Below are 288,358 nucleotides of genomic sequence, written 5' to 3' on the forward strand. Positions count from 1 at the left end.
TCTTTCTTTCCATTGCAATAAGAATGGTGAATAGGCATACTTTACTTGTTGTTCTAGAATATTTTATAAATGCAGTATGACAAATATTCATGCAGCTAGTACTTGGAATTATCATTTTAACTTAAAAGCATTTTCATCAAATTTGGGAACTTTTAAGCCATTGTTCAGTCTCTTTCAAATATTTTTCTGCCTCTTCTTCTCTCCCTTTTTCTTCTGGGTCTCTCATTATGCATATATTAGTATGCTTGGTTGTGTCTCACATGTCTCTGAGGTTCTGTTCATTTTTATTCATTCTTTTTTCTTTCTGTACTTCAGACAGGATAACCTCAGTTGACTTATCTTCAAGATCATGAATTCTTTCTTCTGCCCACTCAAGTCTGCTGTTGGGTCCTTCTAGTGAATTTTTCATTTCACTTATTTTACTTTTCAACTTGAGAATGTCTATTCAGTTCTTTTCTTTTATAATTTCTTTTTATTGACATTTTCTATTTGGTGAGACATTATTCCTATACTTTCTTTAATTCTTTAAACATAGGTTCTTTTAGTTCTTTCAACATACTTACAAGGGCTGATTTAAAGTCTTTGTCTAGTAAGTCTAACATCTAGGCTTCTTTGGGGAGTTTCTATTGACTGCATTATTTTCTATGTGCGAGCCATACTTTTCTATTTCTTTGTGTGTCTTAAAATATTTTGTTGAAAACTGGACATTTTATAATGTGACCATTGTGGAAATCAAATTCCCCACTTTTCCCACGGATGTTGTTGTTACTATTTGTTGTTGTTTTGTCTCTGTTTGTTTAGTAACTTTGTTGCAATAATTCCGAAAAGTCTATATTCTCTGCCATGTGCAGCTACTGAAGTCATGGCTCATTTAGCTTTCTGGTCAGAAAATGATTGATTTTCCTTAAACAAACATTTCCGTGAAGAAATGTCTCCCGCTTTTCAGAGGCGCTCTGAGTGTGTGTTGAAGCATGCTTTCAACATTCAAGCACTTTAAATTCTTGTTTGGGGCCTCAAGTTCAGCCATAGGTGAGAGATTAGGGCCTTCGCAGGTCTTTCTGGGCATGCACACACTCCTACACATGCATGGAGCTTTCTAGATTCCCAAGAGTATGTTGGAGCTTTTCAAAGCCAACTATGGAATTTCATTCTCCAGGTCTTCCTTTTACCTTCTAGCTTAGCCTCTTGTTTACCCCAACTGTTATTGTTGCCTCAGTTGTGATGTTAAGCAATTGTTTTCAACAAATGTCCTGGGAATAAGACTTTTCCCACTGAATATCTCTGAATCAGGTCAAATAATGAGATGCTCTGTTAATGGAGCTTTTACAGATCAAATGTATGGGATTGGGCTTTCTAAAGCTCTTCAAATCCAGTTTGTCACCTCTAGGGCTACTAGGCTGCTGTTTTCATTGTTACCTTGGCTGCAAGGCTGCTGTTTTTCAAGGTTATTGCGGAGCTGGGCAGAGAAGGATGGGGATAGAGCAAGTCAAAATGCCACCAGGCTCTTGCTGTTCTGACTGAGATTTAGCTAATTTTCTTGAATAAATTATCCTCAGATTGTTGAAAGCCTTTTGTTAATTTTTGGAGATCTGAAAAAGTTAATTTTGACAATTTTTACTAGTATTTTCATTACTTTTATAGAAGAGCAGGTTTTGAAGGTCCTTACTCATGAATTTTGAAAATCATCCCCCTAATTGTGTTTCATAATTTTTTTCCACTTTTCCTCTGGAACATGGCACAGGTGTTGAACCTATAAACTCTTGGAAGCAGATATTTGCTCACATACTGATGATCACTTTCTCTATTCCTGGATAATCCTTCTTTGAATTCTTTTCTCATATAGCTCAACCGCTATCAGTGTTCTGAAGTGCTCAGGGCCTGTGTAGATATTTTAACTTTGGAGTCTTGTTTTTTTTTTTTTTTTTTTTGCCCTAAGATGCCAGAATAAAGCTCTGGGATAATATTTGCTCTTGGGAAGCCATGTTCAACTTCATCTAGAGTCATTTGGTGTTGATATAGTAGAGATTTTGAAAATCTGGATCAATGTCTTTGCACTTTTCTAACAAAATCGTTTTTTCTAAATTCTGTATGATTACAAAGATTTAAAGGGTATTATATATTGCATAGTGATAAACTCATACTTAGTCGCTTAAACACATGTAAGAAGGCTGATGGGTTCCCCAGATTTGCTTTCCACTGTTTTCTATTGCACCCTTACAACTGTAAGCTCCAGTAACTATAATGTTATCACCATAGCTCGATGATGAATGAGTAGCAGATCTTTTCAGTGGAACTGACTCCTTCGGAGCAATAATTATCATTAGGATAGAGGCATGTGAGAGTAATTTGTATTTAAAAGTGGAAAAGTATAATTTAGTAGTTCAGTGATTGTTTAAAGCAGGGTAAGTAGCACCACAAAACAGATGAATAATACCAAGTGAATAAGGCATCTACTCTCAGTTGACTTCATAATCTGATTTAGCTTATCTTTTCTTGTAGAGTGAACTCATGGGGAGAGATACACATTTGCTTTACTATGCTATCTTTTTGCAAGTTCAATTAAAACACAAAAAGAAGCTAGACCAACCCATTTGTCAGTGGGCAATCCTCAGAATTTCCTTAACCCATAGAAACTCTTCTGATAAAAGTTTCTGGATCAAGGCTGAGTCACTCACTCAACTCTGTACCTCAATTACTTTCTTGGAAAGACAAATATGTTTTTGCATGCAAAAATTAGTGTTGTGTTTAATTATCTCTGCAGATACAACATATCAATACAATTTTAATTAAGAAGTTCTTCATGTTTCTTGCAAGTAATCTGTTCAGATGACTCTTGGAACTTTTAGCTAACAAAGAAACCTCCAGGCAATGTTTCAAGTCTCTTTTTCCTTCTTTCTTCTTCTTTTTAGTCAAACAGAACACTATAGTTTCTTTGATGATGCACATTGATTCTATTTAGCTACCAAGATTACATATATTAATCATAAATCCCTATATGTCTATAACAATGTTATCTATATGTAAGAATTCCTCTTTTTTTTTTTTTTTTTTTTTTGCTGTGGAAGATTCTCTCTGAACTAACATTTGTGGCCAATCTTCCTCTTTTTCGTATGTGGGTTGCCACCACAGCATGGCTGACAAGTGGTGTAGGTCTGTGCCCAGGATCCAAACTCGTGAACCTGGGCTGCCAAAGCAGAGTGCGCTGAACTTAACCACCACGCTACTGGGCCAGACCCTCATCTTTCATTTTTATAATAAAATAATAAATTCCAATTAAAAAAATTTCAACATTAAAATTATTCCAATTCACCCACACTCTTTATCACATTTGTTTCTAGTATTTTAGGCATGATTTGCAATCATGGAACAAAGTAAAATTGACTGGAAAATAACTCAGAATCATAATTTTGCCATTTTAGGATAATAGTATAGGAAACTGAGTTAACTCCTGATGTAGTCATAATATCAAGAGAAATAATATATTAAAATACTTTAGAAACTATTCAGCACAATTCAAATATAAGGTAAAATGACTAACTTTAATACTAAACTCAGTATGCTTACTGGAACTGGTAGATTTTACGCAGAAAAATGATGTAATCTTGAGCAGATGGCTATAAAAAGAATGGTAGAGATTTTAGAAAATAAAATAAGATCTAAGTTTTGATTTTATTTTTGAAATAAACTGAAAGAAGATAAGTATTGCATTGTGCTAACAATAGGTAAAGTTCCCAAATGTATCACTTCTTGAAAAGTAAATTGCTCAGTACAATCATTAAGGTAATGAGGTTTTCATTAAAAAAATACATCTGTCAATATCTTTGTTAAAATACATATTAATTGCATATGTTTCTGGCTGTTCATTTTTAAAGAGGAGAGTTGTTGCTAACGTTACTGCTTTTAGGGAGAAAATGAGAATCTGTTTTGGTCCCTTAAAATATCCTAGAAAAAAATAATGCTTTTATAAGTATTAGTCGAGCATGCAAGTTTAACTAATGTCAAAGAAATGATTACTCCAGTAATAAACTAAATGACAATTTAAGCTCGTTTATTTTGCAAGAGGATCAATATCTTTCTAATAAGCCATTTTATCTTTACTATTAACGGCATATCATTCTGATTAGGTCTCAGCTGAATACATATTTCTATCTTTTTTTTAGATTTTCTTGCTTTCCAAAAAGCTACAACTGGCTTAATCTTTTTGCCTATTCTGACTTCATCTTTCAAAATACAAATGAAAACTGCTTATCTCATCCCTCGTTGAAAAAAGCTTCTGTTTTTACATATAGAGAATGAATAGCTCTAACTTGAGAGAGCTGATGAAGAAACTTAAATATATGTTATCTGATTACCTTTCTTTCTTGATCTACCAGTGTGATTTTTATTAAATTTACCAGGCATGCTTGGAAGGTGAGAAAGAACAGAAAAAAGATGATTGTCCTATGTGCCAGAATTCTATATTCTGGTCCTCGCCTGGTTCACTAAACCCAAGCCAAATATATCACCAACACGGGTTTGCCGTAACCGGGTACCAAACGTGCCCACAGCCTTTCCATTGTGGTGTCAGTATAGGTATTTGTGTGGGGGTTGGGGTGGGGATGGAGATTGGAAGAGAAGCAACAGTGGTCTTAATTGAATTCAACATATCTTAGTTTTGGAACGTGTGCAAACACATATGACCATGTGAAAGCATTTCTAGGACTCCTCCAGGGCTTGTCCAAGTGAAACTTAAGGTAACTTCATGGTAAATCTTCCTCTGTAAACTATGGCATTAAAAACTGTGAGTTGCTTCATATCAAAGTCCCCCATGCTAACATGGTAACAGTCAGAGTTTCTCATATTACCTCTGTAGCTAGAGTTCAAGATCATTTGAGATTCTGTTTGTAATTCAATCTACTTGTTATTAGTATTCATGCGTTAATACTAATAATATTAGTGCTGTTAATATTATCAATATAATAATCATACCAAAATAATATGTAATATTAGCATTAATAATATTAGTATTATTAGTATTATTCTCACTCAAGCATTCCTTGTAAAAGAATAGTTCTGGAGTAAACTATGCTGCCAAGCTGCAAGTGTTTTCACCTGTGAAACAGGCTTAATAGGCATTTTCTTTAAAAGTCTTAAATATCCTGGTTATAGGAGTTCAGAGAGGCGTTTTTCTTTTTTCTTTTTATTTTGTTGTGAGGAAGATCAGCCCTGAGCTAACATCCATGCCAATCCTCCTCTTTTTGCTGAGGAAGATCGGCCCTGAGCTAACATCTGTTGCCCATCTTCCTCCTTTTTTTTTTTTGCCCCCTTTTTCTCCCCAAAGCCCCAGTAGATAGTTGTATGTCATAGTTGCACATCCTTTTAGTTGCTGTTTGTGGGACGCGGCCTCAGCATGGCTGGACAAGCAGTGCGTCCATGCGCAGCAGGGATCCGAACATGGGCCGCCAGTAGCAGAGCGCGAGCACTGAACCGCCAAGCCACACGTCTGGCCCCAGAGAGGCGTTGTTCATATCTTCACTCTTAATACCAAATGGGTGACAATTTCAGATCTAAAAAAATCATGTGACCGTGTGTTTAAGTGGGTAAGTTCACATAGGTACTGCAGGCTGAATTTCCTTTTAATAAAAGTGAAATTGTTGTTTGGAAACCATTATCACGTACTAGAAAAATTACAGGCTTTGGAACCAGGGAAACATTAATTCAAATTCCATTTTGAATTAGAAATTTCCCATATACTAGCTCCTTAGCCTTGTCACCTTTGGCAAAATGAAGAAAATAATGCCACCTGACAGCTTTATCGAGAGGATTAAAAGATAATGCACATAAAGCATCCGAATCACTGCCACAGAACAGATGGAAAACAAATGTAACTTCCCTTTGCTTTTTTCTCATCAGTAGATAAAACCATTAAACATTATTTTTCTAATCCAGAAATAATTTAAATGTATGGTGCATGAAGATTTTAACTCACTCAGCCTTTAGTGGTTTCTTATTCTTTCATTAAATTGGAAAGACTAATAATACAAAACACTATACTATTTTAAAGTAAAGCAAACAAAATTGCAGGCATAAAAAGGGAAACATTTTTCTGATGTACTGTACTGGTTGTTACCCAAGCAGTATTGAGTTTGGATTCAAAAACAACATTTTGAAAAACTCAAAGCCAATCCTTTGGGGAAAAAAAAAAATCAACGATATATTGTAGACATAGCGATTTCAGTTATCATTCATGTTAGATGGGAAACCATGTGGAAGAAGTAGGGTAAATACTATTTCAATAGCTTAGGTCTTAGAAATAAAATGTACCGATGGAAATGACACCTATGAGAGTTAATGAAACACTAGAACACCTTTATTGTGGAAACACTCCAGAAAAGAAATGGAATTGAATATCACACTTGTGCCATCAAAATGTAATTTTCAAAGTAGTCAGCAAATCACATACCTGAATTTTGTTCACAAATTTTGGGTAGGAGAGCACTAATCAGAACATAAGATTCTCAGAAACAGTTCCACACAGTCCTTATCAACATATCAACCATTGTTCTGATAACAGGAGGTCCTAAATGAGGTCTGTTGAATATATAGGCACATACTTAACCTCGATAATTAATACTGATTGAAAAGAGTTGGTACCGTGGACCTTTGAAAGTTTCCTAAAACATATCCTCAAGATACCACACAGCACATAGTTTTTCCCAAAAAGTATTGATGGAAGCATTTACTGATGTTTTACAAATTTTCTTGTTTGTTTGTCTCTGTACAGATCAGAAAGAATGATGAGTTCATTTAGGATATTAATTGGAACCACTGCAGAACTTATAATTTCATTGTTTAATCTTAACCAAAAAATGTTTTCTGCTTAAATATTATCACTTTCTTAGTCTTCTTAACTTTTTTCCATATTTCAGTCATCAGCACTAGCAATTGACTTTTTCTTTAAACATAGGGACACATGTTTTACGCAAAGAAAAAATGTTTTTAACCAAGTAATTTGTCTCTCACAAATATTAGTGCATATGGAACAAAGAGTAAATGCATGGCCAGATTGAGATGCAAATAGTAGGTGATTTGGGAGTTAACTCTGTAGCCAATGGCCTGTATAGTGCATGGGATTTAAATATGAACTTTATTTCAATTCTACACGACAGTATCTCATGCGCCTTTACATTCTCTTTCAAGGAGGTAGAATCAGAAATAACATACTAAGATTTGCTTTTGGTTTAATGACAACATATTAGTAAAATTCAATGAGATAATGATGAGCACATTTGCCAATTGAGAAAGCACTTATCTGTACTTAATTTTCCTAAGAAACCAACAAACTATATGCAGTTGTTATTACATTTTGTTTTTCTTATACACAATAGCACCCTTCGATTATTTTTTCTCAAATTGTTTAAAGAAACTGTTACGCCCAGTTCTAAATAGATGTTGTTATGGAATACAAGGAGATATGATTTAACCCACAATAGTGTGCTAATTCCTCTACTTCAGCAATCCAAACATGATTCTGAGATGGCCATACCCTTTAAAGGTAAACCTTTCTGCCAAGGCAACTGTTGCCTCATTTCAATGTCTTCCTGGTTACTGGGTATATTGGATGTATTCCTGCTGTGACACTATTTGTCTCGATTTTACCCATTATTTTAGTTATTCTTATTTCACCATACCTTGCTCCTAATAACTGGCTTGTTTTCATCCTATAGTTCATATTTTTTTAATTCAAAATGTGTATGTTTCTTTTCCATTAGTCTCCATCCATTCTCACATATCTCCTGGGGTTTTCTGGTCTTCCTACCATCGTTTTGAATAATAACTAATTGCAAAATAGTTTACTAGGTTATAATTGATTAGAAAGTAATTTCTTATTTCTTTTATACTCTTTAAGACAGTACGATAGCAATTAAAATAATCTCGATATAATTTACAGTTGGCCTTGCTGCCAGAATATGAAAATTATAAAATACTCAGAATTCAATACACAACTGTGAAGATTTCTACGACTGTCTATATGACACAGATTTTTATAGACTATAATAATATAGGATACCCTAAGGGGTACAATTACTTATGGAGCACCTACTCTGTTCCAGGCATTATCATATAGTTAGAAGTTACAAAGAAATAATGGCAGTGAATATCTCTGATTTCAAAAATTCAAAGAGTTTGCAGAGGGTTCAGTCAGGTGATGAGTCAAGCAGAAAGCCCCCCTTTTATTCTCTCTTAATTCACCCCAATAAGCTTTTGCTCCCATTACTCAATCAAAAATCTTCTCAGCATTAACATTAGTGACCTTCATATTGTTAAATCCAATGCTATTCCCAGGCTTCCTCCTACCTATCAAAAGCATCTGGCAGAGTTGGTTATTTCTTTCTCCCTAATACTCTTTCATCATTTGTCTCCTTGGACACCACACTCATTTTGTTTTCCTCCTTCTCTATAACACACCTTCTTAGTCTCAACTGTTGATTTCTCCTTTTTTCCCTGATCTCTTCAAGTGGAAGTACCCCAGGTCTCAATTAGTGAGTCTTTTCTTCCCTCCCCTCCCCTCCCCGTCTCTCTCTTCTCCTCCCCTCTCCTCTTCTTTCCTCCCTTCCCCTTCCCTGCCCTCCTCTCTTGTTTTTCTATCTACATATATTCCCTTGGTGATCTTATGTAATCTCATGGTTGCACAAATCAATTCTGTGTTAATGACTCTCAAATTCAAGTTTCTAACCCAGATTGTTCCCTTGAAATTCAGACTCATCCAACCGTCAACTCAACATCTTCAGCTTAATGTCTCCTAGAAACCTCACACTTAATATTAAGAAAATAGAATTCCTGAGCTTTCTCTGAAAGCCCATTCCACTTATAGCCTTCTTCATCTCAGCTGATAGCAAGTCCAATCTTTCCTTTTTGGGGACCAAAAACACTGGCGTCATCCTTGATTCCTGTCTTTTTCTCACACCCGTTACAAGGTGCCAGGAAATCTGATGACTCCAGAATCTGACCACTTCTCATCACTTCCATGGCTGTCTTCTTGATCTGAACAACCAGCATCTACTTGGATTATTGTGCTCTGTATTCCTGCCCTGTTATTTTACAGTCTGTTCTCAATACAGAAGCAAGAATGAATTTCTCAAATGAAGTTAGATCATGCTAAGTCTGTGCTTGGTGTCTTGCAGTGGCTCACATTTTACTCAAGGTAAAAGTCAAGGGTTTTACTGTGGCCTACAAGACTTCACACAATCTTATTCTTGCTACCTCTAGCACAGCAGTTTTCAACTGAGGGTGATCTTGCCCCACAGGGGATATTTGGCAATTTTTGATGGTCACTGCTCAGGAGGGAGGGGGAATGCTACTATTATCTAGTGGATAGAGAACAGGGATGTTGCTAAATATCCTACAATGCCCAAGATAGCCTCTGGGCTATTCATGTACAGAGAAATATTGGGTCTAAAATATCAGCACTTGAGAAACCCAGATGTAGATCCTCATTTTTAAAGGTTCTCCTCTTCTCTCTCTCAACTCCAACACTGATGTTCTTGCTGACCTTTGGAAACACAGGGATGTGAAGACCTCACAGCCATTTCACTTTCTTTTCCCTCAGCCTGAAATATCTGCCTCCTAGAAATTTGCATGATTTGTTCCTTTGCTTCCTCCCCTCTCTGTTCAAATGTCATGTCTCATCGAGTCCCTCTCTGATCACCTGATACAAATTAGAATGCCCAGCACTCCTTCCCTAAGCAGTCCATATAGGACTCATTACCATCAGATATTCTCTAAGTGGTATTATTTGTTTATTGTCTGTTTCTCCTCACTAGAATGTAAACTCCAACAGGGTGGGAGTTTTTGTCTGTTTTGTTCACTGCTTTTTCCTCTAGAGCAATGCTGGCACACAGAAGATACTCAATAAATACTTGTAGAAATAATCATAACATAATGCAACAAAGTGGAGGATATCAACAGGGTCTTCTGATAGCATATAGGATGAACACTGAACCCAGACATTGGCTGAAGCAATCTTGGAACAGAATGGTAATTCTGATTTGTTTGGCCAAAAGGGTGGTGCTTGCCTCTGTGTATTTTAAGTGGAGGGCACAGCATGCTCAGAGGCTGTGGAGTTGGAGGAATTGTGTTCCCTTGGAGAAACAACAGGATTAAAGCCTCAGAGGGCATAAAGTATATCGAAAGAGATCAAGTGGGAGAGTTAAGCAGGGGAAGGAATGTGCAGGGCACCCTAAGCTACTGGAAGTCTGGGCGTTCCTTGTGTGCAGTGGGAAGGAGGGGATCAGCCATGTAAACATTTTAAGTTGAGGAGTAACCTCATCACATCCGAAGTTCAGAATGGTCAGAATTGCTGTGAAACGGAGGCTGAGATGGAGGAGAGGCAATTTTGAAAGAAAAATCAATTAGGAGACAGCTCCAGTACTTAGGAGGAGAGATGATCATGTTTTTAAAAATTTTAATTCCTGTACATATTCTTACTTAAAAAAATTTCTAAAATAAATCTATATTACTTTTAATATGAAAGTAGATTGCTTTAGATTTAAATACTTTGTAGATTTAAGTAAAAAAAGCGAGAAAAATGAAAATGGGGGGCTGGCCTGGTGGCATGGTGGTTAAATTTGCATGCTCCTCTTTGGTGGCCCTGGGTTTGCAGGTTCAGATCCCGGGCATGTACCTACACACTGCCCATCAGCCATGCTGTTGTGGTGTCCCACATACAAAATAGAGGAAGATGGGCACAGATGTTAGCTCAGGGACAATCTTCCTCAGCAAAAAGAGGAAGATTGGCAACAGATGTTAGCCCAGAGCCAACCTTCCTCACCAAAAAAAAAAAAAAACCTGAAAATTGTACTATATACCTATATATCTTGGAGGTATAATACTAAAATGTATTTTCTTTGAAATTAGATATTCTCATTAGTCACTGATTTAATGAAACTCAAGTTTTCTTGTGGCATTTCTGGTGGGATGAGGTTCCTCACTTTCCTTTACATTTGCTTTTGTTTCCTTGTTTGCTGATTGATGTGTGTTTGTGTGTGCGTATGTGTGTGTGTGAGAGAGACAGAGACGAGAGAGAAAAAAAGAGAGAAAGACAAGGAAAGAGAGAATGTTTTGTTTCAAATTAAAGTGATGTTTTTTCTGTTCTTATTTCATTGGCTTTCATGCTGCTGGTAACACTTTGGTGCTTAAAAAACAAACTCACCTTTCCACGCTCTCCAGAGAGGGGTCCATATGGCATTGTCCTGTGTTCCCGTGGTAACTTAAGGGAAACTTGCACAAAGTCTGGAGGCCTTAATGAAGGAGGAGGATGTCCTCAAATTCCCTGCAGCAGGAATCCACCTACGTGGCACCAACCTTGACTTCCTAATGGAACAGTACACCTACAAAAGGGAAAGTGATGGCATCTACATCATAAATCTGAAGAGTACCTGGGAGAAACTTCTGCTGGCAGCTCATGCCAATGTTGCCATTGAAAACCTGGCTGATGTCAGTGTCATAGCCTCCAGGAATATTGGCCAGCAAGCTGTGCTGAAGCTTCCTGCTGCCACTGAGGCTACTCCTGTTGCTGGCCAGTTCAGTCCTGGAACCTCCTCTAAACAGATCCAGGCAGTCTTCCGGGAGCCAAGACTTCTGGTGGTTACCGATCCTGGAGCTGACTACCGGACTCTCACAGAGGCGTTTATGTTAACCTGCCTGCCATTGCTGTGTGTAACCCGACTCTCCTCTGCGCTATATGGACATTGCCACTCTGTGCAACGACAAGGAAGCTCACTCAGCGGGTCTGATGTAGTGGATGCTGGCCTGGGAAGTTCTGCGTGTGCGCAGCACCATCTCGCATAAACACCCACAGGATGTCAGGCCTGATCCCTACTTCTACAGAGATCCTGACGAGATTGCAAAGGAAGAGCAAGCCACTGCTGAAAAGGCTGTGACCAAGGAGGAGTTTCAGGGTGGATGGACTGCTTCAGTTCCTGAGTTTATTGCTACTCAACCCGAGGTCACATGATCCCCTCTGTGGCTATCCAGTAGTCCCCTACTGAAGACTGGAGCGCTGAGCAGCCACCCAAGACTGGTCTGCAGCCCCCACTGCTCAGGCCACTGAATGGGTAGGAAAAACCACTGAGTAGTCTTATGCTGTTCTTCCCAAGTCTCTTAAACAGAAAACGGAAATAAGGTTGATGGACAAAAATGGTTTCTGAAAAAAAACAAATGAACTCAAACAATATAGCTCTTCTAGCAACCTGTGAATTGCTAGTCTAAATGAACTACTAACAAATCTCTCTTCCAAAAACTCCCTGTTTACTGGACCACTTATTAATGAACTGATTTTAGTTGATAAATCATTCAGATTACAAAGAAGTCTCACTCAACGTTTGGGTTTAGAATTTTCATCACAGCATTTATTAATACTTGGAATTATCGTATGTATTTTGTTTGCTTTCTTTCATAGTTAGTTAGGTTAGTTAGGTTTCTACTCGTCTGTCTCCTTTTCTAGAATGAAAGCTGCTTTCAGTCTTTGTCTCATCTTTGGACCCAGAAGAACGCCTAGTACAAAGTGCCTGCTTCGATGAGTAAGTTTTGGCTGACTGAATGACTATTTTGATATTAGAAAATTGCTTTTGAAAATATACCTTGTTTTGAAACAAAGCTATGAGTTTATTATTAGGGCTTCAAAGTATAGAAAAATAATAACAACTGCCAGGAAAAAGATTCCTCAAGGAATCAAGATTAAGGCAGTGCTTTCTGCTTACATGTGGAAGTATAGGAAGCATTTTCAGGGTTTCAGTGACTCTGTTGGACAAACTTGGTGCACAATCTTACTCCATTAAGGAAACCTGGTAACCATGGTAGCCCAGTCTGCTCACCTATAACATAAAGGGATTGAATTAGATGATCTTACTGCTTTAAAATTCTATGCTTGTAGGACCACCTGGCCAATAATCTAAGCCTAAAATCACATATCTCTGACATAGTTCAAATTTTCTATTTAGGTCTATGACTTTGGGCCCAGTGTTTACATTTCAGAGGTCTTTAATGCCCCCATGTAAAAAGTGAGGGGGTTTAAATAGATGATTTGTTTCAAATATCTATGAAATTCTATGACATTTATACTTCTTGAATTATGGTAATGTTTAAAGCTATGAAAATGAACTAGTTGTACTGCCTTGTGGTGTTTCAACATGAAAATTTTAGGGAGTTAAAGAAACATTTCTGCAATGCACAGGGTTCTCAGAATCGTTGTAAATGGGGCTCATAATCCAAGAAACATTGCAGTTTATGGGGTGAGAGGCTGGCATGAGATCGCTTATAATTAGAAGCCCTAAGATGTATCAAGGATCAGTACACTTGAACCAGGGGTTCTTGTGTTTCTTGTTCCAGATATTCTGATTTTCTTGTTTTGAGACCATTAACAAGAGCACTTGTATTGATTTTTATTTCATATAAATTGCAGGAGTCAAGACTTGAAAAGTTTTGCTCTGTAGGACAGGAATTTAATCCAGTAAAACCACATTGATGAAAGACACTGGAACTACTTTATTATAAGCCACAGATCATTAGTTTGATCTGGAGTAATGTTATAGGAGAATCCAAACTCATAAATTTTTATTAGAGAACCCTTGGGATTATGAGAAGCTGTCAGAAGCGTTACAAATGCTTTTGAAAATGCAAAGCTGTAGGTTATCATTGTTTAGACACAAAAATAAGACTAGCAGGTATTTACTTTCCAGTTACAATATATTCTTTCCCCATAGTATTTAAAGAAAAATTTATACTTATATCTTGTCAACCTAAAGTTGAGTTTTTGTTAAGTCCACTCACCAAAATGGACAATGGATCTTTCTCTAATAGTCCAAAGTTTGTTAGTAATGACTGTGGAATTATAAACTAGAGGATGTGACAGCTTATCATTAGAAACAGCATTTTTTAGAATGGTTCTTATAGAAAACTATTTAGACATTTACATACTTTTATATATAATACCTGCCATTGAGGTTCCTTAAAATCACAAAAATTTGAGATAATTCACTCACCAATTATCATTTTGCTATCTTTAATAATCTAGAATGGGACCGTGCAGAGTCCTTAAAATTAGGAACATAAATAAAGGCATCCCTCTTCATAAAAAATTATCATAGAAATAATACAAATAGCTCTTGATTAAATGTAAAATACAAGGCAGAATTTTGATCATCTGTAACACTCAATTTTAAGAACAGATTTTTGCATCAAAACAGAAAGCACAATGATTGTGGAGACAGAGTTGAAAGAAAATATTGAAAATGTAAAAAGAAAGAGAAATTTAAATCTGAATACAGGGTCAAGACATTTTTGTATTGGTTATGGTCTTGAAACTCCTTTTTGATAAAGAGTTGGAATCGTAATATTTCTTTCCTTCTTTAGAAATATTTCAAAATTTATTGAAATTAGACATTCATATATTACTTCTCATTTTACCTAAACAATATTTTCATGCGTTGCAATATTATAAGCAATTGATCATTTATTAATAGATGTCTATCTATAGCATAATGCCAGAATACTAGGATAACCAAGACGTTGATCAAAATACTGAAATCCAGATACATGAGATTTATATACATCATCACTAATAGTTTAACTGATCTATATTCTATCACTTAAATTCACAAGTAGTATATTTGTAATCCTTTCCTCAGGTCAACATGTTCTTGATGTTCCCAAAAATCTTCTATGGTATCTGTAAAGAGTAGAGGTGCTTTATGAAAAAATGTAATGATAACAGAAAAATCATAGCCCTGACTTGCTGTCATTGCCCTCACCGGGGCCCATTAGAAAAATCACCAGCTATAGCCGTCTTCTTTTCCTCAGAGGATCCTCCAGGTTGTACCTCTCACCTATACTCTCTCTTTCTTTCCTTGCTCCTTCTTTTCAATCCCTTTGTCTCACTGGTGTTCTCTTCTGTTTAACTCCTTTAGATTGCCTTTGGGTATTGGATTCTCTGCCTGGCTTTGATTTCTTCCTAGGATGCTGTTTCTCTGATCAATCCTTTGGTCTTTGCACAAAAGCTCTATGGCTGTTAGGTGACATGCAAATCTGCCCCAGGCTCCCTGGATACTTCACCCCTGTGGGTGGCATCCAGTATTCTGGGAGGGACCACCTAACATTGTTAAGAATTATGCTTCATGTTAATAATAAATTTGACCTGAGTAAAGTTCAATAGAAAGAAAGCACATGGGCATCAAGCATGTCTTAAATAAATGGTGAATTTTGTGTATTATTTTGTCCTTAAATAAATGTAACAAAAAGAAGACAAAGTCGGTATTTTTTCATTGTTAATGAAATATTAAGCCATTACTTGCTACAACTTGTGTTATTTTCTTCATTTCATAATCAGCTGAAACTGTCAAGGTTAAATCAAAGAAACAGAGCCCTAAGAATGATATGATATGATGTATATAATAAGATTTTTTTGAGAATTTTACCTTACGCATTTGTGGAAGTCTGGTGTTGGAGTCTACAGGCAGCAGGACAGGAAGAGAAGATGACATTAAGTAGGGTAGAGGATGGACCAGCTGGAACCCATGAGGACAGACTGAAACCTTGTTTTTTCTCTCTCTGCCTCCAGGACTTCAACTTTGATGATGGGGCTCTCTTTTAGGAGAACATGGAGTTCTTCACCGTAGAGCTAAATAAGCATCTGGCCCCAATGAGGATCCTGAAGAGCCACGGGAGCCGTAAGAGCCCGCACCATGCTGGTGGGCCAGCAGATAAGTGATGGTGTGTGTAAGCTCATCAGTGCCGGGTATTCTGAACTGATATTTCAAGCATAAAAAGAACATATCTGCTACTTCCCTTCTGCCTACCAGCTCTTGTACAAATTATCTCTTGTGGTCTGCGTCAACTTGGAACTATGCAAGAAGGCAATGCTGGGAAACATAATTCCAGTTTAGCTAAGTCGACAGCACAAATCTACCCAACTGTATACACAGTTTGCCATATAAATTTACATGACCACAAACAGTGTATAAGAGTTATTACTGTGCTCCCCATTCTCACCAATATTTGGTATAGTCTAGCTTTGATTTTACATTTTTGCTATTCTGTTCAGTGTAAAATTGCATCTCGGGGCCGGCCCCGTGGCTTAGCGGTTAAGTGCGCACGCTCCGCTGCTGGCGGCCCGGGTTCGGATCCCGGGTGCGCACCGACGCACCGCTTCTCCAGCCATGCTGAGGCTGTGTCCCAGATACAGCAACTAGAAGGATGTGCAACTATGACATACAACTATCTACTGGGGCTTTGGGGGAAAAATAAATAAATGAAATTATTTTAAAAAAAATTGTATCTCATTATCTCCTTTTTGTTTTAACTTGCATTTCTCTAATTAATGAAAGGTTGAACATATCTTCCCATACTTGCTGACCATTTGCATTTCCTTTTCTGCGAAAATGCCTCTTCAGTTCTCTTGCCCCATCTTTCCATTGGGTAATCCTCTGTTTATTGATGTGATGGGAAATGTTGTATATTCTTATTATTAATTCTTTGTTGATATTTAATCTGCAAGTATCTCTTCCTAATTCGTGGTTTGTCTTTTCTCTTTTAAAAGGTGTTCTTTAAAGAACACATTTCTTTTTAAATTTTATTGTGTATTTTTAAGAGTTCTTAATATAATTACTATTTTTTTGTGTTTTATTTAGGAAATCTTTCCCTATACCAAGGCCATAAAAACAATGTAAACGTTTTAGACATTTCTTCTATACTTTCCTGTTCTAATCCATGCCATGAGATAGAGTTCAATTACCATTACCATTGCTTGTCCCATATGGATAACCCGTTGTCTCAGCATTAATTATTGAAAAGTTCCTCTTTTCCCCCTAATAGACAATATGTTATATATCAAGTTTTCATATAGGTTAGATGTGTTTTGGGGCTCTATACAAATTACTATAGCTATATAGTAAGCCTTAACAACACTTCTTTGGGAGTACTTTGGTTATTAATAGGGTCTCCCAAATAAATTTTCAAGTTATAACATCAAGTAACAAAAGGATTGTATTGGAATTTTTATTGGAATTGCATTAAATGCATAAATAAATTTTGAGTGTAACTAATATATTTATTATAGTATTCTATCTTTACACATGGAATATCTCTCTAGTTATTTGCTTTAATATCTTATCCAAAATTTTATAATTTGTTGGCAGAAAGTTCTTGTTCAACTTTCTTAGGGTTATTTCTAGGTAGCAAAATAAACTTTTTTTTTGTTAAAGAGGGCTGCATTTAATAATCAAAGAATCAATTTATTAAATATCCTTACAGTAGTTTATATGTAGATTCTTTTTGGTTTATAATACAGAATCATGCATCTAAAATAATGACAGTTTTCTTTCTTTACTTCCAATTATTATATCTATGATTTCTTTTTCTGGTCTAATTGTACTGTCTATAGCTTTTAGTAAAATTTTTTTTAAATTATTTTTTTACTATGTTAAAAACATATAATGTAAAATTTACCATCTTAATCATTTTTAAGTGTACAGTACGGTAGTGTTAACTATACGCACATTGTTGTGTAACAGATCTCTATCAATATTTCATTTTACAAAACTGAAATTCTGTATCTCTTGAAGAACTTCTCTTTTCTCCTTTCCTCTGCAGCCCCTGGCAGATACCATTCTACTTTCTGTTTCTAAGAGTTTGAGTATTTTAGATTCTTCATGTAAGCAGAACCATGCAATATTTGTCTTATTGTGGTTGGCTTTTTTCACCTAGCATAATGTCCTCAAGGTTCATCTATGTCGTAGCATATGACAGGATTTCGTTCTATTTTTACGACTGAAAAATATACTATTGTGGGCACATACCACATTTTCTTTATCCATTCATCTGTTGATGAACATTTGTGTTGCTTCCACCTCTTGGGTATTGTGAATAAGACTGTGGTGAACATGGGTGTGCAAATATCTCTTTGAGATCCTGTTTTCAGTTTTTTTAGATATATACCCAGGAATGGAATTGCTGAATCTTATGGAAATTCTATTTTTAATTTTTGGAGGCACCTCTATGCTGTTTTCCACAGCAGTTGCACCATTTTACACCCCCCCCCAACAGTGATTTCAAATTCTCTACAACCTTGCCAATGACTGTTATTTTGTTTTTTTGACAGTGCCATCCTGAGATATGTGAGGCGATATCTCATTGTGGTTTTGATTTTCATTTCCCTTATGATTAGTAATATTGTGCATATTTTTATACGCTTGGTGTCCATTTGTATATCTTCTTTGGACAAATGTCTGTTCAAGTCCTTTGCCTATTTTTTAATGGGATTATTTGTTTTTTATTGTTGTTCAGTTATAGGAGTTCTTTGTATATTCTGGATTTAAAATCTTTTGTCAGATATATGGTTGCAAATATTTTCTACAATTCTATAGGTTGCCTTTTCACTCTTTTGATTGTTTCCTTTTCTGTGCAAAAGTTTTTAAGTTTGATGTAGTCCATTTATATATTTTTCTTTTGTTGCCTGAGTTTTTGGTTTCATATACAAGATATCATTGCCAATTCCAATGTCACACAGATTTTCCTCTTTGTTTTCTTCTAGGCGTTTTATATTTTTTAAGACTAGTTTTGTGATTTATCCTGAAGAATGTTCTGTGTGTGCTTAAGAAGCATGTGTATTCTGCTGTTGTTGGGTGGAGTGTTCAGTATATGTGTTAGGTCCAATTGATCTATAATGTTGTTCAAGTCCTCTGTTTCTTTATTCATCTTCTATCTCATTGTTTTAGTCATTGTTGAAAGTGGGGTATTGAAATCTCCTACTACTATTGTGTTAATCTATGTTTCTCCCTTTAATTCTGTCAATGTTTGCTTCACATAAATGGGTGCTCTGCTGTTAGGTGTATATATATTTATAATTGTTACATCTTGCTGGTGATTTGACCCTTTTTTTCTTATATAATGTCCTTCTTTGTCTCTTGTGACAGTTTTTGACTTAAAATCTATTTTGTCTGATAAAAGTATGGCCACCTTCACTCTCTTTTGGTTACCATTTGCAGAGAATATCTTTTTCCATCCCTTCACTCTCAGCATACGTGTATCCCTAAATCTAAAGTGAGTCTTTTGTAGACAGCATATAGCAGAATCTTGTTGTTGTGGTTGTTTTTTAATATACTTAGCTACTTATGTCTTTTGATTGGGGAATTTAATCTATTTACATTTAAAGTAATCACCGGCAGGGAATGACTCACTATTGCCATTTTATTAAATGTTTTCTAGTTGTTCTGTAGCCCCTCTTTTCCTCTCTTACTGTCTTCCATTGTATTTTGTTGATTTTTTTTTTTGTAGTGACATGCTTTGATTCATTTCTAATTTTTTTTTTTTGTATCTTCCTTGGGTATTTTCTTTGTGGTTACTACAGAGATTATATAAAACATCTTATAGTTATAATTATCTATTACACTGATAACTTCAATCACATATAAAAATTCTATTCCTTTATAACCCCCCATTTTATCTTATTGATGTCACAAATTGCATCCTTTTATATTTTGTGTCTATTAACATAGTTTTATAGTTATAGTTTTTATGCTTTTATCTTTTATATTCTATACCCGAATTAAAAGTGATTTATGCAGCACTTTTACAGTATTACAAAATTCTGTATTTGTCTATATATTCACTCCAAAAACAATCTTTATACTTTCATGTGCTTTTGTGTAGTGTCTTTTTGTTTCAACTTGAAGTACTGCATTTAGTATTTCTTGTAAGGCAAGTCTAGTGGAGGATGAACTCCTTCAGCTTTTGTTTATCTGGGAAGGTTCATTTCTTCTTTACTTTTGAAGGACAGTTTTGCTGAATAAAGTATTCTTGGTTGGCACTTTTTTTCATCACTTTGAAGATATGATTCCACCTCCTTTTGGCCTGTAATGTTTCTGCTGAGAAATCCACTGGGAGCTCCCTTGTCTGACCTGTCACTTTTCTCTTGTTGCCTTCAAGATTGGTAAATTGACATTTCCTATACTATTTTCTTTACCTTTTATTATTTTATTTGTATATTTGGATTTAAATATTTATATAATTCTAGCTCTACCTCTTCTAATTCTGTGATCTTGAATAAATTATTTAACCAATTTTTCAAAGGCCTCATTTTCTTACTTTGAAAAATGGTTATAATAAATGTTTCATAGTAAGTACAAATATTGCTATTAATACTAACATTATTAATAAAAATAACTTGATTGGTATAGACTATAAGATAAGAATCTATTTGATGATGCTGTAAATTGTTAGCTAATTTCCCTGCCGGAATTCTTTATTTATTGCCTTCGGATGTTTCTCACATATTTTACTGTGCACTCCATTTGAGTCTTGTTTCTTTAGAAAATAACAATTATTTTAAGTATGATTTATGCCAATACATCATAGGATAAGGCTTTCTCAACTTTCCTCTTTATTAACATTATTTTTTCTATTCCTGCTACATAATTTTTCTAGAAGAAATTTATAATTATTTTTCAAGAGTATTTTAATTGTGTAATACTACACTTGCCTTCTGCATTATTTTAAGACAAAATTACTAAGTCCCCTAAAAACAAATTCCTATGGCATATGGCGTATTACTTAAAATTCTATTTTACAAAGTAAACTGAATGTATTAAAAGACTTTAATTGTAACATCTTAATATGTTTAGCTATTAAAAATGTATTGCATTTCACAACCTTGTTAATAGTTTCTGCCAAAAAGAATATAATTAAATGGAGAAGGTGTAAAAAAAAAAATTTGGATGATTTCTCCATGCATGATTCACCAAAATAACCTGCAAAAAAAGAAAAAAAAAGAAAATCAAATGAGTTGTTATTTTAAATTCCTCAAAATAAAAATATAAATAAAACAAGATTATTCCTTTAAATTTAAAATATGCAGTCACATAAAGAAAAACAAAACCAATGAGTTACCAATGTATATAATATGATTGAACTCAATTTGGTTTATCATGTGTTTGGATGAACTACAGGTCAATTACATTAACATTTAGCTAATTAATATGGTAACCCTAAAAATTAAATAATGCTATCTTCATTTTGAAAATAGGAGAAATAATCTCATAATATTTAAGTAGTTTCCTCAAGGTTATACACTAGCAAACTAGAGGCATAAAGAATAGGTGTTTGTGGTTAATGGAAAACCCTCATTTTATTTGAAGTCAGTGCTCTGCCTGAAGAGGAAGATGCTCTAATATCACTTGAAGAGTAAGTTGCTTGTTATTGGTCAGGACTAAAACTTCTATTGGCATAGACTAAATATGTAGAGTTAACTTAACACATAATTTTGAAGAGCTCCTTTGTACCAGACAGCGTGCAGTGTGTTGGAAATATAGCAGTAACTGAGATGGACAAAAAGCTGCCTGATACTTAGAGATCTGGGCCAATCAGAACTGGATTGTGGTATTGTCTAGGATTTCATTTCTAATCAGAAAGAAAATAACACATTTTAACATTTTACTTCCTTTTAAAAAACATCTTGGCCATTATTTAGTCATGATAGTCATGTGCCGCATAGCGATGTTTCGATCAATGGTGGGCATATACGACAGCGGTCTCCCAAGATCAGTACCATAGAGCCTAGGTGTGAGGTAGGCTATAACATCTAGGTTTGTGTAAGTGCACTCTATGATGTTCACACAATGACGAAATCACCTAATGACGCATTTCTCAGAACATATCCTGTTGTTAATCTATGCATATCTGTATATAGAACATAATATTCTATAACTTTATTCTGATTATAAAAATGACCTGCTGACTGAAGAAATGCAGGCAAAAGAAAAGAAATATGACCAAATAATTTAATTATCTAACCTTAACTTTTCTAGACTCACATTCCCCACCCCCCCCAAATTAACATAATACTGAGCATGTGTTTTGCTGTCTGCTTTTTCCATTTTCCATTATATTTGAATAAATATAAAGTTATTAAATACCTACTGTGGAAAAATTTGAAATATCCACAAGTATAAAGAAGAAAAGACTGATGAGTTATAATGTTACCATCTGAGTTTAGCACTATTAATATTTGCTGTATTTAATCAATAATATTTATACACTTATGATTATAGTATTTTAAAATTGGCAATATATAAAAGTTAATGTCCTTATTTTCTCATTTAAGTTTACATCATAAGCATTTGGTTATTATTTCCCTAATTGAGGTTGGTAAAATTTATAAAGCTGTGAGGAAGAGCTGTTTGTATACATATCTTGGTCCATAGTTTTCTCTATCTATTTTGGCATTAGATCTCTATGGCTTATTTACTACTCATTACAAGTTTGTACCATTACACACCATTACACTTCTTCCCTCCAAACTCCTCATTCCTTGGTAGCCACCATTTTACTCTCTGTTTCTCATAGGTTTAACTTTTTTAGATTCCACGTGTAAATGATATACAGCACTTGTCTTTCCATGTCTGATTTATCTCACTTAGCATAATGTGCTCGAGCATAATGTTGTTGCAAATGGGAGGATATCTTTCTTTCTCATGGCTGATTGTGTATATGTACCACATCTTTTTGTATCCATTCATCCATTGATGAGCATTTGTGTTGTTTCCATATCTTGGCTATTGTGAATAATGCTGCGATAAACATCAGAGTGCAAATATAGTAATAAAAAGAGTATGATACTGGCACAAAAAATAGACACATCGACCAATAGAACAGAATAGAGAGCCCAGAATTAAACTCCAGCATATACACTCAACCAATATTTGATGAGGGAGCCAAGAATACCCAATGGGAAAAAGACAAAAGTTTCAAGTTACAAAAATTAGCTTGAAATGTATCAAAGACTTAAACATAAGACCTGATAGCGTAAAACTTCTAGAAGAAAACATAGAGCAGAAACTCATTGATATTGGTCTTAGCAATTACTTTTGGGAATGATGTCAAAAGCACAAACAACAAAAGAAAAAATCAACAATGGGACTACATCAAACTCAAAAGCTTCTGCACGGCAAAAGAAACAATTAACAAAATGAAAAGACAACCTACAGAATGGGAAAAAATTTTTGCAAACTATATATTGGATAAGTGGTTAATATGCAAAATACATAAAGAACTCACTCAATTCAATAACAAAACAACCCAATCTGAATAAAAAATGGGCAGAAGAACTAAATAGACATTTCTCCAAAGAGGATATCAAAATGTCCAACAGATACATGAAAAGATGCTCAACATCACTAATCATCAAGGATATGCAAATCAAAACCACAATGAGATAGCTCCTCACATCTGTAAGAATGGCTATCATCAAGAAGACAAGAGAGGACAGATACTGGCAAGGATCTGGTGAAAAGCGAATCCTTACACATCGTCAGTGGGAATGTAAATTGGTCCAACCACTATGGTCAACAATATGATGGTTCCTCAAAAAATTAAAACAGATCTACCATATGATCCAACAATTCCACTTCTGGGTATATGCCCATAGTTTTGATTTTTTTAGATGACATATTTGTTGAACTGGAATATGTTCAGGCAAATAAATCAAAGAGTTTTCAATAAGTAGAATATACACTGTCTAATGGTTTTTCAGAATAGTCTTAAATTCCCAAAAGCAAATTAAGAGATTTGCAGCCCTTATTCCGCTAACATTGGATTGTAAACTCTTTTAGAAATCTTGGAATATTTTAGGGAAAATGGTATCTTTTCCTTATACTAAATTTTATTCATCTATTTATAGTCTGTTTAAATCTTTTCCCATGTCTTAAGTAGGTATTAGAATTCTTTGCTAGGATGATTCTTTGACTGTCATTTCCAGGTCAAGGGCTTTAAAGGATGATTCTTTCATAATCAGTCTTGGGGCTGGCCAGTGCAGGTGATAGGAGCAGAGGGAACTCGACAGCCAAGTGGGCTCTTACGTAGAGTCGAGTTTAAAGGATGGGAAGACCTTGAACTCTGCACAGGTTCAAATCTGGCTCTATCTTCTACGAGATGTGTGACCTTGGCTCTCTATGCATCAGTTTCCTTGTAGGACATTCCAGTTACTGTGCTTTTCAGCTCCAAAATTTGTTTGATTCCTTTTTATATTTTCTCTCTTTATTCACATTGTCCATTTTTTTGAGACATCATTCTCCTGGTGTCTTTTAATTCTTTGTCCATGGTATTCTTTGGCTCTTTGACCATCCTTGTATGTCATTAGGAGATAATTTAAAGATTATTTTTAGAGAAAAAGTGATAATACATGTGAAACACTTAGAATAATACTTGGCCTACCCATGTTAAGCCCTCAACAAATATCAGCTTATCATTATGGACGACCAGCCCTGACCCAGTCTTAGCTTTGGCAATGTAAAAATTTTACTATAATCTCGGAGGAATGGTCCTCCTAAATGCAGATAAATTCCTAACTGACAATTGAGCCACCATTGCTGTGAGTTAAGGTAAATCTTAATAGGGATGCTTGGTTTTATGTTTATTCTTCACTGATACATATAAGATGAATCAATAGTGTATAAAACCTATCACAGAAACCATTAAAAACTATTCCAATGTTGTTGAGGCCAGATTGGCTTTTTTACAACACTGTGGTAAAGGAAGTTGCTACTGGTGCAAAAAGAAAGCCTAGAATCACTCAAAAAAAGAGTCATAAATCAATAAAGAGAAGCCTTATTCATTAAATTCTCTGGGATACTTGTTTACCAAGTGACAAAGAAACTACTCAAAGCAATTTAAATTCTCACCTTGACATTATAAACTTACTTAAATTTCATAATAATCAAAGAGTTATATTTTTAAGTCTTTGCAAAAATTAAGAAGAAAATTAAAGCAAATTTTTATCAAAAATTTCAAGTGAGGAATATTTTCTACCATCTAAAGTTATAAAAAATGAAATATCTGTCTTTCAAACAGTCTACATGTAGAAACATAAAAAGTTTAACATTGAAAAACAATTGCTGCAGATATGACATATTGTTAATGTTATTATTATTTGCAAAAGCTCACAGAAATAAGTAAGTGAAACATTTCTCTATGGTCAGTCAATTCTCAAACAGAACACACTCTAAATGGAGAAGAAAAAAAGGAGAGGAGATGAATCAGCTTCAAGATGCTGGGCTCTTCACATAATCTAACTAATTTCAGTTTCACAAAAACCATCTGAAGTAGGAATATGTTTCCATCTAACTGGTAGAGACTGAAACTAAGAGAGATTCAGTAACTTGCTCCAATCTACAGCTTGGTAATGATAGTCAAGCCACAGCCCTTCTCTATACACATATGTCAAATTCAATCTCACTAAGAATCTTATTAACACAAAATTAAATAATAGTGTGATACTTTTGTTTATTAAAGAGTGCAAATTTAAAAATATCAAATCTTGTAGAGGCATTATCATAATGTCATTTATGAACTGAAAAAAGGAAAACAAATATAAATAAACTGTGGGATACACATTTGATGAGTTGTTTTATATTATTAAATTAATCATTATGAAGATGGCAACATGGAAAATTCTTTGATATAAATTTTAGATTAAAAATTAGATATAGATTCGTGTTGAGATGGCGGCGTAGGCAGACTCTGAACTCACCTCCTCCCACAGACACAACAGACTTACAATGACTCTTGGAACAATTACCCCTGACAGAGAACTGAAAACTGGATAAGAGGACCACCTGCAAGATGTGACAGTCCTGGCTGAGGTGGAAGAGGCAGAAATTTCCTACTGGAGAGAAAAAAAGCCACCTTCGCAGGCCACAGTGCTTCACAGACACCCAGGAACAATCCAAAGGTACACACGCAGGCTTCCCTGGAAGAGTGGGAGACCTGACCGAGGGAGTGTTGGCGCTATAAGCATTTTTTGAGCACAGCACAACTGAGACAAATCTCATAATATCTGGCTTTGCTAGCTACTAACAACAGTGGGGAATACCCCCAGAAAAGCTATCAGACATAAGAAAAAAAAAGCCAGATCTTAAAGGGCCTATGCACAAATTCACCCCTTGTGGAAAGCAACCTGAAATCACCAGAAAGAAAGATGCACAGTCCTTTGGTGAAAAAAGACTCACCTGATAGGCCCTAGGTACATCTTAGAGAGAGGTGAGACCTCTCCAGGGACTGAGACATTGGTGGCAGCCATTATTGTGACCTGGTGCAGGTGTGCTGACACAGACACTGGCGAATGCCATTGGAGTTCTTCCCCCAACCTTTTAGCATAGGGGTCTGCCCCACCCACTAAAGCACTGAATTAATCCAGCTCAGCCAGGGCTGGCAGCCTGCCCTGAGGACTGGCCCCACCCAACAACAAGCCCTTCGGCAGCTTGTGGGCCTGCATAGGCTAGGTGCCTGGATTCTCTGCAGAAGTGGGTCCACGTCTGCGGGGCAGGGCATGCCTGAGGAGGGGTGGAGTGTGTGGGGCATTGGTGGAGTGTGTAAGGCCTCTGCCATGGGCCAACTGGGTCCACTTCAGGGGGTTGGGGTGCGTGCATAGAGCAGGACTGTGTTGACGGTGTGTGTGGCCCTGTAGGTGGTGGGGCTTGTCAGCTGCAGAAAGTGTGTGCTTCTCAAACAGCCACATAGGGGATTGGCCCTACCTTCCAAAGCCTGAAACAATTGGGTGTTCCCTTGCCTGGGAACAGTCTCACCCAGCTGCAACCCTGAGAGAGCTGACAAGAGCCATATGGGCTGGAGGCCTACATCAACTGAAAGCCTCTGAGCCTAACAACAAGCCACCCTGAGGGCCTACTCACTTAACAGAAAAACTACAATAGGAATGTGCTATTAAACCTAGCAGCCAACTATGCTGTGGTTTCCCACAACTGAGAAAGAGACTGAAGGGTCCATAACAGCCACACACAACTGAGCATTACAACCAGCCAGCCAGGGGACAGCCCAGCTCCTTGGGCACCTGCAGCAAGAGCAACCCTGCCACAACAGAAGGACATATGTAGCCCACACAGGGGTCACTCCTGGAACATTTGGAACTGGTGACAAGAGGGAAGCACATTGCTGGGCCTCATAAGGCATCTCTTACATAAAGTCACTTCTCTAAGATCAGGAGGCATAGCTGACCTACCTAATACATAGAAACAAGCACAGAGAAAGAGGCAAAGTGAGGAGGAAAAGGAATATATTCCAAGTAAGGCAACAGGACAAAACCCCATAAGAAGAACTAAATGAAACAGAAATGAGCAACCTACCTGACAAAGAGTTCAAACAAAGAGTCATAAGGATGCTCACTGATCTTGGGAGAAGAATGGATGAACTCAGTGAGAATGTCAACAAAGAAGTAGAAAATATAAAAAAGAACCAATCAGAAATGAAGAACACAATACTGGAAATGAAAAATTCACTAGAGGGACACAAAAAAAGAGTAGAGGATACAGAAGAATGGATCAGTGAGCTGGATGAAAGACTAGAGAAAATCACCCAAGTTGAACAGACAAAGGAAAAAAGAATTAAAAAGAGTGAGGACAGTCTAAGGGACCTCTGGGTCAACATCAAGCACACTAACCTTTGTGTGATATGTATCCTGGAAGGAGAAGGGAGAGACAAAGGGGCAGAGAAGCTATTTGAAGAAATAATAGCTGAAAACTTTCCTAACTTATGGAAGGAAACAGACATCCACGTACAGGAAGCACAGAAGCACTAAACAAGATAAACCCAAAGAGACCTACGCCAAGACACATCATAATTAAAATGTCTAGAATTAAAGATAAAGAGAGAATTCTAAAAGCCACAAGAGAAAATCAACAAGTTACATACAAAGGAAATCACATAAAGCTAGCAGCTGACTTCTCAGCAGAGACCTTACAGGCTAGAAGAGAGCTGCACAATATAAAGTGCTAAAAGGGAAAAACCTAGAGCCAAGAATACTCTACCCAACACAGTTATCATTCAGAATGGAAGGAGAGATAAAGAGTTTCCCAGACAAACAAAAATTAGAGGAGTTTACCACCAATAAACCAGTCCTACAAGAAATGTTAAAGGGACTTATTTAAGGGCAAAGAAAAGATGACAAACAGGAAAAAATTATCTATTTCTGTGATAAGACAGTAGTGGATACAAATGCACAAAAAAGAGACTAGATATGATAACAAAAACATAAAATATGTGAGGAGGAGAGTAAAAGAGTAGAGCTTTTAGAAGGAGGTCAAACTAAAGAGATCATCAACTTAATATAGATTGCTATATATGTAGGCTATTATATATGAACCTGATGGTAATCACAAACAAGGAACCTATAATACATACACAAAAAACTAAGAGAAAGAACCCAAACATAATACTAAAGAAAGCTATCAAACCACAAGGGAAGAGAGCAAGGGAAGAAGAAAGGAACAGAGAAGAACTACTAAAACACCAAGAAAAAAAGTTTAAAAATGGCAATAAGTACATACTTGTCAATAGCTACGTTAAATGTCAATGGACTAAATGCTCCAATCAAAAGGCATAGGGTGGCTGATTGGATAAAAAAAACAAGACCCATATATATGCTGCATACAAGAGATACACTTCAGACTTAAATACACTCACAAACTGAAAGTGAAGGGATGGAAAAAGATACTCCATGCAAATAGCAATGAAAAGAAAGCCGGGGTAGCAATACTCCTATAAGACAAAATAGACTTTAAAACAAAAACTGTAACAAGAAACAAAGAAGGGCACTACATAATGATCAAAGGAACAATCCAACAAGAGGATATAACACTTGTAAATATCTATACATCCAACGTAGGAGCGCCTAAATATATAAAGCAATTATTAGCAGACATAAAAAGAGAAATAGACAGTAATACGATAATAGTAGGGGACTTGAACACTCCACTTACACCAACAGATAGATCATCCAAACAGAAGATCAATAAGGAAACATCAGCTTTAAACGACACACTAGACCAGATGGATTTAGTAGATATATACAGAACATTCCATCCAAAAACCAAAGAATACACATTCTTTTCAAATGCATATGGAACATTCTCCAGGATTGATCACATTTTAGGCCACAAAATAAGTCTCGATAAATTTAAGTATATTGAAATGATACCAAGCATTTTTTCTGACCACAACAGTATGAAACTAGAAATCAACTACAGGAAGAAAATCAGAAAAGCCAGAAATACATGGAGACTAAACAAAATGCTACTGAACAACGATTGAGTCAAACAAAGGAGAAATCAAAAAATAACTGGAAACAAATAAAAATGAAAATACAACATGCTAGAATTTTTGGGATATAGCAAAAGCGGTTCTAAGAGAGAAGTTCCTAGCAATATGGGCCTATTCAACAAACAAGAAAAATCTCAAACAATCTAACAGCACCTAAAGGAAGTGGAAAAAGAACAAACAAAGCCCCAAATCAGTGCAAGGAGGGAAATAATAAAAATCAGAGCCAGAATAAATGAAATAGAGACCAAAATTAAATAGAAAAAATCTATGAAACCAAGAGCTAGTTCTTTGAAAAGATAAACAAAATTGACAAACCATTAGCTAGACTCACCAAGAAAAAACAGAGAAGGCTCAAATAAATAAAATCAGAAATGAAAGAGGAGAAATTACAGTGGACACAGTAGAAACACAAAAGATTATAAGAGACTACTATGAAAAGCTATATATTTCAACAAATTGGATAGTCTAGAAAAAATGGATAAATTCTTAGGATTAAACAATCTTCCAAAACTGAATCAAGAATAAATAGAGAATTTTAATAGACCAATCACTAGTAACGAGATTGAAACACTAATCAAAAACCTCCCCAAAAATAATAGTCCCAGACCAGACAGCTTCCCTGGTGAATTCTAGCAAACATTCAAAGAAGACTTAATACCTATCCTTCTCAAATCTTCCAAAAAATTGAAGGGAAGGGTAAGCTTCCTAACTCATTCTACAAAGCCAACATTACCCTGATACCAAAACCAGATAAGGACAACACAAAAAAAGAAAATTTATCGGCCAATATCACTGATGAATATTGCTGCAAAAATCCTCAATAAAATACTAGTAAATTGAATACAACAATACATTAAAAAGATCATACACCATGATCAAGTGACATTTATTCCAGGGATGCATGGATGGTTCAACATCCACAAACCAATCAATGTGATACACCACAATAATAAAATGAAGAATAAAAATCACATGATCATTTCAATAGATGCAGAGAAAGCATTTGACAAGATACAGCATCCATTTATGATAAAAATTCTGAGTAAAATGGATACAGAAGGAAAGTACTCAACATAATAAAGGCCATATATGATAAACCCACAGCTAATATCATTCTCAATGGTGAAAAACTGAAAGCTATCCCTCTAAGAACAGGAACCAGACAAGGACTCCCACTTTCACCACTCCTATTTAACATAGTACTGGAAGTCCTAGCCAGAGCAATCAGGCAAGAAAAAGAAATAAAAGGAATCCAAATTGGAAAGGAAGAAGTGAAACTCTCACTATTTGCAGATGACATGATTTTATATATAGAAAACCCTAAAGAATCCACTGAAAGACTTCTAGAAATAACAAATAAGTACGATAAAGTTGCAGGATACAAAATCAACATACAAAAATCAGTTGTATTTCTATACACTAACAACAAAGTAGCAGAAAGATAAATTAAGAATACAATCCCATTTACAATTGCAACAAAAAGAATAAAATACCTAGGAATAAACTTAACCAAAGAGATGAAATATCTGTACACTGAAAACCGTAAAACATTGTTGAAAGAAATTGAAGAAGACACAAAGAAATGGAAAGATATTTCATGCTCTTGGATTGGAAGAAGTCACATAGTTAAAATGTCCATACTTCCTAAAGCAGTCTATAGCTTTAACACAATCCCTATCAAAGTTCCAACAACATTTTTCACAGAAATAGAACAAAGAATCCTAAAATTTATATGGAACAACAAAAGACCTTGAATAGCCACAGGTATCTTGATAAAAAAGAACCAAGCTGGAGGTATCACACTCCCTGATTTCAAAATATACTACAAAGCTAGAGTAACCAAAACAGCATGGTACTAGCACAAAAACAGACACACAGATCAATGGAACAGAATCGAGAGCCCAGAAATAAACCCACACATCTATGGACAGCTAATTTTCAACAAGGGAGCCAAGAACATACAGTGGAGAAAGGCAAGTCTCTTCAATAAATGGTGTTGGGAAAACCTGACAGCCACATGTAAAAAACTGAAAGTAGACCACTATCATACACCATACACAAAAATTAACTCAAAATGGATTAAAGACTTGAATGTAAGACCTGAAACCATGAAACTTCTAGGAGAGAACATAGGCAGTACGCTCTTTGACATCGGCCTTAGCAACATATTTTCAAGTACCATGTCTCACCGGGCAAGGGAAACAATAGAAAAAATAAAAAAATGGGACTACATCAAACCAAAAAGTTTCTGCACTGCATAGGAAACCATCAACAAAACAAAAAGACAACCTAACAATTGGGAAAAGATATTTGCAAACCATACATCTTATAAGGGGTTAATCTCAAAAATATATAAAGAACTCATGCGTCTTGACTACAAAAAAACTAACAACCCAATTAAAAAATGGGCAAAAGACCTGAACAGACATTTGTCTAAAGAAGATATACAGATGGCCAACAGACACATGAAAAGATGTTCAAAATCGTTAACTATCAGGGAAATGCAAATCAAAACTACAATGAGATATCACCTCATTCCTGCTAGAATGGCTATAGTTAACAAGACAAGAAACAACATGTGTTGGAGAGGATGTGGAGAGAAGGGAACTCTCATACACTGCTGGTGGGAGTGCAAACTGGTGCAGCCACTATGGAAAACAGTATGGAGATTCCTCAAAAAATTAAGGATAGAACTACCATATGATCCAGCTATTCCACTGCTGGGTATTTATCCAAAGAACTTGAAAACACCAATGCGTAAAGATACATGCACCCCTGTGTTCATTGCAGCGTTATTCACAATACCCAAGACTTGGAAGCAACCTAAGTGCCCATCAAGGGACGAACGGATAAAGAAGCTGTGGTATATATACACAATGGAATACTACTCAGCCGTAAGAAACATTGAATTCCAGCCATTTGTGACAACATGGATGGACTTTGAGGGTATTATACTAAGCGAAATAAGTCGGAAGGAGAAAGTCAAATCTCATATGATCTCACTCATAAGTAGAAGATAAAAACAACAACAAACAATCAGATGGAGACAAGAGATTGGATTGGTGGTTCCAGAGGGGAAGGGGTAGGAGTGAAAGGGACGATTAGGCACATGTGTATGTGATGGATTGTAATTAGTCTTTGGGTGGTGAACATAATGTAATCTATACAGAAACTGAAATATAATGATGTACACCTGAAATTTATATAATGTTCTAAACCAATGTTGCCCCAATAAGAAAAAATAAACAATAAAAAATAAAAATAAGATATAATATAGAATTCATTCTGTAGCCTCATCTAGCTTTAAAAAGAGTAATAAAAAAAAGATTATAAAATACATCATGTGTGGATGGTGGTTCTTTGTTCTTCTCTCTATTTTCCAATTTCCTCTATTATGCATTTGTTTTTCTATAGTGCAACTATAAGTGTCTATTTTAAAAAGAGGAAATCAAAAGCATGGCATGAATGTTAAGTTAAAAAAAAAAAATCTCTTAGTGTTAATTTCTTTCCTTCTCTTCCTTACCCAGGCAACATGCTCTCTTTTCCAACTTGAAATGTATCAAAGGCCACCTGAGTATTTTCATATTCTCTGCCATCTGGCACAACGGAAACATAGATTCATATTTACACAGGGGAATTGGGGGCAAGGGGTGACAGGCATTGCTTTACATCAGAGACAGTGCGCTGCTGAAACTCATGATTGTTAAAACTACTTCAACTGTGTAAAGTTTGACAATTCAGAATCCTTTGATATGTGCATAATTTGAATTATATCAGGAATTACCAGCCAGAGACTATGAGTAATATAATAGTAATAATCAGATCCTCAGTTTTACAGACTTACTCACACCTATACTAAGTGGGAACTTGACCATTCAACCCTTAGTTTCCAATGATTCTGAGGATCTTCAAGGTGTGCCCCAGTGACATGTGCGTGACTCAATTAAAGTATTCTTGGAAAATATATGAGAATTAAATATTAACATGTAAATATAGAATAACAATAGATTACTCTTATTGAGTCATAAATATGGCTGCCTCATCCTTTCCATTCCTTGCTAGCTAAATCATCTAGCAAGAATAAAAAATTTAACTACAAATTCTTTCTAGACAATTCTGTCATTTATAATTCTCTACTTTTGCTAGCTCATTTTTCTAGGAGGAATTTGTTGTTTTTAAAGGGTGTTTTCATCTACAGTGTTGTCACATTGCCAGTTGTCATTTTTTATGAATCCTGTTCTGTGGCAATAATGTATTTATTTTCAACAATAAATATGTTTTTCTAGACTCATCCTTGGCCATTGAATTTTGATTATCCAAATTGAGAACACCAAGCTGAAATTTGCAGCTAAGTCCAAAGATTGATATAAAGGAAAACTTGAAATTCATCTTATTGCAAAAAGACCTAGATTATATTCAATACTACCAATTGAATATGTGAAAATAAGTAACAATTCAAAGAAACAATAGGATTTTTTTAAAGAACAAACAAAAATAGTCTTAATATTTAAAAAAATTTGACACTAAAATTATAGTTTACCCACCAAAATTGTGGCTACTTCTAGGTAGTTTTTGATACTGCTATTATTTTTCTTAAAGTAGAGATATTCAATCATATAGGAATGGGGACCATTTTAGAGTCTGTTCATTGTGGTTTTTATTATATGGAACCATCCTAGGGATCATAAGCCGTATATTTATGTAATTGTACAAGTGAAAAAGACACATGAATAGTCATCTATTTTTTCATTGTTTTAGGGGTACCAGCTATTTATTCAATGGGAAATGTGCACATTTTAATAAACAATAAAAATAGTAGGAACTATGTATGCATTGATTAGAAGATGCACCGTTATCCTACATACCACTAAAAATGATGCTGTTAATTACATTCTGACACAATACTTTCATCCGACTTGGAATTGTATACTTACTGAAGGATCTCTTTTAGGCTTAATTTGACATGTAAATGTTCATATATCTATGTTTTACATACAAAAGGAAAATATAAGTGAAATGAATTGGGTAAGATATTCCTAAAATTTCTTTCTATTCGGAGTCAACTCTTCTGAATCAACCTTTTGATGCAGAATAAACTGTGTCTGTGTTTTTCAACACATTACGGTCCTCTGTAGCTCTATAATATTCTGCAACATTAGAAGGTTAGTGGAACAGCATTTCTTAAGAATTCCATAAAAAAATTCAAAGCTTTTTATATTGAACTTTAAAGCTATCTTTGCAAGTGTACAGAATTGTTCTACTCTTCTATGGCTATTGCTAAACATGTCAAGTCACTGCTGATCCCTCCTCTTCCTCACAATTCCTTGCCCCTAGAGTTAAAATGTATTCTACTATTGTATCCAAGTTTGCTTTCCAAGCTACAGACACCATTCTGCTACTTTTGACTCGGAAACTTTTGATGCTTGCTCATATACAAGCAACAACTACATCATGACTGGCAGGCAGTAATCGTTGAATGTTTCTTGTGTTCAGGGATTGTAAAATGTGAAAAAAGATGTACTTCATAGAATATATAAAGTACAGTAAAAGTTATACCCACAATTTAAACTCAGATTCATATAATTCCAAAGCATATTGTCTTTTTCCTCCATCACTAACTCTTTAAAAGTGCAGTCTACATAATTAAAGGCTGCCCGATTTTAGCGTGGGGCTTTTTTGGATATGTTCAGCTATTTTTCTCCTTATGACACTAAAAACTACTAAAAATTTGGTATTTCTCACATCTTGCAAAGAGTCTAAGGACCACGTTCTTTCTGAAGACAAATTTGAAGTTATTTTTGTAGCTTATATTTAGGAGACTATAAAGGTATTCTGAACTTGGTACTATATTATCTAGAAAAATGGCTTTCATTGTAGATTTCTATCAAGATATAGGATTTAATAAAAAACAGTGAAAACAAATACAAAACTGCTCTTTGTAAGAAAATCAGTTCAGAATATCAAAGCTATTCGCCTTTAGGACCTTTTCTAAAATTGAGTTTCAAATTTTAAAAAATGTCCCACTCTTGTTACTTTGTATTTTATTCATAGATTATAAATAATAATTGCTATTATAAAATAATTCTAGATCTAATAAAACTAATGTATTGCAATAAACTAATTTACCCTTGTAGTAATTTAATATTCTTTAATATTTACTTGGTTATCTGCTATAAAAAATAAGCTGAAGTACCTGTGTTATTTTAGAATAGAGTTCAGATAATGGAAGAAAAATGTGGACTTTGCAAAAAGAAATATTTCATTTAAACAGGCAAAAGATTGTGAATGATTGAAAAATTTAAAAAAGAATTAAAGTGGGAGAAATATCAATGATACTATACCAGTAATTCAAATCTCAAAGGCTTTTTGATTAAATACATGAGTAAGTCCATCTTCCATTTTTAATGAATGTTTTAGAGTGAAATTCAGGAATGTCAGAAGAGAGTGCATATATTCCAGATGATAAATACATTAAAAAATATGAAAGGGGCCCAAGTGGTTATAACTGTTGTTAAATTAAGTCTGTAGTACTAATTTTTTAAAGAATAAAAATGTGACTGTTTTTATCAGTTAAGAATTTCTGTTTGTGTCAACTCATATTAACTCTGGTTAACTTAAGTGGAAATATATGCCGTATTCAATAGAAGGGAAAAGAAATGCAAAGGGAAATTTTAAATATATACATATATAAGAAGGAAGAGGGTAGTAGTGAGAAATAAACTCATACCACAACTTAGATATTCAGAAAAAACAGTTTTTAAAAAAATCTTTCTTTTTTTTTAAACAGTTTTTATTTATTTATTTATTTATTTGTGAGGAAGATCAGCCCTGAACTAACATCCATGCTAATCCGCCTCCTTCTGCTGAGGAAGAACGGCTCTGAGTCAACATCCACCGCCAATCCTCCTCCTTTTTTTTTTTTCCCCCAAAGCCCCAGTAGACAGCCACATGCCATAGCTGCACATCCTTCTAGTTGCTGCACATGGGACTCGCACCTGGAATCCGAACCCGGGCTGCCAGCAGCAGAGCGTGAGCACCCAACCGCTAAGCCATGGGGCCGGCCCTAAAAAATCTTTCTTATAGGCTCTCACCTTCTGATTCGCAGGACAACTATTAACTAAATGTCAAACAAGATTAAATTTGGTCTGAACCTATAATAAAAACAGTTCCTTAAGATTATATTTAGTCTTTCATATAGATAAAATGTTCAGTCTCTCAAATCCCTCTGCTTCTCTCGTTATATTCCTGGGTATGGGATGAGAAGGGAAATATATTCTTCTGGCTTGGGAAATGAGGTAAGGAGCAGCACCCTCTTTTAATTGGAGGACACATATGAACTTTAAGACGACTTCCCAGGGGCTGGCCCACTGACGGTAGTGGTTGAGTTCGTGTGCTCCACTTCGGTGGCCTAGGTTCGCAGGTTTGGATCCTGGGCACGGACCTATGAGCTTCTTATCAAGCTATGCTGTGGCAGGTATCTCACATATAAAGTAGAGGAAGATAGGCACAGAGGTTAGCTCAGGGCTAATCTTCCTCACCAAAAAAAAAAAAAAAAGAAGAAAGACAACTTCCCAAAGAGTGTTCTGCTGAGCATCAGTTCACCCAAATGTACCTCAGACTAGGTGATCAAATAAGTTTGACAAACATTGTATAATATAGTGCACATCTTAAAGAATTTTGCAGTGTTCATCCGTAAAGACGTTTCCTAAATACCTCACTGAGAAAGACTATTTAACTTTGTTTATTCAACTGCAGAATCCTATCTACTCAACTGCCATGTGAATACTATAGAATTAATATTCTTAGAAGGTCTGGATTTAAGTCTTACCAAGGCTACTTACTTTCCACGTGAACTCAGGCAAGTTGTCACCTCCACGGACCACATCAGTCCACTGCTCTATGACTCTTGAAGATCTCTTGATGTACCCGGGAGCTGTGCAAGCTTCTGAGCCTGCCTGAGATTTTCCTTTCTTCATGGACAAAGATATCACTCATCACTCTTAAATGCTGAAGAAGAGCATTGTCTTGTTGCAGAGTGCTGGATAATAGGGGCAATAAGCATGTGGGAACTGAATTCTCTTCCTTGGCTCAGATTCAATAAAAAACTCTATTTTTGCCTTCTTATAGAAATCTATGTTCCTGAACTATATTGAACCTACATAAATTAGTTACAAAATCAAGACAGTTACTATATATGTCTATATTCTTTTATCCTTTCCATCAATTTATAGAGTTTAAATAGTCAATATTACTTCAAAATCTTTCTAAAACAGTTACTTGAACCCTCTATATTTCCCTTCCCTCCCTCTTTTCCACTACATTCCTTCATTGTCTTTTTTTCTGTTTGAGGATTCATGAGCTTATTTTTATATCCTTGTAGAACTTTCCCTTGATCTAAAATACTCTTCTAATTTCTAGTCTCCTCATTATTTCAATGCCACACTTAAAAATCTCCATTTTTACATTTGCATATAATGAGAGGAAAAAGCGGCAGGACAAATGCATTTTACATGACATTTATTAATTACTATAGAAATAACCACAGGAATTTAAACATCAGGATATTCCCGTGGTGTATATATCAGTTTAGATGCTATCCAAAGGAAAGCATTGAAAAATTCTGCTATATATAATGCTATGGTCTGAAAGTTTATGTCCCTCGAAATTCATATGTTGAAATCCTAACCCACAAAGACAATGGTATTAAGAGGTGGGGCCTTTGGGAAGTGCTAGGTAATAAGGGTGGACCCCTCATGAATGGGATTAGTGTCTTAGAAAAGACACTTCAGAGAGATCCCTTACACTTTCTGGCATGTGGCGATACAGCCAGAAGTCTGTGATTTGGAAGAGGGCCCTCACTGGACCATGCTGGCCTGGAGCTTCCAGCCTCCAGAACTGTGAGCAATAAATTTCTGTTGTTTATAAACTATCCCGTCTGTGATATTTGTTATAGCCGCCCGAATGGACTGAAACCTATGTATGTGTACAGTACTTGGAGGTTGAATTTATTTCCAATGTCTGCAGTGCTAGATTGCAGGGAAAAAATAGGAATTCCTAATTAAAAAGTATGGTGGAAACGCTTTAACTTCTCAAAATCTGGCATAATGGAGCTAGAGATAAAAGCAGGCTATGGCAAAATTGGAAGCCTACCAGCTAGACTCTTTCTGTCATCAGTAGTATCGAAGAGCAACAGCACTGAGGACCTAGGAGTGTGCAGCTACTATACTTAGGGATCTGGCGTTGGAGTCGCATTATTCTTTGACACACCAAACAGCAGACTTCAGAGAGGGGCAGAGTTACACTTAGAATGGAGATTGAATTTCTGATGGAATAAAAACTTAAACAAGACACATTCCCGTCTTCCCCAGCACACTTAATCACTACAAGTAAACATAAGGGTAACTGTATATTTACATTTTAGCAAACTGGGAAGACTTTTTAAAGTCAGATCCCAAAATCAGAAATCATAACTAAAACTATGTACACATTTAACTACATAAAGTTAAGTGCCACAAAAATAATAAAATATCTATTTAGACAGAAGCTAAATGGCAAGTCAGCAAACATTTTCAACATGTATGAAAATGTAATACTATTCTTCAAATATAAATTCATTAAATACTTAAAAACATAAATAACAAAAGAAAATGAGTGAAGGCTATGACAAGGTCATTCACAAAATAAATAGAGATGACAAAATGAAACTGTTCAACTGCTTTAGTGATCAAAGAACTTGCTAAGTTTAATACTTTTCTTTTCTCTGTGATACATCCATGCACTTGAATCCTATGATGTCATGAATATTACAAACTGTAGCAGTATTAACAAGAAAAGATTAAAACAAGAGTTTTAAAACAACGTTTTTCCTTTTACTTGATTTTTTTTTTTTTTTTTGTGAGGAAGACTAGCTTGAGCTAACATCCGATGTCAATCCTGGGCTAACATCCATGCCCACCTTCCTCTTCTTTATATGGGACGCTGCCACAGCACAGCTTGACATGAGGTGCGCCAGTGCGCGCCCGGGATCGGAACTTGCAACCCTTGGGCCGCTGAAGCAGAGTGCACACACTTAACCGCTATGCCACTGGGCTGGCCTCCTTTTACTTGGTTTTTCAAAGAAAAAATATGTGGATAGAAAAAAGTCTACAAGCATATGCAACAACATGTTTCTTGATGAATTTAGAAGATGTAACTCTAGATGAGATGGTTATGGCTGGTTTCTATTTTTTTGCTTATTTTAATATTTTCAAATTTTCAAAAAATAGTGTATGTGAACCAATGACTATACAGACAGCTTTGTAAATTTGAATGAAACTAGTGTATTTTTAGACGGACTCAGTAAGAAATATAGATCAGAGTAGACACATGAGCATAAATTGCCTTAACAAAAGTCATTTGAGATATATCATAAAAAATGATAGCAGGACTAGACGGCTTTCCAAGTTTATTTTCTTCAGATATTAAAAGTAAATCACCTAAATGGCAATTGGTAAGCAACTGGATAGATATATTTTAGTATGCTCACACAATTGAACGTTATATGGCAGTCAAATTGGGTGAATAGACCTATAGTAAAGAATACAGATAAATATTTTCATTATATCACTGTTTCAAGAAAGTAAATTATGGAAAGTTATAGAAAACATAAAACTTTTGTAAGGAGAAAAAGAATTAAAGCCAAGCAGTAAATTTTATAGAAATACAATGACACGATTTTACAAACCTTAATATTGAAGCAATTCACAAACAGAATGCAGGAGAGTACCTATCTCATGTGGGGGCCAGTGGAGGGAGGAACAAAGAAGTGGTTGTAATTTCTTGTTTAACGCTTATCTTAGGTGATGGGTGCAATGAGGTTTGTCAATTACTGATCAACAAACAAAAAGGAGACCTATACTTTTATCAATGTTGAGACTATGTCACGGAAGCATTATATGATAAATTTAAATTTGTGCACAAGAGGGCCACTTAAAACCAAATTTTAAATAAAGAATTCTCAGAATGAATATTCATTTATTACATTATAAGTTATTGGGTGTTTATTGAAGATTAGAAAAATGTGAAAATATTTTTACTTCATTTTACAAAGGCATCATCATTTTCCTATCAAAACGTTGAAAATAGAACAGAAGAAACACAATAGATTATTGTCGCTAATCTAGCTGTATATGGAATGACTGTGACAATTTTACCAAAAATTTAAATACAATAATGTAAGGATAGTTAAATTTTAGGTAGTCTAAAGTATAATCAGACAACAAAGAAAGAAACTAAATGATCATCTCATCGAATACTGAAGAGATAATTTGATACAATTTAATATATATTTTAGGAAAATAAATTTATTTCTAAGCTAAAAAATGAGATATTTGTACTGAAGGACAAATGTCAATGTATTCATTGATTAAAAATTAGAGATGATTACTTTTATTATGTATCTAAAAAGTATTATATAATATGTAAAAATACAAAAAGATAAAGATTGGTATAATTTGCACCCTGTGTGTACCCATTATATAATTCAAGAAGTAAAATGTTATTAGCACTCTGGAGGCCCAGGTATCACTCCCAGATTGCATGTCTCTCTCTCTGTATTATATCCATATATATATGTATATATATATATACACGTATATACACATATACGTATATATGTGTGTATATATACGTATATGTACATATACGTGTATATATATGTATGTACATATACGTATATATGTATACACACACATATATGTTTTAGATGGACTGAAAACAAAACTTGGAAGATATTTAAAGGTGTCTTAGAAGACTGGAAAAATAACATACATATATTAAATATATAGATTAATTATATGGATTAATCTATAGATTAAAAATATAGAAATATATATATTTCATCAACTTGTTTTTCCCACTGAGCATTATTTTTTGGAGAATAATTCATGCTGATAACCAAACATTTGTTCATTATTTTTCAGTGTGTTATGGTACTTCATGACATATTCGGTTCATTTCCCTGTTGTTGAACATTTAGGATGCTTCCATATTGGTCTATTGCCAGTAAAGCTGCTATTCTTGAAAACATGTAGTTTTTTTTTTTGTATATGTCTAACATATAGGCCTTTACCATACATATCTGAGCACAAGTCCTGGATTATAAAATAAAGACAACTTCAATAATATATTACCCTTTTTCCCCTCAAGTAATTGTTTTAATTTACACCTACATCATTACTTTTATAAGAGTTCCTGTTCTGCTGTGAGAAATTTTAGCTTTTAATAATCTGATAGGGTTAAATTGTATCTCAATATGGTTTTAATGAACATTTAGTGATTAAGCAAAAATTTGTGTGTTTATGTGCTGAAATCGATAAATTTCCCTGTAAGTTCTGCTTTACAACTGCATTCCGTAAGTTATATTTTCATTCAGCTCAAAAGTATATCTAATTTCCATGATGATTTCTTCCTTAACACATAAATTATTTAGAAGTGCGTGGCTTAATTTCAAACATTTTTTGAAGATCTGGCTATCTTGCTATTGTTGATTTCTTCTTTAATTCCACTGTGGTTACATAAGGTGCTCCACATGATTTCAGTCCTGAAATTTGTTGAAACTTTCTTTTGGAGCAGCATATGATCTATATTAGTAAATGATCAATTTGGTAAATGGTCTATTTTGGGAAATGTTCCATGTGTACTTATAAAGAATGTATATTGTACAAATATTGAACACAGGTTTCTACATATATAAATTTTGCCAACATGGTTAATTGTGTTGTTTGAGTCTTTTATACCTTTACTGATCTTTTATCTGCTTGTTTTATCAATTACTGAGAGTGATATATTAAAATATCCAGCTCTTGAATTGAATTTATCTATTTCTCCTTTTAGTTCTAACTTTTGCTTAATATAACTTGACGTTACGATATTAGGTACATACAATGTTAGTATTATTATGTCTTGTTGTGACTCTGACTCTTTTATTATTAAAAAATGACTCTTTTTACATCCAGTAGTACTTGTTGCCTTAAGTTCTAATTTGCATAATATCAAAATAACTATGCAAGGTTTGTTTTTGTTTTGCACGATATAATCATTTTCCACCCTTTTCCTTTTAACATTTCTGTGGCCGTATTTATAAATTGTGTCTCTTGTAAGCAGTATATATTTTGGTCTCTCTCTCTTTTTTCAAGTCCAGCCTGACAATCTTTTATTTGGAGCATTTATTTTATTGACTTTTAATAAAATTACTGATGTAAATGTATTGAAGCCTAAAAATTAGCTATTTGTTTTCTATGTGTCATATCTGTTCTTTGTTTCTTTATTTATCCTTTCTTGCCATCTTTTGGATTAACCAAATATGTTTTTATTATTTCATTTTATCTTTTCTGTAATCTTTTAAGTTATACATATTTATATAATTTTTTTAGTGGCGACCCTAGAGATTCCAATATGGATACTTGTCTTAGTACAGTCTACTTAAATTAGTACTTTTACCACTTACTGAAGTATAGAAACATCCTACAGCAAAGTCAGTTTATCTCCTTTTCACCCTTTGCACTGTTATTGTCCTTGTCATTTATTTTTAATTTGCATATGTTGTAAAGCCCACGAGGCATTATTATTGTTTTTGTTTTATTCTATTAATAATTGTTTATATTTACTCGTTTTTGCACACCTGGACTAGTACTCTTCATTTCCTGCCCTTTCACATGTTCATCTGGGATCATTTATCTTCAGTCTGAAGAACTTTCTACAGTGTTTCTTATAGCAGATCTGCTAGCAACACATTAGCACAATTTTTCCTGTTTTTGAAAATTTTCTCTGAGGTGATGATTCAAATATAGAAGATTATTTTTCCTTCATCACTTAAAAATATTATTCCCTGAGGCCGGCCTGGTGGCACAGCGGTTAAGCGCATGCGCTCTGCTGCAGCGGCTCGGAATTCGCTGGTTTGGATCCCCGGCGCGCACTGAGGCACCGCTTGTCAAGCCATGCTGTGGCGGCGTCCCATATAAAGTGGAGGAAGATGGGCATGGATGTTAGCCCAGGGCCAGTCTTCCTCAGCAAAAACAAAAAACAAAAAATATTGTTCCCTTATTTTTTGGCTTTTTCTGATGAAAAGTCAACCATCAGTTTTATTGTTCCTCCTTTGAAGAAAACATGTCTATTATCTCTGACTGATTTTAAGACTTTTTGTGTGTCTTTAATCCAGCCATTTGACAATGATATGCATAAGTATAGTTGTTTGTTTATGTTTTGTTTTTAAAAAATTTTCTTTCTAGAAGTGTGCTAAGCTTCTAGAATCTGTGAATTGATGTATTTTATCAGATTTGGGAATTGCGGAGCCAATATTTCTTTAAATATTGCTTCTTTCTCATTTACTCCCCTCCTTCTGAGATTCAATTACACTTCTGATAAAACTTTTGACAGCATTCCATGTCTTTTTTATTCTGTTGTTTTGTTCTTTTGTTCTTCCATTATTTTTTGTGTCTGTACCTCAATTTGGTTATTTTCTACCAATCTCCCTTAGTTTACTACTCTTATCTTCTACTGTGTCTAGGCTGTTTTTAATGCATCCATGAGTACACATTTCAAATATTTTAATTTTTGCTTATAGAATACCAATCCGATTCCTTTTTGTAGATTCCAATTCTCTGTTGATATTCTTTTATTTCTTCTTCTATGTTGTACCCATTTTTTCTCTGTTATCTTGAATATATTAAACATATTTGTTTTCATTTTCCCATCTGTTAATTCCAATATACAAAAACCTGTGGGTTTCTCAAAAATATCTGCTTTTTTCCTCTTGGTTTTTAGTCATTCTGAATTTTAGCAGGCCTCATAAATTTTTTTATTCATTTATACATTTGATATTATTTATACATTTTAATTTTACTCACAGACATTGCTAAGTAGAAATTTTAGAGTCTCTGCATGACATTATATTCCTTCTTGAGAATGTAAAAAATTTTTATGGCAAGTGGATAAAGTACCAATATGTCACCTTGACCCTGTCAAAGCTTAGTTTTAGATGTTAGAGTTATTCCATTGTAATTTTGCTCTTTCTCCTAAGTCATGAAACATAATCTTAAGACATGGTCTTCTCTCAGGATCACGGTCCTTCTGGTGACTCTCATAAAAGTTCGATATGTTTACCCAGATTTTTCCATTTTCATAAGGCTTGAACTCTGACCTCTTTCTTTTTAGATCAAGTGGCTGCTATAATGGATGTTCAGCTCTTTAAACTCCTAGTTGCTATTTTCCACTGGGTTTCTTGGAGTTTCACTGTGTGTATGTGCAGCTTACAAGTCAACCAATAATCTGAAGGAATTTCTGTCCCTCAAGTCTCAGCCATCTTGGCAGCCCTGATCAACTTTTGGCCCTTATCTCTGCAGGACAGTAAGACTGATGCTTTGTTGGGTGCTTCCCCTAAGCTGCAAGTTGGAAAATGCTCTCAGGAAAAGAAGATGAGATGAATGTGTCAATCACTTTTTATACTTCCTTGCTCTCAGGGATTATACCCCTCAAATTCTATGCGGGTTGGTTGCTCTCCAATGACTCCCAATCTTTTTTAAACATTTTCCCTAGTTTTTGTACGTTGGTGCATGGGTTACTCCAATATAAACTGCTCTATCCTGGCCCAATAGGAATTATCATGATTTAAATTTTTCCAATTATACTAAAAATGTTTTAGGATTTTTCCTGTTTAGAATCCCATCTATCTCCATTGTATGTTCTTGGCTCCTTTGTCAAAGATTAGCTGTCCATCGATGTGTGGGTTTATTTCTGGGCTTTCGATTCTATTCCATTGATCTGTGTGTCTGTTTTTGTGCCAGTACCATGCTGTTTTGGTTACTATAGCTTTGTAGTATATTTTGAAATCAGGGAGTGTGATACCTCCAGCTTTGTTCTTTTTTCTCAGGATTCCTTTAGCTATTCGGGGTCTTTTGTTGTTCCATATAAATTTTAGGATTCTTTGTTCTATTTCTGTGAAAAATGTTGTTGGAACTTTGATAGGGATTGCATTGAATCTATAGATTGCTTTAGGAACTATAGACATCTTAATTATGTTAATTCTTCCAATCCAAGAGCATGGAATATCTTTCCATTTCTTTGTGTCTTCTTCAATTTCTTTCAACAATGTTTTATAGTTTTCAGTGTACAGATCTTTCACCTATTTGGTTAAGTTTATTCCTAGATATTTTATTCTTTTTGTTGCAATTGTAAATGGAATGGTATTCTTAATTTCTCTTTCTGCTACTTCGTTGTTAGTGTATAGAAATGCAACTGATTTTTGTATGTTGACTTTGTATCCTGCAATTTTACCATATTCGTTTATTACTTCTAAAAGTTTTCTGGTGGATTCTTTAGGGTTTTCTATATATAAAATCATGTCATCTGCAAATAGTGACAGTTTCACTTCTTCCTTTCCAATTTGGATCCCTTTATTTCTTTCTCTTGCCTGATTGCTCTGGCTAGGACTTCCAGCACTATGTTAAATAGGAGTGGTGAGAGTGGGCATCCTTGTCTGGTACCTGTTCTTAGGGAGACAGATTTCAGTTTTTCACCATTGAGGATGATATTAGCTGTGGGTTTGTCATATATGGTCTTTATTATGTTGAGTACTTTCCTTCTATACCCATTTTATTCAGAGTTTTTATCATAAATGGATGCTGTATCTTGTCAAATGCTTTCTCTGCATCTATTGAGATGATCATGTGATTTTTATTCTTCATTTTATTAATGTGGTGTATCACCCTGATTGATTTGTGAATGTTGAACCATGCCTGCATCCCTGGAATAAATCCCACCTGATCATGGTGTATAATCTTTTTAATGTATTGTTGTATGCGCTTTGCTAGTATTTTGTTGAGGATTTTTGCATCGATGTTCATCAGTGATATTGGCCTATAATTTTCTTTTTTTGTGTGTGTTGTCCTTGTCTGGTTTTGGTATCAGGGTAATGTCAGCTTTATAGAATGAGTTAGGGAGCTTCTTCCTCTCCTCAATTTTTTGGAAGAGTTTGAGAAGTATAGGTATTAAGTCTTCTTTGAATGTTTGGTAGAATTCACCAGGGAAGCCGTCTGATCCCGCACTTTTATTTTTGGGGAAGTTTTTGATTACAGTTTTGATCTCTTTAGTAGTGATTGGTCTATTCAAATTCTCTATTTCTTCTTGATCCATACACTTTGGAAAGTTGTATGATTCTAAGAATTTATCCATTTCTTCCAGATTGCCAAATTGGTTGGCATATTGCTTTTCATAGTATTCTTTTATAATCTTTTGTATTTCTGAGGTGTCCATTGTAATTTCTCCTCTTTCATTTCTGATTTACTTTTTTGAGCTTTCTCTCTTTTTTTCTTGGTGAGTCTAGCTAAAGGTTTGTTAATTTTGTTTATCTTTTCAAAGAACCAGCTCTTGGTTTTATTAATTTTTTCTATTCTTTTTTTAGTTTCTATTTCATTGATTTCTGCTCTGATTTTTATTATTTCCCTTCTTCTACTGATTTGGGGCTTTGTCTGTTCTTATTTTTCCAGTTCCTTTAGGTGTATCATTAGATTGTTTATTTGAGATTTTTCTTGTTTGTTGAGATAGGCGTGTATTGCTGTATGGGAAAACTGGACAGCCACATGAAAAAAAATGAAAATAGACCATTACCTTACACCATACACAAAAATTACCTCAAAATGGATTAAAGACTTGAATGTAAGACCTGAAACAATGTAAATTCTAGAAGAAAACATAGGCAGTACACTCTTCGACATCAGTCTTAGCAACATATTTTCAAGCACCATGTCTGACCGGGCAAGAGAAACGATAGAAAAAATAAACAAATGGGACTACATCAAACTAAAAAGCTTCTGCACAGCATAGGAAACCACCAACGAAACGAAAAGACAACCTAACAATTGGGAGAAGATATTTGCAAACCATACATCTGATAAGGGGTTAATCTCAAAAATATATAAAGAACTCATGCGTCTCAACAAGAAAAAAAACTAACAACCCAATTAAAAATGGGCAAAAGACCTGAACAGACATTTCTCCAAAGAAGATATACAGGTGGCCAACAGGCACATGAAAAGATGTTCAGCATCAATTCTTAGGGAAATGCAAATCAAAACTACAACGAGATATCACTTCATGCACATCAGAATGGCTATAATTAACATGACAGGAAACAACAAGTGTTGGAGAGGATGTGGAGAGAAGGGAACTCTCATACACTGCTGGTGGGAGTGCAAACTGGTGCAGCCACTATGGAAAACAGTATGGAGATTCCTCAAAAAATCAAGGATAGAACTACGATATGATCCAACTATTCCACTGCTGGGTATTTATCCAAAGAACTTGAAAACACCAATGCGTAAAGATACACGCACCCCTGTGTTCATTGCAGCGTTATTCACAATAACCAAAAATTTGGAACCAACCTAAGTGCCCATCAAGGAACGAATGGATAAGGAAGATGTGGTATATATACACAATAGAATACTACTCAGTCATAAGAAATGATGAAATCCAGCCATTTGTGACAACATGGATGGCCATTGATGGTATTATGCAAAGTGAAATAAGTCAGAGGGAGAAGGTCAAATACCGTATGATCTCACTCATTAAGTAGTAGATACTACCAACAAAAAACAAACACATAGAGACAGAGATTGGATTGATGGTTACCAGAGGGGAAGGGGTGGGGAGGAGGGTGAAAGGGATAATTAGGCACATGTGTGTGGTGATGTATTGTAATTAGTAGTTGGGTGGTGAACATGAGAACATGATGTAATCCATGCAGAAATAGAAGTATAATGATGTACACCTGAAATTTATACAATGTTATAAACCAATGTTACCACAATGAACCAAAAAAAAAAATAAATAAAATAAAATAAAAAAGAATCCCATCTAGATTTCTGCATTGCAATTCATTGTTATATACATTAAATATCTTTTAATCTACAAGTTTTCCTACTTTTTCCCTCCAAAAACATTGACTTTCAGAAAGTACAGGACATTAATCTTGCAGAATGTCTCTTAGTCTAGTGTCATCTGATTGTTTCCTCATGATGTCTTTAAACATTCCATTATCCCTAATATTTTCTGTAAATTGTAAATTTTGTCTAAAGGCTTGGTTGTGTATATTTTTAATCATTTTGGTGAGACCAGTTTATAGGTGACATTGTGCATTTCTTGTTGTTCCACATCTTGACACTACGTGAATACTTAGTTAAGGTAGTGCCCACCAAATCTCTCCATTGTAAAAATACATTTGGCAGTGTAGTGGTTAAATTCGTGTGTTCTGCTTTGGCAGCCCAGGGTTCGCTGGTTTGGATCCTGGGTGTGGACATATTCACCGCTCATCAAGCCATGCTGAGGCAGTGTCCCACATAGAAGAACTAGAAGGACCTACAACTAGGATATACAACTATGCACAGGGGCGTTGGGGAGAAAGAAGTAAAAGAGGAAGATTGGCAACAAATGTTAGTTCAGGGCTAATCTTCCTCAAAAAACAAAAACATAAAACAAAAAAATATGGGGATCCATTTTTAAAAAAAAGTACATTCTTCTCTTTGCAATAGTTAAGCAGAATTCGAGCTGATATTTTGGTACCTCTGGTTTGAAATTTTTTAAGTAAATTAAAAAAAAAACAAGTAAATCACACATGCAGGTAAGTGCAGAAGCTATAATTGTACAGTTTGATGAATTTTTTATAACGTGAACATCTATGTAACCACCACCGAAATCAAGACATAGAACACTGCCAGCACTTTAGAAACTTCCTTCTTGTCCACCAGTTATTAATCCTAAACATAACCATATTCAAATTTCTATCACTGTAGATTACCTATGCCTGTTTTGAGCTTTTTACAAATGGAATGCAACCATTTATCTTGCTTCTTTCACTCAATGTCTAGTTTGTGAAATTCATCCATGTTGTTGCTTTGAGCAATAGTGTATTGATTTTAATTTTCATAGAGTATTTCATAGTATGACTATAATGCTATTTATTTAATCATTCTATCCTTGAAGGACTTTGGATTGTTTCCAGTTTTTGCCAATGATAAATGTCACTGCTATGAAATTCTTATGAATATCCTTTGATGACTCATGTTTGCATTTCAGTCAGACATTTCCAGGAGGGAATTTGCTGGTTCATTGGCTATGTTTATGTTCAGCTTAGTAGATATTGGAAAGTAATTTTCCAAAGTGCTTTAACCAATTTATACTCCTACTAGAAAGGATAAAAGTTCCAGTTGTTCCACATCATTTTTAATGCTGCATGCTACAATGCAAATTTATTCCTAGATTTTCTCACCAAATGACAAACTAGATCGATCCTTATCATTGTGACAAGCAAAAGTTGTCCCACACATTTCTAAACTCAGCTTGGGGAAAGTGATATCTCTGTTGACGATCACTAGACTACGCTCATGTCAGAAGGTAAACTGAAGCTAAGTGGGTGCCCCGGGAATTCACCAAAGTTTAAGGTAGCCACGTGGAGGTTCCTAATATATGGCGCTCTTTATGGCTACTTGATCACACTCATCACCTTTTTGTTTTTTGTTATAATTTGTTTAAATCTGTCTCCATATGTGATTTTCAAATTCATGAGTTGGCTCTGTTTGCCAATGTGGCTGGTACACAAAGTGACAATCAATAAATATTTATGGATTGAAAGAATTTCTGGGTGCTTAATGCTTTAATCGATCAGAGCCCTGGCATGGCAGAGAAAGAGAGAGATGAACAGTAGGATCTCTGATGGGAAAATGAGGAGGTTAAAACCTCTGCTGTCAGGAAGGCATGTAAAGGTTTACAAGGAAAGAGAAGGCAGCCTCAGAATTAGAACTTGAGTTCAAACATCTCAAGTAACCAAATGTTCTGTCTTGAATAGAATGTTCTGTCTTGAATAGAAAAGTCTCTGTTTGACTTTGCTTAAAACCAACCATGTGACTTTGTCGTCAAGATTAATGCATTTCCAAAAAGAGTTCATATTGGTTCCACATTACCTATTTTGAACAATAACAACAAAAAACCATGAAGTAATCTTATACGTTCTGATGACTCATTATTCTTCTCAGCACCCCTATAGGATAAGCTTTATAATTCCCATTTTATAGGGAGGAAAATCATTTATTTAACTAGCATATTTTCTTGGATGTAGATTCATGTTTTGAAATTATCTTTGTACCATTTTTAAAAGAAATGCCACCCATTCAGCATGTGACAACTTAATCGACGCTATTATCCCCATGAAATATATGTTTCGTTGTTCGCCTTTTACCTGTGAATTAACCAGTCACCGAGGTTATTTGACCCTGACAGAGCCCTAAATCAGTTTCACTAAATTATTTGACCTTTACTCTGGTGGTGAAGTAAATGGCAATATATCTACCGCTGCTGCCAAAAGCATCTTGGTACATCAGTGTTTTGTGATAGCAATTTTGGAAAAACAATATACCAAGTCAGTTGAAGATAACCATATGCTAGAGCACAGCAGTCTTAATTTATTACTATATACGCAGCCAAAGTTTTTGATTACTAAGTCTGTTTTGATCCACTATGCTGCACTTCTTTCCTAAATAAAGAAATCTATACTATAGATTAAGACTTAGAGCTTCTCATTTTAGTTACTTTTGATATCTGCAAATGCTGTTAATATTTGCAAATGATGGGCCTTTTGCACAGTTCTTACCTGGAGTACATTAGTTGGATTTAGCATTCCAAACTTATTTTTTCTACTGTCTTCTTTTTCTTTCAAACATTTCTAATATTAATTACTGAATGCCCATAAGAGACGTGATATTTTTAGATTTACATTTCGCTGTTTCCTTGGTATACTAGTTGATAGATTGGGTTTAATTATTTTACTGCTAGAGATCAGATTATGATTTTGAGATCATTATATTTAAAACATAATTATGTAATAAGGAGATGTTCGTACAAAGCCTTGGTCACTATACCATATAGTTTATATTAAAAGCAAGATCATTTGTATTTAGAAGATCTACCCAAACAGGAAGATTCACATGTAGGATCTCGTTGATAGGGGCTATGGCACAAGTGTTTTCCATCCATCATATGCTGCCTGTGTTTTACAAGGATTTGGCTATGTTAGAGACAGTTTTGAAATCAGGAAAAAAAACAAAAGTCCTGACACTGTAACATGTGTGGTCCTAAGAATACCAGGGAAAAACAGTGTTGTCTCTACGTAATTTTGTTTTTTTTTGTGCAGAAGATCAGCCCTGAGCTAACATCCATGCTAATCCTCCTCTTTTTGCTGAGGAAGACCGGCTCTGAGCTAACATCTATTGCCAATCCTCCTCCTTTTTCTCCCCCAAAGCCCCAGTAGATAGTTGTATGTCATAGTTGGACATCCTTCTAGTTGCCGTATGTGGGACTCGGCCTCAGCATGGCTGGAGAAGCGGTGTGTTGGTGCGCGCCCGGGGTCCGAACCCGGGCTGCCAGTAGCGGAGTGCGAGCACTTAACTGCTAAGCCACGGGGCCGGCCCTCTACATAATTTTTTATTTATTTATTTATTTATTTATTTTTTTTTGTGAGGAGATCAGCCCTGAGCTAACATCCGCCAATCCTCCTCTTTTTTTTGCTGAGGAAGACGGCCCTGGGCTAACATCTGTGCCTATCTTCCTCCACTTTATATGGGACGCCGCCACAGCATGGCTTACCAAGCAGTGCGTCGGTGCGCGCCCGGGATCCGAACCAGCGAACCCCGGGCCGCCGCAGCGGAGCGCGCGCACTTAACCGCTTGCGCCACCAGGCCGGCCCCTACATAATTTTTTAAAGTGAATTTTGGATTCCCAAATTAAGTCCAGAGATAATGCTATATGGAGATAGGCTTCTAAGGATGCTTAGCCTCCTCTGGATGCTTATTTAAGGAACTGTGTAAATATACTATATAATTGTGATATAAACACATCTGAACAGTAAGAAAAAGTCAACAACAAATATAGACTCACTTGCTTTCAATTTTATATTACAAACCTTTTAAAATACATGTAAGTAGTTTATAGTTTTAATCATAGCATAGATAGAGCTTAATATTCTGGCCTTTTCAATTAACATATAATTAGCATCATAATACTGTTTTTATTTTATTTATTTATTATCATTTTATTTTATTTATTTTTGTGTATGTAGTGAGAAACTCAAGATCTACCCAGTTAGCAAATTTTAAGTACATAATACCATATTATCGACTAAAGTCGCTTTGCTATATAATTGAAACTTTGTACCCCTCCCCCTATTTCACCCTCCCCCAGCACCTGGTAACCACCATTCTACTGTCTGTTCCTGTGAGTTTTACGAGTTTAGATTCCACATATATGTGAGGTCATGCAGTATTTATCTTTCTGCATCTGGCTTATTTCACTTAACATAAGATCTTCCAGGTTCATCCGTGTGGTTACTAATGGAAAGATTTGCTTCTTTTAAAGTTGAATAATATTACATTTTCCTTTTGTTTAGTTGAGGTCAGATTGGTTTATAACAGTGTACAAATTTCAGATGTACATCATTATATTTTGACTTCTATATAGACTGCATCATGTTTACACCAAAAGTTTAGTTGCCATCTGTCACTGTACGCATGTTTCCCTTTATCCCTTTCACCCTCCACCGAACCCCCTTCCCCTCTGGTAACCACCAATGTTCTCTGTATCTATGTGTTTTTTTATCTTCCACATATGAATAAAGTCTTATGGTAATTGTCTTTCTCCGTCTGACTTATTTTGCTTAACATAATACCCTCAAGGTCCATATACGTTGTTGCAAATGACAAGATTCTGTCCTTTTTAACGGCTGTGTAATATTCCATTGTATATAAGTACCACATCTTCTTTATCCATTCATCTGTTGATGGGCACTTAGGTTGCTTCCAAATCTTAGCTATTGTGAGTAATGCTGCAATGAACATAGGGATGCATATATGTTTTTGAATTAGTGTTTTGTTTTTTGGATAAATACCCAGAAGTGGCATAGCTGGATCATATGTATTTCCGTTTTTAATTTTTTGAGCAATCTCCATACTGTTTTCCATTAATGTCTGCACCAATTTACATTCCCACCAGCAGTGTATGATGGTTACTTTTTCTCCACATCTTCTCCAACACTTGTTATTTCTTGTCTTTTTAATAATAGCTATTCTGATGGGCATGAGGTGATATGTCATTGTAGTTTTGATTTGCAGTTTTCCAGTGTTGTTGAACGTATTCTCATATGTCTGTCAGCCATCTCTCTATCATCTTTGGAAAAAGGTCTATTTGTATCCTCTGCCCAATTTTTGATGGGGTTGTTTGTTTTTCGTTGTTGTTGAGTTTTATGAGTTCTTTATATATTTTGGATTTAATACATATTTTGGATTTTGGATTAAATTTACACATTTATTGGATATAGGATTTACAAACATTTTCTCCATGTTCGTGGGTTGTCTTTTCATTTTGTTGATGGTTTCCTTTGCTTTGCAGAAGCTTTTTAGTTTGATGTAGTCAGTCCCATTTGTTTACTTTTTCTTTTGTTTCCTTTGCCTGAAGAGACATAACACTCAAAAAGAGACTGCTAAGAACGATGTCAAAGAGTGTACTGCCTGTTTTCTTCTAGGAATTTTATAGTTTCCGGTCTTACATTCAAGTCTTTAATCCATTTTCAGTTAATTTCTGTGTATGTTGTAAGATAATGGTCTACTTTCATTCTTTTGCATGTGGCTGTCCGGTTTTCCTAACACCGTTTATTGAAGAGACTTCCCTTTCTCCATTGTATGTTGTTGGCTCCTTTATTGAAAATTAGCTGTCCATAGACATGTGGGTTTATTTCCAGGCTCACAATTCTGTTCCATTGATGAGTATGTCTGTTTTTGTGCCAGTACCATGCTATTTCGGTTACTATGGCTTTGTAGTATATTTTGAAATCAGGGAGTGTGGTATCTCTGACTTTGTTCTTTTTTCTCAGGATTGCTTTGGCTATTTGGGGTCTTTTGTTGTTCCACAGAAATTTTAGGATTCTTTGTTCTATTTCTGTGAAAAACATCATTGGGGTTCTGATTGGGATTGCATTGAATGTGTAGATTGCTTTAGGTAATATGGACTTTTAACTATGTTAATTCTTCCAACGCATGAGCATGGAATATCTTTCCATTTCTTATGTCTTCTTCAGTTTTTTTCAACAATGTCTTATAGTTTTCAGTGTACAGATTTTTCACCTCCTTGGCTAAATTTATTCTTAGGTATTTTATCCTTTTGGTTGCAGTTGTAAATGGGATGGTATTCTTAATTTCTCTTTCTGCTAGTTTGTTGTTAGTGTATAGAAATGCAACTGAAACTCATAATGATATTGTCAACTCTTTCTCCTATCTTTGTCTACCAAGTAAAACAGTATATAAACGTCTCAAGTAGGAGCTTTATTTTAATTTTCTTCTGTATTACTCAAGGTCATTCACACAATTTATATTTTCCTCATCAATATGGATGGATGGAGAAAGATAGCAGTAAGAATGCAGCGGACCTTCTTTGTAAGAACTATGTGTGATAAATGTGGGGCAGCACAGAAAAGAGTTGGCCCTGACATTTTGGAATTTGCAATATAATAGTAAAGAGAGATATAAACCATATTGCAAAGAAAGCAAAATGCTAAATAGAAGTCCAATTAAAATGATATAAGCGGCCAACCCAGTGACGCAGTGGTTAAGTGCACACCCTCTGCTTCAGTGGCCTGGGGTTCACAGGTTTGGATCCCAGGTGTGCACTGACGCACCACTGGTCAAGCCATGCTGTGGTGGCATCCCATATAAAGTAGAGGAAGATGGGCACAGATGTTAGCTCAGGGCCAATCTTCCTCAGCAAAAAAAAAAAAAAAAAGAAGATATGAGCATGTAGAGGAAGGAACCACTAAAATCAGAGAAAGTGGAGGAAGAAATAGAGAAGGCTTCAGGAAAGAGTGATATGTAAGCTGAATCTTGAGGAAAAAAAGAATTTCTAAAGGGGGACATGAAAGAATGGGTTATCCAAGTTAGGAGAAGAAAACATTCTTTTTCATTTTCTTAGATTACTTTTATTATTATTTCTGAAACAAACTCAAAGTTATCGATCAGTAAGATTCAGTGGATTCTGGCCTTGTCTTAGGTAGACAATGGCATCTCTGGGTAGGTGTATACAGTCATGCATTGCTTAATGACAGGGATACATTCTGAGAAATGCATCATTAGGTGATTTCATCATTGCGGGAACATCAGAGAGTGTACTTACACAAATCCAGATAGTAGAGCCTACTATACACCTAGGCTATGTGGTACTAATCTAATGGGACCACTGTCATATACGCCGTGCATCATTGACTGAAACATATTTATGTGTTGCATGACTGTAGTTGAATACTCTAAGCATATAAGGAGTTAGGATTTTGAAGCACACTATGCACAGAAAACATGAAAATACAGTATTATTCTGTAATTAATACTATTTATTTCCCATAATTTACGATCATCTAATGAATTAGAATGCCAGAAAATTAATTATGAAAAACTTACTTTTAATTGACACAGTAAAAACTAAGTGAAAAGTTTTTCTTAATATTCTGTCTAGCTGTAGTTTTTATTACTTTCAAAATATATTAACTATGCATTTAATCTGCATTTTACTTTGTCCTTTAGAGAGTTTTATAAGTTTTAAGTTTCCTTCTATGATTTCCATGTTTATTGTTTGAAATGATTTAAATGTGAACTGCATTATTCATAATTCTAGTATAAATATTTATAAATATAGTTATACTCGTATACGTAAAAGTAAAAGTTTTATATTTACTTTATGACATTATAATGAAACTCATTAATAATAACTACTCTAGGTACAAATCATTGAAATAAGAATTATGTCTTGAGCAAAGAAATGCAGTAGGAAAGGAAGGAGAAAACACTATTTACTTTTTCATATCAATAAGGAAATGCCATATTGTGAAAAATATAAAAATTATAAAAGTATATATGTGAGTAATTCATGCACAATATATCTTAAACACTGAAAAAATGACAGTGGAAAACTCCCAGGTAATTTACAATAGTGTTCCTGAAATTTTAAAAATATTTATATATGCTTATACATTTGAAATTGCTGGCCCACAATGTATCTTTATTTAATTATCTATTTGCATTTTTTTGGCCTGAAAATGATCCCCTCAAATTGATCAGATTTATATTATCCCTAACTTTAATAATAGATGATTTGTGAATCTTTTTAATTCCACATTTTGTCGGTGATTTGATGGCATCGAATGTGTTGTTATTTGCAATTAAGCAAATGTGCAAAAAATTTATTATCACGTTCATACTTGTAAAATCTCAAAATGGAAATATTTAATATTTATGTGATCTCTCTCCTCCAATTATATATACTTGCGTTTAATATATTGCATATAAACTATCATCTATTTAAAAACAACTTTTTAAAATGAAACTATCAAATATAAGAATATTATCAATTGCAGAAACATTAATATGTGTAAAGTGTAAAAATGTATAAATATTTATCTATAAAGGAATTTTTGTCTTTTATTCGTTTACATATTCATTTAACAGAAATATCGGGTCCCTACTCTAAGTATAGAAGAGACTAGGTGTCGGCAATAGGAAAATAAATGAGATGAAGTCCATGGCTGAGAGTTTGTAGTCTCTTACCTGAGACAGACATAAACACAATTATAGTCTAAATGTGGTAAGTGCTATTATAGAGGTGTGACTAAAATATTAAACATACAAAGAAGAGGGAGCACTCAAAATGTGGACTCTCAAAACAATACTCCTGCTTTAGTTTGTGGAATGGTTTGTGGGGTGAAAAGCACACTGTTCCCCTGGTGTGGCATCAGCAGTCCAAATGTTGAAGGGAATCCTAGAGTTTCTTTGAACCCAGCGAAGGGAAATAAATGGGTTGTTTTCATTGTTGCATGGCGCTTGCCAGAGAGTTTTGTAGAGTCTTACTGTTGAGAATCCCCAGGCCAATCCTATCTCTTATGCAGAAACTAAGCCCATTTTGTCTTAGGAACATAATGGACTCCAAGCTCCCAAAGAAAACCAATTGAGATAGCATTTGACGTATCTGGGGATCAGGAATTTCCTGTGGAGGAGGAGATCTGATTAGAGAGTGTCCTTTCTCTCACCACACTCCATCTGTTGCTCATCCTCGTACTATACATGCAAGCTCTACCTGCCCTGGAGGGTTGAACGTGGTAGATGAAGAAGAAGTTTCACCTGCAGGGACATTGTTCAAGAACAGATCTGAAGAGTTCATCAGGCACATTTTCTTTACTTCAGATTTATGAAACTTAATACATTCATTTTCAAACCACTTTGGAGGACAGGAACAGATGTACCTCTTTCCTACTTTAATTGTCTGTCTACCTATTTAGTCACTCACATATCCACATATATACATGTATGTGTGTGTGTAGGATTCCATACTCATTTTTCTCAACTAACTTATTCTAGAGTATAAGATCCTTCATTTCATACATCTTTGTAAATAATGCTTCAATTAACATTAGAGGAGTGTGTAACGCAAGGTGCTTCTTAATAAATTATTTCATTGTGATACCCTGTGCCCTGTGTATTCTTTCCTATTTGCCTTAATGACAATTTCAACATTCCCTATTGAGAATGAAATTGATGTAAAATATTAGATTCCTGATTTAATTTTTATAACCTAATTGCTGAATTGGAAGGCACTGGGCATTTATAATGTGCCAATTTTAAAAATAACTAGAATGTGTTTTTGTGTCACATCAATTATTCTTAATAAAAATATATACACTCACAGTACTTAACTCTTCCTTTGTGCAGAACGTATTGCTGCTCTGAAAGATAACCCAGGAAGAGTGGGAGGAGGTACAAGGTAATTTTTGGAAAATGTGCAGGTTCTGTGCCTTTGGGAAGCCAGGAATCACAATCACTGCATAGCAAGAAGGCAATGAGCTGGGAGTGGAGACTTGCTAAGCAGATAAAGCCAACATTTCTCAGGATGGTCTTGGGCCAGTAGTAAGAGGATTGGGCACAGTAATTAGGCAATTTGTACAGCTGATAGGAAAAGATGCAGCGTTATCTGTGGTTAATCTGTAGGCCAAGGCAATTAGGATAGTGACGGATAATTGATGGCACAGAACGTGTACATGAAATGGCTCCCAATTATGTGCACTGAAAATACAAGTTGATATCACTTGCTAAAAGAAGGCTCATTAAGAGGATAAGTGTTCTTGAGCAGAATCACAAGTTGTTTAAAAAAAAAACAGGAATAGCGAAAGAAGGCACAAGGAAATGCAGTGTCTGAGTAAAGGGAGAAATGTAATTGAAAAGAATGATCAGGGGGAGCTCTCCATAATCGAACTATACATATTAAAAATATTCAGAAATTGTCCCTGTCCTCAATCGTTTATAAGTTAATGAGTGATACACACACAAACACACGCATGGATATAGAAGTATCTTAGTTGGTTTGAGCTGCTGTAACAGAGATACCATAGACTGGATGGCTTAAACAGCAGAAATTTATTTCTCACAGTTCTGGAGACTGGGAAGTCCCAGGTCAGGGTGCCAGCAAATTTGGTGTCTGGTGAGGGCTTATTACCCGATTTGCAGACAGCTGTCTTCTCATGGCTTCCTCCCAGGATGGAGAGAGAGAGGAGAGAGGAACGAGATCTCTCATATCTCTTCTCAGAAGGGCACCAATTCCACAATGAGGGCTCCACCCTCATGACCTAATTACCTTCCAAAAGCCCCATCGCACACACCACACACATCACACTGGAAATTAAGGTTTCACCATATGAATTTTTGGAGAAAACAAATTCAGTCCATAGCAGGAAGTATCTACGAAGCAAGAAAAATGTTATAAATGCTGCAATAATGTTTAAAAACATGTCTGGTACTGAGAAATGAATGATTCTTTTTGTGGGGGGCTGGGGTAAAAAAGAGTTACATAAAGCATGTAACGTTTGTGTTACATCTTGAAAATTGAGAGAGAGAGAATGTAGGCACAAAGTAGGAAATGATGAATTAGCAACTGGTTGCAAGATCTGATCAGAGGGGACAGGATGTGGGAATGACTCAATGCGGAGATTGTAGGCAATGAACAGGTTTCAAAACAGCTCTCCTTCCTGGGGTCAGGTCCGATGCCACATAGAGTCTCAAGTGGGAATAAGTGTGCATGTTGGTCATTTAAAGTCTAGCTGCTAAAAGTAATAAGAGCATGATGATAAGAACCTGGCAGGCCATTACATCTTTGGCGATTCATAAATCAACACACTTTACAACAAATACACACTACTCTGGGGAGCAGAGAATACCTTTGAAAGGTCCTAAGCTCCTAGTGTACTTGTGGTATTTGTCTGAAACATTCTGTACAGACTAGAACATCCAATGACCCAATATGATAATAAATATTTACTCATCTTTATTTTCTCCCTGTCAGAGCATCAGTTTTGATCAAGTGATTAGGAAAAGAAAGCTAGAAGACAGAAATTCTTAACTTATTTTCCACATGGCTATTTAATTCATCCAATTATGAGAAGCCACAGTTATCCTCAAAAAAATTTAGCCTCTCTCTGCATATTTTCAATAAATTAACCAAGACATTATTGATAGAATATGAAAACAATTGATTGCTCTGAAATTGTTGGGATTAGCTAAACTCTCAGAGAAAGCAAATGAGCTAAGACTTACAAAAGGAAAGTAATTGGCTTTAAATGCCGTGTTCTCTTTATTTGATTCAAAACAGCTGAATAAAACTGCTGACACTTCAGTCTCTTGAGTAGAGAAATAGACTTTGGTGTTTGATATACGTCACCCAGGAACTATGCATCTTGTGTGAGTGATTTGTCTTACCATGAGAACAAAGCTGTATTAATTATCTATTGCTGTGTAACAAATTACCCCCAAACTTAGCCACTTAAAAAAAATAACCATTTATTGAGGGCCAGCCCTGTGGCATAGTGGTTAATTTTGGAGCACTCTGCTTCAGCGGCTCGCGTTTGCAGATTCAGATCTTGGGTGTGGACCTACACCAATCGTCAGCCATGCTGTGGTGGCGACCCACATACAAAATGGAGGAAGATTGGCATAGATATTAGCTCAGGGTGAATCTTCCTCAAGCAAAAAAGGAGAAATATTGGCGACAGATGTTAGCTCAGGGCAACTCTTCCTCAAAATAACCCCACATTTATTATTTCATAATTTCTGTGGGTCAGAAATCTCTATATGGCTTAGTTGTGTGCCTCTGGCTCAGAGTCTCTCACAAGGCTAAAATCAAGTTGGTGGCCAGAGCTGCAGTCATTTCAAGACCCAAATGGTGGACGATTGCTTTCGAGATGATTCACTTAGTTCTTAGGAGGCCCAGAATATCCATCTCGAAGTTCACTCGCATGGCTGCTGGCAAACATCTGGTCTTTGCTGGCTCTTAGCTGGAGGCCTTCCTCAGTTCATTTCTTGCTGTGTGGGCCTCTGCACAGAGCAGCTGAAAATATGGCAACTGGCTTCCTTTTGAGCAAGCAGTTAAGAGAGCAAGAGAGATCACCTAAGACAGAAGCTAAAGCTTATCTCAGAAATGACGTCCCATCTTTTTTGCTATTTTCTAGTCATTAGATGTGAGTCACAAGGTTCAACCCACACTCAAGGGGAGGACATTACACAAGGGACAGAAATACTAGGAGGTGGGATCATTGGGGGGCATTTTAGAGGCTACCTATTACAGTCTGGCTTTGCTTTTTAATTTCCTTAAAAATATCGCTCACACACTTCAGAATCCCATGTAAATGGTCCTATAGCTCATAGGATAATCCTCTTTTATTTGCCCCCAAGCTTTTAGTTTTCTATATTTATCATGATAAGCATGCAATATTTCTTATTTATAAAGAAAGCATACAAACACAAAGGTATTACAGAATATGAGAAGTGTATGCTTATCAAATGTTTGTAAGATAACACAAAATCTCTTCAAAGTTCCTTTTTCCTTATGAATTTTGTAACAGTAGAGAAAAATAATGTTATGCTTAAAAGTCTGCATGTAACAGCAAATAGTCAAAGTCAAGCAGTTCTGATCTGTTCTTCAGAGGATGTCTTCCTGGGAAATATACAGTTGGAATTTTACATTAAATACAATTGAATTGTATGTAGTTTATCCTATTTGAATGACCTCAGTGTATTTTTATATTACAAATGCTAGATTGTATAAGATACACAGTTCATTCTGTTCTTATTTACCTTTGAAGAGTAATCAAGAGATATAAAATCAGAAAATCAGAAATTTTGAGGAGGTTCTTTAGGGATTAGTTGTATATTTGTTCCCATGAGTAGACAGATACATAATAGTGTGCACAATTAGTAATGGAAGGAACTATATGACATGTTTTCAATATTTCAAAATCACTGATGGAAATTGCACATTTACTGTGATAAAGCCATATAGATTAAATATTAGTTTCTTTGCTTTTGTTTATAGTTATCTCATTTAAATATGAAAATTATCACATATCAGAGGCTCTTACTGGCATATATTTGTGTGCATGTATATATTCACTAATAGAAGTGGTCAAATAAATTGTTTAATAAATTCAGTTTAATGAACAACATACTCAAATATTGGGAGTTTTAAAACATTGTGAAAACCAACTAGATTAACCCCTGCATTTTACAAATGAGGAAAATTTGACCCAGAAATAAATCTGACTTCTTGCAATACAAGAAGTTATAGATTTGTTAGTTATAGATTTGTTACTGTGACTACAACTTCTGATTTGTCTCTCTCTCATTTAGACTATAAGTTGACAGCTTATTCTAGATGGGGGCCAACTTTTTGAACAGGAAAAAGGTAAATAATATCTTTTAACCAAAACAGTCATAAAGACAAGAATCAAGTCTCCATGGGACATCAAGTGTCTCTCCATTTTCTGTGCCAGAGCCTTCTGGCGAGAGCCTATTTGGCTATGAATGAAAAAGTTAAGTAACAAACCGAATAAGAATTAGCCACTGGACGGTGCTCTGGCCACCTGTCCTTTGGCAGGATTTCTGGGAGGTATGCTGTATGTTTTCATTAGGTCTAACTGAAGGAACCCTTCATAGTGGCCGCCTTGAAAATGCACTTTTGGTTAAATCACCATTAATGCGGTATAACATACATAGAAAAATTCACCATTTTCAAGTGTATGGTTAGATTAGCTGTGACAAATGTACGTAATCAGGTAAACACCATAAGAATCAAGACATAGAAATTTACCATTAACCCAAAATTTCCCTGTATCCCTTTGAGGTTAATCCCCTACTCCCAGCTCCTGCAATAGTTGATGCCTTTTCTTCACCATAGTTCTACCTTTTCTAGAATTTTGTATAAATGGAATTATACAATGCAATGTCTTTTTTGTCTGGCTTCTTTCACTTGGCCTTATACTTTAGAGATTCGTCCATGCTGTTATGGGTGTTAGCATTTCCTGTTTTTTCATTGCTTAGTGGTATTACACTGCCTGGATGTGCCAATATTTGTTTACCCATGTGTGAATGCATAAACAAGTTGTGGTACGTCCATACCATTTTCTAGCTCTGTGAACTAACCCCCTCCCTTCCTTCCTCCCTCGACCCCCATCCGTATTTCTTTCGTTCTCAAATTGTCTTCTTGTTTTTGAGTTAGAAAGAGTTCATTATTTATTCTGGATACATGTCCTTTATCATATAAGTGCATATATTTTCTCCAGAATGTCTGTTGCCTTTTCATTTACTGTCTTTAAGGCAGGAGTTTCAGATTTTGATGGAGTTCAATTTATACTTTTTTTCTTTTATGCTTTATGCTTTTTAATCTTTTTAACTGAATGCTTTTAACCTAAGATATCTTTGCCTAAGCCAAAGACAAAAAGAAATTCTTCTCCTGTGTTTTCTTATATAAGGTTTATAGTTTTAGTTTTTCTATATAGATCTATGATCTATTTCAAGTCAATTTTTTGCTCCTCTATTCTGCTCCGTTGTTCTATATATGTCTATCCTTCTGCCAATATTGCACTGGCTTTCTTATTGTAGTTTATATTAAATTTTGAAATTGGCTTATGTTAGTACTTCAAATATGTTCTTAATTTTCAAAATCTTTTTGGCTATTTTAGGTTGTTTGTATTTCCATGTAAATTTGGGATGTAGCTTGTCAATTTATTTAAAAAATAAAAAACTCTCCTGACATTTGAACTTGGATTGAGTTGAATCTATGGATTCATTTAGGGAGAACTGATGTCTTACTATCATCTTTTAATCCATAAACAAGTTATACATCTTGGTTTATGTAGGTTTTATTTAGTTTCTCTCAGCAATGCTTTCTAATTTTGAGTGTACAAGTCTTGCACACACTTTGGGAAGTATTGCATATTTTTTCATGCTTTTGTAAATGATAGTTTTAATTTGAATCTCCAATTGTTCATTATCAGTATAAAAAGACACAATTGATTTTGCATATTGATCTTATGCCCTGTTACCCTGCTAAACTAACTTAATACTTCCATAGGTTTTTGGAGGTTCCTTTAAGGTGTTCTACTAAGAAGATAACATCTTCTTCTATACAGACAAATTTACACCTTTCTTTCTAGTCTTTTTGCCTTTTATTTCTTTTTCTTTATTGCATTGACTAGAACCTCCAGCGGGTCCATGACTATGACACTGTATCATATACTATACCATCCAGAAGTAGCTGAGCTCATAGAGCACTGAAACAGCCTTCTAAAGGCATGGTTGAAATGCTTGCTTGACGGCAACTGAAAGAATGGGTGCTATTCTTTCAGGTGTATTATATGCCTTAAATCAGACTTTATATGGTGCTTTGTCCTTGAATAAAAAAGAATACCAAGGGAGGAGGAAGATGGGAATGGATGTTAGCCCAGGGCCAGTCTTCCTCAGCAAAAAGAGGAGGATTGGCAGATGTTATCTCAGGGCCAATCTTCCTCACAAAAAAAAAAGAAGAAGAAGAAGAATACCAAGGGATGGAAGCAGGAGTTGCCTTACATATCATGAATCCCAATGACTCAGATATTTTGTGTCACCTTCCCCACAACTGGTTTCTCTTGGGCTGCAGGTTGTGGCACACTCTTGCCAGGGTCACATCAGGATTGTTTTGATGCTGTGTATCAACAAAGCAAAATAAACTTAGAGATAAAGATATCTAGAAAATTTCAAGTACCAAAAACTACGTAATACACGAAAAAAAATTCCTAACATGTCTCACTTTTCCCCCTGTACCATAAGGCTGTGTTTTTAAATTTTAGAGGTTTTGTGATGTGCTGTATTAGGTTCGAATGGCAATTTCAAACATTTGTCACATTTCTAATTTTATTCAATCATGTGATCTCAGATGAGTGCATTTTCTTGCACATGTACTTGAATTTATTATGAGTAGACAAACTTGAAAAATTACACCACTAGTAAATTACTGAAAGTGCTGAGAAAAAAGTTACTCTATATTCAGTAAAAATTTTAAAAAGCATCATTACAACTTATCTAAAAGACATTCCTGGGGATAATGCTGATTATTATGCTCATAAGTAATGATTCCATCATTTAAAATGAAATACTATTAAAGTTTTAAATGGTATATTAAAGCAGTGTGTCATCTACTATGTTTCTATAATTCTTAATAAATGCTATAGTATTAAAATGCAGTTATAGTCTAGCTTGTATCTAGAACAGCATTATATCTAACATTTCAATAACAGAGTGTTTGCTTTATAATGGGTAGTTTATCTACAGCACTTTCTGTAATAAGAATATAGTTATGTAATAGCATTTTTTATTATTTATATGACAGACTTTTACAGTAAGATATTGTTATTCTCAGTATTTTTCTTAAATGGGAGTGAGCAGGTGGTTAAAAACATTATGTTCAGGGACTGGGCATCCAGGGTACCATCTTTCTCCTTCTCTACAAAATCAGTTTCTCTTTCTATCCTTTCTTTAATTACATACATATATGTAGATTACTTTATTTGTGGAGGGTGATGATTTGTGTTAAAGCATATTATCCTCTGACATGAAGGGAAGACAGAATGGGGTAAAAATCCTGAAAGCTATCCATATAGATTCATTTTGCACTTCATAATTGAAGATGTGAAAAATCACATGATAATGTTCCACCGTCCAGTTTGTGTACTTGTGCCAAGATTTTAATGCTTTTTTTTTTTTTTTTTGGAGGAAGATCAGCCCTGAGCTAACATCCATGCCAATCGTCCTCTTTTTGCTGAGGAAGACCGGCCCTGAGCTAACATCTATTGCCAATCCTCCTCCTTTTTTTTTCCCTTTTTCTCCCCAAAGCCCCAGTGGATAGTTGTATGTCATAGTTGCACATCCTTCTAGTTGCTGTATGTGGGACGTGGCCTCAGCTTGGCCAGACAAGCGGTGCATCGGTGAGCGCCCGGGATCCGAACCCCGGTTGCCAGTAGCAGAGTGCATGCACTTAACTGCTACGCCAAGGGGCCAGCCCCCAAGATTTTAATGCTTTGAGTCTACGCTGCTATTGTGTTTGGAATCTTTCACTTTTTAGTAGTTTGACTTCCAGAAATGAGTGGGGCGAAAAAAAGGACGCATAAGAACAATGCCTTAGATAAGTTTGAGTTTAATGGGGCAGTGGAGTGGAAAAAACTATTTTTTTAAATTTTTAATGATGGAAGAATAGATATGAATAGTAATGAGAAGTAGCCACTGAAGACAGATTGATGCTAGAGGGCAGGAAGGAATCACCCATAGCAAGCGATTTCTCTGAGAAGTCAGGGGCAGATGGGACCCAGGGGATGGTAGGAGAGGATGTGTAGAATGCTGGTAGGTTAGTGGGAAGTTAAGGGAATTACCATCTGGTGAAAGCTTGCATTTTAATATAAAATAAAAATAAGTCGTCAACTGAGTTAGCAGGTTTGTAGGAGAGTCAGAGTGTTGGAGTTTAGAAAAGACCTTTCACATTTCGGAGAGTTGAGTTTACTAAAGACATTTAGAAGATACACCTGCTGACTCAGAGGTGTTCTACAAGGCTTCAATGAGACCATAGATGAGGTATTGCTTGATAAACTAAAACACATTGAAATAGTACTGCATCTACCATGTTTCTATAATTCTGAAAATAAATGATACATTGCTAAAATGCAGTTGTAAACTGACATGTAATCACTTATGAAGTTTTCTGTGAATTCAAGTTTTATGTTTGACCAGTAGACTGGGTCAGGTAGTGAAACATTAATCATTAGAAGAAGCTAACTTTTTTAAATTTAATTTTATATGTATAAAAGATGTTAGACAAAGTTTCTTGTTCAGATTCCTAGCTGGCCCACAGTAAAAATAGAACTCACAAATTTTTATTTTCCAGCCCACTGATTCAGTCACACTGATGAGGCAAAAACAATTCTATCGGGTAAAACTACTTTAAACATGGCAATAAATCAATCCAAAAGCAACGTATAGATTCCTTTTCTTCTGACAGATTCAGCTATTGGCCTTATCATATTTCCGAGTAACAAGAAACTACTTTGTATATTCTATCATATCAATCTGGCTCATAAATTTTAAACTGTTCCAAACTCCAAATTCTCAAGCAAGTCTTTAAATGAAGGGAGAAAATATTGAGAAATGCTAGACCCTTCAAAGTGATCTTGTTTTAATTCGCCACTTCAATTTTATTTCCTTTTACCCTACATCACAAATACAACTCCCTCGTCACTAAATTCAGGCAGTAGTCATTTAACAAACCCATTCCATGACTTAGCAAACGTGTCCTCTACTTGGTATACTGTTTTTCCGAAAACCTTGCCTCTATAAAACTTCTAAGCCCTCTAGGTCTGACTCAAGTACTATCTCTGCCAAGAAACCTTTTCTACTCATATCTACAAACTATTCTTTTTATAATGGATATACGTGTGTGTGTGTGTGTGTGTGTGTGTGTGTGTGTGTGTGTGTGTGTGTATAAAGTATAAAATCAGCATCCTACCCACTTCCGGGAAATCCATATCCTGCCTGCCTCAGTGATTTGAATGTGATTTACTATATTTTATTAAACTTTGTCAATGGTGATTAGACTAGAAACTGAGCCAATCACAGTTCCCTCCACCTTCCACTACGGTTGATTGGTTTGGGTGTTAGCATCTGACTGAAAAGAGACCAATCATAACCTTTCCCTTCGATTAACCCCCTGAAGCTGGAAATGTCTGTCTCCTCCAGGTGGTGAAACTGCTCTGTAAATTACCATCATGCTGATACCATAGGTCATAGCATTTTGGATGGTAATTATTGTCTCCTTCAAGTTGTGTGTATTGCTTTACGTTTTTTATGATGGAAAAATATTAGTTTAAAAATCCAGAAAAAAACAAGTTAAATTTTGGAAACAAAACACACTCGAAAGCTTTTTTTTTTTTTTTAAGAAAGAATGTTTGCATAGCAACAATAAAGCCTCTTAGGTTAACTTCCTGTGAAGACAGCCTCCCATTAATCTTGCAGCCTCTGAGTGAGACCAGCTTGTTTTCAATTCCCTAACTCTACGCTTACCAAAAGTAAGTTCCTTAACCTCTCTGTGCCCCTATTTATTCATCTGTAAAATGGGGATTATAATAGTATCTGCCTCTCACAGGGTTGCCTTGAGGATTAAGAGAAAATATATGTAAAGAGCTCAGTGCAGAGACAATAAGACCCCAGCAGGTGTTAGCTGTTGTTATTTCTATAGGAGAAGCTCTCTTAACCTACCTTTACATAATTACTCACTGTGAATGTGCTCTGTTTCCTCTCTACAACATACTGGCTGATGTCCAACTCACCCTAAAAACTGAAGGTTATTTGATTACTCTCTGGTATAGCTATATGCTTCTGCTTTCACAAAAGGAGTCTTTTCTTCCCAAAGACCAGTTTTGTTTGTTCCCAATCATGTTCCTTCTAAGTGTACTTTGTAGTATAATCTTGCAATTTAATAAAATATGAAAACCATTGAAATATTGCTATGAAAGGAAATGCTAATAACTGAAAGAATATTTCATAATCAGATTTAGGCAAAATAACTGTAAAACTTTGGAGAAAGGATAAAAATCTAGTTTTTACACTCAAAGTAGCTCTGTGAATGTCTTTAATTTCTTTTGAGCCGATAGCAGAGACCATAGATTATAATTTCTACAGTGTGTGCAAAAACGACAGCATAGAACTCAAAAGGGAAGGCCTTGCCTCTTCATGTAAAATGTTATATAAATTCAAACTTACACATTTATGGTTAAAATGAAATATTTAGAGTATGTATGCATACGTATGTATGTATATATATGTAAAAAGTTATATATGTATACATATATATAACCTTTTATGACTTCACATTTAACAAAATTTTCCTATTAAATCCATCAATTATTGGTCTTGATGACACCAAATAAATAAGCTTCTACTACATTTGCTTCTAGTTGGAATCGTATTCATTTAGAATGGTTGCACTTTTTTTATTTCCCACTGATCTCCTCAGATTGCCTGATCTCGTATAATATCTGATTAATTTTAAAAGTAGTAAAAATAGATGATTAATTAATAACTTCATTTGTTTAATAGACCACAGTCAAGAACAACTGAAATTACATTTCAGAAATTAAAATCAGGATCCTTGATGAAGAAAATGTGAAACCATTATTTTTACCTGTAGAGCCACTTAAAGATTTTATAGATAACTCTGGAGTCAGACAGCCTTGTTTTAATTATTTTATCATTCCTTCCACTGTCTCAGTCTCTATTCTTTCTCAAGCTCCAAGTAAAATGCAGTTGTCTTAACTCAGCAATCAGCCCTCATCCTTGGCATATGTTCACGCTTCCGCTAACCCCTTCAAGATTTACGAATTTTCTGAACTCTCCAAGCTGGTTCCTACATGCTACTGGTTCCTACACGCCACTGGTTCCTACACTTTAAAGAGCTTCCAAATATCTTGAGCAGCCCCGTTAAAAATGCAGATTCACCAGTACTTAAATTGCCTCTATCAGAACCTCCAGTTTGGTTCAGATACACACCAAATTTTTAGCAGTATTGTTCTACTTTATGTAATAATAATTCTAAATATGCAACCCTATGTCAATTTAAGTGAAAAATCTTCCATCCCTTATTTTCTGTATTTTTTCCCCTTAGCTTGGTAAGAGCCATTTTTTTAATAAGCAGGAGGAGTTGCAGTTACATTTATAAATTTATTTTCTTTAATAATTGGATAGGAGGAAAAAGAGGAATAGAATTATATGACATTTATAGCATGCATGTGAAACATGTCTTTTCTATATGTACTACAGATCACAAGGGTGCTGCACGCCCTTTGGTTTGAAAGGTTCCTGAGCCCCACATCTAGAGATAATTAGTACAGACCCAGAACTGCATTTTCATTGTAATTCTAAAAGGCAGGCTACCACTCTTCATGTCATTGTCGTTGGGTTGCATTGTCTCTTTGATTAAGAGAGAACCCATATCTTAAATGCACACCTAGCTGGAAAACAAGTTGCAGAAGAGGAAACGTGAATGTACAAATCTAGATATGCAGACTCCGAGGGCTCTGTCTAGCTCTTTGAAACCTTATTTTAAACAGGTGATTACAGGGGACATTTCTGAGACTAGAAGGCAACAGAGGGTCTTGAATAGTTCAAAGCTTGAATTCTCATAGAATTGCTTCGTTGGGTTTGAAGAACTGTTCCAGAAGATCATAGAGAATAAAGGATTAGCATTCATTCAATTAAATGGTCAAATATTAATAGATTGGAGATAGGAGGAAGAAGGATGTGTAGATGGTAAGTCATTAGGCATAGACAGTATTCTCGGGGGAAGAGCCTGGGTAGACATGGCAGCGGGTCCATCATTAGATTTAGCATGGGGCATGAGGACACGCGAGAGAGACCCAAGGATTATTGAAAAATAAGGAGATACAACATATGCAAGATGCATTTAATTTGCTTTTTAAATTTTGAAAAATAGCTTCCTCTTGTATTTATATGTAGACATTTAGGGATATCTCCCCTTTTTTACCTTTTTAATAAAGCTATCAACAGTGTTGTACACAAATCATTATTCACACTTTTGATAATTTCTTTAGAATACATTGTATTTTAAAAGGTTCTTGACATTTAATGCCAAACTAGAAACATTGTATCAAATTACCCTGGTTTGCAACATTTTTTGTTTTAGTTTTAGCAATACTATTCTAATGATTCTTCCATTAATTGTTATGCTGGTACCATATTCTTTTTTTTTTTTTGCTGAGGAAGATTTGCCCTGAGCTAACATCTCTTTCCAATCTTCCTCTTTTTTTTTTTTTTTTTTGCTGAGGAAGAGTCACCCCGAGCTAACATCTGTTGCCAGTCTTCCTCTATTTCACATGTGGGTTGCCGCCACAGCATGGCCACTGATAGAGGCGTGGTGTAGGTCTGCACCCAGGAACTGAACCTGGGCTGCTGAAGCAGAGCACACCAAACTTAACCACTAGGCCACCAGAACTGGCCCCCTACTGTATTCTTAATTATTAGAACACTATAATATTTTTTGATTTGTAAGGCATGCTTCCTTTTTATTATTCTCTATTAAAAAGTTGTCTTCATTCCTCTCACCTTCATGCTTTAAATCAGGGTTTCTCAACCTTGGTGCTATTGACATTTTGGGCTGGATAACTCTTTGCTGTTGGCACCATCCTGTGCATTATAGGATATTAAGCAGCATCTTTGGCCTCTACCAACTAGATGCCAGTAGCAACCCCCATGGATGTGACAATGAAATGTGCCTCCAGACACTGTGAGATGTTCTCTGGGGGTAAAATAGTCCCTGGTTAGGAAGCACCATTGTAAATACACCGTGACCTAATTTTTCTAACTAAAAAATCTCATTAGAAATTTTAATTGGCATTGAGTTAATCCTATAAATATAAGCTCAAAGAATAGCCTTGACAATATCCATTATTCTTAATCAATTTCTCTTGGTACCAACAATGAATTTCTAATGCTGCTTTCTTAGAGGTTCACAGATTTGCTTTCCTCTCCTGCAAAATATGTGTTGTCCTCTAATATTATTTCCATTTTCCACAATGTGAGAAATTTCTTCTGGACACTGGCCAGAGGAAGGTTAGGAAGGCTAGTAATCTTAATTTGTGAAGTATTTCGTGAATGTGTATGAGTGTGTATCATGTCTTTCTGTGTTTATATCTGTGTGAGCATAAGACTGTAGATATTTTTGTGAGAATTTACTAAAGGCTAAATTTATTAAACTGCATTTGCAATGAAAGGAGAGACTCAACATTTTGAAAAACTCTTTGTGAATAGTGGGACAGAGACTCAGTGAGCTATGTAAAATAGATTGCTGAGACTGGAAATTGTAAGCCTATAAGTAGGACCAATGGTTTTGTGTTTGCAGGACACGATCAATACTGGTAAATATTCTTCTTCTGAATAGCTATTTGGCAAAACAACAAATGTCTCATTTTTCTCATTGTACTGGACCCTACTTGTAGAAAGAGTTCCGTAGAGCAAAGTGTAATCAATTTTCCCAGTTTTCTTTTTTGCTATTGATTTTTGGTTGTTGAAAAGTTAAATTGGCTTCCAGAAAGGAGGTAGATTTTAAAGAAAAGAAAGTAGAATTGAGTTAAAATAAAACTTGCATGTGCATTCCCATTCAAAAATATATTATTTTTTGCATATCATAGCCCTATAATTAATCTTGAAGAGTATAAAAATTTTGATGTAATGTTGTTAGTAATCTTTTTTTTGACTGCTACCACTACTTGTATGAGTTTGGTATGCATTTAGAATGCCATTCATACTCAATAGAGGATTATGTCTTGCTTTGTCCCCAAACCAGACAGGACACATTCACCTACGGGATGAACAATGTAAATACGTATTCTATTACAAAATCTTCATTCTAATATGTTATCTAGTGTAAACACCAGGAAGTTTTAAAAGTTTGACCTAACTTAAAATACTTCATAAGATTCACTGAGACAATGAATTTTAGAAACTGAATACAGTGTCTGCAACATCAAAAATCATAAACCTTCTAAATCTCTAAAAGTGCCCTTAACTGTAAGTGATTTAACTGAGATCTAGATGAATCCTAGGTAACAGAAATAAAAATGTCTTTAGATAGGAAATCCAGAATGTTCGATAAGGAGCAAAAACACGCAGCCATGTCTTGGTAGAAAAGTAACATTTTTTTTAGCAACAGTTTTTTATATTGATATAAGAATACTCTTCGTGAAGCAGGACTCAGTGCCTGAGTATGGAAAATTGGTCCTGATGTTGTAAATTTTTACAGCTAAGAGTTGTAAGAGTTATAGATAGTTGGATTTTGTAAACTAAAGTTATCTTCAAGTGTGGGATTTCTAGTCACATCTTTACTACATTTACTCAGGTTGCTGCTGTATATAAAGCAGTGCGTGAGTCCATAAACCTTACTCCCCCTGATCTTGAAAGTGAACAGAACACTTCAGTAGCAAAAGCAAATTGATTTTGAGAGCATAGCAAAGAAAGAAATCTCTCTGGGCCCCAGTTTCATCTCTTACAAAAGGAATCCATTTGATTTTAGTGATGATAAACAACAGACGCATAATTTAAAGAGCAGTTCAATTTAGACTTAAAAGAAAGCAACTTCAAAGAAATATGACTAATTTTTAAACATTATCCTTGAAAAAATCCCGTACAGGCTTCAATAATTTGTTATTGTGGGTGTTTGTCTGAGAAGAGATGATCATACTTTCTGAACCTATTTGAATGAGAATGGAAATGTGCTTTAGGTTTTTTATTTGACCTAATGCAAAATAGGGAGACCAGCTTAGCATCCACATAAACAAGTTGCAATCAAGTTCTAAATAGAGCAGACGTTTAAAGGATCTATCCCAAAGAGTCACGGCAAAGTGTATCATCTTTACTCCACAAATATATCACTCTTTGAAAAGCTCTTTCTATGTACCCTAAATGTGAGCCAGTGAGGATGCAGTAGGTGGGGAAGCTCATATATTGACTATTAAGCACTACTTGTCAAGTTTCTTTGATTAGATACAATTACTTTCCTGAATTCATGACCCTGGATGTTGCTAATTTTTTTTTTCAGGATATTTCTTCATTAATTGCTTTTAACAAAAGTATAAACAGCCTTCAGAATGACTAGAGAGAGAATGCAAATGGATTCTTAAGATCCTATTATCACCTCTGATGTTTTTAAGTATATGGAAATGGGCAGTGTGCGAGATGTATTCCTTTTCTAATCATGAAGGATACGTTATTTTTCCCACGTATTAGGTGATAGGTTATTGCTTTTAATGTATATTTCTACATCCCTTTTACAAATAATATTTGTTTTTTTTTTAGTCTAGGTGTGCCTATTATTATTGCTATTACATAATAACTGAATGTTAAAGTCAGTGGATTTTAGGACGTTTTAGAAGCAGCATTTTATTAACACATACAAACCTAAAATGAAATTTAAAAGATTACATTTCTCCCTCCATGACCTAAAACTTTAGGCAGTCAAAAATTTAAAGGAACAGATAATCTCAATGTTCTAATAATATATAAACACAGGATTTCTCTGTAAATTATGTATATCCTCCAAACAAGTATTACTTTAAACCATGTGAATGTTTATTATTGCCTGTATTTCTATTTGATGACTCTTCTATCATTTTTGTTTATCTTGAACCTGTGTCTTTATACCCATAACCCCCAATAAGACATCAAAAATAGGAAGCAGGATCAATTCCTTGAAAGACACAATTTGCCAAAACTTACATAAGAAGGAATAGGCAATCTGCTTAGGCCTATATCTATTAAAGAAATTGAATCAATAATTTCTTTAATAAGAAATTAATTAATAACTTTCTAAAACAGAAAGCACCAGGCCCAGATGGGTTCTGGTGAATTCTACCAAATATTTAAGGGAAAAATTATACCAATTCTCTATAATCTCTTACAGAAGATAGAAGAAAAGGGAATACTTTCTAACATCCTAACCGTAAGTCCAACATTACCCTAATACCAAAAGCAGACAAAGACATTACAAGAAAAGAAAAATACAGAACAATATCTTTCATGAACATAGACACAAAAATCTTCAACAAAATATTAGTAAACCGAATCCAACAATATATAAAAGGAATTATATACTACAACCAAGTGGGATTCATCCTAGGTATGTAAGGCTGGTTCAACTTTCTGAAAATCAATTAATGTAATCCATCACATCACCAGGCTAAGAAAGAAAAAGTCGCACGTTCATTTCAATAAATATAGAAAAATCATTTGGCAAAATCGAACACTCATTCATGGTAAAAACTCTCAGCAAACTAGGAACAGAGGGCAACTTCCTCAACTTGATCAAGAATATGTATTAAGGGCCCGCCCCGTGGCTTAGCGGTTAAGTGCGCGCGCTCTGCTACTGGCGGCCCGGGTTCGGATCCCAGGCGCACACCGACGCACCGCTTCTCCAGCCATGCTGAGGCCATGTCCCACATACAGCAACTAGAAGGATGTGCAACTATGCCATACAACTATCTACTGGGGCTTTGGGGAAAAAAAGGAGGAGGACTGGCAATAGATGTTAGCTCAGAGCCGGTCTTCCTCAGCAAAAAGAGGAGGATTAGCATGGATGTTAGCTCAGGGCTGATCTTCCCCACAAAAAAAAAAAAAAAAGAATGTGTATTAAAAAAAACTACAGCTAATATCATACTTAATGATGAGAGACTTCAAGTTTTCCCACTAAGATCAGGAACAAAGTGAGGATGTCTCCTCTCACCACTCCTTTTTAACATCATACTGGAAGAATAGCTAATGCAATAAGACAAGAAAAGGATATGAAGGGTATATAGATAGGGAGGAAAAAATAAAATTCTCTTTGTTCATGATGACGTGATTGTCCATGTAGAAAACATAAAAGGATGGACAACAAAACAAAACAAAATAAAACATCCTGGAACTAATAAGCAGTACAGCAAGGGTTCAGGACACAAGGTCAGTACACAAAAGTCAAAGGCTTTCCCATATACTGGGAATGAACAAGGGAAATTCAAAATTAAAAACACAATACGATTCCCACAGGTACATGGAAAGATGCTCAACATCATTAATCAGGGGAATGCAAATCAAAACCACAGTAAGATAGCACCTCACACCTGTTATAATGGCTATCATCAAAAGGACAAAAGATAAAACGTGCTGGTGAGGATGTGGAGCAAAGGGAACCATTGTGCACTATTGGTGGGAATGCAAATCAGTGCAGCCACTATAAAAAACAGTATGGAAATTCCTCAAAAATTAAAAATAGAACTACCATATGATCCAGCAATGCTACTTCTGGGACTATATCTGATGGAAATGAAAACAAGATATTGAAGAAATGTCTGCACTCCCCTGTTAATTGCAGCATTATTCACAATAGCCAAGATATGGCAACAACCTAAGTGTCCATCAACAGATGAATGGATAAAGAAGATGTGGGGCATATATACAATGCAATATTATTCAGCCATGAGAAAGAAGGAAATCCTGCCATTTGCAACAACATGGATGCACCCTGAGGGCATTATGTTAAGTGAAAAAAGTCAGACTGAGAAAAACAAATACTGTATGATACCACTTATGTGTGGAATCTAAAAAGGCCAAACTTGTAGAAACAGAGAGTAGAATGGTGGTTACCAGGGAGGGGGCAGGGGAAATAGGGAGATGATTGTCAAAGGGTACAAGCATCCAGTTAGAAAATGAATAAAAGTGTTTGCTAATGCTATGGTGGTAATCATTTTGCAATATATAAATGAATCAAATCAATACATTGTAGACCTTAAACTTACACAATGTTATGTGTCAATTATATCTCAATAAAGCTGGAAAAAACTCACAGTATCATTTACATTAGCATCTCCAAAAATAAAACATTTAAGTACAAATCAAACAAAATATGTGTAAGATCCATATGTGGAAAACAACAAAATTCAGATGAACAAAATAAAAGAAGAACTAAATAATTGGAGATATAGTCTATGTTTGTGGATAGGAAGACTCAATGTAGTCAAGACGCCAGTCACTCCCAACTTGATCTATAGATTTGAAGCAATCCCAATCAAAATCCCAGCAAGTTATTTTCTAGATATTTACAAACTTATTTTAAAGTCCATATGGAGAGACAAAAGACCCAAAAATCCAACACAATTTTGAGGAGGAAGAACCAAGTTGGAAAAATGAAACTACCCAACTTCAAGACTCAATATAAAGCTACAGTTATCAAGATAGTGTGTTATTGGTGAAAGGATAGACAAATGGACAATGGAATAGACAATAGAACAGAATAGAGCCCAGAAATAGACCCACATAAATATAGTCAACTGATCTTTGACAAAAGAGCAAAGACAATACAATGGGGCAAAGACAGTCTTTTCAATAACTAGTGTTGGGGCCTGCCTGGTGGCATAGCAGTTAAGTTTGAGCATTCCCAGGGTTCGCCGGTTCGTGATCCTGGGCGCGGACCTACGCACAGCTCATCAAGCCATGCTGAGGCAGCGTCCCATATAAGAAGAGCTACAACTCTACAACTATGATATACAACTATGTACTGGGGCTTTGGGGAGAAAAAAGAGGAAGATTGGCAACAGATGTTAGCGCAGGGCCACTCTTCCTCAAAAAAAAAAAAAAAAGTGCTGTTAAAAAAAAAAAAAGAGCAGAAAGACCAAGCCAGAAAGGCAATGGGGGCCTTAGAGATCATTATAAAGAGTCTGAACTTTAAAGACAAAAAAACAAACAAAAAAACAAACAAACAAAAAAACCAAATAGTGCTGGAACAACTAGACATCCACAATGAAGTTAAATGAATCTAGACACAGACCTTACACCTTTCACAAAAATTAACTCAGAATGGATCATAGACCTAAATGTAAACAGAAAAACTATAAAACTCCTAGAAGATAACATAGCAGAAACTCTAGATCACTTTTTAGATACAACACCAAAGGCACAATCCATAAAAGAAACAATTGATAAACTGGACTTCATTAAAGTTAAAAACTTCTGTTCTGTGAAAGGACAATGTTAAGGGAATGAGGAGACAAGCCACAGACTGAGAGAAAATATTTGTAAAGGCCACATCTAATAAGGACTGTTATCCAAAATACACAAAGTATTGTTAAAACTCAACAATAAGAAAACAAACAATCTGATTAAAAAGTGGGCCAAAGACCTTAACAGTCACCTCACCAAATAAGATACACAGATGGCAAATAAGCATACGAAAAGATGCTCCACATCATACGTTAACAGGGAAATACAAATTAAAAGAACAATGAGATACCACTATACACCTATTAGAATGTATTACGAAACCAAACATACTCTTGTCATACAATCCAGCAATTGCACTCCTTGGTATTTACCCAGAGGAGTTGAAACCTTTGTGCACACAAAAACTTGCACGTGGATGTTTATAGCAGCTTTATTCATAATTGCCAAAACTTGGAAGCAACCAGGATGTCCTTCAGTAGTGAATGGATTAATAAACTGTGGTACATCCAGACAATGGAATATTATTCAGTGCTAAAGAGAAATGAGCTATCAAGCTGGGAAAAGACATGGAGGAACTTTACATGCATATTAGTAAGTGAAAGAAGCCAAGCTGAAAAGGCTACGTCCTCTGTGATTCCAACTATAGGACGACATTCTGGAAAAGGCAAAACTATGGAGACAGTAAAAAGATGAGTGATTGTCAGGGATTGGTAGAGGAGGGATAGATGAATAGGCAGAGCACAGAGGATTTATAGGGCAGTGAAAATACTCTGTATGATACTATAATGATGGATACGTGTCATTATACATTTGTCCAAACCCACAGAATGTACAACACCAAGAATGAAGCCTAATCTAAACTATGAACTTTGGGTGATAATGATGTGTCATTGTAGGTTCATCAATTGAAACAAATGTACCACTCTGGGGGCATAATGGGAAAGGCCATGCATGTGTGGGAACAGGGGCTGTATGGGAAATCTCCGTACCTTCCTCTCAATTTTCTGTGAACCTAAAACTAGTCTAAAAAAATAAAGTCTTAAAAAAAACAAATGTTATTAGTGCATTCATTGATTCAATTAGCATTTATAATTGAGTGCCTGCAGTGTCCCAGGCATCATCCCAGGCATGAAGGTAGATAGGTTAACAAAACTGACCTGCTCGCTTACTTTACAGAGCCTACTGTTTACCAGACGGTGGACCAAAGTTTTCACATATTATCCCACTGAATTTTCACAAAAATCCTATGAGACATTCTAGTATTGCAGTTTAGTTTTATGGATGAACAAATTCCAGAGAGTTTAATTCACTTGCCTGGGTCATGTGGATAGAAAACACCAAAGCTGACTAGCTGATAGCATACAGATGTCCTTCTCAGAATAATTTGTTTGTTTTTTAAATCAATTAAAGAAAAAAAAAAAAGGTCAAACCATATTGATAGAGGATAAAATCATTATTTCCTTTAAAAATGTATTTTCCTTTTATGCACTGATTGTTTAGTATGTCTTTAATAAATGGCTAATTTAAATCTGGATTAACGATAATATAAATGGATGTTTTTCCTTGTAAGATGTAAGATAACAATCGGAGGGAAAGCTCTGGGTCTAAAGTAAGGTATACCATGTGATATTGAGTAGTGAGTCGGTAAAGAAGGCAAATGTAAAAGCTACCTAGAATGAATTATTCTTCAAAATGAAAGAAAACTTCAAGCCGGAGATGTGTTCAGACTCCATTCATTTCATCGTCACATCATGAAAAAGCAAAACCAAACAAACTTAACAACTTCTACGAGACATTGTGCTAGCTGATGAAAATGTTTTGAGCTGTATTTATTTACCAGTTTGGTTCGTGTCTGGAGTACACCATTTTACTTTAGGTTTTCTCATCTATAGTTTTAAACACAACTTTTGGTGCTAGAGGGCAGCAGTATCTAAGGTAATGGTTAAACTCCCTATGATGACTCTGCTGTTATTCAGATTACAAAACAAAACAGAAAGCATTAGTCAGTGGCTTACAAGACGGTTATTAAAATTAAAGCCCAGCTTCTCAGCACTCTCACAGGTCAAACACATAAACTGTCAGTTGGAAAGTTGCCTCTGCTAGATGATATCGACAAATTGTCAGCACGAGTATATTTAGAAAACCACAATAAATGAATGTTATGTTCTCAAGTTAGGATTCTATTTGAGAACTAATTAAAATGGTATACAAAAGTAGAACAAATATTATTTTAAAATCTTAGATGCTTTTTAAAATTTTGATCATTTGTTTTCCAACTCTTTGGACAGTCATTTGAATTATGTGAATAAAAATTTCAATTTAACGTATTTTTCTCTAGGTATGTTCATTTCTATATGAGACACTGTTCTATTGTTTGTATGAGATGAATGTAACTAGAAGATTACAGATGTTGTTATGAACAGAAAGGGCCATAATAATCAGCTGTAATTAGTTACCCTCTGAGATGAACTAATGTTGAATCTGACTATAGAGTTTTTCCTTAAGCATTAGGTGGACAGTTTCATACACGATGTCAGATCACTGATTTCACAATAACTAATTATGGAGAAAATATTACTTAAGTGTGTGTATTTAATACATTGTGCTCTTGATAGTTCAATATATCATGACATCCTACAAGGCAGAATTCAGGAAGAGGGCTAACCTGCTCCGTATCTCTCACTTGTTAATTTACTTTAGTGACTTAGTTTGAGATTCAAAGTCACATAAGTCAGAGTGCATCTTGTGTCATTCTTATTCTGATAAGGAACTATTTGACATTTTGAAAAATGACCTCCATGCAATCACAATCAGAATATATAACTATTTTTTAATGGGAAAAAAATCCAAATGGCTTTCTGTTCAATCTGTTGAGTTTTTTTCTAATAAGCCATTAAATGAGCTGCAAATTTCAGCAGATAATGTTTAACTCAGTTTTCTCAGTGCATTTGTCTTCAGATATTGCTCGGAATAGTATGAACAAGGCAATCAGCCACTCAAAGCTATTGCCTACTATCTAACATAATATGAATAAAATAGATATCATATTATACATATGAAAAATGATTTCGAGGGTAAATTCAATTTTATTTTTCTTAGAAGCTAGTACTTTAAAGAAGTATAATATTGGAGATGGAATACAGTATTGCAACATAAATTGAGGTATGAGAAATGATCAAAAGCCAAGCAAAAGAAATCTAGGCAAGAAGGAATATGGACGATTAGAGTGAAAAGGTAGTAAAGACATCGGAATATGGCCTTCTTTCCCCTGCAACATATGTAGTCATTACTTTCCAAGATTAGTCACTTATTTACTTATAATTTTATGTTTATAATTTATTGGTAATTAGAAGATGAGTATGTTTTGTTGTTATTTATCAAATGAAAAATTAAGATTAAATTTGTTATAAAAGGTTTTACAATGTAATTCATTATAAGCATAGTGCTTACTTACCACTTGGCAATGTTTCACAAGTGCATATCAACAATAACTAAATGCTTTGGTGTCTAATAATTTTTTCAAGTTGGCAGGTGTTTTAGAAAGTGCTCTAAAGAGGGCAATTTTTGCTTCAAATGTTGGATGGAATTATAGGTGACAAAGGTCAAGTGAATTTGGGAGTGGAAAAATGACGACTCAGCTGCAAGGTTATTCACTTGAGGGTAGAAGTAGTAATTATTCAATAACCAGTTAAGTAAATAGAAAGGAAAAGCCCTTTAAAAGCATGGAATGAAGCAATGGAGAGAATCTAAATTCATTCTAATTAATCAGCATATATGTATATGTATCAGTTAGTATATATATGTGTGTGTGTATATGTATACATGCATATACATACACAAAAATTTGTTGAATCAATACATAAGTTATATATGCACATATATATTATATATATATGTATAATTTATGTATTCATTTAATACGTTTTTTTCTAGTAGCTCTCATGTCCCAGGCACTCTTTTGGGAGTTGGAGACAAGGCAAGGATCAAAAAAGGCCAAAATATCTGTTCTTACCACCTTCATGGAACTTGCATTTTAGTGAGGACACAGCAATAACAAGAGAAATGAGCAAAATATAATGTGTTTCAGCAAACAGTTAATGCTATGGAGAAAATAAAACAGAGGAAAGGTTTAAGGAATGTTGGGAATGGGGTTAAACTTTATGTAAGTAAGTGTATTAGTTTTGATTGCTGCTATAACAAATTGTAAAAGTTTAGTAGCTTAGTAGCATACAATAGAAATTTATTATCTTACAGTTCTGCGGGGTCATACAGGGTCATACAGACACTGTGAAATGGGTTCTCATTGGGCTAAAATCAAGGTATTGGCTGGGCTGCATTCCCATCTGGATGTCCCAGGGGGGAATTCATTTTCTTGCCTTTTCTAGCTTCTACAGGCCATCCACATTCCTTGGCTCAGGGCCCTCTTCGTTTTTCTTCAAAATCAGCAATATGCCTTTCTCTTATAGTCACTTCTTCCTCTGCCTCTCCTCTTCTGCCTGGCTCTCCCACTTTTAAGTACCCTTATTATAGTGGGCGCACCTGGATAATCTGGGATAATCTCCTTATTTTAAGGTCAACTGATTAGCAACCTTAATTCCTTATACAACCTTGATTCCCTTTTGCTGTATAACCTAACATATTCATAAATTCTGGGTATTGGGATAGGGACACCTTTGGAGAGCCATTATTCTGCCTACCACAAATGATACCCAAGAAAAGCCTCACTCACATTTGAGTAAAGATCTAAATGAAATGAAAAAGCAACCCCTGGAGGAAGAACATTATAAGCAGAGGGAGAGCAAGTGCAAAGGCCCTGGGGTAGGAACATATCTAGTGTGTTCCAGGAGCAGTGAGCAGGATAGTGTGGCTGGAATATAGAGCTCAAGATGGGAAGATGAGTAGTATGAGAGGAGTTCCAAGAATTAATGGCAGAGTTTGGAGGTAAAACAGAGCCTCATAGATTATAGCAAAAAAAAAAAAAAAAAAGGGCTTTTATACTAAGTGAGATTAAAAATTCTATAGAATTTAAAGCAAAAAAGTAACATTCTGACTCATATTTTAAAAAGATCATCCTAGCAGCTTGTATAGATGGACAGAATCAAAAGGAGATAATCAGAAGGTTATAGCAAGACTCTCTAGAGAAGATGATGGTGGCCTAGTACAGAGTGGTAGTAGAGAGAGAAGTGAGAATAGTTGGATTCTGGCTCTATGTCAAAAGCAGAGCCAGCAGGATTTGTTGGTGGTTTACAGCTGGAATGTAAGAAAAAGTAGTTAGGGAAGTCTCCACGGTATTTTTGGCTTTAGCGCTTGGAAAAACTCAGTTGCCCTTTACTGAGAGGGGTAAGATAACGAGAAGAACAGTTTGGTTTTGTTTTGGCAGGAAGTAATATTAGGAGTTAGTCTGGGACTTGCAAAGCTTAAGATGACCGTTAGATATCCAAATTAAGACGGCGAGTAGAGAGTTGAATATATGAATCTAGAATTCAGGGAAGGTGTAAATAGTAATAAGTGACAGATTGTGTATGGTTTTCAAAAACATGAAATTGATTGAGGTACTCCACCATGATTTTAGATAAGAAATAGAAGAGATTCAAGAACTAAACACTGGTAAGTGCGCGCGCTCCGCTGCTGGCGGCCGGGGTTCGGATCCCGGGCACGCACCGATGCACCGCTTCTCCGGCCATGCTGAGGCCACGTCCCACATACAGCAACTAGAAGGATGTGCAGCTATGACATACAACTATCTACTGGGGCTTTGGGGGGGGGGGAATTAAAAAAAAAAAATAAAGAACTAAACACTGGGACACTCCAAACAGAGGTCAGGGGAAGGAAGAGGAACAAAGAAACAACACTGAGACAGAAGACAGAGAGGTGGGAGGAGAACCAGATGAGTCCTATAGCCTAAAGCAGAAAAGGGTTCCGGGAGAGTGGGGACCGCTGTGTCATGCTGCTGCATGTCGAGAGAGCAGAAAGCTGAGAAAGACAATTGGATTTAGTGATGTCAGGGGGTCTGTTGATAAGAGTAGTTGCAGTAGGAGGTAAAATTGTGATTGGGGTGAATAGAAAATTGATGGATCAAAATTAGACACAATAAATAAAACTAATTCTTTGTACACATTTTGCTTTAAAAGAAAAATTGAACAATAACTGAAGGAGGGATGAGATAAAATGCAGTATTTCTAAGATAAGATAAATAATTTAGTATTTTGGGGCAGAATGAATCACTATGAAAAATTAAGACAGGAAAAAAGGGAGAATTTCTAGAAGAGTATCCCTGAGTGTAGGTGCGAGGAGGACGGGATCTTGTGCTCAAGGCGAGAGCTTGGTCTTGGGTAGTAGAACATGCAGCCTACTCACAGTTACAAGAAAGAAGACAAACTGCACGTGAACAGATGCTGAAACTATCAGTGGCGGCCAGATCTTATGGATATTTTCTTCTGGTGGCTCAGTGTTCTCAGTAGTCACACAGAGCAAGGAAGTGAAGGAATAGATGACTTAAAGAAATACAGTATGACTGTGTGACCTACCGGAAGTTAACCACACGGAATTTAAAGAGAGACTAGTTTTCATGGTTTTGTGCCTTTTTCCGGCCACATTCAGCTAGGTAAGAGCAAACAGACAGTATTTGGGGAAACAAATTTAACTAGAGTTGTGGTTTAACCAAAGAGCTATGACAAAGTGATGGGGCAGGGGATTTAGGGTAATGTCCAAAGGATTCTCTATTATGTTTAATCATGTGTGAGGAAACTAGTCAGGGCGTTATGAGGATGAGGAACCATAAAATTATGCTAGTATCAATGGAGTAAAAGTCTTGGCAGGGTTTAAGAATAGTTTATATGTGGTTGCTAAAAATGTGATGGTGGTTTTCAAAGAGGGGAATGTTTGAAATTGTGCTTATAGAAAGTTTTCAATTATTGGTAATAGAAGTGGTGAATCAAGTAGGATCCAGGCCAAGATCATTGGATGAGAGAGGATTTATTAGGATATACTAGGCTGTGGCAATAAGTAAAACGAAAAAAATGCATCATGGTTCAATTTTCAAAACTTTTTCCTGATTTGTTGGTAACTGTCTTCCAAGAAATGATTGAGAAATTCAGTCCCTCCATCTTTTCAATTCACCAATCCCTCACTTTCATCACATCCCATAGACAGAAGAGTGAAGATGGTAATAGAGGAGGCCAATTCACTTCTTAAAAGCCTTGGCCCTAAAGTGTCACATACTGGTTTTGATCATATTCCATTAATGAGAACTAGTAACCTATACCTAAATAAAAATTTGAAGAGAGATATTTATACCATGGAAGGAAAGAATGAGTTTTGGTTGACTAAGGGATCAGGTTTTAAAAGAATTATTTACATTAGTATAGAAATCACTAAAAATTAATAGAAGTAGCATTGGAGACAGAGACAGTGGTTCAGGAGCTAAAGTAAATGAAGTGAAGGACCTGGAAAGTGGCAGATGAATGGAACAAGGAGGATGTAGCAGAGTGTGTAGTTAGCATCTGATGACATGATCAAGAAAAGTGGATGCTTTTGGGAGTTGAGAGAGAGAATCTTCTGGGAGTGAATGAAGACACCTACCCATCCTCTACGTCTGGTGGTGTGAAGAACGTGGAAGAGAAAACAGCCATCACCTAAGAGAGCTGCAGGGGAAGCAGTGTCATTAGGGGAGATTTGGGCTTTTCTTTGATGTAAGAAAGCTACGGGATCTTTCACCAAAAACATTTGAGACTATAGGAGATTTTGCTGTTAATTGATCTGGAATTCCAAAAGGCACAGTGGAAGCTTCAGGAGATGGAGAAGGTTAGAAGGCAGAACGAAAGACAACACACAGAGCTGTGTAGGGATTAGGGTCCCAGGAAATAAGAGACAATGGGAGACTCCTGGGGTTCTTGTGGTGACTGACATGGACAGAAATTAATCCTAATGATCCCAAGGCTGGTAGTGGTGAAGGGGCTGTGGACATCAGGGGAGGAGTGGCTTCCCCTGACTCTTGCTGACAGAAGCGTGAAGTCCTTCAAAGGGCAGTCAGAGTCAGGGATTGGGCACTCCCTTAGCCACTGACAAAGGGCCCTGTTGGGAGTGTCCTTTCTCATAGTGCGTGGATTTCCTCTTGACTTCTGATGAAGGAGGCCTCTTGGCTTGTACAGGGGGGTGTACTCATTCGAATCCCAACACTATCCCTTTTGACTTCAAGCCCTCTCCTTTACTTCTCACTTGAACTCTATCCAATTAGGGGTTCATGCTCATTGCATCACTAAACAACTCTTGTCAAAGCCTCCGGTGACCTCTACATTGCTAAATCCAATGGGCAAGCCTCAGTCCTCATTTTAATTTGCGTATCTCCAGCATTTGACAAGTTGATTCTTCCTTCTTTTTTGAGGCATTTTCTTCTCCTGGCTTCATGAACACCATGTGTGATTCCCCTCCCTGCCCATCTCTCTGACTTTTCCTTCTAAGTCTCCTTTTCTGCATGCTGTTCATCTTCCTGACCTCTAAATATTGAGAGGTCCCAGATCTCAGTCCTCGGACCTCATTCCCTCTCTTTTTAAATTCATTAAGTGATCTCATTCTGGTTCATGGCTTCAAATACCAACTATAATCTCTAGCTCAAATCTTTTCCCCAAACTCCAGACACCTTTACCTAATGATCTATTGGACATCTCTGTTTGATAGTGTAATAGGAATCTCACACTTAACAGTTCTAAAAACAAACATGACTTTCTCCAGAATTTGCTTTTATTGTAACAGTTCCTATCTCAATTGCCACGGCTAAAAGCTTTAGAGTCATCTTTCAATTCTCTCTTTTTCTCATACCTTATATTAGCAAAGCATATCCAGGATTTAACCCATTCTATGACTTCATCTTTACCAGTCCCAGCCAAGCCACATCTGGTGCTTGAATTATTGCTACAGCTTTCTATATGGTATCCTTACTATTTTTAAAACATAAGTCAGATTATTTTGTTCCTCTGTCAAAAAAAGAGTTACGAAGTCCTTACAGTGGATACAAAGACCTATATGGACCTTGACTATTTCTCTGACCTCATCTCTTAGCACCTCTTCTTCTTGATCACTCTGATCCTAGCCATACTGGCCTTCTTTTGTTTTTCTAACACACCAGCTCAGGGCCATTGTGCTTGCCACCCCCTCCATGTGAAACATTTTCTCACATACATGCCTTGCACAATCACTTTCTTTAGGACTCTGCTCAAATATTTTATTAATGAGGTCTTCCTTACCAACCTTATAGAAAAGAGTCCCAACTACATGCCCTCTCTATCCCTTATATGTATTTTTTTTATTCTTTATTCCTAGCACTTGTCACTCTATGACCAATTCATATACTTGTTTATACATAAGCATAGCTCTCCTCACTAGAATATAATCTTCATGAGTGTGGGAACTTTATATTTTTGCTCACTGCTGTTCCTCCATCTTCTATAACAATACCTGGCACTCAGCTGGCACTCAATAAACATTTTTATGAATGGATGAATCAATCCTCTTGAAGAACTTCAAGGATGATGTAGGTAAATCAAGATAGGAAACAAAGTTGGTAGAACACAACAGCTGCAAGGTAAGGCCATGCTTCCAAGGCTTGCAATTTCAAATTGGCTAACTTCAATTCCCTCCTTCAATTGATTTATAGTAAAATTTCATCCAAGGGGTCTGTAGGTATTAGCAGGCTTGGAATTTTGAAGAGAATGCAGGTGGGGAAACTGACAAAATTTTCCAGTTGAAGAATTCTTCTCCCATCATAACCCTCTGAAGACCATTTGTGAGGGGAGGTGGTTACGTTATTTAAAGTTGAGCTTTTTATGTACTGCTTCATTATAGATTTGGTGGTATGAAGATGCAGTATTTAGCATTTGATGATTTCTCTCAGGTTGAGGAGACGTTATGAAATATTAGTGAATGGGACATCAAGTTTACTAGATAAACATAGTAGAATTCCTGAAAATCTTGGGTGCACATTTGAAGTTTTTGATCATTAATTCAGTTAAAAATTGAGACTGGTTGGGTGATTTCTCTCCAGCATGTTCCAGGGGTGCAGGCACGGAAGAGGGAGCTGCTTGGGTTTATCTAGGGCGGAGTTTTACCTAATAACCACCGTGGACAGAGTCAAAGGTTTAAGAAGTTGAAGTTCTTTGCAGGCAAGTTGTTAATCCATGGACCATGGAATCTGAGATGATGAAAGATGGAAACGAAAATAGAGAAAGCTAATACATAATGAGGATGTGAACTTGAATCTGCCTCCAAGACCCATGCTTTCTTGACCATAAAACGTGGTCTCAAAAAAGTATCTATTGGCAATTATTGTATTTTAACCTCTCACAAAATAATTAAAAATGCATTTTTGTAAATATGGAAATTGTTTAAAGCATCACTTATTAAGTTTCTAATATATCTTATGTTCATTCCTAAGCTCTGGATACATACAATAAGGAAGATATGTTCTCAATCATTAATGAGCTCATAGTCTAATGGGAAAGACAGACATGTAAAGGAATTATTTAAAATATTAACCATCTTATAAAAATATGACAGGGGCTGGCCTGGTGGCGCAAGCGTTAAGTGCGCGCGCTCAGCTGCCGCGGCCTGGGGTTTGCCGGTTCGGATCCCAGGGGCACACCGACGCACTGCTTGGCAAGCCATGCTGTGGCGGCGTCCCATATAAAGTGGACGAAGATGGGCACGGATGTTAGCCCAGGGCCAGTCTTCCTCAGCAAAAAGAGGAGGATAGGCAGATGTTAGCACAGGGCTGATCTCCTCACAAAAAAAAAAAAAGAAATATGACAGAATGTAGATGAAAGAGAATGGCCTTAATACACTCTCTGATCAATAGTCAGAATTATAAATACATAGTTCTGTTAAATGAATGCATGGTTTTAGTAAGGGTATGCATGAAAAAAGCTTGCAAATATTTATTATTCATATATTTGATTCAGGAGAGATTGAGTGGCTTAAAAGCACTGACATTTAAAACCTGAAAAGCTGTGTAATCAACCTGAATGTCTGCTTAGCCTGCCCCTCAGATATTTTATAGATGTGGAAATTTCTAACTTCCAGAAAGTATAAAAGACTTTTATAGAGAGAGCAAATATTTACCAGTCTTTCTTTTTTGTGCGTCTGCTCAAATCTAAAGAAAATAATACAAAGGTGATTACTTGAATATTTTTGCTGATTTCAGACATCATTTCCCACTAAATATTGGGGTATTCTCTGTGTCCGCATGTTATTATTACAGATATCGCTGCTAGGGATTGAATGAAATAATGTGTAAAATGATCTTCGCACAGTGCTGGGAAAAGGAAAGCAGTAAATCCGCGTCAGCTATACAGGGACGTATTGTTGACATCTTGTAAGTACTGCTTTCTAGGTTTCAGGTTCTTCATCAAACTTCTTTCTTCCTCTACTTATTCACTCTACACTCTCGTAGAGTGATTTTATCCACTTGTATAAATTTAATTACTGTCTATCTGCTAACAATTCCCAACTGTAAATGCCAAGCCTAAGAACAAAGCTGAATCTCAGAAGGAAAGACTACGCTTGATATATACTGTTGAGGATTGTTAGCAGATAGATAATATGTAGAGAGTGATTGTTTTAGTCAGATCGGCTGCTATAGCAAATTACCATAGACTGAGTGACTTAACAAACATTTATTTCTCACAGTTCTAGAGACTGGGAAGTCTGAGCTCAGGGTGCCAGTATGGTTGGGTTCTGGTGAGAGTCCTCTTCTTGGCTTGCAGGCAGTTGCCTTCTTGCTGCATCCCCAAGTGGCAGAGAGAGGAAGCGCTGGTGTTCTTCCTTTTCTTAAAAGGGCACAAACTCCATCGTGGGGGTCCAGCTTCACGACTTTATCTAAATCTAATTACCTCCCAAAGTCCCCAGCTCCCGTTACCATCACATTGAGGATTAGGGCTTCAACATATGAGTTTTGAGGGGACACAAATATTCAGTCCATGACAGTGGTTAAGGATATATTGAACTTGAAATCATTGGGACATATAAGTAGAAATAGCTGGTGAGCACCTCTTTAATGAAACTATAAAAATTTCTCTGCCACCTTCTGATCTTCCATTGCTTCCAATCTAAGCAAATGACTCCACTACTCCCTATCTACTCATCCTGGAAACTAGAGGTTATCTTTTACTCCTCTATGTCTGTCATCTAACACAGGATCTTAGCCGATCAATCATAAAGTCACGTACCCCCAAAATATCTAGAATTCATTTACTTCTTTCTCTCTTCACTACTACCAGCTTGATCCAATTCACACTGCCTCTTCCCTCCCTTATAAGGCATAATCACTCTTCCTAATCAGTCTCAGAGTTACCACTTGCAAAAAGATTGTACCCTTCAAAAGATTATGAGTCATATTTTTCCTATATTTACCCAATTACCAACATTTTAGGGGTAAACCTTATAATCCCCTCCCTATGACTCTATTCCATTCCATTCCATACAAGGGGGTAGAAAAAAGTACTAGAATAAACACTTTCATCCATATTTAATTCCTTACCTGCTCCACTGGATAATTCATTCCTAGTATGTTTAGATTCAAAATCTGACAGCTGTTGTGTCTCATTGTTAGTTGATAGTTTATGATGATTTAAAGGGAGCAAAAGGCTTCATTCATTTTTTCTTTGGCCTCCTGACTCATAGATTGGTAGGATGGCCAAGGTTCTTTTCTATTTTCTCTCTAAGCCTTATACTGACCGAGATAGAATTGTGACTCAAGAGCAGCTGGAGGCATCACTCTCAGTGGTGCCGACTACCAGAGGCCTAGTCTGTTGGTACTGAGGCTGACTGCAGAGGGTTGGCCGCTTCTGCAATGCATTCTGCAAATGGCCGCATCTCCAGATGTGGCTCATAGGGAGCTGTTGCTGTCACAACCAATGAAGTTCACATCCTGTGACTCAGCCTCTTTCTCCTTACTTAGGTGCTAGAACACACACCACTACCTCACCTCAAATAATGTTGAAACAGCTAATGGCCTTAGTATCAGGGCCTTTTGGTCTTATTCCTAAAATATGTAAAACCCTGTGTTAGAGAATCTGTTCCTTGGAGATGTTTCATTGTGCCTCATGCTCTTCAAATAACTTTTCAAATTGTCTAGCAGCCCCAAAGTCTTGACCTTCTTTGCTTTTCCTCTCAGAAAACAGGCATATTTGGACATATGTTTAAGAGTCATGGCCTGTAAATAATATAAACTTCTAAGAAAAACACTTGTAGCTAGAGAAAGGCAGAGCCAATTTGTATTGTAGTTAGAATAACACCACCCACAGTCCCATAAGTGTTAGTCAGAAGAATATAGTGATATCATAATGTACTCAATAAGGCAATAGCCTAGAGAGAATTGCAAATTTTAAGAAGACATCAATAGAAATGTGGGAAGATTGCTTATTGGAGAAATATGTCAGCAATCTTGATCGTTGTTTAAGTTTGATTTGTAGTCTTTGGGATTTAAATCTTTATTGCATCTTCAAAGCATCAGTAGCTTGCCTCTTCTGGATCAATTTCTCTGTATTGCTAGTCCTTGGAGCTTCAATATCTTACATCTGAGATCAATCAATCAATCAACCAATCAATTTATACATCTATTGATAGAGATGTAAAGTAGAAGAGAACCTTGGCTATATGTCTATAGATAGATAGATAGATAGATACACTTATTTCAGTATTATTATTAGTCATTGTTCAAATAATTTTTCCAGAATTCCAGGGATATCAGAAATCTAAGGAGTGATTTTACAGGTTCCTAAATAATAATAATAATAATAATAATAATAATAATAATAATAATAATAATAATAGCTAGAGTAACTCGAATAAAATATGATAGAAATTTTTCATGAATTATTTCTAAATCTTACTATAACCCTGCAAGCTAGGTGTATGGGTGGTGTGATATTTTGAATTATTTTCATATATTTTTCTCTGTGTTTTTTCCCCTGACCACTCCCACCCCAGATCCATTCCATATAAGCAAATAGTCAGACTTGTGCTTATTGTTTTGAGTGCATTTTGGGACATGCTAGAATACAGAAGGCTCTATTGGATCTTCCTAAACCCCAGGAATGTGGAAGATTGAGACATAGACAAAATATCTTGACCATAAACACAAAGGGGGAAAGATTTCACTAAGGCTAGAAAGAGTTTTTCCAGAGTAGAGTGAAAGGACATGGTGAAAATGGAAATTCTTTGGGTCTCAGAGCACAGGGGCCATGTCCCTAGTTTCCAGCAGAGAAGCCAGTGGACCAGCAATATTTCCAGAGGAGAAATGGCTACAAGAGCCATTTAGGCAAGTGGGAGCACTGGCAACCTCAAAGGAAGACCTCAGAGCCCCAGGTAGAGCTTAGACTCGTTGAGAGCTTCCAGATCCTCAAGGTCATGTTGATGAGAGGAAGGACGGTACATGTCAGGGTAGATAACTCTTGGACCATATGGCACCTGGCTTGGACCTACATAGATTTTTAACTAGGGGCACAGATTCCGAAGAAGGGATAGAAATATCCCCTCCCTAAAACACTACAGATAAAATAATATCAGGCCAGTCTAGTACAATAACTCTTTCTTGACTTTCTGTTTCTTGCAATAACTAAGGAAAATTACTGAAAATACCAAAGGTGTTTAGAGAATATATTAAATTGAACTGAATTAAACAATGGGAGTAATTTAGAGATCTAATCACTTTATTCTTATATAACAATACCCTCTTGCTAGAATGTTGTCTGTTTTTCAGGTGTTACATATTTTCTGAATCCTGATCTGAATCAAACTCTTATCTAATTGAAAGCATATTGGAGTTAGACATTGTAAAGAAATGTAATTTTTCATGATTCCTTTCTGTCATGAATTTAGTGAGTCAAGTTTCTTTTGCATTTTAAGGAATGCAATTGCAGCAGCCTACACTCATTACAATGCATGTTAAAGCATAGGTTATGGTGTAGCTATAAATTTCCATCTTAATGTATTCCTATTGTTATATTTTTGCTTACAAAGATTTTAGTGTCACTTTATTTAATTGAAATCAAATGATGTTATTTACCTTTTAGTGATGCAGAAAAAATTGCATATGTAAGCTACTATTATTCAAATTGAATTTTCTTATAGAATGCTTGAAGTCTTTAGTGCAGAACATTTTACATATAAATTTAAAACAAGTGCTAAACTGTGACATCTACTCCACCAGACCAATAATGGAGATGATGTGGTAGCTGAGATTGTAATTGATTATGTGCAAGGCATTGCTGAGTAGTCAAATGACACAAGATTCCAACAAATTATCCTGAAAGTGAAAAGGGCAGTATCTGATGTCTACGGACATTATCATCACTTTGCATAATATATTTAGTAAAATGACTGAGTGACTACTGAGACAATAATATCCCATAGTCATGTGTCTTTAGCAGCATTATATGATTACTTTTGGATTTTTAAATATATTAGCATGTATATTTCGGAAAATAACACAGAAAATTTCCTATAAATTGAGCCCAATTCTGGAGGAGGTACTGGTTCATGGCTCACCCTATGAGTTACTTATGTGTATAAAATAGATTTGGAATTATTTCTAATCTAATACTAATGTCTGATGCTATTCTGAAATTGCAAAGTATCTGGGGAATTTGGTAAACATTCATGTAAATTCTCTGTCTTCTCAGCTGGATGATCATGTTTTTTTTGTGCCTTTATGTTCAAGTGGTGACCCTGGTTCTGATGCTAGAAGGTTCCTGCAAAACCCAACAAAACTGAAAAAAGACATGGAATATGTGTTCTTTTTTTTGTTGTTGTTGGTTTTTGTTTTTTTTTTTGTGAGGAAGATCAGCCCTGAGCTAACATTCATGCTAATCCTCCTCTTTTTGCTGAGGAAGACTGGCTCTCAGCTAACATCTATTGCCAATCCTCCTCCTTTTTTTCCCCAAAGCCCCGGTAGATAGTTGTATGTCATAGTTGCACGTCCTTCTAGTTGCTGTATGTGGGACGTGGCCTCACCATGGCTGGAGAAGCAGTGCGTTGGTGCACGCCCGGGATCCAAACCCAGGCCACCAGTAGCGGAGCGCATGCACTTAACTGCTAAGCCACGGGGCTGGCCCAGGAATGTGTGTTCTTTATGTTAAGTTCATTATTTCTTAACCCTCTGGTTGGAAAAATATTTTAAATCTAAAAAAATTTTGCATTTGGTTCTAGAATGTTTTGTTAGATTCCAAAATGACCACAAATGTCTCCCATCCCTACATGTACAAGCTTTTGCGGTGTGACTTTGTTGCTTGCCCCATTTGAATCAGTTTGGCCAAGCAGTTTGCTTTGGCCCATGGGACATTAGCAAATGTGATGCAAACAGAGGCTCCTTGTCACTAAGCCTCTCTTGCTGCTGGGAATCCTTCTCTCACCATGTGATCAAAGAGAATGAGAGACCACATGGAGAGCGGCTCTTGCTGTCCCAGGATTTCCAACCAATCAGTGAAGCCATCCTAGTCCATTCAGCCCTAGTCAGCTAGCTGAGACCAAAAAAATCACCAGGTCAATCCACAGAATGTGAGAAATAATACGTGTATGTTGTTTTAAGCATCTATGTTTTGATATGGTGTGTTATACATTAAAGCTGGTAGAATTATACTTCAAGAAGTAGAGTACCGTAATAATGCAGTAAAATACCTTTTTTTTTTTTTGTGAGGAAGATCAGCCCTGAGCTAACATCCATGCTAATCCTCCTCTTGTTTTGCTGAGAAAGACCGGCTCTGAGCTAACATCTATTGCCAATCCTCCTCCTTTTTTTTCCCCCCCGAAAGCCCCAGTAGATAGTTGTACGTCATAGCTGCACGTCCTTCTAGTTGCTGTATGTGGGACACGGCCTCAGCATGGCCGGAGAAGCGGTGCGTCGGTGCACGCCCAGGATCCAAACCGGGGCCGCCAGTAGCGGAGTGCGCGCACTTAACCGCTAAGCCACTGGGCCGGCCCTGCAGTAAAATACTTTATCTCCTATTTGCAAGCCCATCTGTCTGACCTTGTGCTTTGACTCTTAGTTACTTTAGATTCCTCAAGACATAAACCCAGAGGAAAAGTTTAAACCCTTAATTCCTTTGCCGTCATTGTGGTTGCAGTTCCCAATCCTGACTTTTTCATTTAGGTTAACATCTGACTTGCTTTTGGTAATTGCCTACACTCTGGACTGAAAACAATATTTTTCTTTGACAGTCATTTTTTGGCTCAGGCATTTGGCTTGCAATGAAAATCGAGGAAACACATCTTTGAAGACAGGATTATAGTTTCTTGGACCTCCATGAAACCAGACTAAACAATTGCTTTTGTGTTATAATTTCAAGTATATTCAAAGTTATTTCTTTCTAAATAAATTGTCATTGTGCCCAAATTTTTATCATTAAATTCATTCCTTGGAACAAAATTTCCTTGTTTTTCAGCATTCGCCAATTCTGTATTAGAAAAAGCCACTCATCAATTTCCTAGCAAAGGGAAAACACAAGAAAATGTAACTCAGACAGGAATGCTTTGAAAAGAGGAGGGATGGGGTGAAGACATGCAGATCACAGAGTATTCTTTAAGAAAATCAATATGGTAGCATGATTATAAGCACAGATTTGGAATCACAGAGACCAGGGTTCAAATATTAGCTTCACTATTTACTAATTATCTATATGACCTTGGGCTGTTAAAATTCTTTGAGCTTCATTTTTTAAAATTTGTATATTGAAGCTAACGTACAATTCAAAAGGTTGTTTTGAGGCTCACTTGAGATGTGTATAAAGCACTTTACACTAGCTCCTTGGAGCCAGTAGGGCCTCAAAACACGGATGCTGGTGTCTGTGCTTCACGTTAGTGGGTGGCGCTATGAAGAAAGGGCTTTGAGGATTTCTTGGATAGGAGAAAAAAAGAGCCAACCAAAGTTGAGGGAGGACAAGATTAAAGGCAAAATTTGCTTCCCTTGTGGTTTTTTTCTATATCTAACTCATGTCTTAATATATGAGATGTCTATATTCTTGGGAAATAAATAAGAGGACAATACCTGAATAGAAGTGTGCAAATTTTTACCTTTTCATAAGAAAAAATAAAATTCTTAACCGTCAAAGAATTAAGTCTTGGAAGGATTTACTGAGGGAAGTTGTAGGGTATATATGTATGTATATATATATATGTGTTAATGTATGTACGCATGTGTTATATATGTATGTATCTATTAGTTTTTAATTAACAAATAGTGTTTGTTCAGTTGTTGATCTGTTTAGAAACAAGTTGATATTCCAGGTTGCCATTTGGCATCTTTCTAGTTTATAAAAATATATAGATTCAGGTAGAACAAGGAAAGTCAATATTATCTGTCACAAGGCATTGCCTATGAAAGATGCACCTCCCTCCTCCAGCCCCTGGAAGTTTAGCAGAAGGCTAATTGAGTACATTCAGACATACATTAAAGGCATATCATAGTAGTTCAACATAGAAAACACTATACAGACAGATTTAAACACTGCTTTTACCATTCCAAAGGTTTACCTTTACGTGTATGATATCTACAGGCTTGTACTTGTTAATTTTAATGTCTCAATTTTCATTAAATAATTGTGACTGCATAATTTTCTTTGTCTTTTGGAATATAGAAATAGAAATATTTCTATTAAAAAATGTATAGAATTATTTTCAAAGACTTGAATATCAAATAACAATTGGAGATTTTAATTTGCTTCTTAACGTTTTCTGTATTTTCCCAAATAAGCATTTATTGCTTCAATAATTAGAAAAATTAAACATGACATTTTAGAAGTTTAAGAACCAAAGTTATAAATGACAATCTAAAATCAAAAATATCTATCATCTATCTATCTCTCTATATCAATCTATAAATCAATCTATCTAGTAAATCAAAGTGAGGACTTTAAATTGAAAAAATTTGTGCTTATTTTAAAACTAATGTTCTCGACCTTATTGTGAAAAATAATCTTTGATTTAAATATATCTTAAATACAACAATACACTAAAAAAATTAGTAGTATTTGTCATTCTGTGCTTAGACTACAGGTGGTACTGCTTTTCATTCACTATAATTTTGTGACATAATTATTTGTTTAAAATTTTGTTAAAAATAAACTGCAAAAAGCTTATAAATTAATAAACTTTAAAAGGCTTATGAAAACACTGGTTTACATTAAATTATTATTTAATTTAAAGAAATAGAATTTGAGCTTCTAAGTCTCGCTGACCCAAACTTTAAAAAACTGTGTAGTATTCTGTAAGGAAAAGGCAGTGATAATCAACAAAAATGTAGAAGCTTTACATATATGAGAAGCTTTATGACCTTCAATTACATATGAAAGAATTCTATTCATAGTTTATTACTATTGACTATTTCTTAATTGTTTAATTCTTAATTACTTTGAAAGTATTTAAAATAGGACCACTTTTCACTTGCCAATCAGGCTAAGTGTTATGGTATAGTTTTTATATATATTCATAGCATGATATAAAATATTATTTGTTGCAGGAGGGAAAAAATATGAAACTCTGAGTTGATTTATTGACTATACTCTAAATGTATTTTTTTATCATTATAAACTGAAAATTTGAGGATCCATTGTCCTCATGACTGTGGGTTACTAAGATCAACAAAGTAAAATGTATATTGTTAAGACAGTAGATTTCTTGTTCTCAGTAGTCTATCATCTACATGAAGAACTTAAACACAACTAATCCAGTTCATTACCAATGAGTATAGAGTGCATGGAAGTTGGAGTGATTTTGAATGGGATAATATCTGAAGTTACAGTGAATAATGAGCAATTCTTTAATTGCTCTTTATTCATATTTCTATACAAAAGATAATTTCTTTAGTAAGGTCTTCTACTTTAATAGATAGTAATTTCAATGAAAATGATTTTGAGTCATTTGTTCTCTAAATTATAAATGTTATAATTCTAATTATAAGCACTATAAATTATTATAATTATAGTTATTATTATAAATTATAATTATAATTAATTCTAATTATAAGCACTATAAATTATTTTAAGCATTATGGTCTGATACAGCACAGCCTGTCATGTTGACTGGAAATAATCTTCTACAGTGGGATTTTGATAGAAGACAGAGTGCTGTGCCCCCCCCACCTTGCCACGTCCCCCACAGTGCCCTCCGATAACTTCATCTGTCTCGAGGGACTTGACTCTTCATATCTTCTGGAAGAGTCAACTTTTCTGCAGTTAATGGTGAGTGAAATTGAAATAAGAATAAAAATTCCATTGAGGTTTTGGAATTAGGTAGCTCATTTCTTTTTCTTTACTAATGTCAATATTTATTGCTTCCACTAGAACCCTATTCACTAAGACCCTGATAGTATGACGATCAGAATGTTTTGGTACTATGTTTCAATTTACTTCAGTACATTCTAATATATTTTCCACAATTCCATCACCAAAAACAATCTGCCCAAGCACAGAAAATTGTGACATTTCTATACTATCTGTATTAAATAATTAGTAAGATAAATTTGGTTCAATGTGGATCTCCTTTAATTAAATACATTAAATGCTGATAAAACACATTTACTTTACAACACAGGCATATTCAAGACCTTTCTTGGATGTGTAGTTCCAGTTATATAATGCAATATATTTAACCATTCATTTGTTCATTTGATAAGACTCCCTCATGACCTATTACGGGTAAATGATCATGGCAGGCACTGAGAATGCAGAGTAAGTGCAACTCAGCATACAGTAAGAGAAGCAGGCAGGGCAACCACTAGTTACAAAACATGACAAATATTCACAGATTCATGCAGCGAGTCACGTGGAAGCACAAAAAAGGAGCAATTAACTGTGTTTGGGAAGTCAGAGAGAAATTCACTTTGTGTGTGTGTGTGTGTGTGTGTGTGTGTGTGTGGTGGGGTGATGTTTGAACTTAGTTCAGCTGTGTGACATAGTATTCTCCAAGTGAGTAAATGAAGTTGGTGAGATGAAGGAGAAGGATAATTTATAGCCATAGTATGTAGTGGTTAAAAACTTATAGTTAGGAATTTGACAAATTTAATTTGAATCTCAATTTTCTCTCAATAACTATGTGACGTTGGCAAGAAACTTAATCTCTCTGAAGATAAATAGAAATAAAAATAATACATTTTCGTAAGCTTCTTATGAAGATCCAGAGACCTACTTATGAAATACTTAGCAGTGTGGCTATCTTGTGATAAAGAATTAACAAGTGATAGCTAATTACTGCGTTTTTTTATAGGGTTGAGAGCCAATATGTATCATTTAGCTATTGACACAAATAATTAGAGAAATAGAGGGCCAAATGCATTTTTTAAAACTTCTAGAAAAATTAAAAATAGAATGCAATGTCTATACTCCATTAAAGAAAATCAGTAATAGCAGAAAAATATAATTTATATAGCAAAAGTAATAAATTTAATTAAACAAAATTCTTAAAACATTGCAAAATTATATAAGAGAATGAAGCTCAAACATACCAATTATGGCAGTCAACGTGAGATAAACTGCCCTATAAAAGAGAGATATTCAGGGCTGGCCCCGTGGCTTAGCGGTTAGGTGTGTGCTCTCCGCTGTTGGCGGCCCGGGGTTTTGATCCCGGGTGCACACCAACGCACCGCTTCTCTGGCCATGCTGAGGCCGCCTCCCACATACAGCAACTAGAAGGATGTGCAGCTATGACGTACAACTATCTACTGGGGCTTTGGGGGGAAAATAAATAAATAAAATTATAAAAAAAAGAGATATTCAGAGCATGTCAAAAATTAAGATTCAATTTATGCTTTATAAAAGAGATCCATGTAAAATAAAAAAAAACCACTAGATTTCTAATGACAAAACATATATTATTTGAACAGAAATAAAGAAGAGAAATAATATTAGATGAAATAAAATTTAAGGCCAAAAGCATTAAAATAGAACATTTTTGTCTTGTATGTGCATTTAACCAGTGACAGTTGGCCAGAACACCTACAAATGGCCTTCCCACATGGACTGAGTTTCCTCAGGAGCAAGAAAGGCAAGCATCCTGAGAAAAAGACCAGGTAAAAACCACGCCACCTTTTATGACCTAGCCTTGGAAGTTAGCGCCACTTATCGTGCACTGCATCTGTGAAGGCAGTCATTGCATCCTTCTTGAGGGCACAAGGTAGGGAGATTGCCTCACCTCTTGATGAAGGAGTGGCAAGGTCCTGGAACAGCATGTGGAACCAGAATTGCTCTGGCCGTTTTGGGAAAACACAATCTGCCACAGTCTCACCATCTGGCAACAAAAAATTCACATCCTTCAAGCAAGCAAAATACACTCATTCCTTCCCCCAAGGACTCCCCAAATCTCATTCCATTACAGCATCAAGCTGTATTGGAATTGAATGTTATCAAATAAGTGGTGTTTAAGAATACTTGAAGTTTATAGATGCTAAGCCTGCATACTTAGAAACCATGAGAATCAATGCAGAAAAGCTTTAAAGTAATAAGAAAGTATAGTAAAATAGCAAGTTAAAATATGCAAAAAATCAGTAACACTTATTTACAAGCAAAATAAGATAAACAAATCTTTATAATAGCATAGAAAAGCAGTGTTAAAGATATGTTGATATTACCTAAAATAGGTTGCATTGTTAATAATATTAATGGGCCTTGGGTAATTATTGGCAAAATACAGTGAGAGAGAAAAGTTTAATATCTTTAATATACGATAAGCTCCGAAAAATAAATAAGATGAACCTACCAAAAGGAAAAAGAGCAAAGAACATGAACAGGCACTAAGAAAAGAAAAGAAAAAAGAAAATGTTGGACCTACACTGCTGATCACTTTCCTCTGTTAATAAACATCTTGCACCCAAAACTCAATTTTAGCATCTGCTTCTGGAGGATGCAAACTGTGACAATGATGCAAATGTATATTTAAGTATGGTTTCTGGAAAGAGTTTTGCAGTTATATGCATCCTCTTTATTCAAACAATTTTATAACTGGTAATTTATATTAAGGAAATACTATGAAATGTATTTATGAACTTAAGTTACATATGCAAGAATATTCTTTGTTTTAAAAGTGAAGAATGATAATTGTTTAAATGACTTACAATTGGGGATCGATTAATTTAAATTAACACAGTTAAGAAAAAATGTTTTAGCTCTGCATATTTATTTATTTAAAAAGGAGCTCATCATATAGCTTTAAGTGAAAAACTTAGGTTACACAATAGTATTTTTGAATAAATCCAATTATTTTAACATTTATATATAATGCATTTCTATTACATAATATTTATATATTTTATAGAATATTCATATAATGGGTTTATGATATAATTATATGCTTTAGAACTATGTAATTTTTTTGTGTATATTATATATATTCATAGAAGAATTTATAGAAAATTTATGAGAAAAAGACTTGAGGGATATATCATAAAATGTTTTGGTATTTATGTCTGGTGGTGGTATGGACAGCTATTATCTGCTTCTTTGTGATTTTCTGTACTTTTGAATTTTTCTGTGATTGTCATGAATTGTTTTTATCATGTGTAAAAACATATACAAACATCTATTTAACCACCCTTTCATTTTTCTCTCGATCTTCTTACTCTTGCAAAATTTGTTCACCTGAGTTTGCTTTGCCAGTCACAAACAGGTGTGTATGCGCATGAAAATGAATTTCTAGTGTTAAAGAGAACTAATTTAACCAAAAAGAGTTTCTGGTAGGAGATGTTTTACATTGCTGTCAGAAAAATGAGGATTTTGGTGATGTATTTAAAATATGGCATCATCAAAGTGCTGTCTCTTTGATGAGTTATTACTACAATGTATCATCAAACCCCATCACTTTGGTATAGTTCACTAACAAATATGTTTTTGAACAAAAGAAGTTTGAACATTCGCTAAAGTAATGCTATTCTGTGGGTAAGAACCTCTTGAAAAGGTAAACAAAATACTCTTGAAAACTATCTAATTTTTACTTGGAAAACTCATTAAAATATGAAAAAGCTAATTTGTTTTTTATTGTTAAGCATTGCCAAGGTCAAGTTCCTGAAGTCTTCAGGGAATCAGGATAACTGCTCATCTTCTTGTCAGATTTTATGTTTCATTCTGGTTTTCTTAACTAAAAAACAGAAAAGCACATTGAAATCATACAACATTTGAGAGGTTTTAAAATGTATATTCTGCCTTGCCTTCATTCATAAATTTAGACTTTTTTCCTCCTAAAAACACATAACAATTTTGCATAATCTTTTTTGTCGAGTAAGTATGGAAAGAAGCACAATCACGTCATATTCAGTGAATAATTTGGGGGCTATGTTTCATTTATCATCTTCACTGAAGCGTTATATGAATATGCACAATCTTGCTTTCTTTACTGAGCTTTTACAGTGTAATTTCACAAGTAGATGAGAAATGCTGTATTTAGATGATTGGCTGGATTCCCAGTTTTGTTTTGTTTTTTCTTTTGTTTTCTGAAGTTCAAGGGCATTACAGATTGATTTATTTTTTCTACATATGCTCTGCCTTTTGTAGTTAATTTAGAGCATATCATTTCTAAGGTCTTTAGTGAATAACAGAATCATAGGGTAATCTCAGTTCTTTTGCTTTTGATTTTCCTGATGATCTAGAAAATCCTTCATATATTAATATATCAATAAAATTATTTGTATTTTTGTTGTTAATAGTAAAGATAACTAACATTTATTTAGTTCTTTTTGCCACACACAGTAACTACTTTACTTGAGTTTACTATAGTCCTATACAGCAATGTTTCTTTTTTTCCTATTTGGACATTAGCAAACTAAAGGCCACACAGATGGCAGGTATTGGATTAGGATCCAAACTCAGATAGTGTGACTTTAGAGGTCTCAGGATCTTAACCTCTAATTTCTACTAAAGAGTGAAATGATAATATACACATATTAACTTTATCCCTAAGTGCTTCTATTCATTCAACGCCACTTAAAAATATTGACTGACAGTACACTATTTTTCAAGCATTTCTCCTCGGGATGCAGGTGCTGAGAAAATGTTTCAGACAAGGCTCCTGCTCTTAGTCTACTTTTCTAGTAGGAATAGACAAATAATCAACAAGTGGCCAAAAAAATAAATAATGTGGTTTGAGAAAGTGCTAAGTGCATTGAAGAACCTAAAGCAGTGCCCTGGGATAGAGGTTGATGGGCTGTTAGGTTTGATAGGGGAATCAGGAAAGACTTCTCAGGAAGGAAACATTTGCTCGTAGATCTGAAGATTGAGAAGGAGCCAGTCGTTATAAAGATCCAAGGAATAAGCATTCTAGACAGGACAGACAATTATGTTTAAAGGCCTTCACGTGGAAATAAAAAGATTGGTGTTTTAGAGGAATACAAAGAATTTATTATTGTTATTATTACTTTGGTTGGCTTGTTACTGTTTTAGCTGAGAGGTACTTAACATTGCTATAAGAGTTTAAACATCCATTGATATTATTATAATATTATAACATCATAAAAACAAGTTTAATTTATAATAAACACCAAAAACAAGATAAAGATAATTAGGGTAAAGATAATTCCTTGGAGAGGATTATTAAAAAGGAATAAAATACTGAAAGTAATTTAGATTTTCAGTGAAGACAGGTGGAGAGTCTCTATTTAGAACCCATCCAAAATCCTACATGATTTATAGATTGGATCCTAAGAAGCACCAAGACTTAGTAGTTTTAAGGGAGGGTGGAGGGGTAAGAGAGAGATTTTATGAATTTTATGAGCACCCATTGGGTTAACATTCATTTTCTGTTGTGCTCGAGAGATAAGGAGAAATTTACATACTTGAAACAAGAAAACACTTAGGTAAGTTTTATAAGCACTTTATTATAGCTAAGAAAGGTAATTTGCATGTGCTGTTTGGGGTGGGGTGGTTCCTTCAAGACCCTCCCCAATAGACAGGATGATGTAACTTTAGCCCCATTGAGGTAAACTCACACCCAAGCATGTAAACACGTAACAGGACACTCAGATCTGGCTCCTTCAATCCATTTTGTCTTTGCTCTAGTGCTGTTAGAAAGTAATACACCTTTGTTTTATCCATTCCTCATGTTTCCCAAAGCTCTGTTAATATTTTTCCCCTTTTCCCTCATTCTTGATTTCCCTCTACTTCGTTACTACCAAATAAAGGGTTATTTGTTAGTATTTTCTATTTTTATCTTCACTTTTCTATTTTTATCTTCACTTCTTACTACTACATTTTCTATTTTTATCTTCACTTCTTACTACTACTAACAAAAAAATACTGCAAAAAAAATTCAAGAAAATAAAAAAAAGAGAATCATAGACACCACATAATATTTTTGAAACTAATTTAGAAAATCTTTCCTTTATGATTTCCATGGGAAGATATTCATTTACCAAATTCCTGATTCTCTTTATATTTGAATCCTTGAAGGCTCAAACTTACATAATTAACTTATATAAGTAAATGTATCCCTTAATATAAATTAATAGAAAGATCATAGTGAAATTTGAACGTCCTCAGTTCGTTTAGAGCAGCTGTCAAACTCTTCATTCTTTGGAAGCAAATTAGCTTTGTCATCTCTTCATTCTCTTACATATGTATTTTTATTTTCTCCCAGCTTCCTCAAATATTGCAGTTTTTTTTCAAGGAGTAGCTTAGGCGCCTTCGTTACGTTATAAGCATCAGACTCAAAAAATAGAAATGTTGATTATCCAAGTTTTCTGGAAAAGAGAAAGGACTTTTCTAATGAGATCTTAAAATATAATATGAATATTTTATCAAACCACTTTAAAGGTAAAAAGTTATAAATAATTAAAGATGACTGATATATAATTATAATTCCATTATGTACCTGGAAATATTTTCATGGATAAGATATATGCTATAAATGGCCAACTAATTGTTTTCTTTTAGGTAATTCCTACTTAAAAGGCTACCAAAAATGAAAACAAAAAAGTACTGTTTTTGATCAGGAAGTGTTTCGCAGATGTCTGGATAGAGTGCATCTTACAGAAGTAATAAAAGTATAATTTTTCTGGAATAGTTTAATGGTAGAGTTTGCCACACAATTTTTTAATTTAAGACATAATAATAAATCATTTTTTATATTCATTACCTATCAGTCATGTGTCAGGAAGTATACGGAATATAGATTAAGATACCTTTCATGATATTAACTGTTGACAAGCTTGGTCATAATGATCTGTTATCCTATTGTTACCGTTTTGCCTTGCTACCTTGTCTATCTTGGTATATATAAATTCTTTTAAGTCACCAGAGAGTATAATACAAACTGAGAGAAAGCAAGCCCATCAAAAATCCAGAGTTTCCAGCTGGCATTCAGTTTTTACACGTGCATCCAAAGAAATTCATTTTATTTGGATTATACTAAGTGCATCCACATCTCTTTATTTGTAGTTTCAATTCTTTGTAATTATGATCATTTTTAAATTTGAAAATATTTGGACATCTTAATGAGAACCACTTTGTGATTCTCTTAGGCGAGATGAGTTGCACAAGAACGGTCTAGAAAAATACCTGGTCTGTAGTAGGTCCGTGAGGAAAAGATTTAAAAAACATTTACATAAGCAATATGAACAAACAAAATACTGGAGCTTCTAAAAATCTTAGAATTTTTTTTTCAAATTATATATATAGAATACATTATGTATATATCATGTACCTTATATATTACGTATTACATATATGTATTATGTGTATATATATTATGCATACATTATATATGTTTACATTTATTTATTTCCAGGCCAAGGAAAGTAAAATGTCACAGTCCAGGCATAGGGTCTCGGTGGAAAAATTATGTCTAGTTCTCTTCTGGATACTATCCTTGAAGGATTTTGGTAGGTTAGTGTGTATTGAGATGAGGAGAGCTATAAAAGAAAGAAAACACTGTGATTGTGATTTTAATATGTTTCAGGCATTATTCTAGATGCTTTCATATACATCACCTCACATAAGCCTTTTTAAAATACTGCGATGGTAATATTTCAGCACGATTTTGCTTCAGAAAACTTAGAATGACAAATTAATTGATTAAAAAAACATAACAACCTTACTTTTAGTAATTTCTACCAAATACCTCAGCAACTAATACAGATATATTCTGGCAACTCTCATGGTTGATATTGTAAATATTTAGCCACCAGAATGAGTCAGTAAATCATCAGACCAAATAGACAGGCCTACCTTTCAGTTCACTAAACCTATTATTTGCCACATTTCACATGTGGAACATTTGGAGTTTTGGCCCTCGTGTTTTTAGGGCTCTTATTGTAATTAAGATCTCAAACTAGCGAGTGGTAGAGTCATCTCTAAGTTGTCGTCCAAATCTAATATTTGGAATTCTGAAGAACTGAGAAAAATATAACTGACACACTAGGGTGTTAGAACTTGTACTCTGCACAGGAAAATTTCGGGAATATCTGCAGTGCTGAAGAAGGGGGAAAGTGGGTGAGAAGTGCCTAGGATTCTTTTTCCCACCATCAGTCTCACGTTCCATTTCTTCCCTGACCCAGAATTTGTCCCCATCACCCTAATCAAATATGGCTATGTCAATTCTACTTTCTGAGAAATTTTCTCTGTTTTATTTCCTCAAATTTATGTTTGTTAATTTGTTTGCTTTAGTAATTTTATTTTTAATTTCTGAGTGCTGTTACTTGTTCTCTAATTATCTTTGTTTTAGATTATAAATATCTATAGCTTGTTCTTTATTCATAGCTGCAAAGGCTTAGAGAGGAATTTTTTTCTCTGAATATATTAGATTAAATTCAATAGTGTTTGAATTTTCTCTTTTTCCTTGCATTGATTCTATTTTCCCTGGTTTGTTTTCACTCTTTGTTCATTTTGTGCCTTTGTTTTGTAACAAAGCCATTCTTAATATAGGGTGATCTTTGATTATCCTGTCAACTGTAAAAAGAGGCACTAAAAAGATTTGTGGTCACGGACAGAAGTTTGTACTGTGAGTGATGGGTAGCCAGTGTTTTTCAAAGCAAAAATTTCTGTTGACTTTTTTGATTTATATTAGCGATTATGGTTTTGATATATTTTAGTTAAGGTTATAATTTGTTATGTGGGTAACATCTCAAGTTTAACTGAGAGTCTTTCTCAGTATTTAGGATCCTTCATTGTTTTCAAGATCTCAACATGACTTCATCATTTTACTATTTCAAATTCTACACAAATTTTAATAAGCAATTGTTGGTACATGTTTTATCTTGACCAAGTCATTACTTTTTAGTTTCCTCTGGGACATATTGGGGCAGATGGGAAAGTTTTAAAATCTGTGTTTGCCCATTTGGGGCACCAGAATATTAATTCTAAAACTCAGAAATGGTCTGTTTGAAACTTAGAGGAGCTCTATAAATTACAAAATTAAGAAGCAAATAGCTAGAAAACATTTTGAAAGTGATTCAAATGAATAAAGAATGAATTTGTGTCCTGGTTACTTTTGAGATTTGGATAAAAGATATAGAACTTCTCCTAGGAAAAAGTATACACACACACAGATATGTATATGTGTGTGTGTATATATATATGTAAAATATACTTTTAAATGATATTTATATTATCTATAATATTTTGCATTTCTAGCACTCCGGACAATCAACAAGTCTAATTGTTCCATGATCCAGTGGGTCTATTAAAAACTTCTAATCCCTTTTTACTGAGTAACTGGAGAGAACCAATAAGATAATAGCCTTTAGTTTATTTAACCTGCAATTTTTATTGCATGACTTTTATGTGTCAGATACTGTTCTAGGGGTGAAAATTCATTCATACAAATGACGAACTCCACTCCTGCATTCTTTGAGCTTATATTTTATTGGGGAAGACAAACAATAAACATATAAACAACGATTGCATAATATATCAGGTAGTGATATTTTTATGAGGAAAACCTGTCTTCGTTCTGGCTTGGTCAGCATTTATATTTTCACATTTGTCAGATTTTCCTGATCATCGGCTGTACCATGCAATGCTTGATTCTCATTTTCTACATCAAATTGCTTGCTTTTTGTATTACTGTTTACTGAGTTTGTCATTTTTGTCCACAATTCAGTTGTGGTATTAACTCTTGATCATGTTAAGGGTGCTTCATATCCCTGATATGGTCAGTAAAATAGTAAATGGCTCTGTGCTTAATACCTATGGGCTTACTCTTTGATGCATCTTCTCTGTCATTTTTTGCTTTAATATTAAAGATATATCTACTTTTACATATGGTCTCTAAGAATCAATGTTTTACATTCTTTGGACATGGAGAGGCTTGAAAACTACTTTTTACCCAAAATTTTACTTTGACTTCAGTATCAGATGAATATTTCCTCTCATTGGATGCTAACCTGGAGGCCATGATTCTTCCTGTGTGATACCAAACTCCTGCCCAGTTTGACTGCCATATGGTAGTGGTTTATAGTAATTGCATATGCAGCATTTGTGTGAGCTACACACAAGTTCAGACGCAAATATACCAATATTTTAGAATCCATAGTTATATCATCCAGTTAACAGACTATCAGATTCTCCTGCTTTTCTCTTCACTGAGAAGAAATATGTAATTTATATATAAATATACAGCATCCACATATTTGATATAGTTAAAAAATAGCTCCGATAGTACAAATTCATATATAGACCATTCTGTCTCCTGTTCACCAGATCTCCATTTCCCCTTCCTATTAGCACTGTTATCAGTTCATACATATCTGTTTATAAATAGACTTATTCCTCTTTTATCCAAATGATTGCACTGTCTATACAGACTTCTTTTATACAAATGATTGTACTACACATCCTGCTCGGTACCGTGTTAAGATACTCTAAACTAAGCTGCACTAAGAAATTGACCCTGGAGTGTCAGTGGTCTAACTAAACAAACAGTTATTTCTTGATTGCAGTTTATAGCCAGCCTGGGTTGGCAGCCAGGAAGTGGGAGAGCCCCAGTGCTCTGCTCTATTCAATCACTCAGGGATCTGGGCTGACAGTCTCCATCTTTCTTTTTGGCACCAACTGGAACACAAGGCTCTATCCTCCACTGCAGAGCAGAAGAGTTGGAAAAGGAATCATTCAGGAGCAATTAAATACTTCAATTAAGCCATTCAGGGGCAATTAAGGTGACATATGGCTCTTATGCTCACAGCCCATTGGCCATAACTAGTCACATGGTCCTGCAACAGCAAAAGGACTGGGCAATATAGGCCTTCTGAAAACATGGAGCCTTCCAGGTGCCCAGAAAGTAAAATATATTGGGCATCAGTTTACCATTTGCAGCTCATTCCTTTTTGTTTAAAAATATATATATACATACACATATATGTGTGTGTGGGTGTGTGTGTATGTCCTGGGGTTTGTTCTGTGTTAGTAAATGTAACTCTGATTTTAAAGACTCAATAATGTCCCGTTATACCACAAGACCAAATTTTACTTACCTAGCCCTGCACTAGGTTGTTTTCCATTTTTCGCCAGTATAAAAAGGCTGCAATGAATATCCTTTGTAAACAACTACAAGCATGTTACTAGGATACATTTCTGGAAATGGAATTTCTGAGTCAAATTGTATGTGTATTTAAAATTTTGAAAAATACGTGTTTAGAAACCATTGCTATTTCCTTTTATGTGCATTGTCTGTATCTTCAGAATATTTTTGTCTGTGTTTTTTGATTTTTTTGAAACTGATTTACATGTTGTTTTGATTTATGAAAATTCATACTGAATTATTTCGTGCATAGATATTCACAACTATTGTGTCTTCATAACAAAGTGCCATTCTTTGTCATGCTACAAAGGCCTGCATTTAATTTGTGTCTTATTAAGAATGTGACCCTGTTTACATTTGTTTGTAATAATGTTATCCTCCTTTTTATTTCTGTCTATTGCAATTGCTTTGTTTACTATTTTGTACACAGCATAGTATTGAGTTTTGCTTTGGAATCCAATTTAATTATCTTTTTCTTTAGTAGTTAAATTTAGTCTTTGTTTTGCCATATGTTTGTATTGCTTTTCCCTCTTAAATAGCTTTGTGATTTATTTGCTTTGTTTTTTTAATTTATTTCTTCTGATAATTAGAAAGAATTATACCTTTTTAGAACTTCTTTTTTCATCTATCACATTATATAACACATAAGTGTTTTTATATTGTTGCATATTTTTATATGTATTTATTAATTTCCTACCATGACCAATGATAAAATTAGTATAATTCATCTTTCTTTTCCTTTCCCTACTTTACCCAATTTAGTTAATGATATTTCTTAATTGGTTCTGTTTTAATAAGTGAATTATTAGTTGTAAATTATATATTTTGATACCCTAGATATAAAACCCAAGGAAATTCAGAACTCCTACACTATCTCACATTCTTTTCTGTTCCACATTCAATTTTTATTAGTTTTATAAATTTCTATCTTGTCAGGCTGTATAAAAAATATATTCTTTCATTAATCCATCCCATATTTGTTTCATTCTGTTTATTTAAGCAGGTTAATAATTGTCTGCAAATCCTCTTGCTGTGTATTTTCTCTTTGTTGTTAGAAATTTATCTCATGGATTCTAAAGCAGATTCTACAAAATAGGACTCATGGGAACAATATTCCCTACATTTTTTCAGGATTTCAACCCATCTGTTTGCAATTTTTTGTCCAAACATGCCACTTCAGAGAGTGACAGTGTGATGTTACTAACAATTATGGCAGGACAAAGAGTTTCAACCTGACTGTGACTCAAGCAACTATGGTTGTATAGATATTCCACTTGATTGACAGTGTGTAATTTTAATATGTAGATTATAATATTTTATCTTGAAAAACATTTTTTGATTCTATTTTAGAAAACTGTTTCATTCCATTATTTTGTCCCCACCTCCTCAACATGGTGACTACAATTTTATATACATGTAGGATCTCCATTTTCTGTCTTCCATATCTATTGTTTTTTCCTTAAACTTTTAAAATTATTTATGCATTTCCATTTCATTTTTTCTACGTTTATTATTTCTATAGTCTGTCTGCCTTATATCTTTTAATTTTATCTTATCTCCTTACGATGTTTCCAATTTTTCCATTATTTATATAATTTTATTTTTTTCTTCCAAAACTTGCCTGAGCTCTAGTAGCTCATATTTAATCTCCTCTTGTGCATATCTCTTTTCAGAGCACTTTTGCTTCTGCTTTGTGCTCTAGTTTGTGTAGAGATTATTTTATGTTTTTTCGAATTTATTGTCATTTGAATTGTTCAGTCAGAATCTACAGCAACATTTTTGTGATAAATTATCCTTCTTCTGGTATTAGTCTTTCATATTTTGTTTCTTTTTTATATTGGTAGTATATTTCAGATCGTCTGTTACTTTTTTAAATAATACACATCTTTGAATCAGTTGAATTTTTCCTAGAGTAGCAATTTGTGGAAGGTTAGTGTAGAAATCATACCAAGTCTGTACTCTAGGCTAAAAAAATTTTTCCTTGTGATTTGGGAATTTATATGTGAGTTTCTCATTTTTGGCTTCTTGCTAGGCAACCTGAGATATACGGCTGTGGTAGTAACAAACCATATTGTTCATATCCTAACTTTTGTATGTGAAAATTTCTGCATTTCACCCTTGTCTTTGACAGACATATTCACCGGATATACAAATTTTTGTTGGTGGGTTTTAGTTTGGTTTTTTAAAGCATTTTGTAGATGGCATTCCATTATCCTTTGATTTCTATATTTTTCTAATGAGAAATCAACAATAATTCATATCATTGTTCTCTTACATGCAATGTGTCTTTTTGGTGTTTCTTTTTAAGATTTTTCTCTTTATCTCTGGTTGTCCTCAGTTTGATTACAATGTACCCAGTGGGGTTTTCTTTATAATATCCTGATTGGTGTTCAATAATTATTCATAAATATTATCTAGTTGGGATATTTATTTAATTTTGTTTTTTAAACAGCATTTGAAAACTTTTTGTATGTTATGTTTTTAAATATTCTTTCTTTATTCTATATACTTTCTTATATTTAGATTCCAATTATGTGTGTGTGATACCATTTGATGCTTTGTCAGAGGGGCTCTGATCATTTTTTTCTTCCTGTTTTTTAGATTGGTTGGTAGCTATTTGTCTGTCTTTTTATTCACTAAGTCTTCCTTCTTCCATCTCCAATCTGCTGTTTAGCTATTCAGTAGTTTTTTCCTTTGTATTGTGCTTCTTTGTTTTACAATTGTATTTTTTATCTTTTATAGTTTTTTATTTCTCTTTGAGAGTCTACATGTTCACTCATTATGTGCGTAATTTTCTTTAAGTAACTGAACATATTAAAAGACTTATTTTAAAGCTTTTCTTTGCTAATTCCAACATCTGAGTAATCTCAGAATCTATTTCTATAAACTGCATTTTTTCTTGATTATGTGTCACCCTTTTCTGATTCTTCTCATTTTTGGCAATTTTTTTAGTCATATGCTGACTCTAGTTGGTAACATATTGTAGGGATCTAACTGAGTCCCTATGAGTTTTTTTTTTTTCCTTACATGGTATTGGGGTTTGTTTTGGCAAGTATTGAAATTACTACTGGATCCTCTTGATCTTGTCAGTCTTGATTTTATTTTGCTGTGTTGTGGTTAGAACTGATCTATTTTGGTTTTTCTTCTTAGAACTAGTACATGACCTTTATTCAGGTACACAGTTCCTACTTCAGAAGTAGGACATTTTGGGGATCTTAACAGATTGTAGGAGATCCTCAGTGAGTTCTCTTCGCTCTGGGTGGTTTGGAACTCAAATTATCTTCCCGTCCTCTGTGACCTCTACTTTCTTTATTTAGCTCTCAGCCCTTCAGGTACTGCTCTCTATTAGGTTTCATGGAATATCACCTGTGGCTAAGGACTAGTAGGAACCGTCATGCAGAATTCTGGGGTCCTATTATGCACAGATCTTTCCTCTCAGATACCTTATCAACAAATTCCAGCTGCTTCAGAGCAATGAACTTCAATTTCTGTTTCCACAACTATTTGAGACTACCATGTTCTATATAGGCTCTACTTCCCTACACTGAGTTCTCAAAGTATTCTTGGAAGAAAGCCACAGTGCACATGGGCTTCACTTCATGTGTTTACTTTCTCTCAAGGATAACAGTCCTGTGATGCTAGTTTCCAGCAACTGAAATATTTGCCTTCTATGCAATTTTTATTCTGCTATTCTGTAAGTTCATGAAAGTGGACATCTTGCTTATTTTGTTCACAATGTATTCCCACGTGAACTGATTATAAACAGTAATGATATATACAATAGGAAATATGATATTCTTCTATAATCAGAATAACATTTAGTGATTAAGTTTCCAGAAATTTCTTTCTAACTCTTCAATTTTTCTGTCATTCTTTTTCTTACACTTTGTCTCTGCACACACACCCAGACACATGTGTACACACACCTAGTAGTTCCATTACAAAATTGGATCATATAGTAGTGCATATTTTTCTTCAAATTGCTTTTGTCACAAGATCCATATTTGTATTTATTTTTTAAGGAATATTGTAACTGATATTACGTAGAAAGTAGTCACAAAATTAAAAAGTTGGTAAAAATTAGGAAACATCCTCTCAAGTGCATATGTAAGATTTCACGAAAAAGTTGAAAAATATTATAGAGGGCTGGCAGGAAAGAAGAGAGCTGAAATTCAGAATGTAAAATAGTGCGTAGGTGAAGAGTCTTAGGGAGAAATGCAGATATTCACATCCTAAGGTTTAGTTAATGGTCATTTGGGACTATGGCCCCGAACCAGCACAAAGTGGGAGTCATCATTGACACCACTGCCTAAAGTTGAGATCTACAGTGAAAATTTTGAATATTCTATCCAGCCACCCCAAATTATTTAATGAGGTGAAGCAACTTAGACACTGAAACTAAATAAAGATAATATCTAAATCAAAATTAAAAATTAATTGCATTTTAGAAACTAAATTCAAATACCTAAGTAAAACATTATAAGTATTTTATAGATAAATAATTATGACAGGATTAGCTTTTATCCCATAGTACAATGATGGTTGAGTCACAGAAGAGATAATTAATACAATTTAATAGATTAACAATTAAAGGAGGAAAAACAGCATAATCATCTAAATTATGTAAAAAAAACTATTTATTTACCTTTAGCACTTATTCATGGAAAAAAACCTTTCAGTAAATTTGAAAGAGAACTAACTTCCCTAAACAAAAAAATACTTAAGCAAATATCTACAGCAAACTGTATAATATATTCATCTCCCCCTATTCCATGCTTATAATTGAATCGCTAAACTTGTCTCGTTTATATCATCATCACTAATTTCACATCATCCCTTCAAGCTGACCTTGAATCATTTTATATTTCCCTAGGCTGTTCATTCTCTCACTCTCCTAAACAACTATTTCATACTTTCTTTCATCTGCTGAAACTTCCAAAAACTCTTCCCTCATCTTTACTTTAAGATGATGATGATCTTTCTAGATTTCCAATGAGAAGACTGAAGCAATCAGAAGAATGTTCTTCACAAGCTCCCATCACCACGTCTTCCACCAACCTGTGTTTTTGCCCATAAAAACGCATTTTCACTCTATGGCCATAGATGCTTTCCTGAAAAACCTCATGGCTCTGCAAAATTAAGTCCTGAAAACATGGAGCTTACATGGAAAAGCCTAACGAATTTTGTTAACAAAACATAATAAACATAGGCTGTAGCAATCTTAATAAAAACTCTGTTTTAGTTAAATCTACACAGGCATTTGGAGGAAGCATAATAGTGGATCCTTTACAGCTTTGAACCTTGGGGCCCAAGCTTCCTGCCTAGAGGTATAGGTCCTTGAGCTCATTCATTTCTCGTAGAGACCAGTTTCATCAAACTAAATATCTTACTTCTCCATCAGTCTTATTTTAAACACCAGCTGAGATGCCTTCACAGCTTCTTCCTTTGCGTGGTCAGCTACCCCAGATATCTTAGTATCAGTGAAAACTATAGCAGTTCTTGAAGAGGTTCACGAATTGCATTAATGGAAGGCATTTTCATAGTAGTTTCACATTTTCCTATGATTTCTATAACTTCTATGAGTTTTTTTCCTCTGATTTTAATAAGATTTGTCATTGCTTCATAACATTAAACTTCCTGAGAAAGTCACTTATGAACCACTGTAAATTCTTGTTATACTGACATTTTTCTCTATTTACTAATTGGTTATAATTTTCATTACAAAATAATTGAAGCAGAACATTCTGTCTTCTACCTTTCCTTCTGCTGCTATGAATGACCTGTCCATGCTCCTTCCTAATCCCTTCATTGTTCCTGGCATTCTCTCCCCGCCCCTCCCTTCAAGAATTTGCTCCAGCAACGTACCACTCTCCTGCAGGGCTATTGTCCCCTCTCCACTGGATTTTGCTTTTTAGGATATAACTGCTGTTATTTCTTCAACCTAAAAAAGGATGTACAAACAAATAATTTTTTTACCTTACTTCCCTATCACAGTACCTCCCATTTTTCATCACTTTATAGCAGAATCTTTAAAGGACTTGTATATGCTGTCTGTCTGCAATTTGTCTTCTCGCATTCTCTCTTGGCCCCACTTCAGGCAAGTTTGTACCCTCATTGCTCCAACATACTGCTCTTCCGAGCTCTCTAATGCTCTCCACTTGGCTGAATGCAACAGTTGGGTCTGAGACCTCATCTTTATCTATTAGCAGCATTTGACACAGATGGCCTCTTGCTCTCAAGACCAGGAAGGCTCCTGTCTCTGGCCACTCCTTTTTAATCTCTTTTGATAGTTTCTCTTTGTGTCCCCACACTTCAGATGTTGGAACCCCCCAGGATTGTCCTTGGACATCTGTTTTCTGTCTCTCTCACTTCCTGTGTCCTCTCTTTGTTCTATCTGTGAGTCATACTACCTCTGTGCTGAAGATTCCCCATTTATACATGTGGTTTGGAACCATCCCCTAAATTCCTGACTCTTATATGTAACTGACTGCTTAACATTTGCAATTGAATACCTAACAAGTGTCTTAAATTTAACAAGTTCATAAGTGAGTTCCTGATGTTTCTGCGCAAACCTGTTGGAATGACTCTTTTCCCAATTCTGTTAATGGCAATTCCATGTTTTGGGTTCCTCAGGTGAAAAACTTTGCATTCATCTTTGACTCTACTGTTTCTTTCATGCTCTATATCCAACCCTTCACCAAGACCTGTCAGTTCCTACAGCAAGACCTGCTGTCTTCAAAATATATTCAAAATTTCTTGCATCACTTCTCACCATCTCTACTGCCACCACTCTGATACAAGTCACCATCAAATTTCACATGCGTTATTGCAAGAGCTTTCCACCTGGTTTCTGTGCCCCTTTTATTCCATTCTCATTGCAACGAGTGATCTTGTTAAAATCTAGGTCATATTACATCATTCTTCTGCCCAAAACCTTCTGAAGGTTTCCCATCTCACTCAGAGTAAAAGCAAAAATCTTTACTTTACATAATATGGCCTCTCATTTTTTTTTTTTTTTTCTGGTGAGGAAGATTTGCCCTGAGCTAACATCTGTGCCAATCTTCCTCTTTTTGGTTTGAAGAAGATTAGCCCTGAGCTGATATATGTGCCAATCTTCCTCTATTTTTTATGTGGGTTGCCACCACAGTATAGCTGATGAGTGGTGTATGTCTGTGCCCAGAATCCAGGCCCACGAACCGTGGGTCGCCAATGTGGAGTGTGCCAAACTTAACCACTACGCCACGGGGCTGGCCCCAGTGTGACCCCTTCATAACTCCCTGACCTCATTCCCAAATGCTCTCCTCCTTGTTGACTGCTCTCCAGCCACACTGGCTCTCACACTTTCTTCAAAAAATTTACATTGAAAGCATATGAATGGATAAGAGATAGCATGTAAGATGTTAGTATTGCACAAAATAGACTTTGAGGTAAGAAACATTAATAGAAAGTAATGAGGATTAACTCATAATGATAAAAATTTTAATTTACCAAGAACTAATAACAATTTTAAATGATCTACACCTAAAAAAATAGCCTAGAAGTGTATAAAATAAAAATTTTCATAACCACAAGAAGACAGAGAAATCTCAAAAGCATAATGCGACATCTTTAACACACCTCATTAAGTATTTGAGAGAAATATGAAACAAGAAAACAAGCAAGAGTATCATTATGAAATGGTCCTATTAATTTCTATTAATGCTATTTTACCTTAAAGTCTATTTTGTCCAATAATAACTTAGCTACATCAGCTTTCTTTTGCTTAATATTTATATGCTATCTCTTTATTCATCCATTTGCTTTTGGTTCTATATTCTCATATTTTACGTTTGTGTCTTGTAAACAACTTACAGTTGGACTTTTAAGTCCTGTCTCACAATATTTCTGTTCTAATTAGTGTATTTATTCCATTTCTTTAATACTATTGGTCACATTGGTTTGTATATGCACCCGTTTAGTTTTTGCTTTCTGTTTGTCCCAGCTGTTCCATTTCAGTTTTTTCCCTTTTATGTTGCTTTGGAGATTGCTTGATTTTTTCACTTGTTTATTTATTTTTTTAAATCTCTCATGTACTTTTTCAATTCATTTAGGTGTTGTCATAGTGTAATATTGTGATATAATAAGAAATATATTTTGGTTTTTGGTCCATGGTGCCTGACACAAGAGCTCCTAAAACCCTTGGAATTTCCTGAGTGATAGGAGGGTCTTTGTTATTCACAATAAGCCTCTTTCAACCATTCTTGAGTTTATGCTAATAAGGTGACTCTCAGTGGGTCCCTAGATAGCTTCAAGATGGGAGCTGGTTGCCAGGGGAACCAAACACGTGATTAGATGGTTGGAACTTTCAGCTCCTCTGACCTCTGAGGAGGGGAGAGGGGCTGGACATTCAGTTAATCACCAATGGCCAATGATTTAATCAATCATGCCTACATAATGGAACCTACATAAAAACCCCAAACAACGGGATTTGGAGAGCTTCTAGGTTGGTGAACACATTGACATACACGGCTGGAGAGGGTATGGAAATTCTATGCCTCTTTGCCCATACTTAGCCCTATGCATCTCTCTTCCATTTGACTGTTTTTGGGTTGTATCTTTTATAATGAATCAATGAAAGTAACAGTCTTCTTGAGTTCTGTGAGCTGTTATAGCAAATTATTGAACCTGAGGAGGACATCGTGGGAACCCCCAATTTGTAGCTGATCAGTCAGAAGCATGGGAGGCCCAGAACTTACTATTTGCTTCTGAAGTGTGTGGCAGTCTTGTGGGTCTGAGCCCCTAACCTGAGGGGTCTGCTCTAACTCCAGTAGTTACTGCCAGAATTGAATGGAATTGTAGGACACCCAACTGATGTCAGGAAAGCTGGAGAATTGATTGTTGGTGTGAAAAAAACCGACATGTTTGGTGTCAGAAGTATTGTGAGTAAAAACAGTTCATTCATAGAAATTACAAAATGTGTATATCACTAATAAAAGTCTAAAGTAGCTAAACCCTAACAATTTCCCTCCCCAACAATAAGGATCCTAAAACATTTTATCTTTAGCGGCTCCCTCTTGACTTCACTGTTATTTTTGTCATGTATTCTAATTTCTTCTTGTTTAATAAACGCTGGGGATGCACAACTGTAGCTATGATGCTTCAGGGTGTGTTGGATTGCTGGTTTCCTTTGTTTCAACCTTGCACTGTGGGCCTCTCAACTTAACTTCTTAGGCTGCATGACTTGATGTGGTCTTGGCCTCAGACATCTGTTTCCTTCTATAAGACTCCAAAAGTGAAGCCAGCTCCTCCTGAGGGGGTAAATCTTCTTGCACTAAATCAACTTCGGTGCTCCTGTGCTCCACTGGCTTGTATGGGACTTTCTTTCTCTATTGTTTTGAGATGTCCTTACTAGCTTCGCAACTTTTTGATGTTCTTAAAAAGTAGACATGCGTAATCCAGCCCCGTAAATTGATCTCAGCCAGTGAGGGAGGGGCTTAATTTAAAATGATTGTCCCCCTCGCTGGAATTCAGCTACAAGAAGGAGCGTTGATGATCTTTTCTGGGAAGACCTCAGTTAATATTTTTAAATAATTATTTAAATCATAACTTTCTCACATATGCATAACTATTCCTACCATGTGTGAAAGCCCAGTCAGGCTCATCCTTGGTAGCGTACATTAAGTGTCAGCTCTTCTGGAAGCTTTCTTCAGCCACGTCTGTCCACAGCAATTTCTCTCTCTCTCTCTCAGTCCCTCTCATCCCCGTGGGGGCTCCTCAGCTGTCTCCACAATGAAGTTAGTAGCATAAATCAAGTACACCTACAGCTACTAGAAAAATGCCCAGAATGAAAACGTGCAATATTCCTCTGCAATAACATTTTCCACACTATTACATGGTTATGACAAAAATGAACTTTTTTTATCATATTCACTTCATATAATTTATAGTGACCTTTACTAAGCATTAGAATATTGTACTTCTGTGGAAAAAATGAAAAGACTGAACAATTGAAAGTCAGCAAAAAGGCACATTAATATGGATAAAAGTCCTATGTTCATTTGGTTATTTAAGTAAGAAGACTCATTTTAATTTTGCAATGAATGCGCATGGCACTCAACTATATTGCCTTCAAAATACTTCACATTTTGAATCTTAAAATGTCATTATTTTGGAGTTTGTTCACATCGTTCTTGAAGAAGAAAGACAACAAGTTTTAATCTGATTGTTTTGGCATTTCTTCTTGTCATAGTAATTTCATGGAGTCCCTTTATACTCTTCTCTGTGTGTGATTTCTTTCTAACTGAAACAATAGATTATAGTTTGACAAAATAACAATTTTTTTTCAATCAGGTTTCAGTTCACTTTAAAGGAAAATTGCTTTTATTCCCTCCTTACAAAGGAACTCACAATGTTTGAGGTCAAACAAAATGACCTAATAGATGTATCAATTAGAACTACAAGATTTTTAACTGAAGATGTTATACTGAATTTTCAGAATATGATGGGAACATTGATTCAAATATCCCCAGATAGTGTCTTGTCAAATTCACAAAGAAGCAACAGTGGGTTTTTTTTTTTTTTTTATTAGTAAGGTATTTACAAAAGGAATTTATCTTCCTGGTTAAATTGCTTACTAAAACATAATTTTAATATAATTCAAGACCCTTTTAGATAATAAATGAATCCTGTATTTGTATAGCTAAAGCAAAGTCATAAATTTTTAAATTACAAATCATAAAACTGTAGAAAGTTTAATTTAAACAGAATATAAGATATTTAGTCAAGACTCTTGAATTTAAATAAAGGCAAAGTGAGGCTGCCTTTTGATAGCAGAATAATAAAATTAATGGCTTAAATAAAAGTTTAAGACTTATCATTCATTTGCATTATTAATAAAATTATTACAATGTTATTTACATTAAAAAAGTTCTTGACACTTAGAGTGTCACACATTTTAGAAATGAAAAGGCACATCTCTAACATTGGTGGTAGATTCTTCTTTCTGTAGGAGAAACAGTGCATCTGTGTGTTTTTCCTTTATATTTAAAATTTTGTATATCAAGCATGTAGAAGAGAATAGAGAATTTTAAGATGAAAGTCTGTGTGTTCAAGTTAAAATTTCTGCCAATGTATTTCACTATATAAATATTTTTGGAATAAAACATCACAGTTTTGAGGCCAGCCTGGTGGTGTAGTGGTTAAGTTCATGTGCTCTGCTTTGGCGGCCTGGGATTCGCAAGTTGGGTACAGATGGAAACATTGCTCATCAAGCGATGCTGTGGTGACCTGCCACGTACAAAAATAGAAGAAGATTGGCTCAGATGTTAGCTCAGGGACAATCTTCCTCACCCCCCCCCCCCAAAAAAAAACAATCGCAGTTTTGTTCCCCAGGGCCTTCATGAATGATTTTTTCAGGTCGTGGACTGCTGCGCAACCCAAGCATGCAGCATTCGCACTGATCCGGGTGAAATGGTAGCCCGTGGATCATGCAGAGCACAACCTTCAAGGCCCAAGGCAGCCTTTACTTCCCCTCTTCCAAGAATTAGTTATTATTCTGTGTTTGGATTTATGGTTTCCAGTCATACTTGACACGTGTACCCAATTGATTGAACAGGAATTCATTAAGGGTAGGAAGCAGAATTTCGTTATTTTTCTCCAAGTACGGTTTTTCAGCCGCGCTGCAATGAGATTCTCTTCTACTCTCAACTGCCCAAAATTAAATTTATTTAATATTTATCGATTTTTTTCAGATTTTGTATTTTTTCTTGAGGAAGTTGTAGTAAATTGTATCTTTCTAGAAAAAAGTGAATTTAAAAATTTTTCTAATTTAACGGTTTAACTGATTCATACTGTCTTTCATTATTGACTATTAAGTGAGACAATATATGTGCAGTGCTTAGAAAAGTGCTTGCACATAGTAAGGGCCATATAAGTCTTGGTTATTATTGTTATTACTGTATAATTTTTGGAAACTAAGGCATCAACAATTGGTAACTATGTCCATTTTATTCCAAAGATTTTAATGGTGTTTTCTCTGAGTAATATTTTAAAGTGTTTCTCTATTTTATCTTATTTTCCCTTTATTACTTGAATTCTTAAAATTGTAACATCCACACTTGACAAAACTGTCTCTGAAATTATTCTCTCTTACCTGCTTCCCAAGACCTTAGGTAGCTTAAAATATATTCACGTTTCTTCCATTGTTACTACTTTTTTTTGGTCCATTATTATAGTTTTAACTTCTTTTAACAACTCTAAATATAGTCAATTTTTTTTTATTGTTTCATAAAATCAGTTTATTTGGATTTAATCACAGTTTACAATATATTTGTTCATCCTGCTTTCCTGTGTGATTTCAATCATTTCTTTAGTATTCAGTTACCGATTCCTGATGAAAGTCCCTTCATAGAACAATTATTAGTGGTAATATCTTTCAGAATTTTCATCAAAACAGCTATATTTTTCCTCTTAAGTAGTAACTTAGCTGGCTCTAGAATCTCAGATGACGAGCTGTTTCTTCTCAACACTTGAAGACATTTTTCTACTGCCTTTTGGCTTCTCTTTTTGCTGTTGAAAAGTTTACTGTCAGCGTCATTGTTTATTGGTAATGTTTTTCTCTGTTGTGAATAGATTCTCTTGTTTTTGAAATTCTGCAATTTCACTGCAATGCAAGTTGACGTTTATTTTTAATTATCATGTTCAGGAAATATTGTGTTTTTTTAATATGAAGATTCATGTCTTTTATCAAATCTGGAAAATTCTTTGTCATTAACCCTTCAAATATTGCCTCTGCTTTTCTCTTTCTTTGGTTTTGGAACTCCAAGAAGATACTGGTCAGAGATTTTCACACTTTCTCTCATGCCCTTCTAACTGATTTTGACATTTCTTATTTCTCCCTTTGCTGTCTTCTTTGTAATATCCTTAAATTGACTTTTCAGTATGCAAATGCCTTCTTCAGCTGTCTATAATATTCTTTTATGATAACTTATTGGCTATTTTATTTTAAAAACTACATTTTATTTCAAAAGTTACCTGGTTTTCTAACATGATTTCTCTTTCTTTTCATGCCTTTACTTATTTTATATTTTCATTTAAAAATTTCTATTAGAATTCCCTTCACTGAAGTTCTCAGATGTCTAATCTCGTGTTGCTTCTGCAGATTACCTTACCTGGTGCATTGTTTCCTTCTGTATATATTATTTTGGAGTTTGAGTTCTTTTCCAAGAGACTTGTAAATGGGAGTTTATATATTAGAATGCAGCAAGAGGTTGAGAATGTTTTCACTGTAGCAGATAATCTTTTGCTTCTGTTGAAAGGATTTTTGGGTTAATTTCTCACTTGGAGTTCTTAGAAAGTGCAAGTGGTATTCATTTTCAGGGGATTCATTTTTTTCTACTCAGGATCTTTGTCAAGACCAACAAACTTCCTTCTACTCACCCCAGGCTGGTAGAATTTTTTTTCCAAGACCATCCTCTCAATGGTGAGGTAGCCTTTCCAAAAGTCCTGGCTTCATATCATAATGTGCTATGACTCTAACTTCCCAGAGCCCCCAACTTATGTACTTCTCCCTCTGTTTTTTGGCTTACTCTTGATTTGGGGGCCAGATGGCCTCTCTTATTTTCCCGAGAATTCAGTTGTGCATTTAAAATAGTACTTGTTATACTATATCTGTCATTTCAGAATATTTACATTGGGAACAATTTCAGATGATTTGTTATCTTGGTGTAACCTTAAGTACATGATGTTTTGTTCATTTGAGAGAATAATTGCTATTGTGTTTGACCACTTTAGGGGGATATTTTAAGGAATAGAGGATAACAAAATTATCTTCTAAGTCACAGCTTGATTATTATTGCAAAAATTTTTAATGTAACTCTCAACATAAAAGCAGGATGAACAGGGAAATAGGATTACAAAATATAGAATTATATTTAAGTGATGTAAAGGTATATATTTATTGCATTAGTATATGAAATTTCTACAAATATATGAAATTATAAAGTCATTCTCAAGATTTACTCTCAAAATAAAATAAAACATATATGTATTTGAATAACTACGTACATGTAATACTTTATAGTGTTTATAATAAATTATTTTTCATTTGGGGTAGTAAGTCAAAATAATGACTTTATAAATTCACATATTATATGAATTAATAAAACACATAGACACAAAACAGAGCAATGAAAACAATCTGAAGTTTATTTGAAGTCAATTTTTAATTATAAACATTGAGAAAACTACATTTCTATCATTCATAGTAAAAATATTAAGGTAAATCCATACGCTCGAGGAAATGTTTATGCTAGAATGTTAACTGCATAAAGTTCTAAAGATATATGGTCTCTATTTTGTAATGTTTCATTTCACCAAAATGCTAAAAGAGTATATCTGTTGGTCAGAGGATTTGGATGCTTAATAATTTTATTTTGATATTTTGCAACATTTTCTAGAATTCTACAAATAAGTGTGTATTATTTTTAGTAAAAATGAAAACCATTAACTGTTATAAAAAGTGTTTCTATTTGGGTGTGTTCCAACTTTTTGACAATTCAGAATATATCTTTTTTTTTTTTTTTTTTTTTTTTTTTGGTGAGGAAGACCAGCCCTGAGCTAACATCCGATGCCAATTCTCCTCTTTCTTGCTGAGGAAGACTGGCCCTGGGCTAACATCCGTGCCCATCTTCCTCTACTTTATATGGGAAGCCACCACAGCATGGCCTAACAAGCGGTGCCAGAATACATCTTTTAATTTGTTTATTTCCTGGAAATCATTTTGCGGCCGTCACAGACTTGTTTATCAACTACCTTAGGTATAATAATATGGTAAGTTGATATTCTCACTGAGAGTCATTTATATTTTATTTACAGTAACTTTGGATTTATATGCTACATCTCAGCAAAGAATGAAAAGTGCATAAAAACAGAAGTTCATTACTTCCTTAGAGTCCTCTCTTTTAGCTTTCTATCTTTTATTCTGTGATTTGATTTTTCCCTTTGAATTTTACATATAATGTAAATGCCATGGAAATATTTCAGTGTTTAACCAATTCATTCAAATCTAAATGCATCTTATTAATTAAAGAAAATTATACGCTACTTTAAAGGGCAACGATTATTTTTATTTTAAATCAGCTAATGAGATACAGGATAATAATATTGTAATGATCTTAGGTTTTTAGATAATCAAAATTTAAATGTTGGAAAATTTTAGTTATCATATATTAGCTTGAATTTTATAATTTAACTTGAAATTTCATACTCTTGAAACCATACCTTATCTAAATAATTTTTATGTAATCACTGTGTCTTTAAGACTACTCTTTTGGTAGTTATATTAGTTTTACTACAAAAGGAACTAAACAAGATTTTATAATGAGAAAGTAAGGTGGTCTCTCTCTATCACCCTCCCCTTTTCCAATGCCCAGTTCTCAAAAAAACACATCAGTTTCAATCCTTTTGTGCATCTAAACCAAAACATGATAAACTTCATCCCCCAAACTGAATTTGCATAAAATTAACTAAAGAAACAAATTACCAACTTTCTTTCCTAAGCTGCAAATGTGAAACTTCCTGGGGATACAATTGCCAGCTCAAATAAATATTTCACTGTTAGAAAAAAATTCTCAACTTCGCTACTTCCTAGTTCTGAGAAAAATAATAGAACCTTCTTCTTAAAGTTATGGTGAAGATTACATGACTTAATTGATGTAAATCATCTGTTATTAAGGCAGGCACATAGTAATACATAAATTACTATTATTGTTATTGTTTATTTTGTCATGTTGTTGTTTATAGAACGGTATAGAGAAACTTTAACACAAATATTGTTGGGTCATCATTTCTTTTTCTTGAAAAATTGCTATACCCTTTGGTGTAGGATGTGATATAACTTTCTCCCTATTCATTTAAGTGTTTGAGGGATTCCAAGTACGTCTACCCAAGTAGGTTTCTCTTTCGCTCACTATAAATGTCAGTGCAGGCTGGGCCAAGCAGGCGTTTGGGGAAATGGGAAACAGTCACTGTACCGTGTACTTTCCACCTCACAGTGCACAGAGAACACAGAGAAAATTTGTCAGATCAAACAGCAGATGATCAAATTTGTTAACAGTTAGGGAAAACATGTGTTATCTAAGAATTTTACCAACTATAACTTTAACCGAAGCATGACCTTGGGATAGTTAAGCTCTTTAGGACTTTTTCAAAAGCACAGACATTTTTTAATTTATCAAGTTGTGAATAAACTCACTTATTATTATTTAACGAGAACATTTAACTGGTCTTGAGTACATAATAATTACTTTCTAGAGTGAAATAAAGTATTTCAGACCCAGGAATAAATCAAATTATGTATAATTGATATAACACTGCCTACCTGTATTCCCACTGCGAAATATTTCTCACTATGCATTTGAAATTGAAAATACACAGCACATAGCAAATGTGGTAGTGTGAACGTAGTATTTTTAATACAATACATGTAAAAAAGCATTGTATAATTTGACATATGGATTTTTCCATTTTTTAAGTAAATCTCAAAAACCATATGTTTAATATTATTTCTGTGTTTGGAAATATTTATATCCAAAGGAATTAAATAACTGAGATATACATTGTTAAGAAATTGGCTGCTGCTTGGTAAGATTGTTCGTGGCCCAAGGAACAGTTGGATGTCATCAATAATTCATATATATATATATATATGTATATATATATATATATATGCTGTTTCTCAGCATGGTAGAAACTTTAAAACCTTTCAAAATTACAACAAAAAAAAAATCTCATTATAGTTAAACTGAAGGCAAGCTGGAAATTTACTTCTTATGCTTGTTGGGGTCTGGGTTCAGAGGAAATTTCCGCCAGTGAGAAGAGTTTGGTTAGAGTTGGTAACCCTCCATAGAAATGCATGGTAGAGATTAGGCAAAGTGCAGCGGCAGCCTGGTTTTCTGGGAGTCTGCAGGAGTCATGTGTATGAATGTCCCTAACTTGTTTGTGGAGGTAGGGAAATCAAGTTTCCTCATTCTTCCATCTTAGGTACCTATATCAAAAGATTAGAAAAGTTTGTTTTTTAGGATACGAAGAATCCTTTTAGGAAAGCATATTTGCCTCTACCACCTCTTCCTGGTTATAACAATAACGTTTTTGAGGACCAGCTACTTTGCTAATGTATGTCCTATGTTATATTCAACACTCACAGCATTCTCAGGAGAAAAATTCTATTCTTTACTTTTATAAATTAGGAAACTGAGACACTGAGGGACTAAACAAGTGGTCCAGGATCAGAGAGCCAAGATTTGCAGCTGGTCCAAGATGGCTTCTCTAGGACCGACAAATGCATTCAGACTCTAGGAAGCAGGAAAGAAGAAAGGGACAGAGAAGTTATGTCCATTCCTTTTAAAGTTGCAGAGCTCACTTTAGATTCTATCCCAGTGGCCAGAGTTAGCAATGTGGCCACACTGAATCATAATGGAGGCTAGAAAATACAGTCTTTATTCAGGAAGGTTGTGCCCACCTAAATTTTCTAACTAGACAAGAAGGGAAAAGCAGATTTTGATGGACAGCTCTGCAACAAATGATAAATTTCCATCAAGTGTTCCAATTAACTATTATCCTTATTCTTTGAGTTCCTTTCATAACTTCATCAATGGAACTCGTCACTGAGAAGACTTGCAAATTAAAGGTCCAACAGTCTACATTTCCAATTGCTAGGTTTTCCTTAAGATTTAACTCTAGAATGATCTTCTGACTTGAATTAATAAGGATTCACCTAAACATAAGAAGAAGCATACACGTTCATCCACTGAATTATTGCAAAATGAACCTTATATTAACAAAAAAACCAAAATGTTGAATTCATTTTCTATCTTGTACTGGGAAATCAGAAAATTTTCATGACCAAGTTCAAATTCCAGCATTTGAGACAGAGTTGAGTACAGTTTAGGGAGTTTTGAAAGGATAAAAATAGAATTTTAATTCTCATTTTTCCACTTATTAGCTGTATAACCTTGGGACTTATATATCTTATCTGTAAAGTATACCTAATAGTAAATACTTTATAGTGATTTTAAGCATAATAAATTCAGTAAGGGGTATGTTTTGGCACATAAACACACAAGTGAGTACATATGATTTTTTATAAAAATTATTTAGTAGTCATACTTTATATACTACTTGGTAATTTTCTCTTTTTTCCATTAAATTGCATCTTTTTCCTATATAAAATCATGCATCTATACTGGTATTCTTACTTAATTTGTGGTATCACGTTCTGTTGATCTCTTAGTGCATAAAGTATGCAAGGATTGGAAAGGGAAAACAAACCTCAAATTTTCTTTATTAACAAGTGATATGCCTTTTACATTAAAAATTGAAGAACATTTGTAATAAATTATTTGAACTAATAAGAAACTTTGGTAGGTGGGCTGGATTTTTACATTCATCTAGTAAATATTTAATGAACATACATTTATGCCCGAGATACATCAGTGAATGTAATAAATATCCTTGCCCTGTTGGAGCTTACATTCTAGCAGGGAATGTGGGAGATTAGAAATAGTAAATATAAGAAATAAGTAAATTATATGTGTTAGAAGTTGATAACTGCTATGGAAAAAATAAGGCAAAGTCAGAAGATTCAGATATGCTGGAATGAGGTAGAGCTTTCCATATTAAATATGGTATTCTGAGTAAGCCTCTATGAGAAAGGGACATTTGGGCAAAGGTATACAGAAAAGATAAGAGAGATAGCCAAACAGATTTCAAGAGAAAGGGCACTGTAAGGAAAGGGAACAGTCAGTTCAAAGGTCTTGAGGTGACTGAGTGCCTATTTTATTTGATGAACAGCAAGGATGCCCATGTGGCTGGAGGACAGGGAGGGAGCGAGAAAGGGGTTAGACGTGTGCTTTAAGAGTAATGGGGAGCTGAGTTCTCGAAAGGGCATTCCTGAGACTTTGGCTTTTCCTATGAAGAGAATGGGGAACCACTGAAGGGTTTTGAGCAGAAGAGGACCATGATCTGATTTGTGTTTCCAAAGGACACTGTGGCTACAGTGTTGTGAATAGACCACAGAGGGTGATCATGTATGCTGAGACCATGCACAGGACTACAGTAGTAACCAAGGGGAACTGTGTGTGTGTGTGATGATGGCCCTGCTGGCGGTTGTAATGGAGGAGGTTGGGAAAAGTTGTCTGATTCCGGATGTATTTGTAGATAGATACAGTTGGATTACCTGAAGGATTACATGGTGTGTGTGAAAGAAGGAGAGGAGTTGAAGATGTCTCCAAGGTTTCTGGACTAAGAAACAGGAAGCATAGAGTATCATGAACTGAAGGGAAAAGACTGTGAGAGGAGCAGGAGAAAAGATCAGGGTTAAATTTTGGACATATTAGAGTTGAGATGACTATTAATAGACTATTAATTAATGACTATTAAGAGTAGAAGTCTAGTGAGAGTTTAGGTAAAAACATATAAATTTCAGGAAGGAGTTCTAGAATGGAGACATGAATTTGAGGGTCATCGGCATGTAGATGGTATACAATGCCATTGGTGGAAATCACCATGGGTGTACATGTAAATAAAAAAGGAGACCACAGATTCAGCCTTCCTATGTTAGGAAGTGGAGAAAAAGAGAGCCCAGTAAAAGAACCTGAGAATAAGCTGCCCTAAAGGTAGGAAAAAATTTTGGCAAATGTAGTGCCTAAGACATCACTTGAAGATAGTCAAATGCTGCTGACTATTCAAGCAAAAACATGGACTGATAATTTAGCTTGGCCTTAGCAACATGGAGATCATTAGAGACCTAGGCAGGAGCAGTTACACCAAAGAAGTGACGTCAAATGCTTGGGCTTTTGGTGGGCTGCCAGGACAAAGTACCACAAACTGAGTGGCTTAAACAGCAGGAATTTATTGTCTCACCATTCTGGAAGCCAGAAGTCCAAGATTAAGCTGTTGGCAGGGTTGGTTCCTTCTGAGAGCTGTGAGGTGTTCCTCTATTCCATGCCTCTCCCCTAGCTTCTAATGGTTTTCTGGCAATCTCTCATGTTCCTTGGCTTGTTGAAGCAACACCTGCACCTCTGCCTTCATCTTCACATGGCATTCTCCCTGTGTATGTGTGTCTTGCCAAATTCCCCTTTTTCTAAGAAAACTTGTCATATCAGATCAGAGGTCCACCCTACTCCAGTATAACCTCATCTTAACTAATTTCATCTACAACAACCCTATTTCCAAATAAGGTCACATTCTGAGGCACTGGTAGTTAAGACATCAACAAGCGAATTTAGAGAGGGGCACAATTCAACCCATAACAATTGGAGAGGGATTAAGGGAGAATGGAAGGAGAGGAAATGGATACAGCGAGTATAGGCCACTCTTGAGGATTTTTCTGCAAAGGGTAGTAGAGAAATGGTGCAGTAACTAGCAGGGGGGAAGTGGAGTTAATAGCATTTTTTGTTGTTATTTTGTTTTGTTTTTAAGATAGGAAAAATATCAAATTAATACACAAGTAGGGCTGATAAAGTAGGGAGGGAAATAGTTGTTACTACATGTGAGAGAGGGGCGAAATTCTGGGGCATTAAGTAAGCAATAAAAATAGGATCTAGTGCCCTTTGAAGGGGCTGTATTTAGGCAGAAGACAAATAGGTAATTTCCAGCCACAGGAAGGCAGAGAATACACATATGAATGCTGGTAGGTAGGCATATGTGGTGGCAGAATTCCATGAAATTTTATTTCTAGCTGTTTAATTATTTTCCCAGTGAAGCAGAAAGCAAAGTTTATAGCTTAGAAGGAAGATGGGGGAAGAGAAGATTCAGGTTTGAAGAGCTAAAAGAAGTGTGAAATTGTCATCTAGAAGAAAGGGAGAGTGATCAGACCAAGGAAGTATATCACGCTTGTGTGAAAGCAATGCTTACGGGCCTCTCTGAAATTAATAGTCATGAATTCAGAGTAAAACCAGAGACGTAGTTTTGTGTTTTTCTTCAGCCACATTTAGCTGAAAAGGTACAGGGCCAGATAGGCAAAGGATTAGATTTTGGCAAGATTGTGTTTTTCTCCAAGTGAATATGACAGCAAGGGAGAGGCAAGAGAATTGAGATTGTACACAAGGGAGCGATGATATGTTTGCCCCCGTGGAATTTTGTTCTGAATAAGGAGGACAGAGGGGCAACATGTCGATGAGAGATGGTGCAAAGATGGGAGGATGTGTGGGTTAGTTGTCCTAGCGTAGCACTAAAGGATGTAGGAGCTGGCACACTGGAGAAAGTAAACTGAGAAGGTAGGAGGCTGTGATCAGTAAGTGATGTGCCTGCAATTAACAGAGAAGTCACAGATACTGGTAATAAATAGATCTCAAGTATGATTGCGGAGATGAGTTACTGAGTTAAGACGAACATAAAAATCATTGGAATAGAGAAATTCAAGGAACTAAGTGCCCAAGTTGATCGAAGGATCATTTGGATGTGTACTAAAATGAAAGGGTTCAGACAGAAATCAGAGAGCCGGGAGCCAAATCATACAAAAATGAATGAATGACCAAGAATGAGTGGATAACAGTAGAAATGAGAAGTAGTGAGTAACGGAGTCTGTTGACACAGAGTTCTAATGGAGATTTTAGGTAGGCAGGCGGGAGAATGATCTGGGACTGGCAAGGAAGAGCATGGGGCTACCACTCATGGAAACACTCAAACGTACAAACAAGGGGTATGGGAGAGGAACGTATTGGACTGCAGGGGAAGCAGTGTACTCAGAAAAGCCAGATTTCTGTTAGATCAAGAAATTCAACACAGTGTTTGGAGAAGAGATCAGGGCACAGGAGATTTTGCTGGTAATGCACCATTAATTTCACAGTGCACAGTGGAAACTTCCAGCACTTGGAGAGGGGTGGATAATGGAGCAGAACAATGTATTTGGAAAGTCTTATGGGGATTAGAGGGTATTAGTTTAGGTGTGACTTGGAAGTCTGGAGCTTCTCATGATTTTTGCTGTATTACTTCCCTGGGGCTGCCTTAAAGTACCAAAAACTGGGTGGCTTAAAACAACAGAAATATATTGACTCGCGGTTCTGGAGGCTGTAAGCCCAAAACCAGAAGTCAGCAAGGCCAGGCTCTCTCTAATGGCTCCAGGGGAGAATCCTTCCTTGCTTCTTCTAGCTTTTGGTATATGCTGGCAATCCTTGGCATTACTTGGCTTCTAGATACATCATTCTAGTCACATGACCATCTTTTCCCTATGTCTTCACATTGTCTTTCCTCTGTGTCCAAATTTTCTCCTTTTGTAAACACACTTGTCATATTGGATTATGGCCTACCCTAATCACCTCAGTTTAACTTGAATATCAATGTAAAGACCCTATTTCCAAATAAAGTCACATTCTGAGGTATCAGGGGATAGGACCTCAACATATCTTTTTCAGGGGACGCAATTAAATCCATACAATGACACCAAGAGGAAGAAAGGGCTAAAATTAGGTATGGTGGACTTAAGATAAATAGAGCTGGCTAGAGTGGGAGGTGAGGGACAGGGAGGAATAGGTGAATAGAGCTCTTTTTCCTCCAATTTGATAGAACAAAGGAGATTTGGAAAAACAAGTGCTTATTCCCAGCCTGTAGGAGTCCCCTTTGCCTATAACTGAAAAAACTATGAGTTACTCCTAGAAGACTATTTCTTAGCAATTTCCAACCAATTTTAAGAAATGTTCTTAAATAGAACATTCTCCTTTCAGTTATTTATATGCTAAACAATCACAGATTGCTTTGATCAGCTCTTCAAATTCACTTTCCCTAAGCTTTAAAATTGACTTTGGCATATCAAATAATTCACCAGCAGATTAAAAAGAATCTTTTTTCATTAGTTTCATCAGTTCCACTATTTATCTAACTCTAAGTAATGACTTCTTTAATTTCATGTGCATAGCTGTAGCTCATTACCGAGCAGCAAATTTCTGCAATGGGGAAAATGAAGGATTCTAGGCAGATATAACTGATTGAACTGAAATCCAGGTAAGCTGCAAGCATTTCAGAAACTGAAAAGCGACTGGTTACCTGGGATGCAAAATGCCATGTTGAAAGATGATCCTAAATCTGTAATTTCTAATGCCTTTCACGTAGGGCTTATTTTCTATTACTTTATACCTGTACTTATGCGTGTTCAGAGCTGAGAGCTGGCATTAAATACAGGAGTGGTCTGCGGGGTTCTCCAACACAGTCTTATTCACTGAGGGAATAATTTTCATAGTCAAGATTTTAAGAGAGATTCACACACTCATAAAGCAATTTCTTCTCAATTATTTTTATATTAATTCTTATATCTGGTTAAAATTTCTAAACTGATAAAGAGGCTAAGTATGTGAATTAAAGTATTAAGAAAACATCATGTTGGAAATATAACTTTAAAAGGCTTGTTCATGTTACCACTTTCTTTTCAAATTGTATTATAATCTAATTAATAAATAATTTTTTTAAAAAAATAGGCATTCAGAGCAAAAGGTGGAAATTCCTTTAGAACTCCTTCCCCTCCACTCATATTTACTCTCTAAAACAAAGAGAAATTTTGTGAGTAATTTAGCACTTACCCTTCCAATTCTTTATCAGTGGGCTTATATATAAGAAGTGTGTACACAAAAGCATCCTCATGTGAAATAAAATTCAAATAAAATGTATTTGTTGTAGTGTTGCTTGCTTTCTTCTCTTGACAATGTCTTGGAGAACTTTTCTCATCATTGCTTATAGCTATACCTCCTTGTTTTTTTGCGAGGAAAATCAGCCCTAAGCTAACATCCGATGCCAATCTTCCTCAATCTTCCTCTATTTTTTTTTTTGCCAAGGAAAGTTGGCCCTGAGCTAATATCCTTGCTCCTCTTCCTCCACTTTGTATGGGAGGCTGCCACAGCATGGCTTTGACAAGCGGTGCATCAGTGCACGCCCAGGATCCGAACCTGCGAACCCCGGCTCTCTGAAGGAGCGCACGTACTTAACCGCTTGTGCCACCGGGCCGGCGCCATCTGCCTCCTTATTTTTAACTGTTAAAGAGCATTCATTGGTGTGGAGGTTTATTTAACCAAATCTGATGGATTTGGTTGATGGATTTTGGTTTGATGGATATTGCACTAGTTTTCACCAGGGCACATAATATTGTAGTGTCCCCCCTTGTACATTCCTCTTTTAAGTTTAAATTTATTTCCTAGGGTCTGATAAAGAAAAGTGACTGTTGGTTCCCATGAAATATATATTTACATTTTAATGGGTATTGTCAAATTCCTTCCCAAAAGACACTATAAATTTAGACCCTCACCGACAGCAAATGAGTGTAGCAATTTTTCCATGTATTTGAGAGTCTCATTTCATGAAACATTATTTTACCAATGACATAGAAGAAAATTCGTGGGTTTTTTTTTTGCTTTAATTTATCTTACTTTTTTTTGAGGCTTCGTGAAGTTACACATCTTTTAATATGTTTATTGGTAGATTATAATTATTTTTTCATGAATTACCTATTCATATTCTTTGACCATTTTTGATTGGGTATGTTTTTTTCTTACAAATACACAAAATATCTTTGTAGACTCTGGAGACTTATTTTTTCTCTATATATTAAAATTACATTTTCTTAGTTATATGTTAATCTTTTAAATTTGCTTAAGCTTCCTCTCGTCATGGAAAAATTTTGTATTTACATGTATTCAAATATATAAATGTTTACCTTTATAACTTTTTCATTTCTTTGCGTTGCTTATGGAAGTCTTCCTAGATGTACGATAATGAATACATTTTTATTTTTATTTATTTTTTTCTTATTTACCTCTTGGATCCATTGGGAATTTATTTTTAGTTTCAGTATGAGCTATTTTTCTAATAGATATGTAATTCCATTAGGTATTCAATTGCCCCATCACAATTTATTGAACAGTTCATATTTTCACCAATAACTTGAAGTACTTCTCTCTGATAATCGACACATACTTACATAAGTCTTTTTCTGAATATTCAATTCTATAGTTCTATTTTCTTTTATTTTGCACTAAGATTTTTAGTGACTCTAGTTTTATATTCTGCTTTGTCACCTGTTAGACAATTTCCCCCTAACAATTCTTACTTTCTCTTTCCAATAACTTATAAAATCAATTGTCAATTTCCATAAAAAAATCTTTGTTGAGATTGCACTGAATTTATACATTTATGAGGGGACAAATAACACTTTTAAAATAAGATAGCTCTCCATTCATCATTTTGATAGGTGTCTCCATTAACTGATGTTAAATATTACGTTTTTCATTTATATTTAAGAGGTTACTAACCATAAAATATCTCACGTAAGTATAGATTTGATAATTAATTTGTGTTTTGTAAACATTGTTTTGCTTTGTGAATGGGATATTTTGTTTCATTATATTTTTAATTGGTTATGAATAGTATCTAGCAATGAATTAATTTTGTTGTTGATATATTGAATAATCTTGCTGGACTCTCTTTTTAGTGCTATTTAGTTTGCAGGTATTTGTCTTGATTTTTCAGTTGAATATCATAACCTCTGCAAATAAAAACAGTGTTGTCTTTTCTTTACAATATTCCTTCCTTATTTCTTGTGTACTCGTTGAGTTGTTGACTTTATGGGAACATTTCTAACTCTTCAACATGAAGTATAAATTTTTAAATGTTTCTCATAGATACCCTATATAGTTTTTGGAAATTTTACATATTGGAATTTTTAGAAATCTGAAATGGACATTAAATGTTAATGTTAATGTTACATCTAGACCTTCTCATTTTATTAATTGCCAAGCTGTACCTAGCATTTCTCTCTTTATAAAAAATCCCTCTTTTAATGATAGATATTTATTATTTTCTTTTTCTATTTTTTTTATCCTTTCTCTCTTTTCCTTTTTATTAGACTTCCCACAATATGCCCATCTATATTGGCCTTGTGACAACCAATTTCTGGTATTTATTATCAATTATCTATTTTCTTTGTTGATTTGCATTTATATTTATTTTAAAGTTAGTTACCTTCAATTTTTTCCTTGTTATTTATTTCTACTTTCTTTGGACATTTTTTTCTAATTTCCTTAGTTGAGACAAGAGTGTATTACTTTCCTAGGGCTACTATAACAAAATACCACAAACCGGGTGGCTTGAAATAACTGAAATTTATTGTCTCATTTCTGGAGACTAGAAATCTGAAATCAAGTTATAAGCAGAGTCGTGCTCCTCTGAAACTTGAAGGAGAATCCTTCCTTATCTCTTCCCAACTTTGGGTGGTTTACTGGTAATCTTTGGCATTCACTGGTTTGGAGGTACGTAACTCCAAACTTTGCCTTTGGTATCATTTGGTGTTTTCCCTGCATGTCTCTGTGTCCTGACATGATCATCTTCTTACAAGACACCAGTCATATTGGATTAGAGGCTCACCCTACTCCAGTATGATCTCAACTAGTATCTACAATGACCCTATTTCCAAATAAGGGCACATTCTAGTGTGCTGGGGGTTAGATCTTCAGCATATCTTTTTTGGGAGATTCAATCTCTATTAAGGGCTTAGCCTCTTTATCCTTAATCTCTTTGTTTTTATTAATTAATGCTATAAATTGTCACCTAAGTATTTTTATGACCACATCTCATAAGATCTGGTATGTATCTCAGAGAAAATTATGCACAAAGAAAGAGCTCTATTATTAACTAGTACTTAAGAGATAAACACATTTTTCTTTAGAACTGAGGAAGAACTTTTTTTGATAAAGATTATCAGAGAAAGAATAGAGAGATAAAAGAATCACCTGCAGAAAATATTGCTAAAATGTGGTATGAGAGATAGTATGTGAAGACTAATGTAAATAAAAATATGGATGTTTGATATTGAAATATCATAATAGAGGTGCAACATGAGGTAATTAAAAGTCTTAAGAGGTTGATAGCATACTACAATGGTGGAGGAAAACAGGCAATATTGTAGAGCCAGTCACATGAATAGGTAGGTGAAATAGAGGAATTGTGGCAAATGGCAATACCTCAGCCATGACACAAACCATCAGTCCTGATGGAAACTTCCAGAATGATACCGGCAGGAGTGAAGCAGTGTTTATAGTCTTATTAAAAATTGAACTGTAGGAAAGTTTCCGAAGTTAAATCTCAGGGAAAATGAAATGATTTATATTATTAAAACTGTACAGAAGGGATAGCCTGGATCTCAAAAACAAGTTTTAATTTCATAAGTAGAAGTGGGGCATAATGAGATAACAGATGAATCCTTTCCTAAAGTTTCTGGTCTGATGCTTAGCTGCACTGTCTTGGGCAAGAATACCTTACATACTTATTGACATGTTTGAAAATTTGCCCCAGAAAGAGATCTAGGCTGCGTCTGAAGTTGTAATCAAATGGTTCAGTAGCTAGCATAGTATTTGCTGTACATGATAGTGACTTATAAAAGATTTCTTAAAATAAAAAATCCATCCATGGTCCCAGCTTATAGACAAGCGGACTGCAGGGGTTGGAAGGAGGGAGTGGCATATAAATTTCTGACACTGCAGTGTGCCCTAATTGTCTATTTGCATATCTAGTATTGAATTATATGAAAGGAGTAAAAATTGTTCAAAATACAGCAGGGAGTTTTGAAAACCATGAACAACACTTTACTCACCTCACTTATGATTTTTAATGTCTATTTTATGGTATACTAACATAGCTCTAAAAATGATAATTTAGACAGGATCATCATGAATAAATTCCACAGCTTTATGTGTATAATCCTACATCTAGTTATGCAGAGGGCTTTTAAAATCTCAATAAATTAGATGGTTACATAATATCAGGAAAGTTAAAGCAAATGAAACATCAAATGTGAAATGATACTGGTATTTATCACATAAAATTTAAACAAGTCATTGTAGTGTTTGCACTTTGAATTTATATGTGTAATTCAGTCCAAACTACAGGGAAACCCAAGAAAGCACTTGTGATAACACACTATGAGCTTCAAAATTAATAACCTGAGACTTCTCACTAAAATTCTTTATTACTTATTTTGGAGAAAAATATATAATAGAAAAAGGGGTCTACGAAAATCCCATTTTAATAGAGTATAGATTACTTTATTAAGGCTTCGCTTGTAGATTTGATATTTGTGAAGTAGAAAGATGGCATTAATGTCCTCATTTTGTAGTTTACTCTGAATCTTTTAAGAAATCCTGTTTCTGGAATTATCAGAAGAACAAGAGCTATCACAATCTTTCATTTTTGCAGGATACCCTACTACAAACTAGAAATCTGAGCCATTAGAGAACAGCAGAGACCACAAGTGAGAGATGGATTCATTGCCTTTGTTTGTAATACGGTGTACCAAGTGGATACTAAAGTAGAAAAGATTATGTTGCTGAGATCTGAACCAAAAATGCCCTCTTTTTCCTGGTTTGTGAACTATTTTTCTACAGCGTATGTTATGTTGTTTATTAAGCAAAATTATTCTAAACGTTCCATAGCACATGTGCAGTTTTCAAATAAAATAAACAGTTGTTTTGAAGTGATGTTTTCGTTATTATGGTCACTTAAATGATACCTCACAGTCTCATCTCCTTTCCTTGCCCTTAACAACCTAATTCTACCTTTGCTTACTCTTTTCTCTCACTGCAGACAATAAACCTCTGATTTATGTATCGACATATATATATGCAAACTGGCAATTATATTTAGAGGAATCAAACATCTTCCCCACAACTAACTCTTAGCCTGGCTAAACCTTATTTATCCTGTTTTTCAGTTCTCAAATTAAATAGCATTTCCTGAAAGAAAGCTTTTCTGATTAGCTCCTGATCTAAACTAGGCTTCTTTCTGTTAGTCTCTATCCTGATAAATTTTTCCTTCCAGCATTTGGAATTTTTTGTTCTTTGTATAATGACTATTTTATTGAATGTCTCTACAAGGAATGAGTTCACGTACTGCTTGGTGCATAGTAGGCTTGCAATAAGTATTTGTTAGATGAATAAATGAATGGACTTTTTATATCCTCAATAAAGAAATAAAGATAAATGAATTATTAATAAAGCGTGTAAAATAGTGACTAGCATATAGTAAGTGCTCTATAAATTTTTAGATTGAGAGTTTATGCAGGACGAATTCCCAGAAGCGGAACTGACGAAGCACAGGGTGTATGCAATTTTTTTTATAACTGTAATTAATTAACTATTTTAATAACTTTCTTGAGGTACAATTTATATACCATAAACTCACTCAAGTGCACAATTCGATGCTTTTTCTATATAAATATCTTTAATAAATAATAATAAATTCTGAAATTGCCAGACCCACATCTGTATGATCACAGAAAAATAGAGATTGTATATTTAGAGTCACTTTGGTTATTGTTATTTTTTCCCCATTCTCATTTCAAAGGCAAAATTTGGAAATGCCAGGAAAAATAAACAGACATAATCTCTATCAGTTTTTCTTCATGCCTCAAACCACATTTCTTGGGGTGAGGGATGTTTTCATTGTTGTTTGTGTTAAGAGGCACCATTGACTATCCAAACCCTGGATATGGTTAAGATACATTGAATTACTTAACTAATGTTCTCTATTTTATAAAACAATGATGGGATAAATCGCTGCCCTCTTTAGGGGAGTTGTCTTAGCCCCAGTGCGGCACCCTGAGCATTCCTCCATGAGATTCTGGATCCCATGGGATTTAAATTGTGAGCTTAAAAGCTGGAAGATATTTCACACCGGTTGCTGAGTTGGCTGACTCAAACTTGGTTTCAGTGGTATACTGTGATGAACGATGTTGAGGACCCAGAAATTCCTTAGCATTGGAGGAGAAGGAACCTCAAGATTTAGAGAGAGAGGTATGTTGGAGTGGAATTATTATGTGTGACTTAGTCCTTTATCGCCACCCCTCTGTCTGCTGTCAATCTCATCCCTCGCGGTTGCTGCCTTCCACAGGGTGATGAGAAATACACTGGTGTCAGGAGCATGAGCATCCTTCAGTGCGCCCCAGTGGTTGTCCTTGGTCAGCCAGTGATGCAAGGAGGAGATGATCCACTGGAATAAGCTCCCTGATCTCCGTAAGGAGCAGCTGCACAACAGGCAAGGTGCCAGTAGTTAACAGGTAACAGGCGGCCGTGCTTAGCAAAACGGTTAGACTTCTGAGAATCTTTGGATGAGGCTAATTGATCATGGTATTTCTAGAAACCGAAAGATGGGAAGTTCACTGAGACCTTTCTTATTCTTTTTAACGGAATAAACTCTAGATATGGTAAAAAAAAAAAAAAAAAAAACTGACTGAGGTACCACCCCGGGGGTAATGAAGCCTCACTCATTTCCCACATCTGAGTCATATCACAGCCCCTGGTCCCCTTGAGTGTATGGGAATGTGGGTGCCCTTGAGAAAGGTTCTTGTGATACTATCGTTACTATAGTATTGATTTTCCTATCTTTCCCTAAAGACACCAATGACTTTTTATCAGAATCAGTGTGCTCACCCGATGTTTGGAGGGATATTGAGCACTGGCTTGGAAATGATTCTAGTCCCTGGAGCACAGAAGACCTTTCTTGTTTTCTAGGCAGAGTTGTGCCCTGTGGGCATCAGTCGATAAATAGAGTTTTGTCCCAAATCTGTCTCACAGTTGGCCTAGGGGCTCATGAAACAATTCTGGATTAATTTCCCAAGTGCTCTAGAATATAACTGGCATCACAGTAAAGGGAAGGATACTGGCAGTGGTGCTTGATTCTGATTATCAAGGTGACATATAGAGCCTTCCACACAATGGGGACACGAAGTTGAATCTCTGGATCCAGGGCATCTTCTGTCAAGGGATAAAAGTTAAGAGAAAACAAGAAACCTGGGTGGGCACGTCTTCTAAGAGATCAGACATCAGGAAAGTAGATTCGGACAACCCACCAGGTAAGAACCCTGGCCCACTGAGGGGCAGGCTGAAGGGAAAGGGATTATTGATTGGATCAGGGAGAATAATGTTATAAATACTGGTGAAACCTTTATGAACATCTGCAGAAATGAGAACAAGAATAGCTGTGCACGCCCTTCTTGCTCTGTCATGTACATTATTATATTACATATATTTTTAACCGTGTTCTTTTTTTCTTTTCCATTTCTCTACTATTTTATATTGAATTTTTGGTGGTAATTACCTATTATAATTTGCTCATAATTTATAAGAAATGAAGACAGCACTGTGAGCATAAGAGAAGAGGATTAACATTACCTAGAAGTAAATGCAGCACTTGATGAGTCTTTGGGTCGTCCCTCTCAGGGAGACAATGAACATGCTTTCATTTGTCTGAGGACTAATCGTGTTACGTGGGAGCAAGTTACTTGGGATTCTAAATATAAGAAGAAACCTGTGCATAAGTGTAGAATAGCCAAAGGGCCAGCAGTGTAGATTGTTTTCATCAATATTTATTCCAACACGCAAAGCTAGGCTGCAGATGTGATTCAGGTTCCACCTGAACAAAGCTTTAGTTCAAAACTGAGTTGCACGGAGAGAGAGGCAAGTATCTACTTACCTGGCCCCGGTCCTGAGAGAGGAGTGGGGTGGCTCTGGCCCCAGGAGCCACTGTGGCAGCTTCCAGATTCTCCTGCTTCTTTTTTTTTTTATTATTATTATTTTTTTATAACTAAAATTTCTTTTTTATTTATTAATTTATTAATTTTTTGTTTATTGTGGTAACATTGGTTTATAACATTGTATAAATTTCAGGTGTACATCATTATACTTCTATTTCTGCATAGATTACATCATGATCACCACCCAAATGCTAATTACAACCCATCACCACACACATGTGCCGAATTATCCCTTTCGCCCTCCCCTCTCCCCCCTTCCCCTCTGGTAACCACCAATCCAATCTCTGTCTCTGTGTGTTTGTTTATTGTTGTTGTTATCTACTACTTAACGAAGGAAATCGTACGGTATTTGACCTTCTCCCTCTGACTTATTTCACTTTGCATAATACCCTCAATGTCCCTCCATGTTGTCACAAATGGCTGGATTTCATCGTTTCTTATGGCTGAGTAGTATTCCATTGTGTATATATACCACATCTTCTTTATCCATTCGTCCCTTGATGGGCACTTAGGTTGCTTCCAAGTCTTGGCTATTGTGAATAACGCTGCAATGAACACAGGGGTGCATGTATCTTTATGCACTTGTGTTTTCATGTTTTTTGGATAAATACCCAGCAGTGGAATAGCTGGGTCATATGGTAGCTCTATCCTTGATTTTTAATTGAGACAGAATCAACACTACAGTTACGTTGGTGCTCCTATTTTGCCTAGAGTCTCTTTCTGCATCCTTAATACAATTCCTTGAATAATCTGTGTTCCCTATTACTTAAGCTGAAATGGTTTCTCTTGTGTGAAGCTAAGAACCCTGGTTCATACAGGAAATGCTATTACAGCCTCATATCATATTTGAATAAAAAGACACAAATTTGCAGGATTCCTGTGACATCTCTAAATCTTTTTACAATTTTTTTTGAGGCTAAGAACCTATTTATTTAATTTTAAATTGTATATAAAGTGTACAATATGATATTTTGATGTACAAGTACATTGTGAAATGATTGCTACAGTCAAGCAAATTAACATATTCTTCACGTCACATGGTTACAATTTTGTATGTGTGGTGAGAACACTGAAGATCTATTCTCTTAGCAAACTTCAAGCATACGATACCACACTACTAACTATAGACACCGTGCTGTACATTAGATCGTTACAACTTATTCATAACTGAAATTTTGTGCCCTTTGACCAACATCTCCCCATCCCCCATCCCATTTGCTCATCTCTGCCTATCTTAAATGACTGCCATTAGAATCAACTGACAGTGAACATGAAATGTATTATGAACTTTAAAGCCATATACAAAATGAAAGATTAATATTGTTTTACAAACAGCTAAAAGAGATTAGAGTTGTGATTAGAAACGAGTTCACAGTAAGTTGAGAAGGGGAGGTTAATGTTTGCATGCTTCAGGGAAAGTCTTAAGAGCTCATATGTATGAAAAATATATGGAAGGTCAATATTCACTGAATTCTTAAAGATAAAAAGCAGCACAAATAATAAGATACATTAGGGGGAGAAAATAAAATGAAGCAATAGAAAGTGATCTTCAAAATGTATGTCATTCCTGTATTTAATTGATATGATTATAGCTGAGATATAAGACATTCTTAAAACATAAAGCTAGACCAGAGGAAAAACATGAAAATATTATAATTGCCAAAGATTTTTGATACACATTCAATGATAACAAAAAATATTTTTGTTCAAGAAAGTGTACTTAATTTCATAGTTTCATACTACAATATCAAATTCTGAATTATATTTTAATATAAAAAGAGCAAAGAGGTCAGAATATGTAACATAAGCTAAGGACAGCTTTTCCCGCATGTGTTCTCTGTGGTAACTTTTGTGCTCAGCATTATGCATCAATAGTTATTTATAAATAGTGTAATCATGGATGATGTTACAGAGAAAGTTATCATAAAGAAGAGCATTTCAACTTCCATTTATGAAAATGTTGCTAGGATTATTTTCTTAGCCAAAAACAAAGAAGAACTAATTCAGAGCTAAGACCCATCCCATACGCAAAGATGCAGCACTATAAAACTCAAAGACAATTTTAAAACGTAAAATTGTACAGTACATCCTATAAATAACGCACGTGTCTCACATTTATACATGATACACATGTTCTTTATGTACTAAAAATTATACGTATAGCAAAAATATACAACTTTCATGTATTATAAATTTGACCTAAATTTGATCCCAGTTTATATACTTAAAGCAGCACAGGTTAGACCTGTATTTAAATCTGCTTTACCGATTGGTTTTAATTGTATGGCCTTGGAAATCTTCCTCAATCTCTTAGACCCATGTGCATCTTATTAGTCAATTAATTCATTATATTTATTACTTCTATAGCTTATTTTTGAAATTTGGATTATTCTGGCTGTTTTCTGACCATTGCTTCTTTATCTCATTATATTCCTAATTAATGCATGCAACATTAACTCTAATCTTTGAAATGGCAGATTTTTTTTTTCAAGTTTTCTTTTGTTGTCTAAATTACCTCTGTTTTCTATTAAATCAGTCCCTATCTCTTTTTATTTTTATTTCTCTTTTCATAGCATTGTGTTTTTTCCAAATGTCTGGGAACTATATTTAGGAATGAGGTTCTAGGCTGATTATTATATTCTCTGGAATGGGATTATGCTTTTGAGTGTGTAGATCTGATCCCACAATCATTCGTTCTCTTGAATGGAGGGGCTGAGGTGAGCTCTGGGTAAGTAGGGGAAATACTTTGCCTGGACCAAGGGTCCTTTCACTCTTGGGTAGAATGAGTCTTCTTATATATATATTTTCCCAGGATTTCAGCAGATTTTTCTGTGTGGCTGAAGTAGGGATAAGCTTCAACTGACTTAGCTATTCTGTAGGCAGTTCTTTAATAAATTATCTGTGGCAGATTTTATTTTGCAAATATAACCACAACATCTCCCATTCCACATGATCTTCTTATAAGGTGACTTGGATTCTCCTTCCCAAAAAAAAGGTGGATTCTACAATTCCTCCTCTTGAATCTGGGTGAGTTCTTATCTATGGAAGATAGTGGCTTTTTAGGCTAGGTCATAAGAAGTTATAAAACTTCTGTCTATTTCTTGTTGGAACACTCATTCTTCTACCCAACCACCATGCTGTGAGAAAGCCCCAAGCAACCACATGGAGAGGCCATGTGTAGGTGTTCTAGCCACAGTCACAGCTGAGGTCCCAGCCAACAGCCAGGATCAACCATCAGACACGTCAGTGAGTGAGACGTTAGGTAATACCAGCCCCCAACTATGGAATCCCTCCTAGTTTTTGAGTTACCCCAGTCATTGAATTCGCTCCAACTTTGGAGTCTTCCGAGCTAAGACCTCAGATATCGTGGAGCAGACACAAGGTGACCTTTCCCAAGTATTTAACCCATAGAATCTAGAAACATAATAAAATGATTACTATTGTTTTGTTTTTCACACAGTAACGGTAACTTGAAAACTACTCTTATTTTACTGCCACAAACCACTCTGTTGCAAGTATTTACTAACTTGGCTTAGAACTTAGAGACTTATTTGTGCTTCACAAAGGAAAAAAGACCCTGACTCTGAGGCCCCTTCTTTCCTGTGTGTTCAGCACAGTGACTATTACGCTAGGCCTTACATCAATACATGTCATTCACTATCTTCAAGAAATCCAGCAAAACCTCTGTTTACTAATTGTGACTTGTCCTTTTGTCAGGCAGATAAATATATTGTATCAATTCAGTGGAGATTGGAGAATCGAATGTATGTGATCTCTCTGCCATCTTGCATCAAAAGTTCAATAAAGTGTTGTTAATAGGTGCTTCAAAATTTTTACCGCTAAAAAAATTACTGTTTGAAAAAACCATGATCAGACCGTGACCTTTCATGTTGCTTTTACATTTTTACTATTTTGTAGGGGCCATTGTCTATAAAAAATATGCTAACTAGTAAAATCTAAATCGTAACTAGACCATGTGGAATGATGAACAATGAGACTGAAAGAGGAAAGTTAGGAATGCTTGGAAAGTGTCATTAGCCAGATCCTGCCAGCAAACCACTTACAATTAAGAATTCAACTCTTCAGGAGGTATATTGATTCTGAAAGTCCACTAATGTTCCATGAAATAAACTGCTGATGGATTTAGCCTAATGATTTGCAAGCTTACTTATCGAGTTAAAATATGGAAAAAGCCTAGCTCAGTGTCTGGAATATAGTAAGAGTCAATAAGAAGTTGTACCTAATGTTCTCCTCCGTCAGTGTTTGAAAAAAGAGCGTTATTTGGATTTGGCCAAATTATCTCTTTACTAGCATCTTCAGGTGTTTGTGTAAATGTTTCTTATCAACATATAACCAATCATTAAATGTTTTAATGTTATAATAGGTGGTACTTTCAAATAATGACAACTATTCAAAAGTGATATATTATACACATATAAGATTTGACCTTTGCTGGAGGTATTCTGTCAGAGGTTAGAGACCATCCCTTATAGGCATTATATAAGAAAAGGTTAGATCTGGTGACTTTTAAGATGCCTTTAAACTCTGAAATATTTTGATGCTATGAAAACATTATGGAAATATTTATAATTCCATTTTCTTATGCCTGAATTTTTTAAATTAAATTTTAAGCTTTTCCTTAAAGAATAAACTCTATTATTAGAGTTATGGTTTATTCTGCTAGTCTTTGAACTTTTATTTATGAAGAACCACATTATTCAATGATAATGGCTCTTGTTTTAGATATCTAAAATGAAGGCAAGTGATTCACGTGAATTTCATACTTTATATGCATATGTGCTTAAATTTGGAGATTAATTGGATCAAGAGGAATGTCAGCCACTTTATTAATCTCAGTATGATTTGAAGAAATAAAACACATTTATAAACATTATATTCTCTATAATATCTAGTGCCTTTCCCAACTATCAAATTTTTAAAGACATAAGTAGATACATTAAGTTATAAAAAATATTCGGCCATTTTTGTAGGAATGACAAACATGAGTTCATAGAATAAATTATGAAGACTATGACTTAAGTAATATCTGGGTTAGGAAAAATACAGAGAATAAGAAATAATTTTGTTTTCGAATATTGATTTTTTTACATTATTTTGAATTATGCATTATTGCTAATAAATATATTAGTATTTTTGTATACCAAATATTGCAATGTATGTCCAATAAAATTTTTATTTTGTTTATGTGCATATTAACACTCAAGATTTATCCTCTGATAAATGTAACTTCAAGGTATATAGATCAGCAATTTTAAGATGGCATTAAAGAACATCAGTGTTTAGTTATGTATGTAATCTTTTTCAATCATAGATGTATTAGTTGTCTATTTCTGCCGCAACAAATTACCATGAATTTAGCAGCTTAAGCAACACAATTTATTATCTTATAGTGCTTTTAACAGAGGTCCAACATAAGTCTCAGTGAGCTAAAATGAAAGTTCTGGCAAGGCTTTTTCTTTTCTGGAGGTTCTAGAAGAAGATTCTCATTTGGGTTGTTGGCAGAATTCAGTTCCTTGCAGTTGCGAAAGTGAAACCCATTTCCTTGCTGGCTGGTAGCCAAGGGCTTTCCCCTTTACGAGAGGGAAATTTACTAGCAGGCCTCCCCCAACCTGCTTTTCTCTTGGCCTCTTTCCTCTGTCTTCCAAGCCAACCGTGATGGATCAAGTTCTTCTCGTGTCACATCTCTCTGACCATCTCTTCTGCCTCCATCTTCTGCTTTTAAGAGCTCATATGATTAAATTGCACCTATCCAAATAATCCAGGGTAGTCTTCCCATCTCAAGGTTTATAGCCCTAATCACATCTGCAAAGTCCCTTTTGCTACTTAAGGTAACATAGTCACAGGTTCTCGGGATTAGGAAGTCGATATTTTTGGGGGTCCATTATTCTACCTACCATAATAGATAGAATAAATCCAAAGAACTGATGATTACAGTATTATTAATCATCTCCATATCAGCCTCAAAAGAGAGCAGGTGCTTATCAGAACTTTTGTGCCTAGTCTTGAAATAATACATATTACAATAATTCAAACTTTGGCCCTCAAACCAGAGAGTTAAATTTATACTGCTTAGGGCATAGTTATTTCACTGCCTTCTTCTTCACAAGATGATGATTTGCTCTTTTGCCTCTTTTGCTTATTCCCCCTCCTTTTCCTAACTTCTGGGGCCCTAATTAATCAAATGATAACAATCTCAAAATAATAACCAAAACAATAGCAACAACAATAATAACGGTAACTCCCTTTCCCTGACAGTCTTATACTTGCCAGCACTGTGCTGGAAGCACTAGTGCATTACCTTTAAGATCTGCTGTTGCCTCAAGAAAACTTCATGAGTTGTGCCAGCTAGAAAGTCAGGAGTTGAAACCAGGTATAACTGACTCCAAACTCTATAGGTTTTCACAACAATTTTGAATTGTTTACCAGTTCAAAGTGTAATTTAAGCTAGAAAATAAAAAATTGAATTCCAAGTAAAAAATTCAAAGATATTTCATGTAAATTACAAATATTGGTACAATTATCTTATTTTTATAAAATTTACATATTCCATGATCATTTGAAGCTAGTATTTTATTAAGATTATGTCTGGAGAATAAGACAGATAATTCTTATTGTGTTGAACAAAATTATACTAAAATGTTATTTTAATATCATTAGAATTTTCCATTTTAACATCATTGGAATTTTCAATTTTAATAATACCTTATACCTCTCCCCAAATTATCAAATTTAACTCCAGATAAATTCTTGACAGTATAAAAATAAGGAAATAACTGATTTTTTTCTTTAGGTTGTGATGTGACTGCTTTTATAAAAAGATTTAATTTAATTCAGGCAATAAGTTTTCCCATTTCCCAGCTCTATATATATCTCTACTGATTACTTTTTTCCAAATTTTGTTTCAAATGCATGCAAAAATGTAACAACGGGGCTGTGTTGCATAAATATATCCTGTATCAAAAACTAGATGGCAAAATAGCGTGGATTTATAATATTGCATTATATTGAGGCTCAATTCCTGTGCATGGTGCAGAACTTTGTTTGAAAGAGACTGGTAATTAATCAATATAAAAAGAAAGATATTAGTAAATAGAAAAAAAACAAACCCTAAAGTGGCTACTGAATCAATGATCATATTCTGCTTGAGTATCAATCTTGATGGAAATGTAAGTTGTACTTTTCAGATTAGAGCCCTCTATGAGTCAACACGAAGACTTTTTAAAGAAAGTACAGTGAGCTGGGAAGACTCAGGAATGCATATATTGATGAATTTCACGATTATGTAAGGGATCAACTGCATCTCACTAATGACCAGGTTGGCCATCTAATATGTACCACCTTTACTAAGCAGTCATGGTTGGGAAGAATTGATTCTACTTGTTGATAAAGCTTATTGTCAGTTATATCAGATAATTAATTATACTCTCATTCCTATCTTTAGTTCCAAACTTTCTGTCTTGAACTTGTGGTTTACCATTTATATTTGGGTGGTGAACCATCACATGATTAATAAACTTTTATAGCTTATGATGCCTTGGAAAATATCATTAACTTGACTCCAGCTACCTGTACTGAATTTGACCTCATGACATTAGAAACCATAAGCACTTGACCCTTGCTGGGAAGTAAAAATGTGATGGTACTTTCCTCAGATGCCATCTTCTTAGCCCATTCTATTCTTCTATTATTAACCGATACTTAAATTGCAAGACTCCACCCTCCATTACTTTCAGTAAACCATGTTTTCCTTTATGCCTATGACTAGTAGTACACACATCTCTCTGCTATTCCCCTCAATTTTCTCCATGGGACCAGTCTGTGTGTCTAGTAAGTCATACTTCTAAGTTTCGGTGTGAAACAGAGGTTCTACCATTCACCATGATTGTGCGATATTCATCCTGTTCCAATCATAATCATTCATACCTGCTTTCTATCTGAGCCAAACTTTTGAGCTCTATAGAAGTTCATGCACAATAAACTTACCTTTCAGACTCACTGGTCTCATCACCATGTATGCCAAACCTGCCCAACTTATTCTTTTAAAAAGTAGTTTGGTGCTCCCTCTGGAACAAAGATGGGCCTTGAATGAGTCATTAGAATTAGAAAACCTGCACATGACACAGTCAGCAAATGTGAGACATACAGTTGGTAATTTGGCTCTTGCTGCATATTTTAGTTCAGAAGTCCTCTGCCTGAATTATTGCTCATAGCTCTGGTACTTTGGTTCCCCATTAAGCCGAGTAAGACTGGATGTTGATTTTGTTTTGCCCCAATTCAGCTATTAGTGGTGGATCATTTGACTCTCCTTGTTACTTCCTTATGATATCTCAATCCACTCTAGAAAAGACTCATTTGGTCTTGGACTTCTTCTGGTCTAGATGCTTACGGTGTGCTTCCATGCCAAGCATTATTAAACAATGACCTTCTTAAGGAAAGTGGTTCAATGCTTTTATTGAAGAAAGAGAGAAAGAAGAAAGAAAGAAAAAGAATAAGGAAAGACGGAATAAAAAAGAAAGGAAGAATCTGGAGATTCTGTAAGCACCATATACTATTATATACATTTAATAATATCACGCCATGTGGTATAGAAGAAAAAATGTGGTGTCGATGAAAGAGTATAGCTTTTTTTTAAATAAATCTGAATTTGATATTTAAGCAACCCCTTTATGGACACTGAGAAGTGTTAGAAGATTAGCCTTAATTTCCTCATGCATTAAATGGAAATATCCCTGCACAATTTTACTGAGAATTAAATAATATAACAAATTTGGCAAAGGGTCTAATATTCAATCACTAAAAATGCTGTTTTTTTTCTCCTAGAGACATAAAGATGTTAGTACCACTAAAAGTTGAAGATTGTGATGACAAAATGCATTCTAAGCTGCAATTTTGACATAATTGTAGAGATGACCAGAACAAATACCTTATCAAATCTGCTAAGACAGTGATCAGGGATGTGACCCTTACCACTGGCTGGGGTTTGAAAAGATATAGGATTAATAAAATCCTATATCTACTAGTAGACTCAAGACACAGAAAATTAGGAGAGATCCTTAATTTTTGTTTCTGAACCATGGTCTTCTCCACTTTAGTGCTACTTTTCAGAAAGTCTTTCTAATTCCAGGATTATGTCCAAGGAAATCTAAGAGGATAGTAGCAGTGAGACCACAGGGAGATGCAGAGTCATAGCCAACAACTAGAATGTGCCTGGAAGCTTATACATCAAACTGTTAACAGAAGCTATTTCTGGGGATAAAAGTTTATTGGAATAGGAGATTTTTATATTGTACTGTAAATAATTCTGCACTGGATTTGATTACATTTTACTACAAGCATGCATTGTATTTTTGATGAAGATGTAAAAAATAAGTATTCTAATTTTCAGGGCGCAATAAAGTAAAGAAATAAACTATAACAGTTTTACTTTAAATATAATGTCTAAGTAATTTTATACTTCATTGTGAAAGAAAGGTACATACCTTAATTTATAGATGTTTGATTAATGTAGGCAGATAATAGTGTCTCCTGATTTAACATTTTTCTCCAGAAATTCCTGCTCATCTTAGTTGCTTCTTCTTAATATTAAATCAACAACACGTTATTAGCACCTCCCTTGTGTTTGGATGGTGAGGATCCTGTGGTAACCAAATTATACATGAGATTCTCTTTCCCTTGAGTTTACAGGTTATTACAGGGAGAGACAAAACAAACTAAATGCCGACATAAAATAATGTAAAATAATTGTGGTAAGTGCTATGAAGGGAGAGAGCAGTCTTGCGAGAGCAAAAACTAGGACCTGGGAATCTAGGTTAGCTTGGGAGACCAGGGAAAACCCATCTGAAAAAAATGCTGTTAAAGTGTGACCTGAACCTTGCATAAGGGTTAGCTGTGAAAAAAAGTATTAAAGATTGTACAGAGACTAGCTTTACTTCCACTTTCTTCTGAAACCTCTCTTATTCTCTCTCTCTCTCAATACAATGCAGTAAAGGAAAAGACGTAAGCCCACAAGGAAAATTGATTGGGGTAGCAATAGACTTTTTTTTTTTTCCCCTGGTGAGGAAGCTTGACCCTGAGCTAATATCTGTTGCCAATCTTCCTCTTTTTGCTAAGGAAGATCGGCTCTGAGCTAACATCTGTGCCCATCTTCCTCTATTTTGTATGTGGGATGCTGAAACAACATGGCTTGATGAGCAGTGCATCAGTCCACATCCCAGATTTGAACCTGCGAACCCAGGGCCGCAGAAGCAGAGCTCACAAACTTAACCACTACGCCACCAGCTGGCCCCAGCAATAGACTTTTGAGAGCTGGAAAGTAAATGGACAGAGGTATTAATAAATCAGGAGAGAGAGGCTAGAAGCAACCTGATTTGAACTGCAAGACCCAGAGAGGCCTCTAGAATTGAAGATTCTGCCAGGAACCTCTGAAGGTGGGGCCAAAAGTGGGGCAGAAACAGGAAGCTGGGTTGAGAATCTGTTTAAGATACAGGTCCCCGGGTTCCTTCTCCCACCTTGCACATGAGGTGATTGACCTCTCCTCTCTGAAGAGGAAAGCTGAAGACTTGCTTTTTGATGAAGGTATTTCAGAGGGACCTCAGAGAAGCAGAAATCTAGCAGAGCTAAGGGGGAATACATACTAAAAACTTGGATTAACTAAATCTATATACTGTATGTTAACAACCACTTCCCACCCCAAGCTCACTCTTACTAGTCAGCCCCCATTGGAAAAATGTTCTCTGGTGACTGTGAGTAACCCAAGAATATAGAATACTTATGACCCATGTAACTGACATTAGGAATCCTCTAGTAAACTAGCCCAATCAGAAATAAAAAGAAGCACTAGAGGGAAAATAAATTTAAAAAATGATTAATAAAATTTGCAAAAAGATAAGAGAAAATATTGTATCCATAAAAAAATAAAAGGATGCTATTTAAAGACGAATTCAGAGAACCCAAAAAAAGAGTTGCCAGAAATTGAAAAGCTGAATAGATGGTATATTAGTCTGCTAGGGCTGCCATAACAAAGTACCACAGACTGGGCGCCTTGAACAATAGAAATTTATTTCCTCGCAGTTCTGGAGGCGAGAAGTCCAAAATCAAGTGAACGCAGGCTTGATTTCTTCTGAGGCCTCCCTCCTTAGCTTGTAGATGGCCGTCTTCTCCCTGTCTTCACATGCTCTTCTCTCTGTATTTCTTTACCTGTCTGTGTTCATATTTCCTCTTCTTATAAGGGTCCACCCTAATATTCTCATTTCAACTTATTTACCTCTTTAAAAACTGTATCTCCAAATATAGTCACATTCTAAGACACTTGGGTTTAGGATTTCAACTGGGGGTCAGGAATTGTGGGGAACACAATTCAGTACATAATAGATGGCTTGCAAATTAAAGTTCCAGACATCACCTATAAAGCAAATTAGAAGTTTAAACTGTAATAAATAGAAAATTTAAAAAATATAACAGGATTATTTCTTCAGGTTGAATGTAATAAGAATTCCAAATGGTACAGTACTCCCCACACCACAGAAATTAAATTAAAGTTTTACAGACTGGAGTGCTTTCAGTTTTCTGGTTGAAGAGATCTACCAAATGCCTACCACAATTAATTAAACAAATACCAACCACAAGGCATATCATCAGGAAATGTAAGAACACTGGGCACAAAGACAAGATTTTAAAGTCTTTTAGAGAGAGAGAAGGAAAATAAGGAAACATACAAAGCATATGGAATCAGAGTAGCATCCAAACTGTTAACTGCAACTCTGGAAGTCTAATGTCAACTTGAAAATATGCCTTCAAAATTTGCGGAAAGTTTATTTCCATCATAGAAATACGTATTAAGAATAAATATCACTTACATATGGTGGTAGAATAGCAAAGTTTTTCAGACAAGGAAGACCTCAAAAAATTTATTTCCATCAACTATTTCTCAAGAAATTATTAAAAGAGGAGTCTTCCCAAAGTGAAGTAGTAAAAGTAAAAACAGTAATAAATGGAATCTAAGAAAGAGGGAACTCAGCACAGGAGAAAGAAGGTTGTAGAAAAGCAAAATATCAGGGCAACAGCTGTGCAGCCGACCTGAAGAGTTTGTCTGTCTGTTCCCAGCTGAAGAGATAACCTGAGGGCTCTGGGGGAGATGGCTGCAAGAACGTGACAATAATACCATACTGATGTGTTTGGATGTATTGAAAGAAGATTTATACTTATGGAAGGAAGTCAGTGTGAATAATTGATAGGTACATAGCCAACTAAGCAAACTAAGCAAGGCAATATTTAACTCCAGTTACAGAGTTCAACTCCAGTTAAAATGTAGCAGAAGGATGGAAAGAAATCATATGTACCACATGGAACAGCTGTGAATAAATTTTCAGAGTCATAATTTGTTCTTAGATGCTGAATAAGTGCTAAATAAAACTTCCTGAATTTTGACTGAAGCAAATGGCATCTGGGGCCATTTCCTGAGATGGCGAAAAATAGAGGAGAACCTGAGAGTGGAAGCAGTTTCTAGTTCTAGTTTCACATAGAAGCAGGAAGAGCCTAGTCACGATAGAAGTGGTAGCGACCATTCTAAAAGTCAAGGCAGAAAGTTGTCTACTCATTGTCCATTTCTCTGTTCTTCCTTAGGAACCTGTTCCTGTAAAGGCAGGGACAAGGATGTGCCCAATTGTAAAAGCACATTTCTCAGATTCCCTTTAAGATAGTTTCAGCCATTGAGATATAAGGAGAATCTTTGAGGTGGGGATCACAGGAAATTATTTTTTAAAGGGGCTAATTCAACAGGGAGGCAGACAATTTTTTATCTTTCCCTTCTTCCTCCTTGAAAATATAGACCTCAATCTAAGGATAGTGAAGAAGAAGGACTCACATTACCTGCTCTGGACTGCTGACCTCTAGATTTCTTACAGAGACAGGAAGCTATTTCTTGTTAGAGTCAAAGTTATTTGGGTTTTCCAATTTTTGTAACTCAACAATCCTAACTGATAGAACTATCAAGCTTATCTCTTTTGCTTCAATATGAGGTCCCCAATCAACATATATCTCCTTCATATTTTTGCTTCCTTGAAATGTCTTTAGATTTGCATTTCAAGCTCCACTTTATCTTTTAAGATAAGAGTTCCTCAAACTCTCTGTTGTAAAGAGCAGTTTACTTGTAATTTCAAATTTGATGCAGGCTCATTTTGGTTAACGTACACAGTTGCATGCTTGGATGTCATGGCAATGCCAAATTGCTATTAAAGGTCTAAATGCATATTCTCAATTTCTACTCTACTTCTATACTTATCTTGTCTCAGGCCAGCAGTGGTACATGCATTACATTTCAACTAGCACTACCTTAAGGGAGATAGATATTTATCTATATCTATATCTCATCTATCTGACTATCTATTTTCATTTTATCATTACAACTTCACCTGAACAAAGTTTAAACAGATGTAGAACTGCAATGTTAGCTGTTACTTAGAAAGGGGAAACAAAACCAGAGACAAGAGCTTTTACTTTTGGACAAAATTTTTCATTTTCAACTTTTCCTGCTCAAGGAAAAAAAGAATATTGAAGTTATTCTGATATTTGTTTTCATTTGTATGCAATATCTGTATTTCAAACTGACCATTTTGATTTTTCGAATTGGATATTTCCAGCATTGTTTTTGTTGCCCTTGAGGTGAAAATTTCACCTGGATATATCTAGATATTAGTTCATTTTAATTATACCTTTGTTGGTAATTAATGGATTTGTTCAGCTCAGAATAGGTTCTCTTCTGCAAGAGATTCTTCTATTCCCTTTTGTTACCTTACCTTCCCAGTTTTCGGAGCCTGGATCTCCAGCCTCAGTCCTGCTCATGTACCATGTTCTCACTCATATTTCATTTACTGTTCTGAGTCTGAGAATGGCCTTCAACGTCATTGATTTGTTTTCTCCAGTAGCAGCCCTGGTCTTTACTTTAAAGATTCTGATAATAATGAACTACTATCATTGTCATCTTTCTTTATTAAATCTGGCTCTCTCTCTACTTTCTCCCTGGCCAACTCTTTTCTAAGATCTTTTACCTAAACATCGCAACTTGCATACCACAAACAGCCTTGTTTCATGAAATGCATTGAGAAAATGGAGCAGATTATTTTGCTCCCTTTGTAGAGCCTTCCCTCAAATTTTTGAATAAAAGTTTCTAATTTTATGTTAACTCAATCGTTTTATAGGATTGTCATTTTATTTTATTTATATATATGTATTTATTGAAATGTTCTCTTGTGCTTCATTTGGACGCTCGTGTAGGCCTCAAGTTTGTCTTTCGACAGAATGGGCAAGCTCTGCATACTTCTCCTCGCTCTCCTTGTGGTTTCCGTTCTTCTTTATATTAACTAGAGAGTTGGCTGCTGTGTTCGGCCTCTAGACCAGTTTTGAGAGTTTGTCAGATATTTTGTTTTGTCTGTGTACTGACCTCAGAAAGTGTCTCCAGCCCTTGCTGCCTGTTTGCCAATATCTAGAAGCAAAGTCTATCCTTGTTCTTTTAGCAGTTTGTTGTCCTCCTCTTACCAGAAATGAGTCAGTGTGAAGGCTGGAGAATATCAGTGTTCACTGGGGATTTGGGTGAAAGACATGGGCATGGATCCCCTGTGGTTGGTGCTGGACCTGGCTCTGGAGGAAGGAATAGGTGAAAAGGTCACATCTTCCTGATCCTTCTACCTCCCTAAGGTTCTGTTTCAGGATTCTTACTATAACCAAAGATGTAGCTTTTCATCTTTCTTGTATTTTAATGACAATTTCAACAAGAAGTTAGGTGCCCCTGACTAACCTCTACTTTATGATGGGAGTTATACTCTCTTTGCTGTTTTGTGGCTTTGAGCCTGGTTATCTAAGGAAAAGAGAGAGAGAGACAGAGACAGAGACAAAGAGATTGATTCATTAGGCTACCAGAGTTTCTCCACAGCCACTTGAGGTGAATATGTTTAAGTAAACCATTGAGTCTTGGTATGAAAACATTTTATCATTAAATCAAATTGCTATCATTTGATATATTTCCTTTTCTACTGTCAACGTTTTTTTAGCAGTTTTAACACTGCCACCTTTTTGGATATACAAACATTTCCTGAAAGCCATTGAAAGAGAGAATAGAACTTCACTTCCATTTTGTTTAATTATCATAGGGCTTACACACATTTCCTATTCCAGAAATGCAGTGTCATAAAAGCTGTCCTCACAAAACATGGGGACTCGATCTTCTCTGGAAGAAACCCTGGTTCTGAGTTGATTCTGTCAGCCCTGTGACCATACATGTGTTTCATCTACTAAAAAAAGGCTCCTGGGAACCGTCTCCTGATTACTTGGATATGTCCTCTTCAGTGTCTTAGTCTTAATCATTTCATTTGTTTTGTCTAAAAGTATTCTGTTGAAATGAGTCAGCCATTTTACATCACTTTTCTATAATAAGTGAGTTTAAACTCACAAGAGAGTCGTTTCAAATTTCTAACAAAATCACTGTGTAGTTTGAGGATACACATAATTTTTTACCAAACGCAATTTCCTATTTTGGACTTTCATGGGCTAAGTTCCCTTTCTTTCGTATAATCCTTTTGCTTTTCTATCATTTTACTTATCTCACTGGTATAATATGAGGTCAAGTTTATAAAACATTCAACAAGAAAGTACTGTGGAAATTGAATCAATAAATAAAAGTGCATTCAGCAACATTTTTCTCTCAGGCTTTATGTGCATTTATTATTATTCATAATTTAACATTTATTGAGCACTAAGAATCATACTCTTTGGAATAGAAAAGTAGATGCTATCTCTGTCCAACAGACTTGTATTCTCTTGGAGAATTCAATTTGTACAGTGTTTCAAAAGTTAACTGTCACTGTCAGATAAATCAAGGGAGAATATATACTGTAACGTTTGGACAATTTTTTTTTTTTAATTTTTTTTTATATTGATGTTTTAATGGTTTCTAACATTGTGAAATTTTGGGTTGTACATTTTTGTTTGTCCATCACCCCATATATGACTCCCTTCACCCCTTGTGCCCACCCCCCACCCCCCACCCCCACTGCCCGGGTAACCACAGTCCAGTTTTCTCTGTCCATGTGTTGGTTTATATTCCACATATGAGTGAGATCATACAGTGTTTGTCTTTCTCTTTCTGGCTTATTTCACTTAACATAATACGCTCCAGGCCCATCCATGTTGTTGCAAATGGGACGATTTTGTCTTTTTTTATGGCTGAGAAGTATTCCATTGTATATATATACCACATTTTCTTAATCCAATCGTCAGTCGAGGGACACTTAGGTTGCTTCCACTTCTTGGCTATGGTGAATAATGCTGCAATGAACATAGGGGTTCATAAGCCTCTTTGGATTGTTGATTTCAGGTGCGTTGGATAGATTCCCAGTAGTGGGATGGCTGGATCATAGGGCATCTCTATTTTTAATTCTTTGAGGAATCTCCATACCGTTTTCCATAGAGGCTGCACCAATTTGCATTCCCACCAGCTGTGTATGAGGGTTCCTGTTTCTCCACATCCTCTCCAACATTTGTTGTTTTTTTGTCTTGGTGATTATAGCCATTCTAACGGGCGTGAGGTGGTATCTTAGTGTTGTTTTGATTTGCATTTCCCTGATGATTAGTGATGTTGAGCATCTTTTCATGTGCCTATTGGCCATCTGTATATCTTCCTTGGAGAAGTGTCTGTTCATTTCCTCTGCCCATTTTTTGATCGAGTTGTTTGTTTTTTTGTTGTTCAATTGTGTGAGTTCTTTATATATTATGGAGATCAACCCCTTGTCAGATGTATGTTTTGCAAATATTCTCTCCAAGCTGGTTGGTCGTTTGTTCATCTTGATTCTGGTTTCATTTGTCTTATAAAAGTTCTTTAGTCTGATAAAGTCCCACTTGTTTATTTTTTCTTTAGTTTCCCTAGTCTGGGTAGGCATGTCATCCGAAAAGATTCCTTTAAAGCCAATGTCAAATAGTGTGTTGCCTATATTTTCTTCTATGAGTTTTATAGTTTCAGGTCTCACCTTCAGGTCTTTGATCCATTTTGAGTTAATTTTTGTGAATGGCGATAGCACATGGTCCACTTTCATTCTTTTGCATGTGGCTGTCCAGTTTTCCCAACACCATTTATTGAACAGACTTTCCTTTCTCCATTGCATGTTCTTAGCACCTTTGTCGAAAATTAGCTGTCCGTATATGTGTGGTTTTATTTCTGGGCTTTCAATTCTGTTCCATTGATCTGTGTGTCTGTTTTTGTACCAGTACCATGCTGTTTTGATTACTATTGCTTTGTAGTATGTTTTGAAGTCAGGAATTGTGATGCCTCCTGCTTTGTTCTTTTTCTTTAGGATTTCTTTAGCTATTCGGGGTCTTTTGTTGCCCCATATAAATTTTAGTATTCTTTTTTCTATTTCTGTGAAGAATGTCATTGGGATTCTGATTGGGATTGCATTGAATCTGTAGATTGCTTTAGGTAATATAGACATTTTAACTATGTTTATTCTTCCAATCCACGTGCATGGGATATCTTTCCATTTCTTTATGTCATCGTGAATTTCCCTCAAAAATGTCTTGTAGTTCTCATTGTATAGGTCCTTCACCTCCTTGGTAAGATTTATTTCTAGGTATTTTATTCTTTTTGATGCAATTGTAAATGGTATTATCTTTTTGAGCTCTCTTTCTGTTAGTTCATTATTAGCATATAGAAATGCAACTGATTTTTGTAGATTGATTTTGTACCCTGCAACTTTGCTGTAGTTGTTGATTGTTTCTAACAGTTTTCCAACAGATTCTTTAGGGTTTTCTATATATACAATCATGTCATCTGCAAATAGTGAGAGTTTCACTTCTTCGTTACCTATTTGGATTCCTTTTATTCCTTTTTCTTGCCTAATTGCTCTGGCCAAAACCTCCAGTACTATGTTGAACAGGAGTGGTGAGAGTGGGCACCCCTGCCTCATTCCTGTTCTCAGAGAAATGGCTTTCAGTCTTTCCCCGTTGAGTATGATGTTAGCTGTGGGTTTGTCATATATGGCCTTTATTATGTTGAGGTACTTTCCTTCTATTCCCATTTTACTGAGAGTTTTTATCATAAATGGATGTTGTATCTTGTCAAATGCCTTCTCTGCGTCTATTGAGACAATCATGTGGTTTTTATTCTTTGTTTTGTTGATGTGATGTATCACGTTGATTGATTTGTGGATGTTGAACCATCCCTGTGTCTCTGGTATAAATCCCACTTGATCATGGTGTATGATCTTTTTAATATATTGTTGTATTCGGTTTGCCAATATTTTGTTGAGGATTTTTGCATCAATGTTCATCAGCGATATTGGCCTGTAATTTTCTTTCTTTGTATTGTCTTTGTCTGGTTTTGGTATCAGGGTGATGTTGGCCTCATAGAATGATTCAGGAAGTGTTCCATCTTCCTCTATTTTTTGGAATAGTTTGAGGAGGATGGGTATTAAATCTTCTTTGAATGTTTGGTAAAATTCACTGGAGAAGCCATCTGGTCCTGGACTTTTATTTTTTGGGAGATTTTTGATTACTATTTCAATCTCTTTACTTGTTATTGGTCTATTCAGATTCTCCATTTCTTCTCGGTTCAATTTTGGGAGGTTGTATAAGTCTAAGAATTTATCCATTTCTTCTAGATTGTCCAATTTGTTGGCATATAATTTCTCATAGTATTCTCTTATAATCCTCTGTATTTCCATGGTAGCTGTTGTAATTTCTCCTCTTTCATTTCTAATTTTATTTACTTGAGACTTTTCTCTTTTTTTCTTAGTAAGCCTGCCTAAGGGTTTGTCTATTTTGTTTATCTTCTCGAAGAACCAACTCTTTGTTTCATTAATCCTTTCTACTGTTTTTTTGGTCTCAATATCATTTATTTCTGCTCTGATTTTTATTATTTCTCTCCTTCTGCTGGCTTTGGGCTTTGTTTGTTCTTCTTTTTCTAGTTCTGTTAGGTGTAATTTAAGGTTGCCTATTAGGGCTTTTTCTTGTTTGTTAAGGTGGGCTTGTATTGCTATGAGTTTCCCTCTCAGGACCGCTTTTGCTGCATCCCATATGGTTTGATATGGCATGTTATCATTTTCGTTTGTTTCCAGATAGTTTTTGATTTCTCCTTTAATTTCATCAATGATCCATTGGTTGTTCAGTAGCATGTTGTTTAATCTCCACATTTTTGTCACTTTCCCAGTTTTTTTTTCCTGGTTCATTTCCAGTTTCATAGCCTTATGGTCTGAAAAGATGCTTGTTATGATTTCAATCTTCTTAAATTTATTGAGGCTTGCTTTGTTTCCCAACATATGGTCTATCCTAGAGAATGTTCCATGCGCGCTTGAGAAGAATGTGTAGTCAGCTGTTTTTGGGTGGAGTGCTCTGTATATGTCTACTAGGTCCGTCTCGTCCAGTTTTTCATTTAAGTCTAATATTTCTTTATTAACTTTTTGTCTGGATGATCTATCCATTTCTGTAAGTGGGGTGTTAAGATCCCCTACTATTATTGTGTTGTTGTTGATTTCTCCTTTCAGGTTTGTTAATAGTTGTTTTATGTACATTGGTGCTCCTATGTTGGGTGCATATATATTTATAAGTGATATGTCTTCTTGATGGAGTGTCCCTTTTATCATTATATATTTCCCTTCTTTGTCTTTCTTAACCTGTTTTATCTTGAAGTCTACTTTGTCTGATATGAGTATGGCAACACCTGCTTTCTTTTGTTTGCCATTAGCTTGGAGTATTGTCTTCTATCCTTTCACTCTGAGCCTGTGCTTGTCTTTAGTGCTAAGATGTGTTTCCTGAAGGCAGCATATTGTTGGGTCTTGCTTTTTAATCCATCCTGCCACTCTGTATCTTTTGATTGGAGAGTTCAATCCATTTACATTTAGGGTAATTATTGAAATATGAGGGCTGAATGTTGCTGTTTTGTCACTTATTTTCTGGTTCTTTTGCATTTCCTTTGTTTCTTGTCCCATTTGTTTTGGACTACCAATTCAGTTTGGTTGTTCTGTCTTATGATTCTTCTAGTTTTCTCTTCGTTTATCATATGTGGTTTTAATTTGATTATTTGTTTAGTGGTTACCTTGAGGTTTGGGCAAAAAATCTTGTGTATGAGATAACGTTTGGACAAATTTTGATTAAAATTTATTTTCTCCCAGAAAGCCCTGACTAATGTCTGCATGGAGATTAAAATCTCACTAAAAACATTATTGACATACAAGAGTATTAACTAAAAGATGTGACCTTGATATCTGCAGTGTAGTGTTAAAGGCTTGAGCTCTAAATGGATTCAATTAAAACTGGATGGAACAAAATAACTGCCCACCACAGATACAAAGTCATTTGTATTTCAAAGAATTCCAGGTAATCTTGTTCTGTTTCATTGTTGCTGCAAACATTCAGTTTTACTATCAAATGGGCTGTGGTATCCATTTTAGTTGAGAAATTTAGTAGCTTCTCTAGTTTATTCAGAGAAAGTTGACATCCTGGAAGTAATTCCACAATCTATGTGTCTACTCTTAGTTTTTATGAATTAGGTATAGTTCGAACAAAGATCAGGACTGGCCAAAGTGCAAGGAATTCTTATTGTCTAAAGGCAAGCTCTACCTTTCTGTGCCTCGTTTTTACCCTCGTCCAATCTGGAACTGTATTCTTCATTCTAAGTAAGAAAATTGAATTGTAAGGATGAAATACCAAGAGATAGCTATCAATGGCTTACCATTTTCTTCTGATAGTCTGTCTCCTACAGAAACTGATAACTTGATCTGCTATTTACAGCACTGAAGGCAGAAAAACTTAAAAACAAAACAAAACAACCCATAGATTCTGGGGTTTCAAACAAACTGCAATTGACCTGTTTTCTAAGTCACATAGTACCCACTGACGGAGAAGGATTAACACCATCAATAGCACTACTTCTTGTGATGAGCAGGTCTATAAACTTGAAGGTGAATGGCAACTCATCAGCCAGAAGCAAAGCTATCATGTTGGATGCCTTCAGCTTAAAGCAATAAGAATTCAAATGAGCTTACGGATAACGCAACGTATTATCTCCTTCTACAAGAAGTATACAGACAGGGCGGACTCCAGGTATAGTACCTCAAGACTCTGGCTCTTTTGGTTGTTATGATTCTTTTACTTTAACCTACTCCCATTGCTTATCTTCAAGGCCAGGTTGGTGGAAATTCAGCTTTAGCAAGTTCTAGGCATCACGTGCAGAAATGTCCATGTCCTGAAAACATTAGGAATCAACTATCCTTTGTGTCTCTAATATACAGGCAACGAATGTTTCTGAGGAGTTTTTTCACAGCAAACTCTCCTCACTTCCTGTTAGCCAGGTCCGAGTTATTGGACCTTCCCTACACCATTCACTGTAGAGGGAAATGAGATTTCATTTGGCATAGATGGAGGTTGAAAATGGAATCATCGTGACCATTATAGGATGTCATTTGTGTAGGGTAACAGCACAGATAGAAAAACAGTGCCTTAAGTTGAAATTTTTAGAAATGATATGCTAATAAAACCTTTGTCTTTTTAAAAATAACATGTTATAATTCCTAATGGCTGTCTTTTGCTTTCCTGTTTTGGGTCATACAAACAAATTTCTTTCAATTATAACTTCCTCCCATTTTGGTCTGATAAAGTCTCTATGAATCTCATACCTCTCTGCTTTGTATTTTTACTTACAGCAAACATAAATGTTGATCAATTCTTTATCTTCTTCTTTAACTTTGAAAAGTAAAAGCCGCTTTTAAATGTCTGATATTTTAAAAATTGCTTCTTACAGTATTTGAGGAATAAAACTTGACTGGTTTTATCAAATTTCTTCAATTATTTTATACATTTTTTATTATTTAGAACAATGTATTTTTATAGTTTAGCATACATTGTCTTTTATGATATATGTAATTCTGAAATTCCACATAATTTTGGTGACAAATCTTTCTTGTATTTCTTTAATACTCTTACATTTGGAGAGAGATCATTGATACTTCAGAAATAAATTTGTCTTGTTTAATAACTCTAAAGTTTGAAGCATTTTGAAGTCTTGATCCCTTTCTTACACCTAGCAAATGAAGGCCAGGCCATAAGATTTAGTCTTTCGTAAATTTATAGAAGAAAAGAGAGAAAGAACTTTTCAGCAGTGCTACTCAAACTACGTGCTATGGATTGAATGTTTGTGCCTCCCAAAATTCTTATGCTGAAGCCTTAATTCCCAGCATGATGAGATTTGGAGGTGAGGCCTGTGGAAGTAATGAGAATTAGATAAGGTCATGAGGGTTAGGAATAAATGTTTATTGTTAGGCTACCCAGTCTATGGTATTTTGTTATAGCAGCCTGGACTAACTAACTAAGGCACCGCTCTACAGATAGTGCTGTACTTTGTAAAGTTTGTTGCTGGCATGTGATGAGGTAAGAAACTGAGAAGTATTTGGTTTACTCCACTTGTTGAAGAGAGTATAGACCAGCTTGTGTGTTGCAGACCTCACGAGGTCAGTTGACGGTAGAGAGAGCTGCATCCTGTCATGGTGTGTAATGTTTTAAGGCTGGTTTGTCAATTGTAACCCAAAAGTATATAAAAGCCAGAACCCATTTATTTCAACAAAAGGTAGTTGAATTTTAACTACAAATTTACAGGATAAAGCATTAGAACCAGCTACTGGTGAAGGATTGAAAATGAGTTTTGGAGTATAGAATCAACTGCTTCATTTCGTATAAACATTAAAGATGTATATGCTGAGCTTTGCCAGAACTGCTCTAAAATCTCTTCTACCCCTGTCTACATAGCTCAGTGAGACATTTTTTATGCTATGAGTATCATTAAAATGGTTTAGATATACATTATATCCTAAATAACCAAATTGAATAAGCTAACAAGGAAGAGACAAACTCATTTGCCACATTAACAAGTTTATTAATAGATACGTTGATTGTTCAAAGTGCCAAGTGTGCTTATAGCTGTTTGATATGGGGAATCATTATTTCAAGCACAACTTTTCATACAAGTAAGACTGTGAAAACCAAAAAGAGTTACGACATGTATAGATTTTATAATTCTTTTCTTTTTCCTATGATATATTTTTAAAAATTTGCAGCTTTTACTTTGAATGTCTATTTTCATTTTGCTGTTCTAATAATTCATTTTTCAATTTTAATAAAATATTGGTCATAATAGATTAGGAGAAAAAAACCCCGATCCTTTATCACCAATGTTTTAAGAAGCACTGCCCTAAGGAACAGGGCTCTATCCATTCTAACTTTGTATTGGATTAGTGAGTAGTTAAAATACAGACACCAGTTAAATAAAATTCAGCTTTAAAATGAAAAGAAACAAGATATAGTTACATAAGTTATATTTGCAAAGATTTCTAGGAAAAAGTACTCCTCCCTGTCCAGGAGATACTAATCATGAGTCTCAGCATCCCAAACGTTTCTTCATAAACCTGGTGGGTATGGGGAAGAAGAGGAGAAGCAAATAACCAGGTTATAACAGAGTTGCAATAGAGATGTGGATGAATTTAGGGACATGGCTGTAGAGAAGATGCATATGAGGAGGGGATACAAGCCTGTAGTCAAGGCAGACAGAAAAAAAAGGGAAAAGAGAGAAAAAATGATGAGTGCCGGCAAAAATAATTAACTTTTCCTCCACCTTGTTGAGAGGGTCTTGGCATCCTGTGTATCTTGGGTAGAAAGTAGGCTAAGGAAGCAGTAACTACTTCTTAGACTGTGATTTCCCCAAGGCAGTCAAGTTTTTAAAAACACATTAAATTAGCTAGGAAGATGGTGCCAGAAAGAGCAGAGAAGACTCAAGAGAGGTCAAGTGACAAAAGAATGCTGGCAGCTTTAATAGGTCAAGGTATGTAATGAGTCCTGAGGAAGGCCAATGGTACAAAGACGGTACAATGTAGTCAATTAATTTACTATTGGGTAAAGATAACACGTAATATTTAAGGAGAATTCATTTTGTACCAGGCATGTGCAAATTGCTTTATAAAGATTATTTTACATAATCCACATACCAATCCTATGAGTTGTGATATTATCATCTCCATTTCATTGATGAGGAAACAGTCTTGGAAGTTTTCAGCTGTTAGATGCTCTTGTTAACCACTATATTATTCTGCTTCAACAATTATGACACTTCTTTGTGTGTCTTTGGGTTAAGAATTCTTCTTTCATGTTTCAGACACCACCATAGATTTGGCATATAGGAATGGGGTTTTGCATTCAGACCACATTCTAAAAGTAATTTCCCTGGGATGTTATGTGAACAATTTAACAAATATGAGTTCTACACATTTTGAAGGCAAATAAATGGGTAAGGGTAGGGGACAGATGTAGGCCTTCAAAAAATTAGAGACATATTAGAAAGACTATTTCAAAATAATGTTTTGAATGTGTTTATTATTTAAGTTCCAAAAAGGTATCTATCCAAAAAGGTATCTTTGAAATTAATTCATTCCCCAGTAGAAGAAATTGGAAGAAATGAGAACCTTAATTTTCTTGAACTGTGACCCTTTATGCAGGGGAGAGTGTGCATAAATGTATTTAACCATAGGCTTTGTTGGACTTCCAACATTAGAACTGGAAGGCTACTGCTATCTTCTGTTCTTGACAGACACGACCAATGGATCGAGACCCTCTTTCCTCTGGAGTTCATATTGGACTTTAAAATCTCTGGAATTGGCACACCAGAATGCCACTACCTACCAATGGCTTATAGTTGATACAAGAGAGGATCCCTATTTGCCATCCTTGTGTTAGGGAATCCCACACAAGGCTTTATTTTCAGTTGTGTATTTTAAGCTTTTACTATAAAGCTGACAAAGTATTATGTACATTTTGAGCAGAATATTGCTGTAATAAATACAATGTTGGTTACTTTAAACACTTCTCGAAGCTACTCCAACCACAGGAAGTCTGCAGCCAAAAACATTTTTTATAACTTGCTCAGTCTTCGTGCATGTTGCATTCACATTTTGACAGTCAACTTTGTTTAGCTTTTGAACTCTGACAAGAATAAAGCCTTCAACTGGAGCAAAAAGGAGGAGAGAGCTTTTGTTACAAAATATTGACAAATAGTGCCAGCCGCCGAGAAAGAGGAAAAAAAAAGAGGCTGTGAAAAATAGATTTTTTTACAGTTTTGCTTCATTTGCAAACTGTAAATTGCTCAAATCATTAATATAGAAAGATCTACATTTTTATTGTCTGCTTTGCTGCCTTTTCTGCCTCAGTCCCTTGACTGCAAGTAAATGTTTATGTCTTATGAAAAATACAGAATATGGATTATATAACAGAGTGTCAAATCTTCATGGGGAACATGCTATACTGCCAATTTTATAAGGCACTACTAAATTGCTGAGAAAAGAAAATTACATTTGGGTGAGTGTAAAGTAATGTTGAATGAATAACTAAATCTACTGCTTTTAATATATTGACTGGAGAGACTGTCGCATTGATAAGCAACACATTTCTTAAAGCCAGAACCCTTTAGCTATGGTTTCATTGAAAAACAAAATCTATTGTACTTGTCACGCTGCTCTGAAGGCTAATCACTAGCTTTATTGGGAACACTGTGGCACATTTGTATCCCCACTGCTGAGGTGGTCGCTGAAATGTGGCGAGGGAATCAAAAACAAGCACCCTCAGACACAGCACACCGGCAGCCTGGACTGTCAATTATGCAGTTTGTAGATGATCTGGGCTCACTGTTTATACTTCCTTAAGCTTTTATGTGAGTGCCATACCTGTAGAGGGAAGGCAGTATATCAGATTTTTCATACTGGCTAGTCCAACGTACGATTTCATGAAATGGTACTTTACAAATATGGTGGAAATGAAAGTTCTGATTATTTGTGCATTTCAGTCAGTCTCCCTGTCCCGAAGTCATATGAGATGACTGTGCATTCTTTATGGTATTCAGAGTAGTATTCTTTGCACATTTTAAATAAAATTTACAGTGAAGAGAAAAAGCCCCCATCTGTCATGCTTATGTAATTTGGATTTCTACGACCAGACCAATAATTTGAAAAGCTAAAAATTTAAGTCATTCCTTATCTGGGATGGAAACAAATTCAAAACCCTTTCTTCCTATTCAAAAGGTCCAGAACACATACTTTTTACCACGATGCCAAGTACACTTTTAATTAAAATTAGTTTTCCTATATAAACCCCCACCATGGTTAGCCTCAGAGTTGTATTAAATTAACCCTCAATTTAGAAACATCTTACAGTAGTAGTTTTTTGATTTAACGCTAATCTTAATGCACATACTTTGAATCTATACAGTTTATACTTTGTGTCATCTTCTTAAGACTAATTTTTGATCAATTTTGGCTATATTATTGTTCTTAGCTAAAAAACCAGTACAATTCAGTCCAATAAAAGCATTTTAGTCAGAAATTGGAAGTGAACTTCAACCAAATCTACTACAATCAGCTCTTTTCTGCTGACACTGCTATAGCAGCAGGATTGTCAAGCACAGAATGGATTAACTATGGGTATGAATGACATTAGGATACATTTGATATGATTTAGAACAGAATTTTCAAAACCAGCCATTTAAACTTAATTAAAGTAAAAGTCTTGTGGTTTTCTTATAAGAGTGAGAAATTTTTGCTAAATATAATGGTCAATCAGTCTGGTCTCCTTAAATACTTCTATCCCTATCAGAATATATTCCAAAAGCCACTTATATTCAATAGTTAATTAAAAACCAGGAACTGAACACCCACTGTGTGCTAGGTACTATTTACATCAGAGATCAAAACAGACAAAAATGTGTGCTTTGGTGGAGTTTTATTATAGGGGAGGGTGGACCAACAATCAGGCAAGTATGTGAAAATATATAACGCAATGATAAATACCAGGAGTTGAAATAAAGTAGGGAAGTGGTGGTGTTGGTAGGAGGGAATGAGTTGCAATGGTTCATAGGGTGGCCAGGAAAGGTCTCATGGAAAAGGTTTCTTCTGAAAGAAGCTCTAGAAGGAACAATGAATATATCTGGGGCAAAAGCATTTCCAAGCAGAGGAAACAGCAAGGGCAAAGGTCCTGAGATGGTTGTTTGTCTCACATTTCAGGAGTAGAAAGATGGTCAACCCTTCCGGCTGGAACAGAGGAAATAAGACGAAATATCAGAGGTCAGGGTCAAAGTTAAGAGGTGAGGGCAGAGAAACAGCAGACGGTCTGATCATATAGGGTCTTGACGGTCACATGAGAATTTTGATTTTTATTCTGAAAGATATGGAAGCTTTTGGAAGAGTTTGAACTCAAGAGTGAAATGGCCCTATGTTTTTACAGTATCATTCTGAGTGAGAAATCAGTTAGAAAGTTATTACAATAGTTTCAGGGTAGAGAAGATAGTATTTTGGGCAAGGGTGGTGGGTTGGAGGTAATGGGGAGTGGTCTGACTCTGTACATCCTTTTTCTGTTTTATTATTGAAGTAAATTCATGTAGCATGAAATTAACCATTTTAAAATGTGCGATTCGTTGGCATTTAGTACCTTCACCTCTGCCTGGTTCCGAGACATTTTTGACACTCCAAGAGGAAACTCCGTACGCATTAAGCAGTCACTTCTCATACTCCCCTGCATCTCCGGCTCCTGGCCCCACTAATCTGCTTCTGCTTCTGCTTCTGTGGATTTCCCTATTCTGGACATTTGATATAGATAGAATGATACAATATATGGCCTTTTTTGCCTGGTTGCTTCCACTTAATGTTTTGAGATTCATCCATGTTGTAGCATGTATCAATACTTCACTCTTTTTTGTGGCTGAATAATATTCCATTGTGTCCATTCATCAGTTGATGGACAGTGCATTATTTCCACCTTTTAGCTATTGTTTGTAATGCTCTGGATACATTTTAAAGATAGAGCAAACAGAATTTGCTAATAGATTGGATACAGGTTATGGAAGAAAGAAAGGAGTCAAGGTCAATGCCAAGGTTTTTAGGCTAAACAGCGTAAAGAAGCGGTAACCATTAACAGAAAAGGAGAAGGCTTTAGGAGGATCAGGCTTCACTTTAGGATGGGAGATGGGATAGCAGTAACGCGGTTTGGGATTTAATATTTCAAGATGACAATTCCGAGTGGACACGTCATACAGGCAAGTGGATATATAAGTCTAGAGTCCACGAATTGTCATTAGGTGGTACTTAAAAGGCATGAAAATGGATTAGATCATGGAGAGACTTATTGCGGAGAAAAAAAAAGATTTTTGAGGCCTCCCAATTCTTAAAGATTAAAGAAATGAAAAGGAAACAGCAAAGGAGAATGACTGCAAAGTGTTCAGAACACGGGGAAGGAAAACCAGAACATTGTGGTGCAGTAATTTATTATAGACTATAACAATTACAATATATTTTCTGTAACTGTAAATTGAGTTCACTTGATTAAATATCATTCTTTACATTCGCTATGGGCTTATTCTAGTGTTTAGTGTCTCTGATACATTTAAAAGTTGCTGATGATTTATTGATATAGTAGTGTAAAAGGATGCTGCTACTGTATTTAACTATGTCTACACTATTTTAAAATAAATTTTATTATAAAATTAATAATGTTGAGATATGAAAAGAAGCATAGGAAGAAGTATATTTCACTAATTTTAATACTTGCTAACAGTTCTGTCAGTCACAGTTTTTGTTGTTGAACCTTCAACGACAGTATAAACCTACACATCATGTATGAAGAAATGAAGCTCTAGATGTGGGGAAATTGAACCTATTCTCTAGAAAAGAGAAATGGTACTCAGGTCAACCTATTGGATCTAGACTAAGTTAGTCCAATGGTTTTTTTTCTGCTGCATACATATTTATTGATAAAATTTGAATCAATCCTACTTTGTTCAAGTATGTTAGAAACAAAAGCACTGTATAGATAGGCACATGAGTTACTGGTAAGGAGGATTATTACAGGCCAGATTTACTCCGGATAGTTCCAGTTTACATATTTTAATCCATCTTGGCAACTAATAGTTCTCCCTCTTATGCTCAAAAGTGTCTCATTTTGGAAGATAAATGATATGTTTATACTTATACTAAAGAAACAAAAAAGAGTTGATAAGAAACATAAAATACTTTTGACAAGGGTCTGGCCTGGAGGCACAGTGGTTAACTTTGCGCACTCCACTTCAGCGGCCTGGCGTTCACAGGTTGAGATCCTGGGTGCGGACCTACACACCGCTTATCAAGCCATGCTGTGGCAGGCATCCCACATATAAAGTAGAGGAGGATGGGCACAGATATTAGCCCAGGGCCAATCTTCCTCAGCAAAAAGAGGAGGATTGGCAACGGATGTTAGCTCAGGGCTAATCTTCCTCACCAAAAGAAATAATATAGTTTTGACAATATCTCATCCAAACAATGGAATAAGACTTATTATTCTGAAATATCAAATTATGCAATCTAACCCAAATTTTAATGAGCAAAGAATTATGTTTGAGACATATTCTTTTCAATAGTTCCCACATAATTCAAACTTTTTTTCCATGGAAGATTACATACCACCAAAACCATGATACATTAGGTTGCACCACAAGTTTGCCAATATTTAATCATTATTAAACTACAAATTAGAAATTTTATATAGTCCAAACCCATAAATCAAAGAGAGAGATATACATTTATATATATACATATATCTTAGTAATTTATTAGTATATCTTAAATATGTCTTGATAAACATAAGATCAACTACCTTTCTCCAAAACAAATTTAATCTCCTTTTTTCAGATGGGAGTAGTTTTGCTCGAGACTATATGTATTCCTAACTTTTAGTCTGATACATGGGCAGATATGTTGTCGTTAATGGAGTAACTTTGCCTCTAACTTGATATATGGCATTTTCTAGTTACTACAGATGTAACAGCATCGCTCCAAATTATATGTTAACAAGCTGCATTCTCCCTAGAGTTCACGGAGTGTAAAGCAAAAGAGCTCCCCTAGGCACATGGAAAAGTTTGCCACCATCCAGAGTGTCCACATAATTATCCCTCCAGAAAAGTTCTTATCTGGATGAGAAAGCAACAACAACAAATAGTAACCGTGCCCTTGCCACAAAGTTATAGGAGAGAGAAATAAATGGCTGACTAGTAAAGGATATATATACTTTCACCTCCAGTGTCTATGAGGAGTTCTTGAAAGAAAAAAAGGAAAGCTAATATTCAGTGATTGTTTAATAAGTGTCAGACACTTACAGATACATTTTCCAGATGAAAGAACAGGCTGAAAGAGATAAAATATCAGCTCACAGGTGGATGTGAGCTGCAATTCCCAAATCTGGCCAATGTGATTTCAAAGTTTATACGTTTTTTTCTGAACTACATTATATTTTATGGCAAATTTTATTTATGGCTAATGAGTATTTGTTAAATGATAAACACCAACTTCCCATGAATTTCCCAGTCATGTACAACCATGCTTGAGAAGTTTGTAAGTCAAGATATTCAGAATATGGGAGGAAGAATACTACACAATAATAATTTCCCTGGCTCTCATCCCTGCCCTAGTTTTGAACAAAATAAAAATTGACGGCATCCTCCATGATTGCTTGTTGTTCGGCAGAACACGAACTATCAGCTACTGTGATATTGTGAGCAAAACGTGCCCAAATGAATCTTGATGAGGGAGGTCCACAAAGAGATGCTTTCTTATGCCCATTAGAAAAGCAGTCCAGTCATATAGATTTTAATATTATATTCTGTGGGCTCAATGGAAAGCATTTTAAGAATCGGTCTACCTAGAGAAGCCAAATGATTGTCGCGTGAATCATATAATCCAGCTACACTTTGCCCTGTTGAGATAACCTCTACTATCTAGGTGGTGTCACAGTTTATGGTTTGTGCAGATATGTTTTCATTTGAATATTTAAGTCCAAATTGTAGCTAGTGCTGGATGCAATTGTGGGTTATACCTGTAGGTACCCAGCCTAACATGTTAGCTAGTCCCATTATTGGGCTTAATCCAGTTGTTTTTTCTTCATCTCACCCATGTTACTGAGCACTTGTTGCATTCCTATTATAGAGCTAGAAACTCAGAATATAATAATAACAATGAATGTGCCACCTATCAGTTCTCAGAACTTCCAGTCTAGAAGGAGAGGAGAAACTGATGACAGTATGACAAAGGCTACTAGAAAGATGTTCAAATAATTCCATGAGAGTGCATGGGAGGGAAATCCTGAAAACATTTTAGAATGCTGTTATCTCAAGTGAGGTATGCAAGATAATATTTTGAGATGAGGGAGGGAAATGTTAGCATTTCTTTAACTATTTTTATACATGAGTAATTATATATTTAGCAATACGTAGTAAGTGGATTGGCATCCTTACTAAGTTCTTCCATCAAATGATCTCCTGTTGGTCTCACTTCACTCAAACGTGCTCACATATTTTGAGGGAAAAATGGAAGTCCAAGCATGCTAATCTAATGTATTCATTTCTTTTAGGAGATTGAGATATTTTACAGTTTTCATATACCCAGGTAAACAGATTTACAGATGACACTAATTGGAAGACAACTAACCTGCACAAAATGAACAAATGGTTTATAAAGGTTGCTCCAAACAATGGACAGATTAAAAATAATACTAATCTTTTAAAAACAATTAAAGGATAAAAATGAAATGGCAGAGTTCTCATTTCACTTTCACAGGGTAAGCTCTGCATCAATCAAAATATGAGGTGCAAATAATAACGATGTGTCAAGCAGTCAGTCAAAGTAAAAACTTGAAAATATTGAGGAATTTACAAAATTCCAAATGAAGACTATTTGAAATATTATTTACAACTTCTTAATTAACAATGAACATCAACTTATATGATGCCTTGAGGTATTAACATGGGAAGTATGAAATCATCATTATTAGAATAACATTTAAATCAGCATTCAGAAAATAAAGATAAACTTTTACAATTTTTAAGTGATATTTAAAGTCTTTAATACTCAATCAGTACTTTACAAAATTCCACTGAACTTAGTGATAAATATTAAAATACTCTTTTGAGATTTCTTCCTTAATAGCAAAGAAGCAGAAGGCCACTCTGGGAAACACATTCTTCTCTGCTAAAATAATAATATAGGAAGCTATGTGGCGAAAAAGTAACATTTTGTCAGCAAATGTATCATTGAAGATTTGAAGAAACTAGTACTGAAACAAATCACACAGTGTACATTGTTTGCTATACAGCTGAACAAAACTGCAGCCTTACTAACAAGTTTAAATTGATGGGAATTTGGTAGATTCTGTTTGAATAATGAAATATACAAGAAGTTCTTCTTTTGCAGCCCCTAAAGCAATGGTATTTTGAAAAAAAAAATTGATCTCAAGGGTAAATAACTTGTAAACAAATGAAAACAAAACAATGTTTTAGGCAGAAAACTTGTGTACACAAAACCACTATCAAAATAGTTGCTTTGAGTAGAATTTTTACAAAGGGATTCTGCAGGGGTAGCACCACAAGTGAATTTCAATCACTGCGTCAAGCATAAGCAAGAAATTGAAGCAAAGTAGAAGTCAGAATGCTGCTGAATGTTGCTGCTATGGTAATTTTTAAAAAACGGTTCTTACAACTCTAGTAGGGTATTTATAAGAATTTTAATCAGCTGGGAATGACAAACAGAGCTTCATTGCTCTTCTCCGGTAAAGTACTTACATAGATTTTATGGCTACTGAATAAAATGCAGTTTATTTATTTATTTACTTATTATAAACTATTCAATTTACTTAAACTAAAAAAAAAAGACAGTTCACCCATTTCTTCCACCTCCCACTCCCTACTTCTGGCAACCACCAATCAGTTCTCTGTATTTATGAGTATGAGCTTTTTTTTTTTTTTTTAATAAGACATATAAGACAGAGCACACGGTATTTGTCTCTTTCTGACTTATTTCACTTAACGTAATGCCCTCAAGGTCCATTCATGTTGTAGAAAATGGCAAGGTGTCATTCTTTTTTATGGCTGAATAATATATTCCATTGTATATATATACAATGTCTTTATCCATTCATCCATCAGTGAACACTTAGGTTGTTTTCGTATCTTGGCTATTGTAAATAATGCTGCAATGAACATGGGGTGCATATAGCTTTTTGAGTTAGTGTTTTAGTTTTCTTTGGATAGATATTCAGAAGTGGAATTGCTGGATCATATGCTAGTTCTATTTTTATTTTTTTGAGGAACCTCCCTACTGTTTTCTACAGTGGCTGCACCAATTTACATTCCCACCAGCAGTGCACAAGGGTTCCCTCTTCTCCACATCCTCGCTAACACTTGTTATTTATTTTCTTTTTGGTAAAAGCCATTCTAACAGGTATGAGGTGACATCTCATGGTGGTTTTGATTTGCATTTCCCTGATGATTAATAACGTTAATTATTATCGTTATTAATAATTATTATCGTTATTAATAATTAACGTTATTAATAATTAATGGGCGAGCATCTTTTCATGTACCTGTTGGCCATCTGTCTGTCTTCTTTGGAAAAATGTCTATTCAGATCTTCTGCCCATTTTTTAATCAAATTGTTTATTTTTTTTGCTATTGAGTTGTATGAGTTCTTTATATATTTCGGAAATTAACCCCTTATCAGACTTATTATTTGCAAATATTTTCTCCCATTCAGTAGGTTGCCTTTTCACTTTGTTGATGGTTGGTTGATGGTTTCCTTTTCAGTGCAGAAGCTTTTAAGGTTGAGGTAGCCCACTTATTTATTTTTGCTTTTGTTGCTTTTGCTTTTGGTGTCAGATTCAAAAAATCATCACCAAGACCTATGTGAAGGAACTTACTGCCTATGCTTTTTTCTAGGAGTTTTATGGTTTCAGGTGTCATATTCAAGTCTTTACTCCATTTTGAGTTAATTTTTGTGTAATTATGGTGTAAGATAGTGGTCCAGTTTCATTCTTTTGCATGTGGCTATCCAATTTTCCCAACACCATTTATTAAAGAGACTGTCCTTTCCTCGTTGTATATTCTTGGCTCCTTTTCCATAAATTAATTGACCATATATGTGTGGGTTTATTTCTGGGTTCTCTATTCTGTTCCATTGATTTATATCTCTGTTTTTATGCCAATACCATACTGTTTTAATGAATATAACTTTGCAATACAGTTTGGAATCAGGGAGCATGGTGCCTTCAGCTTTGTTCTTTCTCAAGATTGCTTTGGCTATTCTTATATGTATAAGAATACAAATACATATATAAATGTTTATTTATTCATATAGACTTTATTGCTACTGAATAAAATGCAATTTATTTTTATATATTGATTTTGGATCCAGAAATCTGATATTGTAAAAATTTATTGGGAGATTTTATTTTGCTTTTTTGCCATAGATAATTATCATAGGAAATAATGAAAACTATATTCCTTCCTTCCCAGTTGTTGCAAATCTGTACTTATTTTTCTTGCCTTACCGAGCTGGAGAAAATATTTAGTACAATGTCAAATAAAATTGGTTATAGCAGGCGCCCTTGTCTTGTCCCTGATGTTAGAGCAAATGTTATCTTCTTTTCTCTAAGTATACTGCTTGCTGTAGATTTATCAAGTTTAATTCAGCTCATAGTTTAAGATTTTTTTCATGAATGAGTGCTTTTCTTCATCTTAGAGGTGATCAAAGGAACTTTAACTTTTTTATGTAGTGAACTTCATTCTTTCTAATGTTAAAATCAACCTTTCTATTCTGGGATAGATTTATTATTGTTTTATGAATAGCTGAGTCTATTCACTAATATTTGGTTGAGTATTTTTGCATCTCTATTTATGAGTGAGATTGACATGCCATTTTCCATTTTTGTACTGTCTTTGTCAGATGTGGATATCAAATAAAATTTACTTGTCTTATGAAATGATATGGGAATGTTTCTCTCTTTGTATACTCAGGAAGTATTTATTTAAAATTAAAATTGTTTGTCCCTTAAACGTTTGGTAAAACTCACTTGTGTAAGTGTGTTGGTTATCTTCTATATTCAGGATTAACTTTTAAATGCCTGCTAACTTAATCAAGTTCCCATCTTTACAGAGTTTTATTTTAAATTATTCTTTTTCTATATTTTATATGGCATTTGAAAATTATTTTCAATGGCAGAGTCTGTCAGTATTTAGTCTATCATTCTTCCAGAAATGGAAGTTCTGTCTCACCCATGTTAACATCTATTCTTATTTTCATTCTATATGGCGATCTCTGCTTTGGAGGGTAAAGAAAGTTTCCTATATGGGGAAATGTTATTCTTCTATTTGGTATTCCTGTTGAGTGAAGAAGGAAAAGAATATATTCAAGCTGAAATAATAGCATATTCAGGAGTCTAAAAGTGAGAGAACACTTGGCTTATTTGGAGAACTGAAAGTAACTCACCATGACTGGGCTTGGCAGAAGATGTTATCTGAGTCATCCAGGAGATGTAGTTTTCCAAAAAATCTTGGAAAGCATTCAGAGAAAATTTGGATTTTATCCTGAGAATAATGGAGAGAATTTGATTATGATGATGATAATGATGATTATATAAATTTATAATATTTATTGAATATTACCATTTATTATGCCTTGTACTATAAACTATATGTAAAAGATCTAGGATTTCTATATAATATAGAATTAGGATTCTATATGTAAAAAAATTTTGAGGATTAAAAACTAGATGTTTTTAATCCTCAAAATAAACCTGTGAGGTAAGTTTTGGTAATTTTAAGAAATAAATAGGCAAACATTAATTCACTATGTATAGGACGTTCTGGGAACTTGAGGTATGAGCATACTTCAGTAAGAATGACTAATTAGAGGTGGCAAAAGTCTATGAAAGGGTAATATTAATAGTAACAGAAATAGTAATAATATTATGAAGCATAAGAAGTATCTTTTTATATTGTAATATTTTCTATTTTATAGTAGCAATATTTTGCCCATATCACATATTTATTTGCTCAGACATTATTTTTCTTTTTCATCAAAACTGACTTTTAGAAATGATGTTATGATCTCACTCAAAATTAAGCTAAAATTCTCCCAAGGGAATTTACATTTTATTTTGAAGGAGGAAGCCTTGTAATTTAATTGTTCCATTACAGCCATCATAAAAACAGTAAAAAAAAAAAAATATGTGAGATGTAAAAAATTTCTTCTCACCACTCTGTTAAAGAGCAAGAGGGCACTTAGTTCATCCAACTGTATGGAAAGATATTTCAAGTTTCAGATTGATTTCTTGTGTCATTTATGCATAAGGATCGTTTGGTTGAACTGAAAACTTTCCAATTTTCTAGAGGCTGATATTATATTTATGTATTCAATCATTCATTTATTTTTGAGCATCAAGCATGTATTGATAATCTATTATATGCAAGGGGTTAAGGACCTATAATGATGAATTATAAATAGTTCAAGTCTTGATAAACTTGTAGTAAAAGGGTAAAATATCCATATTACAAAGTATAGAAGCGAGAATTCCAGGTTGGGATGGTAGTATAAAGCTGTCATACAAAATTTCCCTTCCCAATATCTAAGACCTGACAAGAAACAATAATAATAACATGAAAACAGTTACAACTATAACATAAAAGAATAACATTAATACACACATACACACCACACTTAGTAAGAACCTTAGCATGTGCAGTAAGAACCACAAGAGCATTCTGGAATGGGATGACAAAGATCTAACACTGTCCCTATCCCTAGGAGCTAAACTGGGTGGTGGTGGGGGGGGTGTCTCAAAAATTGTAATAATTTTCAGTAATACCCTCAAATATAAAACAAAACATGCCACAGAAGAGAAAAAGAACTTAGAATGAAAAAAGAAAGATGAAGGACACAGCATGGAAGCCTGTGGGGAACTAAAAGGAATGCGCACAGATATTCTGAGCTATATAGCGTCTTAAAAGAACTTGAATAGAATGACACAAGAGCTCAAACACAAATTATAAAATTAAAAAATGAGATTAAAAGATATCACAAATCTCAGGAAATAATAAAGCATTTTCTCAAAGCTAATCAATAAATTACAAACAGCGAGGAATAGATTAGATGGAACAAAAAAAACCCCTGAATTTTTGGCATAGAGATATAGATATAATCCAAGAAAATTTCTCTGAAATATAGAATCTGAGGAGAACGAGCACAACAAGTGTGTGTGTGTGCATGTGTGGCCATATATATAATGCAGAAATATATATGTGCAGACATTCACTCAGAGAGAACCTAAACCACAAAAAGAAAAGCTTTAGACTGCCATTAGTCTTTCCATCCAATGTAAGAAGATAATAGATAAAATTTTTTACAGGAAATAAAATGTTACTGAAGATTATTATATCTAACAAAGTATTCTTTTATGGATAGAAGTGACAGGCAGGCCTTCTCAAATGTGAAAGAACTTATGCAATACATCACCTGCTAACTTCTGTTAAGGAAAAAACAAACTGTATATTGAAATTTAATTGATAAAATAATTCAACAAATTATGTAATGCATCCTTATAGAGAGCTCAGGAACGGCAGAAGCCTTTACCCACTCGTGATTATCAGTGACTCTGTTTTTTTTTTTTTTTAATTTACTTTTTTGTGAGGAGGACTAGCCCTGAGCTAACATCCAAAGCCAATCTTCCGCTTTTTTCTTCAGGAAGATTGGCCCTGAGCTAACATCCGTCCCCATCTTCCTCTGCTTTATATGGGATGCTGCCACAGCATGGCTTGACAAGCAGTGCGTGGTGCACACCCGGGATCCAAACCTGTGAACCCTGGGTGGCCGAAGCAGAATGCGCGCACTTAGCCACTTGTGCCACCGGGCTGGCTCCAGTGACTCTGTTTTACTGTAGATTTTCTATAAGAAAATGTGTGAAACTGGTGGAAGAAGAGATATAAATATTATACATATTGTTTACAAAAATAAGGAAGTGATCAGGGTGGGAGTGAGAACAATGAGAGTCCCAAGATTTTTAATCTATGGATTAGGTAATATCTAAAATTAAAACATATAGTTTAAAAATAGTGACTGAAGTCCCTTATTTTAATTACTATTTATTCCTAATCTCAGAGGGTTATTTTAAAAGAATAATATTTCTTATGACAAAAAAAATTTATATTTGATTTTTAGCAGTGTTTTGTTTAGGTTTTCAGTTTTACTTGAGATTTTGTTTTACTAAATTTAAATAAATCTAATTTAACATTGTTATTAAAATGGCATACACTATATGATCACATTTTAAAAATTGCCTTTTTATCTCCTGATTGATCAGTCTTTCCACTGCATATATTGTATTTGAGTCAGGATCTAGTCTACATAACAGAGCTCATGTCAGGTAGCCCAATGAAGGGCTTGAATACTGGGGACTAGTTGCAAAGCTGTTTGAAGAGCTGAAGGGCAATTGGGGGTCATTAAGGGAATCCAAACACCATGAAGCCAGTACCACCTCATGGCTGGAGATGACAGAAGTGATGGCAACTCAGCCCTAAAGCTAGGGTGGCCAGATTGGAGTGAAGTTGCTGAGTGTATGTGAAAGCTGCATGGTAGTAACCAGAATCACAGAGGAAGGGGTTGTCCAGGGTGAGCTGAGGCTATGGAGAGGTACAGCTCCTGCCAGAGGAGCAGCTCAGAGCAGATAAAAAGGAGAACTATCTCTGCTTCCACTTCCTAGTCTTTAGGAGGCCTGTCAATTCCTCATAATAGCAAAGCCTAGTCAGAACCCAGTGATCAAGATGATCAGAATACACAGAGAAAGAGCAGGGAAAAGATCTGAAAATAAACATGCACATTGCTGGTACATCTACATAGAAAGATATTTGGGTTGATGGTTATCTTTTGCTTAAAAAGTGTTATTTCTAAATGTTGGACTTGAGGATGACTTAAAATTTTCCTTATCTTTACTGTAGATTAGTTAGAAGAAACTTCCAAATGCTAGTTCTTGAACTCAATATTTGACCTTAGATTGGCAAACAAGGAAAAAAATATTTAAAGGGAGTGCACCACAGTGGAAAATGATTAGAGTATTTGGAAAAGAGTAATACATTTGATATTGCTACCGCAGTTTACGTACAATAACAGTCGGGAGAGCACGATGAGAGGACGGTGAGGCAAGTGTGGAAAGAGACTTTCCTATCTAGAAGTTTGAGTTTTTTCGGTTTGAATTGGGTTATTCTAAAAAGTTTATGTTAGAAAGAAACACAGTTATGGGTGTGTTTTAGATCTACACCCCTGACAACGGCTAAGGAACATAGTAGAGGAAAAAAACATTTCAGAAAATATTGTCTAAGTCTGAGTTAAAGATAAAGAATAGAATATTATAGTATTTACATCACATATATGAGTTAGTAATAATGCTTTAAACTTGCTATGGAGTTCAATAGGTGATCAACTCAGTCCTGGAAAAGACATTTATATTTTCTGTAGGCTAACATTTTCTCTTTTGATGAGAGGGTTGTCATTGGAATACAAACTAATGAAAAATTTTGGAAATTTGATAGCTTATTATAGTTGGCAAAAATCTTATATAAAATTTGTTGAATAAATTAACCCCAGGTCTAAAACTAATTAGCCAATAATTCCCTGTTAATCTGTACAAAATTTAACAATTCAGTTTTCAAGTACTGTTTAATGCCTAGTGTGTGCATTTAATAATAGGCAATGAAGAGGAAATATAAATGAAGTATAATATGTTTACCTTAATGAATTTACAAGTTAAATGGAAGGCATAATATGCATTTAGTATTAGATTCAGTGATAACGTCAGATTGTATATAATGAAGGGCAAATTGAAAGTTTGGACAGCAGGTGTCATAAAATCTCAAATAATTGGGAGACCAATATGGAATGGAATAGTTGAAGAAAACTTCGTGAAGTACGGAAATCTTAGGATCTATGTAGAGTTTTATGTCATTTTATTTTTTCATGATTATCACTGTTTCATTGTTCCTAAATGACTGCTATAAGTTTTGTGCAGCCTGTTGATACAGAACTATTTATTAACAAATGAAATGCTTCTCTTAGATTGTCACAAAAAGCAGAAATAATTATGATCAAAACGCAATTCAAATATCTACATGTGTTTTTTGGATTACTTCCTTTCATTTTTCTTTCAATGAAAATATATTCATCACCACATTGAAGCACTGATATCCAAACTTAGTTTTATTAAACCCATTGAGTATACACTTCCTTGAAATGTGCCATTGAAACTACTAATTGATGAAATACCATATGAGTGTCACAGCAGATAATGATTTGTTTTTCAAAGAAACCCTTTAGCGTAGTAGATGCTATATTTGTTCATTTATTAGTGTATATGGAGGAGAATCACAAGAATATAAAGAATAAGTCTATTACACCATAAAATACCTAACCATTCTGATTTGAAGTATTAAAAAGAAGAAAATAAGATTCAGTAGGTTGGTTTTGCCTAAAATGTAATGATGTGTTACATTTAGTCTTAATTTAAGAATCTTAAATTTTGAAATGTGAAAAAAAAATAATTTTCTGTGATCCCTAGTTTTGCCAGTGTGATTGATGAATACAATGTATGTTTTTCTTTTTGTTGGTCAATTATCTTATGGTGGACATCTGTTTTTTTATCTTCTAGCTAAAAGCCAGCCTTCCTCCACCAGTTCAACCATGAGGGTATGTTGGAGCTAGTAATTGACATTCCCTGCCACACTACCTACAGTTGGGCGCATGACAAAGGCCTAGTCCCTGTTCCATGACCAAGAAGAGTGATCTAAAAATTAACATGTGAACCCAGCAAAGTAATTGAATAAATTATCCAGAATATATCTATATGGTGCTGGCAATAAAAAGACCTCTTACTTCTCTAATATAAATATCAGAACTTAGAGCTCCCTGAAGGCCTGTCTCACTTCATGCAAAGAGAAGTCTGAAAGTAGCCAACAATTTGCTCTGACTGCTTAATTCCCTGATTTAAATTATATTAAACTGAAACTACCATAATTTTGCAACTCTCTCTTTATTTCTACATGCAATTGAAGTATCCTTCTATGAATCCCCCTTTTAACTTAATCAGAGCTGTTTCTTTACAACCTGAAACCTAAGAATATCACCTGTTACATATCTTTCTCATGGCAGTATGTAAAAATTAATTACAGGTCCACCGTATTTTATTCTAAATCTTTGGGGCCAGATACGGTTCAGAATTTAGATATGTCATGTAGAATTCCAGGGGTGTCATGGCAGCACCCTGGAGACAAACTCATAAGATTTCTATAGTGATATGAATGAATATTCACACGAAATGGGATTAAAAAGAATTATAAATGTCCTGAGGTTGGTTCTGGTTCAATTTTGTTTCCAAATGAGTTTTGACACCAAACCTAGGGCTCTTTGGATTTTGGAATTGCAGAAAAGGATTAGGAGCTATGCTCTAGTCTAAGCAACTATTGAAGAATAAATCTCCTAATCTTAAAGATACAATTTACAGAACCATGTTTCATGAAAATTTGTAGTAACTATGTCATACATTGCTTCCAGCAATTCCTGTCCCCAAGCTAGCAGCTGCTCCCCAGTGAGTCAATATGGTATGCGAGGATGAGATGGGAATGAATGTGGGCATTTAGAGATGAAATGTAAGCAACAAGAGTTTATCCAGTATAAAATATCCTTCTGAAAGACCAGGAGAAAATCTGTCCTACTTCAGATAGTAGAGTTTATCTGCTCACTCCTTATAACAAAGGTATCAGGGGCCCATGCTAATTCTGTTTCAAAAAGACACGTGATTTGATAGTACCAAAATTTAAGAACTTATCTATTTATCCATTTTGTAATTTCCCTTTTTTTAGGAAATAAAGTTTCAAGCAACTTTAAGAAAGGAGAAAAAAATCATGCAGAACCAGAGTAAAAACTTGCATTCCAATTATGTCAAAGGAATGTAAGAGTTTTTTTGTTACTAGTGGGTAAGAGTCCATAAAATGGTTTCTCTTAATGATCACCATCGTAAATATAAAATTCATCATACATAGCTAATATTTATTGAGAATTAATTTATTTATTCTGAGCCATGTAGTCTGCTAGCACTTAACATGTATTATCTCCCTTAATTTTTGCAACAACCCTGTAACGTAGATGAAATAATGCCATTTATTTTACAAATGGAAAAATTGTGGTTCAGGTCAAATGATTGTCTAAAGTAGCATGTTGTATGGCTGCCTAACCCCTATTTAGAGATTGAGGGAAAACTTTTTGTAGGAGATAAAAATCTAGGTTGAGAGCCAAAATAGGAGTAAGCTGAGTGAGAAAACAAAAACAAAACTACGTGCAAAAGCCCAAAGATACGAGAATAATTGTACATTTGAAGAATTGAAAGTAATCTGATATGGTTCTAGGACAAAATACAGGGGTTACAATGGAGGCAAGAAGAGATACTGGAGCGGTAAGAATAATGCAGTTCATGCAGGATATTTTAAGCCATATTAAGGAGTTTAAATATTACCCTGAAGACCATGAGGAACCATTGAAACGTTAATGCTAAACAGAAAACTATTATGATTTAAATTTAACTTATCTTTCTGATTGCATTATAAAGAATGGATTAGAAGGAAGCAAAAAAGAAGACAAGAAACTCATTTAGAAAGTTATCATGTATTTTAATAACCTAGGTAAGAGATTAGTGGTATAAAGTAGAACAAAGAAATTACGGTGGCAGGTAAAATTGGTAGGGTTCTAGACATTTTTAGATTGTAGAATCTATAGGAACTGATGGTTTATTGGTTGTACAGGGTGAGATAGGAAATGTTAAGGCCTGTGCTGAGGATTCAATTGTGAGCCCCAGGGCAGATGGCAGTGTTGTCTACTGAGCTAGAGAACATGGGAGCATGAGTAGGGATTGGGATAAAGATAAAAAGGCCACTTTTCTACAAGATGAGTTTGAACTTCCTTTGGGATATTCCAATGGAGAAATATAATATTGGATATATGAATACACAGTTCAGGAGAGAGATATAGACTAAAGTTTTCAATTTGGGAAACATCAGCAAATAAAAGGACTTGAAGCTTGGGAGTAAATGGGATCAGATGACACGTGCTGAGGTTATACAATGAGAGGAGAAACTTGAGAAGTAAACTCTAACAACTCTAAAACTCTAAGGATAGGACATTGAAGCCTCAGAGAAGCCAATGGAAGAGAATATTTCAAGGAGGATGGTAACAAGATATTAAGTTTGATATTGACAGACGAGTATCTTTTAATGATATTGTTAAGAGCGATTTCAGCAGAACTGGGGGGACAGAACCCAGAATTCAGTGAGTCACAGAGAGAAAGGGACATAAGTAAGTCTGGTTGAGAAAGTATGGTAGCCCTACACCCCACAACAATAAAAGGTGCCACCGCCACGTACATATGAAAGTCAATGTAAAATGTTACCTTCAAAACAATGAAATAAATCCTAAAATTTAAATAACTTCTTTTTAGGTTTACTGATTTTAAAATTGTGACTAAATTAAGTGAAGCTGAGCTTTTATCTTTTATTTTCATAATTTCTTTGAGTCTCTGCTTTGATAGCCTAGACATGTAGTTCAGTACTGGGAGCGCAGAGGGCCGGAGAGCAAGTGGACGCAATGATCTCAGAAAACATGGCTGTCGGAAGGGGAGAAATACTGAGCAGAGCAGAGGAAGCTGCCAAAGGGGAGGAGTTTTTTACTTGTTTAGTCATTTGTTTTATTTCAGTGACGGAGAGAATTGAACATATTTAAATTTTGTAAAAATTTATAAGACACAAGAAGAAAACACCCTCACAGAAACATCCAGAATAATGTTTGATCAAATATATGGTCACCCCACGACCCAGTCAAGTTGATGCATAAAATTACCCATCACAGGGTAGTGCAAACATTTCCTGTCTGGGAATGCTTTGTAATGTGATACGTAAATATCATATATAAGAACAGTCATAATTTTCCCTTCCATTATTTGTTCACTTGTTGTTGTTGTACTAAAATGAAAATAGATGGACTCAACAATAGGGTATCTGATTTATTTGAAAATCATGCTCTTTTCTACTTTAAACAATTCAGGAATTTAACATAGTTCATAATCCTTTCATCATAATTGATACTCCCCTCTAGTTCTTGTTTAAGTTCTCAGCATTCCTCTTAAAAGACAAGCTGAAGGAAATATTGCATCATACGTTAACTTATTTCTGTGAAAACTAGAAGCTGACAGACTGTCATATAAAACATTGCCTATATTTTGATCATTAAAGAATTCTCCTGAAAAAAAAATCACTATTTGAGATTTCATCTCTCATCTTACAAATTTAAAGTAAAATTAGGTTAATTTTGTAATTAATTTCTGTTTTCCAGCATTGATTTGATCATATTTATGTCATGTTACATATTACTCATATGAGGATACCTACTTCACTGCCTTATATAGTTGAATGTAGATTTGACCTTAAAATATTTTTTTAGGAATTGAATATATTGCATGAGAAACTGACCTTTGCCCCACAATTCTAGTTGTTTCGGCTTCTAATTTTATTACAACTCATGAAGATACACTGTTTTTTCCCCAAAAAACAATGAAAGGCATGAAAATAGCCTGTGTCTGACAGACATTCTTTCTTCAAGATCAACAGATGTGTAGTCTGCAACAGAAAATTGCTAGTTCTAGAAAATGATATACTGTTAATTATTTAGAGTGTTTTTCACCAACCAATTGTATGGAATTATTATCAAATAACAATTCACCAACATCCTCAAAACTAAGTAACAGGAATTACCACTCGTATCATTTCTTATAAACAAATATCATAAATGCACTATTTAAGTAAATCAAAAGTCACTGTACAGTCGCCTACTAGTTAGTTCAAGATAAATGGAAGCTTCAAAGATAAATCTAAGATCTAACTCCACGTCAGGCATTCAGGATACAAAAGGTGAACATGTCTAATATAGTCCCTGCCCACACATAAAATATAAACTGCAAGACATGTTACTGCTCGTTTGCTGAGAGCCATCAGTCTGGCTTTCCAGCTTGGTACAGCCCGGGTGCTTCCTTTGGTTAATGTTGTTGGTCAAATTGCAGTGTCCTCATCCATTCTAAGGGAAATGTTCCTTGAGGGTTATTTTCAAACATTAAAAAAGTCAATGTTTTTTCAATAGGGAAATAAGCCTTTATTTTTTGAAATGGATACATGTTGCCATATTTAAAGATATATATAGCATATGCACAAAATTTCACAATAGCATTTGGTTGTTTTTTAACAGTACATTTTGACCTTTACTCATATAGGTAGTTTGATTTTTAAAGGTTCCTTTGAGGTTAAGGAATAGAATTACAAAAAACTTAAAGGCAAAAAAGTTTAAGTTGCAAAACAGCAAGACAGAAACAGAAGTTAAATCCTCCCTACTGGGAAGTAAGCCGATTAAAGATGATTACCAGATGCAAACAGGAAAATGCAAACACGCATAGATTATATAAGGTCATAGCAGAAACGGAAAGTCAGCAGTCCAGCCGATACTTACTTCATGGGAGTGTAGATCACTGTTTAAAGATCCAGATTTGGAATTCTTGTGTCCACCTCTGTAGTTCCTTAAGTATACCCTCATGTCACCCATATGTATTTGTTTGGCAAATCCAAAAAATGAAAACACATTCCAACTACATTGGGTGGACTTTGTTGCAGACTGTTAGCAACTTGAACACTGGGACATAATTCAGCTTTTTACATGTGACCATTCAGTCACTTCTCGAACCATCCCATCAAGTCCAAGTACCTATACTATAAAATGTCTTCAAAGTTAGGCATGTTCGCAAATTTTTAAAACATAATTTAAGCATAAATTTGTCATATGGAACAAAGCAGAGTAGAACTAAAGAGAAGAAAACAGAGGGAATTAAAATGAAATTAAATCTGAATTTAAGGTCTCCTTGATGAGTTTAAAAATACACACTTCCTTGCCAGTGAAATATAACACATGTGAATATTCATTTATTACTATGAAATCTAGTTGGCTTATTCAAGAAAGCACAGCTAACAGCTATAATTAGCACAATAATCAGCTTAAAGTTTTCTCCTTCATCTTCCATTTGAAAATTTAAAGAATTTTGATTATCAGTACTAATCAAACTGAGGAGTAATGTTTACAGGATGTATAGTTAGTCTGAAAAAGAAGTTTTAAGTCATATATTTGGCTGAGGTATTTTTCCCAAGAAACTCTTTCTATGTGCCAATTAATAATTATCATGAAGCATTTACAGTGAGCTCAGAGCCAACCCAGTTTCCGTCAGAGAAATTTATACATCATGATTCTCCCCTAAACGTGCTTACAATCTGGTTGGAGAAATGATTTGCACAAATATGTAACAAGCACTACAAGGCAGCATTTAAGTTCTCAAGGGTGTGACATCAGCTGTTCAATTTGCCATGGTTGGACGATTTCTTTCTAACTAATGCGAGGGAAACAAATCACGGTTCTTCTGCCTTCTTATGCCCCCGGTTTTTCATATCTGAGCTAGGGTGCCAGCTTCTCCAGTAAGTTCACCCTGCTGGACCTTCCAGACTGCGTCAGTGTCTCCCTGTTTTTCTACTGCACCCTACGTTGGTCCCCCACAGCGCTTACCCCACTGGACTGGAATCACAGGATTATTTGCATCCTCCTTCCTGATTGGACACAGAGCATGTCCAAGCACTTAGCGCAACACCTGGGTCTTGTAAGTAAATGGGATGAATGAATTCAGTAAAAAAAATGAAACGGAATGCACAGCTATTATCCTTCTAACCTCAAACAGAGGTGTGAGAATTAAAGGGGCATCTCTGACGCTAAGATCTGACGGTCAAATACAGACTGGTGGGCACCCAAGTTATGGCTACGTCATTAACAATCAAACCTGGGACAACTCCTCTGACTACGCTCTCTCCACCAGCCATTTCATGATCTCCTTCTCTCTCACTCCCTCATATACGATCTATTCCTGAGTACAATAAATTTCATTCTAAATCTCTCTGGAACGCATCCACTTTTCCTATCACTTATAACATTCTAATCCAATCTACTATGGTCTCTCACTTGGCCCAAAATAATTCCCTCAACTTTATTTTTACTCTCTTCAAGACTTCTCTCTTTATTGCAGACAACGTGATATTTTGAAGATACAGATTGGGTCAGAGTAATTTCCCTTCAATGGCTTCCCACAGCCCTGAGAAGAAAGACCATGATCTCTAGTCACCTTTAACACGAGGTGTGGATCTGCCCTGCCAGTCTCACCAGCCTCAACTCTTACCAACTTCCCTTTTGCTTCGTGCACTGAACCACATCTATATTCTCTCTGTTCCTTCACAATGCTAAGCTTTTTTCTGACTCAGAGCCTTTCAGTCTGCAGTTTCCTCTTTCTGTAAATTCTCTATGTCTCTGCTCCATCACCCTTGCCTAGTTCGCTCCATTCATTCTTCAGAGAACAGCTCAAATATTCTTCTTCCAGGACAGCTTCCTCTCTCCTCCCAGTTGAGTTTGGTCTCCCTACCCCTCAACACCTGCACTTTTCCTTTAGTATTACTTGCTACAACTTGTAACCATATACTCATGTACGTGATTATGTAATTAATATCTGTTTCCCCTACTAGGTTAAAAGTGCCATAGAGATTAGGACTGTTTTGCTAAACAGATCCGTAATAACCACTGTAGGGCCTGCCACATAATGGGTACTCCAAAAATATTGGTGGAACAAATTAATGAATTAAAACTGCAACAAAAATCAAATTGAAGAATCAGGAGTATAACAAACAGTAAGAACATGAACTTTTAGTAATAACAAGGACCAGGGGGAAATAAATCACTAGATCATTATGCTGAAAACTGAAATTAAAGCATGCCTCCATATGATTTCTTTTTCCCCAAACATCTTTGTAATGGTCCAGAACAAATTTGGTTTAAAAGAAAGTGGCAAGTGAGCAGCAGATGTAGCAGGTGTAAGAGTAACATAAGAATTGACTGGGCCCACATAGGACTCAGTCTTCTGCTATAAACGTTGCATAGAAAGCAAAGAGGGCAGAAACTGAGTGCTACCGATTGGGTTAGCATCGTGTGGATATGTGAGAGGAGGTACCAAAATGCGACAGCCAAGTAGGAAATTCAAGCTGTTTCTCCTTTGCTAAAAGATATTATTGTAAATGAGATAAGGTCAAAGATAATGATAAGAAATGTACTAAATCATCTCAAAATTTTTGTTTGGATACAAGAAAGTTTGTGAATAGGAGAAAAGGCTGAGTAAATTAGAACAAATTCATGATAGACATTGGCCTTGATTATAGAAAATGGGGTTCTTCCATGTGTCAGAAACAACTTGGGCAAACACTTTGATGAGGATATTAGATAAACAATTTTCCTATTCTTAGAAGCTTGGAGAATTGGAAAATTAGAAGCATCTTGGTCACTTCGGCTGCCACACAGACCTAGCCAAATGCAGGTGACCAGGGCTAACTTAACCTGCTATTCCCAAGAGAATTAGACATATTTAAACTTAATAATTTTCCTCAAATATAAAAGGAAGGAATACTGGGAGTAGTAGAGCAGTGAATAAAGGAGAAGGGGATCATTTTGGAAGAATGTGTATTTTATATGCATTTTCAAAATTCCTTGCCTGGAGTGCGTCAAACATTTAAGAGCTTAAATGTTACCTTTCCTATCTTTGGATTTTTTCACATGAATGATGAATTATAATGTTGGCTGGTTTACCTATTTTATTTCTCTGCTTGCAATCAATATTTGTTTTGACCTTGGTTTTCTTTGTTGTTTTTGCAATTGCTGCTTCTACTTCTCACCAATTCATTTATAGTGCCAAAACGAAGAGGTTGGTAATTCGAGGCCAAATTCTCCTTATTCTATTCCAAATTGCAAAAATGAAGCAAAAGCAACATTTGTCAGCTTTCTGGCAGAGATGCTTATGTTGGACAATCATTTGTGTTGTTTTTGGAAAAGGAGGGCTAAAAATCTTACATTCTCAGCCTTACATAATGAATTTTGGACTATATGACAACCTTTAATGCCAACTCCAATGCGTAGAATTCCAGCAGTTGGATTTTTTTTCTGAAATGACTTCAGTATTCTGTGTGCTCGTGGCTTTATAAAAAGCACTCATCTCCTTATTCATCATCGTGAGCATTCTCCAGATTATCTGCTCCCTCCTTAAGCCAAATATACTGGTTTTGAAATTCAGTTAGCATCAGTGGGGCTTGAAAGGACAGATCACAGGCCTTGGTAGCTGTCTGCTAAATAAATCTGTTCCTTTTTTTCTTCCATTCCCCTTCACCCGCCTGCCAAAGTGTCCTCTGTCTCATTTTTCCCCGCCCAACAATGATCAAAATTTGGAAAACAAGAGCTCAAGATACACTTTGAATATCCAACCGCAAGTCTGAAAAGTGATTTGGCGTGATTGGTTGGCTTGATATCTCAACTTCCTTTGGGACTTGACCTTGGAAGTGAAGAAATTAGGATACCTATTGGGTTATTCCTTTTCTAATAAAATGACTCTCCGGGAGCAGTAAATTCTGGCACTTCATAATAATAACTTTCTCCATTCTTTATATAACTTACTTAGCTCCTTTGGTGCTAATCAGATCTCGCTTGAATATGGCACACAACGTGGGTTCCTAGACAAACACAAGTCCAAGGCAAGGACATTAAATCTGTTTCCTGCTGTGCTGCCTTGACCAAGCTATCTGTTCCACTTTTTTTTTTTTTTTCCCTGCTCTACTCTGTATTTGCTTCTTTGTAACATTCTAAATGATGAAGTGATGTTGCGTTGCACTATTTGTATGGAAGAAATTAAAGAATGCACTCAGGAGGTATAAGTGCGAATTCTTGTTAGTTCTAGAGAATAGCCAATTTAAAAACTATTTTTAGTTAAAAAGACTGTTTTTATTTTATATAACTTCAAAATGTTGTTTCTGTCTCTGACTGAACACTGGTTGTAGAGCTTTTTTCTTTAATTAGACAGGAAAGATGAATTGGTTCTTGGGGTTCATCATTCTCTTTGCCAGACATTGTGCTAATTTTGGGATGACAGTGTCACAAGTGTGTTCTACGACACAGACACGCAGAGCTTTTCAAACATGAAAATGTCTTGTTTTTATTTGCTTTGGATAAGATAGATTCATATTCCCCAATGGGTGTGTATATCAAACATCATAATAAATAGAAAATTTCCAGCAAAACAATAAACATTTTATTAAATAAGGTAATCATGTAAGAAAATGTCTACTACCTAATAGAAGCCTAAAATGGAAACTTGGTCAACCTTCTTTGTTTTCTAGTCTAGCTAGGAATTATAGAATAAAATTTGGGGAGGAAATTGTAACGATACCTCTTCCTCCTTATAAAGATTCAAAAAGTAAAGCATTTCCAATTGCCTGCTATGAGATTTTGAGATTTTATAGGTATTCCTTATAGGGTTTAGGGGTTATTTTCTTATTTCCAGTTTGAATATTAATTAGTTATAGAATATTAATTATATAAAAAGCTATAGTTATATTCTACAATTAATATAATTATAAAATGTTGATAAATTGATTACCAGTAATTGTAATATTCTGATAGAAAATTAATTGTAAAACTGACTCTATACTCTTAGAAAATTTAGATGGGAGAAGTTGCTAAGATCTATTTTTCTGGTCAAACAGCTATACTTTCAATAATTTTATTCTAGAATCTAAAGAAAACTATAGGTGTCATTTTCTTTGTTTCATTTCTATAAAGTTAATATTTTTGTGGCTAAATGTACTTCAAGCACTTTTTTCATACAATTTTCTTCCAGGTTGAAGCAATTTCAAAACCCAGATAAGTGGCTGAAGTAGAAAGTTTTATCTTTGTTAGCAATAAATCAACAAATCCTATTAGGAAAATGTGTGACTCCAAAAATTTGACAAGACAATATAGTCAGCTTTCAGTTTTATGGGATCAGCAACTTAAGGCCAGTACACATAAAAAGGGGTCCTCAAATATATTATTCAAGAAAAAGACCATAAAATTCCATTGTTTAATCAGCAGAAAAGATTTGTCAAGGGGATAAATTATGTGGACCCTGCAGGTTTAATCTAAACCTGAATCTTGGTTTTGAGTGCACACAACAGCTTACTTTGAGGCCTAAAAGGATGAGCTCTCCAAGGACCACAGATGGAGAAGAAAATCTCTCACATAAGGGTGACTGCCCCTACCACTGTCTTTTTCTTACAATAATACATAATTAGCTGATGACTTCTTCAGAGTGAAGATTGGTTTTACTATTAATAGAATATTTTTCTCTGAATTCTCTTGAGGTAATATATAATTTTATAAAATATAGTGACATAATTCAACTATTGGAAAAGGTTTCTCTTTCAGAAATTTCATAATTGTATTTTTTATAACCTTTATTTCAGAACAGATATAATTTCAGTCTAGGAGAATGTTGGCCTACAATGCATGTAAAAAATGAAAATTTGCTAATGTGAAATACAAGGGTCTAGAAAAAATGAGTTGACTGATTTTAAATTTTAACAAAGTTTTATTAAACAATAGGTTAGCATTCTAAGAGGGACTATGTAAAGAACATTAAAAATCTTTGACCCTGTCAAGGTATTATGCTAAATTAATACATATTATAATTTTTAATGTGTGGTTACTATTCAGTGCTTAACCTCTGTGAATGTTGATCATTTCACAGCAGGATAGGTTCATAAACTTTATGGCTTAAAATCTGCTGAACACGAATTAAGAGGAGGTGGCAGTGGGTGAGACTGAGGAGAGTTGGTATGATATCTTTCTCCCTTTCTTCTGGAATCATTTCCACTCAGCTTACTAGTACAAGCAAGGGAGATCCTTTAGAGAATTGCCTCTAAAGAAATAATTTGATGGTGACAGGTTTAGTTTCATACACAGGCATATTACTTAAGCAGATGACTGATGGGTGGTGGAAGGCTCCTCTGTCCAATTATATCAGTCCCATTGGCCATTTGGGAGTTCTCCAGTGTGCACTTCTTTGGAGATGAAAATGCAAATGTTACCTGAATGTTTGAGAATGATATTGGCAAATGGAAATAGATCCAAAGACAAGTAATTAGCTTTATGAGAGTCTAAGAAATATATCATAGGAGGAATAAAGAAAGGAACTGTGATATTAATAATGTGCAAAATAGAAGAATTGGAGAGAGGAAGCTATTTCTCTCCCAATCTGGGAAAGGCTGCCATATGCAAGAGAGAATGTGATACACTAACTCTTGGTACCTTCAAGGGCAGAAATAGGAATAATGGCTAGAAATCACAGGGTATCCAATGTGAATAAATATATAAAAAAGACTTTATAATTTCAGTGGTCCAAAATGAAATGAAGTGCCATAGGAGATAATGGTACCTCTGTCAAAATGGAATACTTATGCATTGGCAAGAAACTATGTGCTGGAGATAACGGAGAAAATAAAATTAACACATAAAATGTTGTAGGGGCCAGGCCCGGTTTTAAGTGCTTAACATACTATCAATGCATTTAATTCTTTTAACAATCTAGGAAGGTAAAATCTACATTACTCCATTCTACAGATGAAGCAAAGAGAAGTATAAATAACATATTCAAGGTCACACAGGTCAGTGTGGAGTTGTGTTTTGAACTTATGCAGTTTGGCTTCAGTATCCATTCCCTTAACTACTATACTGTAATGACTCCAAGAGTGGGCTATGTTACTACTGTTGATATTAATATTATACAAGTATTTGTCAGTTATGTAGTGTGATAGAATTGGGAAGAGGACAATATATATGGAAGGGAAAAGGAAATCATAAAAAGTCAAGGGCCTTGAATGTTGCTGCAAATACCACTCAGAATGAAACCTCAAGCAAGATTTAGAAGACTTCCCAAAACAAACTTCTCAATATATTTTAGGCTGATCATTGCTTATAGATTAGAACGCAGAATGACATTTCAGTCTTTATCAGTGGGCAGATTATGGAGTAAAATCTCTCTAACAAAGTAAACATCAAAGGAACCTATTTTTATCGTGTTTCCTCACTGCTCTATAGTCTTCCATGGCCTTGAATATAATTTTAGGTCCCACATAATCTGACCACACTCTAATGTTCAATCCCTTTGGTGAGGCTGATTTTTCTCACTTTACTTCTCCTTCTTCCATATTCCCCATCTATATGTTACCTCAGTTTAGCTTCTGTTCCCTTGCTTATGTTATGTTATTAACCTAAAATTACCAAATCCTAACTCACCTCCAGATGCATGTTAAGTTTGGTCTTCTCTTGAAGGCTTTCCAGAGTTGCCCACACCCATCTTCCTTTATTCTAAATTATAATTGTAAATTTAGTTGGTAGGTTTAGCATTTCTTAATTCTCTGATTAGTTCTTTCTATGTAGAGTGTAAACCATTTATTATGTATACTTGGACAGCTGTAGTTCAATATTAGTATTTTTGATACTATGGATAACTACTAATGATTTACTTCTAAATTTCTTTAGTTGACTAATACAGTAATTTCTAGAGGGGTTAATGATGCGTAGTTTTTATTTTGTAACAAATTTCTGTTAGATCTTAAAAAAATCTTATAAAAAATATACATTATCTGGTGTTCCAGTTACTTGTCTGCTGGCTCTCAGCTTCATTCTAACCCTTCTTTGCCCTCCTTTGTATGGCGGCTGGAAGTATGCAAAGTAATCCCTCCATGTTCCCTTGCTGGCAGGTTTCCAGTAAGATTTGCCCAATGGGAAGCATTGGCTGGAGCTAACAAGAGGGAGGAAGAAAGAACTATTCTTTATTTTCTTTTTCTGTGGTGTCTCTGGTGGCAGCAGTGGCAGCATGGGGAGGTGACTATGGGCTCCAGGAGCAACTTTAAGCAACAGGGTCACAAACATATCAATAGTTTCAGGAACATCAGTGGAATCCATGTTCCTGGGGTTTTGCTCAGCAGCTGAGAAAGGAGCTATAGCATTGATGCCTCTACATCAGCTGAAGGGCTACTTCCTGTGTTCAGCCCAGGGTTAGAAAGAAAGACCTCATTTCCAAGTAACATTCCCCTCTCCCTTTTACTCCTCTCCTTCTTGGTTTTACTTCTTTTGCCTTTCCAACAATTTTGTAGGCAATTCCCTGCATTAAATCCTTCTCTATTTGAACTATCTGGAGCAGTTCCTGCTTTTGTGACTAGACACTGACTGATTCATCTAGACAAATTCTACATCTGGTGCTGAGATCATCTCTACAAAATTCTCTCAATTAATAATCTATTTTCGGAGATGGGCCAGTGGCGTAGCGGTTAAGTGCGTGCTCTGCTTTGGCAGCTCGGGGTTCACAGGTTCGGATCCCGGGTGCAGATCTACACACTGCTCATCAAGCCACGCCATGGCAGCATCCCGTATACAAAATAGAGGAAGATGGGCACAGAGGTTAGCTCAGGGCTAATCTTCCTCAGCAAAAAGAGGAAGATTGGCAACGGGTATTAGTTCAGGGGCAATCTTCCTCACACACACACACACAAAAAGTATTCTCTGTTAAAATTCTCCCAATGAGGTTGGATACACTCAAGACAACACATCCCATTTCCAAAGAGCCTTCATTAAAAAAAGAAAAAGTATTCTACTATGTTGACCTGAACTCTGTCTCATTGTAGTTTCCTCTCGGTTCTATTCACCCAAGAAATATTAGTCATTATCACTATCTGAATGTTAAGCTTATTAGAGTTAGATCAAAGACATAGAGAGATGAACATAAAATTATTTACTTAAATATTGACAAACTCTGTTTAAAATGTGGGTTTAGATCTTTGACCAAATGAGCATCCTAATATTTGACCCATGGTATAAAATTTACACAGCATATTCATTGTTGTTTGTTTAGCAAATACTTATTGAGCCCATCCTATAATCCAGGCAAATTTCTAAGTACAGAGTGAACCAGTGAACCAAATAGACTATTTCCATAAAATGGAGATGAGGAAAGGCTGAGGTGAGCACATCTGATTCTTTGTCCTAAATCTACCAATTAGAGGAGTAAATCCTCTTTCTCCAAGGTGGAGTGAACAAAGATCATGGAGAGAAGCCAAGAGCCAGTCGAGGTCAATTGAGAGTCTCTTTTTGGAAACACGAAGCAGAGATATTGAGGCTCCCTTTGGCTTAAACTAGAAATGGCCTATATTAAAATTCAAACATCACAGGAGACATAACTGATTAAACCTTATCTTTCATCTAAATGTCAGGGTGATATTTTCTGTGAATAGCTTTTGTAAATGGGTATCAGAGAAAGCTCTAGGAACACTGGAAGTTGTGATGTTCAAAATATTTAATATGCGGTTTGTCATGGGTTCTGAGTGGACACTGGCTATAAACTGTCCTATGGCCTTACCAAGGTCGACTGGTGAATTTTGTCCTCGTGCACTGAGGAACTCAGGAGTGAAGATCGAGGTGGAGAGTGATGAGGAATCTGGAGGTACTAAAGATAAAGTCACCCACTTTTGCTTACTGACACCTGGCCCAAACATAACTCTGACTCTAATTTTAGCAAATTATATAATCAAGAATGACTTTTATTCTGAAATTTAAAAGATTGCATTCAACTTTTAAATTATTAGGAAACATAGTCATTTTCCCATACCTTCTGGAAATAACTTTTTATTTGATAATGTATTAAATGTTTAGTTAGCTCCTTAATTGACTAGAGTTTTGAGCAGGTGTCTAGCTGTACAAGTAATCTTCAATGTATATGCTTATTCTCATTTTAAGTTATTTTTAATATTTGTATATTTTATTATTTTTATAATATTATTTATTTTGTATTTTTTATACAATATTATGGAAGTACTTGAGGCAGTTTAAATAATCTTGTTTGATTTGTCACTATCATCAATGCTTGGTTCTTTTAAGGCATTTTTAACGGAGTGCCAAGCCATTAAAATAAAGTAACAAATAAAAAAATAAATAAATGTCAACTTTTCATTTTATAGTGTAAAATATTGTGGCTATATAAAACTTTTTTCTAAAATGATTTTTATAACCGTATTTATAATTTTTATTTTTTCAAATGTGTCAAAAATATTTGCTTTCATAATTAGAAAAATTTTATATAATTAAATCCTTTGTACACATGATCTAGATACATTGGTTTAGCTTTTTTTTTTAAGTCCAGCACATTTTCATTAGAGTAAAATAGAGAATTTTATGGTAAGCATCTTTTTATTTGATTGCATTGTTTTAAGAAATAATATGAATATAGCCGCAGCTATCATTAAATATGTGTTTGCTTCAGCTAAGAACTTAGATTTATTATGAAGTCAACAACAAGAACACAATTCCTTTCTAAGCCTGTTACTAGCTGGATCTTGCTAAGGTGTATTGATCTGGTTTAGTATTATTATAGTTTCATGTTCAGGAATGTCAACAAAGATAAATAAAAAGGCAACTGCTCTAGGTTTTTAGTTCAAAAAATATGCAATAATGGCATTATTGCCCTGGTATATACACACACACGCATACCTACATATTTCAATTTTATAACCAAATACACACAGCTTTGGATTTCACAGCTCAATTAGTATTGATTATTTGAATTTTAATGTCTGAAGATTTAATAATTTAAAATTTTATACTATGATAATATGTAATAAAGAGATATTAATTTGTGTAGCCTACATTTTTTAATACCAAAAATTGTGATCTTTTATATTAAACAAATCTAACTTGCCAAATTATAAGAACTGTTGCTGTAATACAACATGGAATAAACCTCACTTTTCAGAGGTTTTCATAAACTACGCTGAATTATTACCTGATATTCAACTGACTTAACTGAGGAGGGTGAAGGGTTAGTTCAGCTCTACTCAGACACCACACTCATACTTCCAAGAAGACATGGTTTGTAAGGATAACATCCGCACATAGCCCACCAATAGGTTAATTATCTACTATGATTTGAGTGAATAAGTTTACGTCACACATCAGTATCATAGGATTAAAATGATTGGTTCATATGTAGTGTAAATAAGTTTTCAACCTTTACCATTGGAACAAGTGGTTTATATTTTGGGTTTTCCTTGGTTTTGTACCTCTCTAATCCTACTAGGTATCTACTGCCATGATGTTCCACTTTTCCTTCATTAAGTGAGAAAGAAAAGAAGGGGGACGGCTCAGAAAGGCTTTGGAGACTCCTAGCACTTATATGAGTATATGTCCAAAGCACGTAACTCTGACTTCGACCAAAGTTTACAAAACCCCTATAAAAGATATTTAGTTATGCAGGAATTCCATACCTAGCTATGGGAGCCAATCCACTATAATGGTTGAGAATATAAGCTCTGGCATCACATATGATTTCAAATCCTCCTGTCAGCACTTAAAATCCAAATGAATTTGAGTAGGTTAATTAACTTTCCTCTGCTTCAGTTTCCTTAGTTTAAAATAGAAATTTTAGTGGTCTCTAAGTACATATAGGTGGTAATACCTGTGAAAGCCTTTCATGACAGTCATTACTTTTATTTCTCAAATGTTGGATAACAGAATGTGGAAATTCAGAAATGATCATCGTTATGAGCTTATTCATCATTGTAAATGAGCTCAGCATCTTTCTGACCACCTGATTTTGTTCCCAATGCAAATTGGCTATAACCACCTTTGTGACTGCTGCTTACCCGTTATCTCTGAAAGTATGATTTAAGTCAATGCATTTAAAAGAAGGAATGACACACGATTTATTGAACGAAGTGAAATAAAATTGATCTCAATTTTTTCTTTCTTCTCCTAATTTCAAAAAATAAATTGAGATACCAAAATTTAAAATTAAGAAATATTTATAAAATTGTTTAAATCATGTCCTGGAATAGAATGAGAGTTAGAAATATATTTATATATGCCTTTATGGTGATTCGTACACATTGAATGTTCCTTTATTTATTTATTTATTTATTTATTTATTTATTTATTTTTGTGAGGGAGATTAGCCCTGAGCTAACATCCGTGCTAATCCTCCTCTTTTTGCTGAGGAAGACCGGCTCTGAGCTAACATTTATTGCCAATCCTCCTCCTTTTTTTCCTTCCCCAAAGCCCCAGTGGATAGTTGTATGTCATAGTTGCACATCCTTCTAGTTGCTGTATGTGGGACGCGGCCTCAGCATGGCCGGAGAATCGGTGTGTCGGTGCGTGCCTGGGATCCGAACCCGGGCCGCCAGTAGTGGAACGCACGCACTTAACCGCTAAGCCACCAGGCCGGCCCAAGAATGTTCCTTTATTTAGATGACAAGTTATACTGACATGTCACAGCTCTTTGATAATGAGTAAGCTGGATTTTTTTAATGCTACTGAGATAATTATATTCTTGGATATTACTTTTTCTGAATTCAAATTGCAACATGTTTGGGTTAAATCATGTCCCCTGAAAAAGATATATTGAAGTCCTAACCCCCAGTATCTCAGAATTTGACCTTATTTGGAAACAGTCTTGACAGAGGCAATCAGGTTGAAGTGAGGTCATTAGGATGGGTCCTAATCCAATATAACTGGTGTCCTAAGACATGCACAGAGGGAAGAAAATGTGAAGACACAGGGAGAAGGTGGCTCTGTGCCTGAATGATTCATCTACAAACCAAAGAATGCCTGGGGCTGCCAGAAGCTAGGAGAGAGGCCTGGAACACATCCTTCCCTGGGGCCTTCAGAGGGATACCTTGATTTTGAACTTCCAGCCTCCAGACATGTGAGACAATAAATTCCTGTTGTTCTAAGCAACCCAGTTTATGGTATCTTGTTACTGCAGCCCTAGCCAACTAATACAGGGCCTTTGATCAAATCTGGACCAGGATTAAGAGGGTTTTAGATCTCTTTCCTTCTTCAATCAGAGGGAGCAGGTTCCTTTAGGCTTTTACTCTATTTCTGGCCAACTCCCAGCCAGTGCTTAATATAAAATTGCCAGAGAGAAAATCCACTATATGTAGAGTTTATGAAGATTGTTTTCTCACACTACCTTTTTCAAAAATCCAGCAATTTGAATTAAGAAAATAATCCTGTGAAGAAAGCCTTGGAAATATTTCATACGATCAATAATTTATCAGTAATCTGCCCATTGCATTAGTTTCCCATAACTCCTGCAACAAATTACCACAAACAGAGTGGCTGACAACAACACAAATTTATTATTTTATAGTTCTGGAAATTAGAAGTGCAAAATAAGTCTCACTGGCTAAAGTCAAGATGTCAACAGAACTGACTCCTTCTGGAGACTCTAGGGGAGAATGAATTTCCTTGCCTTTGCCAACTTCTAGAGGCTACCCACACTTTTTGGCTAGTGACTTTTTCGTCTATCTTCCATCCAGTGGCAGAGCATCTTCTATTCTCTCTCTCCTCTCTCTTTGTTTCTGTTGCTTCATCACTATTACTGTCTTTAAACCTCCTACCTCCCTCTTATAAAGGCCTTTGTGATTACGTTGAGCTCACCCAGAGAATCCAGAATAATCTTCCCATCTCAAGATTAACTTAATCGTACCTTCAAAGTCCCTTTTTCCAGGTAAGGTAACATATTCACAGATTCTGGGGATTAGGATGCAGACATCTTTAGAGGCCGTTATTCAGTCTACCACACCAATAGTTACTCCCTTTGCAAAGTATGCTGCTCTAAATATCAATTAAATCTTAAAAGAAACTTTTCAAAAGCTAGTCTTTAATATTGTTCCTACAGAAACAGCTGGGAAAAAAACCTACAGATTTAATGTAACCGCTACATCTTTTCTATGATAACCCATTCATTTATTCAGGAAATAGTTATCAAAAAAAGGTGCCATGTTCCAAGCATGTTCTAGGTTTCTCCCTCATGGAGCTTACATTGTAGCAGAGGCAGGAAATTATAATAAGTCAACAAATAAATAAATGCTACAGTTTCAGGTCCTGTGGAATGCTGTTAAGACAGAAAATATTGAGTGAAAGAACTGATAATGATAACTGACAATTACTATTTTGGATAGGGATATTTCTCTGCAGAAAGTGATATTTGTACAGTCTTGAATTAAATGAGGGAGAAAATAAAGTGAATACCTGGGTGCAGATTTTTCTGGGGAGGAAAATTTATATTAGTAGGCTCACTGTATCAAAAACATACTATTCTTAAGTGAGTAATAATTTAATATATCATAATAAAAATAAGAAATTTCTCTTAATCAGTTGTCATACTAGACACAACCTAAGGAATGCTGACACAAAATAAGAGATGATGAGCTCTCTCACAGGTACTAACTTAAGGTACATGGAAATTTAAGGAAACAGACTCACTTGAGGTGTATGACCTTAGATAGAATCAGCTCCATAGTCTTCAAAAGGAGTAGAGCTCAGTCATTAAATTCTTTACTCATTGAGATGAGGTTCAGATTCAAAAGCCAAGACTCTAAAAAATCCCCCCCCATATAATTTCTATATCCAGAACGGTAGGTTGTTGGCTTATTCTTGTATATGAAGAGAGAAAGTTAATTGTATATAAAAGCTCATACTTTTATTATTCAACTATTGATTGATATATAGCTGTAGTATATTAGATGTTACAAAAGTTAATGTATATCTGTTTTGATATAGATGCGCTCAGATAAACCAAGACTTGTTTTCTTTTAAATGGCTGTCTTGGAGTATAATTTGCATACCAGGAATTTCATTTGCCTGCTTTAAGTGTCTGTGGAAATCCACTATGTTACAGATGACCTGTGAGTAGAGGTGGATATTCCAAAGATTAATTAAATGAAATGGCCAGTGCTCAAAGGGTTTACAATCTATTTGGGGAAATAGGCATGAGTACAATTACCAAAAATATAATAATGCAGATATGATTACAATTCAAATGAGATATAATATTCTATTGGCTATTTTCATAAATAATTCTTTTTTTTTCTTTTTATCTTGTTACCCCCTTCACCCATTTCTTCCAACCTCCTACACCTCTTGCCTCTGGCAACCACCAATCTGTTCTCTGTATCTATCAGTTTATTTTTTTGTTTTGTTTTGTATTTTTACATTCCACATATAAGAGAGATCATATGGGATTTGTCTTTCTCTGTCTGACTTATTTCACTTAGCATAATGCCCTCAAGGTCCATCCATGTGGTTGCAAATGGCAAGATTTCATTCTTTTTTACGGCTGCATAATATTCCATGTGTATATATACTACAATTTCTTTATCTGTTCGTCACTGATGGACACTTAGGTTGTTTCCATATCTCGGCTATTGTAAATAATGCTGCAATTATCATGGGGTTGCATATATCTTTTCGAATTAGTGTTTTTGTTTTCTTTGAATAAGTACCCAGAAGAGAAATTACTGGATTGTATGGTAGTTCTATTTTTAATTTTTCTAGGAACCTTCATACTGTTTTCCATAGTGGCTGCACCAATTTACATTCCCATCAACAGTGTACCAGGGTTCCCTTTTCTCCATATCCTCGCCAACCCTTGTTATTTCTTGTTTTTTGATAATAGCCATTGTAACAGGTATGAGGAGATATCTCACTGTGGTTTTGATTTGCATTTCCCTGCTGATTAGTTGAGCATCCTTCCATGTATCTGTTGACCATCTGTGTGTCTTCTTTGGAAAAATGTCTTTTCAGATCCTCTGCCCATTTTTTAATCGAATTGTCTGCTTTTTTGCTATAGAGTAGTATGAATTCTTTATATATTTGGGATATTAGCCCCTCACCAGATATATGATTTGCAAGTATTTTCTCCCATTCAGTACGTTGCTTTTCATTTTATTGATGCTTTCCTTTGTTGTGCAAAAGCTTTTGAGTTTGAGGTAGTCCCACTTGTTTAGTTTTGCTTTTTTTTGCTTTTGCTTTTGAGGTCAGATTCAAAAAAATCTTCACAATAACCTATGTCAAGGAGCTTACCACCTATGTTTTCTTCTAGGAGTTTTATGGTTTCAGGTCTTATGTTCAAGTCTTTAATCCATTTTGAGTTGATTTTTGTGTATGGTGTAAGATAGTGGTCCCGTTTCATTCTTTTGCATGTGGTTGTCCAGTTTTTCCAGCACCATTTATTGAAAAGACTGTCCTTTCTCTACCGTATATTCTTGGCTCCTTTGTAGTAAACTAAGTGACCATATATACATGGGTTTATTTCCGGGGTCTCTATTCTGTTCCCCGTTGATCTTCGTGTCCATTTTTATGCCAATATCAACTGTGTTAATTACTGTAGCTTTGTAATATAGTTTGAAATCAGGGAACACGATGCCTTCAGCTTTGTTCTTCTTTCCCAAAATTGTTTTCCCTATTTGGGGTTTTTGTGATCCATACAAATTTTAGGGTTGTTTGTTCTACTTCTGTGAAAAATGCCGTTGGAATTTTGACAATAATTGCATTGAATCTGTCCATTGCTTTTGGTAGTATGGACGTTTTAACAATATTTATTCTTCCAATCCATGAACATGCAATATCTTTACATTTATTTGTGTCTTCTTCAATTTCTTTCATTAATGTCCTGTAGTTTTCAGTGTACAGGTCTTTCACCTCCTTTGTTAAATTTATTCCTAAGTATTTTATTCTTTTCGATGCAATTGTAAATGAGATTGTATGCAGTTGTAGTGGATTAGATATTGCAAAAGTTAATGTATATCTGGTTTGATATAGAGGCACTTAAATAAACCAAGACTTTAAATTACATGGTATATAATTTTGAAAAGTAAGGATTAGCAATTTTCTCCCTTTACAAGATTATCCAGGAAAGAAAAAGGAAAATGCAACCTGATCAAATCTCCTGGCAACATGCTAATGATATTCACTAATGGAAGAGTTGCTAACTTTGAAATAATTTTAGCAGAATGTATATAATCTATCTAAATTTGCTTATAATAAACAAACTTGAGATCTGTAGATTTATTGAATATATTATCTGTTATGTCAGTCAGTATCAGAGCATAAAATGGAGATGGTTGACATAGGCAGAATAATGCCTCTGCCACCCCGCAAAAGATATCCATGTACTAATCCTTGAAACCTGTGAATATTACCTCACATGGACAATGGGGAGTTAAAGTTCCAGATGGCATTAATGTTCCTAATCAGTCAACCTTAAAATAGAGAGATTATCCTGGATTATCTGTGTGTACCCAGTGTAATCACAGGGATCCTTAAAAATGGAAGAGGGAGGCAGAAAAGGTGAGAGTGATACAGTATGAGAAGAACTCAACCCACTGTTTCTGGATTTGAAGATGGAGAAAGGAGGTCACAAACCAAGAAATGCTCTGACTTCTGGAACCTGGAAAAAAGCAAGGAAGTGGATTTTTTTGGAGCCTCTAGAAAGGAATGCAGCCCTACAACACCTTGATTTTAGCCCAGTGAGACCCACAGTGGACTTCTAACCCATAGAACTGTAAGATAATAAAGTTGTGCTATTTTAAGCTCCTAAGTTTGTGGTGATTTGTTACGGCATCCATAGAAATGAATCTAATATTTCATGATCATAATGACATTTTGTGTAAGTGATGATACATACAGCCCTGAGAGAACTCATTTGCTAAAGCAGACTTAGCCAGGCTATGTCCTGATGCAGCAAAGAAGCACCTTGAGAGCTGTATCGGCAATCCAATACTTGTTGCTTCATCTCTGCCTCACGGTGACTTATATCCTTTAAATTAGTAGTAAAGTGTGATATTGTGTAAAGTCTCTTATTCCTGTGAGTCTGATTTAGCAAACCAATTCTTTGTATTTTCTCATTGCCTAATTTTCTAAACAGGAACTGTCAATGATATATTATGATTCAATTCAGTAAGTGTTTATTTAGCAAACACCATGTCCTAATACAGAATTAGATTGTGTGTAAATGCATAATAAATGAATGAAATAATTACTATATCAAGGAACTTACAATCTACTTGAATCATTTCAATTACAACTGCATAGATATCAGAACAGCATTTGAAGACACTTGTTTCTCCTCTGCAGAAGATGAGAGTCAAAAGTATGTGTTGACTTCAAGCAAATCTAACAAAAACTTTTATATCTATACAGTAATGTTGGCAGACTTTGAATCCTATTACTGACAAAAGAAAATCAATCAGTTCAGAAAGGGTTCCAAACAGAGGAAAAAAATTGCTAAGATAAGGTTGCTTCTGTGAGCATTTGGGAATTTTATACATAGTAGGTCTTCAAGAGCTGCTTGTTGAGAATAATTGAGTCACCACTGAAGCCAGATAGAGAGAAGAATTAAGTTGAGTTCACCGTGCTCTACTTCTGTCCCCTCTATCAATATAGCAAGAATAAAGCCAACTCAATAAAGTGAAAAGTGCAAACCTGTCAAGAATAAATAAACACAAGGTCTAGATCATTACTATAACAGGGAAAAATTGGAAAATCTGGTTTAGACATTGCTATTATACTTTAAAATGTAAATGGAGCTTCAATTTAGAGAAGTATATTTTATTCTGTAATGCTTCAAACACAATCAGCACAAAAGGTTGAAATAGCAAGGAGAGCAAAAATAAAAATAAAAATCTCAGAATTGAGGAAATTGAACTTGTCTAAAAACCCTGACAAGATCAGGGATTAATATCTGATTAAATTTCTATAGACTACAACTGAAAACAACTCAAATAATTAACTGAGATTATTGATTGGGGTATGTAGTATAATGATTACTTAGTGTACGTAATAAAAATAAAAGTATTTCAGAAATGTGCCAAATTTTATTATATAAACTCAGAGCTCTATTATTTTAATGTCTACTATTCTTATTGTTCCAATTTCCCTTGAGAAAGATAAGAAATCCAAGTGAATTGAATGCCCACCTCAAAAGGCACTTTGATATGAGGATAGTACAAATAATAATAGCTAATACTTATTGAGTGCTAACTATGTGTCAGACACTACATGCTCTGTGACTACATGAATTATGTCATTTATGTCTTTTAACATCCTAATGAGATCTGTCTTTTATAGTCCTTATTTATATGAGAAAATTAAGGTTAAGAAAAATTTGGTTACATGGCTTGATAATACATGCAGTACATAAGAAATTGGATTCAAATTGGAATCCTTGCCTGTGACATAGTGCATGCTTTTAACAACAAACTAGATAACTTCTCACTTTTTCTTCCTCCCTTATTTACCCATTCTGTCCACTTGGAAAATGCCAGTTCATTTAAGACTCAGATGAAATGTCATTACCCATCAGAATATTTCTGTGCTATTCTAGGCATAGTCTAATGCATCATCCTTTTGCTGGTCTATATAGAATACGAAAAAGTTCTTTCATTTTAAGCTTTTCTATAGCTGAGAGCATTATTTGCTAGCAGAAGGTCCTTCATGAACTGATAAGTACAGGATTACTGATAATATGCAATTTACAACCATAGTGAGAATATCCAAACATTACTTAACAGAAAAACATGGAACACCCTTAATAACTTCAGGGGATTTGTGGGCATCAGAGTGGGTGTAGAAAGACAATGAATGACCAGATAGTTAGATTCAATTTCTGAACTTGCTCATTGTTCCAACTCTATTAAGAATTTCCCAATTCACACATCACTCTTTCTTCTTCACTTTCAGTATGCTAACTCTGATAGCCGCCTCTCCCCACCCCCTTTCTTCCTCTCCCTCCCTCTCTCTTCCTCTCTTTCCCTCTCTCTTCATACCTCTCCCGTTCCCACAGGTCACCAACAAATTGCTTTCCTAAGCAAATTGTTAAAAGATTAAATTTGTCTTCAGCATATTCTTCTCCCATAACTCACACCATGTAACATATTGCCCTGGCAGTTCACTCTAGCTACCAGTAAAATGTCAAGGTTGAAAGTATAAGCTAATTAATATAATTAACTTATAAGTGTCCTAGGAGTACTGGGAAATCACTTTCATCACATTGTAATGGAGTCATTGGGATGATTTCCAGCAATGGCCAGCGGTGAGCACCCCTAGCAAGCTTTGGTGAAGTTGCCTGGCTCTAAGATCAATTCCACACGGGAAAATTTAAACACTTTAAGTTATATTAATACATAAAATAATACTATGCTAACTAAAATATAGTGAAAATATATTGCATGTGCTGGGGTGATTTTCTTGTGAATGAGTAGGAAGGTGACACATTGTCCTTGAAGGACTGTATTCTCCTGACACGTGGTTACTTGGGTGCCTGCCCTGAGATTTTTAGGACATCAGCTATGTCTGGGTGCTATTGCTACATCTAAACTGTGAATGATTAGACCAGAGCAATCTACACATGTCAAAATCTGATGAAGGAGGTCTATTTCCTAGACTGTTCCGGGACCATTTTCTGCGAAGGGCAGTGTTTTGGTTGTTTATAATGACTGTGGTTACTCTTACTGACAAATGATAGCCTTTTGTGCAGAGGTATAACCAGTTCCTAATGTACTTTCAGCATTTCCAGCCAGAAACGTTTATTATTGGAGATATGCTCACAAATACCTCAGTACCTCTTCACTGATAACTTCTTCTATGCCTCCTATTTCCTAGCTTGATATCGTGACCTTTAGGAGTCGTCATTTTCTTTTAGATTATGATGTGATGGCAAAGGCAGGATGTGATGTCCTCAGGAGGGTATCTGATAAACTTGGAATAACTAACATTACGTGACATCCCAATACGTTACTGAGGATCTAAACGATGCCTGAGAGGTGTCTCTAAGAAATTTTTCATTATTATTAAAAATTGTGAAGAACTTTCCTGAACTTGATTCTTTGAAAATTAAATCACTCTAATTTCTTCTCTTAAAATCTTTTAACCTAATCATCAGGGCCATTAACACGCCCAGTTAGAGAGTTACAGCATCAGTATAACTAAAAACAAGAGCAGAGTTTGAGTGAAAGAAATGCATTTTATTAACATTATGATATAACTGTATCATCCAATTGTAGTAAGTACAAAGAAGCTGTTGCTTAGAACTAGAACAAATATTCAGTTGCCCTGTTGGAATTTAGCTCTTTAGACCCAGGGCAAAATTTGCAATTGCTTAAAGTGACTTTAGACTAAGCTTCTTTCAAGGGCATATTTCGATGTAAAGTTGGCAACTTCAGCTGAGCATAATGCTTTTTGTAAGAATAGACATGTAGAATATTATAAATAGTAATAACATGGCAACTGTGGCTTTTAAAAAATCAATTCCATATAAACATACAAAATAGAGTCTCATATTATATAGACTACTATCAAATCACATGAGAACAGGTGGTCAAGAAAACATCAGAAAATGAGAAAAAATCAAAATCAATTAAAAAATATTAGTTTCCTAGAACTGTCCTAACAAGGAACTACAGAGTGGCTTGGAACCACAGAAATTAATTGTCTCGCAGTTCTGGAGGCTAGGAGTCTGAAATCAAGGTGTCAGCAGAGCTATGCTCCCTCTGAAACAGAAGGGGGATGATCCTTCCTTGTGTCTTCCAGCTGCCACTAGTCCCTGGTGTCCCTGGCTTGCGGCAGCATAACTCCAGACTTCACATGGCATTCTCCTATGTCTCATCACACAGTCTTCCCTCTGTTGATGTCTGACTCTGTGTCCAAATTTCTGCTTTTCATAAGGACACCAGTCGTATTGGATTAGGATTCACTCTAAAGACCTCATTTTAACTTCATTATCTCTGTAAAGACCCTATTTCCAAATAAGGTCACATTCCAAGGTACTGGGAGTTAGGACTTCAACACATTTTTTCAGAGGGATACAATTCAACCTATAACAAGCAGCAAATATTTTTATTTGAATTTGGAAAATTTCCAGGATTTCTCCTTGAAAGCCTATGCATTTTACCTTTTCGTGATACAAAATATTATCAAGTTGCTTTGATATAACATTTCTACTTTTTGTGAAATATTAGAATTCCCTATGATATAGCTAAAAGATTTATTATACCTAGCTTTGTTCCACAGATAAGATTGGAGGCAGAGATAGAATCATATGATACTGATTTATTAGAATTATACTATAATAGTTGTTTTATGTAAGTCTCTGTTTAAAGGAAGGCAAATAAATTACTTCTGCCTGAGAATTTTGCTCCACATAAATTGCTGTTTTCTACATTACTTTGATTTTCAAATACTTTCACCAACTAAGGTTCTCCTTTCACTTTGGGTGTTTACTCTGTTATTCCAATGTTTTTCCCGATAACTGTAGAGATTCCAAGGAACGAGAATAGCACGTTTGACTTATGAAATGTTTAGTTGCTTGTGGAAAATCATCTTCGTCCTTTCTTTGCCAGTGGAGCATAGCACTGAAGGTGGGGATTAGCAGTCGTTCAGGTATCATTTTCTAAGCACTAGTGCAGGATCACTAAGAAGGACATTTCCACACTGGGAATTGCAAAATAGCAACTTGACCTTTATATCGCAGTGAACTTAGCACACAGATTTTATTGAGAAATAAATGAGGAGTTTCTTTTTTTAATCAATGTCTCCTGGGTTTTCTAGTAAAAGATAAGGTCACAATTTAGGTTCTTGGGAAACAGACTCTATGATGGCATTTACCGTGCAGTACATTTATTAAGGAGTCCCCTTGGGATCAGCACTCAGAAAAGATGGGAGAGAAGTCAGGATTGGGCAGAAGAAGCAGTTGAACTGTGATGAAGACCCAAGACAGTCTTGGTTAACCCCATGGAAAGTTCTGGAGGTAGAATGGCCCTTCAGAGTTCTCCCTTGTTGGGCTCAGCTGGCCAGGCCATTATAATCTCTCAGAGATCAGGATTTGAGCCATTGAGGAAAGGCGCCGTCTTGGGGAGATAGCCTTCTCCAGCTGAGACGATCCCTAATGGACCTGCTAACTGACAGATATCTGCCCACAGCCCACCCCAAAACTAAGATAACAAGTCCTTCTTTGCTGGGGCATCTGGGCAGCGTGTCACGGTGTGCACCACAGGGAAAAGAATCATATATAATAATTTTGAGATGTGCTTTCGCTGGTTATGCACCAATAATGTGGATCCACACAAGCTAGGAAAAAAATTTAAAGTTTAAATAAAATTTAAATTTATTGTTATTCGTTGCATAACAATATTACAAAGACAACTCTAAGCTTATATTTTTGTTTTCACTTCCCTTATTAATTTTCTTGGGACACCATATAATGGAACATTGGTTCACCTTTGCTGTAACTTGAATTAGAGAATGTGAATATGGAGCTATTTCTATTCAAAACTGCTAAACCCTGTAAATGATACCATCCTCCTGATCTAATGTTTTTTACGTGAAGAAGTGTGTGTGTGTGTGTGTGTGTGTGTGTGTGTGAGAGAGAGAATGGGGACATGCATGTAGTCCTGAGAATAACATCACATGGTGCCAAGCACTTTCCATTTGTCTTGGCTGTAGCCAGAGAAAATATGGTAGACAAATCTAGGTGCTAGTCCTGTATTCCTAACCCTGTCCTCAAATTCTCCATAAACCAAACAATATCTTGGGCTCAGAAAGCCCACATCTACTTTATTTGTTGATATTTCTACCTTGAGTGTATAATGCCTTTTTAAAAATTGAACAGAGAAATAGTAAACTTTCAGTTTTGTCAGCAGAATCATTCTGAATTGTACTGAGAGACTTGGAGAACCCAACTTGTATTCTGATGACAAGGGAAGTGATTTTTAGAGAAAATGGATATCTTTTAACTTAGGAATCAACAGCTTTGATGGGAGAGTTTTCAAGAAAGTGCAAAAATGTAACCCTGTTGCCACCTATCATTTTCCCTGTCATATTTGTCTCTAAACACATAAGAGTAAATCCAGTCACTTGTAACTACATGCTACTAATATACGTTGTCTACTCAGTATTGATCTTTTTCTATTCTGAGCTTCAGTTAAATTTACTTTATAACAGCTCCTGAAATATGACAAAATTTTCCGTTCCAATCAAGTTAGTTAAAATGCCTGTTTGGATTATTGAAATAGATTTCTATCTGGTTTCCTACCTCTTCTACTCAAAATCAAAACAGTCAGTTTAATTTTCCAAATGTGCAGCTGTGTTTAAACCACATTTCTGCTCAAAAAACTCTATGTACCTCAGCGCATATAAAATTAAGTAAGACTTCATGTTGGATTCAAGGTCATTTGTAAGATTGTTTCAGTCAATATTTAAGCTCTGAATTCACACTACTGTTACTGATGGCCCCTATTGTATCACACCACTCAAACTCCCAACTTGCATGAGCCTAGTCAAATGAAGCATAATTGAACTCCACGGTCTTAAATTAGAAGTCCATATGATGATATATACACTCTACCCCTCTCCCATGTTGACAGATAAGTTAATTGACTAAATTTCTAAAACTTCCCTCAACTCCAGTGATCTAGAGGTTTTACAAAAATAATTACTTTTATTTTACTGGGTCTTCCTAATTATAAATTTCCTTCTTCCTTCCCTTCTCTCCTTTTATTTTTGTTATACATCCTGTTCTTCTCCTGAGGACTGCTTTCAAGTTTGCAATTTCATCCCCAGAATGTGGAGAACAATATTTAACAACGTATTACAAGATGGATTTAACTTATAAATGCTCCAGTTGTAAGATGACTCTATGCATTCGACATGCTCTTCACTCTCCTGTGAATTATTTTATTTTGCTTACTTTTAAAATGATACAACAACTTTCTGAATAGATAGTCAAATAAAAACAGACATATTTATTCTACAATTTAAATTTTAGGGTTTTAAAAAAATCTTATTCAGTATGCCAATCTAGCAATAAGCACGATATTGCACCATTCTTTCATTTTAGCAGACCATTTGAATTTTGTGTATAGTTACGATCTTCCAGGTTGTTTGTGTTTGGAAATTCTAATTCTCTTCTTTAACCTTCTTTGTTTCTAACAAAGAGCTTAATTGGTGTTTTAGACAACTGAGTTGATAATTAGGGAAATGTATTTTGATAACTTTTCCAATGGTGTAACATAAAAAACCAAAGAGATGAGAATAATTAAGAAATTAATTTTAAATAATTATGGCAGAAAATTAAGATTCAACATAATTGTGAAGAAGAATACAGAGCAAATGTAACAGAAACAATAGTCAAGCATTAAAAATTATAAAACTTTCCTCAGGCAAAATAAGATCAAGAAGAAGGGTAAGGAAGCAATCTATAAGTATCCAGGCAGGGAAGAAAAAAGAACTAACTCATCTGCAAAAGAGATAAAATTAAGCTGGCTGCAGACTTCTCAGCAACTCTAAATGTTAGAAGGCAGTGGAGAAATAAATGCAAAGTTTTGAAAGGAAAATTGTTGCAAAGAATTTTTTACTCATCAAAACTGTCTTTCTTGGGTAAAGACAATAGAAAGACATTTTCAGTTACGAAGAGATTTAAAAATAGGAATTATTCTTCTTTCAAAAGTACTTAAATGTAGGGCTGGTCCCATGGCTTAGCAGTTAAGTGTGCACGCTCTGCTACTGGCGGCCCGGGTTCGGATCCCAGGCGTGCACCGACAGACACACCGCTTGTCCAGCCGTGCTGAGGCCACGTTCCACATACAGCAACTAGAAGGATGTCCAACTACGACATACAACTATGTACTGGGGTTTTGGGAGAAAAAGGGGAAAAAAAAAAGGAGGATTGGCAATAGATGTTAGCTCAGGGTCCGTCTTCCTCAGCAAAAAGAGGAGGATTGTCATGGATGTTAGCTCAGGGCTGATCTTCCTGAAAAAAAAAAAAAAACAAAAAGAAAGAAAGAAAGAAACATTAAAAAAAAAGTACTTAAATTTGATGACAAGCAAACTGAAAAATTGAATACAATTAAGAACCCAAGAACATAAAATTATGCATGCAATATCTGACTATAAGCACTCAAACCAAATAACCGTAGAAATCTATGCTATTATTGTTAATCTTGTTACAAAAGTTGAATGCATTTAAACAGAAAAATCTAATTTTAAAAATAGTCCTTCAGTTTCTAGACTTTATTAACACATATTAGGAAGTAGTTAGACAAGAGGAATGAGTAAATAAATAAATGTAACCTGCAATAATAAATTTAGATAAAGTTAAAAAATGCTGACTCTTTCGGAAGGCAGCAGATGAGAAGGCAAAGCTCTAACCAGCGGTTGCTGCGAAAGAGCTCACCATAAGAACAGAGTGAATGGGACAGCAAGCGCACCAGCCGAGAGGCTTTCGTAACCCAAACACACACAGGAGAACTTGCCCCCTGAGTGCACAACCAAGAATCTCAAAACATCTGATAAGAGCCAACATCACGAGAGCTAACAGATAGACTCAGCAACTATGAAAAACCCTCACTGAAGAACTAGAGACAGCAGTGGACATTGAAGCAAGAATATTTAATACCCTAGTGGAGGTCAGAAGGTGAATCACATCCGTTATGTAACAAGGACATGTTTTAGTGCAACCAAGAGCAGAAACTAACGGTAAAGTTTTTAAAATTTAGGAATATAAAAACAATTAAGTTTTAAAATCAAACTACATATTAAGATGGGCTAAATAACAGACTGGCATTAGATCAAGAGAAAACAAACTAGGTGGTGGACTTTCCTGAACACAGCATAATATTATAATTATAATATTATAATTAAAGAAAAGTAGACTTTCCTGAACACAGAACTTATTAGATTAGATATCTAAAGTGACATAACAGTTTTACAAATATACTTCTCTGTCACCTTTTAGAGGATTATTTCACATCTTCTCCTCTTTACTCCTATCAACTCCTCACTCTGTTACTCTCAGCTAGTAACTTTGTTTTCTATTAACTGACAGAAACAAAAATAATCAGAAGAGTATTTCCATAAGTTCCCATCAACGCATATATCATCCTACCTGCACTGGTGTCTATGCTTTGCATCGTTTCCTGTTATTATAAGTAAACTCTCATTACTGCTACCTAGAGCCAACTGCTCCACTTGGCCACTACATGCAATGCCCTCTCACTCATTCAAGAATACAGATAGAGCTTTTTCTGGTCTATCTACTGACACCCATTCTGGCTTCTATAACGGATCACACTTATCAATATACAAATATACTTGAATAACTCTTATTTAAAAAATAATACCCTGCTTCATTTGGGTAGGTGAAATAGGTTGTAGCAAGTCAACACTATCACCAAAAATAACTAAAATATCTAGAAAAAAATATCATACCACACCTTCAGAGAACCACAGAAGAAACAAGGAAATGGGAGGCTAAAATTGTAGACAGGAGAATCTCGAAGAAATGAGACTAGAATCTGCAGCTGTTTTTTTCCTGGGAGAATTTGTCAATTCTCATGTTTGTTACAGGCTGAGCATCTGAGTTTGGCTGAGGCTGGAGGTTGCTACCTGGAGTTTCTGGTGGTCACAAAGACATGGAGGCACAAACTTTCAGAACTGAAGGCCTCAAACAAAAAGCCAGTCCCCTCCCTCAAGTCTTGTGCTCAACTCTAAAGCTATGCAAGGTAAGCAGCTAGTGAGTTAAAAGAAAAGACAAACTCTGAAAAGCAGAGTAAAATTCCTCCACAATCTAGCAGTGGTGGGAAAACCAAGCCCCTCCTGAGGAAGAAACCTTGAAAATATAGCAAATGAGAGGGGAAAACCTTGGAGGCAGTAATGACTTGGTGCTGCCTAAACATGCTACGTGAATCCAAGGTTGTAGACTGGGGGGAAAACATGTATGTTGTTTACAAGAGACACTTTAAATATAAAGACACAACACTTGATAGTAAATAAAGGGAGAATACATACCATACAAACACTAACCAGTAGAAAGTTTATGTCACTATTCTAACAGATGGACAAAATAGACTTTAAGTCAGGAAATGTTTATAGAGACAAAAAGAAAAATTTCCTAATGATGAGTCAATTCACAAGGAAGAAACCATAATTTTAAAACTTCATATAACAAAAAATATCATTTCAAACTGTAAACATAAAAATTATACAGAACTAAAAAAGAGAAATCACAGGAGGGATTTTATATGATATGGTAAAGACATGAAGGCTATACAAAATCTGATCAACACACACAAGAATAATGACCTAATTAAAATATATAGAATACTGCACTCACCAATGTAATGACTAAAAATCTCTTCATCCATGTGAAGCATATATGGCAATAGTGATTATATGTCCTAAAGAAATTCTCACAAGTCCCCAAAGAACTGAAATCATGTAGTATGTTCTCCAAAAACAGTTGAATTAATCTAGAAACCAATTCAAAAACAAGACAGAAGAAAACTAGAAAATTCCCAATTGCCTAGAAATGAAATAATAGACTTCTAAATAATTCCTGAGTCAAAAAAGTCACTGGTAAATTAGAAAATATTTTGAAAATAAAATATAAACATGACATAACAAAACTTGTGGGATGCAGCTAAAGCAGTGTTTAGAGAAAAATTTCTAACCTTGAATATATTAGAAAGAAAGAAAGATTGAAATGAAATGTGTTAACTTCAAACTCAAGAAGCTAGAGGAGCTTATAGTATACAAATCTAAAGAAAAAAGAAAGAAGGAAATAATAAAGATGAGAAAAGAAATTAATTTAAAAACTAATAAAATTTGCACAGTAATAAAAAAATCAAGAAAAAAATGGTGGTATTATGAAAAAATGAACAACAATTAACAAAATTTTAGCCAGACATATAAAAGAACACAAAAAAGATTATTAACATAAGAAATAAAAATGGGATATCAAAACAGATTCCACAGACAGTAAAAGTAATGAGAGAGAGAGTGTAGCTTTTACACAGGAGCTAGAGCCTATTGGAACACCCGTTCCGATTCACCATACAGAATAATTAGTATGCAACTTATAAGTTTCCACACAAAATTCTAAAAAAATACCTAACAGAAAATGTATAAAATGTGTTAATTATTGCATATTTATGAAGTAAGAATGAAATTTTACATGAATCCATATATGATCACTAATTTAGAGGACCAATTGGTAGTAATTTCTACTCATTGACTTAACGGCACAACAAGCATATATTTATGTAAACTGAAATATGCAGGTAATATTAAAAGCAAAAGCTAAGGATTTACACTTTCCTAAAGGCCAGATAATGTAATTTTGAAACAAAATGCAAAATAATGGCTTCTTTTCGTACAAAATATTCTATACTGATAATCTAAAACAGGTATTAAGATGATGATATGATTCAATTATATCAGAAATAATCCATTGATTCATACTTAATAGTCTAACAAAATATGTTATTCAAACATATAGTACAATGACAGGCAAATAAAAGATGCTCAAAAACCTTTGTGAATGGTCAACTATATTTTGGTAAAGCTATGTCTCAATCTCACTAATGACAATTTATTAAATTGTTCATTTCTAACCAATGTTACCTCAATTAAAAAATAAATAAAGTAACTTACAGACATCATAACACTTTAAAAAATAAATAAAAATAAATTGTTCATTTCTATTATATTCAAATTTAATCTGTTGCTGCCTTAATTCTAAAAACTAAAGTGTTAATGTGCCACAGTAGTAGTACAGTCTCTGTGCTTGCTTTGGTGTATTTCTTTCTCCTACTTGGAAAGTTGACCAAAGTGCTCTTTTTTCATGGGATGCTTGTATAATCAACTTATGTAATATTATCTGTTCTTGGCAATGTAGTGGGTCCTTGGAAATACAATCTGTGTGAAAAGGATGGAAAGCAACCATCCTTACCCTTACAGGGCTTTCATGGAGCTTTCAGTCTGGAACATGATGTGTCTGGAGTTTCTCAGAAGGTTTTGTCTAATAGAATAAGGGAGCTGTCATTAAAAAGGCAGAAAATGGAAGTGAGAAGACCCAGGTTCTAATCGTGCTCTTGTCCCTGGTTCTTCCCAAACTAAAGAACAAGTGGTCCTGAGGGTCTGAGAATGTAGAACAACCTTGCCCATAGCAAAGACTGAATTTCCTCACATACTTTTTTAAATTATTTTATTGAGGTCATATTGGCTTATAACATTGCATAAATTTCAGGTGTATATTATTATATATGAGTTTCTGTATAGACTGAATTGTGCTCACCACCAATAATCTAGTTTTTATCTGTCACCGTACATATGTGCCCCTTTACCCCTTTTGCCCTCACCCTACCCTTTTCCTCTCTGGTAACCACTAATCTGTTCTCCTTATCCATATGTTTGTTTATCTTCCACATATGAGTGAAATCATATGGTGTTTGTGTTTCTCTGTCTGGCTTATTTAGCTTAGCATAATACCCTCAAGGTCCAGCCATGTTGTTGCAAATGGCATGATTTTGTCTTTTTTTATGGCTGAGTAGTATTCCATTGTATATATATACACTGCATCTTCTTTATCCATTCATCTGTTGATGGGCACTTGGGTTGCTTCCAAATCTTAGCTATTGTAAATACTACTGCAATCAATGAACATAGGGGTGCATATAAGCCTCTTTGAATTCTTGATTTCGTGTTCTTTGAATAAATACTCAGTAGTGGGATAGCTGAGTCATATGGTATTTGTATTTTTAATTTTTTGTGAAATCTGCTAACTGTTTTCCATGAGGGCTGCACCAGTTTGCATTCCTACCAGCAGTGTATGAGGGTTCCCTTTTCTCTACATCCTCTCCAACTTCACATATTGTTTTAATGTAAAAAAAAAAAATTGTCTTAATTTCCATCACATAACATATGTATGTTTATTTTTAGATAAAAAGAAGTTTTTTCAAATTTTCAAATTACATTTAATTTTAAAGTGTAATTTGGTTCTCTAAATTACATTTTAAAATGTATCCTGTCATATCAGAATACATCTTAAATTCACATGGCACAATTTAGACATCTCTATTTGCAGTTCTCTGAGCCTGATATATAATATTTCCATCCCTATGTGCATGATGTTTTGTGTGTCTGGAATGCTTTGGAAACAACCTGTACTGCCTGAATGTCAGGAGCCTTCTTTACCAGATAGATAGTTATTTATCCTTCAGTGCTCACTTCTGGGATGTGCTGGCCTCCTCCATCAAGGCAGAGTTAATTACATCTCTCTCTCTCTGTTTCATAGCGTTCTGTGCATACCTCTAATAAAACTCAAATTACATCTTCTTCCTCACTACATCCTTAAGCACCTAAGAGCAAGAAATATATTTGATGAATCTCTGAATTACCAACTGGTAGCACTGTGCCCTGGAGTTAATTAGCACTCAATAAGTAATTTCTGTAATTTGATGAAAAAAATTTGATATAGAAGTAGGAAGCAACTTAGAGGTATAGTTAATGTTGGAGGCTTCAAGGTAAGAATGAATGGACTCAGAAACATTTTCAACATAATAAGGGCCATATATAAAATACCTACAGCTAACATCATACTCAGTGGTGAAAGACTGAAAACTTTTCCCCTAAGATCGGAAACAAGGCAAGGATATCCACTTCATCACATTTATTCAACATAGTATTGGAAGTTCTAGCAGAGCAACCAGGCAAAAAAAAAGAAAAGGGATCCAAATGGTAAAAGAAGAGGTATAATTATCTCTGGTCACAGATCACATGATCTTGTGTATAAAAAAACCCTAACTATTTCACAAAAAACTGTTGGAATTAATAAATGAATTTAGCAAAGTTGCAGGATACAAAATCAACATGTAAAAATCTATTGTGTTTCTATACAGTAACAATGAGCAATCTAAAAAGGAAATTAAACAAAACAAGAGCATCAAAAAGAATGAAACACTTAGGAATAAACTTAACAAAGGAGGCAAAAGATTTGTACGCTGACAACTACAAAAGACTGCTGAAAGAAATTAAAGACGACACCATAAATGGGAAAGAACGTCCCGTGTTCATGGATTGGAAGATTTAATATTGTTACGATAATACTATAAAAAGCGATGTACAGATTCAATGCAATCTCTATCAAAATCCCAAGGATATTTTTGCAGAAATAGAGAAAACAATCCAAAAATTCACATGAAATCTCGAGATCCTGAGTAGCCAAAACAATCTTGAAAAAGAAGAACAAAGTGGGAGGATTCATACTTCCTGATTTCAAAACTTACTAAAAGCTACAGTAATCAAAACAGTGTGGGACTAGTATAAATATAGACCAGAGCTCAGATATAAATTCTTACATATGTGGTCAGATGACTGTCAACACGGGTGCCAAGATCATTCACGGGAAAGGATAGTCTTTTCACCATATTTTTCTGGGAAAACTGGATATCCACATGCAAAAGAATGAAATGGACCCTTTCCTTACCATGCATAAAAAGTAACTCAAAATTGATCCAAGACCTAACATAAAAGCTAAAACTACAAAAGTCTTAGAAGAAATGTGGAGGAAAGCTTCATGACAATGGGTTTGACAATGATTTCTTGCATATGACACCAAAAACACAGACAACAAAAGAAAAGAAATAGATAAATGGACCTCACCAAAATATATAACTTTTGTACATCAAAGGGCACTATCAAGAGATATAGAAGACAACCCACAGAATAGGAGAAAACATTTTCAATTAATATATCTGATAAAGGCTTAATATCTAGAATATATAAAAAACCAATTCAACAAACAAGCAACTCAATTAAAAAATAGGCAAAGGACTTGAATATACATTTCTCCAAAGAAGATATACAAATGACCAATAAGCAGGTGAAAAGATGTTCAACATAATTAATCCTTAGGAAAATGCAAATCAAAACCACAATGAAGTGCTACTATTATTGAAAAAAAAGAAATAACAAGTGTTAGCAAGGATGTGGAGAAATTGGAACACTTGTGGATTGCTGGTAGCAATGTAAAATGGTGTGGCTGCTGTGAAAGACAGTAGGGTGGTATGTCAAAAACTTAAACATAGAATTACCATGTGATCCAGCAATTCCACTTCTAAATATATACCCCAAAGAATTGAAAGCAGAGACTCAAACAGATATTTGTACACCAATGTTCATAGTGACATTATTTGCAATAGCCAAAAAGTGGAAACAACCCAAATGTCCATCAACAGATGAATGGATAAAGAAAATGTGGTACATACAATGGAATATTATTCAGCCTTAAAAAGGAAGGAAATTCTGATGTATGTTACAACGTGGATGAACCTCAAGGACATTATACTAAGTGAAATTAGCCAGATACGAAAAAACAAATATTGTATTATTCCACATATATGAGTTACCTAGAACAATCAAATTCTTAGATACGCAAAGTAGAATAGTAGTTGCCAGGGGCTGAGGGAAGGGGAGAAAAAGAAGTTATTGTTTAAAGGGTACAGAGTTTCAGTTTGAGATGATGAAAAGTTCTGGAGAGGGATAGTGGTGATGGTTACACAACAATGTTAATGTGCTTAATACCACTAAATTACAAACTTTAAAATGGTTAAAATGGTAAATAATATTTTATATATATTTTACCACAATAAAAAAAGAATTAATTGACTCAAATCTAAATCCATAGAGTTCTAAAAATGTGAACGCCACATCTACAAATGATGATTTATGACTGCCTATTTGACACGATTGCTATGAGAACAATTGGAGTAATATATATAAAGAATGTAGCACAGTCTGGAAAACATTAGGAACTGAAAATCTGTTAAATATCAAATTCATTGTTATTTGACATTATATCATTTCATCTTTTGCCTGAAAGTAGACTTCTAAAATGCACTATCATTCTTATTAGATATAGAAAATTCCCCATTTTTATCATAATTTAAAATATTTATTTGCCTTCTACTCTGTAATCTCCAACTGAAAGAGAAAATCCTTACTATGTTTGGAAACTATCAACATTTTTAGTGCTTATAAAAAATATTTGAATACCTTTGTTTCTTCACAAGTAATTTACTTTCATTACGTTGGGTAAAATGTGTTATAAATGATTTTTAATAAGCAACTGTAAATGTCAAGGCTAAATTTGTAGATATATATCCTCTAATCTACTTTTAATGATTTAAAAATTAATTATTATGATTTTAATTTTATGGTACCTATCTGAAAAAGAGACAAAGCATAGAATTAAGTTAAAATGTAGAGGCAATAAGGCTATGGTGTAATTATGTTTAAACATCTAGAGCAGTAACTAATATATATTAGTTTAATGAAGAAAGCAAGTATATTAACAAAAATCCAATTCCTTGATATTGTACATTTATATTCCACTGATGATCTTCAATTATGGATCAATTAGAGTTTTTAATAATACCCTCTTAGTTTAGGATCCTCATGCAAAATATCAGGTAAGTTACCCAAAAGATTTACTAAACTTTGCTCCTTCATTTCTACCTGTGCCGAGCATTATAGTAAGTCTTTTACATGTAGTGCCTCTAATCTTGAATGAACTCTAAAAGTCAGGTAGAAGAGATGAAACTCAGTTTATGTAATACCCCTAAATCACACAAGTAATAAGGGCATATGAGGATTTCAATCCAGGACTATTTCCTATTTTATATCAATAGGGCTTCAAAATGATGTTCTCATCTATTCTACGATGTATATTTATATTTATTTTCATCCATTTTGACCCAGAAACTTGGTAAAACAGGTCCAGCTATATAAATTTCTAGCCCTACATTACTATTCAAAATAAAATTATAGATCATTCCATAATATAATTCAGAGTGAATTTGATGAGTTTCAGAGGAATCCTTCATCAGAATATCTTGAATTGGAAATTAAGAATACCTTTGCTTAAAGATTAGCAATCCAATTTTAGACTAAGCCTAAAAATTCTGAATGACCAATTTCACTATGACTCTCCCCAGAAGCACCAGACTTATAATCCTCAGAGTATTTCACGGCACCCACGTTTCAGATCCTTTAGAAGTTCCCACCTCGTCTCCCCAACTCCCATCTCACCTCAGTCTTTTTGCTTATCATTAGCATGCTGTTACAGGTAGCAAACCTTTCATGAAAATCTCGCCAATTATTATTCTAAGACATGCTGTTGTTGTGTTAACACAAAGTAGGTGGTTAAGATGTTGTAAAAATTTTATCAGATAATTAGGTAAGGTTTGCATAATTAAATATAAAACAGAGTTTCATTACCTACAGATTAGGTGGGGTTCCTAGTCACATGCAGGATATTTTTTAAAAAGCATTGTGTTCCCAATCTTCATTCTCTGAGTTGCAAACTGAAAAAATTAATTCTAATAAACCAAAAATTACCTATAAAATTAAACAGACTTGAATTAAATGTATTATACTATTTTTTTTGTGTGTGAGGAAGATCAGCCCTGAGCTAAAGTCCATGCCAATCCTCCTCTTTTTGCTGAGGAAGACCGTCCCTGAGCTAACATCTATTGCCAATCTTCCTCCCTTTTCTTCTCCCTTTTCTCCCCAAAGCCCTGGTAGATAGTTGTATGTCATAGTTGCACATCCCTCTAGTTGCTGTATGTGGGACGCCGCCTCAGCATGGCCAACAAGCGGTATGTGGGTGAGCGCCCAAATCCAAACCCAGGCTGCCAGTAGCAGAGCGTGAGCACTTAATCACCGAGCCACAGGGCCAGCCCCAATACTATTTTTATCTTGCATGGTAATCAGGTTTGTTTTCTGATTGGTGAGGAGAGTTAAAAACTATTTTGCAGCTTTTCCAACACTAGAAAAGAACAATTGCAGCAAAATTCTTCTAATTAAATAAGATTCTTGGGAACACAAATTTGCTGAGTCAGAAGACTGCTTTTCTCAGCTCTGCTCTTTCTTTAGAAAATTACACATTTAAAACATAAAATAAAATAACAGCAATATTTTACGATGAAAGAAAGCTATTTGATAAATATAAATATACAATGATATGTATACAGATAAAGAAAAGAATTCCATGCTTTAGGTGAAATATCCAGCTCTTTATTAGAACCAAGTTCAAGTATTGCTAAAAAATGTCATCATTTTTTCACATTATCAGATTGAGATATTTTGTCAAACTGCAGCAATACAATTCTGTAAGTGTATTTGATTTTGTTTGTTTTTTTCCTTAATATTTTCTCAGTGATAAAATAAGCAATAAAACTTGTCTGTTTAAGTATCTTCAGCAGGCAATGACTTGATATTTAATGATCCCAGGAAAGATGCACACTGACAAAATTCTAACAAGCAGTCTCATGAAACCAGAGATGTTATACATCTTTAGATAACATTCCACATGGGATGGCATCTAGCATGCTCCTGTTAAATTTCAATTCTTTGTCCCTGCATTTGGTAAAATAATTTAAAATATTGTGTTCTTCATATAAAAATGTTCAAAATATTTTATGGAAGAATATGTTTTCCTGAGATTATCAGAAAGATGGAATATAGAAAAATAGAAAGACTCAAAATTTTTTTTATTAATTGGAGAATATTTAAGTTGTAAGCACATAGAACATAGATATCAGTAACATATGTCACATACGATTGCTTATTCCTAGTGATTTCTCCTTCCATGGAATTTAAAGTTCTTTTTTTGTTTTTTGTCTTAGAAATGTGACTATATCTAATTGCATGTTTTGCTTTTAGTAATAATGTAAAAGTCATAAAACAACATCACCCATACTCTAACATCCAAAACAAGCCAATTAATATATAAAATCATCGTGGGTTTTTTTTTCCCTTTGGTTGTTTGTAGGTTTATTTTCCCATCAAGACCTAAAGACTCAATGAAAATTAATCAATTGAATTCCAGATAGTAATACCACTTTCTAGAAGATAAGAGAACCATGGCAGAGCTCCTCACCTCATCTCTGGTGGACCAGTGGTAAGACTAGAAATTTACCACAGAAGGGGTAAAGAGAAACTATGATAAATTATACTGAGCTTATTATGGCTGCATTTGGACTATTAGATTAGGATGCTGAGAAGTCACAGGTGTCATGTGAGTCTGCACCTAGCTACCGATGATTTCTCACAGGTTTTCGTTCTGTGCATAGGAGTTCTCTGCAAAAGATCGAAGTAGGCTATGATAAATCTACTAATGGCACTTCAGACTTGCAGCAACTGAAGGCTAGGATTGGCATAGGAGAATTAAGAGAAATTTTCCAAGACATGCTTGGTTTTCAACTCTGAAAAACTAAAGGCAGGAAACCTGAGAGAAATTCCTCCTAAGTATCCTCAGCTTTCACAAAATGTAAAGCATTTTACTGGAGGCAGGGCAGGAGGCCACAGTAAAGAGTAAGCTAAGAGCAGCACTAGAAAACAAAGAGAACTCCCTTATGACTCAAAAAGTTGGAAGTCTGTCTGTGAAGCAGACAGACAAAGACATTTTATGATTCTTAAAGCTGGAGCTTGGCTGTAAAGAGCAAATGGTTTATTAGAATAATACCAGGGCTCAGATTTCAAACCCTGCTATACGAAAATTTCTGATCTTGCACTCCAAATAATGAAAAGCCATTGGGAAATTGAATCAAATAAAATTTGCAGCAAATCTCAGACTAACTTCCACTATAGATCTTATTGATTCAGCTTATTTGCTCTAGCAGTTTAGCAGTATGAAGAAGTATTTTTTGTAGTGTTTGTTTTTAACACCACAACATAACAATTTCTATTGTTATTTTATACAAAATAACTGATAAACCCCAAAATTACAATATAATGAAAAAAGAACATGTGACTGATAATCAATAAGTTAGATAGGGCAATATAAATAGATACAGAGATGACCTCAAAATTGGAAATATCAGAAAGGGTCTTTAAAATAATATAATGAAAATTCTGAAATATCTGGTGGGAAAGGTGGCCAACATGGGCAAAGAGATGGAAAATTTCAAAAAATGGAAACAAACTATAAAAAAGAGAACCAAATGGACATACTAGAAATAAAATATAAAACAGAAAATAAAAAAGAATTCATTACGTGGGCTTTACAGCAGAGTACAGGCAATAAAGGTAAGAACCAATGAACTTGAAGACAGATCAAGAGAAATTATCCAAACTGGAAAAAAAAATACAGAAAAAAGAGAGAGAAAAACAAACAAAAGAAAAGGAGAACAGCCAATGTCTGTGGCAAAATATCAAATGGTATAATACATGTGTGATTGGGGACAATGAAGAAGATAAGAATGGAACAGACAAAATATTTAAAGAGATAATGTCTGAGAGCTTTCTAAAATTATTGAAGGCTATCAAATCACACATCTAAGAAGCTGAGCAAATTCCAAGTAGGATAAAAAAAATAGCAAAACAGCTATACACATCATGGTCAAACAGCTGAAATTCAAAGCTGGATAATAAATGTTAAAACAGCCAGATGGAAGACACACTACATAAAGAAGAACAAAAATATAATAATGAATGATTGCTCATTAGAAACTATTGAGGCCAAAAGCTGCAAAAATGCCATTTTCAAAGTGCTGAAAAAAATTATCTAGGGTGTTATAGCCAATGAAAATGTGCTCCAGTACTGAAAGGAGGGAAATGACAATTTCAGATGGACCAAAGCTGAGATAATTTATCTGTAGCAGAAATATATTGCAAGAAATGCTAAAAGAAATAATTTAAGATGAAGGAGAATGATACTAAATGGAAACTTAGATCTACAGGAACAATTGAAGGGCTTTCTTTTGGAATGTGTATGTGTGTACACACACACACACACGTGTATACACTACATATACATATATATAAATCCGTGCATACATTGTTTAGAAAAATAACAGTGTATTTTGGAATTTGGGGAAATGTGCAGGTAAAATTATAATAGAAGAGCACAAAGGGAGGGCACAAATGAGCACAAATGAGCACAAATGAGAGAGGGATTGATGAAATAATAATGTTGTCAATTTCTTACCTTGTGAGATAGCAAAATATTATTTGAAGGTAACTATAATAATATAAAACAGCCAAGAAAATCTCCAGAACAGTCTCTAAAAAATTAACACAAACAGGTATAGCTAAAAAGGCAAAAGAAGAGAAAAAATGGAATTCCTAAAATATTTATTTCACTAAAAAGAAGGCAGAAAAATAGGAACAGAAGAACAAAGGTAAAATAGGATAAATAGAAAATAAATAACAAGTATTAGACTTAAGCCTAATCATATGAGTAATTACATTACATGTAAATGGACTAAAAACTTCCAATAAAAAGCCCAAGATTATCAAAGTAGGTGAAAAAGCAAGAGCCAACTATGTTCTGAATAAGAATAATCATATTTAAAGAAATAGTTATTTTAAAAGTAAAGCTGTAGGAAAAGATACCACGCAAACTCTAAGCAATGGCTATATTAGTATTAGACAAAATAGTGCTCAAGGAGAAGAGTATTACCAGAGATTGAGAAAGATAATTTATAATACTAAAAGAATCAATACTTCAAGGAGGTATAAAAATTCAAAATATTCATGCACTTAATAACAGAACTTCAAAGTACGTGATGAAAAATTTTCAGAACGAAAGAAAGATTAGACAAATCCATAACAAGGTCGTATTTCAAAGCCCCTGGTAATCCATAATCAGTTTTACCCAGTAATCGGTAAAACAAATAGACAAAAAAAATTAGTAAATACAAAGAAGATTTTAACAACACTACAAATCAACCTGAACTAATTGATATTTATACAATATTATATCCAACTACTTCAGATTACACGTCATTTTAAAGGGCACATGAAACATTTAATAATTCTCAATAAATATAAATAAATTTAGGTCATAAAGAATGTTTGACAACAATGGAAATATATTCAGTCAATTAGAGAATGTGTTAAAAACCCAAATATTTGAAAATTAAGTCAAAGAAGGAATTACACAGAAAATTTAAAACAAAGATTTTGAATTACAATAGAAATTTGTGGGATGCTTCTAACCAAGACTCAGAAAGAAATTTATAGTGTCATGTGCTTATAGTAGAAAAGAAGAAAGTAAAATCAATGGTCTAAGCACCCAACTTAAGAATGTAAAAAAGAGGGCCGGCCCCGTGGCTTAGGGGTTAAGTGCGTGCGCTCCACTGCTGGCGGCCCAGGGTCGGATCCCGGGCGCACACCGACGCACAGCTTCTCCGGCCATGCTGAGGCCGTGTCCCGCATACAGCAACTAGAAGGATGTGCAACTATGACATACAACTATCCACTGGGGCTTTGGGGAAAAAAAATAAATAAAATAAAATAAATTTAAAAATAAAAGTGTAAAAAAGAGAAATTAAACCAGAAATAAGTGTGAACAAAAGAAATAATAAAAGAGTATAAATAACTGAAATAGTGATAGACAAAGAATAGCTTGTAGAGGGGCCAGCCTCGTGGCTTAGCGGTTTAGTGCGTGCACTCTGCTACTGGTGGCCCGGGTTCGGACGCCAGGCGTGCACTGACACACTGCTTGTCCGACCATGCTGAAGCGGCGTCCCATATATAGCAACTAGCAGGATGTGCAACTATGACATACAACTATCTACTGGGGCCTTGGGGAGAAAAAGGGAAAAGAAAAAGTAGGAGGATTGGCAATAGATGTTAGCTCAGAGCCAGTCTTCCTCAGCAAAAAGAGGAGGATTGGCATGGATGTTAGCTCAGGGCTGATCTTTCTCAAAAAAAAAAAAAAAAAAAAAAGAATAGTGGAAATTAAGTCAAAGAAGAAATTATAATTAGCGAGAAAAAAATTATTTTTGAATGAAAATGAAATTTGTAGGATGATGCTAACTAGGACTTAGAAAAAAAATGTAGCTCTATATGTTTATATTAGAAGGAGGAAAATAGTAAACTAATAATCTAAACCTTAAAGCATAAGAAAATAGAAAAAGAAGAGCAAATTAAAGTAAAAGTAGAAAAAGAAAATAAAAAGGGTGAAAATAATTAAAATAGAAATGGGCAGTAGCTTATGGTACATGTGTATTAATTGTAAAGGGATGTGAATAACCTTCCTAGGATGATGGACTAGCTCTATATTTTCTTTTGTTTGGTTGTTACCTGAGCATAAATAATTGATGAAAAATCATGGAATTATTCAAGTACTGTATAATTTATTATATATAAATTATATCTCAATAAAATATATCCAACTGCATAATATTTTCTAAACTGCATTTCCTAAACATAATGAATCTCTTTAAAAATATTTGAATCATTATCCTTATTTGGGCACAAAGTTTTATCTAAGCAGTTTAACTATCTGTGGAGATAAGTTTTACTTACATTGCAATTGTGTTCAGTGTTTTTCAACTAACAGCTATTTCATACCACAGCACTAAAGGTATATAAGCTCTGGAAGTTGTTCACCCATTTGAGGTCAATAAACTCTTCCAAAGTTTCAGACTTACATTTACAGAACAACAACAACAATTACAGCTTGGGAGGTGGGAAATAAAAGAATGCCCTGAATTTTACTCGTCTTATCTAAAAAAGCAGTTCAATTAAAAGAGTTGAGTTTTTGCTCATAGGCTTCACTTAATACGAAGTAAATGAAGGCTTTTCTTGTGCTCTTTGTGTAAGTGAAGAAATAGTGAAGAGAGTGAAGATGATTTGTACTCAGAACAAATCAGTAGCAGAATGGACTAATATTCTGAAAATCTTATTTTTCTAATTTGAATTTTTACATGATTCACTTTTTTGCCCTCTTTTTAAAGTAAAAGGAAAATAACATCATTATAAAATCTACATGGGTAAACAGTTATACTTAGAAATTTTAACACCGACCACTTATTCCCAAATCGTCCCTGGAGGTAATACATCCAGCAATGTTTCTTGAACATATATTTGATTTATTTGAATTTTTTAATGCTTCTCAATAGATTTCTTACACAGAATTTTATTAGGAAAATTGTTAAAATACACAAAATAAAAAAAAGTGAACCGACTACCAAAAAATGAAGAGTATCTCTAAACAGAATAATTTTAAACACCTAACATTCATGTACTTGAAGACCTTGAAAGGGGAGGGAGCAGAGACTATTCAAAGAAACTATAGCCAAAAATTTTCAAATTTCTCTTAAAATTATATACCCACAGACTGAAAAAGATCAATAAAGTCCAAACATAAGAAACAAGAAGGAAAAACAATTAAATAATCAAATTGCACAGAAACTATAATCCAATTTCACAAAAACCATGATAAAGTAAATATCTTAAAAGCAGCTGGAACAAAAAAGAAATGTTAAATACAGAAGAGCAAAACAACGATAGCAACAGATTTCTTATTGGATACAACACAAATGAGAAGACAGTATCTTGAAAGCACTGATAGCAAAGTCAATCCAAAATTTTATAAGCAGCAAAAATTAAAAATAATAAAATTTTTTCAAGAATTCACCACGAGTAGACCCACATTATTTGAACTGTTTAAGGAAATCCTTCAAAGAAAGAAAACAATACCAGATAGAAAAATAAACTAAACGAAGGAATGAAGAGGATTGATAAGAGCAACTACTTAGATAAATACAGAAGATTCTTTTCTCATTACTTAAATCTCATTAAATAATAACAACAAAATACTGTGGAGCCAAGTACCTCAGCATCCACCTTAAGAAATTAGAAATAAAAAAAGAAATTAAGGCCAAACTAAGTAGAAGAAAAAAAATAATAATAAAGATCAGAGTGGAGGTGAATGAAATAGCAAACAGAAACACAAAGAGAAAATCCATGAAAATAAGAGCTGACTCTGAGATAATCAATCAAGCTGATAAAAACTCTTGCTAGCCTAATCAGGAATAAAACAGAGAAGACACACATTACCAACACCAGGAATGAGAGAGTTCACAGCACTACTGACTCTACAGCTATTAAAAGGAAAATAACAAAATATATTCAATCATTCTATGACAATAAATTTTAAAATTTAGATGACAAGGGCAAAATAAAGACACTGACAAAATATAATAGGGAAAAATAAATAAATTGAATTAGTAACTAAACATTTTCCATACGAAAACTCCATGCCCTGAGAATTTCATTGGTGAATCCTATCAAACCTTTAAGGAAGAGATGATATCAGTTCTACACAAACTCTTTCAGAAATTTAAAAGGAAGAAATATGTTCCAGCTTATTCTATGAGATCAGCAAACCCTGATACCAAACCCAAAAACATTACTAGAAAACAACACTCCAGAATAATATTCCTCAAATAAAATCCAACAATATATAAAAGGATAATACATCACTACTAAATAGGGTTTCTCTCAGGAATCCAAGTTTGGTTTAACATTTGAAAACCCAGCAATGTAATTTAGAGTATTAACAATATAAAATGTTGATGGATGAACCTCAGAAAAATAGGAACTACCTGTACACTTAAAATGCAAAATATTGTTAAAAGAAACTAAAGAACATCTAAATAAATGAAGATATATTCCATGAATTAGAAGATTAAATCATTAAGATGTCAACTCTCTCCAAAAACATGATCCATACAAGAAAAAATAAATCAGAACTCATCAAAATAAAAAATTTCTGCTCTTCAAAAGATACTGTTAAAAAAATGAAAAAGGTAAGTAACAGACTGGGAGAAATATTTGCAAGTCATCTTTCTAATAAAAAGACTTACATCAAGAATATATAAATAATTCTCAAAACAAAAATATGGAAATAAACAATCCAATTAAAAATGGTGAAAATGTATAAACAGGCATGTCACCAAAGAAGATATAGACATGGCAAATAAGCACATGAAGATATGCACATCACTAGCCATTAGTAAAATGCATATTAAAACCACAATGAGATGCCCCTATAAAGCTATTAGAATATCTAAAATTAAATTGAATGACCGTTCCAAGTGTTGGTGAATGCATAGAGTAACCAGAAATCTCACCCATGGCTGATAGTAATGTAAAATGGTACAACTACTTTGGAAAACTATTTGGCAGTTTCATAAATAGTTGAATGTGTACTTACCATGTGACCCAGCCATTCCAATCCAAAGTATTTTACCAAGAGAAATGAAGGCATATATCTCCACGAAGACTTGTACATGGATGTTCATAGCAGCCTTATTGTATAAGCTAAAACTCAGAAGCAACCCGAGTATTCATCATAAGATGAATGGATAACAAATTATATTATATTCATATAATGAAATACTCATAGGAATAAAGTGTCATGAGATATTTATACATGAAGCTTTGATGAATCTCAACATAATTATGCTGAGTGAAAGAAGGCAGACAATAGAGTACATACTGTATGGTTCCATTCATGTAAAATTCTGGAAAATGCAAAGTTATCTATATCATAGGAAGCATATCAGTGATTACCTGGAGATTGGGTTAAGGTGGGATGTGAGGCATATATAACAATAGGGTACAAAAAAATGTGAGAGTGATATATGTGGTCATTATCTTCATCGTGGCATTGGTTTCAAGGGTATGCACATTTTTCAAAACATCAAATTGTACACTTTAAAGGTCTACAGTTTATATTATAAAATTATACTTCTATAGAGCTGTTAAAAATGAAATTCTGTATTTTATTGGGGAAAGAGATTCAGGATATATTGTTAAGTAAAAGACAAATAGACCCAGAAGAATGTGTACAGGATGGTACATTTTATGTAAATGAGAGGGAATAGGGATATGTGAATATATTTTTATATCTGCTTTAAAAATACTGTAAAGGGGCCGGCCCGGTGGCGCAAGCGGTTAAATGCGCGCGCTCCGCTGCGGCGGCCCGGGGTTCGCTGGTTCGGATCCCGGGCGCGCACCGACGCACTGCTTGGTAAGCCATGCTGTGGCGGCGTCCCATATAAAGTGGAGGAAGATAGGCACAGATGTTAGCCCAGGGCCGTCTTCCTCAGCAAAAAAGGAGGAGGATTGGCGGGTGTTAGCTCAGGGCTGATCTCCTCACAAAAAAAAAAAAAAAAAAAAAAAATACTGTAAAGATTCAAAATAAATTATGAATGGTTTCCCCTGAGAAGTGGACAAAGGAGAAAGTGATAAATGGGAACAGGCATAGGAGTATAACTTCTCAGGGTCTACCCCTGATATGGTTTTGATTTCTGTACCATGAAAATGCATTGCTTATTTCAAGGAAAATTTGAATTCAAATATGTATCCAGTTGGAGTTATAATTTTTATAATTATATTGTCATATAATCATAATAAAAGTATTTCTGCCAGGTAAAAGAAATCATAAGAATGACCTAGATACACATGAACCATAATGAGCAGTTAGGAAAGATTGTGGTGTAGAAATAACAAAGATAAAACAAGTGAGAACAAGCAAAGACTATTTATTCAGAGCGTACAGTAGCAAGGGAGTCAACCACCATCACTTGCATTTTGGCAAAGATTCAAACGCAGGCAGGGAGGTGGATAAGTTTTGCAGTGGAAAAAGGGGGAGGCTTCGGGTATGCCCTGATTGGAGGCTGCTGGGCTAGGGGAAGCCCTAGGCAGACTAGTAAGAAGTGGTGTCCTGTGTGATTGGTTGGGTATGCGTATTTGGCTTTCTCTCTTGGTCTTAAATTGGAAATGGGGACAAACGTCAGGGAAGCTGTCAGGTATTAATCAAGTCCTGGCCATTTTGGGCTGATTCTTACAGAGGTTATTATTTGGCTGCCTGGAACAATATTGCTACCAAAGATAAGTGGTCTGCCTTCCTACAACTCGGACTTAACAGCAGGCTGACTTCCTGGGCCAGTTATTGCAGATACTACGCTGGTTTCCTGGGAAGGATGCTGCAGGTTGTGGGTCAGAGGTCTCTTTTTATATATGGTCTGGCCATTGTCCATTTGTATATTTAGTCGCTCAGCGATAAGAGTTTATGATGGGAATTGAATATGTTTCAATTTTCCTTATATGCCAAATTTAAATGTTGGCATATGAGTAAACATCCGTGGGTACTGTGGTGATAGGATGAATATATATATATCACAAAAATCAGTAGATGGGGATTTATGATTAGGGAGAAGATGTTATGATGCTAATTTCCTTGTCCTTCTTTGTAGGAATTTAATCAATATTCCATAAAGCAGAAAACATGCAGTATGACAATATATTGATTCTCTCATCTTAATGCTTTTTGTAATCTACTTTTACAGCGTTAGAGAGTTGCATTGTGGTGAAAAAAATATATAGCTGAAATCCTAAAATTCCTTCACTTCAGTTTATTTTTCTTCTGTAAATTTCAAGTAAACAAATGTAAAGCTTTTGTTAATCTTCCATAGGATTATTCCATTTTTATAAAATCACTTCTGTATATCTAGCTAGCTAGTTGTCCCTCTTTCTATATATTGCGGGGTTTAAAAAATGCTTGAATGCTGGAGCTTTGTCTCTTCCTGTTCGTGCACCCCAGCCACCATGGGAGCATGCCTGGACTAACCTGGTAGAGGGTTCGTGAGAGGCATGTGGAAAGAGCAGAGTTGTCCTGTTTACCCCAGCTGATCTAGCTGTCCAAGTTGAGGTTTTCCTAGATTAGCAATGTTTGAATCCCACACATGGGTGGGGAGTCCAGCAGAGCTCTGAAAAACTGCCCAGCCAAACCCAATCTAAATCACCAACCTGCAGAGAGTTAAATAGAAGGTTGTTGAAACCATTAACTTATTGCGTGCTTTGTTATACAAAGAAACACGTACCAGAAGAGAGGAACAGCCATAGCAACAACAACAAAATCAGTTAAAATTTGAATTTGTGATCAGATGATGGGAAGAGTCTGAAATATAGGTGATAAAAATATCACCTATATCTGAAATATAGGTGACTGAAAAAAAGATTTAATGTGGTAGTGAAACAATTGGTAAAATGGTGGCCTGTGGTAACATGGATGACAGAAAAGTACCAAAGCTATACTGTCCAAAACAATAGCCAGTAGCTGCATATGGCTATTTATATTTAAATTAACTAAAATTAATTTGAATTAGAAATTTCATTCCTCAGTTATGTTACTCACATTTCAGTCACTTAATAGTCAAATATAGAAAGTAGAAATCACTTTAGAAAGCACAGATATAGAGCATTTTCATCATCTATTTGATATTGTTGAAGTAACTTTTGGATTTGAGCAAGATGATTCTTGACATTGGCAGACTTTCAGAAAGGCAGAATGAAAATAGAAAGAATGCTGAAAGTGTCAGCAAGTTCTTACTGGTTACATATAATAAAGTACTATAAGAAAAAAATGAGCTGAAAAAAGAACTAGGAAATTTACAAGAAGTATTTTGAGAAAATACAGAGAGTCTAGGATTAATTGGGTTGGAAAAGAAAGCTATGTCCCACCTGCAGTCTTTTTTGCTATGTCATCAAAGTAAAACATAGCCTGGGAGCAAAAATCAAACCCACATCTTGTGAGATCCTTTGTTAAGACTTCTAAGAGCTAAGGTCATGCCTTTTAGGCTTTTGCGGTTATATAGGGAACTTCTAAGAAACTTAAGGGCATTGTCACACAACAGCTAAAAGCAGCAGTGCTTAAGTCTGGAGAGATCAAGGCATGTCTGAAAAAAATTGTGTGTTTAGCTTTTGGTGCATGGAACGGAATATAATTGCATCATCGGAAACCCACACAATATTTGCGGGTGCTTATATTGGGAAAAGTAGTGCAACCTTAGTTTAAAGTAGTATGATATTATTCAAAGTTCAAAGCGGCATCTGGGGCCTCAACTTTCTACAAGCAGGAAGCAGCCTGAGAATGTTGCTCAAGGGACACAATTTTTAATGAAGTCTCAGAAGTGGCAAAGGAAATTGGAAAAGGAAGGGCATTCTGGAGAGTGAAGCCAAGAATCATACAGAATGTTGTATTGGAAAGGCATCTCTAAGGAGCATAACTTAAGTCTTGATCAGGGAACATTCCCTGCCCCCAAATCGGAAGTAACTTAACAATTTTCTGGAGAACAAAATAAGATAATAAAATAAGAATTAAGACAGAAGTCTCAGGATTTTCCATGGTTAATATTGCTCCTATAAACTTCTATCTCACCATTATCATCTTGTCTCATTGACACCTCAACAATTTAAGATACATGGTAAGAAATATCTCTAATTGTTTTGGTTAGGTATTTTTCCCACCATTTTCTGGTGGTCTTCTGGCAGTGCCTGCCTTGATGAGGGCTTCAAAGACATCTGACAATTTTTCTCTACCCTCTTGTGAGAAGTAGGGCTATATGCTTATCTTCATTGTGTATAACATTTACTCCCTTAAAGTAGGGCATTTTTTTGACATATAAATGCAAATTTCGATTGTGAATTTGTATATTGGCTTTCTGATTCCTGAAGCATTCAGGCATTCCAGTTTGATACATTATTGAATAAAGAAACTTTTAAGATATTCCAATTTTCTCCAATCTATCTCATTTTTTTTTTTTTTTTTTGTGAGGAGATCAGCCCTGAGCTAACATCCGCCAATCCTCCTCTTTTTTTTTTTTTTGCTGAGGAAGACGGCCCTGGGCTAACATCAGTGCCCATCTTCCTCCACTTTATATGGGACGCCGCCACAGCATGGCTTACCAAGCAGTGCGTCGGTGTGCGCCCGGGATCCGAACCAGCAAATCCTGGGCCGCCGCAGCGGAGCGCGCGCACTTAACCGCTTGCGCCACCGGGCCGGCCCCTATCTCATTTTTATTCTATGATGTTCACAATTTATTAAAAAGTAAACATTGTTCTTCAGCATCTATAAAATTCGTAGTGTATTTCTCAGCTATATCTAGTAGAAATATTTTTAAAGTTGACAATTTATATTCTTAACCACATATTACACATCTGTGTTTTTAAGAGAAAACAATCTATCTTTCCAGTGGATCAATTGAAATTGACAAAGGAATATAAAAACTGATATTCATTTCATTGTTTCTTGTTACATTCAGTATTATAAAAAGGCAGCATGACAAACAATATTAAAGTTTGGAAAACTTTCCCTCTGAAAAAAATTTTTTTCTGCAGAATTAGATGTTTTTCACTATTCCAAGAAACTATGGGTAGATGTTATAGGATGATTCTAAATAACACTTTGCTTAGAAGAGTGTGTATTGAGATATAATTTGAACACCTAACTTACTTAAACTATATATTTTTCATCTTTATGTTCATTTGCACAAATATAAATTTGAAGTTAATTTTAATAGCACTTTCCAAGGAATAGTAACTGAACTCTTAAATGCCCCTGGAAGTGGTACAATCTTGACATTCATTTTGATCCTGATATATTTATAGTTTGAGAGTGAGAAATGTAGAGTTTAGTTAAAAGAGATTCATGGCAAGTCACGGAGGTGAGATGGGAGGAGAAAATCAATTCCAGAAAGGACGTTGTCTACAATAGCCTTGTATTCTTCAGAGAACTCTGTTTACATCGCTGACCTTCGAAAATATCCACTGATAAAATAAAATAAAATAAAACAAATAAACGATAAGCAAAGGCACCTAACGTTGTTTTATCTCTGTGTTCTATTATTGTTATAAAGACTTTCAACAAAACCAATATCTACCAGCTTAACAACGGTTAACCTAACGTTACTTACCATTATGAACTTCAGTTTCCCCACATATAAAATGGGAATAATTTACCTATCTTAGATACGTCATTTTGAAGATTAAATAAGATATAATATATATATCCATCCCAAAGTAGTTAGATAATGAATTTTGATTTTTCCCTTTTTTTTGAAATTTAATCACTTTGTTGGTAATTAATATTCCAATAGAATTTTCCATTTTGTCACTTATTGAAAATAATTTTTCATTAATAATAAAGAAAAAGTGTGTATGTTTATATTTAAGGCAGCATGAATTTTTTTGATATTTTTTCCCTAAGGTTTGATCTTTTGACCATGGCACACAAGTGACTATTCTGGTACATGTACATGTTGATTAAGAGGTGTTGCCAGACATCTAATGTAATGCTCAAAACAAAATGTTATTTTTTCTTCCTAATTTACTCTGGGTAATATTGGAACTGAAACAAAAATAGGATTCAGAAAAATATATCTTTTGAAATTTTAATGTTTAAGAAGTATACTGATGATTGATCATTTAATTTCAAGTAGCAAATACGAAAATACAAGTCATGTTTCTTCTCATATTGAATTCAATTTTAAAAGAATAAGAATTTTTTTCCCCTTTGGAATAGATGATTACATGCACTGTTGGAAAAACACTCAATATTATTCAAATGAAAGATTATCAAAGAAATTCTGAATCAAGTTTACCTTCAATTCTGAAAGGTTGGAAATCAAGAGTAGAAAATGTTCAGATAATTTCTGGGTGCAGAGTAGAGGGGATTGCACTGACTTAGAATTCGATGACAATGAGTAAACTAAAATTATCTATAAAATTGAATGAATTAAGACTCAGATAAAATATAATCTCCTTTAGAGATTAATCAATTTCTAACCACTGGACAAGAAAAAGTAATGCAGAATAGATAGAGCAAAAAAGACCTTGTTTGCCTTAGAGAACCTGAAAATGAATACGAAATATTTTAGACGGAGGTAGGCAAATTGAGGAATGTGGGACTGCCGCTGAAAACTTATCGACTTTGTGTATAATTTATGTTACAAAATTCTTCGCTAATTATAAAAATAGTTTTCTTTCTAAACAACCCCTTTTCCATTGCACTATAAGAAAACTAACCTAAAGGTCCAAACCCATGCATGTTCTCTCAGTTCCGACTTGTAACTATTAACGAAGACTGGCAGATCTTTTGGTGAATGATCTCTTTCCTTCTCAAGCAGGAGAAGCACTTTCCAGTCAGGCCCCGCCAAGACTTAATCTTACTCCTCAGTTAGAGGCAATGAGGGAGATGCGGGCAGATCTTGAGGAAGACAAACATCAAGACCATCAGCCTAAGGTGAGGCATTTTCGTGGTCTCTGGGAAGACCATTGCTCTAGGAAGGGAGATGGGGCTACCTCTGCTAGCCAGAGGATTTAGGGCAATTTGATACCCTGACTTGATCATAGGAGCCTTGTCAGATGTGCTAATTTGGCTTTCTTTGGAACTCTTTTATTGTCACAATTAGATCCTCGACTCAGTTTTTGGTATAGTCTGTTCCCTGCTGCTGGAAATGAAAGGCTCTTTACATACTGACATGGGAGGCCTTCTGGCTTTCACACTATGCCTTGAATTAATAACTAATGTAAGCCTGCCATTTTCTTCCTTAAATGTTTCAATGGCAGTTAACAACAATGAGCTGATTTCGTAATTCTTATGTATTTACCAATATACCTATAACTTTCATGGTTGATATGTTGCATAAGTCAGTCCATCCTTTCACTGACTCCTATCTCAATTCACCTCAGGTTATTGGCCAATTAGGCATTATTGCTATTCTTAATCACCCCTAGTAATAGGGCCCATGTTGCCATCTTGGCATGGGAGTAAACCAATTCTAAAATTTCATCCTGAGGGGCCTGTTTCCTAGAACCACTTCTGTTGCCAGTTCTTTTGATTTGAGCTCCCCCAGAAGCAGTCTTTGGGATGAATATTTGGGTAGAAGTAGTTTATTTGGTTATTTGTTTAACTGGTAGTTATTTGAGGTCAGAAAACAATGGTAGGGGAGTGGGGAAGTGAGTGCGGAAAGACATGAAAGCCGATAGTGGTTTTATCAAGTTATCACTGCAGGCAACTGCAGCTCAAACCCGCTGGGGAAACCTGGAAAGCAGCAGAGTATGCCTCAGAATCGCAGAGAGGTGAAAGAGCTGGGAAATTTTCCAGCTCCTATTAGTCCATGTTTGAAGGATGCTCCTGGAGTGCATAAGTTCCTGAACACTTCTGGACTGTCCCTCGGGAGCCCAGAGAAAGCCCTCAGGCAGAGCTGGAGAGGCTGGCAGTTGAAATGTGGGATAGCAATGTGAGGAATAAGTGCTAAGTTGATATGAGCAGGACAGTGACAATATGTACGATAAGAAAAAAAAGAGTTAAAATTTTTAATGGTCCTTGCACTATCAAAAAGGACAAAATTTTTGATTAATGTATGTCTAATAAATTAAGTTCTTGTGTTTTAATTTCTGGGATAACCTATTCAAATCAATTCTTTGGGGATAAATATCATGCTGTACTCATGATTTCCTTTTGTCTCTAATAGTAAAGATTTCTTATAGGTCAGGCTTATAACTTGGGTCCTTTTTCTTTGAAACGAATTTTTCAAATGCTATTAGACTTTGGAAGCTCTTTGTATTTATTTTCCAAAAATCCTTAGAAATATAAAAATCTCACTTAGAATTAACCTGAATCACTTGGCCACATTAAGATATTGAATATTTTTTTTCAGATACACAGAAATTCAGAAAACATTCAACTGAGTATACTTTTTGAAAAAAAATATACAAGGTACTCCAATCAATTAACTATTTTTACACCCAGGTCCATACCACATATAAATAAAAGAAAATTAGATTGCCCTCAGATTTTTAGACACTAATAATCAATGTTATTAAACAGTTGAACCATATTTAATAATACTCAAGGAAAGAAATTGTAAGCCAAGGATTTTATAATTAACTGGCCTTTCCTTTAAATCAAAATCCTAAAGAGAAATAATTTTGAATGCACAATAACCCAGGAAATATTGACTTCCTGATGATTCTACTACTAGAGGATGTGCTTCATTTCAATAAAAGATGACTGGGGAAACTACAGCAGACAGAGACAGATTGGTGGTGAGTATTGAATATTTTTTATCATGAAATAAGAACAAAGAAAACAAAGGCTGATGTAAGATGACAGAATGCTATATAAGTGTTATGTGCTCTGACAATGTTAAAATAGCTCAACTAACAAAAAATAGGAAAAGAAGAGTTATTATAAAATAAGCCCACATTGTCTCATAGGTAACAACATAAAGCAAACATATTATTAAAGTTGATAAATTAAGAAGTAAAAGCTTAAGCATATTTATGAACACAAAGATACATGCCAAAAAAAAGATAATACTATTAATTAAAATAGGATTACGGAGGAGAAAGAGGAGGGAGAAGGAGAAGAAATTTTATTTTTGTTTATAAAAGAAATAAAGAGGAGACTAAAGATATTAATAAAAAGGTCTCAGCAGCAAAGATATGTAAGTTTTTTAAAATAATAGAATGATAGCAACAAAAAAAGAACACAGAAAAACACATCAGTTATTGAAAGAGCGGATGTGTATATATGTGTGTGTGAATATGTATACGAGAATAATATATTCATATTGTGAATATGGTGAATTCATATGGTGAATGTATATGAAAGAGTAGATATAATGTACACACATATATATGTACATAAACAAATATACATAAGTATATACACACATGCATATACACATATGTACACATACGTAAAATATTCTTAGATTTTTCTTCACATTTTTAAAGGACTTTATCTCAAATTATTTGCATTGGCAGGTACAAAGCTACAGAGGAGAAATAGTTTATATGGTATGAAGTATCAAGGTACTTTTTTTACTTAAAATCCATTTCATATTTTTCCCCAGCATGTTAAAATGGCAAATGTCTTTTCTGGGAAGGTATCCAGGTTTACATGGATTTTATTTCTTTGAACAATAATTTCATCCTTTTATGATGCAAAGTCCAAATATGGTTTTTGGTGACATTTCAGAAACTTATAAGCAGTTTAGTTTTTGAAAATTTGTAATATTGTCTTACTAATTTCCTCTGCCCAGAGGAGGATATAGGATAGAAACTTATTTTAGCTTCGGAACCTCAAAATATTAAACTGAGCCTTTAGGGTATGTTAAAAACCTAACATTGAATTCATCATTTTGCAATTAACTATTCCCAACGAATTGTGCTTTCTGATGTCCTTTTCTTGTAATGGCATCAGGCATTTCCAAGTGCATCAAATTCAAAACTGTTAAACTTCCTTTTATTACATACATTTCTCACTACTCTTCCTTCAACAATAATTGGTTGGCACATCTTAGCCGTTTTATTTTTGCAATGCTTCCTCACATTTCTTACCCTGTCTTCCCATTCCAGAGTCTCTGATGGCTCATTTTCACAATAGTGGGGGCCCCTTGACTGGCAATGTCTCTCTACAACACTGCATGCAATGCTGCCAGATGAAGCATTTTGAAACTCTGCTCTTATCATATCGTTTCTCAGCTTGGGAAATTTCAATAATTCCACTTAAATCCAGACTCCTTGACCTATCAACTAATGCCGCAAAAATTCTAATTTTTTTGGAGGTGGGGATATTTCCCATGGATGATTATTTATTTATATTTTTAAAATATTTTTTAACTGAGGTATAATTGACATGCAACATTAGTTTCAGGTGTACAACATGATTTGATAGTTGTATAAATTGCAAAATGATCACCACAATAAGTATAGTTAACATCCGTCACCATACATAGTTGCAGAACTTTTTTTTCTTATGATAAGAGTTTTTAAGATTTACTCTTTTGGCAACTATCAAACATGCAATACAGTGTTATTAACTATAGTTGCCACGCTATACTTTACATCCTCATGACTTATTTATTTTATAACTGGAAGTTTGTACCTTTTGACTCCCTTCACCCATTTTATCCACTCCCCAACCCCCACCTCTGGCAACCACCAATGTGTTCTCTGTATCTATGAACTTGAGCTTGGTTTTGTTTTGTTTTGTTTTAATATTCCACATACAGGTGAAATGATTTGGTACTTGTCTTTCTCTGTCTGACTTATTTCACTTAGCATAATGCTCTCAAGGTCTATCCATATTGTCGCAAATGGCAAGATTCCATTCTTTTTTTATGGCTGAAGAATGTTCCATTATATATATATATATATACACACCACAATTTCTTTATCCATTCCTCCATTGATGGATACTTAGGTTGTTTGCTGCAATGAACGTGCAGGTGCATGTATCTTTTAGAGTTAGTGTTTTTATTTTCTTTGGATAAATATCCAGAAGTGGAATAGCTGGATCATATGGTAATTCTCTTTTTAATTTTTTGAGAAACCTCCATACTGTTTTCCATAGTGGCTGTACAAATTTATATCCCCACCAACAGTGCACAAGGGTTCCTTTTCTCCACATCCTTGCCAACATTTTGCTATTTATTGTCTTGTTGATAATAGCCATTCTAACAGGTGTGAGGTAATATCTTATGGTGGTTTTGATTTGCATTTCCCTGATGGTTGGTGATGTTGGGCATCTTTTCACATACCTGTCAATCATCTGAATGTCGTCTTTAGAAAAATGTCTATTCAGATCCTCTGCCCATTTTTTAATCATATTGTTTTTTATTATTGAGTTGTATGAGATCTTCACATATTTTGGATATTAACCCCTTATCAGACATATGATTTGCAAATATTTTCTCCCATTTAGTAGGTTGCGCTTTCATTTTATTGATGGTTTCCTTTGCGGTGCAGAAGCTTTTTACTTGGTACAGTCCCATTTGTTTATTTTTGCTTTTGTTGCCTTTGCTTTTGGTGTCAAATCCAAAAACGTCATTGCCAAGACCTATGTCAAGGAGCTTACGGCTTATGTTTTTTTTTAGTAGTTTTATGGTTTCAGGTCTTAAGATCAAGTCGTTAATTTATTTTGAGTTAATTTTGGTGTATGGTATAAGATAGTGGTCCAGTACCATTCTTTTGCATGTGGCTGTCCAGTTTTCCCAACAGCATTTACTGAAGAGACTGTGCTTTCCCTATGATATATTCTTGGCTCCTTTGTCGTAAATTAATTGACCATACATGCATGGATTTATTTCTGGGCTCTCTGTTCTGTTCTATTGATGTATATGTCTGTTTTTATGCTAACACCGTACCATTTTGATTATTATAACTTTGTAATGCAGTTTTATATCAGGGACCATGATGCCTCCAACTTTGTTCTTTCTCAAGATTGCTTTGGGTATTCAGGGTCTTTTATGGTTCCATAGAAATTTCAGAATTGTTTGTTTTATTTCTGTGAAAAATGCCATTGGAATTTTGATTAGGATTGCATTAAATCTGTAGATTGCTTTGAGTAGTATGGACATTTTAACAATATTAATTCTTTCAATCTGCAAGCTTGGAATATCTTTCCATTTATTTATGTCTTCTTCAATTTCTTTCAATAACGTCTTATGGTTTTCAGTGCATAGGTCTTTTACCTCCTTGGTTAAATTTATTCCTAGGTATTTTATTCTTTTTGATGCAATTGTAAATGGAATTGTTCTCTTAGTTTCTCTTTCTGATAGTTTATTATTAGTGTATAGGAATGCAACAGATTTCTGTATGTTGATTTTGTATCCTGCAACTTTCCTGAATTCACTTACTGATTCTAACAGTTTTTTGGTGGAGTCTTTAGGGTTTTCTATTTATAGTATCACATCATCTGCAAATAGTGACAGTTTTACTTTCCAATTTGGATGCATTTTATTTCTTTTTCTTGCCTAATTACTCTGACTAGAACTTCCAATACTATGTTGAATAAAAGTGGTAAAAGTGGGCATCTTTGTCTTGTTTCTGATCTTAGATGAGAAGCTTTAATCTTTTGACCATTGGGTATAATTTAGCTGTGGGCTTGTCATACATGGCCGTTATTATGTTGAGGTATGTTCCCTTTATACCCACTTTGTTCAGAGTTTTTATCATAAATGGACATTTAACTTTGTCGAATGCTTCTTCTGCATCTATTGAGATGATCATATGATTTTTATCCTTCATTTTGTTAATAGGGTGTCTCATGTTAATTGATTTGAGGATGTTTAACCATACTTGCAAGCCTGGAATAAATCCCACTTTATCATGGTGTGTGATCTTTTTAATGTATTGTTGAATTCAGTTTGCTAATATTTTGTTGAGGATTTTTGCATATATGTTCATCAGGGATATTGGCTTGTAATTTTCTTTTATTGTGGTATCCTTGTCTGGTTTTGGTATCAGGGTAATGCTGGCCTCATAAAATGAGTTTGGAAGTGTTCCCTCCTCTTTTGGTTTTTGGAAGAGTTTGAGAAGAATTGGTATTAATTCTTCTTTGAATGTTTGGTAGAATTCACTAGTGAAGCCATCTGGTCATGGGCTTTTTTGTTTACAAGGATTTTTAAAATTACTGATTCAGTCTCCTTACTAGTAAACAGACCGTTCAGATTTTCTACTTCTTCATGATTCAGTCTTAGAAGATGTATGTCTCTAGGAATTTATCCATTTCTTCTAGGTTGTCCAATGTGTTGGCATGTAATTATTCATTGTAGTCTCTTATGATCCTTTGTATTTCTGTGGTATCAGTTATAATATCTCCTTCATTTCTGATTTGATTTATTTGAGCTCTCTCTCTCTTCTTTTCTTTGTGACTCTAGCTAAAGGTTTGTCAATTTTGTTTTTTCCCTTTTTATTCTCTATTTTATTAATTTCTACTCTGATCTTTGTTTTTACTTTCCTTCTACTAACTTTGGGCTTTGTTTGTTCTTTTGTTTTTTTTTAATTCCTTGAAATATAAAGTTAGGTTGTTTATTTGAGCATTTCCTTGTTTCTTGAGGTAAGCATTTATCACTATGAACTTCCCTTTTAGAACTGCTTTTGCTGCATCTCATAAGTTTTGGTATGTAGTATTTCCATTTTTGTTTGTCTCAAGATATTTTTTTATTTTGCTTTTGATTTCTTTGTTAACACATTTGTTGTTCAGTAGCATGTTGTTTAGTCTCCACATATTTGTGAATTTTCCAATTTTCTTCTTGTAATTGATTTCTAGTTTCATACCATTGTGGTTGAAAAAGATGCTTGATATGATTTCAATCTTAAATTTGTAGCACTTGTTTTGTGGCCTACACATGATCTATTCTGGAGAGTGCTCCATGTGCATTTGAGAAGAATGTATATTCTGTTGCTTTTGGATGGAATGTTTTGTATGTGTCTGTTAAGTCCATCTGGTCTAACATGTTGTTTAAAGCCAATCTTTCCTTATTGATTTTCTGTCTGGATGATCTATCTATTGTTGTAAGTGGGGTATTCAAGTCCCCTACTATTATTGTATTGCTATCTATTTCTCCCTTTAGGTCAGTTAATGTTTGCTTTATATATTTAGGTGCTCCTATGTTGGGTAAACAAATATTTACAAATGTTATATCTTGTTGGATTGACCCCTTTATCAATATATAATTCCCTTCTTTGTCTCTTATTGCAGTCTTTGTTTTAAAGTCTATATTGTCTGGTGTAGGTATGGCTACCTCAGCTTTCTTTTGGTTTCCATTTGCATGGAATATATTTTTCCATCTCTTCACTTTCAGTCTGTGTATATGTCCTTATGTCTGAAATAAGTCTCTTGTAGGCAGCGTATAGATGGGTCTTGTTTTTTATCCATTCAGCAACTCTATGTCGTTTCGTTGGAGAATTTAATCCATTTACATTTAGAGTAATTATTGATAAATATGTACTTATGGTCTTTTGTTAATTGTTTTTTGGTTGTTTCATCTTTCCTCTGTTTCTTTCTTCTTCTCTTGCTTTCTTCCTTTGTGGCTTGATGACTTTCTTTAGTGATATGCTTATATTCCTTTCTCATTATCTTTTGTGTATCTACTATCAGTTTTTGCGTGGTGGTTACCATAAGGCTTGCATATAACAATTTATATTTATAACAGTCTATTTTAAGTGGATAGCAACTTAAGTTTGAATGCCTTTGTTTACCTTTACCAGTGAGATTTATACTTTCATATTACTAATTAATACCCCTTTGTTTCAGCTTAAAGAAGTCCCTTTAACATTTCCTGTAAGCCTGGTTTAGTGGTGATGAGCTCTTTTGGCTTTTGCTTGGCTGGAAAATTCTTTATCTCTCCTTCAATTCTGAATGATAACTTTGCTGGATAGAGTACTCTTGGAAGTACTTGGAAATTTTTTCTGTCAGTACTTTGAATGTATCATGCCACTCCCTTCTGGCCTGCAAAGTTTCTGCTGAAAAATCTGCTGATAGTCTTATGGGGGTTCCCTTGTATGTAACAAGTTGTTTTTCTCTTACTGCTTTTAAGATTCTTTCCTTGTCTTTAACTTTTGATATTTTAATTGTAATGTTCTTAGTGGGAGTCTCATTGGGTTCATCTTATTTGGAACTCTCTGAGCTTCCTGGATTGGGATGTCTATTTCTTTCTCCAGGTTAGGAAAGTTTTCAGCCATTATTTCTTCGAATAAGTCTTCTGCCCCTTTTTCTCTCTCTTTTCCTTCTGTGACTCCTGTAATGAAAATGTTAGTCTGCTTGATGTTTTCCCATAAGTCACTTAAGCTATCTTCACTTTTTAATTTTTTTTTCTTTTTGCTGATCTGATTGGGTGAATTTCTCTGCCCTGTGTTTGAGTTCACTGATCATTTCTTCTTCTTTATCTAGTCTGTTGTTGAACCCCTATAGCATATTTTTTTCAGTTCAGTTATCCTATTTTTCAGTTCTGTGACTTCTGTTTGGAACTTTTTTATATTTTATATCTCTGTTGAAGTTCTCATTGTGTTCATCCATGTGTCTCTCAGATTCGGTGAGTATCTTTACAACCATTCCTTTGACTTCTTTTTCATGTAAATTACTTATCTCTGTTTCATTAAGGGTTTTTCCTGAAGTTTGATCTTATTTCATTTGCAGCATATTTCTTTGTTTATTCATTTTGCTTGACTCTCTGTGTTGGTTTCTGTGCATTAGATGAAACAGTCACTTCTCTCAGTCTTGAAGGGTTGGCCTTGTTTAGGAGGTGAACCTTATTGTTCAACCCTGCCCTAGCTCTTGATTGTCTCTTAAAACTTTGTGATTGTCCAAGCAGCCTATTTTATTTTTAATAGCTCCAGTAGTTGAGAGTGTGCCAAGACCAGTCAATGTCCCAAAGGGGAGGCTCTCATCAACACCTAGATTCAGGCTGATGGAAAGCCAGACTCTCAGGCAAAAGCTTTTAAAAAATGCAAATATACATAGTCCTATGGGACCTCAAGCCTAAGACCTGCTAGCCCCCAGAGCTAGGAAATCTAGAGGTGTCCCCTGGGCCACAGTTGCAGAAATTGAGGCTCCAGGTGTGTATATAAGCTCCTTCTGGGAGATAGTGGTGAGCGTAGTGAGGCAGAGGGAGAGGCAAAGATGGCTTCCACTGGCCTATATTCCATGAGAGCACCTCCACAGCCTCTAGATGTGTGCCAAACCTGAAGTCTGACCCTAAGGCCAAATCTCCAGGAGTAGCAAGTAGGACTCTTCCACAGAGATGCTGGGGGTGTGTTTCAGTCTACTGTCTGTGCAGTGGCCTGGGCCTTGTAGCCTGCTAAGGACTGTCTCTTCAATTGTAACAGTCCTAAGGTACCCAAGAACATAAGCCCCTCTGTCCATCAGAGCCAGGCAATCAAAGAGTATCCCCTGGACAGCAGCCGCAAAAACCTGGGCACCAGATGTAAAAACCAGGATACCAGACGTATATAAGAGCTCCAGTCCCAGAATGCTGGTGCTCTGGAGCGTGGCAGGGGGAGAGTGCAAATATGGTGCCCACCATCCATGGTCTCAGGGAAGGTTTACAGGTAGCCCTTAGATGCATATTTAATTAGAAGCCTGCTCCTCAGGCTGCAGCTATGATGAGAGGCTAATATGTCTCATTCCAGAAAGACTGAGCTTCTGGGTCTGTTGCTTCTTGCTGTACCCTGGAGGTGGTAGCTGTTTAAGAACACTTTCTCCATTGGTTACAGTCCTGTGGGACTTGTGACCATAAGTCCTGCTGATCACCTGAGCCAGAGGATATAGAGATGTCCCCTGGCAGCAGCCACAAAAATCAGGGCACCAGAGAAAGGCATAAGCTCCTTTCTGTAAGATACCAGCAAGCTGGAGTTAGTTAGACAGAGGGAGAGTGCAAAGATTGCATTCATCAGGCTCCATCCCCAGAGAGCAGCTCTGTAGGCCCCTATAAGTTTGCCACACCAGAAGCCTGCCCCTCAGGCCGAAGGTCCAGGACAAGCAAATAGGCTTTTTTCACAAAAAGACTGAGGATGTGTTTCATTCTGCTGTCTGTGCTGTGCCCTGGGAGTGGTATTCTGCCAAAAACTGTCTCCCCAATTGTTACAGTCCTGTGGGACCAAGAACACAAGCCCCCTGGCCTAGAGAGCCAGGTGATCAAGAGGTGTCCCCTGGGTGGCAGCCACAAAATCCAGGGCACTAGGCATGCAAAGATGGTGCCAAATGGCTGGAGCATGGCAGAGGGGGAGTGCAAAGAAGGCAAAGTGCAAAGAAAAAAAGAGGAAAAGGAAAATAAAGAGAAAAGAAAAACAGGTGCCCACCAGCTTTAGCAGGGCAGAAGGAGAACTGGAAGATGGCACCCACCAGTTACCAGCCCTGGAGATTATCCCAGCAGGCCCCTGCCCTTTAGACCAATCCTTTAAAATTAGGAAATGAGTCTCTTGCACATAAAGTCTGGGCCCTTTTCAAAAGGCTGCTTCTGCACTGAAGTGAGAGTGAGTCAGCGCACAGGCCCTTTAAGAGATGTTCTTCAGTTCACCACAGCCCTGCGGGTAGCGTGGGTGGGCGCCCCCTTGGTCTTCAAAGCCAGATGTCTTGAGGGCTCATCTCTCAGGTACCAGTTTTAAAAGTCAGAGTGCCTGATGTTGGGTACAAACCCTTCACTCCTCAGGGAGAAGCTCCAGGTTTTGAGTTCCCTCCTGGCTGTGGGTCGCCGCACCAGGGTGGGGTTTATGACGAGACTGTGTATTGGCATTTCCTATCCACCTTGACATGCTCTCCCTCTTGTTTGCCCAATGTGGAGGGGTTGCTCCAGCATGTTTTAGGTTTTTGTTAGAGGAAACCTTTCCATAGATAGCTGTAGATTTGGTGTGTTCATGGGAGGAAGTGATTTAGGATCTTCTACGTCACCATCTTGAACCTGATCTCCCAAACTCTAATTCTGATCACCATCTCGCCTTTTCCTATAATTCAGTCAAACTGATCTACTTTTGTTTCCCAAACCACATTACAGATGTTGGGATGCTATAGAGTAGTAAAAAGCATAGACTGTGGAACTAGAATTCCTGGCTTCGAATCCTGGCTCTGTCATTTGGAAGCTGGTTGAACTTGAGCGTGTCTAAACTTCTCCATGCTTTGGTGTTATTATCTGTGTAAATGACGCAATGGTAATGCCTACCTCTTTGAGTTGTGAGTATTTAAGGAACCATTAAATATAAAGCACTTAAAATGGCGTCCGGCACAAGGTGCTCATCAAATGTTAGCCGGTATGCAACATTTCCAGATGTTCCTGATTTTTGTATTTCTCTTTGTTTTTACTTGCAGTTGGTTTGTTAGTTTTGCTTATACCTTCTGAATAAACATATTTTAGTTGATTAATTTTGAGTTGAGGTAAATGATGACAAAAGGCAGAAACAACTGATTTAAACATGCTAATAGGCATTCTTAACAGATCTTATTTATTTAAGCTAAATGTTTCTGTTACTTAAAAAAGGGGGGACTGTTTACTTGGTCATCAGGTTTAAGAATAAGCTAAATGTTTCTGTTACTTAAAAAAGGGGGGACTGTTTACTTGGTCATCAGGTTTAAGAATTTAAAAGGCCATTACTCTTTTGCTCTATATATGAGTTTATGATTGCCAGTATTTGTTGAAATAATTATATGTGTTTTTATGAAAATTGGCTAGCATTCTGCTAATTTAGTAACTGAATAATTTGAATATTTGAAAGTGTTTTCAAACATTAAGAATATATAACATTAGTTTTTACAACCTATTTAATACCTTCCTTTTTATAATCTGTCAAGCAAACACTATTTTAACTTGTGACAGGATTCAGAGATTTTAGTTGTAAGGGAATTGAAAGATAATTTTGTCTAGTTTTGTTATTTCTCAAGTGAGAAAACTTGACTTGCCAAGGATCAATGAGTTCGTGTATCAAATTCAAGATGAAAACTCAAGTTTGCTAAATCTATGCCTTTTGTTTATCCATATATGCATAAGCATCTGTAGATGTGTACAATAGAAATTCAAAGATTTAGGAATTTTATTTTTTATTCTGTGTCTTAAATATTATATTTGTGTATTTTGACTATTAGCTCAACACATCGGTGTTATTTTTAAGCATTAGTAGAGTAATATATTTCAAAATGTTAGGCCTCTTTTTTGTTAAACATTCTATTATTTTAAGGATTTGAGTCAGAATTTAACGAGTGATTCAATACATTCCAGTTACTGATGGCTCCTGACTTATAGAATTATCTGGATGCATGTCTAAACTTATTCATAAAGTGAGACTATATGTGATTTACTGCATATGCAGGCCTTCCTAGTACAATTAAGGTATAATTCTACTTGCTTACACTAGTGTAAATTTTCATTCCGTTTTGTCATTTTGCTAAATCTTTAAAAATTATAATGGTATTTACATTACACTAAAATTATAGTTCTAATCAATGTTTTCATTGTGTTTTCAAAAAGCATGCATCTTTAATGTGTCATGCTTAATCAGTGAATTTCAACATAAATCCTTATTCCGTGATATGCTACAGAGTCTTTCACCATTAGCATCAGGACTTCTAGCAAAGCAAGGTGTTGTTTTTTATCTTTTGGGAACAATTATCGGCGATTCAAGTGTGTTGGTTAATACGGATATCTTCATTTCTCTGCGGAGGAGCAGATGCTTACCTTTTATGCCGTATCTCTGTGGGAGATGTAGGCTGATGAGTCATGTGTCCCAGGAAAACACATCACTATCTAATGCTGGAGCTACATGGTCCTTCCTTGATTCAGAGTGGAAAGTAGTTGAATTTTGTTGTCCTTTTGAAAGCCATTAAATCAAAAGTATCATTTCTGAGGGTATTTATAAAGCATTTTAACTACTAAGTAACTTGGGCTTATTTAATTTTTAAATATATTTCTTAGAGCAGCAACAAGCAGGTTAAAGACTCTCCTCAATTAATTCTCATATCATCCCTGTTAAGTGATACCGGCGGTGTAACAGGAGAACTCATTACACACATGAGCAAGTCGAGGCAGTGGGAAGCGGGTTGTTAATGCCAAACAGCAGGTCAGCAATGACTCCAGGAGCAGAAGCAAAGCTCTCCATTCCCAGCAGTGCTCTTGCCACTAAAACACATGATTTCCTCTGTAAGAATGCAACAGTGTTTTGCAAGTTTAAATGTGATGTCATTTTTATCCCATAAAGAAGTAAGGCACTCATTTGCTAATCAAAACAGCATTTGCAATCACAACCCTGCTTGTACAAAACGGTGGAATTTGATAATAGGTGATAGAGTTGGAACCAAGATCACAGTCTATGAGCAATCACAGTTTCAAACTTCTGAACAATTTATTCGTTTGGTGACCACGGGTGCATTAGAGGAACATTGACGGGGACTTTGATAGATAATGTGTGGCTAATGACATTTGTGTAATTGTGATTATGTCCTTGTGTATTAATATTGCAGAAATGTAGATTGACACCTGGATAATCCTAGCTGGTTTGGAACTAATCACTTATGAATGCTGTTTTTAAAATTTCTTCTTCTTTTTTTACTTATCGGCACACAAATTCAGGTAATAGTGTGAGAACTATAGAAAACAATGTATTCTAGCGTATTCAAGGAAATGCCTTAAATCTCAAGTGACTTTGTTTTCAAGTTTACATTATAGGTCAAAAGTCAAGATTTAGCTATGTGTTACCATAACCCAGCGAATTTTATTTCCTGTGTGTTTTTTTATCCTTGTACAAAAGTGACTAATTGTTTATGATTGGAGAAAGGAAGGCAGTAGTTTGCTGCGTATCACTAATTTGAGATTTTATGGCACAGTGCCATTGAGAATCAATTTCAAATGATTTCTCCAAAGTAATACAAGTGGTTCATGACAGTTGTCAATAGAAACCAGATACATGTATTCCCATGCCAACATTGGACTAGAAATGCTGTACAGAAACATTGCAGAGAATGAGAAAGCTTTAAATAGATCGGTTGTCCAAATTAGATGATTACCAGATATAAGATATATGACTTTGAACACAGTGTTTGGCTCATAGCCGGCATTCGTTACAGATTTGTTTATTTAGAATGTCTGTCAATGAAAGTTTTTTGGCTGGAAAACATAGAGTTTAAATCAGACATATAAAAGCAAAACAAAATAAAAATTCTTTTTAATTTACCCACTATCGTGATCAAATACCTAATATTCGGTAGCAAATATACATGCTACAAAAACAGTGTCTTTAAATCATCATCCTTTGGATATCTCCATTTTTTTTCTATAGTTAGTCCCCTTTAATGCAATTAATCAAATACTACTCATAAAAAGCACTGTGTCAGTTGCTCTAAGACTGCACTGTCCAATATGGTAGCCTCTAGCCCCAAGTGGCTGTTGAGCCCTTGAAGCATAGTTAGTGTGATCAAAGAACTGAATTTTATACTTAAAAAAAAAATCTTAATTATTTATTGTTTAAAAATCAAAGCAATGTATAATATATTTCCGTTAAACACAACTTTGTTGTTTTGAAGGAACACTTTTTACTGGAATCATTGCATCATTTTAGCTATTGCTATGTTGTAGCATTCAAGCAGGTACATCATTTCTGTTATTACACATAAACTCTTTACCAACATACTCAGTGTCAACAGAGTGATTCATTTTGAACGAATTTTTTCTACACACCAATGAAACATAGTGCAATGTGTTTATTTGGATATTGTATTCAGACAGCATGAGTTACTCATAGGTAAATTGTAATGGTAATTAAATTAAAATATGTGTTATTTTAATTATAATATCATTAAAGTTTTTTTCTAGTTTAATAATAAGTATGGACAAATTTGAAAATTTAAAGTGGAGGCATACTACTGATGTACAATCAAGCGAAGATGAAGAAACTAGTGCACTGTTGCAAATTTCATAATGAATGGCAATTGCATATTCTCTAAAAGGGCAAAATAAACAAGTTGTTTATCTTAAAAAAATCAAAAATATTAAAGTGAATAATTTTAAGAGACATTTTCAGTAAATAGACACTGGATATGATAAAAAGCATCCTCTCTATAGTCAAAAAAGAATTGATGAGATTATCAGCTGAAATATGAACTAAATGTCCAATAAAATTTTTAAAAATGATTTACCAGGTTCTGAGTTGGTAACTTTGACCCTCTGTAAAATGAATGTCTTAGATTCTCGAAAAAATAAAAGAAAGAAAAAAGGAAAATATTTTAGATAGAGAGAAAGTAAAATAATTATTTCAGTTAGAGACATTTTGTTGGAAAATTATGAGAAAAGGGCAAAATATATAGTTTACAAAAAGCAAAAGACTTATAATTAAGCCACCAAAGAATACATAGATTATAAGACTTTTTTTGACAGTATCAAAGACCAATTGATTCAAATTTTGAAAAATTGCAAGAACTTTTCTTTAACTTTGAAAGAGTCATGCAACAAAGGAGACACTGTATAAATAATACATTGGGTATCTTTTGTCTCAAAACACTTCCATATTTATGAAGAAATGTTATCAATTTGTGACAAAAAAAATTTAACTCATGATGACATTTTTTAAACATTTAAACATAAAGACATTTTAAACGTCTGCATATGAATAAACTAAATTTGAGGTTTCAAGGAAAAAAAAATTAAGTTTATTTGTAACCTAGCTAGATAGGTATGGTATCAGAATTTATTTTGCATTGAAACTTTTCATAATACTTCAAAATAATAATGATCTTAAACATTTTTATAACATTATTATTATGTAAAAGATTTTAATTTTCAATGTAAAATGGCTGCAAAAATTACCATAAAAAATTAAAGAACCCTTATATTAATAAATTTAGAGTTACTTTTCAATTTGTGCAAGGTCTCTTTAAATTTGATCTTAATATTACTGATTTGTTACAAAACTTTGACTTGACTTGCAGAGAGGTAGTTTTGAAACTGAAATGCTTTTGCTTCAAAGTAAAATCAATTCTTATAAACAAGATGAACAGTTTTGTAATGCAGATATGAATATTGGAGAAATATGATTTCGATGCTTGACTCAGTTTCTGGAAAATTTAAGTCTGGTTGGAACAACATAGGCCTATGAATCTTCTTCTTCAACTGTAAATTTTATTAAATCAAATATTTTTGATGAACATTTAGTGTCTGAATTGAAGTATGCTATTCATGTGAAATATACATCAGATTTTAAGGACAATGTAAGAAATCTTAATAATTTGTGTAAAGTTAGGTGTTTAAGTGATAATATTTTAGGCTTATTAGTTTAAACAAAATATATTAAAGTTATTTGTATCTATTTCTTTTTACTTTTTTGAATGTGGCATCTAGAATATTTAAAATTGTGTATGTGATTCACATTATATTTCTATTAGACACTGCTCTAGGGGATAGAAATATATTTAAGTCTCGCTCTCTCCCCTCAGTAATCTTATAACATAATGAGGGGAAATAGAGGTTTGGCCAAGTCTAAAAAGCTAGAATGAAGGCACAGCAAGTAAATGACTTTTTTTGTTTATTTTTCCCTAAGTCCATTAGTCTTCAGTGATCAAGCAAGTACTCAGTCATTCAATCAACAAAGAATTATTAGTTGTTTGCTGCAAGAAAAGTGCTAAAATAGTTTTATCTTCTGATAGATTTACCATATTTTCCAATAAACTTGGTGACAGAAAATCATAGAAGCCCTTCTAGTGGAAGTATCAAGAAAACATTTGTGTGCACATGTGTCAAGTTATGAAGGGAAGTTAGAGCTAAAAATGTAGACATTGGGGTCATTGGCATATTTGTGATAATTAAGATTATGTTTAAGACTCAGATGAGTTGCACTCAAAAACAGTAATAGTTTGTGGGGCCGGTCCCTTGGTGTAGTGGTTGAGGTCCATGAGCTCCACTTTGGTGCCCTGGGTTCACAGGTTCGGATCCCGGGCACGGACCTACACTACTTGTCAGCTATGCTGTGGCAGCAACCCACATATAAAGTGAGGGAAGATTGTCACAGATGTTGGCTCAGGGCTAATCTTTGTCAAGAAAAAAGGGAGGACTGGCAACAGATGTTAGCTCAGGGTGAATCTTCCTCAGCAAAAAAAAAAAAAAAAGTTCGTAAGAGGAACAAGTTATCCTATACTAGAGCGAAAAATCTTCCTGTTTTAGGGAGTCCTTGAGATATATCCTGACAGTAGGTAAGATCTGGATTGCTGAGAAAAACATTAAAAAACAGAATATGGCAAGGCCGATGCATGGACACAAAAAAGTCATGCGTATTGTGCTGCATAGAGCAGATATTTTGTGTCAGGGGAGGTAAGCCAAGAATGGAAAATTTGGTTAGGTTATGATTTCTAAAGTTTTAAAATGCTATATAAAGTGCTATATAAAGAATGTAAACAATACCTTATTATCCTTAGGGAGCAATTAAGAAATTTTGAAAGGAGAACGGCCTGATTATAATAGTGTTTTAGGAAGATTACTCCAACATTAGTGTGCTGGGCAGATTAAATTGGACAAGTCTCAAATGGAGAAAGTTAGTCAAGATATCAATTGATAAATACATGGATTACAATGTTGATAGTATACAAAGGAAGATATAGATGTAAGAATGATTAAAAGCAAAGTTTAAAGAGGCCTTAGTGACTGATGAGACATAGGGAATAAGATAAAGGGACTAGCCAAGATGAATGATATTTCCAATCTGGCTGACAAGAGGCAATTGAATTTTAGGGAAAAAATGTGTATTTTAAGAGTATAGTAAATGTCATTTGGTGGCTCAAAATATAAAACTTAACAGAGGAAATAGGTCAGTATCTGAAATATACACTGGGAATTCTTCCTTAATGAAATGAGAGTTGAAATAGTGAGGAAAAAATTGTTGCCATGGGAGAAATTAAAGAACAAACTAGCAGACAGCAGATTGATTTTTAGAAATGCATTTATTTTGTGGTCAGAACAATAAAGAACATCAGTTAATTAGACTTAGTGCTATTGGAACAAGAGGAAGAGAGAAAAGAAGATAGAGTACAAGGAGGTAAATGGAATGAAAACTTCTAAGAAAGAAAACATAGTATGAAATGTTGAAAATCCTAAGACAAAAGATCTAAGAATAAAAAAAGAACAATGGAGTGTTAAATCATAAAGTTATTACAGAAATTGCTATTCTGTACATTTAATTAGTCAATGACATATATTATTTATTCTTATGTCTTATAAAAAATGAGAATAATGAATTCTCCCAGAAGAAACTATCAAGAAAGGAGCATACAATGCTTGGTAAGTTTACTAAATTCGGGGTTTATTATATGGAAATTCCCTAGGTTGTCAACTTTTTGATCTGGAACTCTTGGAGTGGTAGCAGTTAACAGTTTTTTAAGAGGTTCATGTCTTTAGAATGTACTAATTCATTTTAGTCTAATAACATTATATAGTAATATATTTTGTTATTTCTAATTTTAGATAAATAAAATAGAATTCGTTTAAAAGATGTATAAAATTATACTATTTTTATGAATTATTCTCCACCACCTTCTTCCTGTAAGATTTTATACCCTGCTAATTGCCATGTGTTTCAGTTGTCTGTTGCCATGATAATGCCATAATAATGTAATAAACTGTTTCAAAACATAATATTATAAGACAGCAACCTTTTTTATCACTTGTGAGTCTATGAGTCTTCCAGACTAGTCTTCTGGTCAGGGCCCACTTGGCTGATCTTGGCTAGAATCATTAATCTATTTGCAGGAAAATGAAGAGTGGGCTGTGGCTGACTTGTTTAGGACCACCTCAGTTGGGTGAATTGTCTCTTCTCGGGGTGTGACAGGCATTGAGGAGTGAGAGTAAAAGTGTGAAAGGCTCTTAAGGTCCATGTTCAGAAGTGGAATACCATCACTCCTACCACTATCTATGGTCCAAAGTCAATCATAAGGCCAGCCCCTATTTACAGTGTAGCGAAATAGTCTCCATGTCTTGAAGGGAGAATTTAGAAAGTCATTCCAAGAATTGTGAATACAAGAAGGATAAAAATTGTGAATGTTTACACAAGCAACCTACCATGCCATGTGATTTAACCACCTTTTTGTTCGAGGAGAATATTTTCTCACTCTATTCTTTGATTTGGCCATGTGGTCTGCTTTGGCCAACATACTGCGAATAGAAATGTTGAAAATCTCTTCCTCTTTAAGAGCCATTGTGTGCTTTATCCACTTTCTTGATCTTTTCTCTCTACCACAAGAACAACTCGTCTCTGATGGGGTCTGTTTAGTAGCTGAAATGCTGGTATTAAAAGACACGTGGAGTAGTTCTGCAACCAAACCAGAGTCATCAATATTTAATGTGGATGAGAAACAAATCTTTCTCATTGTAAGTCACTTAGATATTCTTTTTACCACAGCACAACCTTCCATGAACTATATAGATGTGTTATTGGAAGCTTTATGTTACTAAGCACTTTCTCAACCAACAGGTATTAAAAGTACAACTTGTTCCAAGTGTCTTTCAATACACCCTTTTTCATATTATAAGGTGTCCTCATACAATAAATACTAGAAGTCTGTGTCTCAAGGTACTTTGTTCCATTAGGAGTGAAAATAGAATATGATGTGAATCACCCATCTGGTTTTTTTCTCTGACATATAAATGATCTATTTGTGAGTTTCTTGTTTCATTCTAATTGTAGCTTCAGGACTTTTGAAGCCTTGTTGAGCAAGGAGGCTGGTGACCTGAGAGGCAGAGTGACAAATTCTACTTTCAAGAGTAAAAGATGAAGGTCGGAGCAGGGCATATGAAAACCAAGAAATATTTATAAAAGAGAGTTGAGAATGTAGAATGATACCATTACGTAAACAATGACAAATGTCTTAAAAACTGAAATTCTGAGAAGTCTACTTATTTGCTATGTTATATCATAAGTAGAAAGTCTTTTCTTTGTTTTCCATGGGAGGAAAAAGTTGAGAGTTGACATGCAACTCCCATTGTCCCATCTTGAATTCACAGAGAGCAGACCCCCAAGAAAGGTTTATAAATGATAGCTTTTAGAAAGAAACAGAAGCAGACAATTGCTGTTTGAAAAATAATAAGTGGTTCATAGGAATCTAGCCTAGTTTGGACAATGAATCTAGAGGCTTAAATATCAGAACAATTTTTTCTTTTGTTTCTACAATTTTCATTCATTTTTCCTCAAATGTTTTAAGATATAGCCTTATGAGGTTAGAAGGAAATGAAATAGAGGCAGAAATGTCAGAACAAATAAGAGTGAGGATGTGGTCAGATGATAATGAAAAGAACACACTTGCACAACTCTCCTTTCCCATCACGCATTCGTTGGTATATCATCCTGATTTGAAGCAGAGAAAAACCTGTAATACAAATTAGCCAGAAATTCAGTACAGATTCAATATAAAGTAAAACAAAGAGCAGGCCTTGTGGCATAGTGGTTAAGTTTGCACTCTCTGCTTGGCGGTCCGGGGCGTGTGAGTTCTGATCCCAGGCACAGACCTACACCCCGCTTATCAAGCCATGCTGTGGTGGCATCCCACATAAAACAGAGGATGATGGGCATGGATGTTACCTCAGGGCCGATCTTCCTCAGCAAGAAAAAAGGAGGATTGGCAACAGATGTTAGCTGAGAGCTAATCTTCTTCACCAAAAAAGAAAAAAGTAAAATAAGCTGAAAGGGAGCATGTTGAGATATGTTTAGTTTATGGTCTTGGGAAAGATTGATTTAAAAATCTCCAGGAGAATCCTGAGGGATCTGTCTAATTCTGGACAAAAATATATGAGGGCAATACATATCTGGTTCAGGATTCTACAGATTCATGTATTTATGGACTTCAGGACGTTTGCAAAACCCCAAAGATATTTAGTTCCTATTAATCAGGCAAAATTTATGGAGCTTCTGTTATGTACAATGGCTCTCCCCTCAAGTTTTTTTCAGTATCTGCTGTAGTCAAATCACTTTTTAGTATCTGTTCTACATAAAGCAATGTATATTTTGAAAGCAAAAGGATGGTTATTTATATATGACTCATTAAGACTCATTTGTTTCCATTTGAACAACTCCCCAGTAAGAAAAAGCAATGAGGAGATAATACTAAGATTTATACAAACACTAGAGCTTTTCCCGGATAAGAAGACAGGTATAAATTTGTTACGATAGAATCAGCTTTATTGCAGTGACACACATCCCAAAAAGTCTCTGTGGCTTAAGATAATTAAAAATAAAAGGTTTTGTTCCACTGTGTATCACATGAAGATTTGTATGGAGCTCTGCTCCACACAGAACTGTAGGGACTCAGGCCAACAGAAACTGTGTCATCCTTTAGCTGCACCATCAGCAATACGTCACCTCTGTTGCTCTGGCATAAAATGAGACAATAGAGAGATGTGTCATGGAATTAAATGATTAGGCCAAGAAGTGACATGTCACAAATACTTGCTATCTGTGGTCAGAACCAGTCATGTGGTCCTGGCTAAGTGGAAGCTCAGAAGTAGAGTTGTCTGCCCACCTAGTAAACAAAATGAAACAAAAAGATCAATACTGGTGAGAAATTGCAATATCTCAGATGTTCAGTTCATCTAAATTAAGAAAATATTGCTGAAGATCTTCTATGAGGATAACATGGTGTTAGATATTACGATGTATACAGAAGCGAGAAAAATGCAATCACTGACTAGAAAACATTCACTGTAACTGAACTAACATATTTACACAAAAATTAAAAACAAGATAGAATGTGATATCGTACTAAGTTTGACATTGACCCCCAAATTTTATGGGGTCAAAATGTACAGTTGTAAGGTAAAGTATAGGCTACGTTAAATAACTATTCATGTACCTTAATTCCTTTAGGGAATTATGACATACATATACCTAAGACATATTTATTTGACAATAAGAGACTGATTTAGTCATTTGGTGAAGATTTTACTTAGTGAACAGTTGTGCTTGTAAAATAAGAAGATATATGTAGAAAGAATAACTATGTCAAAATCACTCAAGACCCTACAGTTTTATTATACCACAATAATCTTTACGAATTGTCTTATTTGTTTATGATCTCTCTGCTTTATATTATTTAACATGTCTATCTGAGGTGTGTGAATCCTGATTTTTTTTTTATTTCTTTATAAGTTCCTCATTCAGTTTTTCATTCCCAAATCCTGTAAAGAAGATTTGAAACAGTAGCTTTAGAGTCAGCCAAATGAATATATATATCTGGTAGTTCTATAGGAGAGAAGTCAAATCATCCAGAAGAGATAATTCAATAAAATAAACATTTGCTTGAAATAATTTTCTTCTGTCATGTTGTAAGGATATTTTTAGTGAAATGGTTAGCCATTGGTAAATTAGACTGCAAAAATGAGTGTCCACCTAACAATTGTACTTCTTTCTAGATTTTTACACTGTCGTTATTAATATCACAATCTTGCTATATGTTTTATGTAGCAAATGAAAGATTTTACATAGCTTATCTAATACACCATCTCCCAATCCTTCAAACAGATAAAACCTAAATTCAGTCAGCAAATAGTATTAAGAACTTACTCAAGCAGTGTCCTGCTTAACTTTCCAACTTCATTTTTAAAACCCTCCCCACAGTTTTCTCCTGAACACCTCGCATATACTGCTCCATTCCTTGTGCCTACTATCCCTCCACTAAAACGTTCATTCATCTGGATATTTTCAGATCTGATATTACTTATACTTCAAATTCTCAGTACAAATTTCTTCTCTGCAGTGAACCTGTTGTTTACTTGCTTATTATATAACTTATTTAGTGGATGCTAAAGATTTATGAAGAAATGGACTTAATCAGTGTGATATCTCACTACGCACTCAACATTGAGCATAGGGATTGGCGTATAATATTCACTAAATTTTTTTTTTTTCTGAGGAAGATTCACCCTGAGCTAACATCTGTTGCCAATCTTCCTCATTTTTTTCTTAGGGAAGATCAGCCCTGAGCTAACATCTATGCCAGTCTTCCTCCACTTTATACGTGGGTCACAAGTGGTGTAGGTCCACACCTGGGAATCAAACCCAGGCCACCAAAGTGGAGCGTGCCAAACATAACCACTGTGCGATGAAGCCGGCCCCAACTTAATAATATTTAATAAATAATTGAATGAAGAAATGAGGCATTAAAGGGTGATGATGCCATTGCTGGGAAGGCTGGACATGAGCAGGGGCAGTGAATCTTTAACAAAAAGCTAAAATTGAGAATAGTCTCCAAAGATGCATAGGTAAATGATAGATGGATAAGGAAGAGAGATATAGGTTACAAAGAAGAATGACAATATTGCATAAAGTCACATGTTAGGGAGATGCCATTCTGTAATTGGCAGATCAGATCACATTGAGTGTCACCCTTATAAGACTTAGAATTTGAATTCAGTGATGTCCCTAGGTTAAGATGTGTAACAGGGCTCTATCATTCTACAAATTAGATAAACTGGACAAATTCCTTGAAAGACATGAATTGCTAAAACTGATGAACAAAGAAATAAAAAACCTTAAGTATATTAAAGAACTTGAATTTTAATTAAAAACTGTGCCACAGAGAAAGCTTCAGGCCTAAAGTTTCTCTCCGAATGACACGAAACATTTAAGAAAGGAATAATACTGATTCTATGCCAACTCTTTCAGAAAGTAGAGAAAAGGAGACACTTAGGAACTTATTAGACAGTACTATTCTGATACCAAAATCGGGAAATGACATTATAAGGAAAATAGACTACATATTAATATCCCTCATAAAAACAGAAACAAAAATTATCCATAAAACATTAGCAAAGTGAATCCAACAATATGTAAAAAAGATGCCATGCATGGTTATGTGTGGTTTATCCCATAAATGCAAGGTTAGTTTAATATTCAAAAATTAATCAATCAATGAAATCTACTTTTTTAACAAAATAAAGAAAAACTATATGAGCATTTCAGTAGATGAAGAAAAAGCATTTGAAAATATTCAACAACCAATAATGATTTAAAAAAAAAATCTCAGCAAACCAGGAATCCAGAGGAGGGATACTTCCTCAACCTAACAAAGGATATCTTCAAAAAAAAACCCAAGCTACAGCTAACACCATACTTAACACTAAAACACTGAAGTCTTCTCCCTGATATTGAGAATAGATGCCTACTCTACCATTTCTATTTATCATTTGTTAGAGATCCTATTCAGTGCAATAAGGCAAGGAGAAAAGAAGGCATAAAGATGATAAATAAAGTAGTACAAATTCCTATTAGTATCAGAATCAAAATAATGGTGCCCAATTTTACTACAGTATTTGACAATGTGGAACTTCCTCTTCAAACTTCTATGTTTGGTAAAACCACTTAATAGAAAGTTTCCATTTAGTCTGACTTCCACTGTCTTGATTCCTTTATTTCTTCAATAAATGCCAGACATTATTCTAGGTGCATGATGCTGGGGATTTTCTTTTAGGATAATATTACAGTTTTCCTCCCTGGAGCAGGAAGGTTATGTGGTGAATGTTCAGATAGTGATCAAGCTTTAGCGTCAATTGTGACCTGAATTAGACAGTAGTGGCATGTGTATGTGTGAGGGAGGTGGGGACAGCTATGAAAGTATAAACCTGATTACAGACAGGCTGTCTTTTTGTCTTCATATCTATTGTGTTTGAATATTACCCTGAAATCTCAGACTTACTTTCTCATTGTCCATCTATAGGAATTTTTGAAAAAGTTAACACAGCTTTGCCATAATTTGGAAAAAGCCATACTGGATCTGCAATGAATCATATCTCTACCAATAATATCGGTAATAATAGCTAACACTCTGCATTTATTATACACAGGATGTTGTTCTATAAGATTCACACATGATAGCTAAATGAATACCCTCAAAAATTAATGAAGTCAGTTCTATTTTCTTTCCTATTTTGCAAATAGAAAAGTGATACAGAGAGTTTAACTAACTGGCAAACTTTGATTTATAAACATAAACTACCTTGAGACCGACAGTGTGATGACTGGCAAATAGTGAAAACACTTCTCTTTTGTTCACAATGCTCAAATTAACAAGTCCCTTTCCATTATTTGTCTATATCCAGAGTGCTCAATTAAGGTGAAACATGCGGGTGAGCATGTTAATTAAAACAGGCTACCCTTAATTTAATCAAGTTAGTCTGGAAATCATTCTAAAACAGAATGAACTCTAAAAATAATCATTTAAATAATCTTTTCTCACTTATCTTTAATAATATATTTTACTTAAAAAATTATTTTTTCTTCTTTTTTTTTTTTGATGCACTCTTACTATCTGGGGAAAACTCCAATGATAAAATTTATTATATGTTGGATCGTCTATAAAATTTTATTTTTTAATAATTTTGAATCAAATTTTGTAATTAAAATTGTTTACACTACAGTTTCAAGATTTATTAATTAATCAACATGTACTAAGTTGATACTGACCCTATTTAGTTCAATGGAGATCTATAATAAATAAAATTGATTTTCATAAAAGATTACCAAGAAAAAAGAAGAAATAAAAATATTAATAATAATAAAGAAATGAGGCCAGCCTGGCGGGGCAGCAGTTAATTTCACGCGCTCAGCTGTGGCGGCCCGGGGTTCGCAGATTCGGATCCCAGGCGCCGACTGACCCAGCGCTTGTCAAGCCTTGCTGTGGCGGCGTCCCATATAAAGTGGAGGAGGATGGGCACGGATGTTAGCCCAGGGCCAGTCTTCCTCAGCAAAAAGAGGAGGATTGGCAACAGATGTTAGCTCAGGGCTGATCTTCCTCACACACAAAAATAATAATAATAATAATAATAATAATAATAATAATAATAACAAAGAAAAAACTAGAGGAGAGATTATGATGAAAATAAGAGAAAACTTTGAACATTATATTGTGAAGATGTTTTAAACTTGAAAACAAAGATCAATTCCAAGAAACGCATAGCTTCCAAAACCAACTCATAAGTAGCTTGAATAGATTTATAACCAATTAAAAGAATTTGAATACGTTTAAAAGTATCCAACAAATAATTTTTAGATGATTTTAAAGTTTAGTTCGCCAAACTATCAATAAATAGATAATTCCTATAAATATATAATTCCTATTATTGTACAAACTTTTCCAGAGAAAATAGAAAGAACACTACCATTTGTTTTGTGAGACATATAATTTTGTTATCCAAGTCGGATAAAGATGAGATCATTAATCTCATTCATTAAGATTGATGTAAAAAATACCCATTTGTGTTTATTCAAGAAGGAATAAACTTCCTTCAGTTTTGGGGAAATTTTATTTGCCTAATTCCTCATATTAGCAAATTGAAGGAACCCCACAATCATCATCTTACAGATTCATAAGAAGCATTTGAAAAACTTCAATACCACTTCATTTTAAAAATACTTTGCAAACTCGAAATATAATGGATCCTTAAGACATTAAATGATATCTACCAAAACTCTACTAATATTAGATTAATGAAAAAACATTAGAAGCATTTTAAAAAATAACAAACGAGAAAAAATGGCCATTGTCATGGCTTCTATTGAATATTTTATTTGTTGGATAGAAAAAAGAAATTTTAAAATGTACGGAAATATTTAAATATTTGGAACGAAACCAAGTCACAAACTAAATAATTGCCTAAATTATTTGAAAAAAATTATTATAATTCCTCAGACAAGTCACCGAGTGGGTGCATTCAAAAACAAAATACAAAAGCTGTTCATTTCTCTATGCCGACAAGCTAAAAATCTTGATAGACGTTTACCAAGCTATGCTTATAGAAATTAAATTAAATCAAAATAAATGGAGACAAATTATATACATGGACAGGAAGACCCACTATCCTAAAGATATCTGTTCTGAAATTGATTAAAATATTCAATGATCTTTAATTAAAATTTCAACAAGGCTTTGTGGAGGTTGCCAAGATAAGCATGGTGATGAAGATGTGGACTAGGAGAAACACTGATACACTGCTAGGGGCTGTGTAACTTAGTGCATGACCTTTGAAAATTCAGTGTGGCATTCTCTTGTAGAGTTAAAATATATACACCCTTTGCCTTTACAAAGTCCTAGAAACTATTGCCGTGTATCCCAAGCAACGTCATCAAAAACATTCATGGCAGCTTTGTATTTAATAGCAAAAAAAACCCTAGAAATAATCCAAATGACTATCACCAGGAAAATGAGTAAATACCCTGTATCATAGTCTTCTAAAAAAATAACATACAATGCTAAAAATTAAGGTATCAGCTCTTCACTAGTCAGCATGGCTAAGTAACAAAAACACAGTAAGATAGAAGAATAAATATAGTATGGTATCATTTAAATAAAGTCTATAAACCTACAAAACTAAACTCAATAGTTTATGGACATATATTTATATACGTAGCAAATCTACAGTGGAAAACATGGGAATGAGTAACACTAAATTTAAATAGTATTAACTCATATGGGAGAAAAAAGAGTATTATTAAGGAGGGGCACAAAGAAGATTCAAGGTTATCTGAAATACTCAATTGCTGAATCTGAGGAGTAGATCCACAGGTTTTTATTTTATTATTCTTTATACTTTACATGTACATTGCATATTATTTTTCATGTTTGAAATACTAAGTAATACAAATAATTTCAAAAAAAAAGGAAGCAGAGTAGATATGATAGCAATCTGGTTGGTGTGGGGTGTGGGGCAGAGGAGAATACATTCTAAGCAGAGAAACTAGGAAGATTCAGGAAACAGAGGGAGCAAATTACAAGAATTGGGGGATAAAAAGCGCCTATCTAATTTTGAGGCATTCCCTCCTCTATGACTAGAAATCATCCCTCAGAAAATGAATACCTTGTATTTGAGTCTTTATGAAGTCTCTTACAGAGTAGAATACTCTCTTGGTTCTTTCTTTTGAGCAAAAAAGTACTTTTGGAGGAAAGATATGATAGCCTAAAATTACCTCAGTCTATGACGGTTTTAAACAGTTACGGAGTGCCCCTGAGGGCCTCAGCAAGCAGAGGATTGAGGGACAATCACAACCCAACTTTGGGTATCTACTGAGAGTAGCAGCTCTTCCAAGCTCCTTTTCCCTCCACAAATTATCTGAATGGGTCCTAAGAGAATATTAAAATTCCAGGAGTCATGGACTCTTATTTAAAAGGTGAAGGATTTTGAAACTGTGTTTAAAACGTAGCCTCATGCATCAACTTTGATGAAAGAATGTAAAAATGCAAATTTCAGTAGCCATTGCAAATTGTTGTTTAAATGTATCGCTAAACGTAAGCTTTAAGTGGCATAATAAATTTAAATTTAAATAAATTTAATTGTACTGATGATTCTTTTTTGATTATCTCTGCTGCCTGTAGCTTTATTTCATTTTTCAACCAAGAACGAAGAGAAATATCCCAGACTTTGGTAAAGGTATTTGGGTTTTATGCTTGCAATACTTTGAAAGACTGAGTAAAACATCGCCAGAAAGAAATTGTTTTCTCTTCACTAAAACTGGATGCCACTACATGGAGCTTATAAGTAGGCCATAAAGGCTTTGAAATATACATCTTTTAAAAGAATATAAAAACTTTAACTTATGTCTGCTAATTTTCTCCCAGATTACAACATTAAACCAGGCTTGTATAAGTGTTAGATGACATAGTGACTTCATTACTGCTATAGCTCTTGTCTAGGCCGGCCCTCAGGAACCCCAAAGAATAAATATTTCTCACTCTAAACCCTCCACTGGTGCAAAGGTTTCTGAATCGTCAGAAAAGATTTGGTTTTACATCTTCTTTTACTTGAATGTTTCTTTAAAGCTTTCCTCGGATATCCCTGCCTGCCAAGTCTATTCAGAAAAGTACTTAAGCATTCCTGGATTCATGGTGAACCAGCAGAGCCTCATTCCCTGTAATCATATAAAACAGATTCTTTCATTTGCTGAACAGCATGATGTGGGATTGCAGCAACCATTGTGCTTCTCGAAGAAAGGTAAGTGTGGTTGTTGCTAAATTAACCTTTCCTTGAAAAAACAAACCCTACATTGTGTTTTCTGGTGGCTATCACAAAATGGAAAAATTCTATGACTCACGATAAATACCACCTGCTGATAATAATTATTTCATTATTCTCAATTTTAGTTAATTACGTTGTCAAAGGTCTTAGCAAACTCTTGAAAACTGTACTAGAAGTAATACTTATAAGTTAAATAAATAAGAGTTTATATTTCATCATTAAAATGCAAAGGCTATAATCACACCAAGATATGTATTGTCTAATAAAATATGTGACAGCAATAAATAGGTAGAATTTGCCAAGATATACATTTATGTTGAAATATGCTTTCTGGAGATATTAAATTGTAGACATGATTAAAGAGTAACAACAAGAGATTTTAATCAAATTTCATAATATGCAGTTTTTGTAAGCAAAAAGAAGTATTGAATATCTCTAGCTAGAAATGATAATTAGTCTTCTACTTAATAGCCTAATGCTTATGCATGCAAAATAGATTGCTTAAATTAAAGACATTCATATAGAAATAACCATGTTTGGCAAAAGTCCCTAACCAGTTTCTTGAGATTTACAGATTTCATGACATAAAAAGATATTATTAAGATAATATTTACTTTATTTCATTCTTCAAACTTCTCATAAAATACTATAATTTATTTTGTAGGTTAAATATATATGGTCTCTTATTAACATTTATAGGAAATTTGTCTTCTTTATTGTGATATGCCCATGCTAAAATTGTTAAGATGTATTTGACCAATATAATAACTCTATAAAGAATTTTTTCAGAAAGGGGAAAAATTAAATTGGCTATAATGAAACCCCATTTTCAAGACATGATTATTTAAAAGTAATTTTGTGTTGTATACATCAAAATATTTAAAAGGAATAAAAACTTCGAGAAGCTTATTTGGAAAGCTAGTGTTTGAAATAAAACCTGGAAAAGTCAATGCTTTGGGAAAATGGAGAAAAACCCAGAAGGATATCCCCTTATGACAAGTGGCAAGAGTATCTGCAACCCTGGCACCATGATCCCCTACTATGCATTGGTTGGGTGCCATATTCGTCATAGTCTCCTCTTTCCACAGACGAAGAATTATTTTATCCTTTATGTGGCTATGACAAAATATTCCACAAAATAGAGGAGGGTAATAAGTACAGTTCTTCTCTCTCTCTCTTTTTTAATCAAGCTAGTTTCTGTACTTCGTCTTTATCATTGTTGCCAAGCAGTGAAGTACCCATTAACCCAGATCCTCTTCCACTAACAATTGTTATGGCAGGATAAGAAACTCAACTGTCTTCTAGTAGGCACTCGATAAATATGTATTGAATTAAATAAGAACTTTATTGTCAGTGTCTTCCCATATCTAAATTGTCATCTGTTGTGCACACTGAGTTTCAACGAATTTTAAAAATAGTTTCTTCTCTTGTGATTTTTGGAAATCCCGTTCATGAACTTGTTTTTATTGAATATCTGTTCTACCTGTGAATTGCCAGAAGCATGCAATTTGAAGAATATAGAACATAGGAACAGAAAAAAAACAAAAGCAGAGAAAAAGAGGATGAAAGAGATTTTTAGTCCTTTTGTTGCTGTTTTCTTTTCCAGAAGTTTTTAGATATTTATCTTTGTCTCAGAGTTATTAGAGCATGGCAGGAAGCCTTTTTGTTATCATTATTTTCATTTTTTTCTTACTTATTCTATGTTATCAAAACTTGGCATTATTGATGAGACAATTTCAGTTAGTAGGTTTCTCTTAGAAAGAGCGATTCCATTCGAGAAATGATCATAAGAACCTTATAATTTTGTATATAACATTGGTACTAAGTAATGTGTTATTTGATATATAATGAGGTGAGAAAGAGCATGGTTCTGAAGTTAGAGATTGTTAGTTTTGGGTCGCAGAGATAAAAATTTGGCAATTAACTCAATCCTTCTCAGTGTCTGATCCTTAAGTGGAAATGTGGGCTTACATGGTTGTAAATGTTACAATGTGTTCTAAGCACTTAACGCAGTGCCTGGTATATAATAAGCACATGATATGTATTAGTTATTATTATTATTACACCTGTAAAATTTAATGAGAAGACAAAATATCCATAATTGAAAGGCATGATATAAAAGACAACAACAAATTATACACAGAGCTACCGTGAAAACACTGAGCATGAATCTTATTAATTGACAGTATGGTAAATATTGCCTTCAGAGGGAACATTTTTTTTCCTACAATAATTGTTTTGAGTTTCTATTATTGTATATGAGACATGATGCTAAGTCACACTCTTGAAAGAGCAAAGGTGAACTGGACATTAAAGAACCAGAGGGATTTCAACAAATGGAGATGTGGGGGAGACATTTCAGACTAAAGGAAGGAGAAAACCTGAATGAAGGTGTACATAGGGAAGCAAGCTAAGTGTCTCTGGGAATCCTTGTCCTGAAGTCCACAGGGTGCGTGAAGAATAGGGTCATGCTGCAGCATAAAGGTGGAAGAGTGAAGACCAGAATGTGGAGGGCCATCTGTCACCCTACTGATTACCCAGGGAAATTCCATGGTTTTGGCTATTTCTCACCCACCATTTCATGTGCATCCCTACTCAAACATATCTCACTGGAAAGAGAAAACTTATCCTAAATAAAGAAGGGATATTCTTGCTTCAGTAAGTTACTAGTAGCTACACTGCTCAGCTGGAATCATTAAACAAGATCTGAGGATTCATTTATGGAACAAAAAATAATAACGTCACTCCATCCCCTTCTTTGGTAGATGGTATGGGACGCTATACATGGGTATGGGTGATTCTGGGATTCTGTTGAAGAGGAGTACATTCCTGGAGGCCTTTTACCAGCATGCAGTAAAATTCTGCCCCAGGATTGGAGTCAAGGGAAGCAGTCTTGGCAGGAGAAGCTTCTGATAATGAGAATGGAATTACAAGAGATGTCCAGAGAATGCACAAAGACCAAGTGGTTTGCCAATTCCTGGTACTATAGTAAGTTTATTCACAGCCTCAAATACCTTGAGAGGGATCTAGAGAAGTCTTAAAGGGCCAGAATGAAAAATTATCATTCAAAACACATTGGGAATTTAGAGGAAATGCAAAAGACAATTTTAACTGTAAATAGAGCTCTCGAGAGCTCAAGGTTCAAATGAGGTCACATTAACATTTAACTCAACTCTCCCTCCTTCTTGTTGTCCTCTCTTTCTGAAACAGGTCTCCAGGCCCAAGTGAAGTGCACAAGTCAATGTTTCTGCTATATCCCTTGTGCTTCTCTGCCAGGGTAGCTTTGCTGTCCACAGTTCCTGACTAACGGCCAGCACTTCTTCTCTAGTCGTGGCGAGAGCCAGGGCTGCTCTGCTGGGCCCCCTGGAGCCAGCCCTGCCCTAATGAGCTCTGATGGGCAGATATCATGGCCTCATCCTGCTCTGTCAAGTGCAGCTGCAGTTTGCTGAGTTGAGTCAACAGAATGCAACAGGGGGAAGATTCCTACCACTTTGGATTAAACTCGCAAAGCAATGTTGGGTTTTTCCCAATGATTTAGAAATAGATTTTTGGAAATTTTGCTTATAGTCCCTTACATGCACACAGTACAAGACCAAATGCAAGTTAAAGAAATAGAAATCATAAACTATAAAGAATCTCTATTCCCCTTAGGATTGCTAAGAATTTGTTTCTCAATTAATGTTATTTTGCTAGGCAACTTCTTCCAAAATTTCCTAGACTAAAATTTCTCTCAGGAGACTTCCAGTGGCCTGTATCAATAGACTCCTGTCAGGTCATCTCATTAATTTTCAGATATATAATTCCAGTTATCTAGACTCCAATAATTGGCACAGATCCAAAATAATCTTTGCCTCCATCTGAATAGAATTCTGTCAGGCTGGTCCTATCAGATTTCCACGTATGTCGATAAATATCTAAAATCCTACCAGTGTATAGATAAAGCTAAATTCAAACTGAGATTCTTTTTTTTTTTTTTTAATTTTTTGTTTATTGCAGTAACTGGTTTATAACATTGTAAAAATTTCAGGTGTACATCATTATACTTCTATTTCTGCATAGATTACATCATGTTCACCACCAAAATACTAATTACAACCCATCACCACACACATGTACCTAATTATCCCTTTCACCCTCCTCCCTCCCCCCTTCCCTTCTGGTAACCACCAATCCAATCTCTGTCCTTATGTGTTTGTTTATTGTTGTTATTATCTACTACTTAATGAAGGAAATCATACGGTATTTGACCTTCTCCCTCTGACTTATTTCACTTTGCATTATACCCTCAATGTCCATCCATGTTGTCACAAATGGCTGGATTTCATCGTTTCTCACGGCTGAGTAGTATTCCATTGTGTATATATACCACATCTTCTTTATCCATTCGTCCCTTGATGGGCACTTAGGTTGCTTCCAAGTCTTGGCTATTGTGAATAACGCTGCAGTGAACACAAGGGTGCATGTACCTTTACAAATTGGTGTTTTCAAGTTCTTTGGATAAATACCCAACAGTGGAATAGCTGGATCATATGGTAGTTCTATCCTTGATTTTTTGAGGAATCTCCATACTGTTTTCCACAGTGGCTGCACCAGTTTGCACTCCCACCAGCAGTGTATGAGAGTTCCCTTCTCTGCACATCCTCTCCAACACATGTTGTTTCCCGTATTGTTAATTATAGCCATTCTGACGGGCGTGAGGTGATATCTCATTGTAGTTTTGATTTGCATTTCCCTGATAGATAGTGATTTTGAACATCTTTTCATGTGTCTGTTGGCCATCTGTATATCTTCTTTGGAGAAATGTCTGTTCAGGTCTTTTGCCCATTTTTTAATTGGGTTGGTAGTTTTTTTGTTGTTGAGATGCATGAGTTCTTTATATATTTTGGAGATTAAGCCCTTATCAGATGTATGGTTTGCAAATATGTTCTCCCAATTGTTAGGTTGTCTTTTCGTTTTGTTGATGGTTTCTTTTGTTGTGCAAAAGCTTTTTAGTTTGATGTAGCCCCATTTGTTTATTTTTTCTATTGTTTCTCTTGCCCGGTCGGATATGGTGTTTGAAAAGATGTTGCTAAGACCGATGTCGAAGAGTGTACTGCCTATGTTTTCTTCTAGAAGTTTCACAGTTTCAGGTCTTACATTCAGGTCTTTAATCCATTTGGAGTTAATTTTTGTGTATGGTGTAAGGTAAGGGTCTACTTTCATTTTTTTGCATGTGGCTATCCAGTTTTCCCAACACCATTTGTTGAAGAGACTTTCTTTTCTCCATTGTATGTTCTTGGCTCCTTTGTCAAAGATTAGCTGTCCATAGATGTGTGGGTTTATTTCTGGGCTTTCGATTCTATTCCATTGATCTGTGTATCTGTTTTTGTGCCAGTACCATGCTGTTTTGGTTACTATAGCTTTGTAGTATATTTTGAAATCAGGGAGTGTGATACCTCCAGCTTTGTTCTTTTTTCTCAGGATTCCTTTAGCTATTTGGGGTCTTTTGTTGTTCCATATAAATTTTAGGATTCTTTGTTCTATTTCTGTGAAAAATGTCATTGGAACTTTGATAGGGATTGCATTGAATCTGTAGATTGCTTTAGGAAGTATGGACATCTTAACTATGTTAATTCTTCCAATCCAAGAGCACGGAATATCTTTCCATTTCTTTGTGTCTTCTTCAATTTCTTTCAGAAATGTATTATAGTTTTCGGTGTACAGATCTTTCACCTCTTTGGTTAAGTTTCTTCCTAGGTATTTTATTCTTTTTGTTGCAATTGTAAATGGGATGGTATTCTTAATTTCTCTTTCTGCTACATCGTGGTTAGTGTACAGAAATGCAACTGATTTTTGTATGTTGATTTTGTATCTTGCAACTTTACCATATTAGTTTATTACTTCAAAAATTTTCTGGCGGATTCTTTAGGGTTTTCTATATATAAAATCATGTCATCTGCAAATAGTGACAGTTTCACTTCTTCCTTTCCAATTTGGATTCATTTTATTTCTTTTTCTTGCCTGATTGCTCTGGCTAGGTCTTCCACTACTGTGTTAAATAGGAGTGGTGACAGTGGGCATCCTTGTCTGGTTCCTGTTCTTAGAGGGATAGCTTTCAGTTTTTCACCATTGAGGATGATATTAGCTGTGGGTTTCTCATATATGATCTTTATTATGTTGAGGTGCTTTCCTTCTATACCCATTTTATTCAGAGATTTTATCATAAATGGATGCTGTATCTTGTCAAATGCTTTCTCTGCATCTATTGAGATGATCATGTGGTTTTTATTCTTCATTTTATTAATGTGGTGTATCACGTTAATTAATTTGCAAATGTTAAACCCTCCCTGCATACTTGGAATAAATCCCACTTGATAATGGTGTATAATCTTTTTAACGTATTGTTGTATACGATTTGCTAGTATTTTGTTGAGAATTTTTGCATCAATGGTCATCAGTGATATTGGCCTGTAATTTTCTTTTTTTGTGTTGTCCTTGTCTGGTTTTGGTATCAGGGTAATGTCAGCTTCGTAGAATGAGTTAGGGAGCTTCCCCCCCTCCTCAACTTTTTGGAAGAGTTTGAGAAGGATAGGTATTAAGTCTTCTTTGAGTGTTTGGTAGAATTCACCAGGGAAGCCGTCTGGTCCTGGACTTTTATTTTTGGGGAGGTTTGTGATTACTGTTTCGATCTCCTTACTGGTGATTGGTCTATTCAGATTCTCTACTTCTTCTTGATCCAGTTTTGGAAGGTTGTACTATTCTAAGAATTTATCCATTTCTTCCAGATTGTCGAATTGGTTGGCATATAGCTTTTCATAGTATTCTCTTATAATCTTTTGTATTTCTGAGGTGTCTGTTTTAACCTCTCCTCTTTCATTTCTCATTTTACTTATTTGTGCCTTCCCTCTTTTTTTCTTGGTGAGTCTAGCTAAAGGTTTGTCAATTTTGTTGATCTTTTCAAAGAACCAGCTCTTGGTTTTATTAATTTTTTCTATTGTTTTTTTGGTCTCTATTTCATTTATTTCTGCTCTGATTTTTATTATTTCCCTTCTTCTACTGATTTTGGGCTTTGTTTGTTCTTCTTTTTCCAGTTCCTTTAGGTGCATTGTTAGATTGTTTATTTGAGATTTTTCTTGTTTGTTGAGATAGGCCTGTATTGCTATAAACTTCCCTCTTATAACCGCTTTTGCTGTATCCCAAAAATTCTGGCATGTCGTATTTTCATTTTCATTTCTCTCCAGGTATATTTTGATTTCTTCTTTGATTTCTTCATTAACCCAGTCGTTGTTCGGTAGCATTTTGTTTAATCTCCACGTATTTGTGGCTTTTCTGATTTGCTTTCTATAGTTGATTTCTAGTTTCATACCGTTGTGGTCTGAAAAGATGCTTGGTATTATTTCAATCTTGTTAAATTTATGGAAACTCGTTTTGCGGCCTAATATGTGGTCAATCCTGGAGAATGTGCCATGTGCATTTGAAAAGAACGTGTATTCTTCGGTTTTTGGATGGAATGCTCTGTATATATCTACTAGGTCCATCTGTTCTAGTGTGTCGTTTAAGGCCAATGTTTCCTTATTGATCTTCTGTTTGGATGATCTATCCGTTGGTGTAAGTGGAGTGTTCAAGTCCCCTACTATTATTGTGTTACTGTCTATTTCTCTTTTTATGTCTGTTAATAGATGCTTTATATATTTAGGTGCACCTACATTGGGTATGTAGATATTTACAAGTGTTATATCCTCTTGTTGGATGGTTCCCTTGATCATTATGTACTGCCCTTCTTTGTCTCTTTTTACAATTTTTGTTTTAAAGTCTATTTTGTCTGATATGAGTACTGCTACTCCAGCTTTCTTTTCATTGCCATTTGCATGGAGTATCTTTTTCCATCCCTTCACTTTCAGTTTGTGAGTGTCTTTAGGTCTGAAGTGTGTCTCTTGTATGCAGCATATATATGGGTCTTGTTGTTTTATCCAATCAGCCACCCTATGCCTTTTAATTGGAACATTTAGTCCATTGACGTTTAAAGTAGCTATTGATAAGTGTGTACTTACTGCCATTTTTTAACTTTTTTTTTTTTCTCAGTGTTTTAGTAGTCCTTCTCTGTTCCTTTCTTCTTCTATACAGAATTGATGGTCACTTTAGTTTGACCTCTGTCTGAAAGCTGTGCTCTTTAACTCCCCTCCTCCCTCATTTTATGTTTTTGATATCATATCTAACCTCTTTTTTGTGCATTTGTATCCATTACCCTCTTACCATGGCAATAGATAATTTTTCCTGTTTGTGGTCTTCTCTTTTCCCCTTAAATCACTCCCTTTAACATTTCTTGTAGCACTGGTTTCTTGGTGACAAACTCCTTTAATTTGTGCTTGTCTGGGAAATTTTTGATCTCTCTTTCCATTTCTAATAATAACCTTGCTGAGTAGAGTATTCTTGGCTGTAAGTTTTTTCCTTTTAGCACTTTAAACATATTGTGCCATTCTCTTCTAGCCTGTAAGGTTTCTGCTGAGAAGTCAGCTGATAGCCTTATGGGGTTTCCTTTGTATGTAACTTGACATTCTCTTGCAGCTTTTAGGATTCTCTCTTTATCTTTAATTCTGGACATTTTGATTATGATGTGTCTTGGTGTGGGCCTCTTTGGGTTTATCTTGTTTGGGGCTCTCTGTGCTTCCTGTACCTGGATGTCTGTTTCCTTCCTTAGGTTAGGGAAGTTTTCATCTATTATTTCTTGAAATAGATTCTCTGCCCCTTTGTCTTGCTCTTCTCCTTCCGGGACACCTATAACACGGATGTTAGTGCACTTGATGTTGTCCCAGAGGTCCCTTAGACCGTCCTCACTCTTTTTAATTCTTTTCTCTTTTACCTGTTCACTTTGGGGAATTTCTTCTAGTCTTTTGTCTAGCTCACAGATCAGTTCTTCTGTATCCTCTACTCTGCTTTTGAGTCCCTCTAACGAATTTTTCATTTCAAGTATTGCATTCTTCATTTCTGATTGGTTCTTTTTTATATCTTCCATTTCTTTGTTGACATTCTCACTGAGTTCATCTATTCTTCTCCCCAGATCAGTGAGCATCCTTAACACTCTTAGTTTGAACTCTCTGTCGGGTAGGTTGCTCATTTCTGTTTCACTTAGTTCCTTTTCTGGGGTTTTGTCCTGTTCCCTTACTTGGAATGTATTCTTTTGCCTCCTCATTTTGCCTCTTTCCCTGTCCTTGTGTCTACGTATTAGGTAGGTCAGCTATGTCTCCTTCTCTTGGATCGGTGACCTTATGTAATTGATGGCTTAGGAGGCTTCCAGTGTGCTTCCCTCAGTTCTCAATGTTCCAGGGGTGACCCCTATGTGGGCTACGTGTGTCCTTCTGTTGTGGCCTGTTTGCTCTCCCTGTAGACACCCAGGGAGGCTGAGTTATGCTCCTGGCCAGCTGTTGTAATGCTCAGCTGCTTGTAGTTGTTGTGGGCCCTTCAGTCTCTTTATCAGGTGTGGGGAGCCCCAGCACAGTTGGCTGCAAGTTCTAATAGCACATTTGTGTTGCAGTATTTCTTTTAAGTGAGTAGTCCCCCAGCGTGGCAGGTTGTTAGGCTCAGAGGCTTACAATTGCTGTAAGCCTCTAGCCTTTAGGTCTCTTGTCAGCTCTCTGAGGATTGCAGCTGGGTGGGGCTGGCCTTAGGCATGGGAGCACCCAATTGTTTCAGGCTTTGGAAGATGGGGCAAACCCCCTATGTGGGTCTTTGAGAAGTACAAGTCTTCTGCAGCTGACAAGCCCTGTGGCCCACAGGTCCACACACACAGTCAACACAATCCTGCCCCGTGTGCACGCCCCGACCTCCCCAAGCGGACCCAGTCTCTCCACGGCGGGAGCCCCACACACTCCGCCACCACCCCACGCTCTCCACCCGCTCCTTGTGCACACCCTGCCCCGCTAAAGTCGGCTCAGTTGCCAGGCTGCAGAGAATCCAGTCACCAATCTGTGCAGGCCCACAAGTTGCCTGAGGGCTTGTTGTTGGGTGGGGCCAGTCTCTAGGGTGGGCTGCCTGCCCTGGCTGAGCTGGATTAAATCGGTGCTCTAGCGGGTGGCGCAGACCCTGGGCTAGCAGGCCTCAGGGAGAACTCCAATGGCGTCTGTGTCAGCACGCCCACACCAGGCCACAACAATGGCCGCCGCCAATGTCCCAGTCCCTGGAGAGGTCTCACCTCTCACGGAGATGCACTCAGGGCCTGTTAGGTGAGTCTCTTTTCACCACAGCACTGTGCACCTTTCTTTCTGGTGATTTTAGGATGCTTTCTGGAACGGGTGAGTTTGTGCGCGGGCCCTTTAAGAGCCAGTTTTAGTTTCTTTGTGAACCGGGTTTTCTGGGGGTGCTCCCCAATGCTTTAGTAGCAGGCACAGTCAGATATTATGCCGCTGGTCTCGATTGTGCTGGGTCCACAAAATGCCCACAGCGGGGCCGCTCCCGGCTCAGGGCCCCGCGCCTCCAGGGAGGCTGCGCACCTGTGAGCTGCTCCTGTGCGCTGCTCCCGGCGGCCGTGAAGCTGGTGGCTTGTGAAGGCGGCGTTTTTCTCTCCGGAAGGGAGTCTCTGCCTCTTCCACCTCAGATAGGATTGTCCGTTGTTGCAGGAGTTCCTCTCATCCAGTTTTCAGTTCTGTCTCAGGGGTAATTTTTCCACATTAGTTGTAAATTGGCTGTGTCCACGGGAGGAGGTGAGTTCAGAGTCTGCCTAGGCTGCCATCTTCACTTCGCGATCCAAACTGAGATTCTTATTACATTAAAAATTGTGGGTATGACCCAGTTTAAATTACCCATTTATCAAAATTATTCTATTAATTTCTAATATTCTTCTTTGTTTGGACCACAATGAATTAGTAATGCTTAAATTCACTTCATCTCCAAAAGAATAATCTGAGTCTTTTAATGATACTGTGCATATCGTCAACCAGCTGCATTTGAAACAATGTTGTGGAATATTAAAATATGGCATTTAGGATAGTAAAGGGTTATGTCTATCATCAATCAATTATAAAACAATATATTCAAAATATGAGGCTTTGTGGTCATTTTCCCCTGAATGTTAAATACTAAATTTAGTTGTCTTAAGTCCATTTTAGGTTGAACTATTTTTTCAGGGTTTATGAGAACTAACTTAAGTAGGAAAAGAAGGCAAAGATGCTTTTGATGGCAGTGCGAATGGAGAATAACGAACTTTCCTAGGAATAGAGTCAGTCTGGATATAGGCAGGAAACAAGAGTCTTGAATATTTTGTTTATTGTGAACGCAGAGGATAGCAAGAATTCCAAGACTGTAGAGAACCATTCTTAGTAATCACTTCACTTGCAATAACCACATACTAGATAATGCTTAATTAGTAACACTCTCTTATAGCAAGAATAGTTTTGATGTGAGTCAAACTAAAGTTAATATTTCTATAAATAATGTTTTAGAGGGAAAGCTCTATAGTAGAGTCACAATGAAAGTACTTTTCAACCATCTTCTATTCCTTTTTTAACCTACTATGTCACATGATAAGATCTAGAATCCTTAGTTAGGGCCAACTCAAGCTTCCAGATCTTGGCACTCTGGATCCAACTTATTAAAATCTCCTTCCTTTTGCCCTTAACCCCAATCAGACTGTTCTCTTTCTTGTCCTCAGAAAAATGTTTTGCTCACTTCCATGAACATGTCTACAACAGTTTTTTTATTCCTTGAATGCTCATTCCTGTCTGTACAGTTCCAAAAATATTCCAGCACAATTCTTACCAGCTTCATGAAGAATATCAATAAAGACATCTATAAGGACATTTTTCTCCTTGAAATTTCCCCACCTACTCACCCACTGTACCACTGCTTTCGTAGTAAATAATTTTCTTTTTTTGTACATTATTATTTACCATTTTATAACTTTTTAAAACTTTGTATTATCCCATAATTAGATTGTAAACCCAGGAAGACAGGACTTCAGTATGCATTCTGTTATACATCACCTTTAAACATAAAAGCCTTAAATAGTCATTTATTTTTAAATGAATATAATCCCTTCCAATTAACCAAAATATGCATACCGTTCTCCAGAAATAATTGTATAACTTGGATCATTATAGGTACTATCAGAAAGAGAGAAATGTGGGATTGAAGCATGGTAAATGTTCCCCACAGAATTTCCTTCGGGAAGATGAGCTTCAAGTAAACATAGGGCTTATATCCATAAAAATACAATCAAGAACTCTAGAGGTATTGAGTTAAATCCAGAAAAACGTTTTTAAAGTATAACATGAATTCGTTGATTATTTAGACCAATGATGTGAGATGGAATCGTGAGTCTGTGAGGCCATGCCATATATATCTTTGGGTTTCTTTCTGCCTTGAATGCAAGACCCGGGGAACATTTATAACTAAGGAGCATCAAATTATTTTCATATTTGAATGGCTACTGTGTTCCTAGCACTGAGTGAACACACTAGAGGACACTAAGGCAAAATGTGATCCCATATTTGCTTCCTCTAGGGAGCCTGTGATCAAAACTACCACTTTGAATTGATTTACTGAAAAAATGGAATTTGGTAACTTCAAATCAGATTTCAACTGAACTCAATAATAGCTGCAGAGATGCTTATTAGAGCACATCTTCATCCAGTTGTCTCCTCCCTGCCACCATACTTCCGTAGAGAGCACCTTCACTTCCAGTGTTCTAAAGGGCCGAGCCAAGTACCACTTGGTTCTGAGTTCCATGTCATAGCTGATTGGACTAGCAGTGCATATCTGACCCAAGGGGAGACAACCAGATTCTCTCTCAGGAATTTAAAATTGGTACAACGAAAGACTATTTTTTTCCTTGATGACTGGATATGTGAGATCAAATAAATTTAAACATTTTGTGAAGCAAACGTTTTAAGGTAGCTATGATGAGATACACACAAGCAGATGGGTTATCTAAAGAAGACTGTTTGGAAAGAGAGCAGCATTAGACACACATGCAAAGAGCCACACACCCCCAGAGAGGGAGTGAGCACCATCTCGATTCTTGATGACTTCCCAGTTTCCTATTTAAGTCTCTCGTGAGGCCCTGCATACTTTTCCCCTCTATGAGTCTCCCCTACATCCTTTCAGTAAGTTCCACTATTGTGCTTAAGCTTAAATTTTAGTGTTTATCCTAGCTTGATCACTAACTTATAAAAAGTCGTATTATATGAGTCTAAACTGAATCAAAGCCATATTTTATACTAACATCATGCTATCACAACAAAGTCAAAGTTATTGTTTGCATATGTTCTGTATTCAAGTAATTGATAGTGATAAATTAAATTCTTTTGAAATTTAAACTTTGATATCATTACAGAATCATAGTGGTATTGAACATTCAAAAGCTTGCACTAAATAAAAAATTTTTATCCAAAATAATTATGAGATAAGTAATGTCTCTTGCTCAAATGTTGGAATAATCTAATAAATATTCTATGTTAATAAGGACTCATGGTTCTAAGCAATAGAATCCAACTCTAAATGATTCCACACAAAAAAGGAGTTTAATAAAAGTATATTGGCCCAGCAATTCTGCTCCTAGGTATTCACTCCAAAGAAATGAAGGAACATGTCCACAAAAAAGACATGTGTATGAATGTTCACAGTGGATTAATTCATAATAGCCCCAAACTGAAAACAGATAAAATGTACATCAGTGGGAGAATGCAAAAACAAATTGTAACATATTCATACAAAGGAATACTTCTCAGCAATAAAACAGATATGAATTACTTCTCCTTTTAATAACATGGATGAATCTCAAAAATATTAGATTGAGCACAAGAAGCCAGACACAAAAGGATGTATACCATATGGTTTCATTCACATGAAGTTTAAATCACCAAAACTAATCTGTTCAGATGAAAGTAGAATAGTGTCTCCCTCAAGAGAGGGCATACTGACGACAAAGGGGCATGAGAAACTTTCAGCAGTTATGAAAATATTCTATTTATTAATGAAGGTTGGTTAAATTGGTGTATATGTTTTTTTTTTGATTCAACAAACTGTACATTTAAGCTCTGTGCATTTTAATGTATGCAAAATACATATCGCTTTAGAAAAAAGAATATTGGGTAGCTTAAAGAATCATTGGGATCTTCTATAGACTGAATGTTTGTGTCCCCCCAAAATTCATATGTTGAAATATAATCCCCAATGTGATGGTATTTGGAGGAGAGGCCGTGAGGAGATGATCAGGTCATGAAAACAGGGCGTTTATGAATAGGATCAGTGCCCTCATAAAAGAGACCCCAGAGAGCTCCTTTGCCCTTCTACCATGTGAGAACACAGCGAGAGGACAGCCGTCTATGAATCAGGAAGCAGGCTCTCACCGGACACTGAACCTGCCAGCACTTTGATCTTGGACTTCCCAGACTCCAGCACTGTGAGAAATAAATTTCTGTTTTTTATAAGCCACCCAATCTATGGCATCTTATACCAGCCTGAATGGATTAAGACAAGGGCATTTCCAAACAAAGGACCAAACCACTTATAGATTTTGTTTGATGAGAACATGAAATCATTTGTCGTAACCACTGAGCTCTAGACCCTAGCACACACCTAGAGATATGTGCACCTCTGGCATGCACATATATGTGTATGTGTGTAGGTGGTGTGCGCATATGCACATGTTTTTACGAGTGTGCCTGTTGCATCTATCACTGTGGGCCCTGATGCTACAGCTGAGCTCAGGGGCCCAGAGCTCTACTTTGCAGCTACCACTATTGTTAGCGCCACCAGAGTGCTTCCTGCTTGGTCCATCCCTCTTGTGTCAAATACCGATTGAGTCAAGCCTGGCACCAGTGTGTCTGATTCTCAAAGTCTAGGTCATATACCTATGTCCCAGAAAGGCTGGAATCAAGCATCCACTAGTTCAGGTTCCCTCCCTACTAGGATTCATGAAGTGGGAATTTCCCGAAGAGGATTTGAGGTGCTGGTTCTTTGCGGTGGATACTGCTTGCTGTTCATGACATCTGTTTTCTCCTTTGTCTTGGGCATGTGGCTGAACTGCATTTCTTTTTGTTTTTCTCTTGCAGTTAATTGTAGCGTGTGTCTGAGGTCTTTCTAGTGACGTGAGCAGAAATAACACGTGCACTTCGCAAGCCTGGGATAAAAAAGAATGGTAGGGCTCTTCTGCTTTCTATTTCCCCTTACAGTCAAGTAGAAACCAGAGCAACCCGATTTTGACCATGTGATGACAACAATGTCCTGGGGGACTGCGGAGCAACAAGACAAAGAAGACCTCATCCTTGAATGACTGTGTAGAGAACAGCCACCTGACGACTGGAACCCCATTTCAGGCTATTACGTGAGAGGAAGATCAACTTCTACCTTCTCTAATCCAATTCTCTATTCCAGTGTGCTATCCTTACCTTAACTCGGACTCAGAGAACAATGACTGATAGCCGGGATAGTATCTATGTGTAGTTGTAGTTATTTCACCTACATTACGCCTATGTTATTGGTCAAAAGAAACCAGAGAGCTATAGTACCAACTGTAGTTACTATCTGTATTTTATGTGTTCTTTGGAGATTATTCAATTTAAATTTATGTTTAAAAGTAACCTTTTCTCATAAAGCTTGTTTTTGAAATACCAAGTGTTTTATCAAATGTACACATAGTGGTTTTTCTTTGTTATACACTCATGATTTTTAAATTATATTTTCTAGCCCATATTAGTGTTTTGGAAGATATGATTTTAGAGTCCAAACTGTTTGATTACTACACATTTTTGCTCATACTATTTCTTTTGCCCAAACTAATTTTCCTATCATCCTCATCCAGTTTACAAATTCTTATTTATCATTCAAAGCCCAGGTCAGATGCAATCTCCTCTGCAAGGTCCCCTAAGCAGTTTTCTGTATTCTCTTTGCCCTGTCTCTGTATTTATACATTATTCTATTTTCACAAGCCCTCGATATTTTAAATTGTTTTTTTACGTCTCTGCTTTCCATATTGAACAGGCTTCTTTATGCTTTTCTTTTTTGATATCCTCTGTCTGACACATTTAAGGCACATTAAAATATTTTCTGGTTGGATTTCATTATATTATAGTGAAATCATTAATATATTCCTATAACATAGCAGTAAGCACATCTTTCACTTGAGTGTTTGGCACGAAATAATGTGTTTCTTAATATTTCTCGCAATTCCAGATGTCATTTAAAGTGTATGTGATTCTGTTCCACTCCCCTCCAAAACACAACGTGAAACAAAGGCAGATAGCAAAGATTTTTATGCAAAACTGCACAATATCTGGAAACCAAAATTTTATTATTTGACAGTCTTGTTACAAGCATCAATCCTTCCAACTTTCCCAATGTCTCTCTACCACCTGAACTTGGCTTTCATCGGTTCTCTCAGTGTCTCAATCTTGATATCTGTTTTCCCCAGTTTATCAGTTTGCTCCTACCCTCACTGACTTGCCTTTCCAGTCAAATGAACTGTTTTTTAACCAGCGCATTCTATATTTGTATCTCTCTGCTACACAAATCCAAAAAATTCCTATAGCCCGTTATATTCTACACTGTCTTTTTCACACCTAAAGTGGAACAGTTGAGTCTCCTGGGTAAAGAGTATGTTTCAAATGATTGCACCACCTCACATTAATAATTTTTATTCTCTATAATCTCACGAAAATTCTTATCAACATTTTATTATATTTTATTATTTTATCATTTTTACCCCGAACATTGTTGCCACCATCCCCCAAATTTCCTCCACTCTCTCTCTGAAAAAACAACATCCTTCTATATTTCATCAAGAAGAAACCTCATTATTCATAATCTCTTAAATTCTTTCAGACTTGTCACTTAACATGATTTTAATACCTTTATTTAGATATAATTTACATATAATGAACTGGACGTAAGTAAACTATACAATTTGATGTGCTTTGAGATACATATATACCAATGAAACCATCTCTACACTCAAGGTAATGAACATATTCATCACCCTAAATTGTCTGCATGCCAGTTTGTAATCTCTCCTTCCTGCCTCTCCTGCCCCCTTTCCCTCTTCCCAGGTAACCACTGATCTTTCTGTCTCTATAAATTAATTTGCATTTTTGTATAAATGGAATCATTCAGCGTGCAATCATTTTTCTCTAGAAGTCTTCCTGCACTCAGAATAATTATTTTGAGATTCACAAATTCTACTTGTAGCAATTGTTCATCTCCTTTTGTTGCTGAGCTGTATTCCATTGTATTGATATACCACAAGATTTTTTTCCATTCACTTTTTGATTGATATTGGGTTGTTTTCAGTTTGGGGCTGTTAGAAATGAAGCTATAATGAACATCTCTGTATAAGTCTTTGTATGCACATATGCTTTCCTTTCTCTTAGGTAGGAGAGCTATGATAGGTGTATGTTTAACTTTTTAAGAAACTGCTAAATTGTTGTCCAAGTGGTGGTGTCATTTTCTATTCCTATTAACAGTTTGAGAGTTCCAGTTACTCAACATTGCTTCCAACATGTGGTATGGTCAGTCTAATTTTATCTAGTCTAATAAATGTGAAACGATCTCTCATTGGATTTTAATTTGCATTGTCGTGATAGTTAATGATATCGAGCATCTTTTCATGTGTAACCCTCTTATTTACAATCTATAAATCTGCATGGTACAGTGTTTAAATTTTTTACCATTTTTCACTGGGTTTTTGATTTTCTTATTGGGTTTAGCGACTTATTTATATAATCTGGTAGTAATATTAATCCAATTTTGTTCTTATTTTTAAAGTTCTTTTGGCTATTCTAGATCCTTTGTATTTCTATATAAATTTTAGAATCAGCTTGTCTATTTCTTCAAAGAGACTGCTCTGATTGTGATTGGATTGTATTGAATCTATAGATCAATTTGGAGAGAACTAATATCTTAAAAATATTGAGTCTTCAAATCCATTAACATGTTATATGTGATATATTAATTTGCTAGGACTGCTGAAACAAAGCACCACAGACTGGGTGGCTTAAACAACAGAAATTTATTGTCTCACAGTTCTGGCAACTAGAAGTTCTGAATCGAAGTGTTAGCAGTCTTGATTCCTTTTGAGGGTTGTGAGGGAAGGATCTGTTCCAGGCATCTTGCCTTGGCTTGTAGATGGTCATGTTCTATGTCTCTTCACATCATCTTCCCTCTGTTTATGTCTCTGTGCCCAAATTTCCCCTTTTTATAAGGACACCAGTCATACTGGATTAGGGCCCATCCTAAAGACCTCGCTTTAGCTTGATTACTTCTGCAAGGACCCTATCTCCAAGAAAGGTCACATTCTGACTACTAAGGGTCAGGACTTCAATGTACGAATTTTGGGGGGACACAATTCAACCCATAACATGTAGCTAGTGGCTAACATAATGGACAGTATAGCAAAAATATCTGTCACCAGCAAATTAAAATATTTGACTCTCAAATCACTGGCTAGAACTTGTCATATGGCTCTTACTTCCAGGAGTATTAGAAAGTGCAATCCTACCCTGTCTCAGGAAGGCAGGAAACCAAAAGTATTTGTGGATAACACTAACGATCACTTGCTCTATTATTTGTTTTTCAACATTTTTATAGTAAGCAAAGAAGGAATTAATAATCAAGGTAAGATACTGGTGATCACATTCTTTTCCTACGCAATAATCATTTTTCATATATATTAAAATGTTCTATTATTTCTTTTCAGTTTCCCATGGTTGTAGAAAAATGTAAGGATATAATAACAGTGATATTTTGATTATTGTGTTCATGGAATTTATATTGTTGGAAAACTGTAAAAGTTTCTATAAGCAGGTAAATGTCTTATTTAAATATTATACCACATGAATTCCCATTGATGAAAAGGTTTGAGGAAATCATGGCAAAACTAAATCTTATTAGGGTTTAGAAAGGTATTAAATAAAAGAATGCCTTCTTGAAGAATGGAGCACTCTACATTCTATCATTTACTACTTAATTTCTAATTAAAATAAAAACTTCTTTCTCCATGACATGATGTTATATTTATACACATGCCAGAAAACACATTTTAAAACCTAACACATGCCCATATAGTTAACGTTCTGTGGAAACTTGTGTCTCTTAATAATATTTACTTTTATTATCTTGTATGTTTAATATTAAATTTTAGGACAAAAATTTATTTATTTGGTTTTTCTTGTTTTTGCCACTATCGTAATATCAGCACATAATTCAGTGACTCAATGTAATCCTCTATTATTTTCCTTTTCTTTAATATTGTAAGCTACAAATATGTCCCTGTGTATGTATAGATATCATCCATCACAAAGTTTATTTTCTGCAGGTGTGTGTGTTCCCTTGTTTGATGACCTTAGCTTATTGTTACAGAAAATTTATTAAATGGGATTCCTTGTCTACATAAACAACCTTCACTTTCTCAGTTTAATAGTGAAAGCCACAATGCTAGGACACCTTCACATATTATAGCACTTCCCTGAGAATATTCGTAAACAAATATAAAGGAATGCTCTGGGAAATGAATAAATGTTAGGAATAGAGTAAAGGAAATAAGAATTCTCAAAGTGTAAAATACTTAAAAGAAATTTAAGCTCACTATAAATTTTCTTCTTATTTCAGGTCTAGATTTATAGAAAATCTATTATTGAAAGCCCATTTAATTTTGTGAAATATGTTCTTTACGATATGGTAAAATGGAAACTATTCAGTGATAGTCACAGGTTGGGGGGTAATATTTAGTGCTAAGTTTAAGAAGAGAAGATAGCTATATTGTTTTCTAACAAATCTAAAAACATACAGAAAAATATATAGAAATATATATTCAAAAATCCATAGAAATATTTTAAAATATATGAAAATATATAGAGAATATTGCTTTAATCATAACATGGACCATATCTGAGACATATTTAAGTTTATATACTCAATCATTATAATATTATAGGTCAAAATGATAAAACTAAAAAGAATAACCCTTATTCAGCTAATATGCGTGCATATTTCAGTGTTCGTGGAATCATGTGGTTAGTTCTCTTGTTCATTTTATTGTTAACCAATCCACTAAACGACACTCACTCTGTTGTTTATTCAGCTATAACTTAATTATCCGTTGAGACGCACCCTTGAGAAGTGTGTCTGTGGGGGAGCAGTGCCAACACTGCAGTCACTGCTGCTCAGTGCCCTTGCTGCCATTGCTGCCAAACCATGTGGGAATGAAATTCAATGACAGTTGAGAGAGGGCTTGGAAATTGCTAGAGTGATTCAAAGAAATAATGATATGCACCCTCTGCACAAGTAGATAGGAGCAAGTTGAATCTCGTTTTTCCTTCTCATCAAGGTAATTGTGCTATCAGTCTACATTCCTCTGGATAAATTACCTTCTTTCTAGAAATGATTGTCTTCTACTTCCTGCCTGCTTCTAGACCACAATAAAATTCCAAAAACTGCCCATAGATGAAGGTAGACGGGTAAAAAGTGAAGGAGGTGTTTCTGCATTTGTTAGCCCTTTTCTACACTTTGCTTTAACTGGTGCTTGGAAAAGTTTTCCTTTAGCTCATGCTTTGGTTTATTTGACTTGCTGAATTCTTGATTGCTGTACCTACTTATTCTTCTTTTATTAGTAGCTAGAACTAAATGAAAAAAGAGCAAATTAAAACGAAAATTAAGTATGCAATCAGTGATATTCGAGGACAAATTGAAAGTGTTTGAAGTAATAATTAGGGTAATAATAAGGAGAAATCACTTTGCAGATATGCAATACATTTTATTGGTAAGTAATTGTCATAACATTGACATAGATCAACTTGATTTGTATGGGCCTTGAGAAATTAAAAAAAGAAAAAGAAAAAAAAATTACCATGACCAGGAAAAGTTCTGAGAAAAATTCTAAGCAAAATCTGGTGTATAAAGGTGCAGAGACTAAAAGAAATCATTTGTAGTAGGATTGGGTACCATAATCAAAATTTGCTTTTAATTCCTGATCAGATTATTTAAAAATAAATCAGTACGCTCTGCTGAAAACGCACAGTGAGCTTAAACTGTTATTCAAACTGACAGGCAAAATATATATTAGCGTGGTTAATGAACCATAAAACACATTGTTTATTGTTCTATTTGAAGATGCTGGTGCTAAAAATCATATTGGTACCTGAAGCTATAACTAAGGGGACAAATGTAAAACTATCATTGCTTTCTAAGTCATATGGACTAAAAATAATCCTGCAATTAAAGAAAATCAAGTACAGTTTGGCACTGCACTTTTGTTTTATACAAGTATTACATCATCTCAAATGTCCTCTAATGGTTTGGTATTGCAATGTCCTTCAAACCACCAGTTATTCAGAACTTGTTGATGTGCTTCAGTGTAATTTTGTAGAATACTGCTGTCTTTCAATATTTCATCACATAAAGAACAATTAATTAATATCTTGTCATTTACTCCTGAGTTTCATTCTTCATCAGGATTTCTTGGATCTGCTTTCATTAGCATTCCTTGACCTAACGTTTCTACATATTCACCATGTTCCAGTTCATTTTCTCCACTACAAATAGATTTGTGTTCCCCATAAGGCTTCCTTCTTTGCCTCTGGGTCTTTGTCCATATTTTATTAACAGATATTATTCTAAGATAACTATATCTGGACCTAGCATAAAGACTAGCACACAGGGGGTGACTAGTGGTCCTGATTTGCCTGAGACTGAACAGCTTCCTAGGACACAGGAGTTTCAGTGTTAAACCAGGAAAAAGCAGTAAAACCAGGCAAATTAGGAAGATTTGGTGACTCCAAACATAACATTTTTTCAATAAAGGTAAAATTATTTTTCCCACATCTTTTTCAGTATTTCTTAATTCAAATGGACAAACAATAACCCCGTCCCATTCGTGAATTATATGAAAGACTTGTGTTCATGAAATCCTATAAAGAGGATTTAATCCTATAAAGAGGATGCTAATTGACATAATATCTCCTCATATTAGTCATTGTATTGGCCCGGAGAATTTGTACATGGCTATAAGAGATTATTCTGGGTACTGTTGCACATGGACTTGCTCACCCAGTTGCAGTGCCAGCACAAAAACAGCTCCATCTTATATTTAAACATTTTAATGTATAAGTAGCTGTAAAATGACATCTACTCAATAACTTAGCTGTGGGGATCAAATGAGATAAAATGCCTAATAAACTCAAAAGGCATTGAAACCCAATTATTATGGTTGGATAATTTATTCAATTGAAGTCTCTCTTTTTTGCTGTTTCTTTTTTCCATTCCATGATCCAAGAATGTTGCCTAGATGTCTTGTGCTCCTTTGGCTCTTTGTGAAATTACAAAGTTCGAAGACAACCGCCATTTCTGCAGTTTGGTTTCTGAAGTCATTCTAGAGGGATGAGGGTACAAAGAGCAGGAAGAGAACGAAGTCACGTAATGGATGGGGGCAAGATCAGCTACATGGTTTGTGAGGCTCGGTGCAAAATAAAAATGCAGAGCTGCTTGTTCAAAAAGGAAGAAAAATGCTTCTTCCTTTCTTTTGTGGTCTCTCTCTTACCCAGTCATGATGTTTTAAAATTTGCTCTTAATGTCACTTTCCTTCAGCATAGGAATACTCATTGGGGAGTGCAGACCCTCACTGGTGCCTGAGGCCCCACTCTGACTAGGCACATGAGCGCATACCCAACCCTGACCCTCCCCACAACGGTGCCCCCGCTGGGGGTGGAGGGTGGCAGCAGTCACTGGGTGGAGACTGGGGAGCTGGCTTGCCCAAGAGAAGCAAGGAGACCCCAACGCAAGAAC

General features: G+C 35.1%; 1 pseudogene; it reads left to right on the forward strand.

The window, feature by feature from the left end:
• Positions 1–7,515: 7,515 nt before the first annotated feature.
• Positions 7,516–12,116, forward strand: LOC131393878 (small ribosomal subunit protein uS2-like; annotated as a pseudogene).
• The last annotated feature ends 276,242 nt before the right edge of the window (positions 12,117–288,358 follow it).

This window comes from Diceros bicornis, chromosome 29 (assembly GCF_020826845.1).
Source record: "Diceros bicornis minor isolate mBicDic1 chromosome 29, mDicBic1.mat.cur, whole genome shotgun sequence".
Classification (NCBI taxonomy): domain Eukaryota; kingdom Metazoa; phylum Chordata; class Mammalia; order Perissodactyla; family Rhinocerotidae; genus Diceros; species Diceros bicornis.